The sequence below is a fragment of the Podarcis pityusensis genome (assembly GCF_964106645.2).
Source record: "Podarcis pityusensis genome assembly, chromosome: 8".
NCBI classification, from domain to species: Eukaryota; Metazoa; Chordata; class Lepidosauria; order Squamata; family Lacertidae; genus Podarcis; species Podarcis pityusensis.
The window spans coordinates 35,783,572-36,067,437 of NC_138033.1; the positions used below are offsets into that span (position 1 = coordinate 35,783,572).

General features: G+C 45.4%; 6 protein-coding genes and 2 long non-coding RNA genes across 16 annotated transcripts; 5 read left to right on the forward strand and 3 right to left on the reverse strand.

The window, feature by feature from the left end:
- The first annotated feature begins 15,985 nt into the window (after positions 1 to 15,985).
- Positions 15,986 to 75,426, forward strand: FA2H (fatty acid 2-hydroxylase). The gene is made up of 7 exons (XM_081018212.1): positions 15,986 to 16,364; positions 43,983 to 44,075; positions 61,631 to 61,773; positions 63,726 to 63,832; positions 66,429 to 66,601; positions 69,985 to 70,237; positions 71,159 to 75,426. Exons 1-7 carry the CDS (start codon positions 16,071 to 16,073, stop codon positions 71,236 to 71,238), a joined length of 1,143 nt encoding a protein of 380 aa, XP_080874338.1. The 5' UTR covers positions 15,986 to 16,070; the 3' UTR covers positions 71,239 to 75,426.
- LOC308483903 lies at positions 26,731 to 35,469 on the reverse strand. The gene is made up of 3 exons (XR_013989832.1): positions 35,135 to 35,469; positions 30,198 to 30,292; positions 26,731 to 28,480 (listed from the first exon to the last, which is right to left on the reverse strand). It is a non-coding gene; the product is annotated as an uncharacterized lncRNA (long non-coding RNA).
- A 10,491-nt stretch (positions 75,427 to 85,917) lies between the features above and the next one.
- Positions 85,918 to 100,915, forward strand: MLKL (mixed lineage kinase domain like pseudokinase). Its single transcript, XM_081017046.1, has 10 exons — positions 85,918 to 86,227; positions 89,187 to 89,651; positions 92,277 to 92,445; positions 92,597 to 92,694; positions 93,188 to 93,323; positions 93,485 to 93,569; positions 94,316 to 94,467; positions 96,886 to 96,935; positions 98,999 to 99,136; positions 100,071 to 100,915. Exons 2-10 carry the CDS (start codon positions 89,189 to 89,191, stop codon positions 100,112 to 100,114), a joined length of 1,335 nt encoding a protein of 444 aa, XP_080873172.1. The 5' UTR covers positions 85,918 to 86,227; positions 89,187 to 89,188; the 3' UTR covers positions 100,115 to 100,915.
- Positions 100,916 to 101,793: 878 nt separating this feature from the next.
- RFWD3 (ring finger and WD repeat domain 3) lies at positions 101,794 to 113,984 on the forward strand. Its single transcript, XM_081017012.1, has 12 exons — positions 101,794 to 102,735; positions 105,013 to 105,221; positions 106,385 to 106,476; positions 106,574 to 106,777; positions 107,794 to 107,885; positions 108,384 to 108,498; positions 109,485 to 109,713; positions 109,858 to 110,008; positions 110,238 to 110,414; positions 111,143 to 111,357; positions 111,961 to 112,178; positions 112,730 to 113,984. The coding sequence occupies exons 1-12, from the start codon at positions 102,428 to 102,430 to the stop codon at positions 112,871 to 112,873; spliced, it is 2,154 nt and encodes a 717-aa protein (XP_080873138.1). The 5' UTR covers positions 101,794 to 102,427; the 3' UTR covers positions 112,874 to 113,984.
- A 1,928-nt stretch (positions 113,985 to 115,912) lies between these two features.
- GLG1 (golgi glycoprotein 1) lies at positions 115,913 to 180,977 on the forward strand. 2 transcript variants are annotated; one of them, XM_081018129.1, is made up of 27 exons: positions 115,913 to 116,363; positions 137,596 to 137,628; positions 139,576 to 139,662; positions 147,076 to 147,291; positions 147,805 to 148,008; positions 148,662 to 148,733; positions 149,551 to 149,734; positions 153,795 to 154,009; positions 157,275 to 157,396; positions 158,142 to 158,243; positions 159,779 to 159,932; positions 161,504 to 161,641; positions 162,080 to 162,166; positions 162,868 to 162,930; positions 163,815 to 163,928; positions 164,393 to 164,481; positions 164,620 to 164,737; positions 165,902 to 165,994; positions 166,693 to 166,830; positions 167,914 to 168,037; positions 170,854 to 170,996; positions 172,202 to 172,303; positions 173,166 to 173,273; positions 173,796 to 173,916; positions 174,496 to 174,602; positions 176,745 to 176,908; positions 180,431 to 180,977. In XM_081018129.1, the coding sequence occupies exons 1-27, from the start codon at positions 115,965 to 115,967 to the stop codon at positions 180,435 to 180,437; spliced, it is 3,504 nt and encodes a 1,167-aa protein (XP_080874255.1). In that variant the 5' UTR covers positions 115,913 to 115,964; the 3' UTR covers positions 180,438 to 180,977. The 2 variants fall into 2 exon arrangements, with proteins under 2 accessions (XP_080874255.1, XP_080874256.1); XM_081018130.1 differs by having other exon boundaries at positions 115,914 to 116,363; positions 176,745 to 180,977.
- A 4,409-nt stretch (positions 180,978 to 185,386) lies between these two features.
- On the forward strand, positions 185,387 to 209,294 carry PDPR (pyruvate dehydrogenase phosphatase regulatory subunit). 3 transcript variants are annotated; one of them, XM_081016987.1, is made up of 20 exons: positions 185,387 to 185,520; positions 185,861 to 186,049; positions 186,553 to 186,609; positions 187,613 to 187,895; positions 190,976 to 191,109; positions 191,298 to 191,379; positions 191,828 to 191,991; positions 194,199 to 194,320; positions 195,077 to 195,194; positions 196,086 to 196,235; positions 196,664 to 196,856; positions 197,543 to 197,667; positions 197,804 to 197,959; positions 198,053 to 198,186; positions 199,107 to 199,255; positions 200,284 to 200,396; positions 201,528 to 201,622; positions 203,922 to 204,011; positions 205,263 to 205,445; positions 205,845 to 209,294. In XM_081016987.1, exons 4-20 carry the CDS (start codon positions 187,669 to 187,671, stop codon positions 206,247 to 206,249), a joined length of 2,640 nt encoding a protein of 879 aa, XP_080873113.1. In that variant the 5' UTR covers positions 185,387 to 185,520; positions 185,861 to 186,049; positions 186,553 to 186,609; positions 187,613 to 187,668; the 3' UTR covers positions 206,250 to 209,294. The 3 variants fall into 3 exon arrangements, with proteins under 3 accessions (XP_080873113.1, XP_080873114.1, XP_080873115.1); XM_081016988.1 differs by having other exon boundaries at positions 185,861 to 186,043; XM_081016989.1 differs by lacking the exons at positions 185,387 to 185,520; positions 185,861 to 186,049; positions 186,553 to 186,609; ... (5 more) ...; positions 195,077 to 195,194; positions 196,086 to 196,235 and having other exon boundaries at positions 196,722 to 196,852.
- A 1,385-nt stretch (positions 209,295 to 210,679) lies between these two features.
- Positions 210,680 to 220,772, reverse strand: LOC308483311 (fibulin-7-like). 6 transcript variants are annotated; one of them, XM_081017048.1, is made up of 9 exons: positions 220,634 to 220,772; positions 218,601 to 218,742; positions 217,501 to 217,657; positions 216,107 to 216,277; positions 215,393 to 215,518; positions 215,038 to 215,160; positions 213,466 to 213,603; positions 213,190 to 213,328; positions 210,680 to 211,679 (listed from the first exon to the last, which is right to left on the reverse strand). In XM_081017048.1, the coding sequence occupies exons 2-9, from the start codon at positions 218,664 to 218,666 to the stop codon at positions 211,319 to 211,321; spliced, it is 1,281 nt and encodes a 426-aa protein (XP_080873174.1). In that variant the 5' UTR covers positions 218,667 to 218,742; positions 220,634 to 220,772; the 3' UTR covers positions 210,680 to 211,318. The 6 variants fall into 6 exon arrangements, with proteins under 6 accessions (XP_080873174.1, XP_080873179.1, XP_080873177.1 ...); XM_081017053.1 differs by having other exon boundaries at positions 218,601 to 218,737; positions 220,702 to 220,726; XM_081017051.1 differs by having other exon boundaries at positions 220,612 to 220,726.
- A 15,641-nt stretch (positions 220,773 to 236,413) lies between these two features.
- LOC308483083 lies at positions 236,414 to 246,469 on the reverse strand. The gene is made up of 3 exons (XR_013989583.1): positions 246,433 to 246,469; positions 237,517 to 237,643; positions 236,414 to 236,683 (listed from the first exon to the last, which is right to left on the reverse strand). It is a non-coding gene; the product is annotated as an uncharacterized lncRNA (long non-coding RNA).
- Positions 246,470 to 283,866: the final 37,397 nt, after the last annotated feature.

Genomic DNA, 283,866 nt, shown 5'->3' on the forward strand with positions numbered 1-283,866 from the left:
TTTATGCCTGTAAAAAAAGATGGCAGAGAACTCCCTCCCCATACCTTCTCTCCTTGTAAAGAAGGTGTTTGAGGCCATAGGACAGAGGCTTTCAACCTTTTTGAGTCGACGGCTCCCTTGACCAATTACATTCTTTCTGCAGCACCCCTGTGGGGCTCAGGAGCCCAGTTATGTCACCCCTTGCCTGCAGAGCTGGCAGCCTCTCACCCTTTTTCCAACACCCTCCCTTGTGGACTGTTCCCTCTGGGCAGCCACCGCTGCCGTCCCTGGTCTCTGAGCTGCTGGTCACCCTCCTGCCCCAAAGAGTGGTGCCTCCCAGAGGCACTATCCGCTTGCAGAGCTTATAGCCAGGGCTGCTGCAGTAAATAGTTGTGCAAGCCTTTGGGAGGCAGAGACACAAGAGGGCACCAGAGAAGGGAGGGAAGGAAAGAGGGATGGAGGCCAGTGTAGCCCGCAGCACCCCTGACTATCATTCAAGGCACCCCAGGGTGCCACGGCACACTGGTTGAAAACCACTGCCATAGGACATCGGTCACTCCATCTAGTTCATCACTAGGCTTGCAGCTTGGGAAGGAAGGCTGTCTCCAAATTTCCTCTCCCCCTCAAGTTTTGTTAAAACAAATAATTAAATCTGCAGCAAAGCCTTTGTTTAAAGGTCTTCTTGTAATGTTTTCCAAGCAAACCTCTAGGCACCCTACCGAAGCCAATCAAAAGCATGCATTCTTAATATGCTATTTGAAGTGTGCAGACATCATGCATACCTGTCTTCCTCCCTAGGCTGCAGTGTGTGTGTGTGTGTGTGTGTGTGTGTGTGAGAGAGAGAGAGAGAGAGAGAGAGAGAAGATTCATTTTTGTTTCATTTTTTGACCACAAGGACAGGAGGCACAGGTTTTTCAACAGAGAAAGAATTCTGCTGCTAGGATGGCTAGCAATCCTATGGGTTGCATTCAGAGAAAACCCATTGAAATTAATGAGCCTTACTTCATCATGTCTATTGGACATGGGTTGCACGAGGCAGGGAGGCGCTGAGTGCTAAAGCACTTTGCCTGTCAGTAACCCTTCTACGCTGCCATTAAGAAGCAGATGCTCTCCTGTTAATTAGAATTTAATTGGACGCGTACTAGAAGAGATGAGATCACAAACTGCGGAACAAACTAACTGCAAGGACTTTAAGGTTTGAACTTGAGATAAGACTTCATTCAGTGCAAAAGACAGTGGGAGTGAGGGGTGCTACAGTTTCTTTGTTTAAAATTTTCTTCACTACATTTATGATTTGGCAACCCTCCTCTGAATCTTAGTTCAAATTATATTTCTACAAGCAAGGAATTGGATTATAAAGATGGAATATAACATCAAATGGAACTGTGTATGAAAAAAAGGAAAAAGGCAGAGAAGCTCTATTTTGCAAAAGATTTACGGTGGAAACTTAGAGCTGATTCTTTCACATCCTTTATTATTTATGAATTGAACTGAATGACACTAAGAGGACTTGGAATTTAATTGGCAGTATAACTGCTCATATATCTTCAGTTGGAAGGGAGGATGAAAGGAGTCTGTGAACTGCCAAGGAACTGATGAGGATATTTATGTTAGAATTCCTGCTCCAGGATTGCAGTCATGGGATTTTTGTCTATCACATGACAGTATATGTTTTGACTCCACAGAGTGGGACGTGACGGAGGCAGGATGTTTGTGTCACTTTGTTCTGTGACGGTCGGGCTATTGTCCTTTGTTCTCTCTCTTTGCTGTCTGATGCTAGAGAGAGAGGGAGCCATGTTGCAGTGCTCCATGTGTGTTTATATGTAAATAAAGTAAATAAAGTAGATTAGCCAAAATAAAGTAGATTAGCCAAATTAATTAAGTAAAGTAGAGTAGTCAAAATGCTGAGTTGCTGAGGTCTGTCACGTGAACTGCGCAGACTCTGCGGATCCCTAAGTGTGCCGGTGTCTGTTGGCATCAGTTGCTGTGATGTTCGGGCAGAAGAAAGCTTTTGAAGCTCCCAAACGAACGACCAGGAGGGAGAGAATGTGCCAGTCAGGCATGTGTCTCTGCCAGGGTCCTACTCAAGTGTAGGATGAGCTCCTGACAATTTATTGAGTTATCGGCAGTTTGACAGACTGCTCTTCTTCCTAAGTTGAGAGGAAAAATGGTGACAACAGGTAATATTTATTGGGACAGAGTGACTTTTGCAGCTGTTGTTAAAGTTACAAAACAATGAAGGATGGGACAGAGCAATGGAGAAATTTCTCGAACAACAATGGGCTATCAGCTCTGCCCAAGTCATGACGGATAACTGTAACAACCAAGGGAAAGAAAGACATAACATTTTACAAGGACAGGAAGAAACACCGTGGACAGAATAACTGCCATGCAGAGTAAGAACAAGGATATAGTTTGAGTTCCTCACTTGTAGTTTTATAAATCATTTAATGTGTCAACATGAATAGAAGTTATTATGATCGGAATGTAATTGAAATTAATAAGATTTTGGAACACAGATACAAAGAAAATCATCAAACCATCAAACCTAGCATGTTGGGGGGCTACTTTATCGAAGTTATATAATTCGGTATTTGAACAATTTGTATTAATAATTGTATTATAAATTGGTATTGTTATAATAAGGCTATTATTGGACTGTAATTGAAAACTAATAAAGCTATTATTTTAAAAATATTTTTTTTAATGATATTTATTAAGGTTTCAAAAAAAGGTTACATAGACAAGAAAAAAAAGAAAAAAAGAGAAAAGAAAAAATACAAAATACAGAAAAAATAAAAGACACTTAAAAACAAATCAATCTTTCCATGCCTTACATTTCATTTCCTTGTTTCCCTGACCTCCTCACACCTCCCTTTTTTGTATTCCAGTTTAGTTAGTTAATTCAGCAATTTTTTCCCCTCTTTGTTTTTATCTTAATCCTTTAACTTAATATATTATAACTTTGGATTCTCACCTGTTAACAATCCATTTTTACATACACCTTTATAACATTGCTGCTAAAACCACTTAACTTCATTCTGACATCATTCTTAACATTCATTAATTTTGCAGTATTTCTGTAAATAGTCTTTAAATTTCTTCCAATCTTCTTCCACTGACTCTTCTCCCTGGTCTCGGATTCTGCCAGTCATTTCCGCCAGTTCCATGTAGTCCATCACCTTCATCTGCCATTCTTCCAGAGTGGGTAGATCTTGTGTCTTCCAATACTTTGCAATAAGTATTCTTGCTGCTGTTGTGGTATACATAAAGAAAGTTCTGTCCTTCTTTGGCACCAATTGGCCGACCATGCCCAGGAGAAAGGCCTCTGGTTTCTTCAGGAAGGTATATTTATATACCTTTTTCATTTCGTTATAGATCATCTCCCAGAAAGCCTTGATCCTTGGGCATGTCCATCAAAGGTGAAAGAATGTACCTTCAGTCTCATTACATTTCCAACATTTATTTTCGGGCAAATGATAGATTTTTGCAAGCTTGACTGGTGTCATGTACCACCTGTATATCATTTTCATAATATTCTCTCTTAAGGCATTACATGCCGTAAACGTCATACCTGTGGTCCATAACTGTTCCCAGTCAGCCATCATTATGTTATGTCCAACATCTTGTGCCCATTTAATCATAGCTGATTTCACCATTTCATCCTGAGTGTTCCATTTCAACAGCAAGTTATACATTCTCGACAAATTCTTGATTTTTGGATCTAGCAGTTCTGTTTCCAATTTTGATTTTTCCACCTGGAAACCAACTTTTTTGTCCAAATTGTATGCCTCCATTATTTGGTAATAATGGAGCCAATCTCGCACTTTGTTTTTCAATTTTTCAAAACTCTGCAATTTTATTCTGTCTCCATCTTGTTCCAGAATTTCCCAATATTTCAGCCATTTGGCCTCCATATTGAGTTTTTTCTGTGCCTTCGCTTCCATTGGTGACAACCATCTTGGGGTTTTCTTTTCTAACAAATCCTTATATCTTATCCAAACATTAAACAATGCTTTTCTAACAATATGATTTTTAAACGCTTTATGTGCTTTTACCTTATCGTACCACAAATATGCATGCCAACCAAATACATTATTGAAGCCTTCCAGATCCAACATGTCAGTGTTTTCAAGAAGCAGCCATTCTCTCAGGCAACAAAAAGCAGCTGATTCATAATAAAGTTTAAGGTCTGGCAGGGCAAATCCACCTCTTTCTTTGGCATCAGTTAATATCTTAAATTTTATTCGAGGCTTCTTGCCCTGCCAAACAAATCTGGAAATATCTTTCTGCCACTTCTTGAAACAATCCATCTTGCAATGTTTGAAACAAAAACAACATCCTTGGCAACACATTCATTTTTATCACAGCAATTCGGCCTAACAATGATAACTTCAAATTTGTCCATATTTCTAAATCCTTTTTCACTTCAATCCAACATTTTTCATAATTATCCTTAAATAAATTCACATTTTTGGCAGTCATGTTGACCCCTAAATATTTCACTTTCTTAACCAATGTTAGTCCTGTCTCCTCCTGAAACTTCTCTCTCTCATTCACAGTTAAGTTTTTCTCTAAAACCTTAGTTTTCATCTTATTCAACTTAAAACCTGCTACCTGTCCGAATTCTTGAATCACTTCCAATACCCTTTTAGTACTAGATTCTGGCTCCTGTAGAGTCAATACTAAGTCATCAGCAAATGCTTTCAATTTGTACTGTTTAGCTCCCACTTGTATACCTTTAACCTCTTGGTCCTTTCTAATCACATTTAACAAAACCTCAAGGACCGATATAAAGAGCAATGGAGAAATTGGGCAACCTTGTCGTGTCCCTTTCTCAATCTTAAACTCTTCTGTCACTACATTATTCACAATTAATTTAGCCTTTTGTTCTGAATAAATTGCACCTATACCATTTACAAAACCTTGACCTACCCCCATCCCCTGTAGATTCTTCTTCATAAAACTCCAAGAAATGTTGTCAAAAGCTTTCTCTGCATCCACAAATATCAAGACTGCCTTAGTATTGATATTCACTTGTAGTTTTTCTAAAATATTAATTATATTCCTCATGTTATCAGACAAATGTCTGCCCGGGAGAAAGCCCGCTTGGTCTTTATGAATTTCTTCTACTAACACCTTTTTTAATCTTTTAGCCATAATATCTGCAAAAATTTTGTAATCCACATTAAGCAGCGATATGGGGCGGTAGTTCTTAAGCTGCGTCTTTTCAATCTCTGTTTTCGGTATAAGTGTAATGTAAGCTTCCTTCCATGACTCTGGTGCCTTTCTCCCTTCCAATATTTCATTGCAGACTTCCTTCAATGGTTGTATTAACCATTCTTTCAAAGATCTGTAATATCTTGAAGTCAAACCATCTGGTCCTGGAGATTTACCTAATTGCATGTTCTGGATGGCCCCTTCCCCCTCCTGATCCGTTATTTTGTGATTCAACATTAGCTGTTTTTCCTGAGAGATTTTGTTTAGTCCATTTATTTTCAAAAATCGATCAATGTCCATTTCTTTCTGCTTCTCCTGTGTATAAAGTTGTTTGAAATACCTCTGAAAACACTTCCTGATCTCCGCTGGGTTGTGTATATTCTTTCCTTCCACTTCCAAATTCGTAATAGTATTAAGTTTTTGTCTTTTAATCATTTGCCAGGCCAACAATTTTCCACACTTATTTGCCGATTCAAATGTCTTTTGCCTCCTCTGTTTAATCTTCCCTTCTATTTCCTGATTCATCAACTTCATATATTGTACTTGGTATAACTTTATCTCTTTCAGGATCTCCTGTGACTTTGGTTTTGCTCTCAGTTTCTTTTCTCCTTCCTTTATTTTCCCCAGGATTTTGTCCTTTTTTTCAGTCTGGTGTTCTGATATTCTTACTTTGATAGGTCTGAGAGTATGACCTACATACAACAATCCACAGGGACATCTAATCACGTAAATTACACGTGGAGTAGCACATGTGACAAATGCCTGTAAAGCGAACTTAAAACCTTCTTTGTTGTTAAACTCGTTTACCTGCAGAGCATATTTGCAGGAGGTACAATGCCCACATTTAAAGAAACCACGTGGAGGACCAGACAATGTACGTTGTATGGGTGCTGATTTTAAATCTGCATGCACCAATATATCTTTTAGTGACTTGGTGCGTCATTTGGCAAAAATGGGGGTATTATCACACCCAGGGATGTTCTTAAGAATATGCCAGTGACATCTGATAATTTTCTCAATTTCAAAAGTCATATGGTTATATTCTAGGGAAGCGTAACTACGTGAAGCTGTAGTGTTAACATGCGAACCAGATGTCAGAAGGGTCAACCTCTCTCTTAATTGTGTTTTTTGAATGGCAGTTGCTATTACAGAGTTTGGATAACCTCGTTGTAATAAGGATGCAGAAAGCAGATTTGAATGTGGTTTAAAGTCTTGTGGGTCAGATGAATTGCATTTTAATCTTAGAAACTGACCTAAAGGGAGGTTATCGCGGAGATGTTTGGGATGATGAGATCTATAATGCAACAAGGAATTTCTATCTGTGCTTTTCTTATAAGGACGCACTTTAATTCTTGACTCATCTACAAAAAATTATAGATCAAGAAAAGGTAAATGATGTGGACTAGATGTACCTTCAAAGGTCAAGTGTGGACTTACACTATTGATCCAGTGATTAAACACATTTTCCTGATCCACCAAGCTTGTAACTTTATCAAAAAAGAGCAACAGGATCTGAGAAGGCATATCTTGAATTATTGCCAGCACTTGTTGTATGTTTATCTGCTCTGCTTCTGCTGATCCTCCCAATTTCTGTGTCTTTTCCCTCACAGAAATTTGTAACTCAGTCTCTGTAGCAGCCTCCGGTGCTAAAAATTGTGGTTGTCCCTTCTTCACTGTCTTTTCCTTGTAGATCCATCATTCAACTCTGGGTTGCTGCTGTTCCACTTTTGAGCTGGAAGTGGAGAAGCAGCTGTTTGTAGACTTCCAAGTGGGCAGTCCCTCTTTCCCCAGCCCCAAATGTTGGAGAGTGGCAGTGATTTTCATTGTGGGCAGGGTAAGCTAAGCGTCAAGTACTTCTCTCCTGGTCATGATTGGCTCTTTTCACTGCACTTTTATTCCTCTCCATCCTCCCTACTCCCCCCTTTCTCTTCTTTCTTTCACTTTTCCCACTTCTTTCCAGTTCTCTTCCCTTCCTTCTGGGTTCACACTTTCCCATCTCCTCCAACCAACCCTACTACAAAGGGTGCTTCCTCTCCTCTCCCACCTCCCTGAGAAGGAGGAGCAATGATAAGTGTGGTGTAATGGTGAGTGTGCTAGACTATGACCTGGGAGACCAGGGTTCAAATCCCCACTCCGACTGACCTTCAGCCAGTCACCATTGCTTAAGTCTAGCCTACCTCACAAGGTTGTTGTGAAGATGAAATGGGCAGGAGCAGAACCGTGTACACCACCTTGAGATCCTTGGAAGATTTTTATTTTTATTTTTACTACAATATATCAGTACAGTGGTGAGATTGCTACATGCACAAATATGGAAAGATAAAGCCCTACCCACTATAGAAGAATGGCTGATAAAGTTATTGGATCTGGACATGGCAAAGTTAACATGTTTAATTAGAAAAACATCATTACTGACATTCGTTAAGGATTGGAAATTTCTTATGAAAGAGAAAATGAACTTGTAATATCATGATTTGAAGACTGCAAAAATACTGGTTTATGGAAGATAGCATGCTTGGATTTTAAGGAATGAATATCATATGTAGCTGGAGGCCAGAGAGCAGGAAGTCCTTTTTAAAATATTTTTATAATCCGTAAATTACAAAAAATCTCTGAAGAAAATAAATTAATGCTGAACTATAAAATAACTGAACAGGAGGTAGAAGGTGCCATTCAGAATATGCAATTAGGTAAATCTCCAGGACCGGATGGACTGACTTCTAGATACTACAGATCCTTAAAAGAATGGTTAGTACAACCTTTAAAGGAAGTCTGTAACGAAATAATGGATGGGAAAAGGGCACCGGTCATGGAAAGAAGCGTACATTACACTTGTACCGAAAACAGAGACTGAAAAGACTCAGCTTAAGAACTATCGCCCCATATCACTGCTTAATGTGGATTATAAAATCTTCGCAGACATTTTGGCTAAAAGACTAAAAAAAGTGCTAGTGGAAGAGATTCATAAAGATCAAGCAGGCTTTCTCCCGGGTAGACACTTGTCTGATAATATGAGAAACATAATCAATATTTTAGAAAAATTACAAGTGAATATAAATACCAAGGCAGTTTTGATATTTGTGGACGCGGAGAAAGCTTTTGACAACATTTCTTGGAGTTTCATGAAGAAGAACTTACAAGGGATGGGGGTAGGCCAAGGCTTTGGAAACGGTATAAGTGCAATTTATTCAGAACAAAAGGCCAAATTAATTGTTAATAACGTGGTGACGGAGGAATTTAAGATAGAAAAAGGGACACGACAAGGTTGCCCAATCTCCCCGTTGCTTTTTATATCGGTCCTGGAGGTCCTGCTGAATATGATTAGAAGGGACCAATTGGTTAAAGGTATACAAGTCGGAGCTAAACAGTACAAATTGAGAGCATTTGCAGATGACTTAGTATTGACATTACAGGAGCCAGAATCTAGTACTAAAAGGGTTTTGGAACTGATTCAAGAATTTGGTCAGGTTGCAGGATTTAAACTGAATAAGTTAAAAACAAAGGTTTTAGAGAAAAATTTAACAGCGATTGAGAGAGAGAGGTTTCAGAATGAGACAGGTTTAACAGTGGTTAAGAAAGTGAAATACCTGGGGATTAACATGACAGCTAAAAATGGGAATCTATTTAAAGACAATTATGAAAAATGCTGGACCGAAGTGAAAAAAGATTTAGAAATTTGGTCAAACTTGAAGCTTTCACTGCTAGGCCGCATTGCTGTGATAAAAATGAATGTATTGCCTAGAATGTTGTTTTTGTTTCAAACATTGCAAATTTTGGATAAAATGGATTGTTTCAAGAAGTGGCAGAGAGATATTTCTAGATTTGTCTGGCAGGGCAAAAAGCCTAGAATAAAATTCAAAATACTAACGGACGCAAAGGAAAGAGGTGGATTTGCCCTGCCAGACCTTAAACTTTATTATGAATCAGCGGCTTTTTGCTGGCTGAAAGAATGGCTGCTTCTTGAAAACACAGACATTTTGGACTTAGAAGGTTTTAATAATGTATTTGGATGGCATGCATACTTGTGGTATGATAAGGTCAAAGCACATAAAGCATTTAAAAATAATATTGTCAGGAAAGCATTGTTTAAGGTCTGGATAAGATATAAGGACCTACTTGAAAATAAAACCCCAAGGTGGCTGTCACCGATGGAAGCGAAGGCTCAGAAAAAGCTCAATATGGAGGCCAAATGGCCGAAATATTGGGAAATTCTGGAACAAGAGGGAGATAGATTGAAACTGCAGAGTTTTGAAAAACTAAAAAATAAAGTGCGAGATTGGCTCCATTATAATCAGATAATGGAGGCATACAATTTGGACAAGAAAATTGCCTTCCAGGTGGAAAAATCAAAATTAGAAACAGAACTGTTAGAACCCAAAACCAAGATTTTGTCAAAGATGTATAACTTGCTGTTGAAATGGAATACTCAGGATGAAACAGTGAAATCTGCTATGATTAAATGGGCACAAGATGTTGGACATAACATAATGATGGCTGACTGGGAACAGTTATGGACCACAGGTATGAAGTTTACGGCATGTAATGCCTTAAGAGAGAATATTATGAAAATGATATACAGTTAGCCTAAACTTTAGCCTAAAGCCTAAAGTTATATGGCTTTAGTAGAAATGTTATAAGGAATTAAGTATAAATAGATTAATAGAGAATTAAAGGGAAAAATAAGGTTAGAATGTGTTAAGATCATGGTGCTAATCCTTACAGCAGCTGGCAGAGTCTGAGATGGTGGCTTGCTTCCTGTAAGCCGCCTGGTGATCTCAGAACTGAGGGGAAGGCTTAAACCTAGGACTTCCTAGTTCCTCCATTTAGCCGCAATGTCCCACCAGCAGTCTTTAAGGGAAGAGTCTGACCAAGGGGTAGTCGAGGAGTTGTGGACTGTGGGGTGGTGGGCTGCCAATGGTCTTTCGGGCAAGGTTCCTCAGGAAGTTGTCAGACTTGATTAGTCCTGCATTTCCTTGACCATCATTCTCCAATTAATGAGTGGACAATGCGTTCAGAAATTATCAAAAGGAAGAGAAAATTCTAGAGAAATTCTCATAGGTGGCATGAGTGCAGGCAGGGATGTATGAATGTGCCTCAACCTGTTCCAACATTCATTTGAACTTTGACCCAGTATTTTTCATTCTGCTGCATTGGATTTATTTTGCACTAGTTTTCCTTTGATTTCGCTGAGGAGCTATATATGTTTTTTGAGGTACAGCATATCCCAGTGTACAATATGCCTGCAGATCTCAGCCATCAGCAGACATTTACAAATCAGTTACCTGCCTGCGTGTTCCCTTTAAAAGCTAATGGACTTCCAGAGGGGTAGCCCAATTAGTCTTTTGCAGCAAAATCAACAAAAAAGCCTTGTGCTAAAGCTAATGAAGGAGCTAAGGGTCCCTCATAAAGCCATCTATGTAGCCTTGCTATCTTGACTTTACCATTTGGTATAAACTTATCCTTATTCCCTTGCTCAGACATCAAAGAAAAGACAGTTTCACACCCTGTTGATAGATTGTTCTTAGTGTCTCAACCAAATGAACTCCAACATGCCCACAGGAATTCATTAAAACATTTCTCATTTGTTCACTCTATGATGTACATGCATCATTTTTGTATTACAACACTTAATTTCATAAGTGTGTTTCATACAGAAAATTAACATGTGGGTGCATCAACAGAAACGTAACAAGGAAGCTTTTATCTGCCGAACTGGTCCTGTTACAGGTGCCAAATAATACCTGCTCCTCATATGTAATAAATCAATCTTTTAGTGTGCCAGCACTCACTGGAACTCCTTGCCTCTTGATATTGGCAGGCACCTTCACTGTACTATTTTCACTCTACTATTTTGCTTAGACAAGCCTATCTGGATATTTAAAACATTGATGCGTATTTTTATCTTCTTTGTTTATTGCTGATTTTAATATTTTGAATGGTTTAAATTGTTGTTATTCATTGTTTCATTTTTTGGGGGTAAACCTGGACTGGGAAAGGCTTGCCACAGTAGTTCATGCATTGCTTACTTCAAGACTGGATTACTAAAATGTGCTCTGTGTGGGGCTTCGCTTGCCCTTGATCTGGAAGCTGCAGTTAGTGCAGAATGCTGCAGCATGGTTGCTTACAGGAGTGAGGTCTTGTCAGCATAGAACAGCTGTGCTCAGAGATCTGCACTGGCTGTCAATCTGATACTGGTCCAGGTTCAAGGTGCTACTATTCGCATGTAAACCCTATCTGTAAGACCTCTTTTAGTGTGACAGCGCCTAGACTTTGGAAATATCTGCTGATTAAGACCAATCAGGTGCCTTCAGGCGTGCCTTTTTCAGCACCTGCTAAAAACTTGGCACCTACCCAGATGCTTAGAAAGTTGAGGTAATTTTAATCTGCTTTTGTATGTTTTATAGTGTGGTTGTTAATCTTTCTCAATTTTTCCCCCTTTTTGTAAACTGCTTTGAGGTGGTGGTGGTTTTTACAACCCAGCAGTGCATTTATGAAATAAATGAATAAACTAAGAAAATAAATTGGTGAAGGGAGGAACTGATTGGGCAGCTTAGATGTGGCACAGACCCACCAGGATGAGATTCTCAAGGAATAAAACTGGGGCATCTGACATAGACTCACAGTGGAAAATTGATATGTCTGCCCAAAGTACAATAATGCCAAAAAGTTCTTTTTAATGGTGACTGACATTTTGTGTAAGCATGCATGGGCTGTCAGCCTGAAGGATAAGATAGGGAAAATGTGGGGCATTATTCATACCCTCCAACATACTTTTGCATGTTAAGATTTTTTATAAAAGTTTTTCATGATACAGGCAACCCTCCCTGGCTAACTCCAGTACCCACGCTCAATCCCCATAATCTCCTTTCCCCTGCCCACCAGGCCTGCCTGCACCCTTCCCCACTACTCAACCACCCTAAGGGCCTGCCCAGGATCTCCTCCAGCTGCTGCCTTCTCTTCAGGCCTGACTCCTCCTTCTTGTTTTTATTTGGCATGGCTGGCAGGATGGCTGGCAGGGGAAGAGTGCCAGCCTCCCACTGCAGGGATGGTTGCTGTGGCATTCCTATTGCCTCACTCCCCCCTCCTTCTCTTCTTCCCACTACTTCTGCTGCTACTCCACTGGCCAGCTGGCCGGCCTTCCTATTTCCCTCCCTCAGACCCAGTGCAAGACTCTTCCCCCCCCCCACACCCTGCCTGCCTTCTCCAACTCCCAGGAGTGGTGACAAAGGAGATGGTGGTAGTGAAGGTGAAGGTGGTGGAGTAGTCCTCAGTCAGCAGCACTCTCTTCCTCCCTGCTTCCCCCAATGTGGAGCCATTTCTGGTTAGCATATCCTCAACAATGATGGGTATTTTTGCATGAAAAAGTGAGAAGCCATGTCAGCTTAAGATCAGCAAACTTTTTCAGCAGGGGGCTGGTCCACTGTCCCTCAGACCTTGTGGGGGGTCTGGACTATATTGGGGGGGGGGAATGAATGAATTCCTATGCCCCACAAATAACCCAGAAATGCATTTTAATAAAAGGACACATTCTACTCATGTAAAAACATGCTGATTCCTGGACCGTTTACGGGCCAGATTTAGAAGTCAATTGGGCCGCATCCAGCCCCCAGGCCTTAGTTTGCCTACACATGGCTTAAGGGTTTCCGTGACGATCCCAGCATTTTCAGGGCAGTTGGAGACTATGCTAATAGAATCAGCTAGCCATAGGACTGTGAGGAGGGCAGGCAGGAAGTTTCATGAGCTCAGGGGTACTGTCTTTTCTTCTGCTCACTCAGGGACCCTGTACAGTAAGGAAGCAGGCCTCTCAGGGTACACAAGTGGGATGGGTGCCACTATCAGGGCAGATGAGGCCGCAAGGTGGAGGCTGCCATATTTTCAGAGGTAAAAACCTGGACAAAAAAAGTTGGGATGTCGCCGAGCCCGCACCAGAGACACCTGAAACAGAGCCCGAAACAAAGCCCAAGATGTCCATGTCAGAGCCCAAGACAGAGACGGAGCCCAGGTCACCTGAGAACAATCCTGAACCTGAGCTGTCTGCATGCACACAATTATTTAACTCCTCCCTACTCAGACATTTACTTAAAATTGTAAAATAAAACCCAGGTGGGCATGCAGGCCCCCCAAAAGAGGACATGTCCCGGATTTCCTGGACATATGGCAACCCTACAGTAAGGGGGAGGAGGATAAGGAGGAGGATGGGGAATGAGTCCTCCTGGGATGCTACTGGACAGGACCAGCCTATCAGACAAAACAGCAGTGGATAGTGGATTGGTCATACAGATTGTTAGGTGGATCCAAAGTGTTGTGTTAGTCCAGCCTTCCTCAACCAGGCACCTTCAGATGTTTTGGACTATAACTCCCGGCAGTATGGTCAATGGTTAAGGGTGATGGAGTTGCAGTCCATAACATACGAAGTGTAGCGGGTGGCGGAAGGATGGGTTAGCCCACGCACGGGCCAGTCTATTGCTCCATGTGGCATTCATCTTTATTTTTTTGTGAGTGGATGTCTCCTTACCTTATTAAAGGATTAGATTTGAACTTTGGACCTTGTGCATGTAAAATGCAACCTCTTCCAACAAGCTATGTCTCCTCTTTCAGGCCCTCCGGTTCCGCTATGCCTTAATGGAGGCAGCCCCCACAACAGCAGAAATTGTTGGGGAAGGAAAAACAAGGATGATTGAGAGTAATTATCCTTGCAAATTCCCCCCAGGGATTGGGGGGGGGGGCGAATGGGCTTCACTCACAGTTTGTCTCTGTACCTGGCTCTCGCTCTGGCATGGATTGTGAGAGGCAGGGAGGCACTGAGTGCAAAAGCACTTTGCCTGCCAATAACTCTCCTACACTGCCTTTAAGAAGCAGAGATTCTCCTGCTAATTAGAGTTTAATTTGGACTAATATACAGGCACGTGCTAGAAGAGATGAGATAATAAATTGTGGAACTGAATCAGCTGCAAGGTCATTAAGGTTTGAACTTGAAAGTGCAAAAGACAGTGAGGGGTGAGGGGAGCTATGGTTTCTTTATTTAAAGTTTTCTTCTCTACATTTATTATTTGGTAACCCTCCTCTGAATCTTAGTTCAGATAATATGATAATAGTTTTTACCGGCAATAAGTTATATGTAATTGAATTAAGGAGTAGACGGGAGGTCAGGTCTGTAGTCAAAAGACCTCTTTTCTTTTTGTTATAATGCTTTGTGTTTGTTGTTGTTGTTGTTGTTTACTTCACTTATTATTTCTACTTGTTTTTTTGTTTAGTTTTGATGTATGATTTTCCCCATTGTGCATTAATAATAAATAAATAAATAAATAAATAATTTTTAAAAGTAAAGAAAAAAAAGAAAGAAGACTCCATTCGGTGTAAAAGACGGTGTGTTGAGGGAGGGGAGCCTACGGCTTCTTTATATAAAGTTTTCTTCTCTACATTTATGATTCAGCAACTCTCCCTTGAAATGCTAGTTCAAGTTATGTATGTACAGGTTAAGAGAGATGTAACTGGATTGCAGTTATGGAATATAATGTTAAATGGAACTCTGTGTGTGTAAAAAAAAAAAAAAAAGGGAAAAAGGGAGGGAAGCTCTATTTTGCAAAAGGTTTACAAAGGAAACTTAGAGTTGATTCTTCCCCATCCTCTATTATCCACGGACTGAACTGAATAATGCTGAAAGGACTTGGAATTTAATTTAATTGGAAGTATATTTGCTGATCTTTGGCTGAATGGAGGGATGAAAGGAATCTGCGAGCTTGATTGTGGATGGAGGACTTGACCTGGCATATGTAACAGAGACTTGGCTGGATGAAGCAGATGGGCCAGTCTTAGCTGCTGCTTGTCCACCAGGTTTCTCTTACACACAGCAATCCAGGTCATGTGGGTGGGGAGGGAGGGTTGCAGTGATTTTAGGAAGCCACTAGCTTGCATCAGGCGTCCTACTGGGAAGACCCAGTTCTCTGAGTGCATGTTCTGGAAGTTGGGCAATAGGGGCAGTACAGGATTCCTTTTGGTGTACCGACCTCCCTTCTGCACCAAGGATTCCCTGCCTGAGCTGCTTCAGGTCATGGCAGATGTTCTCCTGGAGACACCTAGTTTGGTTGTCCTAGGGGATTTTAACATCCATGCCGACACGACCTTACAAGGGGCCGCTCGGGACTTCGTGGAAAGCATGGCCTCCATGGGGCTATCCCTGAATAAGTTTGGCCCAACTCATAGTTACGGACATGCCTTAGACCTGATGTTCACCTCTAGTGACATGAGTGATCTGACACCAAGTAAAAGTGAAACAAAAGAAGTGCCATGGTCAGATCACTTCCTGGTGCAACTGGACTTCTCCGTGACCCTTCCCCTCTGCAGGGAGGCGGGACCAATTCAGATGGTCAGCCCCCGCCACTTAATGGATCCAAATGGTTTCCAGAGAGTGGTAGGGGATGCTTTATCCCATGTTGGTGGCCTTTCAGCTGATTCCCTGGTGGCTGGTTGTGGGGGAGAAAAACTTCTCCGCTTCCCGCACAAATTGTTTCAACTTCTTTTAGAACGTCGCCAAGTTCCACCGCCCGGCCCGCTGCCCATCATGGGTGCTCCACCTCGCCCCGAAACGAAAAGGTCCCCAATGTTGTAACCTTGTGGCTTTTGGTCGCCATCCTCTATTAGTGGGAAGGTGGATGGGCGTGGGGAGGGAGAAGGCGGCAAGCACGGCGCTGCGTGGCGCCCGGAGACCAACGGGACGGGGCGTGTCCGCGCCTCTGGCTTAAGTACTCTTTGGGAAGCCTGGCCAGCAGCAGCAGCAGCAGCAGCAGGAGCAGGTGCCTGGCTCAGTGCTGTGGAAGCCGTCGGAAGAACTGCTGCGCCGCCGCTGCCCTCGAGGATTTCGCTGCCCAGCCATGGCTCCTTCCCCGCAGCAGCTCCGCGGGCACACGCGCGCCGAGATCCAGCAGCGCTGCGCGGCGGGCGAGTGCCTGGTGCTGGTGGGCCCCCGCCGCGTCTACGACCTGTCAGCCTTCGTGCGGCTCCACCCGGGCGGACCCGAGCTGCTCCTCCAGCGGGCCGGCACCGACGTGAGCGCCCAGCTGGACGGCCCGCCGCACCGGCACTCGGAGAACGCGCGCCGCTGGCTCGAGCAGTATTACGTGGGCGACCTTGAAGACGACGACGCGCGGCAGCATCAGCAGCAAGAGGTAACGCGGGCGCCTCCTCGAAAGCTTTCTCCACTCTTGGCTACGGGGCAGGCAGGAATCCAACCGGGAAAGCCGCCGCCGCCGGGCAGCTGGTTCTTTCGGAGGGGTTAATCAGTGGGGCGGGGACGGGCGCGCGGATTACAAACGCCAGACATAATTAAATATACTCTTTCTTTGTGGATGTTGAGTGGGGGAGTGCCTGAAGAAAAACAAGGGGTGTGTGTGTGTCTATCTGTGGGTAGCCTGGAAAGCCAAGTGGTGGCTGCCAGGCACGTCCGCAGGTGTTCAGCGAGCTGGGGGCATCATCATCATACCCACCATCACTGCAGTGGGGTGTCTGTGTAGCAGCACCTGTTGCCCCAGGTACACCAAGGTGGAACCATCAGCTGGGGGAACATGAGCAGTTCAGTTTTGCTCTTAGCTGTAGCCAGGATTTGTAGGGGGAGGGCATCATCCCTCATCATCCTCTGTCCGGCTCTGTCTACTAGCAGATTCGAAACGAAATGTCTCAACAACAGTTGTTACATTCTTTTGACCCCAAGTGTTCAGAAAATATCTCAAAATCTTCTTACAATTTCTACTTTTAGTTAAGTATTTTTATTTATTTACTTGATTTAGTGGGGGGGGGGGTAGCTGCTATCCCCACCCACTGGCTACACCCACAGGTGTGCTGTCATTGAATGGTGGAGGGGGAGGCTGAGGGGGCAGAATGAACCCTCCCCCCTTCCCCATCCTTTGATATTTTCCCTCCAATCTAGCCATTATTTTCCCTCCAGTTCAGCCAAATTGTGGTCCCCCACTCCTAGAAGCAAGAGCTAAGGGGGCGGCTATCCCGAAAGGCAACTGGGGGCTCGACTGGCTTGGTCTGGTCTGGCCTGGCCTGACCCCCATCTGGCCTTCCTGTAATTTGAGTGTGGCTGGATGTGCATCTTTCACAACCCTGGAAGAGCCTGTGTTGAAGCAGGCAGGTTTACTGGCAATGGGCAGTGCCTGTGCTGGGGCTGTCTTGCCCCCTTCCCCAATGGGGTGTGTTTGTGTGTGCTGGTTGAGCAATGCTGCAGGTGAGGAGCAGGAATGTGCTTTTACAAGGCTGTTCATTCCATTATTGAAACATTTCCCTAACTGTTTATTTCCACATTTTATTTGAGCTTTCTCGTGTGCCTCTTCCGGAACTATAGTGGAACGTAGTGCAAGTTTGGTGCTTATTGCCATATTGCTTGCAAATGGATTGTTTCTGGAAGCAAACGACACGGAATACCAAACTTGCACTATGTTGCAGTTCCAGAAGAGGCTTTTGTGTCATATGAAAGCTCAGATTTAATGTAACGCAGGTGTGTGCTGTGTGAGGTGAGGTGCCATGGAAAGCCTCCAAACTGCTACATGAATTGTAGAGTTGGAAGGGATCCCAGGGGTCATCCAGCCCAACCCTCCCTCCCTCCCATCCCTCCCAACCCAGCCCTAGAGCTCCAGTTGGGGCTTGAAAACCCAGCTGGGCTTGACTGTGTCTCAATAGCACACGGTGACAGTAGCTCTAAGCAGAGCATTCCTTGATCAGGAGAGGCGTTGGCAAGTGCAGAGATTGTGATGCCATCAGCAAGGGTGGGTGGAGGGCACCTCCTGTGCCCTTGGGAAACTTTATGGTTGGTGCTTAACTAACTTGAGGAATTCACCTGGGCAGCTTGTAGTGCGCCGAAGGGTTAGGAAACTCAAAAGGCCTTCCCTGCTCCCGCTGCTGTCACCCACCCCACCCCAGATCCCTCAGCATGGCTGATGGTTGGGGATAGTGGTCAAGCAATATTCGGAGGTCCTCCCCCCATGCACCAGAGAGACTTTTTGTCTGATTCTGTTGGGGCATGTGCTTACGCTCGCACAGCGAGTGAGGTCCCCCCCCCCCCGCTCTGAACCTCTGATTTGCCAACGTCTATGGGGTGTGTGCAAGGAAGGCACTTTTGAAGACAATGACTGTCTGCTGTCATGAAGGAGTGGCGCTTATGAAACGATATGTAATGCATGATGCTGCTTATCTCCTTGTCTCTCCTCCCTATTGCAGATCATGCCCCTAGTCCCTTAGTAAGTATTCAGCCTCTTAGGGCCATGATTGAAATGATGAGATAAACTTTGCCACAGTGTAGTATGTGTTTCACAGTAAAGAGAGGTAGCTCCCCAGCGAGGCTGCCCTTTTGAGTAGAAGACCAGCATTCTTCTGCTTGGTGCTTTCCGCTCTTTTCATTTTCCTGCTGAAGATCACCCTCCCTAGACTGCTTTGCTCAGTGAAAGAGTCCCCTTGCCACGATAAAAGCACCTTTGGGAGGGTGCATGAAAACATCCACACAAAGAAAACATACCACCGCAAGTTTTTATTTTACACAAAAGCAGCAAAACGAAGGAGAGGATCATTTTGGTGTGTGATTTTGATCTGAGAAAACGGCTCTTTCTCCACCCACCCACCCACTGATTTTTCTGCTCAAGTCTGCAGCCTTCTGGGGCAGATTTATCTTTGTATACATTTGCGAAAAAATGGGGACAGAGTAACCTGCTGCTATGCAGCTCGTCCTCTTGGTTAATTTAGTGTTGGTTGCCTTTAGGGCACAGGTGAAAGGTGGGGCTCAGTGGAGGGATCCACCTGCAAGCTGGATGCCAGAGCAAATAGGAAGCACCTTTGTATGAGCCAGCATGGCCAGGCCTGGGCTGCTAATGATTATCTGGGATATTTTGCCTCCCATGCTTGGGCTGAGCTCCCCTGCAAAGCTACACACTCTTCTCCACCTGCTCCCCCCTACCCCGACTTAATCAGGTTTCTGAGAAAGGACAGCATGGTGGGGCTGTCTGTGGAAGACCCAGCCTGGCGATATAAAAACTGAGCTTGCTGACTTGAAACGATAGGTACGCACAGATGCAAAACCAACTTTTGGGAATCTTAGGTGCTTTTGTTTTAAATACATTTGTTCAGTTTCCCAGGATGTTACATTGCAACATCAAAATGCATGACAAATGGACATTGATTGCAATCTTGCAGCAGGGAGGAGTCATGTTCTTGAGAGTTACTTTCCATATTAATTTATTAGCAGAAGGCGTGAGCCTCTGAAAAACTGAAAAAACATCGTAAAAGCCCTGTTGGATCAAAACTCTGGCCTACTTAGTCCTGCACCCTGTTCCTCGTAAAGGCAATCAGATGCCCATTAGAGGAAACCTGCTAGGATCACCATGTGTCTGGAATTTCCCAGACGTAGCTGGGATCTGGCCATCGAAAACGGTGTCTGGGTGGAATTTTCAAAAAGCGGCTGAAACGTCCAGGAAAACCCAGGCACATGGCAGTCCATATTGGAAGTGTTAATTATTTGGTGATTTCCCTAAAAAATAGGTTAAAAAACTCAACAACCTTTGTGTCCGGATTTTCACTTTTTCAAATATGGCAGCCCTAAAACCTGCAAGCCTCACCTGAGCATAAGAGGGCTCTCCCTCCCTACCCCTGTTGTTCCTAGAAAATGAAAAGAAATGAGCCTGAAAGGGCAAGGCGTGGGACAACCTTGTTGGTGTTGTCCCCCACCCAAGACAATATGGCCAAGTGGTCCATGCCAAGTGGGTGGATGAGGCTTGGAGGGCAGTTTCTTTGAGTCTGCTCCTCCTGTATGACCAGTCTTTTAAGGGCTTGCCCATCGGTGGGTGTTATGTCCTCTCTCCCACTCTTGACAAAATGTTGAGGTTTAGGAAAAGGCAGCAGAAGTGTTGTGTTCCTCCTGCAGGGAATTTTCAAGGTTCGTTAAGATGCCCTTGCATTGAATGGATAATGCTGCATTTGGGGCCTTGGTGTGAAGACCTGACTTCTGAAAAGACCTGTGGCCGAGCATCAAGGGGCCTTGCAGTTTGGAAAGCTCAGTTGCAAATAAAAATAATAATGATGATGATAACAACAACAATTGTACCTCGCTCATCTGATTGGGTTGCCCCAGCCACTCTATGCGGCTTCCAGCGTATATAAAAACAGAATAAAACATTAAACATTAAAAACGTGCCTTCAGATGTCTTCTAAAGGTTGTATAGTTACTTATCTCCTTGACATCTGATGGGAGGGTGTTCCACAGGGTGGGTGCCACCACCAAGAAACACCTTGCTGGTGTGGGAATGCTTACCTTTGGCTTGTGCGACCAGAAGAAAAGCAGCCAGGGAGGGACTGGCATGCCTGATGGCGTGGGGTGCCAGATCCACAGGTGGGCTAAAGCTGAGGTGGTGGTGAGCCAGATCATGGAACTGGGGATGCTTTCTGAACTGGGGGACCAGGGGTTGTGGTGGAACTCTGGACTTAATAGACTTTTTTGCTGGGGGACAGTGGTCTTTAGATTGTCGTGTGTCTTCCTTTGCTTTCTCAAAATGTGCAAGCCAGGCCTGCTGCATTTGGGGGGCCTCATTCTGCTGAGCCCTTGATCTCCACCTCTAAAGTCCTGCCCTCAAAGTTCCAGAGAGGACAGGAGTTGAGGTCAAGGGTAGCTAAGAAGAGTACTGAGTTGGGGGAGCTAAGTGGTCTGTCCCAAGGAGCAAGGAGTACAGCTGGGATGGAACTTTCGCTCCAGGCAAAGCAAAGTTCTGGTCAAGCAAAAATCCAAGCCTGACCTGGAAGTACTTTAGGGTCATGCTCAAAATTAGGAGGTCACCTCAGGCTCCTCTTCCCCTGAATCCTTGAGTGGCTAGAGTACACCAGTTGCTGGAAACCACAGGAAGGCAGAGTGCTGCCCTTGTGCTTGGGCCCTGCTTGCTAACTCCCCACAGGTATCTGGTTGGCCACTGTGAGAACAGGTTGCTTGGGGCTGATCCAGAAAGCTCTTCTAATGTTCTTATGGCTAACACTCAAAGAAGATTTTCTGTGCTCCTTCTAGGAGACTTGGGCATATACATCCTTGATTTGACTCAAGCTCAAGAAGCATGCCAATATAATGTGGAGACGGTAGCAGTTGTTGATGCCCAATTCTGGGAGAAATGTGTGTTTTAGTCTTCTGAACTGTTTGTGTGTGGACAGAATAGGTGCTTTATTCCTCCTGTGTAATGATTTATCTATCATACAGGTGTGGCCTTCCCTGTTTCGCCATCTGAGGCCTTGCTTACCAGCTGCTGCTGCTGGGGATGGGGCACTTATAGGGACACTGCCCCATGGCATCTCACCATCTGAGGCAGGTGTTTCTGTCCGCCTCATGGGTGGGCCGGCCCTACTGCCATGTTTAGGAGCAAGTTTCAGCAGCAACTTGACCTATGGCCAAGGTCTTTATGAAGGCTTGTACTCAGTGAGGCAAGAGCACATGGCAAAGCACCTTTCTCTAAAATCCATGTGTGGTGATACAGGGCCTTTGTTCCCCTCCAGGGCCTTTTGGGAGCCTCAGTCAGTCACTCCCTCCTCTGGGACAGAATTAGCTCCCTGCTTGTCTCAGCGCACCAAGGTAGCTTTGCAGTGGGGCCCGAGGCACAAGGATGAGGCAACCACGCTTCTGTGAGACAGTGAAAAGGAAGCCCTCCTTCATGCAAGCACGTAGTTCAACTATGGAACTCGCTCTCACAGGATGCAGTGAGGGCCACCAACTTGGATGGCTTTCAAAGAGGGCCAGGCAATTTCCTGGAGGAGAGGGGCTGCTGATGGCTGCCTCTTGTTCTGAGCCTGCAAAGTGTGTAACTCTGCCATACAGATTAAATAAGAAACTTAGCAGCAGAGAGGGAGCAAATCTAGATGATGTCAACCATTGGGAAAACCGAGGGATTTAATCCAGAAGTGGAAGGATGGCAGCAAGACTCGAGCCAGTACCATTTTCTGATTCTGATTAAAAATGTTATTAGGATTGGAATAGCACTTGCAGTTTACTGCTGAATTTTGGATATAATGGAGATGTAAAAGATTTGAATTATTATAAAAGAGGCAGGAGGAAATGATTAACAATAGGACCCATAAATTTAAAAAAGTGTGTGTGTATGTAAAAAAGTTTGGGCCAGTACCTCTTGGCTAATGATGGACAAAATGCAATCTTGCTCAATGTTTGTAGAAGCAAAGCTTGCTTCATTTTATGAGGTTCAGTGCAGCCATATAAAGCCTCCCCCCACTTTTAACCACACCCACACATTTCTTTGCTTGTAGGGCAAATAAAGAGCCCAGCATCTTAATTTCCTAGAGGTGTTGCCCAAGCATCCTCCTCCAAGGTCTCAGCCACCTCCCGGGGAGTGTGGAGGTGCTGGGCTCCGACCCCCTTCCTGCTGGCTGCCTGCTCGCGTCTTCTGCGCCTCTCTCTTCGCCATCTCCTTCCGTGCCCCTCGGCTCTCCTTGTCCCTCCACAGGCAGAACGAGTCCAGCGAGGTTTCGGGAATGCGCCAAGCCAGACAAACGAGTTCTTATTCTCTCCCCTTTGAAATGCCATTGATGATGTGTAAAGGCAGGCGATATGGGGAAGCAGCCACGGAGGCAGACCGAGCACAGCCTGGCACCAAGGGAGCGGCTCGCCAGCGGCGCTGGGGGCCACTGGCCTCGGTGACAATCGCCTTATCTTGCCCTTGTCAGAGCCCGACCCAAGAGAAACACTCCGCGGTGACATGGGAGGAGAGAAAGCAAACAGGGACCTCCTGCTGCTGCACAGCTAGCCTCAGGCGGTGCCTTGCAATGGAGCTTCTCAGTTATTCTCTGGGGAAAGAGCCAAGAGGAATCAGAAATTAGGATGCTTGCATGTGCCTGCGAGTGCGTGCTCTCACGCTGCTGTCGGCACAGGGGGCGCTTTCAGTGAAAAACGACTGAATGAAACAAAGACACATTTTTAAAATACACATCAGAAGTCAGGTGCGGAAGGAAGCAGGTGTGCTGACAGGCGAGGGGAGGGGTGGTTTGGATTGCATTTGAGCCAAGCCAAGCTGCTCTTTCCGAAACGACACAGGCGTCCTTTGAAATTTGTACTTATCGGAATCTTGCAATGCAGAAAGATGCATATCTAGGAAAACAAGTGTGCATTTTAAAAAACCACAACCCACAACAATATTAGTGAAATCAATCAGTCAATCAGTTAATTAAATTTCTATACCACACTTCCCTTGAAGATTACAGGGTGGTTTACAATACAAAAACAACAAAAATACATACCATAATAACAAGCAAAACCATACTCCCACAGTTTAAAAGGCCATAGATTGTTTAATTAGCCAAAGGCCTGGGAGAAGAGGAATGTTATTGTCTAATGTCTAAATATATGTAATGAAGGCACCAGGCAAGCCTTCCAGGGGAGAGCAATCCACAAACAGTGCCCCTGATGATTAAATAAGGTTAAAATGTATTATATTAGGGATGTCAGCCTTGCAAAAATGTGTATATTAAGAGAAGTTAACACAAAAAATGTTGATGAATTGGCTTTTTTCTTTTTTAAATCACAAACTGATTTATGGTGTTTTTTTTTTTTTTTGGTTTTTTTTTTGGTAATTCTGTCACTTTTCATACCACAAATGTTTTCAGGTCTTTTTGCTGCACATTCTTTGTGCTACAGTGCAAGACGACAATAATGTGCTAAGGTTAGGGAAGCATTGCAGAGCAACTAATAAAGCACAATGATGTGTGGATGGTCCAGTATAATTCCACCATTGATGTACTATAATTGCATCAGTGACACACTGCAGAATATACCCCTTCCCCTCGAAAAAGCCTATAATATGAAAAGTGACAGGATTTCTGCATAAAACTGTGGGATATTGCAGTGACTGGGAGTGAAGCTGTATTTGTGCCCAGAAACAGGTGCAAAGAGTATTGAAAGGGGAATTGTGTCTAACCACCTTGAATACCGTCATAAATACCAGTAATCACGAATGCACGATAAAAAGAACCTCTGGAGGGATTGCTTACTGCAACATTTCCAGAAAACTCACATTGTTGGCTAAATGAATTGACCCCCACATTGTTCGCATTAAGGGGCTGTGGCTGTCCCATTGCTGTCCTTGATGCAATAGCCTGGATGTTTGAGGTAGGGGAGCTTATGCAGGTAGCGGTCTCTATGTGAGTCAGGTGCCTATACACAAAAGCTTCCTGTCCATTTGATATGATGCAGCCTTTCACCCGAATAATGTGTCTGGAGAGAGAGAGAGGTGGTGTTGGCAAAGGAGGATCCCTGCTGATCAACTGCAAATCATTTGCAGGTCTCCCCAGTGCCAGATTTATGTATAAGCTATAGCTTAGGGCCCCAGTCTCTTGGGGCCCCAAAAAATTTTAAAGGAAAAAAACCCCTGGATGTACATTTCCAAAATATAAGATAAAAAACAAATAAAACTTACATACAGGTAGAGCTTAATAATTATTTCACTATTAATATACTTCTTTCTTGTATTTCAGTTCAACAATTACTTTGATAAAATACATATTATGTTATGTGCAAATGGCTTTAGATGCCTATTAGGTCCATAAATTACCATACAGCATATATCCAACACAAAAAACAGTGACAATTTGTTGTTGACAAAGGACAGCTGGACATATAAAGGGCCCCATTACCTTCAGTAGCTTAGGGCCTCATCAAACCTAAATCCGGCCCTGGTTCTCCCAGTCAATCCTTCACACAAAACACCTAAACCTAAATACAATAACAATACATAACAGGACACATAATATCCTTGCATCGTAACACTGAAAAGTTAATTATCAACAACAGCTCATTCGATTTATATTAACATTTAAGTAAGTGTGCAGTTTACTAAAAGGACACGTCAAAGAATCCCTTAAGCAGCTGGAAGGTTGGGTAAAGCATGTGAAAAAACACTGAGCCTCTCCTTCCTTTGGAAACAGCTCCCTTCCACCTTCCATAGTCAGCTTGCGAGATGCCAGTTGGCACCTCCTAGCCCAGGGCTTTCTAGACGACATCTGCAACCTCACCTAACTCCAGGTTAGTTACAGTACTTCCTGGGAACATAGAGCAGGGGTTTTGCAACCCACAGCCTCCTAAGTTCTCCGTCACCGGCTGGCTCATCCGGTTGCCCATTGTGGGACTTTGTCAACCCTAGCTAGATTTGCTTGGCTGCATTCTGACCATGCATTTAATTTTGATATAAGAAACCATGCAGTAAAGAGGCAGCAGCCACACACCCTCTCACACCCTTTGAGAGAAGTGAGCGCTGCTGAGTAATCCACTTTTGCAACAGGGTTGATGAATTGTTGGTCATGCTTGCAACCTGCCCTTTCAGCTCAAACACTCACAGATTTGTGTGTTAGTGTGGGCTGAGGTTGTACCTCACACCCTCTCAGTCAACTCGACAGGACCCAGGATCAATATTTACGGTGTTTGACTCCACTCCTTGGTCGCGTTTCGTCATTCTGGATAGTTTTCAGTAGCAAGCATGCGAACGGTGCCTGGTTCTCTTCCTTGAAAAGAGATGTGTACGTGTGTCTGCAGGGGTCCCTTATATTGCTTTTTATATTGCTTTAGTTTTATTAGTGCTCAATTACTTTTTAATGATGGTATTTCCTCCCCCCCCCCTTTTGCTTGTGATTTGTATTCTTTTTGTAAACCAGCTTGAGTCCCAGTCTGGGTGAAAGATATGAAACAAAGAAAGAGAGAATGAATGAATGAATGAATGAATGAATGAATGAAGAGCCTATTGGATCAGGCTAATGGACCATCTAGTCCAGCCTCCTGTTCTCACAGTGGCCAGCCAGATCCCTCTGGGAAACCAGGTAGGTGGGTGAGGGAACATCAAGCAGCTAACCTGCCCTCACTGCCCAGCCTTGCCATCAGGCCATGTCCCTCCCCAATGTGCTTGCCCCTCCTGCTGCTTGCTGGTGGCTGCTGGCACTAGCTGGTAGCCATTGGTAGCCTCCTCCCCCATGAATTTTTCCATGCCTTTTTAAAAACCCATCCAAGATGGCGGCCATCACTGCCTCCTGTGGGAGGGAGTTTCATATCTTAACTCTGTGCTATGTGAAGAAGGACTTTATCTTGTCTTTCCTGAATCTTCTAATGTTCCACTACTAGTATTATGGGGGGTATTTTTCTAGCCACTTTACATATGCTATACATAATTTTATAATATTTTTGAGCTGTGTCTGAGACCTGCGGTGGGATTCTTGTTAGAATAAAGTTATAAACTCAAACAGAAAGCAGCCAATCCCTGGTGCCCCCTCCCTCCGCCAGCTTATGCTCCGTGGCCCAGGGCACGTGTACCTGGCTGCCCCACCCCCCACACTTGCTTGTTTCCCCCCTGTGGCTGACTTAGCTCTTTTCTAGGTCACCTCTAGATGACCAGTTCATTGAGTACTCATCATGATTTGCTTTTGGGAGGGGTTAGATGAGGCAGCATTAAGCAAAAATGTCCAGGTTTTTGGGGAAGTGGGTTTGCTGCACAGGGAGCACAAAATCCACTCCAATGGCACCACCTGAATTTGCTCTGGTGCGCAATGGAATCCCACCCACTAAATAGGGATGGTCAGGAATCACCCTAAATTGAGTAGCAAGTGTCCACTCCGTCGATGTTACCTGCTGGTTTTAAGTGGTAGCTATGAAAGTTACGAAATTGAGAAAATAAAAGTTACGAACATAATAAGCAATACATAAACAAAAGGACAAATGAAAATGGCACAGAACAACATACCACCTGTTGAGTTCTCAGGACCTGGCTCTTTAGGATGTTAAGCAAAACCAAGGAGTGGGTGAGAAAGTGAAGGCCCAGAATTATGCTGGAGCCCAAAAGTCTGCAGGTGCATCAATATGATGATGAAATGCAGGAGCAGTTCGACCAACTTAATTGGATTAGTCTCTGGTAGGTGCACAACGATTTCAGAATCCCCTGAAAGTTGCTGCGGTAAAGCGAAACAAACCTTTATTGTTACAATTCTCGCCAACACGGAGAAAACAAAATGAGAAGCACATTAAAAATGCTATCCTAATGTGTCCAATAGCATAAAGGAGAATCAATTAAAATGAGTTAGATTAAAAAATAATAACACCAAGGAAAATAAAATGGACATTGATGTCTTGGCTCACCCCAGCTAAGGAAGACACCTGTCTGATAGTTAAGTCTTTATTGACAAAAGAAGCACTTTCATCAGCTTCCACATTACTCTGGCTGCACATGTGCACACGCACATGCTTCTAGTCACTAGGCAGCTGTGCCTTAGACCGTTCCCCTCTTCTGGCTTATATACCCTCCCCGAAAGATTATGCACCTGTAACCTGAGACTTCTCCTGCACAGAAGTCTCCACTGCTCTTCCCACTTCAAGCCCCTCCTGGTTCTAGGAGACAGTGGGGTGGGGGAAGTTGAGGCGTCTACTGACCTGCCTGTTGCCAGAACAGCATCTTCTTGAGCCATATCTGGCTCATCTTCCTCCTCCTCGGACTGCCCTGACTCTTCCTCTTCCCCCTGCCCTCACTTCTGCTTTGTGCCACACCCCCTACATCACTAGTCCCCTCTCCTGGGTCACTCCCCTGGTCCCCGACCTCCGCCACCCACTCTTTGGAGCCCTTACAGACAGTTGAGATGAAATCCTGTCGCCAACTCCAAGCAGGGAAGCTGCAGAAAATCTGCAATCAGTTCTGGCGGGTTTCGCTCACTGAAGAGCCCAGTCCTTGGCCACACTGAACATGACTGATGCATCCTGAGCCAAAAGGCATAGATTAGGGGGTTATAAAATGCACCTGATCATCCTGGCAGATTTGATCAGAAGGGGTTGATAAAGATATTATGCACACAGTAAAAGGAGAAATACAGGACAACCAACTGGTCACCGACTGGTCCTCTCCAGAGTCTCGGGGACACTTGTGTCCATGGTGGTGGTGGAGTTATTTGTGTAGCTGAGGTAGAGAAAGAACAAAACTGCCCCCGCCCCCATATTTTGAGGATATAAAATTGTCCCTTGCTCAAATGGGAAAACTGACTCCTTTGTGAGGCAGAGAGCAACACCCAAGGGAAACATGGTAGTTTTTGTATATATTTGCAAAGTTTGAGGTTTTAGGTAGAGCACCAGGTAAAAGGGCAATGAAAGCTGACGTGGGCAGCACGGCCTGTTGCTTGGGACCTTGTAACTCCCACCCCCACAAAGTAAAGATCTGTGTTCAAGTGGTAGAAGGAATATTCTGTCAGCGTTACAATCCCATCTGTAGCCAGCTGAACTCAGCAATTTCATAAGCTGTAAAAATAGGGAAGATGCTATGTTTATTCATTAGAACATAATTTTCAAAATCACTATAGCTCAGTAAGTGTTGTGATGCCCCCACCCATCCCATGGACCGGCACATCTGCCTGGGTTTATGGTATAGAAAACAGCAAGTTTTGCCTAGGATAATCTTGAAATCTCTCTTCAACCTCCTGCATCTCTTGGCCAAGACAGGGCAACTTGTCACCCTTCAGATCTTACTGGACTCACAATTCTCAGCAGCCAATGATGGGAGTTGGGAGGCATGATGAGAGTTGTAGTCCAACAACACTGCAAGGGTCATGAGTTTCCCACCCTGAGGTATACGTTAGATTCCCCACTCTTCCCTTATATGTGAATAGGGCAGATCAGTGTGAACCAATAGGTGTGGCTGCTGATTGTCCCAGCTGGTGTGACCCTTAGATAAGATATGCAAACCTCTTTTTTGAAGGAGCAGAATCTGGGCAGAGGGGAGAGGGTTGGGCACATGGCTGGGGAGAGCTTTGAATGGGAGGACAAGGAAGCAGAAGAAGTGCAGCCTGAGTCATTTTGTGGCCTGATACAATTTAACAAATGGCTCCCCTTACCCCCAAGGCAAGGTGCAGCGTTCCCAAAGCTCCGTGAGAATCTCACGAGTGCCTCTCTTTGGGAGTTAAAACTCAGTACTAATTAGATTACTGTTGGAGAAAATATACAGAAAGGGTTTTCTCCCTTTCTCCGAACACTAGAAGTTGTTGACATCCATTGAATTCTGGATGATTCAGGACAGATAAATAGGAGGGATTTCTTCATACAGAGCATAGTTAAACTATGGCACTCCCTCCCACAGGAGGCAGCGATGGTCACAAACCTAGATGGCTTTAAAAGAGGATTAGACAAATTCATGGCTACTAGCCATGATGGCTATGTTCTCCCTCCACTGGAGGTCCATGAGTTCTAGTGCTATGAGGCAGGTAGAAAAAGCATTCTCTATCCATTTTATCCATGCAATGCTTAACTTTATAAACTTCTATCATGTTACTTTTTAATCACCTTTTCTCTAAACTAAAAAGTTATAGATACGGCAACCGTTCCTCACACAGGGGTTGCTCCATTACCTTCATCATTTTTTTGTTTCCTTTTCCAATTCTGACGTAAACCTTTTGAGAACAGAACAGGACTGTATAAAGTGTTCCAAGTCCGGTCACATCATATAGGTTTGTCTTAACAGCGTTATAATATTGGCAGTTTTATTTTCAAGTGCTGTTATTTTCAACAGCCAAGTCCAAAACAGGCTGGATTATTATAAACCTCAGAGAAAAGGGAGGTGCCGATGGCCAAAATAAACTCTATTTGGCGGTTCCTGGTGATTAGCTAAACCGAGATTGCAAAGCTTTAAGGCTTGGGAAACGCTGCTTGTTGGATGAGGCACCTGCTGGCTAAGGGTATGAGAAACCCTGCTTCTTCCTTGGCTGCCCAGCATTGGCCAACTTCAGCCCTAAGGGGCAGGACAAATGTTGTAACAGTTGGAACATGTACATAATTTTAATTGCTTGGACTATTGCAATGCGCTCTATGTGGGGCTACCTTAGAAGGTGACCCGGAAACTCAGTTAATCCAGAATGTGGCAGCTAGACTGGTGACTGGGAGTGGCCGCCGGGACCATATAACTGAAAGACCTACATTGGCTCCCAGTACGTTTCTGAGCACAATTCAAAGTGTTGGTGCTGACCTTTAAAGCCCTAAACGGCTTCGGCCCATCTCCACTCCCATCGTTCAGCCCGAACACTGAGGTCCAGCTCCGAGGGCTTTCTGGCGGCTCCCTCCCTGCGAGAAGCGAAGTGTAGGTTAATAATAATAATAATAATAATAATAATAATAATAATAATTTCTTTTCCACTTTTTCTCTGAGGGAACTCAAGGTGGCAGACACACTTCTCCCTCTCTGCACATTTTATCCTCACAGCAATTCGCAGCAACAGTAGGTTAAACTGAAAGGCAGGGACTGGCCCAAAATCACGCAGTGGGCTTCATAGCTCAGTGTGGATTTGAACCCTGGTCTCTCAGCTCCTAGTCAATACTTCTAGCCACCACTCCACACTGGCTCTTGTAAGTGTTGTTTGGTCAGCTTCGGCGGTTTCTGCTGTTGTCTTCAGTTGTGCCACTTCTGTACACATTAGCACATTTTTCATGCTACTGAAATATGGGGCAGGGATCTAGAAAGAGAATGAGGATTGCTCCATGTGTAGGCAGTTGCGAAAGAAAAAAAATACCCAAAACGTTCTGAAAGAGTTGCCGAGTCAAGATTTCTGATCAGGTGATCTGGTACGTGAAGGAAGGGACTCATTTTTTTTCAAAAAGATGTGAAGGGGGCAGAAAGGTCAGGATGGAAGCTGTTTTTTGAATTATTTTATTGTTCAGTACCATGAAAGGATGAGAGAGAACCATCACTTGGGATGAGAGGCGTGGGGGGAATTCTGTTCAGTTGGCATTTAGAGGCAAACCCACTTAATTCGCACTTTCGGAACAATGAGTGAATCGAAACACAGCCATCCTTTTAAATTTGCCCTTTCCCAAAATTTGCAATGCGGAATTTCCAGCCAAGAAACGAGTGTATATACTAGGGCAAGGCATGCAGAGGTCAGTGAACATCATACAAGAATAGATTATATTAAGGAAAATTGCTTTGCAGAAATGTGTGTACCAGGCAAAAGTATGTACACAAAATGTGTCAATTTTCCCAACAACTTTCTTGTTGTTTTTTTAAAAAATTGTGATCGCAAACTGATGTGGAAATGTGAAGAACTGGACTTAAGATGGAGGGAATGAGAAACGGACAGAAACTGAAATTGTCAGGTTCTGCCATCTCTGCTGGGGAGTGAAAGGGAAGGTTGCAGTTTATGGCTAATCAGCCTGAGGGCTTTCCCTCCCTGCTTCCTTTTGGAGAACTGGGCTTTGCTGCTATGAAAGGAGTGCTGTTCCAATCCACACCCCTTCTCTGCCTGTCCTACAACTTCAAGGGGATCAGTTGCCTAATTCTATGGTCTCTTGGAAATGATGCTGTGACTCTTATGAAGGCAATTGTGGAACTGCCTTTCTATGAGTCATGTTGGTACCACCCCAGAAGTCAGAAAGGTGTCACGGGATAAATTTCTCTGGTTTCCATTTTGAAATCTTTGCCTGTGGGGATAGGAAAAGTTCTTGTGCCAGTAGTTTGAGCTCGCTTGTGTAATGCAAATGATGAGCCAAATCCTGTGTCTTGAAATGCTGCGCTCTCAGAATAGGGATGGGTTAAGAACTGGGGTAAAAAGCACATGACTTCCTTGCAGATGTTGCTTCCTCCAACCTGTATCACCTCCTGATTGCCAGTATTTTGCGGGAGAGATTCAGCCACATACCAGAAATTTACATTCGTGCAATTAAAGTAGCCTGGTGCAGCAAATCCAATTTTCCTTTTCTTTTTCTTTTTTTTAAAAATGGACTTTTCCCACTTAGGAAAGTGTCGGCGATAATAAATAACTTACGAATGGGAAGACATGTGTGAAAATCACCTGTGTGAAAATCAGGGGGAAAACTCCTACCCACAAACCAACTGGAACAAATGCTCACTAAAGACCAGATATTGTCTTGCCTCCACCTAAGCTTTGCGCAAGCGAATCAGGGTGAATGCTCAATAAGCAGGCTGTCTGGAGGAACCCTGGAAGTGCCCCATGGATGGTTTGAACTCCAGCTATGATCCTCCACAGCCAGCATGACCAGTTATGGGGTGGGGTATAGTTCCACAACATCTGGAGGGCCATAGTGTCCCCATTCTGGCTCTAGTGACTCACTGGACACATCTGCACTAAAAACATAGTGTTAAGAGTTGGGGTTTTTTTTTGTTTGGGGGGGACTAGGTTGTATGAGAGCTCCTTCTAACCCCTGGATCCAGAAAGTGTTAAAATATAATCCAGGCTTGCTTCCTCTGTTGAGGTGATCGCTTGGATGATGGGCCATTAAGGGAAACAAAGGAAAGAGGCTCTGTGTGAGATGGCAAATGGGTGCTCTCCCCATCAGCTGGCTAGCAGTTAGAAAAAGACAAAGGTGAGAGTTGGGAGAGGGCAGTGAGGTGAGCTAGGTGTAAAGCAGCAAGCTGGGAGAAAACGGAGACAGAACAATGTTTGAATCTGAGGCTACGGCTATGGGAGAAACAAGACCCCTTTGGGGTGTTGATTCTATGAGCCCCTGCATCGTATCAAGAGGTGTCAGAGCTCACCATGAACGCCTCCCTCGTTCTCTTAGAATGGCAATGGCGCCCACTGGAGAGGTGCTGGAGCTGAGTTCCAGCTAAAAAAAGCCCTGTATATATGTGTAAATAAACCATATATTATAAAGACATCACAGTCGCCGCTGTGCCTCATTTCCAAAAGGAAGCATGAACCCTGGGTAAGTGCCTGGAGCTCCTGGTATCTCGTACCACTCAGAGATTGGGGTGGCAACAATACTATCTATCAGTTTTGGAACAGGTGCACTGTTGTGGATTTCCCTTACAGTTCCTTAAGTCTCAATTTCACAACTTCTGCTTCTAGAGCTTCCTAGCAAGGAGCTAAACGATGATCGATCCAATTTGTGCAGATAACCTCTCTGCATTAGGGCCAAGATGTTGTCTCCCTCCTCTAGGCATACAGGTGACTAAACGGCTACTGCAGGGGTGCTCTCCAGATGTTACTGGACTACAACTCTCAACAGCCGCAGTAGCCAGCCAGCATGATCAAAGGGTCAGAGATAATGGGAGTTGTAGTCTCAACATCTGGACAGTATGTTGGCTATCCCTGAGCTACTGGAACCATTGCAGACTGTTTCTGCAGGGCTGTTTTAATTCCAGTTCAGAGAGAAGCGTTTTGAGAGTCTAAGAATGTCTGGAAAGTACTTAGAACTTGCCCAGGCAAGAGCAGTTTTATATAATAATAATAATAATAATAATAATAATAATAATAATAATAAATGTATTTATATCCCGCCCTCCCCAGCCGAAGCCGGGCTCAGAGTGGCTAACAACAGTAAAACAATAAAACATTCTAAAATCATTTCACTATAAAATTAATGCCAATCAAATTAATGGCAACCATTGGGCTAGAAGTTCTGTGAAGATTGCCAAAGGAGAGAGTCAGGCTGTGCCCTGGCCAAAGGCCTGGTGGAACAGCTTGTCTTGCAGGCCCTGCAGAAAGATGTCAAGTCCCGTAGGGCCCTAGTCTCTTGTGACAGAGCGTTCCACCAGATCGGAGCTACAGCCAAAAAAGCCCTGGCTCTGGTTGGGGCCAGCCTAACCTCTCTGTGGCCTGGGACCTTCAAGATGTTTTTGTTTGAAGACCGTATGTTTGAAGTGGATGAAGACAGGGATGGATGTACTTTAAAAGATTAAAGCGTGAGAGCAAATGATACCAGGGAAACCAATAATCCCTAATAACTTTGGTGATTGCATATATTTAACACACAGATGAGAGGTGCAATTAATTTATATGAGTTTTCCTGAAGGAACCACCCACATGCTTTCCTTAGAGGTTTAAAGGAAGCTCAATTAATTATTAGCTTCATTTAATTTATTCAGTGTTGGCTAGGGTTTCAATATTTCCAGAGGTAAAAATCTGGACAAAAAATGTTCTTAAGCTTTGTTTGGGTGATCACCCTGCTCAGCCCCTGGCTGTCCACTGCTGCCAAACCCAAAACAGAGCCCAAGACAGAGAAAGAACCCAGGTCACCCAACCACAAGCCTACGTACACACACACTTTAAAAAAAACCCCTACATACCTGGGTATTTGCTTAAAATTGAAAAAATCCCCCCGGATGGGCATGTAGGCCCCCCAAAAGAGGACATGTCCAGGATTTCCCAGACATATGGCAACCCTAATATTGGCTCCCCAGCTGTTGTAGCACTACAACTCACCATTCCCAGCCAGCTTAGCCAATGGGCAGAGATGATGAGAGCTGTAGTCCAACAGGTCTGAGGAACACTCCCCCAACCTTCTGCCCTCCAGGTGTTTGGGGAACCAATTCCCATCAACACCAGGCAGCATGGTCAATGGTCAGGGATGAGGCAAGCTGCAGCAGAGGCATAGGAAGGGGGGTGCGGTGGGTGCAGACTACCCCGGGTGTCATGGGGGGGTGACATTCAGCACACCGCCTGCCCGCGACTCCTGAATACAAATATGAAACAATATCTTCAAGGGCAGCCCCATAAAGAGCTCATTAGAAGAGCAGGTTGTGACGGGTGGTTTCTGAAAGTGCATCCTTTTCTGAGAAGGAATGTGGCTGGAATACTGGATGCAACTGGTCAGTGCTATTCAGGGCTACTCTTGGGCTCTCTTTCTAGTCTATAGAAATCTAGAAACATGGAATGGTAGAGTTGAAAGGGACCCCAAGGGTCATCTAGTCCAACCCCCTGAAATGCAGGAATCTCAGCTAAAGCATCCATGACTGATGGCCATCCAACCTCTGCTTAAAAACCTTCTCTCCTGGAGAGACTTGAAGTGGACCAATTCTTTGTTCTTCACCTTCTCCTGATGCATTGTGAAAATAAGGGTCATGAGACCAAAGGAACTATTGTGTACCAGACAAACCAGACCAAATATGACTTCTGTGTACCGCAATGACATGTTGTTATACATGAAAAATGGAAGAAAAGCACTCACATGCAGATGTTCCTCAGCATTCTCTCCAGTGGTGCAGCTTCGTTAGTTTTTCCAGAATAGAACAGAAATCACCACCCAAACCTTCAGCTGTGGTGGTCTCATCAGGATAGCCTAGCCATGTGTTTTGCCATCTTTGACTTTACTGGGACTTGCGAGGCAATGCAGAAGGGAGCAAGGCCAGCTCTTGCCTTGCTCTGCCTTGTTGTTAGTAGCTGGAAGAGATCAAACACTGCTGGTTTCCATTCCCATGGGCAAGTCTGAAAGAGGAATCTGTTCTGTCTTCTTGTGGCTTCTGCGTTGCCCTGGAGGATGCCACTGAGGGGCATTCAATGGGATTTCTGGCCTGGCAAGCAAGGCCTTCCAACTCCTGAACAAAAGTCCGCTTGAAAGCTGCTGCCACAACCTCCATTTTTATCACTCCTGCCCAGCGAAGGCGTGGGTTTCTGCAAAAGCAAGATAATTAGCCTTGGCCAAGTTAAAACTGGAACTGCCTTTGTGCTCTTATGGACCGAGGGTGTGTGTGTGTGTCTGCCTGCAAGTAAGCCCTAATAAAAGGCATGCAAGTTTGATCTAGAGTTGCGTAGGTGAAGAATCTGAGTAATGCAGGAAGACCAAGGCGCAGAAGAGAATTTCATTTGCTGCTACCAGCTGGACCCGGCTGCCTGGTGTTCTTCCTGGTTCTGTCCCCATATCATATCAGCAGCTGTGGCACAGCTCATGTCCACAATCTTTCATGATAGACATCCACACCCACAGTGCTCCTTCATATCCAGTCCCTCTGGGTATTGCTAGCTGCACCCTGAGGCTTATTGTCAGGGTTGGAGTGAGGCGTAGGTCACCGACAAAACAACAAATAATCTGAGGCCAGTGAAGTTAATCCTTTATTCTTTAGGAGGCCTAGTGCTGAGCTTTCTTTCCCTGGGGGTTCCCTGTCTGGTGTCTCCCACCAACTCCTCTGAACCAACCAGTCCATGACACAAAGGGCTGTACAACTGGGACATTTACAATTTGCATCCCAACATTTTTAATTTTTAAGACAACAACTCTGGCACCTTAAGGTGAGTTCATGCTGAGTATAGAATCATATGTGCTCCACCCTCCTTAAGGGGGATGAAAAGCTTTGTTCTCTCTCCCCCCCCCCCGCCTGCCAAGAAGGACCAAACAGCAAAGTCTGGCTTGGAAATGTGAGGCATCTCAGCCCCCTTTGCAAACAGGAGCCAGTAATGTGGGCAGGGAATGGCTCTGAGTATGGACAAAGTGTTTCTTTTTCTATGTTTTATGTATTGTTACAAGGGGGCGGGTAGTCCACTGAGCCACTTGGTCAGTGGTTTGAATCCCCAGAATGGGGTGAGCTCCCATTGCTCTGTCCCAGTTCCTGCCAACCTAGCAGTTCGAAAGCACACCAGTGCAAGTAGATAAATAGGTACCACTGTGGCGGGAGAAGGTAAATGCACAAGGGCACGACAGAGGACGAGATGGTTGGACAGTGTTCTCGAAGCTACCAACATGAGTTTGACCCAACTGCGGGAGGCAGTGGAAGACAGGAAGAAGAAGAAGAGGAGTTTGGATTTGATATCCCTCCTTTCACTCCCTTTAAGGAGTCTCAAAGTGGCTAACATTCTCCTTTCCTTTCCCTTCCTCCCCCACAACAAACACTCTGTGAGGTGAGTGGGGCTGAGAGACTTCAGAGAAGTATGACTGGTCCAAGGTCACCCAGCAGCTGCACGTGGAGGAGCGGAGACGTGAACCCGGTTCCCCGGATTACGAGACTACCGCTCTTAACCACTACACCACAGTGCCTGGCGTGCTCTGGTCCATGGGGTCATGAAGAGTTGGACATGACTAAACAACAAATTAACTATGGAGTAAGGCACAGAGGTTTTTAAACTGTGGTTGCCAGCCTGGCGCCCTGAAATCACCCCATAGTTTCAATTGGACCCATGCGAGTAGCAAAATGTGCCGGGCATGTGGCTAATTTTGAACACTGGTTGAGCGTACTGTATGTCCCAGAGGTCTGCTTCATTTGCGCTTTGAAAATGGGCTTTTAGTATTGCAACTCCATCCATCAGGGATAAATTGCCAACTGAAATTAGGCAAGCATCGTGGCATTTAGATAGCTAATGAAGACATTGTTTTTCTAAGAAGGCTTCCCCTGAAGCGTGACCCAGTCATTTTATGGAATATAAACTGTATGAATCGTTTCACGGTATTACCTTTAGTTTAGTGAGCTGGTAACCTTTTATATTTTATCTTTATTCTTATCTAATTGTATAGTGCTTGGGTAGCTTAGGTCTTTGAAGTGGTTTTAAAATCTGCAGATAAATAGCAAACAGATAGCATGAATACGACAGGCTCTGGGGGCATTTCCGTTCCAGTAATTCTGTTTTTAAAACTTTGTTTTAATATTTAGGTTATAATTAGGAAGGAAGGAACTAATGGGAAATAAGGTGGAGATGTGAAGTGGGGGGAGGGAAAGTAAGAGAAGTTGTGTTGTGCTGGCAGATGGAGGTACAACAGAGTACCGGTAGATCCTACAGGTAACTCGCCGTCAAGGAATGGGAAGGCATCTATAATGCATTTCCGGCACTTGTTTAAAACATTTTTGTTTAGACAAGCCTACCTAGACGTGTAGAATGTGGATGTATTTTTAAAATATGATTTTAGTTGATTGCTGATTTTATCTTTTGAATGTTTTAAATAGTTGTTTTCTTGGTTTTCACTGATAATTTTTTCGTTTCATTCTCTTTGTAAACAGCTTTGAGGTTTTGCAGCCAAGCGATGTAGGTATTTTATTAAATAAATAAAACAAATAAAACAAATAATATAACCCTGTCTGCTGGATCCTGTCCCCTTGCTATACTATAAGAGTGGATACCAGGCAGCCCCCCCCTCAGATGTGTTGGACCCCAACCCCCTCTCCAGCGGCCCCAGCCAGCTTGGGGTGGTCACGCAGAGACCTGTTGGAGTAACATTTACCATTTGTTCCTGTAGGTGAGCAGATGTGGGTGCCTTCCCTTTCTAATATGCCCCCCAAATGTTACATATTCTGATATCTTCCTGCTATTAGTGCCTTTATTCCCCCCCCAATCACCTTCAGTTGCAGACATTTCCCTCTTTTATTCCCTGCTGTTTTGAACCCAGAAGCTGCTCAAAGCGGCTCATAGCATCATAAAGATACATAGTCAAAGCAATCAAATCAATTAAAGACTATGCAAACCTTCCTCGGGTGTGTGTGTTCACATTGCTGCCTTAAAATGCAGTGCAGTTGCCCCCCCTCCATCCCGTGCGTTTCATAGCCTCCCGCCATCCCAGCTGTTCACATCAGCACAGCTTAATTAGTGTCAAATTCATTTCTGTTTGTGTATATCCTAGGGAATGTTGAAGGACAGGGCTGTCTTTACCATCTGCAAAGATATTTCACACCTTGGCTGGAGGTGAATTAGGAACCGCTTAAGGACTCCATTCGGTGTGGTTTGAGAAACAACACATCCAACAGTAGCATTTTATACAAAGCACAGGATATGTAAGCATAACGTGAAAGGGGATTAAAAACCCAGAAGCGGAAGGGCAGTGAATGCACAGTAGATAGGACTGTGTGAACATGGGGCACTTTGGAAGATGGCCGACAATAACATCTCTCCGGCTCACACGAGGTAATTAAGAGGCTGACGATGGGAGTAAATCAGCCTCCCTGGATCTCCCCAGGGGATGGGGAGATGCTGCCTCGTGCGCAGTTGCCAATAAATCATCCCCGAGTTCGAAAGAAGGAGGGGGTGGGGACACCGGACGGAAAGCCCTTGAGTGAGTTTTTGGATCTCCTGGACGCTACTTCTAATGCCGATCCTGGTTGCATTGCTCAAGTTAAATAAGAGAAGAGTAAATGCACATGTTTCGAGCGAAGGAAAGGCTGTATTGATTGCTAATTAAATCGACCACTGAGAAGCTGAGTGACGGGTTGGACTGAACAGAAGACTACATCAAAGAATTACAGCTATGTTGGTATGTTGAAACAGATCGGAAAGGGGGGGGGGACTTTTCTCTTTTTTAATATGATTTACCTAACAACCCCCCCCCCCCCAAGAAGAACCGCCACATGATTGATAGCAAGTGAGATAGGAAAATAAACTGTGTGGAAACAAAATTATTAACCAAAGGCTTTGTTTTGCGGAAGATCTGGAAAGGAAACGAAAGGCTTTTGGTGTGACGCAGTTCTAATTGGGGAACCGCCATTATGAGACAGACTTGGTTGCAAGATTTGCAGTCAAAGGGGGAGAGGTGCTACGGTTTTGTTATCATATCTGAATTCCATGGCTGAATTGGCAACAACTCCCCTGGAAAGGCTGATTTATGGAGCAACTGGTTTGGAAAGTTAATGAGCAGGCGCTTAGACTGCATTTTATGGGAACTGTCGAAATGACGCCTGCCGTTTGAACAGGACTTTTGGATCAGCGTGAAAACCCACACAGGACTATAATAATGTTTGCTTCAACTCGCTTGTGGAGATAACTCAGAGGTGATTAAGAAGAAAAATGATAACAATAAGAAGATTGGAAGATGGGATTTGTAAAGGATAACAACAAAGAGATGGAAAGATGGGACTTGTGAACATCAAAGCAGCAGAAATATGAGATGATTGGACCCTTTCTGAACTCGAAGCATGGGTACCCCAACAAAAAATTAAAATTTGGCTAAATATTTAGAGTTTATTATGTATTGGTATAATTTGGAATTAATGTGATATGATTGATTTGTTAATTGGAAATTTAATAAAAATTATTTATTAAAAAAAAAAAAGGACTGTGTGAACACATCTGGAGCTCCCATCCTCCCCAAAAAGCTTTCCAAAAAGGAGCAAGCTTTGCCTATATGTGAAGCAACTGACTGAGCCTCCCTAGCAAGGAGGGTATTCCATACCCAGCATCTGAAAGGCCCTGCTTCTGGTGATCAGCTTCTGATAATAGTCTCTGAACACGGAGCATGATGCAAGGTCTCTGGTGGAGGACCTGAGTGTGCCATCAGACAGAGGGCCTTCTCAGTAGTGGCACCCTCCCTGTGGAATGCCCTCCCTTCAGATGTCAAGGAAATAAATAACTATCTGACTTTTAGAAGACATCTGAAGGCATCCCTGTTTAGGGAAGTTTTTAATGTTTGATGTTTTATCGTGTTTTTAATATTCTGTTGGGAGCCGCCCAGAGTGGCTGGGGAAACCCAGCCAGAAGGGCAGTGTATAAATAATAAATTGCTATTATATTATATTATACAGTGGTACCTTAGGTTAAGTACTTAATTCGTTCCGGAGGTCCGTACTTAACCTGAAACTGTTCTTAACCTGGAGCACCACTTTAGCTAATGGGGCCTCCTGCTGCTGCCGCACCGCCGGAGCACAATTTCTGTTGTCATCCTAAAGCAAAGTTCTTAACCTGAAGCACTATTTCTGGGTAAGCAGAGTCTGTAACCTGAAGCGTATATAACCTGAGGTACCACTGTATTATATTATATTATATTATATTATATTATATTATATTATATTATATTATATTATATTATATTATATTATATTATTATATTCATCATGCGAAAGGCTGGGCTGGATGAATCCCAAGCTGGAATTAAGATTGCCGGAAGAAATATCAACAACCTCCGATATGCAGATGACACAACCTTGATGGCAAAAAGTGAGGAGGAATTAAAGAACCTTTTAATGAGGGTGAAAGAGGAGAGCACAAAATATGGTCTGAAGCTCAACATCAAAAAAACGAAGATCATGGCCACTGGTCCCATCACCTCCTGGCAAATAGAAGGGGAAGAAATGGAGGCAGTGAGAGATTTTACTTTCCTGGGCTCCATGATCACTGCAGATGGTGACAGCAGTCACGAAATTAAAAGACGCCTGCTTCTTGGGAGAAAGGTGATGGCAAACCTAGACAGTATCTTAAAAAGCAGAGACATCACCTTGCCAACAAAGGTCTGTATAGTTAAAGCCATGGTTTTCCCAGTAGTGATGTATGGAAGTGAGAGCTGGACCATAAAGAAGGCTGATCGCCGAAGAATTGATGCTTTTGAATTATGGTGCTGGAGGAGACTCTTGAAAGTCCCATGGACTGCAAGAAGATCAAACCTCTCCATTCTTAAGGAAATCAGCCCTGAGTGCTCACTCGAAGGACAGATCGTGAAGCTGAGGCTCCAGTACTTTGGCCACCTCATGAGAAGAGAAGACTCCCTGGAAAAGACCCTGATGTTGGGAAAGATAGAGGGCACAAGGAGAAGGGGACGGCAGAGGACGAGATGGTTGGACGGTGTTCTCAAAGCTACAAACATGAGTCTGACCAAACTGCGGGAAGCAGTGGAAGACAGAAGTGCCTGGCGTGCTCTGGTCCATGGGGTCATGAAGAGTTGGACACGACTAAACGACTAAACAACAAAATATTATATTATATTAATCAGGCTCATCCACTCCCCTTATCTTCTCCAGTCCCAGTGGTCACCTGGATCACCAAGAGGGAGTTCAGGCCAAGGTGATAACAAAACAAAGGGTGGAGCAGTTCTAAATCATTACACAGGATATAAAATAAATGCATGCTCTCATTTTTATTAGTAATAAATATGATAATATTTCTTGAGACTATTCATATCCTTATGACTAATTTCAATAGTATCATTGCCCACACGGCCGTTGCTGAACTAACTGTATAATTCAAACGTTAAACTTGTGTGCGTAGCAAAACACAACGTGTATTGCCAAGCAACAGTGTTGCATTCACACGATGTTCGCATACGAAAACCATACAAACACACTGCACATAATATGGTGAGGCTGCGCTGCCATACCGTCAAAGTGCACCAGCAAACGTTCATAGAGAGTCAGAGATGCTTGGTTAACGGCAGAACTTTACAAGTCTTTGTTCAGAATTGTGTGGCGTTGAACAGGAAATGCATATATTGTTAAGAATTACATTAAAATTATGCAAGGTAACCGAGACCCCTTTCAGACCATCATGCCCCGGCAATTTGTATCAGCTTCCTGAGGCTCACCCTGCTGTCAGGTTAATGAAGCAAAGCCCACTTGACGAAGCTATTGAGGTGGTTGGTTAACAGGTGACTCTCAATGGGTCAGGGCACTTGGCTGTTAACCCAAAGGTTGGTGGTTTGAGCCTACCCAGGGACAGCTGTGGGCAGGATTCCTGCATTACAAGAGAGTTGGACAAGATGTCCCTTGGGGTCTCTTCCAGCTCTACAGTTCTTTGAGTCCATGACTTTGGTATGCGGTAGTTGCAGACAGAGCTTCTGCATAGATTGCTGCCCTCCACGAGAACTTTTGGCAGTAGCTTCCTTGGACTTTGCCTGGGGTCCAGATGATGTCTCAGTGGCATGAGTTGAGCATGCTCACTCCCCAAGGCCTGGGGAAGAGGCTCCTGTTGGTGCAGACTCCAGCAGCATGGGCCTTATGCACAACAGCATCACAATGAGGGATGGAAGAGGAATCCAGCTGGCTTCACATTTTAATATCTGCATGCCCCAAATATTGGAGAGAGCGCCTCATTCCCTACAAACTCTCTTGTGTTAAGACTGGCAAAGGGGGTCCTCTTGGTTGTCACCAGAAGTTTGAGGGGGTGTCCCAGGAGAGGTCCTTTTTGGTGGCAGCCCTAGGTTATGGAATTCCCTCCCCAAAGAGGTGTGTCTGGCAGTTTCACTGTATAGCACTTTGCAATTGCCTAAGACACACTTCTTTGACAGAAGAACACAAGAAGAGCCCTGCTGGACTTGGTCCAGTGGCCCATCTAGTCCAGCATCCTGTTCTCACAGTGGCCACCCAGATCCTGAGTGCAAGAACAGTCTCCTCTGCCCTTGTGGTTTCCAGCAGCTGGCATTCAGAAGCATACAGCCTCCAACCATGAAGCAGAGCAGAGCCATTGCAGCTAGTAGCCATTGATAGTCTTCTCCTCCATGAATTATCTAATTCTTTTTTAAAGCCATCCAAGTTGATGGCCATCACTGCCTCCTGTGGAGCCAGTTCCACAATTTAACTGTGTGTTTTCGGGACCTGCCCAATTCCTAGAACTGTAATTTGTTTTAACCGCTTTTAATTAGGGTAGGGCATTTAATCGTTATCTTCATCTATCTGGTTTTCCATTTTCAAAACAGTACATGAACCCAAACTGTGCTCTCCTCCCAAGTTCACACGCCTCTGAAATTTGCAATGCAGCTCTTTGAGTAATGTGTAGAAAAATGTGCATATTAAAGGAAAAATTGTAAGAAAAATATATATTAACTAAATAGCATTCAAAAATGCAACAACAGAGCACACATAAGCCTGCTCCTTCTTGCTGTGCCCCCTTTTTTGGCCACTTCCGGTTCACTGTGTAAAATGTGTAAAAAAGATCAGGAGTGATACCGACTGCTAGTGACTGGACAGAGTGAAAATGTGGTAGTTTGCCTAAATGACCAGTTTAAGGGATTATGTCAGATTCAACGAGAAATTGGCAGGCATTATTGACTCTAGCAAAGATGAAGGGTTAATTAAAACCTATTGAGTTTTTGCACTGTTTCGTAGTCAGGTTTGTTGAGGACAACTCAGTCTATTATGTGGTGTTATGGTTAAGAGTGTCAGACTAGGAACTGAGAGACCAGGATTAAAATACCCACTCGACCATGGCTCTTACTGGGTGACCAGTATCTGCTTCCAGTCACTGCTTCCCAGTCTAATTTATCCCACAGGGCTGTTGCCGGGATTAAACGAGGTCCTTCTGCTAGCCAGCCAGGGTGGAAACTGGCAACTAAAGTGAAGGAGTTTGGCCTTGGGCAGTTGCACATTTGCATTCAAACGTCTCTGCTTCTTTTGATCTCCTAGGACCACTCCAAGGAACAGAACTCCTCCAGTTTTCCAGCAGTAACGAAGGACAGCAAGATGGACCCCAGGTGTAAAGCAGTAGATGAAGACCAGGTAAGAGGCAGAGCAGAAGGTGTGCTTCAAATGGTTGGGGGTGAAGAGCCAATTGCAGAAGGATTTGGAGACACCCCAAAAAGCATCTCAAGAAGGGCATGTTCAATCAGTCGCATGTCGCAGGAGTTGGTGGTAGCTGCTCAGACTTCCTTTTCAGGTGCCTTTGCAAGGGTATTGTAAATTTCATTCAGGATGATTTGTGCTCTTGACGCTATCTGTGGTGTCTTAGGCGTTCCAGCGTAGGGTTAGCAGACCTCCAGGCTTGACCTGAAGTCAAGATGAAGTGGCAGGTACGGCGCTTGAATCTTCAGGGGGGCTAGGGTGCCTTTAATAAACAATTAAAAAAACGTAATAAAAAAAATTAAGAAGACTGTACATGCAGCTTGCAGGCATCAGCCTGGTATCAGCTGGCTGCAAATTATTGCATAGAGACACTCTGGGCAGAGTGTGCAGAAGGCCTGCCTGGCGGCACAGTCTTTTCCCATGAGTCAAAACCACAATGGTTTTCTCTTGTCTTCCACACATTTAATTATGACTTGGGCATTTTTGCCTTTCATGGTGAGCTGCTTCAAGATGGCTTCCAAATGTGGACCGTTTAATCCGATGGTTGCTGTTCTGGTTCTGAACCTAGAAGCAGAAGAGCAACTCTGCACTCAGACTTACATCACCCTGTGGCGGAGGGGGTAGTCTGCACATGTTGGAGGGGGGCAGTGATTATGTGGGTGAGGAAAGGGTTAAATATTCCCATCCATCCTCACTGGGGTCACAGTCACGATTCCACCCCACACACTGCAATTTAGGAGGAGAAAGAGGTGTTGTCAACCTGGCACCCACAAGTGCCATGGGGCCTGTAAAAGCCTTCCTTGAAACCCCCAGGCAAGAGGCTTCCATTTAAAAACAGGGTTAGTCTCTATCCCTCCTAGAAAGAAAGTTAGGAATCAAAATGTGCAGGTACCCATCTAAACAATTTCTGTGAAAGTATCAAGCCTGGTTGCTTCCGCATGTGTGGGGGTTTTTTTGCCAGTGAGTGAAGTAGGAGCTGTGATTAATGAGTGAGTTTTTTGGACACCATGCAATAAGAACCCACAGTGTCTGAAAGAGCTGCTGTTTTCCCCTGCCCTTTAATTCACTTTTCCTGTTCCTGTCTTATTTTCAACAGAAATTCAACAAGTTAAGCCTTTTCTCCATTATGAGAAAAGCTTCATTATGGTTGTATGCTAATTTTGTGTTATGCCATGCTCCCCATTGCAGCCATTTTCTGATTGGCACTCTCTCAAAAATCAAAATGTGTCACTGGCTCAAAAACCATTGACAATCCCTCATGTAAAATGTTTTGAAGGACAGGAGAGAAGGGGCACTCTTTTTCCATCCTGGTTATATTCTAGGGATGAGGAAAAATCCAATTCAATTTGCAAATTTGCAAATTTGCATGCATTCACACTTGCTGAAACAAGTTGTGAACCAAAACACAGCCATCCATTGATATTTGCACTCCCCCATAATTTTGCAATGCAGTCCTTGAGCCAAATAACGTGTACAGGCAACTCTCAACTGACTCAAGAGTTATGTTCTGGGGATCGTGTGTAAAGTCAAATTTGTGTATTAGTCAAAGCAAATTGTGTTCAATGGTGGATGGGATTCCCAAAGTCATTTTCCCTGCAACCCCGCCCCTTTTACATTCCCTTTAATTTTTTTCTTTATTCTCTCCCCCCAAATGCGTAAAGCCAAATATGCACAATTTAAATGCATGTAAGTTGTGTGTTACATACATTCTATGATTCTTTGATTAGGGTAAAATGCTCATAAAATGCTTACAAGATAAGATACAAAAATGCATTTCATTAGGGGAAATTCCACACAAAAGGTGTATATTAGGAGAAATTCACATTAAAACACTGAAGTGCATGAGGACACGCTTTCTCTCTCTCTCTCTCTCTCTCTCTCTCTCTCTCTCTCTCTCTCTCTCAGCAATGTGGAAATGTCAAGAACTTAACTTGCCACATGCCCACTATGGAGAGAGAGAGAGAGAGAGAGAGAGAGAGAGAGAGAGAGAAGGGATTGTGAAGACTGCCACAGCTGCTGCCATCACCTCATAAGGAAGAAGATGCCTATTTCCATTTCTTTGTTTATCATTTTCTCCATAAAAATGGAAATAGCAACAAAGCATTATAGAATTTTAGAGTTGGAAGGAACCCAGAGGGTCATCCAGCCCCTTGCAATGCTAAGATCTTACTTCCCTACTGGATGCAGTTTTGTTCTGCCGCCAAGCACCCACTCTTTTTAAAAGTTGGGGAGAGGGTAAGAGGGCAGGCGTTGTGGTGAATGCTGCCACCGAATTGCAGTTGTTTTTGTGGGCTGAGGTCAGTACTATAATGCAGTGCGTTGTTTTGTTTTGTTTTCTTTGAAAAAGAAGAAGCTTTAAACAGGCAAGAGTAGGATTTAATACATTCTAGGCTGTTGGGTTTTTTGTTGTTTTGTTTTACATTCATTATTGTGTGAAACACTCCTCAATCCATTGCTTACTTTCTTCCTCCCTTGCTAATGTTCTTCTGTACTCCAAGTCCCTTTTATGGTTTTGTGACAGAGCACCTGCCTTGCATGCAGAAGGTCCCACATTCAGTCCTTGATGACATCTCCCTCTCTGCCTGAAACCCCAGAGAACCACTATTGCATTTGTATCTCCCCCTGTCTCCAAGGATCTCAAAATGGTGTGCATAGTTTTCCTCTCCCCCCCCCCCCCACATTTTATCTTCACAACCACCTTGTGAGGTAGCTTAGGCTGAGACGCAATGATTGGCCTGAGAGCTTCATGGCTGACTTAGGGATTTGAACCTGGGTCTCCCAAGTCCTAGTCTGACACTCTAATTTATGCCGCTATACAAATGTATGGTGCAACTTAATTTGGAATACGGTGTACAGTTTTGGTTGCCTCACTTCAAAAAGGATATTGCAGAGTAGAAAGAGGCACTTTGAGGGCATGGCTGTCAGCGTTTTGCTACTTCTGCAAAGTCAAGGCAGTGCCAACCCAGAGGTTAGATTATTTTCCCCCAGTGTCTGTCTTGAAATCCAGCCAGCTCCACAAAATGAAAACCAGAAAAACCCGCCTGATAGATTTTGAGTAGCAACTCCAAGCAAGACTTCCAGTCTTTGGAGGATCCCTGGAAACAACCCAGGGCTTGTTTTCAGGTGTCAAGCAATTCAAAACAACTTTCAAACACAGAAACAAGGTGGCTCCAGAAAGATATATAGCTATGACTCCTCATAAATAAATACATACCACGTCTTGGGTTTCAAAAGTCCGGATAAAGAGGAATTGGAAAAAGGGAAAGCAAAATGAGCAATTCCCCTATAAGGAAAGCATACAACATTTGGGGCTTTTTAGTTTTAGAGAAAAGGTAAGAGGTGACATGACAGAAGTTTATAAAATCATGCATGGCATGGAGAAAGGAAGCAGATATTTATTTATTTATTGAGCTAGATGGACCAATGGTGAGACTCTATGTATGTAGGCAGCTTCCTAAATACAGTTTAAAGATGAGGAACCCTAATAAGAGAGAGCTGAAGGGGTCATGGAGTTGCCCGTCAATTCAGAGTACCTGGACACCAGGTAGATTGAGTAGACACAGATGTCTGTCACCTGGTCACAGTCCTCTTCACTATGGTGGCATGTGCTCTATTTCAGTGGATATTACAGATCTTATTCCTAAATGTTCATCTACGTGTATGCCCATTTTATGCAAACCTGTGTCCTCTTTCGCCCCTCTCATTTGGCAATGGGTAAGTGGCCATCCTAACTTGGAAAGAGGGAGAAAAGGGGAATGTGATGATTTGACAGCATCTGGATTTGTGAGAACAAGCCAGTGAGTGGGTGGTATGAGGCCTGGGAAGACTGTCTCCCTGTGAAAGCAACTTAGGTGAGTGACATAAATGCAGTCAATAATCATCGTGGGAGAAAACCATCGGTCTCAGCAAACCTAGAATATAATAGGCCTGCTTGCTTTTCTATTCCCCCGGGTGGCATTAGATTAAATTGTCACTCGTTTGGCAACCACCCGGAAGAAACTGAGGTGCTTATTAGTACCTCTAACTTGAATTTGTTTAACACATATCAAGCCAACCTATCATCTTCTTTAGAGAACGTAACCATTTTAGGGTTGCCATATGTCCGGGGAAAATCTTTTGAGGGCCATCATGCCCATCTAGGCATATTTTTACATTTTAAAGGAAATGTCCAGGGGTTTTTTTAAGGGCGGGGGCTCAGGCTGTCCTCTTTTTTGCTCTTCAAGATCTGGCAACCCTACCATTGCTGACAAGTAAGAGGGAATCCTTTGAACACAACTTGCCTTTTGCAAGGTTTTGATGTGGTTCTGTACAATATTCTTGGGCAATGCCAGATTTACATATAAGCTAAACAAGCTATAGGTTAGGGCCCCACTCTCTTGGGGCCCCCAAAAAAATTTAAAGGAAAAAAACCTGGATGTACATTTCCAAAATATAAGATAAAAAACAAGTAAAATAAAACCTATATACAGCAACAGTGTTTTGTGTTGTGTAGGCTCCTGTGATGTAAGTAATGAGCCTCGCCTGCTAACCTGCTCCCTAAAATATCACTGGTTTGCTCATTTCTATATATAGGGTGCCTATATTCTGCATGGACTGGTTGTATGGCAACATGTGCAAATAGCTTTAGATACCTATTAGGTCCGTAAATTACCATATAGCATGTATTCAACACAAAAAACAGCGACAATTTGTTGTTGACAAAGGACAGCTGGACATATAAAGGGCCCCATTACCTTGAGTAGCTTAAGGCCTCATCAAAGCTAAATCTGGCCCTGTTCTTGGGAGTTACCCTAATTGAAGAAATATTTATTTCTTTAGAACATTTTGGGCCAGCCAAAAAGTCTCCCAGAGCACAGTCACTTCAAAGAAGACCGTCCCTGTCCGCAAGCTTGCAACCTGAAAAACACCCACAACACCCACAGGGAAGGGGACAAGGAAGGGAGGGAGGGGTGTGTGCGAAATTACACTCAGTTCCTCTTCACAGGGAACTCTAGAAATAGATAAGAGATCAGTAAATTCAAGCGTGTACTGAACACAGCTTTCCAAATCTGAGCATATCAAAGGGCTTTGCCCAACTCCTAGCAGAAATGAAGACTAGCTCCAGGTAATCCCTGTGAAGGAGGCCACCCGTTAATAAGCAGCAGCCACAGTTGAAAGAGCCAGCCTCACTTGCTTCCATGGCCAGAACAAAATTTGATACAGACCCACTTTAAACAGTCACAGTGGTATCATGGTGCTTTAAATGTATGGTGTGGATGTGGTCTTGATGTCCCACCGTTTGGTGGTGTGTGCCTTTGCATCTCTTAACTATGCCCCCCTCCCCTCTTGAAGGAGGTTCCAGCCTTTTTGCCTTTGAGGTTTCACCCATTTAGCGTGCGCATAGCCACAATGACTTTTTCCCGGCGAGGTTCGTACATTAAAGCTCCGTGACTGAGCGCCACCCCCCCCCATTTTGTTTTTGCTCTGGAGCTTCCCCCATGAAAAGCTGCTCTTTAAAGCTCAATCAGAGCACAATTTGAAGAAAACTCTAACTGGCGTTTGGCTCAGGGCAAAGGAAAAAAATGCTTTACATGGACCTTTTAAGTGTGGGCTAGTTCCTGGAAAGAGTGGGGCGAAAGGGCGATAAGCCCTGACTTAAGGAGGCAGGGTCTGAAATTCTCCGGCAAGGTTGAGCTGAGTCCTCCATTACCAGTATATGGGGCAGGTGGGAAATATGTTGTTGGTATAGCAATAGGAAAGATGAGGGGGTTTTGGCACAGAAACTGCTTTGGTCACCCTGTAGGATGACCTCTATCAGGAGAGAGGCATGGAAAATGCATCTCTGTTATTTCTCCTCAAGGTCTCAGCAGCTTTCAATATCATTAACCATAGTATCCTTCTGGAGCAGCTGTCCGAGTTACTGCTGGGTGGCACCACTTTGCGGCAGTGCTTCCAGTAGTGCATGGATGGACCAGAGGGTGTTGCTTGGGGAATGTTCTTCAGCCCTGTGGAGCCTTCACTATGGGCTTCATCAGGGTTCAATTTAATCCCCTATGCTGTTTAACATCTACATGAAACTTCTGACTGGAGTTATCCACAGTTTTGGAGTACGTTGTCAGCAACATGCTGATGACACACAACTCTGCTTCGCCTTTACATCTGCAGGTGAGGCAGTGGGTGTGATTGTCTTGACATTGGTAATGGACTGGATTGTCTTGTCTTCGTAATGGATTGGATAAGAGTCAACAAACTGAATCTCAAATCAGATAAGACCGAGACACTGTTAGTGGGCGGTTCCCTAGACCTGCTTTTGATGGGGCTACACTTCCTCTGAAGGAGCGGATACATAGCTTGGGGGAACTCCTGGATCCTTTGCTGTCGCTTGAGGCTCAGGTGGCCTTGGTGGCATGGAGTGTCTTCCACCAGCTTCGGCTGGTGGCCCAGCTGCACCCCTGTCTGGACAGGGATAGCCTAACCTACGTTGTCTATGCTCTGGTAACCTCTAGGTTAGATTAGTGCAATGTGTTATATGTAGGGCTGCCTCTGTCTCAGTCAGTTTTATTGCACATAGCCAAAGGCTGCCGCAATGTACACAGAATTATTTGACAATTAAAAGAAAATATACTGAATTGGTAAAAAAAGACTTAAAACATTTATATTATTAAAACATTACATACTCTAAACAAAGCTATAAAAGTACCCCAATGTACAAATAAAAACATTAAACGATAAAATTCATAAGCTAAAATCATCACATGGTCACTAATGTTAAAAACAATATCAATTAATACAGTGTGCAATTTATACTCAGAGTTTGGTGACAAAGATAGAGCATAGCCTGAGGTAGATAGATAGGATCAAATAAATTCATCTCCTTTACAGTTAATGGCTACCTTGGCTATATAATTTGCTCTAATTTTCCTAGCAGCAGTTGCAAAAAGTGCTATCCGCCAGGTCACATACTTATCTGTGTCTGCAAGGAGATATAACATCATATCAAGGGGGTTCTGGCCAGGGGACCCTGTCATTATAGGTACCAAAAATCTTTTTCTTGCATCATTATATAACGGACAGTGCAAGATATAATGCATAAGGTCCTCTACTTCAGAACATCCCCTAATGCAAACACGTTCGTTTTTTGGTATGCCTCTATGTCTCCCATCTCTATAAGCAGAGCTTATTGTATTTAGTCGTAGCTCTGTAAAAGCTTTTCGAAGCTGTGCAAAAGTCAATTCATTAAAATAAGATATGTGTTCATTGACCTCTCTAAGTTTAAAATACAATGGGGCGCATGTAGATGTGCACATAGAGTTTAAATCGTTTTTAGTTGCCACTGCCCTTATGGTTCGCTTAAAAATATTTTTCTGTGAATATAAGGGGAGTTCTTTAATCTCAGTCACTGAGAGGTCATATTTGCCCATCAGTTGGGCAGCATGATGTACCCAGTTTTTAAAGGGTAATCCATTTGAGAGCTCAATCAGGCATTTTTTTGGTAGCCTAGTGTTGTCCATCTGTTGAACTCTAAACCAGTAACAGAGAATTCTTTTATCTATTTGGCTCTCTATGCTCAACATGCGAGTTTCCAACCTGACCATGGCAGATTGCACGTCTTTGGGTAAACCTAAAAGAACTCTTAAAAAATAATTCTGTGGGGGTTCCAGACCGGAGACCTTTGAGGTACCCCAAACCTCTGCACCATATAAAATCTGGGCCATTGTTTTTGCTTTATACACAGATAGAGCTGGGTTGACCAGATTTCCACCTTTACATGCAGCGAATTTCAGAATGGCTTTTCCTGATTTAAAGGCTTGCAATTTAATATTGGATAGCTGTGTATTCCAAGATGCCGTTTCTGAATAAATCAATCCCAGATATTTGAACGTATTTACTTGGTTTATGATGTGTTCATCCAGGTGCCAAACATGCTTTTTAGAATGCTTCCCAAATACAATGACCTGCGTCTTATCATAGTTTATAGATAAAGCATTCCTCATGCAATATGAACTTAATTTTGCAAGCAGCCGTCTCAGGCCCACCTGGGTTCTAGATACAAGTACTAGGTCATCAGCATACATTAAAACTGAGAGTTTTTGGTCGAGAATTGTGACAGGGGTAAACTGTAGGCCCTCCAGTTCTTTAACCATGTCATGGGGCTGCCTCTGAAGATGGTTCTGAAACCAGCTAGTGCAGCTAGTGCAGAATTTGGTGGCAGGCTGCTCACCAGGGCAGGACTGTTTGAACATATTACACTAATCCTGGTCTAACTGTTTTTGACCTATAAAGCCTTAAATGCCTCAGGACAGGAGCTTAATACCTCAAGGACTGCCTCTCTCCATATGAACCTACCCAGACCCTAAGGCCCTTCTTCACGTGTCTCCTCCATGAGAGGTCCAGAGAGCGCCAACACAAGAATGGGATTTTTCTGCAGTGGCTCCCCATTTGTGGATGGCTGTCACCAGGGAGGTTTGGCTAGTGCCTTCATTTTGTTGTTGTTGTTAAAGATTTTATTGATTTTCCATTTTCAAAACAAATATCCAACATTAGTTTTTCACACACACCCCCCCCGTTGACTTCCCTCAGCTTCCATTTCTGGTTTATTACATCAAATGATACGTTCTGCTGTTTATATACCATAATATGTTATCACAGTGTTATATTCCTTGTTTATGTAAGTAAAATGGTAAATGTTTATTTAAATCCTGCCAATGAGTCCATTTTTTTTGTGTTTCTTCAAATATATTGTAAAAGGTTCCCATTCTTTTTCAAAGTCCCTGTTGTCCTTTTCTCGCAGTTTGTCCGTTAACTTTGCTAACTCTGAGTAGTTCATCAATTTTTCTTGCCATTGTTCTTTAGATGGTACTTCTCCAGTCTTCCAATTTTGTGGTATTAGAATTTTTGCTGCTGTTGTAGCATACACAAATAATGTCCGTTTTTCTTTCAGCTGCTCTTGTCCTAAAATACCTAACAAAAAAGCTTCTGGTTTTTTAACAAATGTTATTTTCAAAATTCTTTTCAATTCGTTGTATATCATTTCCCATTTAAAAAAAAATAATCTTGCAATCCCACCACATATGATAAAATGTACCTTCCCCTTCTTTACACCTCCAACAGTTCTTTTGTTCTGTTTTATACATTTTTGCCAATTTTACTGGTGTGATATACCACCTTTACATCATTTTCATGTACTTCTCCTTCAACAATATATAATCGGTAAATTTCAAATTCACTTTCCAAAGCTTTATCCAGTCCTCAAATTGTATGTTGTGACCTACATCCTGTGCTCACTTAATCATTACTGGTTTGACTTCCTCATCTTTGGTTTCCCATTCCAACAGTATATTATACACCTTTTTTTAATAGTTTTGAATTATTGTCTATAATATCCTTTTGGAATTTTGAAACCATGTAAGTAAATCCTTTCTTATTATCTTCTTTGAAAATTTCATTTAGTTGTCTGTGTTGCAACCAACTCTGGAGATTTTCCTTTATGTCATCATAGCCTTTCAATTTTAACTTTCCTTGTTCGGTTAGTAATTCTCTGTAAGTTAGCCATGTTTCTTTCATTGTTGATGTTTTAACTGCTAATGCTTCAATAGGTGATAGCTACCACGGAGTTTTGGGTTCCAGTAATTCTTTATATTTTTCCCATACCTTTATTAAAGATTTTCTTATATGATTATGGAATCCTTTGTGTACTTTAGCTTTTCCATACCACATGCCAGCCAAATCTGTTATCATGTCCTTCCAACTCTATTGCCTCTTTTCCCCCAATTTTCTCCAATCCTGAATCCAAGTAAGGCATGCTGCTTCATAGTAAATTTTAAAATCTGGAAGGGAAAAGTCTCCTCTTTCTTTTAAGTCTGTAAGTATTTTATGTTTTATCCTTGGCCTTTTCCCAGTCCAGATAAATTTTGAGATATATCTTTGCTATTTTTTGAAACAGGCATGATTACTTATTATTGGTATTGTCTGAAATAGGAATAACATTTTTGGTAATACATTCATTTTGATTGCTGCAATTCTTCCTAAAAGGGAAAGATTCATCCTGTTCCATATGTCTAGATTCCTTTTTATTTCATTCCAATTTTTTTCATAATTATCTTTGTAAATATTAATGTTCTTTGACGTCAACCATATTCCTAAATATTTTACCTTTTTGTGGGTTTCTGTGTCTATAGATTCTGATAATTCATTTTCTCTTTCTTTAAGGTTTTTAACTAACAGTTTAGTTTTGCTTTTGTTGTTTGAATCCTGCCACCTGTCCAAACTTTTGATTTTTTTCTAGTACTCTAGGGAGAGAGTTCTTTGGGTCTTCTACTATAATTACCAAGTCATCAGTGAAAGATTTCAATTTATGCTCATTTTTCTTTATTCTTATTCCTGCCGCCTCTTTGTCAACTCTAATGTTTCTTGCTAATACCTCCAGGACCAGAATGAACAAAAGTGGTGATAACGGACATCCTTGTCTAGTTCATTTTTGTATTTTACATTGGTTTGTTATCACCTGATCAATGATTAATTTTGCATTCTGTTCTGAGTATATAGCTTGGATTCCCGTATTGAATTTTTCTCCAAATTCCATTTCTTCAAAAACCCTTTTCATAAAGTCCCAAGAAACATAATCAAATGCTTTTTCTGCATCTATAAACACCAATGCCACTTGCTTTTCATTTTGGACTTCCAGGTATACAATTATACTTAAAACATTCCTAATATTATCTTTCATTTGTCTACCTGGAAGAAATCCTGCTTGATCTTGATGTATATATTCTTCCAAAACTATTTTCATTCTATTGGCTAAGATATATGCAAACAGTTTGTAATCATTATTTAATAATGAAATGGGCCTATAATTTTTAACGAAAGTTATATCCGAATCTTGTTTTGGAATTAATGTTATAAACGCCTCTTTCCATGTTTCTGGTAATTCCCCTGTTTTTAAAATCTCATTCATCATATCCTTTAAGGGATGCCTTCATTATGCACCTTTAGGCGCCAGGCGAAAATGTTCCTATTTAACCAGGCCTTTGGCTGATTGACATCTGATGCACTTTTAAATGTGTTGTGGGAAAGGGGATTATTGTGTTGATTTTGTTCATATTTTTATTATGTATTTTATGTTTTTTATATTGTAATTTTATGTTGTGAACCACCCTGAGATCTATGAATAAAGTGTATTATGCAAATGTTAATAATAATAATAATAAAACAATAGCTAGACCAATTCTTCCTCTGCCCTTCCCTCCTGGGGATTTTACTCAGCCTCCTGCTGATCCTGATACCAGTTGCCACCTAACAGCTATCAGGACCCTTAACAAACTACAGCTCCCAGAATTCTTTGGGGGAAGCCGTGACTGTTTCAAGTAGCACCATAATGCTTTTAAATGCATGGGGTGAATGTGGCTTTGAAATGTCATGGTTTATCTGAGTCCCAGGAGGAGGTGGATAATTAGCAAGACGGAGTGATGCTTTTTGTAGCAACCTCTCAGCTCTTGTAAGCATCTAGTTCTTCCTCCAAAATGCCAGACTTCTCAAGATGCGACTGTCAAGATAACCAACCCAGGTTCATAGCATTATCCTCCTCCCTTTTACAAATGTACAGGTTTTCTGCTTGATTCTTGTCTGCACCAGTTGTCATAGTATCTGTCCCTGCAGCATGGGTGGAACCTGGCAGAAACTGATCCTTATCTCCCCAGACTGAGAAAGGCACTTTGAGGGAAACACTGTTATGAAGCAGGTGGAGGGGGTGTTAGCAAGCTCAGGGTTAGGTGATGTGGCTGCTTTCTAGGCAGAAATGTTGCCATCCCGAATTCCATTGCAGCTTCAGAAGGCAGCCTTCTTCAAACTAGAATGACAGCTACGTTTAAAATGACTTATTCCAGGGTGGTGCAGTAGTTGGTATGTTGCGGTCCCAACACAGCCACAAAGCTCACTGGGTGTCAAGGCTTGAGTCAGGCGTAGGAAGGGCAGCAAGAAGAAACAACAAATCACCCAAGGCCAGTGAAGTTAAATCTTTATTCAAGGAAACAAACCACAGTTCAGGCCTAGTGGTCTCAGCAACTCTTCCTAGAAGGTTTTGGCCCGATAAAGCAGTTGTGAGGACTGAAGGTCCCTGCTTTCCCATCCCTCTCTAAGTCTCCTCTTTTCCCAGGTTTTCCCCATGCAGACTCAAACTGCGCCCAGCCAATCTCTGTTCTGCTCTTTCATTTCTCTGTGTGTTCCTGGATAAGAGGGGGAAGAGGAGCTGGTTGCAACAGGAGGGGGAGACTCCCTGGATTCTTCAGCAGCCTCTTGACCGCCCTCCTCTCCAGCCTCTGCTCCAGCCTCAGAGTCTGAACTGCACTCTGCCACAGACCCTTTCTGCTCACAGAACCCTGTTGCCCCTACAGCTTCTAACACCTCCTTCCCCAGCCTTCTCCCTCTGGCCACTCATCATTGTCCCACCACCAATCCCCTCAGAGCCTTCTTCCCCTGGGGCTTCCCTGGGGGGGGGGTGTCCCTGGCTGGTGCCTCCCACCACTCCTCAGCATCCAGTCATTCCATGACACTGAGTGACCTTGGGCCAATCACTCACTCTCAGCCTAACGTACCTCACGTTATTAAATGAGAGGGAATTAAATTAAATGAGGATGGGGGAACCATGTACACCACTTTGAGCTGTGTATCTGGCTGTGTTGCACGTGTAGGAGGGGGTGGGGGGCAGTTGCCCCTCGATTTGCGGCAGATCAATTAAAAATACTTAACTAATTGAGGTTCTGCATCCTGGCTACACCCATGGTTACACATCTGCAGCATCTCTCCAAGGCCTGAGGCATGGCTTGGTCCCTGCTGCAAGAGCATTATCGCAGGACTGCAAGGACATTTCTCAGTAGGTCTTGTTTTAGGTCATGACTTAGGTCAAGTCTCCACCTCACCTCAGGCACTGGCAGTTCTTGTACCAGATTCTCCTTTGCTCATTAAATGTGGCAATGTGGTTCTCTGTGAATCCAGAGCAACCTGCGTTCCTTACGCCCTCTTTATCAACCAAATAAAGCGTGCTAATCCTTGCTAGATTTCCATGTGAGATTTCGGGAGATGTTCATTCTTCTTGGGAAGTTCCTGCTGACTAAACATTGGACGCTCTAATATCAATAGGATAGCACTCAAAACTCTTGTTCTGTCATTGCATCATGGGTAGCATAGCATTGGGCATTTTGGGTGTGCAAGTTCATAGTCCTGGCTTTACTTGTTGCTTTTTCTTTAAACCGCATCAAGTGCCTAGTACTCAATGACTGGCCTGAAAATGTGTAGGCCCAGTGGTGGCCAAACTTGGCCCTCCAGCTGTTCTGGGACTACAATTCCCATCATCCCTGGCCACTGGTCCTGTTAGCTAGGGATGATGGGAGTTGTAGTCCAAAAAGAGCTGGAGGGCAGGGTTTGGCCACCACTGGTGTAGGCAATGCCTGCAGTCCAGTCTGTGCTGCTACAGCAGAGACACCTGGTAGGTTGAGGTTGGTCAGGGCAATACGGAGTGTTGGGGGGGGAGGAATGTGAAATGTGGTTGGGGGACGCTAGTTGGGGGGCAGCTAAAAGTAGGGGGTGAGGGAACAACTGGGGACTAAGTGGGAGTTGAGCGAGAGGGGATGGAAATTTCCCCTGAAGAAGGGGCCGTAGGTTAAAGTGGTGGGGAAGGGGGCTTTGGTGTCTGGGAAGGATACTGGAGGGTAGGTGTGGGGCTCTAGGTGGCCTTTCTCTCCCCCCCCCCCCCACTGGGTGATCTTAGTACATTGAAATTTCTTATTGTGTTTTTTGAAATACAGTCATACCTCAGGATAAATACGCTTTGGGTTGAGCACTTTCGGGTTGCCCTCCGCGGTGACCCAGAAGTAACGGAGCGTGTTACTTCCAGGTTTCGCCGCTCGCGCATGCACAGACGGTCAAAATGATGTCACGCGTATGCACGGAAGCGGCAAAACATGACCCGCGAACGCGCAGATGTGCTGTTGCATCTTACGTTCCGTTTGGGATGTGAACGGGGCTCCGGAACGGATCCCGTTCGCATCCTGAGGTACCACTGTATGTAACTCAGTTGTCAGCTGTCTTGGAAGGTTTGGTATGGCAAGGAGGGTGTCAGAGCAACTTATGGAGCGTGGTAAGTGGGCATTAATGGGGTTGAGGTGGTGAGGGGGCAATCTCTGTGCATTGAAAGGAGAGTTTGAAAATAAAGAGAAGCATTGCTGGGTTTCAAATATTCCTGCTCTCAAGCCTCTAGTACAGAGATTGGCAAAGAGAACTGAAGGTGAACAGATTGCGAGGCACCATGAGGGGAAAGATAGGAGGCGTGATAAAGGATTGGGAGATGGTAAGCCAGCTATGCAGGGCAGCTGGAGTTGAAACATGAGGGCCAGCTAGAGACTTCTGGGTTGGCACCTCCAGGCAATGGCGGAGTTCCTCCGATCGGGAGGAATTTGCTCCGCGGAAATTAGGGTCTGACCGCCACGGCGAAGGCGGAGACCCACTGAAATCACAGGCGGGAGAAGCCTGTGAGCTTGGGATTCGGCTGGCACCCTTTGCGCCTCCCCTACTCGCGGGGAAACCCTGATTTGGGGATCCGGAGCGAAGTGGGGTGAGTGGCGCGGTGCTTCGAATTGACTGCTTCTTTCACGGAGTGAAGCCGCATCGCTGTTGCCAGAGAGCGCCGACTTTTTCCTGTGGACAATTGGATTTTAAACAACTACCCGTGAGTAGAACGGAAAATTAGATCCTTAAATTCATTAATTTGGCATCAAAACGGGAAGGTTCTAAACAGGAAGTCCGCCTTCCTTTTTTGTAAACAGATTGAAGCAAAGAAGTTGCAAGTTAAAGCCTTGGAAAGTTTATTTTTGTAAAGGATTAAATCTCCATCGGTTAAAACTATTAAACCCCCCTTGGAAGCAGGAGAAGAGGGGGAAAATTTTGGACCTAGTGAGCCTGCAAGAGAGAGTGAAAAACCAAATTACCACTGCTCCGAACCTGGGAACGGGCTGCCAGAAAGAGTGACGTTTTTTGACAGCTAGCAATAAGAGAAATATATTGTTTCCATTGTACTCATCTGCGTTTAAAAAGTAGGAAAAGAAACTATCTTTATAGTTTAAACTGTGTTTGAAAGGATCGATACAAGCGGAGACTGTTTCCCTCTAGAGGGAGCTTTTGAAACAGTTACAAGAGTGGAGCTGGGGTTTTTCCAGTTGCAAGATAAGAACTGTGTGAAATAGAGATCGACCTTGGACTTTAAGAATGTTGACAGAAGGAGCCTTAGTGACTGTATTATGTAAGATAAGCTATTCGTTGGAACAGCTCCACAAGAAGACGGACGCTATGAATACCAAACTTGAGAACTTGGGACAAAAAGTGACTAATTTGGAACAAAAAGTGACCATTAATACAGAAATTGTTCAGGATTTGACACAGGAACCTACCTTGACAGGACAAACTGGGGAGAAGACGAAGGAGAATGTTGGTGTTGTAAAACCTAAAATAATACAGGTGGAAGCCCCAGTTTTACAGAGGCAAACTGAGGACTATAAGTGGAGGCCTTTTATGAATGAATATAGAAAAAGTCAGAATTTGAAGATTGGAGCCCTGTTTGGATTGAAGAAGGAAGGTTGGATAGACTCTTTCATGCAGAGATTTACTGACCTTTGGGTCGTGAATCTGGGTCAGGAGGAGATTGGAGTTGTGGGGGCCTTTGGATCTGGAGGAGCCTTGAAACATGATTTGAGATATTTTATGGACACTGGTTTTAGTTGTGGAGAGTTGGTTGGTCTGTCGAGAGGGAATGGGGGCATGGTTGGGTCGGGGCCCCCCCAAGACCTGTGCTTCAGCACCCTCAGCATCAAAGAATATGAAGGAAAACGGCAGAAGGGACTTGGAAAAGATTTAAGAGCCTCAGACAGAAGATCTCCAGGTTGATGAACTATATGGAATGGACGGAAATGACTGGCAGAATCCGAGACCAGGGAGAAGAGATGGTGGTAGAAGATTGGGAAAGTTTAAAGTTTATATATAGAAATATTGTAAATTTAATGAGTGTTAGAAAATTGTTGGAATGAAATTTTATGGCTTTAGCAGAAATGTTATAAGGAGTTAGGTATAAATAAGTATTTCAGTATTAATGGAAAATAAGGTACAAAATATGTTAAGATATTCATAATGATAAAAATAGAGAAAGATGGAAAGGACACGGAGCAATGGATCCAAACTACAAGAAAGAAGATTCCACCTAAACATTAGGAAGAACTTCCTGACAGTAAGAGCTGTTCGACAGTGGAATTTGCTGCCAAGGAGTGTGGTGGAGTCTCCTTCTTTGGAGGTCTTTAAGCAGAGGCTTGACAACCATATGTCAGGAGTGCTCTGATGGTGTTTCCTGCTTGGCAGGGGGTAGGACTCGATGGCCCTTGTGGTCTCTTCCAACTCTATGATTCTATGATTCTATGATTCTATGAATTGCTGAAACAAGTAATAGAAGTGGAATACAAAAACGGAGGTGAGAGGAGGTCGATGAAATAAGGGAATGAAAGATAGAGTAATGAAATGGTATGGTATATGTTTTTAAATTGTTGTTCTTTTGCTTTGTTTAGATTAGTGTGTTAAGGTTGTGTTTTGTATTGTTTATTGTATTGTATTGTTTCTTCTTTTCTTTCTCTTTTTTTTCTTCTCTGTTCTATTTTGTCTTTTTCTTTCGCCTATTTTCTTCTTTCTTTTTTTTTCCTTGTAAGTTTTAAAAGCAATAAAGATTATTTTAAAAAAACCAAAAACAACGCAGGGTTGCAGTTGTTGCAAGGTATGCGTCTGAACCCACATGTGTATTTATACACATGCTACCAAGAGGTTTTGCTAGAGTTATGAATATGTGCATACCCCGGAGCTTAATTACAATTTAAGCAGGCAGCAAATTCCGCAGCACCTGCACACCTTGATCTAAAGAGTGAAAGGATTCCTAACCATTCCCTAGTAGCCTACAGAAAGTGAGTGTGACCATTTTGCCATAGAACCCACACCAATAGCAAGTTAATAAATGGAGGGGGAAGCGGGTAGCTGCCCTTAAAGCGATACATGTGTTGGTTCCATGAGAGTGTTGATTTAGGATCATTAACTACGAACTAATGGGATGGAGATGTTCCTTGTTGCAGCTTGGAGAGCAAATTAACTACTGAATTATTATTGGGGGGGGGGCGTGTTGTACTAATTTAGCCAATGCATTCTAATGGACAAGGGAGAAGGGCTTTGAGATGAGCACTTCCTATAATCCCAATATTTCCATTGTTCTAGTGTCTCTTTCCTGCCCTTTTCTCATTTTGCTTATTCTGCTTAATTAATTTTGGAATTACAGAATGTGTCCACAGCCCTGACTGTTGCTTAACCCCCCCAAAATGGCTAAAACCTGAGAGTGCTTCAGGAGAAATCCCGTGGCTCTGACCAGCCAGCTGGGGAGGTGAAAAGGCTGCTTGATCTTGCTGAAACCTCTGACTCTTTGCACTCTTTCTGTTCTCTAGGAGCTCGTGGACTGGCGTAAACCTTTGCTGTGGCAAGTGGGCCACTTGGGGGAGAAGTATGATGAATGGGTGCATCAACCAGTGGATCGTCCCATTCGCTTATTCCACTCGGATTTCATTGAATCTCTCTCCAAAACAGCATGGTGAGGCTCTGGGGTGCATCAGATAGCTGGGAGAATATTGGGTGAAGTTGTGTGGGTCATGTTGCCTTTTGGCTGTCGCTGGGCAATCCTCAATAGGTGGGGCGCCAAATTCACTGGTTTGGAAGTGGGGAAAGAACCCCTACCAGTCAAGAGTTAGCCAAAGTGGTCCCTCCAAACATTGCTGGACGATGACACCCATCATCCTTGGCTGTTCGCCACACTGGCTGGGTCCCCAGTAACATGTATAGGGGACCACATTGGCTCTGCTCTAATCCAATCTAAATAATCCACCCCAGCTAAGGAAGCACCATTCATTCATCACTACAATTGGTTATATGGAATTAGGAGTGGTACTAGAGAAGACATTATTCATCCAACTAGAAATGGTGTGCAGAGTTTTCGCCGGGTGGGAGGGGGACTGCAGCCATTTGTGGGTGAGTGAGTGATCTGGATTGAGACCATGTTATGGAGAGGATTTAGTCCTTTGCCCTCACCATAGTCCTGATATGGATCAGGAGGGCATCATCATCATTTAAACCATGGGTAGGCAAACTAAGGCCTGGGGGCCGGATCTGGGCCAATCGCCTTCTAAATCCGGCCCACGGACGGTCCAGGAATCAGCATGTTTTAATATGAGTAGAATGTGTCCTTTTATTTAAAATGCATCCCTGGGTTATTTGTGGGGCATAGGAATTTGTTCACCCCCCCCGAAAAAAATATAGTCTAGCCCCCCACAAGGTCCGAGGGACAGTGGACTGGCCCCCTGCTGAAAAAGTTTGCTGACCCCTGACTTATTACTTGCTTTTTTTATTTGTTTACAAAAGCAACTCAAAGCAACTTACAAGAAATAAATAATGCATCCATTAAAACCAGAATAAAACAGAACAAATACCTAATAACAGGGGGCGGTCGGGTGTGGGGGACTCCCTGGTCCTGAATGGGGTAACTGTGCCCCTGAAGGACCAGGTGCGCAGCCTGGGAATCATTTTGGACACACAGCTTTCCATGGAGGCGCAGGTTAATTCTGTGTCCAGGGCGGCTGTCTACCAACTCCACCTGGTACGCAGGCTGAGACCCTACCTGCCTGCAGACTGTCTTGCCAGAATGGTGCATGTTCTAGTTATCTCCCGCTTGGACTACTGCAATGCACTCTACGTGGGGCTACCTTTGAAGGTGACCCGGAAACTGCAATTAATCCGGAATGCGGCAGCTAGACTGGTAACTGGGAGTGGCCGCCAGGACCACATAACACCGGTCCTGAGAGATCTGCATTGGCTCCCAGTACGTTTCCAAGCACAATTCAAAGTGTTGGTGCTGACGTTTAAAGCCCTAAACGGCCTCGGCCCAGTATACCTGAAGGAGCATCTCCACCCCCATCGTTCAGCCCGGACACTGAGATCCAGTGCCGAGGGCCTTCTGGCGGTTCCCTCATTGCGAGAAGTGAGGTTACAGGGAACAAGACAGAAGGCCTTCTCGGTAGTGGCGCCTGCCCTGTGGAACGCCCTCCCTTCAGATGTGAAGGAAAGAAGCAGCTATCTTATCTTTAAAAGACATCTGAAGGCAGCCCTGTTTAGGGAAGTTTTTAATATTTAATGCTGTATTGTTTTTAACACTCAATTGGAAGCCGCCCAGAGTGGCTGGGGAAACTCAGCCAGATGGGCGGGATATAAATAAATTATTATTATTATTATTATTATTATTATTTATTATTACCCACTGATGGCTACTGCTCTCTCTCTCTCTCTCTCTCTCTCTCTCTCTCTCTCTCTCTCTCTTTTTTGGGGGGGACAATTGGTAGTGGGGCCTGTAGCTGGGAGAGAGACACCTGCCTCCTCCCTCTCCCCAGCTTAGATTTTCCCAGAATTTGCAGGGCTTCCCAAAGGCTCTTCTTCGCCCGCCAGGAGACAGCTGATGTTATGAACCTAAACCAGTTTTCCCCCTCTTCCTTCCAGGTACACAGTCTGTGCCGTCTGGCTTCCGCTGGTGCTTTATCTCAGCTGGCATAGCTACACGTCGCTTGCGAAGGGAGAAACCTGGCTGTTTTCTACCTTCACAACAGGTGCCTATGCTCAATCCATCAGCCTCTTTAAACAAGCTTCTCAGGACACTACAAAGCTCTGAGTGAGGAGAGGCAGGTCTGCACCTGGGCAATGGGGCATTAGGAAAAGGGGCATCTTTCAACTGGTGGGGCCAGTTTGCGTTTGTGTCAGCTGAGGAGCAATCCTGCCTGGGAGCCCTGTGCCCTGTGCCCTGTGCCCGACCCCTCTGTTTTCCATGGAGAGAAAAGGCAGGATGAAGCCTTATTCTTGGCGGGCCAGCAAGACAGTGCATCTGGGCAACTGTGTAATGGGAAATGGAGGAAAGGCCTTCTGGTCGTTGGGAATGGAGAGAAGATAAGCGTATACCCCTTTCATGGGCTGCACACATGCTTCAGCCTTTGAAGCACTTTGTTTTGGGGTTTTTTGAAAGCCCTTTTGTGGGGATCACTGCAGGGGCCCATATTTGCACTCAGTGCAGGCACCATGAGCAGCTGCTAAATCTTTGCCATATGTACGCATGGAGGGGGTGCCCTCTGTGCCTGGTGCACATTAGTTTCTTTCTGTTGGATCAATCCAGGATTGATCCAACACTTTCCCCTTTCAGTGCTCCCAGCACACACGTCCTGAAAGTTTATTGCCGTACCAATAGCACAGGCTGCACAGGCTGAGCTAGTTAAAGGAGGCAACTTTGACTACATTCCTCCTTGTGGCTGGGTGGTGAGCCACAAGGAGGTGAGCCGCAAGGAGCCACTCTGAGTTCTGTCTAACTAGTGCCTACTTAATGGTCCTGAGTCAGCCATGTCTATTAATTTCAGCTGGTCTGCTCCTGAGTATGAGTTACATTGGGTGCAACCCTCTGTATGTGTCCCGAGGCTTCCTTTCCTTGCACCGTGCAGGGAACTTCGTGACCACGTGTACCTTTTCTTTTCCCAAGGCACTCTTGAGTATGCTCAGGCGCTGCCCCACATGGCTAATTACTGACTATGTGATTTAATGCAAGACACCCAGAACATAGTATGCTCGGATTCTCCCTGCTATGACACCAGGCAAGCGGGGGAACATCACACAAATTGATTTATTCCATGAGGATTGCAACACAGTGGTACCTCTGGTTACGTACTTAATTCGTTCCAGAGGTCTGTTCTTAACCTGAAGCTGTTCTTAAGCTGAAGCACCACTTTAGCTAATGGGGCCTCCTGTTGCTACTGCCGCATGATTTCTGTTCACATCCTGAAGCAAAATTCTTAACCTGAGGTACTATTCCTGGGTTAGCAGAGTCTGTAACCTGAAGCGTATATAACCTGAAGCATCTGTAACCCGAAGTACCACTGTACAGTGATTGTATCAGAAGCCGTACCTCATGCCACCACCTCAAAATATTGGCGGTTTAAGGAGCGCAGCCTCCAGGCAGGTTTCAGCAACAATAATCAGGAGTCAGGAATGGAGAAAGCAGCTATTGTCCCGAGTAGCTCCCTCCGCCTCCACGCCACCCACAGTGGGCCCTGCACAGAGAAGGGCTTGTGCTGAGCCAGAATCTCACTCAGTCAGACTCCGGCTTGCGGCACCTGCAGTCTGAGGCGCATGGCCTGCCCCCTTGTTCTCCATTGGCTGGCTGTCTTTTTCCCTCAGGGGTGCCATTCTGTGCCAGCCTAGGCTACTCCTTGGGGAGCAGGGGAGCTTTCTGTTTTCTGCTCCTATCACACCCAGCCAATAATAATGCCAGCAGGCTGACACAGTGTTAAAACAACATTCGGGACAGATAAAAGAAAGTACCTCTCCACGCGGCGCATAGGTAAATTATGGAACTCACTCCCACATGAGGACAGTGGTGGCCACAAAAGAAGACTAGACAAATTCACAGGGGAGGAGAGGGCTGTCAATGGCTACTAGTCATGATGACTCTGCTGCGCCCCCACAGTCGGAGGCAGTGATGCTTCTGAATACCAATCACAGGAAGGGAGAGGGCTCTTGTGCTTGAATCCTGCTTGCTGGTTTCCCACTGGGGCATCTGCTTAGCCCCTGGGAGAACAGGATGCTGGACTAGATGGGCCATTAGTCTGATCCAGCAGGCTCTTCTTAAATTCTTACATTCTTATTCCCACCTGGATCCTCTGGGGTCTGGTGAGTGGGGTGTTCCCACCCTCAGATTTTTCTCAGAGGGAAAGGTTGGGTGAAAGGATGAGGTCTGTATCTCCCAAAGCTCTTGGAACATGCTGAGGATGTTACCAATTTGTATAACTGGGTTTCTTTTTTGGGGGGGGGGGAGATCTTTGCCCTCTTTCTGATTTGACTTGGATCACCATGCAATGTGGCCAATGAGATTCAGCTACCTGATGACATTCAAAGCTAGCTCAGAATGAGGGGTTGCTCTCTATCTTCACTCTAGCAACTTTGGATGGGTAGGGGGAACAGTGCACCCACTAGAGAGGGTGGCATCCCCAGCGCACAGAAAAATCGAAATGACAACCCCTGGGCTGGCCAGTGTTGGAAACTAGCTGCTGGGCTGAATGGGGCTGTGTTGGGTGCTGTGTTGATGTCCTTAGAGCAAGTCCTCCTCAAGGAATGAGGAGGTCCAGACTGTAGGGCTTGCTGACCTCTCGTCTTCCTGCTGTGTAGCATATTCCATCCGTGTTCAGAAGACCTGGTTCCCGTTGCTCTTCATTGTGGGGATGTGCATGTGGTCCTTAGTCGAATATATCATCCATCGCTTCATCTTCCACATGAGTCCGCCGGCCAACAACTACTACCTGATCACACTGCATTTCTTGCTCCATGGTCAGCATCATAAGGTAAATGGGCCACCACACGATCTAGTAGCCTCTTGGGGAGAACTTTCCCAAAACTGATTTGGACTGCAACTCCCATCAGCCTTGGCCAGGATAACCGTGTTCCCTTGGCCAGCATGACCATTGTGGAGCCTTTCTGACAGGGGCTGATGGGAGCTGTAGTCTGAAACAGCCAGAGGGCACCAGGTTGGGTGAAAGCTACCCTAGATGGATGAGGGTCCCTTTACAAGGTCATATTTTTGGAATGCAAATGCCATGAGGCAGCAGCTGGAAAAAAAGGCGGCTGTCACTCGGAGCAACAGCCTTCCTGAGCACTGAAACTACCTTGTGTGGGAAGGAACTCCAGTCTGAATTCAGCTACCCCATGCGAATGGATGTGGTCTATTTCACAAGGCGAGCCCTTGTCTCTTTCCACGGTATGCGTGGGGAAACCTCTGGGCCAAGGGCTGCAGGAGGCCTGCTAGCGTTGTGAATTTGGCACACAAGAGATTTAGCTTTTTTTGAGAACAATCAGAAGCCTATTTTAGGTCTCTTTTTGTTTTAATTTTCTTGTATTTTTACTTTTCTTTTGTATGGGATGGGGTATAAATTGTAATATAGTACACCGATGTATAAATTTGTGAAATGTTTAATGAAGACTTTAAAATAATAATTAATTTTTTTTTTTAAAAAGAAAGAAATTTGGCACACAAAGGGGTTTCTCTGCCCCCCCGGCATGCCCACCTGAAGTGACATCTCATGTGGGGGCAGGTAACTCATGTGTCTGTAAAGGAACTATTAGAGCAGAACTTGCCTCTGGTGCCCTGGTGCCAATTGGGAACTTCCAACAGGTGGAGCAGATCCCCAACGGAAGCGGTGCTAACCTTCTGCATCAGATTCAGAGCCAAATGCAAGATCCGCTTTGGGCAAGAATCTTCTGTTGCGACCCTGGCTTAAATTAAAGCCATGGCTGCAAAGAAGAAATCAGGAGCACACTCAGAGCAATCTCCTGGTCCTTCTTTTGAAGTCAATCCACTTCTAGAACTGGCCCGCTGGCCAGATGCAGTTCCTAAGCGGGCCATAGCTTAGTGGCAGAGGATGTGCTTTACATGCAAAAGGTCCCATCCTCAATCCTCAGCATCACCAGGTAGGGCTGGGGGGAAAGCTCTGTCTGAACCCCTGGAGAGCTTCTGCCAGTCAGTGCAGAGACAAAACCAATGGTCCAACTCTGTATAAGGAAGTTTCTTAGTTGAGGTTAAGGTAGAACTGAGTGGTGTGTGCAAAAGCTCCCAGGTTCAATTCTTGGGATCTTCAGGTCAGGCAAAGAAAGATTACCACTGTACAGAAGGTTGGTGATTTTAGCCCACCCCGGGATGGCTGTGGACAGGATTCCTGCATTGCAGGGGGTTGGACTAGATGGCCCTTGGTGTCCTTGGTGTCCCTTCCAACGCTACGATTCTGTGGTCTTGTGATCCTTTTTAATGTATTTATGTCACCCGTTCCTCCCCAGCTGGGATTCCAGGAGGCTTACAACATTTATAAACAAGGTTATAAAATAAAAAGCGATGAAAACAAACTTAACCAAAAAAGAATAATTGAAGTACATTTAGAACAAACAGTTAAAATCCAGTTTGCCCTGACAACTGCATCACCTGCACCTTAGTTTCCAAAGGTGTGTCTGAACAGGAAGGTTGCCTGCTGGGAGGGTAACAAAGAGGGAGCCGCTCCAGCTTCTCTTGGAAGGGAATTCTGTAACAGGGGAGCAGCAACAGAAAAGTCTCTCTCTCCCTCTTTACGCCACCAATTGTGCCTCCAGTGTGGATGGGACTGAGAGAAGGGGCTCACATGGGGATCTTAGCACCCAGGCAGGATCATAGCAGCAGATATGATATTACAGGTGGCCTGGGTCCAAGCCAGAATGATCCCCATTTGAAACCTTGGGGAGCCACTCCCAGCCTGTATAGAAAATACTGGGCTTTTGGGGCCAACAGCCTGACTCTGCATAAGGCAGCTTTCTTATGTTTCTCTCTGGGAGGCAGCAGAAGAAAAATGGTGGGAGCAGCATTCGAGGAATGCGCACAGGCTAGCACTTGAGCATGCATCGTGTGGGTTGGCGCACTTTAAGCCCCCAGGAAATAAGTATGTTTTCCTGCGTTAAAGCAGGGAGTGTTTTCAGTAACACCTCCCCTCTTCCACCCACAAATACCCAGAGTGGCTGCATTTGGATGTCATGATAAACTTTAGTTTATCATGGGAACCATCTGCAGCCCATGTTCTCTCCTTGACTGGCGTACCTGTGCAGAGGTGTCCAGAAGCTTCTGTTCTGATTAAGCACCGCTTGCCATTTTGCCTGAACCCGAAAAACTTAAGGTTTGTCTGAAACTGTTGTTCGTTTGAAACAAGCCAACTCCAACACATTAGCTATGAAGCTGGCTTCTTTGAACAAACCATAGTTAGGATTCACCACAGTTTAGGGTTCAGGTGTAATGCTAAACTGCCATGGACTGGCTGGATGCAGAGGAGTGCTGGGAGGAGGCACCAGCGGGGGAATCTCCAAAGGAACTCCTAAGGGTAGAAGGTTCAGAGCTAGGGAACTGGTGGTGGGATGACAATGAGTGGTCAGAGGGAGAAGAGGAAGCAGACTGAGAAGGGAGGTGTCGGAAGCTGAAGAGGCAACAGGGTTTTGTGTGCAGGATGAGGCTGGGGTAGAAAGCAGTCCAGAATCCAAGGCAGGAGAGGAGGGCGGCCAGCAGATAGAGATGAGGCAAGCTGCTGAAGAATCCAGGGAGTCTCCCATCCTGTTGAGACCATCTCTCCTCCCCCTGAACAGACAGAAAAATGTAGAGGACAGAGCAAGGAGAAGCAAGACAACAGAGCCTTAGGCTGCTGGGGAAGGAAGCAGGGGAGAAGTCTTAGAGAGCGGTGGGAAGGCAGGGACCTTCAGTCCTCGCAACTTCTTCACTGGGGCAAGTCCTACTGGGAAGACTTTCTGTGAATGCTAGGCCTGCACTGTTTTGGGTTTTTTGAATAAAGAGTAAATTTCATGGACACTGGTGTCTTTTATTGCTGACCTACTCCTGACTCCAGCTTCTGACATAAACTTCAGGTAATCAAAGACATAAGCAAAAGCTTCAGAAGGTGTGGCTTGTTTCCATTAAACCTAGGAATGAGGGACATGAGGCCCTCCAGATGTTGCTGGACTGCAGCTCCCATCAGCCGCAAACTGACATGGCCAGTGGTTGTGATAAACTGCGGTTTACAGTGTCAGCCAAGTCCAGCCATTGGAACTCATTTCTGCTCTTCTGCATCATGAGTATTTTGACTCCAAACCATGGGATGTCCCTCAGCATCAACGGTGTCAGTTGAACTACTAGTAACTAATTCTGCTCCTTGCGATTCTCTTTCAGTCTCCATTTGATGGATCTCGCCTGGTCTTTCCACCTGCACCATCATCCCTGGTCATTGCCTTTTTCTACGTTCTTGCCAGAGTTGTATTTCCTGAAGCATTTGGGACCTCCCTCTTCGTCGGGGGGCTCTTCGGCTACCTTGTCTATGACATGATGCACTATTACTTGCATTATGGGTCACCAAAGAAAGGCAGCTACTTGTATGAGATGAAAGCGTACCATGTGAAGCACCATTTTGAACACCAGAACGCAGGTAATGGAGGGGGGATTTTGCCTCCTGAACAGCTGCTACCACAGGAATAGGAGCCTATGCCCCCTCCCCCAATGTTGTTGGACTACAGCTCCCATCATCCCTAACCACTGGCCTTGCCTGCTACTAGCCACAATAGTTCTACCTCCACTGTTGGAGACAGTAAATACTTCCGAATACCAGCTGCTGGAAACTGCAAGAGGGGAGAGGGCTCTTGGGCTCAGGTACCACTTGCTGGTTTCCCTTTGGGGAATCTGGTTGGCCACTGTGAAAGCAAGATGGTGGACTAGATGGGGCACTGGCCTGATCTGGCAGATCACTTCTTGTGAATCCAACAATATCTGGGGGGCCACAAGTTCCCCATCCTGGTCTGAATAGTTTTGGGGTAGTGTTAAGAAAAAGCAGGTACTGTTAAAATAAAAACAAAATGGAGGGGACTTTTGCTCCCTTCCTGCTGATCTCTCAGGGTTGCTAAATGCCAAAACTAGCTGATGGAGCCTCCAGGTGGCCACTATTTTGTGGGAAGGATTCAAGTGCATTCTGGAACTTTAGGTTTCCACAATTAAAGTGCTCTGTCACCTGAGCACAACAAATCCACTTTAGAAAAGAAGCAGACATGGTGTGGTTTGGAATGTGTTGGGGTGAACATTGAAAAAATCTAGGATGCACAGATGATCGATAGGAAGGCTTATAAGCACCACAAAATTAAATCTGGACAAATGCTCGTTTTGTCTAACTGCCCTGCAATGAAACCTGAATGAATGGTTAATAAAGACCAGCATTAGTCTAACCACTGCATAAGTTTTGTGCAAGCAAATCAGGAAGACTGCTGCATAAACAGGGCAACTGGAAACTGGAAGAGCCCCGATGGAAGCCTCCAATGCCTTGACTTAACTCTACACCTCTCTGTCTTCCCTGTTTCAGGCTTTGGCATCACCAGCAAATTCTGGGACCATCCGTTTCAGACGCTGATCCCAGAGGAAACCCCTGAGAAGGAAGACTAGCACCCGTTACTCTCCTGCATGGTCTTTGGCTCCTGTTTTGCTTTCCTCTTGCAAGCCTCGGATGCCGCCCCCTGGGACTCTGCAGAGCTTGGAAGCCTGGGACCTGAGGAGAGAGGGGACTGTCCTTCTGCTGTGCTGCTTCTTTGTAACATGGTTCTGCTGTGCAGGTGACCTTCTGGGAGGAGCCCTGCAAAGACTAATGGAGAGGGAAGACCAAGGTGGTGTTGCTGAGTGTCTTAGGCAGGATGCAATGGCAAGGGGCAAACTCTGCCCAGCTCAGCACCTTGAGATCAAAGTAGAACTCTGGTTTTAGACACGTGTAAGAATTTCATTGTTGAGCACATGCCACAGCTGACTTGGAGGACTGGTATCCTGTGATGTGTTGAGCGGTAGGCAAACTGCTCTGGCTCTTAGTATTCCTGATATCTAGCATGGTGTTTGGGTGGTGGGTGCAGGATTGCATAATGGTGCAACCCTGTTGGCATCCTTTCTGTGTAGACAATGGGCAGTGGTCTAAGTCCAGCTTGTTGCATGCCACCTACTTGGCTGACCTCTCCAGGGGAATCACTAGGGGAAAGAAAAGACTGCTGATTTCCCACAAGCTGGCACCAGGTGTGCGGAGTGGCCACCCCTTTTACGCTCAGTGTGATTCTGATCTCTTTAGAGCAGAGCCCTGTGGGTTCTGGATTTGCTATGCAAGTGGCTGGATACAAGCCACCGGAGCTAGAAGTTATTTAAGAGGTCATCAAGTGTATCTCCCTGTCTAAAGACGGAGGATCTGGCACCAAAGAGTCCCTGACTGGTCCCTATTCCATTACTAATGCAACTTCTCAACCCAGAATTTGGGGGTGAAGTGAGATTGTAGTACATAGCCTGATTTGGAACTGCTTGAGTTTGGGGACTGACTTGGTTGCAGACAGAAGTTGGTAGGCAGAGGTGGGATTTTAAAGCAAAACCAGGCAAGCAAGAAAACAGAAAGAAGGGCGAGCCCCTTTCAGAAAAATGACAGATAAATTGCCACAAATTGCATATTGCAAAAAAATCATTTATGCAAAAAACAGTCCTGCTTGAGTCAAATGCAAAAGGCCAACATCTGTCCAAAAAGACGCTGCCTAGGAATCCTTGGAAAATCATACTGGGTCAACTGACTTCAGCTTTGCTTTGTATACACTACAGTATTCACAATCTGATTAATCTGCAAAACCACATTGGGCTGTCAATGAGCTGTATTCTGAACCCACTGATGTGCCTTACTTCTCCTCCTTTGATGGGATGGCAGCCTTTCACTCGATGTGCCATGTACCTTAACCGTGACATTTGAGAAACTGTCAGTGATCCATAACTGTTATACACAAAGTGCAATAAAATAAAATACTTAGTCCAGTGTAGGGATAATTGCAGGCAATAATTACAGAAACGAAGAACAATATTGTTTTTTGTATAACTCTACAGTATGTCATTTTTGCAACATTAACTGGCCTGCTGTTTATTGTAAAAGGGGAGGTGGTTTTTCCCAGAGGCAGTGATGAAGCATTTGTTCATCCTTTGTTCATTGGCCACCCTTTGGGAAGAAGACTTACCGTAGTTGGACTCTCTCCGCATCAGGCACACAATTTGCATTCCCAGATCCACTTGTCCTTGCCAGGAGCATTCTCATCCCACCTTCTCAGACCTGTAAGGGCACTTTAGGAAGATGCTGGTTTGTGGTTGGGATCGAACCACAATTGAAGCGGATTTGGCACTTTTGCACAACAAACCTCCAAATTTTGTGCAACAAACCTCCCCCAAATTGGGTGGTTTTTTGTGGGGGGTTTTTGCAATAAGGAAAGTAACAGAATACAATGCTGAATGTGGGTAAACATTCCTTGACGAAAAGTTGTACAACCTCCCTGCAAACAAATCAGGATGAATGCATAATAAGCAGGTGGTCTGGAAGGTGGCCTAAGATGTGATGACCTCCGGGAGTGTTCCCCGAAGGTCCAACTTGCCATGCAGCAGGCTAGCTCTGGTCTAATCCTGCTCTTTGTGTTTTTCTATGTAAGGGGAAGCTGCTGTAAGCATCTTGGACTATGCTTTGGTGTTGTGGCCTCCTGTTCCCTTGTCGTTTTTGCCAGTGACTCCAGGAGCCAGAAGGTGGTGACCTCCAGTCACAGGATTGGGGTGGGATGGTTATGTCAAGAGAGCAGAGTTGGCAGGGTTCTTCTGGGAGACACCCTCCAGGACTAGGATGCTCTCCTGCACCTGATTCCAAGACCCTTCTTCTGCTGGAAGGTGAGCGGGCAGAGTGCTGTCCCTCTACAAATAGTCTAACTGCACAATAGTTCAGGGAGGTCACTGTTGGTATGTTCTGGCTCCTCTGGAAGAGGCAATGTCTGCTGGTCTCTCCCCCTTTGGTCTTTGAGGGCTTATCCACACTTACTGTTCCTGCATGCTTTCCAGGCATAGCCTGCACTTTATGGCTCTGTGTGCGATTGCTCTTTTTGTTGGTTTGTTGCTGTGGAGCTTTCTCCATGAAAACCTGCTCTTTAGCACTGAATCGGAGCAAACAACAGTCTGCGGGAAAAACAAATTCTTGTTTGTTGCACTTCAGCTTTGAAGAGCAGTTTTTGCTGGGGAAGCTCAGGGGGGGGAGAGAGAAAGGAGTGCTCAGACATGGAGCTTTAAAGTGCGGACCTCTGCCTGAAAAAAGTGGGGCAAAAGGTAAGCATGGATGAACCTTGAGTCATCGTTTTGCTCTCCCTCTCTTCCCTGCCAGAGCACAACAAAATTGTGTCAAATGTGGTCCTTCGTGCTGATAAAGAGGGAGGGCGATGGCAGCCACTTGCTAGATGATGTGCCAAATTGTGGTCCCTTCTTCTTTTCCTCTTTTTACCTCTGGTGCTGCTTTCATGTGTTGTAGCCTTGTGAGGTTCTGTAGTGTCTACACACAACACGAGGCAGGAGAGGCTCCTTCCCCTTGTTCCACTGGGAAGATTATGGGGCTATAATCAGAGGGAGAACATTGCACAGATAGGGGGCTACTGCAGGACAAAGTTTTGCTCTCTCCCTGACTGCCACTGTCCGGAGCGTCCTTGGAAAGGAGGACACAGAGAAGGACTTTAGACTTACAATGTCAGGTCCTGGACAAGTTCATATGGGGGAAGGTGGTCCTTTAGGTATCCTGAGCCATATTAGGCCTCTAGATCCCCAACTCTCTGGTGAGATTCCACCATCCCCATAAGAGGGCGAACTCCAAACCCAGCAGCATCTGTTAGGCCATGATGGCTTTTCCAAGGCAACGCGCAGCTGTCCTTACAAGGCCTCTACAGATTACACCCCTTCCTCCTTCCAGGCAGTGTTCACATTCCAAGTGCTTACTGTGCACTTGTTGGGTTTCAAGGGCAAGGTGTTCTTAATCTGTGTTTGCCCTGCATTATCCAAAGCACATTACACATCCAGTACTTGGGTATAAGATACTTCTGTTCAATGAGTTGTTTGTCAAACCGGCTTCATACCAGTTGGAGTCCACAAACGGTTGTTAATTTGTCTCTAGCCAAGGTGCAAACACTTTTGTATAGGGTAAAGACATCAAAGGAATCAAAGCTGTGCTGATGTGAACATCTGGAGGGTGGTAAAGCTGCTTAATGCACTGGGAATGGGGGAAAGAACCTCACTACATTACAAGCCGGTAATATGAACACACCCTGGGTCTGTGGTGATCTCTCTCTCTCTTTCTCTCTCTCTTACTGGGTCCCAGTCTTGAGTAATTAGATTGTGGAAGACTTCAGGTTCTGGGGTCACCACCTGTTTCCCCTCTCCAGCCCACAATCACAAATACAAGTGAGCTTCTCCACCACTGTTTCATCTCTCCATTCCCAAACCTGTGTTTGGTCAGGTCAATTTTAACGGTGTGTCAGCTTTTCTATGCTACCCTGCCCTTTTGCCTGAAAGAATTTATGCAAACCTCGACTAACCTGGAGTTTTGGCCTTCCAGTAAAGGCAATTGCAAAGAGATGCTCACTGGGTTGTGGATTTTGTCGCTGTTTTCGGTTATACCCAACCTTCTGATTTCTCTTTGCCCTCCCTCCATGTTTGCCACAGGATTTTTTCTTTAAAAAAAAAATAAGGATGAAGTTATATAAAATTGTAGACGTTAATTGTACATAGATATGATGTATATGTTGAAAAAAATAAACCATTTGAAGTGTTGATGTGTGTGGCGGCAACATGCTTCTGGAAGAGGGGAGGTGGGGGAAGGTGCAGCAGAGCAATTGTGGCTGCCGTGTTGTGGGTCTGTTGTAGCTTTTGGAAGCAGAATCACCTAGAAGAGAGCCTTGCAGCAGCTTGCCATGAGGCTGTCACAGTGGCCAGCTGCTGCAGTCGCCCCAAGCAAAGAGGGTAGGAGGGGGACTGTGGGCCACCTCTCATCTCCCTTTTCTCAGAGACCCCAGTGCAGAGGTGGTAGCTGTGACTTCTGACATTGCACCCCTGCTCGGGGTTGCAGGCTGGGTTCAGGTGGCTATGGGCAGGCCATAGCCCAGAAGTCAGCAAACTTTTTCAGCAGGGGGCCGGTCCACTGTCCCTCAGACCTTGTGGGGGGGGTTGGACTATATTTTTTTGGGGGGATGAATAAATTCCTATGCCCCACAAATAACCCAGAGATGCATTTTAAATAAAAAGACACATTCTACTCATGTAAAAACATGCTTATTCCCAGACTGTCCGCGGGCTGGATTTAGAAGACGATTGGGCCAGATCCGGCCCCGGGGCCTTAGTTTGCCTACCCATGCCATGGCCCACAGTAGGACACCTGCTCTGCGTGCAGAAGATCCCAGGTTCAACCCCCAACACCTCTTCCATGAACGTCCCTGGCCTGAAACCCTTTTCATACATTCTCAAGTTGCCTCCCTCTGGCATTGGCCTGTCACTGGGCAACCTGCTGCCAGAAGCATGTTTGGCTTTTCTCTCTCCATCCTGAAATGCCTCTTGCTTGCCTAGAAGGAGAGAGAGAGTGTGTGTAAACCTCTTGTTCCTGGACGCCTGGAATGTAATCACCTGAACAAAGGTAAGAGTTGCATCCATTGCTTTGCCCATCTTGCCTATGGCCCCTAGAATGTTGGCCAAGAGTGAATGCTGCCTTCAGGCTCAAGAATGTTTCTGACTCCAAGTTCAGATGATACTGAACTAGCCGTTCTATAGGGCAGCTTCCTATGTTCCTATTGAGTGTGCATCACTTAGAGGCCTTTTGCTCCAACAAGTGGAGTACACAAGTGGTGCCAGGCGTGCAGAGACAAATGCACCCCCCCCCCCCGCCAACAAGTGGTAGTTGGTTCTGGGAAGCAAAATGCGCTTTTAATAACAGGTAGGCCAGTGATACAATCCTAGAACTGTAGTGTTGGAAGACAGCCAAGGGGTCATCCGGTCCAACCCACTACATGACTGAAGCAGCCTTCGCCAACCAGGTACCCTCTAGATGTTTTGGGCAGCAGCTGCCATCAGCCACAGCCTACACTTCTATTTTGTAGCCCAAAATGTTTGGGGGACCCTAGGATGACAAAGCTTGGGTTAAAGCAGCCTTTCTCAACCTGTGGGTCCCCAGATGTTGTTGAACTACAACTCCCATCACCCCTAGCTAGCAAGGTCAGAGCTCAGGGATGATGGGAGTTGTAGTCCAACAACATCTGGGGACCCACAGGTTGAGAACTGCTGGGTTAAAGCATCAAGAAAATTGTGTCCTGGGATTTCCCTGTCCTCAGAGGCAGCCCACCTCTTTGCTTGCTCTGGATAGAACCTCAGGTGCCTCCAAGCACTCCACACACCCTTCCCAGCTGAAATGGGCCAAACATCTGTATTACCTGTAGAACAAGTTTGCTTTAGTCGTGACAGAAAGACCCGACTTCCACACCCCTGAGTCTTTATGGAAGGCAAAGCATCAGCTGCTGTTTGAGAAGTGGCTCCCCTGCTCAGTTTCCCATCCCATCAGAGTTCCTGTATGTTTCCTCATTTAACCCAGCCCCCCCCCCCCCGCCGCCACTTTGGACGTAGTGGAATAAGTTTCTTCAGACAAAAAACCAGTTTCTTTTCTTTCTTTCTTTTTAAAAGCACCTAGTTGTATGATTTGAGGGGAGAGGAGTCCTTCCCCCCGACTCCCAAGCAACCGGAGAATTTTGCTCAAGCAGCTTATTTTACACAGAACTTGCTGAGATTCGGCATCTCGGCCTACGCCGAGGCGCAAGATTGAGCAGTGACTGGGCAAAGTTGTAGAATGAGGCATAGGAGGAAAAAGGTCCTCAAATTAAAACAAGAACCCAAAAATTAATAGTAGGGAAGAAGTGGGGGGACTTTTGCAGCCCGAGGGCCACATTCCATTACATGCAACCTTCTGGGGGCCACATGCCGGTGATGGGAGGGGCCAGAAGCAAAAGTGGGTGGGGCAAATGGTACCTTTGTGCAGTAGGATGCTTTCCACACACACACACACACTGCAATGTGTGGGAGGAGGAAGATGTAGGAGATTACCATGGGGTGATTTCTGCACAAGGGGGGGGGGTACTACAAGAGAAGAGGAGAGGAGGCATGGACATGGGGGTGAGATGGGGTGCAAAGTGGGGCTGTGGAATAGAATGAGATTGGGAAATTGAGGAGGTAGACTGGAATAATCTACGGGCAAAAAACACTTAAGATAGATGTCTGTCATTACCAAAACTCTTAAGATGGAGTGGAAGAGTGAATGAAAAGAAGAGGAAATACAGAGCATGCGTAGAATGATTTAGTGCTTTCTATGCCAACCTGATACCCTTCTGCTGGGATGCCTGGGACTGATGGGAACTGTAGAGCGAAGGATCCACAGGAAAACAGGTTGCTGATTTAGTGTTTTCAACTGTTTGTGTAGAGCAGGCGTCAGTTCTTCCTGGAAGTGTCACATGGCAAGAAGGGAGTTTTTCATCTCAAGGCTGTGCCTAATCAATAGCTCTGAAATATTTTCTTCCATTTCTTTGCACAACTTCACCTTTGACCCTGGGACTCGATGTGGGATCTAGGGCTGAGCTCCAGCTCAAGTTAAGCCTGGGGTGACCCAACCTGTGTGTGTCCCCGAAGCATGTCCAAAGCCTGTCATTTGGAGGATGCAGTTTGCCCAGCCACCCACCTCTCACACAAGGAGGAGTGCTGGGGAAGGACAAACCAATCCTAAGCAGGCAGCTGCACTAGGGGAAGATACTCCAAAGTGAATTCCCCTGTGTCAAAGTTCACCCTAACTGCTTCTGGACAAGGCATTTGTTTGGGGAGTAGTGTAAACATTTGTTTTCTGCCTTTCCATTGACTCCTGTTGAGTGAACTTTATTTATACCTGTGTTTTTAGTGGTGTCTGCAAGTATGTTTCACCAGCTAGGAGAGGTTAGGATGTGATGGTTTCTCTAGGTGTCCAGGTTGCATTGTAAAGCCATGTACATAGAATACCACCACCATCTTGTGGTGACTCCTTGTAAGTACTGTTATTAGGTCAATTGGTTGTGGCAAAGGGAGTTGAAATTACAGTACAACACCCTGACTACAGAATCAAGAACTGAAACCAGTCCATGGGGGGCTCCTGCTAAAACACTGAGGCCAAAGGCAGCTTCCCTAAAAACATTTGTCAGTTTGAGAGAGTTCGACAAAGGACTGTTAGGAGCACAGACAGCTAACCCTATATGAAGTGTCACCCCCCTATTAAGATTAGCACTACTGTTGGTGTATTGTAGCATCTGACAGGTCCCCACACCATGGGGACAGGCACCCCCATGAAACACAGAGCCATCCTTCAAAATTCACACATCTCTGAATTTTGCAGTGCAGCTGTTCCACTGAGTAAGGTGTACGGAAGCGCACCTCCTAAGGTAAAGTGTACATAAAATGTCGGAAGTCTGAGCATCTCTGACTTAAAGGCCCTCCTGTGCCCATATATAGTCTTGTGGGTTTCCATAAGATGTAGCTCAGAGGGGTTGCCTGCTTCAGAGCCTGCAGGTAAAGGTGAATAGACTGGTGAGAAGGCATAATGGGGCCTTCTCTCTGGTGGCTCCAGTAGTATGCCATGCCATTCTTGTGGGCACTGGACAGGCCTCATTTCCCATGGTAGTTAATGGCCGTTGGGTAGGGCAGAAGGCAGGGAAACCAATGACAGGCAGAGCCAACTAATTCTTTCTTTTCCCTGGTGAATTTTAGAAGGGGAACACTGAGAATGATGAGAAGGGGGAAGCTGAAAATCAAGGCTTGAAATCCCCTGGACTGATTTTAAGGAGGTAGGGAGGCAGGTATGGGTTAACTGAGGAAAGACTGAGGACCAGCCTCCACTGCCCATTTCTCACATTTTAAATGAAGGCTGTAAAAACCCACCTTTTCTCAAAAACTTTTGATGAGCAGGGTATGGGGGTATTGAGAGATGGCCTTTTCCCTTGTACACCCAGTAGATCCCTGTGGTCTGTGGGAGAGTTTCTCCAGCAAGTTCCAAACATCTCAGAAGCCTCCTCTGCAGTAACTCAGAGCAAGGCTTTCAGTGTGGCTGCTCCCGTTCAGTGCAAGAGCATTTCTGCCCAGTTATGACAAGAGCTCACTCTCTGCACTTTCTGGAAATGGCTGAAGGCATTTTTGTTCTGACAGGCGTTCCCAGCTTGATAAAGCTAAAGGTACCCCTGCCCATACGGGCCAGTCGTGTCCGACTCTAGGGTTGTGCGCTCATCTCACTTAAGAGGCCGGGAGCCAGCGCTGTCCGAAGTCACTTCCGGGTCACGTGGCCAGCATGATGAAGCTGCAGCTGGCGAGCCAGCACCAGCGCAGCACACAGAAATGCCGTTTACCTTCTGAAATATACTCAGAGTCGCAAAGTGATTTCATGCTCTTTATTCAGCTCATAGTGGTGAGGAGGAATGAATGAATGTCCCCTCACAGTATCTGCTTTATATACATTATTTACACAATGGGCTGCACATGATTGGCTAATTCTGGAATTCTACTGTAAGCCAATCAGGTTGTGGATTCACTTCTATCTGGAGCAGGATTGGGTGGTTCCTGCCAACCAATCATACTGCTGCATTGTTCTAGGACCAATCAGACTGCTGCATTCTGAATCCTATTGTTCTAGGACCAATCAGACTGCTGCCTTTTGGATCCTATTGTTCTAGGACCAATCAGACTGCTACAGTTTGGATCCTATTCAACTCAGTACATAACACCCCTCCCCTCTAAGTTCCAGTCCTGCCCGGGAGGTCGCATTCATAGTCCTCAAGGTATGCTGGCGGCCTACGTGTGCGTTGTGGCCTGGGGTGTTCCCTGGTCCGGGCTCCGGGTTCTGGCTCGTGTTCCAAGGATGCTGGCTGTGATGCGGCTGTTTGGTCTGGTGCAACCGGCTCGCTCAGTCGTGGTTCTGGTTCCGGTGTCCTTTCGGCCTCACGGGTCCTCTCTGTATTTACTGATTCTGCCTCTCCTGCTGGCCCCTCCTGCTCTATGGGCCTCACTGCCCCGCTGTTCCCTTGGGACTCCTCTGACCTGTCCTCCTCCTGGTTTTCTCCCGGGAATCGTCGCCGTATCTGGTCGCAGTGGCGGCGCCAGCATTGCCCCCCATCCGTTAGCACCTCGTACGACACGGGGCCAGTGACCCTGGTGATTGTGGCGGGTACCCATGCAGGGCCTGCCCCAAAATTCTTTGCGTACACTGGGTCCTGGGCCTCGAAGGTCCGGGGGTTCCTGCCTTCCCCCACCACTACCTCATCCTGAGCTCTATCGGGGTGAAGGCGGTCCAATCTGATTGCAAGGCGCCGACCCATTAGTAGTTCAGCGGGGCTCCGGCCAGTCGTTGAGCTGGGGGTGCTGTGCTGTGCTAGAAGGAATGTGGCAAGGCGGTACTCCCAGTCCCCTTGCGTCATGCGGCGAAGGGTGTCCTTGGTGGTCCGCACCATGCGTTCTGCTTGGCCATTGGTGGCAGGGTGGAACGGCGCCGAACGGATGTGGCGGATGGCGTTCTGCGCTGTGAAGGTTTGGAATTCTCCTGACGTAAATGCAGTCCCGTTGTCTGAGACGAGAGTGTCAGGGAGCCCGTGGGTTGCAAACAGCCTGCGTAGTACCCGGATGGCTGCGGACGTGGAAGTGGACGGTACCAGTGCGACTTCCAGCCATTTGGTGTAGGAGTCCACCACTATGAAGAATGTTTTCCCCTGAAAGGGGCCAGCGAAATCCACATGCAGGCGTGACCATGGTGCTCGGGCGGACTCCCAGGACTGGACTGGGGCCCTTGGGGGATCTGGGCGGGATTCTTGGCAGGCCTGGCAGTGTTTGACCCAGGCCTCTATCTCTCCATCGATCCCCGGCCACCACACATAACTCCTGGCAAGGGCCTTCATTCTTACTACCCCTGGATGTGTCTCGTGTAGGGCTGTGAGGACCCTTTTGCAGAGGGGCTGGGGAACAACGACTCTGCTTCCCCATAACAGGCACCCCTTGTGGGCCGACAGTTCATGTTTGCGGGTTGTGTAGCCGGCGAATTCTGGCCCGGGGCTGCTGCTGGGCCATCCCCTCCACACCCAGTCCAGGACCCGGGAGATGACCCTATCTTTCTTGGAATGGTGTGCAACTTCTTGTGCCTGAATGGGGCGGTCGGGAAGCAGCTCCAGGCTCATAACCTCTTGTGCAGGTGCTGGGTCAGGGCCTGTTTCCGGTAGTGGTAGCCTGCTGAGGGCGTCCGCATGGCCCATCGCCTTCCCAGGTCGGTGAATCAGTGCATACTGGTAGCTGGCAAGGAAAATTGACCACCTGAGGACGCGAGGAGACAGCACTTGGGGGGTCTGCTTTTCGGGGGCAAACAAGCCAAGCAACGGCTTGTGGTCAGTCACCACGGTGAAGGGCCGCCCGTACAAGAAATCATGGAATTTTTTTACTCCCTTTACGATTGCCAGACCCTCCTTGTCGATTTGCGAGTAGTTCCGCTCGGTTGTGTTGAGTGTCTGGGAAAAGTACGCCACCGGTACCTCTCTTCCATCCGGGAGTTGGTGCCCCAGGACAGCTCCAATGCCATAGGGTGAGGCGTCGCATGCTAGCACCACCGGCAGCCTCTCGTCGAAGTGTGCCAAGACCGAGTTTGAGACAAGCAAGTCCTTGACTGCCTGGAATGCGGCCTCCTGGCGCTGGCCCCACACCCAAGGGGCCCGCTTGTCCAGGAGTCTGTGTAGGGGCTCCGCTACCGCCGCCTTGTGGGGAAGGAAGGAATGGTAAAAGTTCAATAGTCCCAAGAAGGCCTGAAGTTCAGTCTTGCTCTTGGGCGCTGGGGCATCACAAATGGCCCGTACCTTGTCCCCAGTCGGGTGGACCCCTTCTGCGTCCACCATAAATCCCAGAAAGTCCACCTGAGGCACTCCTAGTAGACATTTTTCCCGCTTCACCTTGAGACCCGCCGTCTGGAAACGGTGCAGAACGGTGCGGAGGCGGTCCTCAAACTCCTCTGGTGTGGGGCCGGCAATCAACACATCATCGAAGAAGGGGGTGACGCCAGGAATCCCTTTAAGGAGAGAGTCCATTATATTCTGGAATATGCCTGGTGCCACGCTGACACCGAATTGCAGCCGCTTTACCCTGAACGCTCCTCTGTGCGTCACAATCGTCTGTGCCTCTGCTGTGGCCTCATCTACTGGCAGCTGTTGATATGCTTGGGCCAAGTCCAGCTTGCCAAAAATTTTCGACCCAGCCAGGGTGGCAAGGACATGGCTGACCACTGGCACTGGGTATGCGTGGGCCGTGAGGGCCTTGTTTATGGTACATTTGTAGTCTGCGCAGATGCGGACCGAACCATTAGGCTTGACGGGTGTGACGATTGGGGTTTCCCAGGGAGCATTAGGCACCGGCTCCAGCACTCCTTGCTCTACGAGTCGGTCCAATTCCTCATCTATACGGGGTTTCAAGGCGAACGGGACCCGGCGGGCCTTGAGCCTGACCGGTCGTACTGCGGGGTCAAGCTGTAGCGCAATGGGGGGGCCCGTATACTGTCCCAATTTCCCATCGAAAACCCCTGGAAATTCCTTGCATATGGCGTCCACGTCCACTTGTAAGCTAGTGTGGTTCACCCCGGTGACAGCTAGCCCCAGTGGTCCAAACCATGCCAATCCCAGTAAGCTAATGTAGGGGCCCTTGACCACAAGCAAGTCCAGTTGCCGCGTCCGCCCTCGGTATTGCACCCTGAAGGTCCCCACCCCCATTGTGGGGACCTTACGTTTCTGGAAGTCCCGGAGGGTGAATGGGGCCGGCCTGAGTTTGGGACCCCCAGTGGGACACAGTTTCCTTAAGGTCCTTGCCGAGATTATGGATAGAGTTGAACCCGTGTCAAGCTCCATGCGGCATGGGGCCCCCTCTATCTGTACCTCTACATAAATTTTCTCTACGTTGGGGTGGGGCAACTGGTATACCTGGAAGTCCGTGAGCTCCGTCGAGTTGCCTTGGTGCGTTGGGCCCCGGGACCTGGGGCTCTTGGATTGGTCATCTGATGCCTGGTGTCGGGTGGGCCGAGCCCGACACACCCGGGCGATGTGTCCCGATTTTCTGCACTGCCTGCACTCTGCGTTGCGGAAACGGCAGGTCCTCCTCTCGTGACTCTCCCCGCAGCTTGCGCAGTTCCCTCCTTCTCGTCGAGGCAGCTGTGGTCTGTGCGCTGCTTGAGTGCGCTGCTGTACTCGGTGCACCTCCTCCCTGTCGGATCCTGAGTCGTCGGTGAGGTCTTCATGGTGGACCCTCGGTTGGGATGGCAGGCTCGGCCGTGCCTCTTGGGTCGACCTCTCGGCAGCTTCTGTTGCCAGGGCCTCCTCCAGAGCGACCTGGAACGTTAGGTCCTTCTTAGCGTAGAGGCGTCGTTGCAGCTTCTCATCCTTCAGGCCACCGACGAGGCGGTCACGAAGCATGTTCTCCAGCTCTGAGAAGTTGCAGAACCGGGCGGCTTGGCGGAGAGAGGTCACAAACCCAGTTATGGTTTCCCCAGGGGCTTGCCGCTTTGCGTAGAAGGCATTTCGACGAGCCACCACTGAGGGCTGCGGCGAAAAGTGCCCCTTCAGCTGTTCCATTATTGTTTTGTATGGAACAGTAGCGACGTCTTCAGGCGCAAGGAGAGCCCGGGCGATTTCAAACGTCTCCTCTCCGCAGACGCTGAAGAATATCGCCCTCTTCTTGGCGTCTTCTTCGTCGGTGACCCCTTTGGCTTCTAGGAGGAAGGTGAAACGGGAGGCGTACGCTTCCCAGTCTCCAGATGCTGGGTTGAATGGCGAGAAGCTGCTGTTGGCTGCCATTCTGAGTTCCTTGTGCCCCGGAGCTGAAGCCTGGATACACGGTGCGAGGCAGCGGTGCGGCAGTTGGCGGTGCTGCGGTGCTGTGTGTGGCAGTCAGCTCAGCGGGATCCCATCCTCGTCGCCAGTGAAATATACTCAGAGTCGCAAAGTGATTTCATGCTCTTTATTCAGCTCATAGTGGTGAGGAGGAATGAATGAATGTCCCCTCACAGTATCTGCTTTATATACATTATTTACACAATGGGCTGCACATGATTGGCTAATTCTGGAATTCTACTGTAAGCCAATCAGGTTGTGGATTCACTTCTATCTGGAGCAGGATTGGGTGGTTCCTGCCAACCAATCATACTGCTGCATTGTTCTAGGACCAATCAGACTGCTGCATTCTGAATCCTATTGTTCTAGGACCAATCAGACTGCTGCCTTTTGGATCCTATTGTTCTAGGACCAATCAGACTGCTACAGTTTGGATCCTATTCAACTCAGTACATAACACCTTCCCACTATAAAGCGGTACCTATTTATCTGCTTGCCCTTAGGGGTGCTTTTGAACTGCTAGGTGGGCAGGAGCTGGGACCGAACGACGGGAGCTCACCCCGCCGCGGGGATTCGAACCGCCGACCATACGATTGGCAAGTCCTAGGCACTGAGGTTTTACCCACAGCGCCACCCGTGTCCCCTCCCAGCTTCATAGATGGATCTTTACCACGAGTGTCTGTTTGTCAGAGTTTTAGTTTTGTTTTAAATGTATTAGTTGTTGTTTTTAAGTGCTTTTTATCACCCTGTGCGTAAATCACCTTGAGATGGTTTAGAAGCCTAGTAACACGTCAATGGTAATGATGATGATGATGATGATGATGATAATGTATGGCTAAGGCAGTATCGCTTTCTGCTAGTAGTTTTAAGGTTATTGTTTCTACTTGTAGTGCTAGCTACAGGCACTTCCAGGCTTTTGCTATTTTTAGGTGGGCATTAACCACAGCCTGGAAAATCCCGGTTGCACAATTAAAGTTGCTTTGGAGCTCTTGCATAACAAACCACCTTGTAGTTTGCAAATATCACACCTGAATATCACACCAGGGCAGAAGCTTAATAAACAAGCTGTCTGGAAAGGACACATTTTTGCTTCGAAAGATTTTAGGAAACAAGTTTGCATTTGAAAACATTGTAGCCACTTTGTGATGGATTTCCTGAAAAAGCACGAGTACTGTATAGTGGTACCTCAGGTTACATACGCTTCAGGTTACATACACTTCAGGTTACAGACTCCGCTCACCCAGAAATGGTGCTTCAGGTTAAGAACTTTGCTTCAGGATGAAGAACAGAAATCGTGCTCCGGCAGCACGGCAGCAGCGGGAGGCCCCATTAGCTAAAGTGGTGCTTCAGGTTAAGAACAGTTTCAGGTTAAGAACAGACCTCCAGAATGAATTAAGTACTTAACCCGAGGTACCACTGTATACACCTCTCTCCAATAAAATAAAGTCAGTTGAATTTCTGTGTCCAAAGCACGTGGCCTTCCCCTTTTGAGAACTGAAAGTAAAACTGCAGCTCAACCAACGGGAAGGTGTCCCACCCGCCTTCCTAAAGTGCTCGATGCTCCTTCGACAGGAAGTGAGGCCAACTTCTGGGAAACGGGAAGCTGAGAGTTCAGCAGTTGGAGCAAACTCTTGATCGCACGGCAAGAAGAAAGGGGGGATCCGGAGACCACCGATAAACAGGTAAGCAGGAGCTGGGCGGAGGAGGGCAAGGAATCCTTCTCCCCTGCAAGGGCTGAAATGGGCACTCGGGGCTATATTTAGAGGATTGGGAGACCTCACACAATACACCAAGTAAAAGAAAGAAAGTTTTACCACCAGCCCTCTCCCCCCGCCCCTCTTCTTCCCCAACCTTATGCTGTATATAACATTAATGTCTCACACTGTGTGTAACTGATCAGTAGAAAAGACTCTACGAACTGAAAATAGAGACAATGCACGTACCTTTGTAAGCCAAGAAAATCTTTAATAAAAATTGCTTAAAATAAAACAAAATAGGGGATGGGAAGGAGAGATTGGTGGACCAGGTGCTGGTCTTTCTGAATTCATACTAAGTGCATTTGTTTTATTTTATTTGTTCCTTGCATTTATATACCACCTTTTCTTCCAGTGTGGTGCACATGGTTCTCCTCCTCCCCATTTTATCCTTGCAACAACCCTGTGAGGTAGCTTAGGCTGGGGGGCAGTGATAGGCCCAAAGTCAACTAGTGAGCTTCATGGCTGAGTGTGTGTCTGTGTGCAATTAAAGCGGAGAACAGCTGAGTGTGTGCAAATCTGTAACTGCTTTCTGCTTTTCGCTTCTCCCCAGTGCTCTGGCCGCAGCTGAATTTCACTCTGACCATGGATGGCATCTGGCCTCAGGCTGCAAAAGGGAATTTAAAGTAAAGCCAGTCCACGGATGAGGCTAGCTGAAGCATCTGCCTCCTAAGAGGCAGCGTCCTGCCCACCACATTGCTTCAGCCCCCTTGCGGAACTCGCTTCTCTCTCTCACCGAGTTTGGCGAGAGAGGGAGGGAATGTTCCAGCTTGTGGTATAAATGGGGAGGGGGAGGGGGTGACACATTCCCATTTTGCGTCAGGTGGTGAAAGGGGATGGGCCACCCATGATCTAACAGCTGTGGGGTGGAGGCCTCCCCATCCCCTCTGGGCATGCTGGATCTCTGCTTTGTACAAATGCAGGGGCACATATTGGGGACTGCAGTTAATCCCCATGAGATTCCATCAGGTGGAATTCAAAGAGGGATACAGTGGTACCTCGGGTTAAGAACTTAATTCGTTCTGGAGGTCCATTCTTAACCTGAAACTGTTCTTAACCTGAGGTACTGTTTCTGGGTTAGTGGAGTCTGTAACCTGAAGCGTCTGTAACCTGAAGCGTATGTAACCTGAGGTACCACTGTAGTCTGTTGTGAGCTTTCAGGCATGTGAGGGCCAACTTAGGAGGGTAATGGCGATGCTCAGTGCAGATCTGTGCCACTTTTCCATGCCGCTGACTGAAATATTTTGCAGACGAGGCCGTGGCACCAAGCTTACGTTTAACTTTAAAAAACAAAACAAAAAACACCTTACCGGATTTCTTCCTGGAAAGGGTAGGTCTGGATCAAATTGCGGGGAAGATGCCAGTGTGGTTGCATCTATTTCCACAAACCACCACGTGTACATTTTTTGTCCTCTTTTTATTAATTGTTATGGTAATGTACATAGGTACCCTAGAACAGTGCTCAGCTTCAAAATGCAGAAGAGAATTCCCCAGAGCATGTTCCACCCCTTTAAAAAATATTATTTGGATGATGATGATATATTTATTTATACCCTGCCTTTTTCCATGATGGGAGTCAAGGTGGCTTACAGATAAAAACATAGTAATATCAATCATTTAAAAACAATTAAATATTGATAGAGTTAAAACTATATACACATATAAAATCTGTTTAAAATATCACCAAAGAAACAGCAAGGCACCAGCCCTCTATCTAAAATCAGTCAATTCCTAAAGGAATTGGAAAAAAAAAATCTTCCCCTGCCGGTGGATGGACAGCAAGGAGGGAGCCAGTCCAGCTTTTCTGGAGTCTGGGAGTAGCCACTGATAAGGCCCTATCCCATGTCCCCACTAAGCATCCCTGTGAGGGTGGCAGGACTGAGAGAATAGCCCTCCCTGAAGATCTCAGGGCCCGGGCAGGTTTGTATGAGTAAATGCCTTTCAGATAACATGTACAGAGCATGTGTTGAGTACAATTATCTAACAACGAAGTAAAGTGGAAATAGTGCAGGAGCAGAGAAAGCTCCGCAAGGCACACCCCTCCTTTGGCAATCTTCACAGAACTCTAGCCCAATGGTTGCCATCAATTTGATTTGAATTAATTTTATAATGAAATGATTTTAGAATGTTGTATTATTGTTGTTAGCCGCCCTGAGCCCTGCTTCGGCTGGGGATGGCGGGATATAAATAAAATTTATTATTATTATTATTATTATTATTATTATTATTATTTACATTTAAATTTGAAACCAGTTCAACTTCCCGCTAAAGAATTCTGGTAACTTGCTGTTTTGTGAAGATGCAAGGGATTTTCTGACAAGGCTTGGGCAGCAACCATTTTCATAGTTGCTGTTTGGAATCCATCATGTGGCTGGCCCTACCATCAGGCAGGGTAAGTTGCCTGCTTCAGGCAGCAGAACTTGGGTGTCATGAATGGGCAGCAAGTTGTCGAGCCATGTAATTTAATTTATCAGGGTTGTACTTTTAGGTCCAGGAATAGAGAGAGGTGTGGTTGCCACTTCGGCCAGCAAAATACCTTGGGCTGGCCTCAGGTCTCAAGCTGGTTTAAGGCCACATTCACTCTGTACATTTAAAGTGCTATCTTGTTGGCATCCATCTATCTTAAGAGACAATGGAGTTCACTTCCAGGAGTGACGCACCCTTAACAAACTACAGTACCCAGAATTCTTTGGGGGAAGCCAAGTCTGTTTAAAGTGGTATCATTGCACTTTATATAATGCAGACACTTTCAACAAGCAAGTCTCCACTGGATGGTGGTGATCACGAGCTGTCTTGTGTTGCCCAGCAAATCCCGAGGGAAGCACCTGTGTTCTGCTTTGCTCCACCTGTGTTCTGCTTTGCTCACCATGTCCTTCCTTTCCCGCAGTTATGGATACCATCCAGGCCATTCTGAAAGTTTCGGTCACCATCTTTAACCAATGTGAGAAAATGACGGATTGCAATAAGCACAGAGAGCGCCTTGTTGAGCGCATTAAGACCTTCCGGCGGCAGGTCGAGCGCTTGCACCAGGTCTGCACCAGCTTCTCCGATGACCTGGTATTGATGCTGAAACAGACGCTGAAAGTCCTGAAAGAGGCCCAGACGAAGCTTTGCGAGTACGGTGACATGCCCCAGTTGCAGCGGTTCTTGAAGGCTAGCAGAATGCTGAAGGACTTTGAAAGAATGAACATAGACATCAGTAATGTCGGTCATGACCTAATGAGGCAACTAGAGATCGAGAAGCTATTAGATGACCGTCAAGACCTCTTGAAATTTGAGAAGCCTCTTGTGACCCAGGAAGGCAGACAGGATCTTGTGGAGGACTGTGTATCTTTGAAGGAGATGAACAAAGGTGCTCCTGATCCTCTGCCTTTGAGAACAGTGGGGAAGGGAACAAACAGACCAGCATTGGCGGCGGGGGGGGGGGGACGGGGGACAGGGGGACAGCAATGGTGGCAGCCACCAGCCAGGGGCTTGTCCTTAGGGAGGGATATTTGAGTGGCGGCATGATTTAAGTCACTAGTCTTCAACCTTTTTAGACTCAGGACCTGCTTCTCCCCTAAGAATTATGGGAAGTGTTGTTTGTTAAAGATGCAGAGAGTTCTTGGGAGCCCCCTCCCCCCAGTTCCCTCACAGTTACAGTTCAGAGTGGTTTAACAATCAATCCTTCTTCCCACTGAACTTGGGAAATTGTAGTTTGTAGTTTTGTGAGGGGAACAAAGGCCTCCTAACATCTCTCAGCACCCTTAACAAACCACAGCTCCTGGGATTCTTTGGGGGAAGCCACAACTAAAATGCATGGTGAATGTGGCCTAATTCAGGCGTCAAAAGTCGCCTAGGTGCCCCACTGGCTTCCGGGTGTTTCAGTGTATACAGTAGATCTCTCCCCCCCCTTGGGAGAACCACAACCTTATGCTGTGCTCTGTGGCCACCCTGTACCCCAAGAACAAGGAAATACATTTGGCTCATTATCACTTCATTGCTGTGCTCTGAAGGAGTGTTGCGTTGTTGGGGCCTTGCTAGGAACTCAAAAGACTCAGAGCACAAATTAAGATGGCAGGTAGCTGAATTCTCACCAACACTGGACCTTGTTAACACACTCAGCCACCTTGTAACCCAGTGGCGTAGCGTGGGTTCTCAGCACCCGGGGCAAGGCAAGTAATTTGCGCCCCCTAACCCGGGGCAAGGCAAGTAATTTGCGCCCCCTAACCCGTGGATTTTAGCACTCGAGTCTCTTCCGCACCCCCTCCAGATGTTGCGCCAGGTGCAGCAGGCCCCCCTGCACCCCCCACGCTACGCCACTGCTCCCACCACAAGTCTTCAGGACAGCCATCCGAAGGCTGGCGCGGGGAGAAGGTCTCTCCGCCCCACCGCCAGGCTTCGGAGCAGCCTTCCGAAGGCTGGCGTGGGGAGAAGGTCTCTCCGCCCCACCGCCAGGCTTCGGAGCAGCCTTCCGAAGGCTGGTGCGGGGAGAAGGTCTCTCCGCCCCACCGCCAGGCTTCGGAGGAGCCTTCCGAAGGCTGGCGGTGGGGCGGAGAAACCTCCTCCCGCCGCCAGGCTTCGGAGCAGCCTTCCGAAGGCTGGCGGTGGGGCGGAGAGCCCTCCTCCCGCCCCCAGCCTTCGGAGCAGCCTTCCGAAGGCTGGCGCGGGGAGAAGGTCTCTCCGCCTCACCGCCAGGCTTCGGAGCAGCCTTCCGAAGGCTGGCGCGGGGAGGAGGTCTCTCCGCCTCACCGCCAGGCTTCGGAGCAGCCTTCCGAAGGCTGGCGCGGGGAGAAGGTCTCTCCGCCTCACCGCCAGGCTTCGGAGCAGCCTTCCGAAGGCTGGCGCGGGGAGGAGGTCTCTCCGCCCCACCGCCAGCCTTCGGAGGAGGTCCGAGGACAGTGGGGTTCCTGCTTCCTCCAGGAGGGCCGGCCAAACGCGCCCCCCCCAAATGTTGCGCCCGGTGCGGCCGGCACCCCTGGCACCCCCCACGCTACGCCACTGTTGTAACCTTTTTTTTTTTAATGATTAAAAAGGCCGGAAAGTGGCAGAAGATCTAAGGCTCACTGCAAAAGATTCTGGGTTTGAGCCCCTTCTAGTGCTGCTGTTTCTGTGCTTTTCCATTGAAACCTTTTGGAACCAGAAGTACCTGGCAAGATATAGAGATAACTCACATACCTTGTTTTCCCCGACATCTTCCAAGCTCCCAAGAAGCAGCTTTTGAAGTGAGTGTCTTAAAATCATTCCCAAGCTAATCTCTCAGTTATGGGGGCCAAATGTACTTGCCTTAATTAGAGAGCAGGAGGCCCAGACACATGTCCGAGCCAATTTCAGAGCAAAGCGTGCAACCAGATCAGGCAAGCTTCTCAAAGCCACAACTGTCCTTTTTTGCTACACCACTTCAGCTTCAAAGCTTATTATTCTGGCTCGTTAACCAACATTAGAAATGAACAAGCATTCGAAGGCCCACCACCTGATCCTTTATAGATGGGAGGGCATTCCACAGGGTGGGTGCGACTGCTGAGAAGGCCTTCTGCCTGTTTCCCTGTGCCCTCACTTCTTGCAATGAGGGAACCACCAGAAGGCCCCTCAGAACTGGATCTCAGTGTCCGGGTTGAACGATGGCGGTGGAGGTACACAATGAAGGTTTTGGTACTGGTCTTGCTGCACTCCAAGGAGCCTGGCTTAAATACAGTTCAAAGGGGAGGGGTAGATGACACACAGCTGGCTCAAACATCTCCCCTCCAGAGGAGGCTGACAGCAGCAAAAGGTGAATGTTGGGGAAGACAGTGATGGCAAGTCTCTCTTCCCCAGCCCTCCTGGAAGTACCAGCTGCCGGTGCAGGTCTTATTGCACTTCCAGTTTCTTTTCTTCTGAAATACTGAAACTTGAATATTGCCAGCTCACCATGTGGGGATCTCCAAGTGACTGTGGGCCTCTCTCCCAATTCTGATCTGTTTCCATGGGCTTCTTTCTTACCCCCTTCCATTCCCTCCAGGCCAGAATGCTGCTGCTTCCATGGAAATCACTGAAATACCCAAAAGCCAGATCACCAATGTGACCACCCTGGCGGAGTGTGAGAGCTACACCCTGTGCAGTGGAGAGTACAATTATTGCTCTGTGGCCATCAAAGTCTTCAAGAACCCTTTGAATGAGAACAAACCACAGTGAGTGCCTCTCTTTGGTCCTCTTCCTGAGTGATGGGTACAAGTGGCCACCTCTATATTGCAAAGCTAACCTAACCACCCTCACAGAGGGAACTGATGGAGAGACTTTCGGCTCCATCACAGAGACTGATCTTTCTGTTGCTTCCCCCAGGGATGTGAGGAGCATCTTTTGGACTGAAATCAAGACTATGAAGAAGTTTGAGTCTCCCCACATTGTCCGTCTGTATGGGATGTGCATAGATGAGAGTGGTAAGACCTTTGCTCTTTGTGTGTATATGTGTGTTTGGGGGGGGAGGTAAGAATTCATCCTTCCACAGTAGTTAATGCATGTCTGTATTTAACTTTCTTTATGTGGTTTTTACTGTATGGTTTTATGTATTTTTTTGTGGTAAACTGCTTTGATATTTTTCATGAAATAGCAGTTTCTAAAATATATTTTATAAATAAATGAAACAGAAGAAAGAATACACAGCCAGATATTGAACCAAGAAACGTCCATTGTATTCATACATGCTTTTGGTGCAGTGCTGTGCCTCACCCTCAACTTCACAGGAGCGAAGTTTTATTTCAAATAGCACCAGGTCTTTCACTTAGCCTCTCCTGACCAGGAATATGTGCTCTCCACTCTGTTTTCATAAATGTGTCAAGGAGCTGAAAACTGTCTGGTAGCAGAGCACAAAAGACAAAGACAGCCACTGACTGAAATGGAGCAGCAATTCATCAATTGTCTTCTTTGCCCTAGGCTTCCCTCCTGAATACTCCATCATCACGGAATATTGTGAAAAGGGTACCCTGAGGCAAGTGCTGAAAAAGGAGCCTGACCTATCCTGGAACAGTCGCTTGGAAATGGCAAAGGATGCTGCCATCGGCCTGTACAGGTACACTGAGCCTGGCTAGAAGGGGGAAAGGGCTCTGCCGTTGTGTTTGCACAGCACCCTCCCACTCTCCCTCCAATAAGTGGCAGTGACTCTGCTGTCTGGAGGTCAGGTACACAGAGTGTTGGCTTTTTCCTCCACTTCTTGGCTCTTTTTGACTGCAGGTTGCATCAGACGGGGGACAAGCCTCAGGTGCATTACTGCATCAACAGCACCAGGTTCCTGGTTGACAAAAACTACTGTGTAAAGGTGAGAGCTGTGTAAAGGTGTCGTGGCTTCAAAGAAGGCTTAGAAAGGCATATCTGCCTTGCACACTTTCAGTGGCTTAAGGATCATTTTCACCCTCCAAGGAAGTCCGGAAACTGGAGACCTGCAGGGAGGGGCTGATTATTGGACAGGTCTGCCCAATATATTCCATAAAAGGTAAAGGGACCCCTGATCATTAGGTCCAGTCGTGACCAACTCTGGGGTTGCGGTGCTCATCTCGCTTTATTGGCTGAGGGAGCCGGTGTACAGCTTCTGGGTCATGTGGCCAGCATGACTAAGGCTCTTCTGGCGAACCAGAGCAGTGCACGGAAACGCCATTTACCTTCCCGCTGGAGCGGTACCTATTTATCTACTTGCACTTTGACGTGCTTTCGAACTGCTAGGTTGGCAGGAGCAGGGACAGAGCAATGGGAGCTCAAATACCCATACCCACCTTCAAATGTCTGCATCTCTAGCTGGGTGTGTGTGTGTGTGTGTGTGTGTGTGTGTGTGTGTTGCATTCCTGACCCTTGGCTACAGAGCTAGAGTCATAGAATTGGGAGGGTCCCCCAAAGGTCATCTACTCCAACCCACTACTGCTGTGGGTACCAGCCTCCCTGGTAAACAGCTATCCAGCCTTCTGAGGCACACTCTTCCTCAAAACAGCTCATCCTGTCAGGATGCTCTCTTCAATGTTTAGCCTTAACCTCATTTTCCTGATCACACAACATTCTCTCTGCTCTTCTCAGCTCTCTGGGTTTGAACTGAGTCAGACGGTCTCTTCCATCAGACGGAAGCCCAAGGAGAAACCCAAAAAAGAGGTCAGTGCTTCAGCCTACATCTGCCCCGAGGGCCTGCGGTCAGTGGAGCATCAATACAACCTGGCCAGCGAAATATACAGGTATTTTATCGCAAAGTACTGCCACACCCCATTTTTATTTATCAGGGGCATCTTCATTCCATTCTTTAGCCAAAGAAGCTGCTTTACAAAATCCCATAGTAAGGCAACCCCTGCCTGCAGGCTTATACTCTAAAATACATAACACAAAAGGAAAAAGGGATGGGGTGGGATGAGGAAAGCAAGCAAGCTCAGGCACCTGTTGGGGTGGAAACAGCTTGAAGGATGGACTGACTGCTGCTAAGTGAGGGAAGGTCAAAGGCAGCTGGCCGGTCTGTGGAGGTACTTAGGATCCCCAGAGGACCACAACTTATGGACAACTCATGGGCTGGGTGGGCAGAACCAGCCCATGTCTCCTGCATGTGTTAATTAAATGAGATGCATGTCATGGCATCATAAAGTTTCTAATTACTTCTGCACAGGGCTGGCATCAAGGGCTGGTGTTGTTGGGCACCTGCCAAGGTCCGAGTTCCTGCAGGGGCACCACTGCCACCTCCTGGTCCTGCTTCTCTTCCCCTTGCTGTCGCTGCCAGTTCACCTGCCCTCTCTGAGCAGCTGGAAAGAGGGTGGAGGTGGGACAGAATCCTAGAGAGCCTAAAATATTATTTCATTTAGGTGGGGACAAGTAATTAAAAGAGGGAAGAAGAATGGGGGAAGTGTATGGAGTGGAGTGTAAGGAAGTATATCAAAGTTCTGATTTTCCCTGTGATGCTTCTTCTCAAATGTGAAATTCCTTTTAAAAAACCCAACTCATCTTTTTGGCACACCCTAAGCATGTGCTTAGTTTGCCTGTTGGGTAATCCAGCACTGGAAGCGGGGCTACCTCTAATGGCTTCTTGCCTGCTCTCCGCCCCCAGCAAAACAGCAACCACCACCATGCGGCTGGCCTGCCTCCTACTCTTATTTGCTGCGTGCCTCCTGTGGAGGGGAGGGGACGTGCCGTGCACAACGATGCCTCAGAACCATCACTGGGGAGATGGGAAAGTCAAACTGGGGAGCTACCAACCAGTTTGGTAGATGCTGCTTTCTACCAAATTTCAGAACAGCCAGCGGGGTTGACATTTTGTCCACTGTTTCCCCTGGAAAAAGGCCTTCACCATGTCCCTTGGTTGTTCCCATCATCATCATCATCATTTTTAATTTGTATACAGTCTTTCTATCTTACTATACTCAAGGCGGTTTACAAGCTGAAGAAACAAAAAATGTACATCTTATAACAATCTAATGCAGGCTTCCTCAACCTCGGCCCTCCTGATGTTTTTGGCCTACAACTCCCATGATCCCTAGCTAGCAGGACCAGTGGTCATGGATGCTGGGAATTGTAGTCTCAAAACATCTGGAGGGCTGAGGTTGAGGAAGCCTAATCTAATGCAGTACAAAAATGTGATAATAAAACAAAACTTTAAAATAAGCAACCTTCATCACAAAAGTAATACAGTGGTACCTCAGGATGCGAACGGGATCCGTTCCGGAGCCCTGTTCGCATCCCGAATGGAACGCAAGATGCGACGGCGCATCTGCGTGTGCGCGGGTCATGTTTCACTGCTTCTGCGCATGTGCGTGATGTCATTTTGAGTGTCTGCGCATGCGCAAGTGGCGAAACCTGGAAGTAACACACTCCGTTACTTCAGGGTTGCTGTGGAGCGCAACTCGAATGCGCTCAACCCGAAGCACATTCAACTCGAGGTATGACTGTACTCAACAATCATTAGAATAGTATAAAATAATAATACCAACATATAAAAGTTAAACAGAAATCCACTCAACAGTTACAATAAATAATTTCTAAACTATAATCAGTAAAACAATGGCAAGCCACAGTACATAAAATAATACAATACAAATAGAGAAGCAGAGACTAGAGGGTGGAGCAAGGCAGGTGGAAGGAGGCCTTGCCTGACGAAGTCTCTCCCCTCAGTTCTTCCTCCAGGACCGGCTCCCTTATGAGGACTCCTAGGGCCGGAGGGCTGGGCAAGGCAGGTGGAAGGATCTTCCTGTCCACCTGGAAATGGATAGGCCTCCATGCAGGACTGGCCTGCTCAGGAGGCGAGGTGAGGCAGTGGCCTCAGGGCAGCCGGCTCCGGACGGCTGGGAGGGGCTGCAGAATCTTCTCCACCGCCCACCCATAGGTGTGAGCAATGCTGGGTGTGCATTGGAGGAGGAGCAGATGGCATGGTGCACATGGCATCTTCTGTTTCCACTTTCGCAGCAAAGCGTCCTGGCCAGCCCTGCCTCCCTGAAGAGCGGCTGAGCTGGTAAACTTTGCTACCTTCCAGCTGTGGAGGTTCTGTGACATCGCATTCCCTAGGCATGGCTGAAAGCAGGCAGAGAGCCCACCTGCCATCTGCTGGCCATAGCCTTGGGGGTATAGGTCAAGCATATCATTGCATTCACACCACAGACGTGTTCGCTTCGTTTCAGCTTTGGGATTGTCCTGTGGGAGATCGCAACTTGCAAGATCCCATTTGAAGGTGAGGCATGGATGGGGGCAGGGTTGGGCTCATTCTTTTGGGAAGGGATCAGCAGGTTGGCTCTGCAGACTTAGGAGCGCAACTGAGACTACAATCCGAAGCTGCTAGGGGAGGGGGGCTGTTTTTCAGAAGCCGTCCGAGATTCCTTGCACTTCCCTTTACATGAAAATATTACAGACTGGCAAAGTGTAATTCCTGGTGAAATAGATGTAACTGCTCAGCTTCAATCTGGCAAAGCTCCAGGCTCCTCCTCTATCCTACCTGGTCAGTTAAAATCTATCCTAAAGTGCTGAGCACCTATTACCGTACTTTCAGTTCTTGGATTAAAGCTATAATAATCCCTGTTTAAAAAGCTCAAAGAAAAAGTAGATAGACTTAGCAGGATTAATTTTAGCAGCCTCCTTTCAGTTATAGAGAAGTAATGTGCTGGGTTTTTAATCCAAACTTTTCTGACTTGGGTTGAAGACAGCCATCTCCCAGGGGAGAAACAGATTCATCTCAGAGCAGGTCAGTGTATTATTTGTTGCAGTGTATTAGCCCACATTGCAGAGAGAGATACATACCTCATACCACATTGCAGAGAGAGATACATACCTCATTTCCTGGCAGTAGGTTTTTCTCTTACTTCCATTGATTTTAAGTCAGCTTTGGACTTGGTTCCAAAGGAACTGTTATGATCCAAATTCAGTAAAACCCTCTGTGGTGAGCTGAGCCTAGGGATAGATGAATATGTCAGTTCCTGCTTCTCTCACTATCTATTTCCACCTCCCCACCCCCAAAGTTCAGTTCACATTTCTGCATCACTGTGCTTTTTTCTTTCTTTTAAAAGTCCTCATGAAAATCCTCCCCCAATACATTTTCACTAATAAATGAATTTTATACACTTTCACACATTTCCTCCACTTTCCTCTCCTTCCTTGGAGGTTTTAAAGCAGAGGTTAGCTTTAGCTGAGATTCCTACATTGCTAGGGCTTGGAGTAGATGACCCTTGAGGTACCTTCCAACTCTACAATTCCATGATTTTTTTGTACACAGCATTCGGTTGTAGAACTGCATCAAAAAATTCAGAGAGGTGTTAATTTCAAAGAATGGTTATGTCAGTTTTAGTCTGCGTAGACTCTTTGAGATGAATGGACATGACTAACAGGTTTATTAATGTCAATAGGTCTACTTTGAGTAAAACGCAATTGGCTCCAGCCCTAAAATCCTAAGCAAACTGAATTTCTCCCACATCCCTAACTGAGCCATGTGTCCATCCTGCTACTATCTTGAGGAAGTAGGACTCCAAACTTTTGCATGTACATAGTCAGAATGCCCCTTTTATGTTGGTGGAGGAGGCACTGTGGTGGCACTGTGCTTGCTGGAATGGGTGGGACGACGTGGCACCAAGAGAGCTGGGAAGCCACTGGCGCCAACCTGGCGTCTCCTTGCTTCACCCCATCCTCATGCAGATTAACACAGTGCTGTTGCTGCTGGGAGGACACCGCTGCTTCCAGCCACACATTCCAAGAGTCACCACTAGAGCACAGGTCTCTGTGTGGTTCTGTATCATTTCCTGACCTGCTTTCCCACTGCAACTCTCTTCCCCAGCTGCTTGTCGTCTTATGAAATCCCAGACAAGGGAAGATAACACATCTAGATCCCAGTGGGTGTGTGGAAAGGATTGGAGCAGAACGGGCTGGCAGGGAACTGCTTATGTACTTACCCCGTCACTTCTCCTTTGAAACTTGAATGCCCTCCCGCAGCAGATTTCATAACAGTTTTGGTCCCTGCCTTTGCAATCAGTGTTCATTGGGGCTTAAGAGCAAGGAGTAGGGTTGTATATCTCTCTGTGTGTCCACATGGAGCCCCAGGCCCAGATTCCTATCCCTGGCTGGATCTACACAGATATAAAAAATGCTATGGGAGAAAAATGCACTCTCTCTATATAGAGCTCCCAATGGAATTTGCCATTGACTTTGGATTGCAGCTCTACAGCCCCATCTGGTGTCACATTTTTATAGCGCACTTATAACATTATAATTGTAGCTGTGTAGCTGAGTCTCCTGTGATTATTAACTCAGGTTGCACTGCAAAGGAGATCCGTGATAAGGTTTGCAATCAGGAGCAAGAACCTCTGGGAGACGACTGCCCCCCACGTCTGCGGGACGTCATCAACAAATGCCGGGATTTCGACCCTTCCCAGCGGCCAACTGCTGAAGGTACCAGTGACCTGGCCTGTAGCAGGTCTTGGGGACCAGAGCTGTGGGCATGGCAGCTAAAGGGATCCAAATCATCATACCCTATTCTTCCTCCACAAGCAAAGCAAAACTGGCACAGGTAGCCTCTCCCTGCCCCCCCCTTGCTTGGCCTCACTATTTGGAATGTTCCATTCTTTTCTTTAAAAAAAAGGTAACTCGCAACTTATGCACATTTAACTTATACACATTTAATTCAGCTTTAAGCACATGGCAAACAAACAAACAAACAAACAAACAAACAGGGAGGGGGGGAAGTTCAGAAAAAAAGAATTTGGCAATTTACTTGCCATTGAATCCAGTGTGTTTTGACTATACACAATTTTTGCCTTATGTGCTATCCCCGAAATGTAACCCCCATGAAAGATGAGAGTTGTCTATACTATCAAACAAGCACCAGACAACAATAGCATACAGAAAAGGGAAACAAAAGCAAGCAACATGTCCCCACTCAGTAAAAAAGCAAACAAGCAGGCAAAACAACAGGACATACCTGTGTGCCCTGCAATGGTCTAAGACAAATGCAATATACATCTGAAAACTAACTGTGTTAACAAAAAATACTAGAGGCAATACACCAAGAATTAAGACACCAGGCCCCTCCAAAACAACACAACAATAAGCAACAATGGTGGTGGTAGTGTTCCTCTGGGTAAGAATTAATAAAGGAAATAAAAGGGTAACCAGTCCTCATGGAACTTGTCTCTATCAAGTTTCACCCCTCATGACTTTACAGTGTTGCTTTAACTTGCAGTTCTGCAAAAGTAATTGATAAGTAACTCATCCACAAAAATGCAATCTCCATTTGAGCAGCCACCCAAAGGTGAAGTGTTAACGATTAAAATATTACACTTTTATTAACTCCATTCTGAAAACCAGCTTGCCTTTGTTTTTGCAGTGATTGTGAACCAACTCATTGTTCGTGACCTTTTGAAGGAGTGAGAGCCTGACCACATGATGGGGCACTGGAATACAAGAACTTGTTCTCAGCACCATCTTGCAGGGCCACCCTGAGCATCAGCACAAAGCCAAGACCTTTTCTTTTTCAACCTGGAGTGCCTGTGCACATGGCCAATGGGCATGTGCCTACAGCCCTTGGTCAAATTGGCGCACTGTCATAACTTGTTAATTTGGGCCTGGTTCACACGCATTGCTGTTTAACTGTGGTTTGTTTACTGCTAGCAAACCACAGTCTCGATCCATGGTCTGCTATTATCTTATAAACCTTGGTTTGTCTTCACTATGGCTTAGTGTTACAGGTGAACCCAGAATCCTTCCTTAGCTATGATTTTTTAAACCACCCCACCCCAGATGCTCATCAGATTCAGCAGCAGTAAGTTTTATTATATGGTCACAGACCTGGAAAACTAATCCTTACAAAGGCATGAGGCAAGAGCTGCTGGAAAACAAAACAAACTATGGGAAAAGGACAGCTGGTGGTTCACTCAGGGCTTCTTGTGTACATGACTTTGCATTATACTATTTGCACATTATACAAATTGTGGCTTAGTGTTATATGTGAGCATAGCTTTAGTAAGCTTCAATGCACTGTTGCGTCTTACAAGCCAGCTCAAAGATTTCTTTTGGCGGAAATGGTTGCCCCACCCCAATGGAAATCAATGCATGTTTTTAGATCTATTAATTAGCACAATAAGAATTCCAGACCCAATGCTTCATTCTTCAAACTTAACTAAGGGTATTGTGAGGTGTTCTGTAATTCAATAAAATTATACTGAACCCATAGTAGGAATTTTTGTGTGTTCTTCTGACCACAATTTAAAGAAGGATGATATGGAGCCAGAAAGAGCATGTAAGAGGGCAATCAAAATAATGTCCTATGAGAAAAGACTAAAACGAGTTGGGGGCGGTTGACCTTGAGCTGGCCTCCCGTGCAAATTTTTCTGCTACTCCCCCCCCCCAACCTATTTTTGGCATAAGCGACAACAATAAAAATAAAATAGCTACAGTAGCAATGGAATGGATAGAGCCCAATGCTCTGATGGAGTTGCTGCAATGATGGGTGCCAATCTGAACTTTTTCTTTGGTTTATTTCTGGAGAGCATGGCATCAATGTAGTGGGCATAACTTGATATAAAAAACCCCATTATGAACTGTAGTGATTCTGGTACAATTCCTTACCTTAAACATGTCCTGGAATGTATGAGTAAGTACCCTGAAATCTTAACACTTAATCTAAAGACCGGCACACTAATCTATGCTACCAGCCAAGTTTGATTATCATCTTCTGTTGGAAAAAATGGGAGTTCTGCAGACAATGGAATGTTCTTCCAGAGGGAAAGTCATGATTCAAGAAGCATGCAAGATAATTGGTGAGCTATTTATCACTAAAGTCATGTCCTGTCAGCTTCAAACTTAGCAAGGTAAACAGAATAGCAAACAGAAATAAACAAAGGTACAAAATGGAATAAAGATGTTATAGCACACACTCATCTGGGAAGACCCCTCCCTTCTCCATATGGTAATATTGACCCAATATTTTGCAGGTTTTCAATTGTTGGGTTGCTCACATGCTTCAGCTGGACCCCATTTTTGCTTTAAAATCTCAAGGACCGGTTTCATGTCTCGCTGGACCATGGACCAGGTAATTGGGGTGGGTGGGTGGGGGGAGACATTAGCCTTGCTGGTACAGGCTATAATAGATCGGGAACGGGACAGGTTCAGCTTGGTTCTGAACAGATAATACCCTTCTGCTCCCTTTTCTCATGTTACTTCTAGTGTGGGTTTGTGGCATTAAGATCTGAGCCAGAAGAAGGGCCGACATTTATCTTTGCTTCTACAGTACAATGCACTGCGGTGAACTATGGTAAAATTCTGCATTTTTCCCATTGTATGCTGTGAAGAGCTGTCACTTGATGCTTCGGGTCAAAAACCGGAAGTCCCGCCGCACCTATGGCTATTGCAGTTGTCAGTCTTTGAACCCTTTCTGCGCATGCGCCTTGCCAATTGCTACCTCAACTTTTCCCTTCCGCTCGTAGAGGGCGGGGCCCTTCAGAAGCGTTTCCCACCCTCTCCAAAATTGACAGACGTATAGCCCAATGGAAATGCGACGTACGCTCCGCTCTGTCCCAATAGGAGCCGAAGCCTGCTTTCGCGCTCGGCCTTTCGCGGCTGAACGAGCAACCAATAGGAGCTGGAGGCGGAGCAGCAGCAGCGGCGGGGCGCTCGAGCGACTGCAGTTGAGGGAGAGTCAGGCCCGGACTCCTGGGTCCCTTCCCTCCCCTCTGAGGGGAGGACATGTCCCACCAGGAAGCGATGGACGTGGACTTCGCGCCGGCGGCCGTGGAGCCCGAGTCGCCAGCCGCCGCCAGCCGCCTTCAGGAACCGGCCGCGGCAGACGGGGACGCCTCGACGTCCGGGGCGCCTCGGCCGGCGGCTTCTCGCTCTTCATGGGGCGCCTTCGTTGGGGAGCGCGAGCCGCGGAGGCCGCCGCCGCCTCGAGCCAGGAGGAACCCGCCTCGGCAGCAGCAGCAGGGACCGCGCGCAGCCTCAGCCTCCGCCTCCGCCTCCGCCTCCTCCTCCTCCCAACGGGCCTCCCGAGCCAGGTGAGGAAGGGAGGGAGAAGGGCTCGGATCCTGTGGGGAGCTTCTCAGAGTGACCATGGGGCCTGAGAGAGTACGAAGAAGCCCCTGTCCTAAGGGGCTGGGGGAGGGGAGCCCCTCGGAAACGGGGCTGGGCGTGGTGGGCCCCGCGGAGGAGGGAGAAGGTGCCAGGTAGCGGGGGAAAGTGCTGGAGGCAGCTGGGGTTTGTAAACAAGAGGCCTTTCGCGTTCCCTACCCTGGGGAAGGAAGGCTGTTAGGCTTCTCGGGCGCAGGTGGCTGTCAGAACGGAGGAGGAGGAGGAGGAGGAGGCGGGTCCTCGGGAGCCAGGGAGTGGATTCTGGGGTGGGTGAAGGGAAGGGGGGGCCTTTCGCAGGGGTTGTGGATTTTGTGAATCTTGCGGCGTGGGGTGGTAGAGGTACCTGTGGGTCATGGGTGTGGGTATGCGAGTGGGTGGAGGGGGTACCTGTCAGAGCAAGGAGGGTTGCTAAGCGAGGGAAGGAAGTGTGTGAGTGTGTGATGGTCATAGAAGGAGCTTCTCAGAGCCAGGGGATGGATCATAGGGTGTGCGCGTGAAGGAGTGTCTGTCACAGTGGGGGAGGAGAGATCCTGGGGGAACACATGTCAGAATGGGGGTGGCGGCATGGAGTCTGCAGGGTTGGTTCTTGGAGCAGCAGACAGGTTCTGCGAGGATATGTGAAGGTGGTGTCTGTTGGAGCACATGCTGAAGGCAGCTGGTATTTGTAAACAAGAGACCCCTCACATTTTTCTCCGTGTTCCTGAAGGGGAATGGGCTACAGCACTGTCACAGTGTAGTGGTAGAGCACATAGGCATAGGCAGGATTTTTTTGAGCGGGGGTGTCTTTTTGTTGGGCAAAACAGAGTTATCTGCAATGCAAATGGTCAGTTAAGTATTTCTATTTATTTACTTGATGTAGTGGGGGACAGCTGCCCCCTGCACTCTCCCTGGCTATGCCCATGGTAGAGCATGTGCTTTGTTGTGATAGAAATTGTGATAGCCAGGTGCATTTTTCTACTGGCGTGGGTCCAATTGCAACCACGTGGATGCCAGGTTGGCAACTAATATCTTCATCTGGCTGGCTTCAACAGCTTTCTTAAGTAGTAGGTCAGCAGAAGAGCTTGCTTATTACATTTATATCCCATCCTTTTCTCCAAGGAGTACATGGTTCACCCCTCTCCTACAGTGACCCTGTGAGGTAGGTTAAGAGGCTGTGACTGGCCCAAGGTCACCCAGTGAGCTTCATGACTGAGTGGGGATTTGAACCTTCATCTCCCAGGTCTTAGTCCAACACTCTAACCACACTGGCTTCTTTGAGTCCTCCTGCTATGGGGCAGCTATATAAAATAAGTAGACTTCTGAAAGGTTTAGAAAGGAGGTACCAGGTGGGGTTGAATCCTTGGTACGCACTGTTGGCTCCTATTGGGGGGGGGGTCAATGTTGCAGTGGGGGAAGGGGGCTTCTCAGACCCAGAGAAGGGGATACTGAGTGTTTGTGAAGGGAAGCTGCTGTCTGTGAGGAATGGATACTGCAGATGGGGGCCTGTTGGAGTGGGGGTCAGATCCTGCAAAGTTGGTCCCTGACAGAGTGTATGCGAGGGGTGGATCCTGGGTGTGTAAGGTGAGCATCTGTCAGTGTGAGGGTTGATCTTCCAGGGAGGTTCCTGTTGGGGGAATCATGTGGGAAGCAGATCCTGGAGGCAGCTGATATTTGTAAGCTGGCTTCTAGATAAACTCATGTGATAGGCGTGGGGCTTTAGCTTGGTGGTGGAGCTTGTGCTTTGCCTGCAGAGTAGTTTTCTTGTTTCATGTGTTCTCTACCCAGCTCTCAGAGTAGCTTTCAGTTAAAAAAACAAAACTCCAGCCCCTGCCCTCAGAATTTACCATCTAAAGACTTAGCACCAAAAAGAAAGGGATGGGGAAGCAAACCCAAATACCCATTTTGTACAAGGACCTGCTGGGATGAGAGATAGTTGAGGGAGAGAAGATGCACTTCACAGGATTGGGTGGAAGGATGAGCAGTGTTTGTTGAGCCACACTTGGCTACAGAGTTGCTAGCTCAACTTACAGAGCAATGTTCATCTTGATGGAAGGTAGCGCATTATGAAAAGTTGGTTTAGAATCTAATGAAAAGTTGTGGCTTCTGAGGCGGAGGGGGAGAGACAGATGTGTAAATTATTGAAGTTTGTGGCTTGGAAATGGATGGGTCATATTCTTCTTTCCATCTTACATTTTCTAATGCAAATTTATGCTTTGGATGTTCAGGTCCACAGCACAATTAGACAGTTATTTCCAGATCAACAGGACACAAGCGACGGCAGCATCACACATCCTAGCAGGTCACAGTGGGAACAGCTCAGATGAAACTGTGGTTCTAAGTGATTCTGAGAGTAACAGCAGCAGCAGCTCCACTGAGGAGGAAGAGGAGACAGTGGGTGCCCTTGAGGAGGCACCTGGGCCAGCCAACTTGGGAGGTTTGTATTGGTTCTTTAAAGGGGCCTAAAACTTCAGAAATGGCTCATGATGCATTGCCTACCTTTGACCACAACCATCTATTTGTTTACAGTCATACCTCGGATTGTGAACGCTACGGGTTGTGCGTTTTCGGGTTGCAGACCGCACCAAACCCGGAAGTACCAGAACGGGTTACTTCCGGGTTTCGGCACTTGCACATGCACAGAAGCACAAACTGACGTCATGCGCAGAAGTGCCGAATCACGTCATGCGTTTGTGCACATACGGCGCTGCAGGTTGCGAATGTGCCTCCCGCACAGATCACGTTTGCAACCCGAGCTATGACTGTATTCATTACCTTCTGCTTAGGGCAGCTTACTTAAAGTGTATGACATTTGTATTTTCATAACAACTCTGAGAGGTAGGCTAGGTTGGGAGAGGATGACTTGGGCCTGACCATACCATTTATTTCATGACTGCAGAGACTTGAACCAAGGCCAGATTTCGCCAGTGTATCCTGCTGTCTTTGAATAATTGAAAGCTGTTTTCTGATCTTTGTACAAACCTTGTTAAATGTCAAACTGAGGTTGTGTTATGCAAATAGGCATGCTTATTATTATTTAATTTATTTCACACATACACAAAAAGGGTTTCACAGAGGAATTTTGAGAAGGGGTTTATAGGGGAGATTCAGGTACCATATACATTTTATTTGTGCATGGTATTCCCTTTTCCGAACAGCAAGAGAAGGTTGGACGTTTTTTAAAAAGAGCAGATGAGGATAGTAAAATTGCAGGAACAAAGGTGGGGCATCTTGGGAAATGAGGGAAGAAAGGAAGGTTGGAGCAAGCCAGTTGTGAACATAGGTGGAAGGGGTTTGTGCTGGGAAGCCACCATTGGAATTTGCAGAGGGTGTCTTGCTGGATGAGTTATTTTACTATTTTCTGCCAAGTTGTTTTTTTAAAAATTGCCTCCTGTTAACATAGTTTGAAGGATTATCTTGGTGAAAAAGCTGCTCTATTTTATCTTTTTTTCTTAGGCAGCAGTGGCTTTGTGTTCAGTCACTTTGAACTTCCCTTTTAAATGCTAACAATTTGTTACTGAGTTTTTGTTTATGTGGTACTAATTACAACCTGTCCCCATCTCTTCCTATATTAATTATTCCTTTGTTTCTCCCCTGCAGTTTCTGATGCAACCCAAATGGAGTCTCCTGGAGGGGATTCTGTTGGGCCAGAGCATCCTGATGCTAGAGGTGCCACTGCCCTCCAGAAGAAGGTACGAATAATTGGGTGTGTGCTGTGGAGGATCTGCAGCCAATTAAGATAAGCCAAGATTGCATTTGCTTGACCTTTTCCATGTTCTCTTGTTTCAGACAACTCCAATAAAGAGAACTCACCTAGCTGCTCCTCTGGCTCCTCTGGGTGAGGAAGAGGAGAGTGGTGATACCTGTGCCATCTGCTTTGAAGAGTGGACAAATGCTGGGGAGCACCGTCTTTCTGCACTGCGGTGTGGGCATCTCTTTGGCTATAGCTGCATTGAGAGGTGGCTGAAGGGACAAGTGGGCAAATGCCCACAGGTAAAAGCTTGGAAGAGTATTTTGTTTCTTCTGTCTGATGCATAACCTAAATCTTCCTCTCTGAAACCCATTTATTCTTTTCCTGTCTTTGGTAAAATTTGTGGGCAACAGTTCTCTCCAGATTATTTTCCTTTTTTCAATTCTCCCTTTCTGCATTACTTTCCATGTCATCTTCCTGTAAGCTCTTCCTCTTTTGGCTTGCCTTCTGTAGACCTTGTGTTTTTCTTTGCACTCCCTGAGTTGTGTTCCATTTTTTGGATGCCCTCTTCCTTGTTTTGGCACTCAAACTGATTGCAGGATTTCAAACAGCACTTTAGCCAGCGTTGAGCACAGCAGGACTCCTCAAATCTGGGCTCTAGGAGTTGCAGCAAGTTGTCCTTCCCTTTGGTCAAACTCTTCCTGTGAGGAGAGTATTTTTATCAGCATTTGCCAACTTGGTGCCCTCCATATGTTTTGGACTACAAATCCCCTACCAGTGCCAGCTAGCACAGATGTGCTGGTTAAGTCTGAATGAAGTCATGTAATGCAAAATTTCTGGAGGACACCAAGTTGGCAGCAGCTGCTGTACATCATATTTGGTGACAGAGCAGTGGTAGAACTTCCACCTGAGACAATGGGATTTTTGAGGGGTGGTAGTAAGGTGCTGTTTACCTTTTTAAGTTGTTGTCTTTGCTTTGTTGGCTAAGTTCAGGGATTTTGCCTGGGATCAGTCAGGTCAACAAGACTACCTGTTGGCACAAGGAAACTTTGAGAGGAAATGCTTGGGCATGATGTTGAGCAGGTCACTTTTGCATGTTGGGGGAGTCCCACTGATTGTTCTGGAGAACTACTTGAGATAAGGTGAGTCTCAGCAAGCCAACACTGTGTACATTCACCCCTGCTTTTGCAAAGAGATCTATTTGAAAAGCAGTATCACCACTTGGCTTGTGTAGCAGTCATGAGAAATTAATAGCAGCACAGTATATTTCCTTTGTAACCAATAAATTGGCTTATGTTCACATTTTTTCATTTTTTAGTGTAATAAGAAAGCCAAGCGCTCGGATATAGTAGTCCTTTATGCTCGTACCCTGAAAGCGCTGGACACCAGTGAACAGGAACACATGAAAAGGTATATACTCACAACTTTCCTCCTATAAGTTTGAGGGTAGCAGTACCTGGCATAAACACCTGTCTTGGCAAACTATCACTATGCCTCAGCTGAGTCAGATGAGCGTCTGTGTGATTGCAGAAGATACTTGTGTCCTAACACCAGGCTTTAGTTCAAGGGCTTGCTTTGTTAGACTTTTATTAGGTAGGTATGATAGGTAGTGTTTGGATGTCCCTGTGAAGATATATGCCTGCTTCTGTAACTTTTTTTTTTTTACTAGTATATATATTTAAGATAAAATGAGATGCATTTTCTATTGAATCTCTCATGGTTATTCTGAAATTGAAGTATTACTATTTAAATGTCTCTGTCGAAATTCAAGAGACTGTTATTATGTCTCTAAAAGTTTTTGGGCAGGCAGGAAAATGGAATAGAAAATTAATTCTACTCATCAGTGAGAGAGAGATGGGTTGGCTCATGAGCTTCCTTAATTACATTTGCTGTACTTTTCTCCTGCAGCTCTTTAGAGAAGGAGCAAATGCTACGAAGGAAGGCAGAGCTGGAATCCGCACAGAGCCGCCTCCAACTGCAGGTCTTGACGGATGAATGCAGTAAACTTCGGCAGCAAGTTCAGGTAGGTTTAGCTGTATCCTGTTCATGCAGAACCTTCTAAATCCCCTTCCCATGTACAAGAAAATGAAATGCGCTATCTTCATGGCCTTTTCTCTCACTCTCTGCTAATGATGGACAGGATAATAGGACACCCCAATTCACTGACGCCAACTCTAGGGGGCCCTGGGTGGCATGGCACCCACACTGTGGAGCTCCAATGCAACCTCTGAGGCGACGTCTGAGGCCCTGCCAGGCTTCCAAACGTGATTTCTGGTAGAAACGTTCCGCTGATGTAACATGACGTCATGGTGTAACATTACGTAGTGGGTGCCATTGGGCACCCAAAATCTGGGGCCCAGGTCATCACCCTGGCCCAGTTTCATTCCTTGATTTGAGTTTGTATGTCAAAGCTTGTGATTTGGGGGAAGGAGTCACAAAAACATTCCAAATCAAAACTCTAATCTGGTAAATTTTATATACCCTCAGTGAATTTGTATAACTCAGAAAACTTCCAGAGCAGTATTCCAGAGCACAAAAAAATCTGAATGGGGACCCACACAAGACATCCCCTGACATACCCCCAGAGACAACCTCTCAGAACAGTTCTGAGACAGCGCTCTTCTTTGTCCCAGCCTGCATCCTCCAGACACTCATCACATCAATACATGGAGAGGAAATAGACACAGGAAGGAGTAGAAATTGGATCTTGCAGGAAATAGTGAAAAAACTAAGGCAAGCTCAGCTAAGGAACCACCTTGCAGAATGAAAAGTGGCAAGTTGAAGGGTAGGATATCCCAGCTATATTTTAGCTGGAGGTTGAGATGGTTGGGCATTAGAAGGGCTCTACAAGCAAAAAATAGCCAAGTTGTATAGAAAAGCAGTAAAGAAACAACAACCCAGAACAAGTTGTTCCTGACTTTTACTACTGTTCTGCCTGTGGAAACATCCAGTGCTCTCAGCTCCACACATGCTTTCTTTGCCTCATTTTTCCTGCTTTCCATTCTACAGGAATTAAAGGCCCTGATGGCTCGCCACAACACCCTTTCCTCTCAGCAACCCAGCAACTCTCGCTCATGCTTTCCAGGCTGCCTCTCCTCCAGCCAGGGCCAGCACAAGTACCACTTTGAGAGGGCCACCCTAGTGTCTCAGGTGGGCAACTGCCGGGTTATGGCATACTGCGACCCACTGAGCTGCCTTGTAGTGTCACAGCCATCTCCACAAAGCACCCTCATTCCTGGTGAGTTGCCTGCTGAAGCAAGTCCCTAAGTTTTATGATGGAAATGGTTTTTTCACTGCCTTGGTCAATCAAGAGGACAGACATTGCAGCATTTGGACTCTAGCAGGGTGGGCTTTCTGCTGATCAGTTTGCTTTGTGTCTCAGGCTGTGGAATTAAGATGATGAGTGCTGTCAACTCAAAGAGCAGCCAATATGTCCCCATCCACAGCAAGCAGATCCGGGGCTTGGCTTTCAGCAACCGTGCAGATGGCTTGCTCTTATCTGCTGCTTTAGACCATACTCTCAAGCTTACCAGGTGAGTAGTGATAATTATGATGCCTGCTTCCTTTCTCTGTGGTCCAGGAGATTGTGTAAGGATCTTATTCTGGAAGTATTTCCAGGCACCTGCAGAGCAGCTTTGTCTGAACTGTGCCGTTCTGCCCACAACTGGGTATCTGCTGGATAGTGTGGGCCATGTACAGAAGTGCTAAGGTCCTCAATGGGAGACCGCTTTGATATGTAAAGCTACGCTAACTTTCCCTCAGCTTGACTACAAACACCGTTGTGCAGACATACAATACTGGTCGACCTGTCTGGAGCTGCAGCTGGTGCCTGGATGACACCAACTATGTCTATGCTGGCTTGGTCAACGGCTCTGTCTTGGTGTATGACCTGCGGGACACAAGCTCTCATGTCCAGGAGCTTGCTCCACAGAAGTCCAGGTATCGCTTTCCTGCTTTATACAGCTAGCTTGTCCTTTGAGCATATGAATTAAGACTGTAGAGGACTTTGAAGCAGATGAAGGATGATCAGCGCTTGTAGAACTTTAAAATTTGCACTCCATGTGTTATTGGTATATCTTTCCTGGCACAGAATTTGCAGAACACTAACTTTTACTCTGGTTGCTGGTTACCTCCCCACTGTAACCCAGAATGAAGACCTTTGAGCTTGGGAGAGTGGCCTAATGGCAGAGGTTTAGCCTGATAAACTTGTCTGGGATCCATTTCCAGTCCTTAATGCATTGCACTAAGACTTCTCAGAATGTGTATTTTTCAATCAGTTCTGTGGATGAGGAATAGGAATGAACATTGGGTGAGGTAAGCCCTGGAGAGATTGTCATACTTGCAATGTTGCCTGCAGTGATTGACTTCTACCTTGTTCTTTTCTGGCGTTGTGAACAGTCATGGTGATATGGAGCTCAATTTGTTTCTTACTCAGAAGTCAATTGTGCAGTGTTCAGTGGTGCTTGCTCAGAGGTAAATATTAATAGGATTTCTCAGTCATAGCACCAGTTCTTTTGGCCAGTGGTATGTAGAAGTGAGAGTGATTCTCCACTTCTCTTTGAAATCCTTCCTTACTCATGCTCGTTCAGACTCACAACAGCAAATGAGTAGGGAAAGTGGAATGGTTTGACATTGTTGGTTATTGCTCTTTCCTCTGTCCCTCATAGGTGCCCTGTGGTTTCCTTATCGTATCTTCCCCGAATGGCCTCTGCCTCACTGCCCTATGGTGGACTGGTATCTGGGACACTGGAGGGAGCCTGCTTTTGGGAACAAAAGCCCAGTGGCTCTTACCGGCCTCACCATCTCCTCCTGGAGCCTGGAGGTTGCATTGACCTTCAGACAGAGGCCAGCACACGGCACTGCCTTGCAACATTCAGACCCAGTAAGTTGTGATGTGTAGACATCAGGGCAGGGCTATTTTTATGCAGTGTTGGGATTCCTTTCACCCTAAATGTGGACACAGTTACAACTGTGTGGACAGAAACCACTTACCATGTTTGTTGTTGGCGTCTCTCTTGCACACACATTAAAAGAGAAGAGGATACCTCTGGCCTGCATCTAAAATGCTGCACCAGTTATTCTGTACCCGTCTTCCCAAATCTTTTCAAGATGATGGGGCAGAGAGGGTGCAGTCTCCCATCCCCAAATACAATATGGATCTTTTACCGGGGGCATTATTTCCACCCCGGTGAAGGGTAAGTGCCAACTACTTCAGGAGTCTATCCCTCCCTAGAACTTTGCAGCTCCCAAGAGGGACCTGCTGTGCAGTATGAGCACTCCTGCTTCCGTAGGATGACATGCAAGGAAGGGATTGCAAGTGAGTAGTATCCTAAGGAAATGGGGTAGTTGCCATGAGCGGTGAGTGAAGCGGTCAGGCAATGGCCTCTGGGCTGCACTTAAACCAGAGTACAGTGTTTTGTCTTGATACCTTCCTATGATACCTTGATACCTGTCCCCTGGAAAGCTCTTCACTTTCATCCCACAGACAGAAACAACAACTGTTTACGGTGTGTGGTCATGGAGCTGACCTCTACTCAGCTGACTGATGGGACAGAGGATGTGATCTGTTCATGTCGTCCAGTTCAAACTCTTACTGCGGGTCCATCGTGCAAACTATTGACCAAAAATGCCATCTTCCAGAGTCCTGAAGATGATGGCAGTATTCTTGTGTGTGCTGGGGATGAAGCATCAAACTCTGCCATGGTACCATTTTTTGTTCTTTGTTGTAGGAGTAGGACGTTGTGTCCGGCTCTGTGTTAATAGTCTAAAATGCTGGAAGCTTAATGCCGGGTCACTCATTGAGAAAAGACTCAGGCCCTTGTTCTAGTGAAAATTCTGTTTTGAGACACTGGTATAGCCTGTATCTGCCTCTTTGGAGCATTTCCTCATGGCAATCACAGTGCCACTTTCCATCATATGGACATGGGGGCTCTCTTGTCCTCCCTCTTCTCACTTTCCTTGAGGCTTGACTCTGGGTATGGACATGCATGTTTTCTGTGCCAGGGCTGCAACCACTCCTCCTTGTACACAGGGAGCGCCAAAGAGGGATGTCCTCAGCATTACACCATTTGCTCACTCTGAATCCACCCAAAATGTGTGGTGATGTTAGGCTGCTTGCCAATGTACAGGAAAGTAACAGTTCAATACTTTTGTAACTTGTCTCCTTGCTACATCCCAACTAGTAACAGCTAGAGCTGTATTTTTATGCAACAGGATTCCTGATAAGCTGTGACTCTTATTTGTTTATCCTGCAGCTCTGGGATGCAGGGAGTGGCTCCCTGCTGCAGAAACTCCCTGCTGACCTTCCTGTGTTAGATGTCTGCCCTTATGAGGTGAACCGCAACAGCTTCTTGGCTACCTTGACAGAAAAGATGGTGAAGATCTACAAGTGGCAATGACTGTCTGCTGCATGCTGCCCCAATGAGCTACTCTCTGAACTGAGCCAATTTCCCACAAGCCAGCTCTGCTGCTAACTGGATTCTAGCTGCCTTGAGTGCACCCTGCCAACATTGCTGCACAAGCAAAATCTTGCTCCGTAGAACAGCTCTCTCCCATGCCCAGCCCACACATTTGTTCCTTTTTAAATTTATGGATTTTTGTTTCCACCTCATCTTAAAGGAAACCACTTTTACCTTATTGTGGACCCTGTGCTTTTCTGGCTTTACTGCCTAGGCAGATTATGGGGCCCTTCTGAGAAAAAAAATTGGCTGCCAGTTTATATTTCCTGGAAATTTACCTGGAATTTACCTTGGATGAAGATAATGATCTCTGCTCTTCTTGTGATTTTGGAGGCTTGTGGCATGGGCAATACTCCTTTGGCAGAAGACTGCTTAAATTTCTGTTTCAGCCCATCTAATAAAGAAGATGGGACCTTGTCTGAAGTGAGCTGTTCAAGTTATATCTCTGGACCATGATTGGGCTTGGTAAAAGGTGGTGGTGAAGCCTGGTGGGAATTGGCTGCTAAAAGACATTGTGAATAAGAAAATATAATTGTGGCCTGATGATGAATGGGCAACTTCAGGTATAAATATGTTCCTGTAAGACTTCCTATAGACCTCCATTGAGAACTGGGCAGAGTGTTGTGCCTGACAGATCATTGGGAGTTGAAACATGAAGCAATTTCAGAACTCTACCAACTCTATTGACAGAAAAAAACCATTTGCTGGGACTGCTGGTGATTCATCTTCTGCTATAAATTAAAATAGGATCAAATATTTCATGTATGTGTTCTTGCCCAAGGCTAGCAATCAAGAGAGTGATGCAAATTGCAAGACCAATATTAGGGTTGTTTTTTTTTTTTACTTTACCTGAAGCCAGTAGAAATCACACCATTGTGTGCTACCTGAAGTGATGGGTTACTATACAGAATTACAGAACAACATTTCTAAAGTTTAACTGTATGACCCATCTGTCTAAAAATGTACATGTTTCCATTGAACTGTGCTTTGTGTGTGTGAGATACTACTTTTATATGCAACAGGAAGAATAAAGAATGTTTAATATATACAAGAGGAAGAATATAGACTGTTTAATATCTCTGGCTTTCTCCAAATGGCAAAACCCTCTATTGCAATGCTAAGTTGCTGCTTGCACTGCCTGACAAGCAACCTGCATTGTTTGAGATACAAATATAGGATCCTCTAAATGCCAAATAAGTCCTGAAGTTTGGGTTAGTGGATCCAATATCTTGTGGTAATTATCATATATGATTGGGATATTTCCATGTAGCAAGGTAATCGTGTAGCAAGCTAATCTACCAGAGTTTGGAACAACTGTGAAACTTACCTAGTTTGCTGAAAGGTGACTGCATAGTCTTCACTCTAAATGACAGAGTGAATTCAATGTTTATCTTGGGTGAAAGGTAGGCGTGGTGGTGTTTCAGGGTCTCCCTCCCAACAGTGCTGTTGTATATCTGGGTGAGGAAGGGCAGCAGCGAAGTTGGAACTGTGCTGGTGCAATGGTAAAGCCAATTGAGTGTCTGAAACCACTCGCCATTTGGAATTTGAGGTACACTGAACATATCTTTTAATTACAGTGGTACCTCGGGTTACAAACTCCGCTAACCCGGAAGTAGTACCTCAGGTTGAGAACTTTGCCCCAGGATGAGAACGGAAATCGTGTGGTAACAGCGGGAGGCCCCATTAGCGAAAGCGCGCCTCAGGTTAAGAATGGTTTTGGGTTAAGAATGGACCTCTGGAACGAATTAAGTTCATAACCCAAGGTACCACTGTGCTATGTAGCAGTCATACTCTTGACCATTAAAGTGTTGATACAGGAATTCAGCTCAGTATTTGTGTTGCTGAGTTTCTAAAGCATAACTGCTGGCCTAAGCCTCAAAGAGGCTTACTTACAAATAAAGATAGTTTAATCTCTAATAATATAAATTATCAACAACAAGGGTAGGACCTGCAGTAACACCATGTTCTTTCCTTTCTCTGTAACGTGTGGGTGGCTTTAGTATCGTTACCTATGTAGAGAAGTCAGGTAGACGGGATAACATTTATTATTACTATGACTACTATTGTGTTCCTGTTATTTATATTATTATGTGTGTTTATATCCCACATTTTTCTACAAGCTCATGGTGGTCTACATAGTTCTTCCCCTCTACATTTTATCCTCACAACATCTCCCTGAAGTAGGTTAGTCTGAGAGTGAGTGTCCAAGATTGCCATCTGAGCTTCCTTGGTGACTGGGGATTTCAACCCTGGTCCCTGAGACTAAATACACTAGCTGTATATAGCAAGGTGGCATACAAAATAGAGTAAAAACAACTAAAAGCCGTTAAAACCAACACAAAAACTAATAGAATATTTTTTAGAAGTAGTACAGAATGGCCAACCTTTGCAGAATCATATTCATCCTGGCTGGGAAGGTGTTTGCTTTCATTAGCCACAGGTTATGGCATTTGCATGACTTGTGAGCAAAGAATGTGTGCAAAAACTACTCCCACGGCACTTAAAGTACAGCTAAGAAGGAAGTTCCATTGAGCCTTAGGCAATTTGCTGGGCACACAGTTCTGCTTGCACAGAAAATAAGATTACTGTGTGTGTACACACACACACACACACACACACTGTATATACAGTAATCTTAACTTGATAAAAATAAGTGGTCTTGCTGTTATGGGCAAGAAAGAATTTCCTAAAAATTAGAATAACTTTAGGGGAAAGTTAGAGGGTCGGGGTGTATGACGAGAGAGAGAGGCGACAGAGGAAAGCGCCATTCCGGTTCCTTTCCCTGAAAGACCTGCCAGTAGGTGTCGCGCCGCTCTCCGACAACCAACCCTTTCCTCTGGCTAGGTGGTGACGTCACCTTCCTCGCTCTGCTCGCCGCGGCGACGTCGCCCCCGTCCTTACGCACTCCGAGAGGCGGTGGGCGTGACTGCCAGTGCCGTTGGCGTTGCGCGCGCAGGCTGCGGCGGGCGGGGCCTAAGGCAGCGAGGCCGGGCCGGGCCGAGCGGAGCTGAGGAGAGGAGTCGCATCCAAGATGGCGCCGTGCGGACGTGTCCCGGCCCGGAGACGCGGGCCGGGCCCTCTCCTCGCCGCCCCTTTCCTCTGGCTGCTCGTGGCTCTCGGGTCAGCCAGGGCACAGCAGCAAGGCGGGGCAGCGGCGGTCGGGGCCGCCCAGGGGTTCCCGGGGCAGCAGCCGGCGGCCGTAGGGGGATTGGGGGGCCAGCCGCTGCCTCAGTTGGGGCTGGGAGCACTCCCGGGTGGCGGCGGAGGCGGAGCTGGGGGTGGCCGTCTGCCCCGCGGGGGCTCCTCGGCGGGAGGCGGCTGGAAGCTGGCGGACGAGCCGGTGTGCCGCGAAGACGTGACCCGCGTCTGCCCCAAGCACAGCTGGGCCAACAACCTGGCCGTCCTCGAGTGCCTGCAGGACGTGCGGGAGGTGAGCGGGGCGGGGAGCCCCTCCTAGCTGGTGGGGAAACTGAGGCCAGGGAGGTCGGGGGAGGGCTTCGGGGCAGTGGACCCCCATGGAGCAACTTTTTTGCGGCGGGCGGCTGCAGGGAGAGGCCAGCCCAGGTGCGGAGCAATGCACATAGCCACTCCTGGCAATTTTAGGAAACCTGCATCTGACCCAGGTTTACTCTGTCCTCCGTCACTCTCCGGTGTAACCAAGAAGTGGCGTCCAGGATGGAGGTCTGCGGCCAGGACCATGCGCGCATGCATAGCTCCTCCTGGCCCCGGTTGCCAAGAGTTAGGGAGCAAGTGCAGCCCCTTCGCCAGTAGCTCCCTTTCCCTTCTGGCGCAGGAGCAAATCCTTGTTTTCAAGGGAAAAGGCCGAAGGGCTGCACGGGAAAGCGAGGACACTTCTGTGGGCAGAATCCGTTTTCTGGCTCAGGCAGGCCTGCCGACAGCGGTGTTGCCCATTCCTGGCATTCATAGTTTAAAAGAAAACGGGGAAAGGAGCAGAGAGAGAGAGAGAGAAAAAACGTTGCTGTTTCAGGGAATTGGCCCAGGTGAATATACTTAACATGATAGTCCCCCCCACCATTGTGATGTTCTTGAAGATAAAGCTTATGCTGGGTACTTTTTGAGTAGGGATTGTCTTTCGGTCACACCCTCGTGGCTGGTTGAGTTGTGTTAAACTGAATCAATCCTGCTATTTCTATTCCAACAGAGGTAGACAGCTTGATCCTATAATTCAGGACTGGCAAAACTCCTTACCTGGCTGCTTGCGACAAGAATCTCCTCTGTTTGTCCATGGAGGGAGGCTTTTGTAAATACAAGAGCTTTCTTTTTCTTTCATGCACTGTGCCACAAATGACTAATATAGGTAGGTGTGTGTGCGGTCAGGCTAGTAACACTTGTGGCTTTTAATCATAAGTCAACTACAGGTTCACTTTAGCAGCTGTAGAGCAAATAATAGTTTGCAATTTGAGACGCATATGGGAAAAGTAATTGATCTCTTGCCATAGTGAGTATGGCATTTTGTGTTGGGTCATTTGTGGGTCTGTTTTCAATATCAACATGTAATATGCCTATTGAAGCAACCTTAGGTTGACAGTCTGTTTCCAGCTTCAGACTAGCTAGCTTGGCAGGAATGTATGAATTCAGAGTTACTGCTGATAGAAATTATTGTAAGTTTAGCTGGAGTTGCTAGATTGTTAACACAAGTTATTGCTTGTAAACAGAAAAATTGGAACTGAGGAAGCTGCCTTATACTGAGTCAGATCATTGCTCTGTCTAGCTCAGTAGTGTCTACATTGACTGGCAGTGGGGTCTTGCAGGTTTTCATATAGAGGACATTTCCAGACCTACCTGGAGTTGCTGAGGACTGACCTTGCAAACTGTAGCACACAAAACAGATGCTTTACCATTGCTTTATGGCCTGTCCTGTAGGCTGTTCAACTTGAAATTCTTATCTGTGTTTCTATGGTTCAATATAGGATGTACAAGTCTCAGAAATGACTTAACAACTGCTCATTGTCATTCTTTGAGATACCTTCTCTGAATAGAAATCAACCAAGTTTATTTTAGGTCTCTGGCTATTTCTGTGTGTTTTCATAAGAAGTGGGGAAATTTTTAGGAAGCTCTAAGTTGGACATCCTGAGAACCCTAGATCCCATTGCAACCTAAGTCAGTACAGGAGTGTTTCCCACAATCTTGTAAAGACTGTACAGTGGTACCTCAGGTTACAAACACTTCGGGTTACAGACTCCGCTCACCCGGAAGTAGTACCTCTGGTTAAGAACTTTACCTCAGGATGAGAACAGAAATCACATGATGGCGCAGCAACAGCAAGAGGCCCCATTAGATAAGTGGTACCTCAGGTTAAGAACGGACCTCCAGAACAAATTAAGTTCTTAACCAGAGGTACCACTGGACTCAGATACACTGTCCCAGCGCATTAGAGCTACATTGGGCACTTCTGGCAATGCAACTGATTCTGGGAGAAGTCCAAGAAAGAGCATATCAGTTGAACCTTCCAACCCTGGTGAGAAAATGTGCATAGAAATTTGCTGCAAGCAGAAAAGATTGCTGGTTGTGAGATTTTGGGGGTATATATTTTAAAAGTGAACCCTCCACCAATATTTTAATGAAAGTATGTAAAACACTTATTTTGTGGTTAAACTGTTTATAAACTTTTCTAAATAAATGACTGAAACATAGTTTGTTCTTTAAAGTGAGATTGTTTACTTATTTAAATTAAAAGATAAAGAGCCCTAACAGTCATCTGATGCTGTGACATTAACATTGGATTTGAATTTTTGAATTCATTGTTTAGTATTGCATTTATAGATGGGTAAGTTCCTGGATTCAGAAAGTGTTTCACTTTCTGGCTGAGCCAAACTAAGTGAAGGCCATGTGAACGAATCACCATTTCCACTCATTCCCTCTTTGCTTGGTTTGTGATATGCAGTATTGCAGGGGTCAGGAGTTCTGTGTCACATTTGTGTATCCCTCCAACATCGTTCCTGGCTTGAACTTAAGCAATTAGACTGCATTGCAGGGTTGGATTGAGACACAGGAAGCATGCACAACCACTGATCTAATGGCCCAGCATACTGTTTTGATGCTGAGGAGTGGAAACAGGGTCCCATATACGTCCCTCTGTGTGCAGGTGCTGTGCCTGAACAAGTATGAATTATGTCTGGATGGTTTCCTATCTCTTGGTGTCATTGCTTGGAGTGCAGTTCAGAAACTGAACTTTGTGAGTTGATATTCATTGTCAATATATCTTCAGCATGAACAAGCATAATGCAGAATGTGGTGTGTATGCCTCTCTGGATTGTGGCCTGTTTCTTACAATGTTTGTAGAGCTTTCAGGTATTTAAAGCACTTCACATTTATTAACTTGTAATCCTTACAACAACCTTGTAATATTACAGTATTATTATCCTCTTTAAAGCAGATAGAGTGTGGTGGTGGGGTGAAGTAGGTGACTAAGGCTGAGAGACTGGCTTGTTTAAGGCCACCTAGTGAGGTTATTCCAGAGGAGAGAATTGAACTAGGGATATTTGATTACTGATAGCTCAGTCTCTTAGTCATTATGCCTAACTAATTGTAGCTGACACTTGTCGAGTATTTATTGTACAGGTGTGCCCTTTAGTTCTCTGTATGAATGTGCATTAAGATGTAGCAGTATCAGAGAAGTAAAGTTTCGTAAGCCACAGACATAACACTAGTTCTCCACAGTCAAAACTCCTGCAGCCTTCATTGGAGGGGTGTGCAGAGTCAAACTGCTTGCTCGTGTATGTCACAATATGTTATGTACTGATAATGGGTACATAATTTAGCTAAATAGACAATTTTGTTGCTAAATTAATCCTGTGATTTGTTGATTATATTATAGGGATGTCCACACACTCACCAGCAGCCACCTGCAATATAGAGATATACTCACCTTCCTTAAAGAATGGTTGCATGGGTTACTAAAATGTACTTGAAAAGTTTTGTTAGACACATGGAGTTACAACATCCACATGATCACACTGGGGATTTCAGATTCCTACATCTGAGTAATTGCCTTCCTTTTAAATTTACAATTTTCTGATTTACCTGTATATTCTACTGAATTCAGTAATGCTTACTCCAGATTGGTGTGCATAGTTTGTAAAACATTGTAGCTTCAATTCAGTAACATATTTTTGCAATTTATATTGTTCCCACTCTGTGCTACATTGTACAAATTTGTTTTATCATTTGTACAGCAATCCTATACTGTATACACATGACTATGTCTAAGGCCCATTGAACTAACTGGGACTTCCAACTGGGTTGTGCTGTAATCATTTTAATTTCATACCCTTAATTTAAGGGGTGGGAACTAGGAACCCTTTTTCTATGGCATAAAAACATTTAAAATGTTACATTCCTTTCTCACTTTCTTGTCTTGTATCATCAGTTAAAAATCCAATAGGTAGTGTAGCAGTGAGAAATTAATGTAAGCAAACTTGAGTTGGCGATGTAGTGGTATGGCAGAACGGACTGTCTAGGCATACTTTTTTAATAACAGTACAAAGCTGAAAATGAATGAACTGCAGCTAAAATCTTATATTCATTTTTCACATGGTCTCGTCCTCATTTGAAGACTGCAAAAAACAAAGCCATGCTTCCTCTGCCTGCCCCCCTAATATTCTTAAGAGGGTCTCTTCTCCAGTCTTTAGAGAGTGGCTGGAAGTGGGGAGGCAGAAAAAAGGTCCTCCTTTCCTTCCACTCTGCAGTTTTAATCTCAAATTTTAGGAGCAGTACTGCACCCAGAGCTCAAAAACTGCTCATGCTAATGAAATTCCATTTTGCAAAACATGCCTAGAACAATGGGAGGTTCGAACGCTGTTCGCATCATCAAATTCTGTTGAATTGGAATGTCACCCAGAGGGTTCAGTTTTTTAGCCTAAGTGTTTCTTGTGCTGCTATCTGATTTGTGTGTGTTAAGAGCTGTCAAGTTGCTTTAAATTCAGTAGATAACCTAATATGTGTAATATTTGTGATGGGTGTAGACTGACAACATCTGTTATCTTCATAGAGCCGCCACCGTTCTGTGGTGTGCAGGATCCTGCTTTGTCTGGAATTTGAAGTATTTGTCACATACTGACCTAGTTTATTTAGAAAATGGATAAGCCACTTAATCAAAGAGTGTTCTCTGGGTTTGGGTGTAATGTTCCTGGTCCAACAAAGTATAGCTTGCTGGAGTGGAAAAGAGCAACAAACTTAAATAAGTGCTTCCATATCACAACCTCCAGTGGAGACTGTTTTGTTAAATCACAGTTTCTCCATTACATTGCAACAGGAAGACTGGTTTTAACAAACCAGAAAAACTCTGTTTTGCAGCTGGGAATGAGAGAGGAGGATATGGGGGAAGGAATGCTCTTGCTCATTGCTTGTTCCAAGAATATGGACCAAAAAGTGTTAAGTGTGAGCTGGGTCAGTGTGCCTTTTGCTTGGATGCTGTCTTGTACCTTCTTGTGGAACAGAGTGCTTTTTTTGCCCACTTCTGCCAATAAGTAACAGAACCTTTCAGAAAGGTGCCCAGAAAATTTATTAGTCCATTAGAAACATTACCCATGCTATTGGCATGTACCTCTGGACTGCAAAGCATCTTGAACAGTGAGTCTGATATTTTTTTGTCTTAAAGGAGTTGTACATATTTATTTATACTGAGAAACAATTGTCCAAAGAGAAAGATAAAACAAGCTCAAATCATCTTTTTATTTTTTATTGATTACACTTTATAGCCCACCTTTCCCCCCAAGAAGTTCGTGGTGCACATAGTTTTCCCTCCCCAACTTATCCACACAATAAATTTGTGAGGTAGGTTAGACTGAGATACAGTGACTGGCCCAAGGTCACCCAATGAAATTCATGGCCGAGTAGGGATTTGAACTCTGGTCTCCCACGTCATAGTTCAACACTCTAACCATTATAATACACTTGCCCTTAAAAGAAGGCAGGTCCTTCTTTTAGGTCCCACTGCATTCAGGTAAGTGTGAGGACTGCTGCCTCAGAGTAAGTCCTCAATGAGACTTACTTCTGAATAGACATATTATATATGTGTAAGTCTTGTTACCAGATGGACAATGAACTGATGAAAGGTGAATGTGAAAATAGAACGTTAGTAAAATTTGCAAGTGTCACGTAACTTCAAGAAAAAAGGTGAATATTTTGCAGTGATTCTCAGTTAGTTTAGCTTAAAGTAATTTGCAGTAACAAAGTTGTTGATGACAACAATTTGTAGGTCACTATTTGATCTTAGTTTAATGAACCTGCTGAGCCTGAAACCCTTGACTTCATTTGTGTCCATGAAGTTATGGGTAGAGTGGATGACTTGTAAATACCACCTTTATCCTAGAAGGGGATGGAGTAACAAAACATCAGTGCTTAACAGGATTGCTGCCCTTGGGTAGATTAGGAGCAGAGCATTGCATTAATGATAAATTAGCAGAGTTTTGTCTTCTGTCCCCTGCAACTCTTCTCTGTGCTAAAATGTGCTATTATGCCTCTTGCATATTGCAATAACTTTTCTGGGTTAAAAAGTAAACCTACATATGTTGTTATTACAAATTGGAATGTGACTGCTTTAGTGAACTAACCAATTAAGTGTTGATCAAGACTTTTAAAGCATTAACATTGTAAGAATAACAAAGAAAATCACCAATGAGTTGGATACTTATGCTAATTACAAAAAAACAAAGACTGTTGTTAATGCCTTCCTACATAATACTAAGCAACAGTTTGTTTAAGAGTTGTCTCATAGATGAGCAAACAAGTCATGACTTGCTTTTCCAGAGCTTGGTTTATTTTCCTGCCACTGTTGCTTTTGTAGCTTGGTGTTTGGGGTTGGATGGCTAAACCAACCACTCAAAGTAGTTGACAGTTTTAAAAAATGGCTTATGATCCAATATGATACAAAAAGAAAAATAATGAGGAAGAAAGAAGAAAATAAGCAAAATCAAGCACCAGAGCTTTCATAATGGTACATAATGAAGTTTCATGCAGAGAGGTGGTATGTAGGAGACAGTTCAGGAGTGTGGGAGGTAGAGCCAAATGGCTGCTGATCCCAGCCTGGCTGTTGTGCCAAGATGGTATGTCTAAAAAAAGCTACATGGAAAACTTTATGTATGTATATGTTTAATAGGGGATTCCAGCAAGTGTTTGCACGTGTGCCTGGTGTTCTTGAATTGATATCGTGTTTAACTGTTCTTGAATTGATATCATGTTTAACTGTTGTGTCATTGTAAAATGTTTTGAATGCCTATATTCTTTTGCCTGTGCCTTTTGCAATAAGACAGGCATGATAACTTCCTGTCAGTATGAAAATTTAAGTGAGCAGATGGTGCCTGGAGATTTGCAGCAGTGTCACTAGAAGAGTTTCAGTCATTAAGCAGTTAGTATAGCTGTTTAACTCATTAGTTAAGGCTCATTAATGGGTAGTTGCCAATAAAAATGTAGTAAGCAGGTAGTTTACCTATTTCCAGCAGAGTCTGGACAAGATTCTCATGTTCACACTTGTATAGCTTGAGTAAGAAGCATGAACTGAAGCAAATAGGGATTGATGTACTCTGAGGATGTGTCTTAAGCCTTTGGAGGAAGGGAAGCTGATTAGAGTGGTCTTCTTCCCTAGGCCCCTGCACTGCAGTTTGATTAGTTAAGGTAGATAATCCCCACCCCTGCATCTCTCCAACCACAGAGTAATAGATTGCTGTGGTGATGAGTCATGCTTGTGTTTTAACTGCTGTTACTTGAATGCTCTGGCAGTTCTATTCCTTTTCACTTATCTAGTTTGAACTGTGTTAAAACTGTGTTTGCTTTCATGCTCTGAATGAATCTTCTAGAAAACTCATTGTACTTGTTTTTCCCCTCAGTATATTGCAGGTTCCACGGAATCTGAGATGAACAGATACTTCAGGGAAACGCAGTAAAAGTAACGGATTTGGATTCCACCTTTGTGCAGGAATTGTACAGAGAAATAGTGTTCTTCCTTAACCAAACTTTTACTAGGTGCACATGATTTCTTAGAACAGTTGTGCCTGTTAGAAATTAGTCATATGCAGGCTGAGAGCAAGTGGGATAAGAAAGGTTGTTTCTCAGCATTCTGTGTCCTTGGTCTTCATGGCCTTCAGTGTGTTGGTGGTGAAGCTGATTCACTTTCTTGGGATAGGTGGTTGTGGTTGGAAGTGATCTCTATGGAAGTGATCCAATCGTAACTCTGGCAAAGTGGGATTCGTCATGACAGGGGTCCCCAGAGTGTCTTTATTAATTTCTTTAGAAATTTTTATAGATTTCGTTAGAAGAATTTACATGGCTTAATAAGAAAACTCTTAAGCTGCCAACATTGCCACTTTTTTGTATGTGCAAATGCTACGGGATATCTGTTTAAAAAATGGTAGCTGTCACCTGCCTGACATTGTGGCTTGGAGTTGGTGAGTAGGATATTTGCGGTTTTAGCAACAGCACAGGAGAACTAGAATGAGAATGTTGAAGGTATAAGCAGTGTTCAAAATTAGCTAGGTGCTAGTTGCATTTTAAGACAGGCTGCTGGCCTTTTGCGAGGCAATGAAGATGTCCGGGTGCCAGGTTTGGTGCCTAACATCTCCATCTGGCTGGCTGGCATGAGCAATCAGTTGGTCTGCAGAGCAGCATGCCTGCTGCACAAATCAGCTAATCTGTGGGGTAGCAGTGTCCCATAGATCACCTGGCTTACACAGCAGAAAAGAGGCATACCTTTTGGTACTGTGAGCCAGGTGAATCTCCTCACCTGGCCAGCTGCTCCAGCTCCTCAGCCTCCAGTGGCTCCACTTCATCCAGGAGGCTTGTATTCTCCTTGACTCCCTCTACTGCTGAATTGTCTGCTGGCACTAGGCTGCTTCCTGTTGTGCTGTTTTCGCTCAACAGAGGCTGCTTGGGCCTGGCCTTGTTTGGGCAAGCCCTGCAGCAGACAGTTGCTCCTGGTGGTGGCAGGGGATGGCAGCAAAGTCAGCCAAGAAACCTTTTCGGGCTGCCGCCTGGAGCTCCACTGGCACTGTGGATGTGGAGCTGCTTGTTCTGCTTCTCCAGTTGCCTCTCCAGCTCCTGCACTTGGGCATCGGGTTCACATTGGAGTTAATGTCCTCCATGGTGCCCCATGACTCTACCCAACCCCGTGACCCTCTCTGCTGCTTCCTTCTCGTCCCCCTATTCTTCCTCCCTCCCTTTCTCACCATTGCCTTCTGTACTCTTCTACTCCAACAGTTTCAGAGTTAAGGCTGGGGGGGGGGGGGAGGACTTAGTTTCAAATTGTTTGTTTTGCCTATTAGTTCTGTTTTGTGATGTTGCAGGTGGAGCAGAGGCCTAGGCCTTCCTTGAGGGATTTCTTTAGATCTCTGTTTTCTCTTTGACCCAATGCTTTATTCTCTTTCTTAGGTTAGATCTGGTACGAAAACATGTACAGTGGTACCTCGGGTTAAGAACTTAATTTGTTCTGGAGGTCCGTTCTTAACCTGAAACTGTTCTTAACCTGAGGTACCACTTTATCTAATGGGGCCTCCTGCTGCCGCTACGCCGCCGCCGCACGATTTCTGTTCTTATCCTGAAGCAAAGTTCTTAACCTGAGGTGCTATTTCTGGGTTCTGTAACCTGAAGTGTCTGTAACCCAAGGTGCCACTGTATTTGAACCAGAACAAAGAAGCAAGCAATTTTGGGCACATGGTGATCTTAAGTGCGTAGGCTTTTGCTGGCAGATGCTTAGCCTGTCTTGTGTCAAGTAAATATATATCTCCTATTTCAGATTTGGTGTTGAGCATACTTTGCAAGTTTCCATTTTAGTTTAAAGAAAAATCTCCCTGCTATTTGATGTCCCTAAAGTCTATGGATCAACTTTTGTGAAACCCAAAGTTTCTGATCTTTTCAGAATTAAATACATACTGTTTTATAGAAAACATTTTAATGGAAACAAGCAATGCTGAAAAGTGCCCAGATGATATGGAAATAACTCATTTTGTAGTGATTATGTAAAGAGGGAGGAAAAGGCTATCTGAGATGAATGGGGAGGAGATTCTCACCTAATTTAATAATAATAATAATAATAATAATAAATTTTATTTATATCCCGCCCTCCCCAGCCGAAGCCGGGCTCAGGGCGGCTAACAACAATCAAATAATCAAAAAATCAAATAATCACACAATCTAAAAATATTTCATTATAAAAATTAATTAAATCAAATTGATGGCAACCAATTAAGCAAAGTTCTGTGCAGGTTGCCAGAGGAGGGAGTCAGGCTGCGCCCTGATCAAAGGCCTGGCGGAACAACTCTGTCTTGCAGGCCCTGCGGAAAGATGTCCTACATGTCAATTTACATGTAGGATAACTGCTGGGTGTTCTGATTCTGCCCTGTGCTGTGTTAATGTCCTTTGTGGAGAAATCCTCATATGTGTGAGAGCAAAGGTCCTGCTGCTTTTGTTCTGTGAGTCAGTTCATAGTTCCATGTTAGCACTGAGGCAGGAGGCAGAAAATTGTATCAGCTATTTCTGGAAGGTAGGATGAGGGGAGCAAGGAGTCCAGCTTAAAGATGGCATGAAATGTTGCATTTGTGTACTGTATGTGTATTAAGCTTTAGTTCCACCAAAGAGAGTAAGAGAGATTCTCTCATAAAGTTAAGAGACATAATACATTTATTTGGGTATGTGTGTGACTCTGCAGGGTGGCATTGCATCCTGGCGCCATTACGCCTTAGGGAGAATAAATGGAACCAGGCTGTAAACTGTTCTACCCTTTTGCATTAGCTTCTCATCATCAGAGCTATAATTTATTGTTCACTGATCTGTGTCTTCAATTAACCAATATTGACACAGCTGAACCTTCCATTAAGGAATGAATATTCACTGAGAAGCTTGAATGTGGCAACTACTGGGCTAGTTTGGATTATCTCCATATCTGTAAGCCTACACTAGCCCTGTTTAGCAGCTGTGTAACCAAACCAATGATCTGAACCATACTGTGATGCTCAGTCAAATGACAGATTTCTAATAGTACAGGTATAAGCCCTTGCATTTACAGACAAATGTGTGTTTTGGGGGCTCATCTGCTGTAAACATTGGTTGGAATAAAAATATCAAAATATAGGCCTTATTATAGGAAAGGTGTCTGAGAGTGAGCAGTCATATTGGATGGTGCTGCTCATGTTCTTGTGGAAGGACACAATTTTCTTCTGAAGCTTAGGTGGGCATCCTATCTTGTTGAGCAGTGTGAAGAGTCCTTTTTGGCTGACGAGGTCAAAGACCTTTGTCAGGTCTATGAAGACTATATACAAGGGCATCTCAATTTTCAGCATTTTTCCTGCAGCTGGCGCAGTAAGAAAATCATGTCAAAGCCCCATTGTGACTTTGGATAGACCCTAGTATGATGATGTGTGGAATAATGCTGTTTGCCCATATACATAAAGAACGAATTCAAAGTGTAGGTGCAAAAGGCAGCTAGAATTAGGGTGTGGAATGCAGGACCTGGAAAACGGGTACAAACTAGGTGGGCTTTTTTTTTTTTTTTTTTGGCGATTCCTTGTGTGCCTGTGCACAGTCAAAAACTTTTGAGTGTTGGCTTGCAATTCTTGAACTGTTTGATCTATTAATATGTCTAACCCAATATGCTGTCGTGTGTTGTGCTGTTGCCTCCAGATGCAAAATGGACATTGTGGCCTTTTCACTATTATTTTGCACTATAAAGACTTTCAAATGAGAATAAATTAAATGCCAGCATCTGTATTGTATTTGTAGAAGCACTTTGGTGTCCATCTAAGTAAGTTTCCAAATGAGAGTACCTTTGGGAAATGTGCAGGTTAAGTCACATAGGAAGCTCCTTGATCTCGTGTCTTGTACATACTGACTGGCAGCAGCAATATTTCAGACCAGGAGTTTTCCCAGACCTACCATATAATAATGGGAAAAAAATGTTTTCACCTTTGATGCACAGTGGAGAGCATACTTGACTGTAGACAGATTGCTCTCATGTATAAACATGCAGCCACCAACAGTAAGGAGGAGAGCACAATTGTTTGATGGCTAAGATGTGAGGTATACAAGATGATCCTCAAACTTTGATTATATAAATGACAACCGGGGGGGGGGGGGAGTGCATCATGGATTACTGCAAACTGATGCAAAAGTAATACATGTTGCAAACTGAACAAGTGCATAGATGCTTTCAACATTACTGCCATAACTTTCAACATTACTGCCATTGTGGTCAGAACAACAAACCTGTCAAATGTTAATGTTACCGTTGCCTTTGGCTTACTAATGACATTGATATTCTGACCACAATAATTTCACATGCTCTTGAAGAAGGAATGCAAAATGCAGTCAATTAGGAAACCTGCAAAGGTTGAGCAGGCAGAACAGTGCAATACTGAGTTGGTCTATGTACAGGGATTTTATAACTCACAGCAAATCTTAATGATATATGTGGTTGTTTGGATTTGAGAGTTTTTGTTTGAGAAATATAAGTGATATGATCATGTATCCTCACAATTCCAGCTAACGAATGAGTTGAGAATCCAAGTATCTTCCAAAGTGAAAGTATTGACTGCTAATGTCTCTCCTTTTTTGCTGAAGGATGCACTTGCACGGACCTTTTGTTGAGTGTGCGGTGCAGGTTGTCATGACTATTTGGGCACTTTTCAGTGATTGATGGATCCACTGACTTCTGTACAAAGTGTGCTGTGCAGAGGTGTTGAACAGGACAAGATCGGTCATTTCTGAGTTAGTTAGATATATTGACAGTTTCTCCAGTAAGATGGCAGCTGACAGGCATGATATGCAAGCACTTGTTAAGACATAGCTGCTACTTACTTGACAAATTTGTGGTTACTGTGCTCAGCAGAACTCAGCAAGAGGCTTCCCCCTTGTGTTGGCTTAAATTTATTAAACATTTATACACAGTTAAATAATATTTGTATTTTGAAAAGCAGTTCACAAACTAGGATAACAGTGAAACTCATAACATGCAATCTATGAGCAAGATGAAGGCAGCACAGGAGCAAAGTCATATAATGATCAAAGGCCAGTAGAAGCAAAAGTGTTAGTTAGCAGGGAAGATATTGTGTGGTGTTTTCTTGGCAGAGGATCCACAAAATTGGGTCTGCAACAGGGGAGGTCCTACTTCTAGTGGATGTTAGCCTCGTGCAGTGGAATTCATTAGAATATCTTATGTACTGGTGGATTTGTATGGGAGAAGATGTTCTCTGACAAAATCAGATTAAATCCAATTGACAGCTAGTGCTAATATTTCAAAACAGGTTATATATGTGCACCTGGATCTACATGTGAATATCTGTCTATACCTGCTAACATGCAGGCTGCCACTAGCTAATGTTTCTAAATCATTTTGAAAAAGCAGCTCTGGTACTGGCCAGCTCTTCTATCTTTTTAGCAGAATTACGGTAGATGCTAATGGCTTTGGGTTTTCTCTCTTTCCCTGTAACACTGTGGCTGGTTTAGCTTGATGGGCCATCTAGAGTAGTTTGCTTTGTATGTCTCTTTCTGCACAATTCATGCTCTCCAATTATGCTGTGGGTTGCCAATAGAGTTTAATAGACTTCAGCTGCCTGTTGGTTCCTGCATGATTATTCTTTGTAGTTCAGCGTGCTGGGGTTCTCTTGGATCTGCACTATGATGTTGATCAGGACTGCTGCTCATTGGCCAAAGACTCTGGGTTGATTGAAGGAAGGAGTCCAGATAGTATACTTGCATGCTTTCAGTTCCACTGACTGACAACTGCTGTGTGCTGAACCCATGGGGTTCATATTTAAACCACAGTAAGAGTAAATGTATGTAACTAATGTCAAGCCAAGAAGTATATCTTACTGGTGAGGGGGTAGTATTAGGGGGCAGGAGGGAGGGAGCTGCTTGGCATCCATGTTGTATCTCCTGATATTCTAACCAGAATAGAATATAGAATTGTAGATTTGGAAGGGCTCATGGGGCTCATGTAATCCAGCTTCTTGCAATGCAGGAATCTTTTGCCCAACATGGTGCTTTAACCCTGTCTCATGCTCTACCAACTGAACTATCATAGCATAGTCCTTTGGGATTCCTGCTAACTGAGCTCTTTTTAAAAGTTCTGTTAACTTTTTAAAAAATGAAGCAAATGGCTTATCTCAAAGCAGTTACAGATGTTGCAGTTCTTAGTAGGAGGGAGCCAATCCAGGTGGATTTGTACAATGAAAATGCTGACCGAGGAAAAAAATTCCTCCCTTTAGCTCAAATGTATGAAAAATCTCGTTTCATAGCAAGACTTTGCAAAAGAAAGCCAGAGCAAGACATTACTAAAAGCAAAAGCATAATTGGTTATGCTCAGTGTAACAGCCGTGAAAACTGTGCTGGGGACACTTTTCAACTTCAGTCTTCTTGCGTGCATGAGTCTACTCTGTTCCTCCTACTAAAGGAGTGTCAGTGCTAATGCTGGGGCTGATGGGAGTTGTAGTCCAAACATCTGAGGGTACCAAGCAGGCAAAGACCGCTTGGTCTATGCTTAAATGAAATGATCTGGTAGGGCTTTGAGACCAGTAAAAGGTGAACAGGAACTTCAGTTGGAATTTCCAGTATTTGCGGATATTTGAAGAGTAGCTAGTTCTAAGGTCTCTAAAACAGTAGTTATTGCTGTAAATAGATGGTAGATGTTTTAGAGACCTTAGAACTAGCTACTCTTCAAATATCCGCAAATACTGGAAATTCCAACTGAAGTTTTAAAAGTATGGGCAATCTACTTCCACCACCTGCTTTTACAAGGGATGATTATTGTTGTGCCATCTAAGGGACTACCATGCCTCTACCCACTACTTCATTAGTGTTCCAGTAGTGTAAGGTGCTCACAAACAAATTAGTTGGGTTGTTCTTGGCACTTAAATGAAATGTGAACCCTTTTAGACATAGGCAAGGCAAGTGTTGCTTCATCATTGTGAGATTTTCTAGAATCCTGTGGCTTCTGGCCACATGAAGTCTCAGCTGAGGGTCCCTCTGGGACTTCCACCAGAAGGTTGCCAAACTGTTATTGCATTACCTTGTGCTCTGCTTCCTTTGTGGCCTTGGCTGAATTTTTTGGGGCAATTTGGACAATGACTTTTTGTTGGAAGTGCCTTGTCAGTCACTTGGATGTGGGTAGCTTGCGTCAAAGTCTCTTTTCTAATTAAACTTTGCTTTTTAAAATATTTGATTTAGGCTGGCTTTTAAACTAATTAATTTTAAAAATAAAGTCTGGTGGCATCTTAAAGGCTAATGGAATAATAAAAGCTTTCATGAACAATCTACCAACTGAGGATAACATTTCACACATGTGCTGGAGCAGGCCATGGCCCGCAAAAGCTTCTGCCACATAGATTCTGTTGGTCTTTGCAATGCCACAATAGACGAACACACCTGCCTTTTGATAATCTGTCACTATGATTAATTTAACGTAGGCTTAATGAATGCAACAGCTCAATGACTGCATCTTTTGGGTGATCTTGAAGGAAGCGGACCACAGCCTTCTGCTGTGGAGAACTTAGTAGCAAGCAAGCAAGCTTCTACTTGTTGCTGGAAGGGATAAGTATTCTTCCTTTTCAACAAATTTACCAAAATGTTACCTATTTGTAATAGGGCATAAAGGTTGCCAGCCTGTCCCCAGAAGTGCCCTAACCCATAAAAGTATGCCAAAATACAGTCATACCTCCGTTTACGTAACACCCTGGTTACGTAAACTTCGGGATGCATGCGCGGCAAACCCGGAAGTATTTTACCGGGTTTCGCTGCATGTGCAGAAGCAACCCTCAGGTTGCGGAACATCAGGATTCGACTGGACCTTCGGAATGGATCCTGTCCGCAACCGGAGGTACCACTGTATCTTGTGTAAATTAATATGCCTGTTTATTCTAGTTGGGGGTTTATTTGGACAGGGCTGCGGGTGGCGCTGTGGGTTAAACCACAGAGCCTAGGACTTGCCGATCAGAAGGTTGGTGGTTCGAATCCCCACGATGGGGTGAGCTCCCGTTGCTCGGTCTCTGCTCCTGCCAACCTAGCAGTTCGAAAGCACGTCCAGCTGCAAGTAGATAAATAAGAACCGCTCCGGCAGGAAGGTAAACGGCGTTTCCGTGCACTGCTCTGGTTCGGCAGAAGCGGCTTAGTCATGCTGGCCACATGACCCTGAAGCTGTATGCTGGCTCCCTTGGCCAATAAAGTGAGATGAGCGCCACAACCCCAGAGTCGGCCACGACTGGACCTAATGGTCAGGGGTCCCTTTACCTTTACCTAATGCATGAGACATTCTAAATTTCAAAGAAAATAATTCAGCCATCTGTATTAAGGAAGATGAACTATGATTCCAGTTGAACGCTGCCAACTTCTGTTATTTTTATTTATCAGAAGGAAAGAAGACAGTTTCTAATTTTGAATGTGTAGGGCATAGAATCATAGGGTTGGAAGGGACCACAAGGGTTTTCTAATCCAACCACCTGCAATGCAGGAATCTTTTGCCCAATGTGGAGCTTGAACCCATTATCCTGAGATATCCATGCTCGTACCAACTGAGCTATCCTGGGTTATGTGAAACATTTTTATCCTGCTGTTCACCCAAAAAGGTTTCTAGAGCTGCTTATAGATCTGTAAAAAAGACACATTTACAGTCTAAAAGGTCTGGTGCTAGAAAAAAAAATTACATGGAAGAATGTTAGGAAGACTGAAGCTCAAGTTCAGGGGTGATGAACCTTTTTCATCCAGAGAGACACATTCCCTAGGGGATATATGCCAGTGGTGGGTAGAATCAGAGGCAAAAGTGGGCATATCAATGGGTTTTTGTATCATAGGGAACAGCACAAAAGCCACCCACTCTTGCATTTCTCCGCAAAACTCATTGGTGAGCCATAATGCTTTAGAACAGGGATGTCCCAACAGGTTGATCACGATCTACTTGTAGATCCCCTGGAGGTTTTGGTCAATCGTGAATCCGGCCCCGGCCCCTCGCCCTGCCCTCCGTTGTTGCACAATCTGCAGAACGGAAGGGAAAAAAAAGTTCAACTTTGACCTGAACCCCCCAAAAAGGGATTTGACCACTGCCAGTTTTTAATTCTGTGAGTAGATCGCAGTCTCTGGGGACTTGGCCACCACTGCTTTAGAGAAACAATGTGAGTTCATGATTCCTTCTTGAGACCATTGCTATGTGACTTCAGTAAAGTTACTAGGATCAGTAAGCATGCATTGCTTAGGGGCTTGAAGAATCATCCAAGTTGCATCTCAGTCAGTGTAAAATCAGTAGAGGACATTTGGCTTCATTCTTCCTTGCCCTTGCTTTTCTTGAGGGAAATCCCAACATTTTTTAACAAAATTGGGGAGGGGGCACTAAAATTTGTTTATCGCCTCTGCTTTGTCTTCTTGTCCCCCTTTTCCTTGAGTGTTACAGTTCAAATAACCTAAATCCCCAGCTGTGCATACCATGATAGTGATGGACATTTTAGGAAGCAAATTTGACGGCATCTTTTATTGGGATCCAGGAAAAATCCATTGTGGCTTGCTCTCATTATGAATATAGGGCAATCTTTATTGCAGTTCAAGGCTACAGGAGCAGGTCCCACTCACTATATCAGCATTGCTCAAACTTTGCATACCTGGAGCATAAATCTTTTATTAGAATTAAAACTGGAAGCACATTTACATTCCCAAAAAGTATAAGAACTGACTAAATCAGTTAGAATAAAGGCAGTTCGTAATCTTAAAGTATGCTAATGTTTAATGCTTTGCCAGAAGAAGTTTTTATTTCACCAAGAAAATGATATTGTCACAGGAAGTCAAAGTTGAAGAAAAGATTTTGGAAGATAGAAGGGGAAAAAATATTTACTTTCATTATTATCATTTTGGGTGTGGGTGTGTGGGTGTCTGCACATATGTGTGTTTTTGTATGGAATGTTTGGGAAGAAATAAGACGGTAAATAACAAATAACAAACTAAATATTGATGTATGTGGTTTTTATATCTTGATTGTATTTGGTGGTAGTGTGGTTGTATTGTTTTTTTGTGGCATAGAATCATTCAATAAAAATTATTTTTAAAAAAGAAAAAAAAGAAAATGACATTGTCTTCAACGCAATCCAAATTTCAATGCCAGAAATGTTTGCCAGCTTAATTGTCATGTTCAATCAGAAACAGAAATTAAGCGGGCATTTTAGCAGCTTCATTTACATGTCCCTTGTGAAGAAAACATGAGCTGGTGTTTAGACTAACTCACCTTAACTTGGCAGGGCTAGAAACATTCTGGGTGCTTGGTTGCTCATGCCCTTCCACTGCTGATGCGGATGACTATAAATTTTAAATTTGCACCTAGACCACTGAACGAGATCTTAGGGCTATATATAGGTATCTGTTCCATTGTTAAAATTTATTGCTGGTTTGGGGTATATGGCCAGTCGAGATGTATGAACAAAATTATGCTGATATTTTAAAAAAGAAAAAGCTTAGCTTGGCCGTGTATCCTAGTAGACAGTGTTAGATACTGAGATAGGAATGCTAGGAGTCATGTGGCTACTGGGACCGAGGTTGTGGGCGCCAAAAAAAATGTCTAGGTGCCATTTTTTGATGTTGTTGCCCTGCTACCAATCCAGGCAGCCCTGAAAAAACCCCAAAAAACTGCAGGGAGAATCGGGGTTGCAGGGTAGCATGGCAGCAAAAGATGCATTTTTTGCTATCGCTCTACTCCGCCAAACACCTGATTCACCTGGCTGCGTGACAGCAAAATAAAGACACATCCTTTGCTGTTGCACTGATGGGCAAATCTGGTGTTTGGTGGGGGTAGCGCTGTGCAGAAAAAGACGTGCATCTTTTGCTGCCGCTGTGCCCAGCAGATCAGCTGACTGCACCTAGGCAGGTGGAGATGTTAGGCGCCAAGGGTGGCTCCTGGACATCTTCATTCAGTTGCAAAAGGCCGGGTAATTTCGAACACTGCTAGTAGATGAGAAGGCACATGGCTAAAATGCTTTGTTGCTGCCTTGCTTGGAAGAAGCAAAAAACAATTCAGTAGGACCACTGTGGATTAGAGCAGCCCTCTTTTTGTACACTCTTTGTGCTAAATAGGCTTATGGCAAACTGTTTTCAGAGAAGTGGACTCCTTTGTCGTTTAAAAATACCACATCCTGTTTGCTGGGATATGGGTCTCATTGAAAGGCTATATAAAGCTTGTCTCTTTCCACCGACTGTGTAGACTGTAGAAAATGAAATGGTCTTCTCCTTTTTTCTTCCCCCCCAGAGCCTTAGCCAGTGTAATAAAATAGTGTATTGCTTTTAGCTATAGTGATATTGCTCAATAGTGATCCTGATATTTATACTTAAGCTTTTACTGTTTGTAAGTTGTTATGGATGACCTCTGCCTGAAAATGTGTCATATATATCTTCATTTGTTTTTTGTTGACGCAGAAAGGGATTGGAGCCTGTTTCCTGGTGAGGGTACTAGGAGGATAAGCAATGAGACGAAAATATTGTGCATTGAGGCACCAAACATAAAACATCACTACTTGTGTGATTGTTTGCTTACTTTATTTAAAAATCACGTTATTACTGTTATTTTGGGTTCACTTTTCGACCCACAATTACTGTCGGCCAAAGACAACATTTTTTTAAAAAATCAGGCCTTGCCATCTGGCTTTGAAACTAAAAAGATAAAAGACACACAAGGAAGGTAGTGGAGAGAAAAGGTAGAGAAAGGAGAGCAAATTAATAACAAAGCAGGCACTTTTATCCAGCTTGGGTGGGGCAGGTCTTCCCTGGCTTGAAAGCAGCCGGTGGCTCCCGACCCTTTGGCTGTTGGATGGGGCCATGAGAGTGTCCTTTGCCTTTGCTAACTTCTCCAGTCCCAGGGCAAGAAGCTGTTGAAGTTGCTCTTTCTCTGGCTGACATTTAGGGCCAGGTTCCTCTTCCCCTTGTCAAGATCCTTTCTGGGAACTGGGGGTACAGCCTCTGAGTGGCCCTCGGTCCTCTGGCTGGTAGCAGAGGCATGAGTGTGCTTCCATTCACCTCTGCAGCCACAGTGCATAAATATCCTGGAGGGCTAGAGAAGAATTCTTACAATGCAGGATGTGACCTGAGTCTCTTGCCGAAAATTACACAAGGGTCAGGGTGCTCCAAGATATTGCTGCTGGGTCTCGCCCACTGAGGCAAATACTGATATCACATGGCTGCTTTGCAAGAAGTAACAAGCAGCTGTGAAGGCACAGTGGTTGAACTCAACCTGAAGGACCTTTGCCAAGGAAGCTCAGAGAACAAGCAACCCAGTTCAGGTTGAGGGGAAATGCAGAGAGAGGCTCACTGAAGCCTGTGCTGCTTCCATTGTGAAGCTGACGCCTGTGCATCTACAGTTTTGCAGAATCAAGGCTGTTGTGGAATAGCAGTCAGCTTTCTGACTAGGAGCCAGAATGAGTTCCACTGGAGCTAGCAGCAAGGTGGCTTGGGGCACAGGGAGCTATGAGGCTGGAGGGACTGAGTAGTTTTTCTGGCCTTTTGATTAGGGATGGGTACAACTATCAGCATTTCATAAATATATGGAGTCATTTGTGCACATGATGCTTCATAGTGTTATAAACAAAGAAGTCCCTACCCACCAAAAGCTAGTGAATGTGAGCAGATGAGCTTACATGTACTTGAGCATAGTTAATCTAAATACATTACAGTGGTACCTCTGGTTGTGAATGGGATCCGTTCTGGAGCCCCGTTCGCAACTTGAAAGGAACGCAACCAACGTCTGTGCATCTGCGTATGGGCGGGTCGCGATTCGCAGCTTCTGTGCATATGCGTGATGTCATTTTGCGTGTCTGCGCATGTGCGAGTGGCGAAACCCGGAAGTAATCCTTTTCTGGTACTTCTGGGTTGCCATGGGACACAACCTGAAAAAACATATCATGAAGCAAATGTAACAAGAGGTATTACTGTACAAAAAAGATTGGTTTTGCAGAAGGATTTGAAGGGGTAATGGTGTAAATATGGCACTTTGTGATGTGCAAGCAGGGAGTTAAGTGGAAAAGTGGGAGCCAGAGGAGTTCTGATGGAAGTTCTGGCTGAGCAGAGACTTTAATGGCTGTGTGTGGTAGTTTTCAGGCAGGCCTGGGTGGAGGGCAATTAATACAGCCTCTTTTTATTCCGTTCCACTCTGTCTGGGCGGAGACTTCATAACTTCTGGACTTTTGCTCCAAAGGGAGCAAAATAAAATTCATGAGGGTTTTGTTAGCACATTTCTTCAAAATTGTAATTCCTAATTGTGAACTGTGACCCATGGACAGGATAAAAAAATTCTGGATGGCCTATGATCTGAAGAGGTCATGAGAAATATTTCATGAATTAAATTCTACTTGCTTTATTTTTATGGAACCTCTAGTGTGCCTTATAAATCTCTAGCTTGTCTACACTTCATTGCTTTATGAAATAACACTATTGCAAAAGCAATACAAGACCACTGTTCCAAAAAAGCAAAACATCCCATGACTGCTGCCTTTCAGTCGAGGCCATTTCCCTGGGCAGCAGAGATTGATTAGATTAGATAAATTTGCCTTTAATCTGTGAGTTGACAATCTCTTGTGGTCTGATTTCATCATTTAATAATGCACATTATTCTGAAACAATAGTTTGTGCCTGTTCGTGTGGAAGGAATACAGTGCAACATGACCTGCTCAGAATTAATGTCCCTTTCTTTCTTTTTCCAGCCGGACAATGAAATCTCATCAGACTGCAACCACGTAAGTGTGCTTTTTTTCTGTAGGGCTGGCACTTGCTTCTTTATTGATTCAGTGATTTATAGTCTGACTTTTTCAAGGTGGCTTAGAATAAATATAACATTTAAAACCAATATCTTTAAAAAAAACCTTAAAAGAGCAGCACCTCACAACTTATAATTAGACCAGTAGAAAGCCATATGCCAAAGAGAAAATACAGTTTAAAATCCTAATAAAACCAGATATTTAAAGCCTTTTTAAAGAAAACAGGGAGGGAGCTGTAAGTGGCATTTATTATTACTTTGCAACATTTGCTTCTGGCAAATTGGCTTCTTTCAGGGATCCTAGGCCAACTCCTTTTAAGTAGTAAAGGCTCCTGTTTGTTTCTTTCTCTGTGATCTATATAGACAATTTAGATTTTTTTGTGACCATCTTGGTAGGAACATAAGTACTAAATCCAGTCAAGTAGGATAGTATGATGTTTGGGCTTATGTGTGCACAGAAGAATGCCTTAATTAAAATGATACTATTCGGTGGCACCCCAGCTTGCTAAACTGGTGCTGATATTACAATCTTTTTGGTGCAAAGTTAAGATCTCCTTTTTTGCCCAGGCATTTTAAAGTGACTTCATCTGTCTTAGGTCTCATTTTTGCATTTTAGCTGCTGCCCTTTTAGCTTTTACTTTAGAGTGGATTATATTTCCCTGTTGTTGTATTTTAATATTGTTATACATCACCCTTTAGATGAAGGATGGTTAACTTAAAAAATAAATAAAGTAAAGTAAAAAGTGGACTGGAGTACATTCTGTTAATAGGATGACTCTTTCAATGAATTGGGTAGACAGGGCATTTTAAGTCTCTTCCCTCCTGTTCCACTCATCTACCCGAAACAGCTATTCACCAACACATATCTCTACTTATATCTATATCCCTAGGGTACCAGGCATGCTTACCAGGGTCTGTTTTTCGTTTTGGACAATGAGGCACATCAGAGATGGTGGCAGCTTTATGATACATGGTTTATTTACACATATATACAATCTTAGCCTAGATGGAGGGAGTTCAGAGCATTCACATTCCATTACTGCAGCCTTGAATTCAAAGAGCTCCCAAACATTGTGTCTGACCCTTTCTTCATTATAAAACAGACCGTCATCCCTTTTTTTTTTTTTGCGCTCCCCCTCCCCCAAGCTTGTAAAACAGACATCTTTTTCCTGTTCGCTTCTAACAGGCAAACTGTAATCCTAAACCAAAACTATTGGTCTTTTGTCTTACTAATGATCCCCTCCTGTTTGTGGCTGGCACAGCTTTTGCTTTGCTGATGGCCAATCTTGATGGATCACGACTGTCTTTGTTTCTTAAAGATGATTCCTTGATCAGGATAAAATCAAGTTTAGCATGTATTTTTACACTGCTAAATTCAGTGTCAGGCACCTTCTGTTAATTCTTCAAATATTGGTTGAATTCTAACATTCTAGCCTATAACAATCAAAATACGCATACACACACAAACTGAGGGGTACAGATAGGTTATTTAACTTTCTCTGCAGTGGAATGCTCTCATGGCATGGCATGGAGAAGACTGATTGGCCATGGGTGCTGTCATAAGCACAGAAGCCCAAGTTCCACTAATTATGGCTCTGTTTGTTTTGAGATTCTTCATGATTATGAGCCATAGAAGTAAGCTCCCATTTGATTTTTTAAAAAAATGAGATTTACACACCACATGCTTCCCTAAGTTCTGTATTCTCCATATGTCAGAGCATCAGTATATTAATGTGTTTCTGAAAATCACATGAAAACTGCTGTGCAGGAAATGCGTTGGTTGGCTTGTGTTCACATAGATTTAAATTTTAACCTGCATAAAGCAGCCTCAAAACCACAATAAAGATATCATTAGTTTGTTTTAAGTCTGGCTCATGAAAGATTCCTGCAGTTGAAAAATAACAGTATTGTGTTTCTTCCCTCCCAGCTGTTGTGGAACTACAAGTTGAACCTGACTACAGATCCAAAATTTGAATCAGTGGCTAGAGAGGTTTGCAAGTCTACCATATCAGAGGTAAGGCTGAGGAAGATTAGGTGGTGGGCAGTAATCTTAATTTTATTTCTAAATAAGAAAGAATTGAAGTCTTGTTGAAATGAATATATCAAAAGGGTTTTTAATAGAGAATTATTAATATGTTTTAAATAGCGCACAACAGAACAGCAGCAAGCCGTGAGATCTTTCGTTCTGTACTTTTCTAAGGCTATTTTAATTGATGGAATGGGTGGACCACCAACTTTTACTGTAGATCTAGACCATCCTGTACTTGCTAGCAAGAAAGGTACACTAGAGAAATATATTCTGGAAGAGTAACAGGTGATGTCTGTGGATCAAAGTACCAACTGGTATGCCAACTGCATCCTCTCCTGGGAGTTTCAGGATTCAGGAAAATGTCTAGAATTGTTCATTCATCCTCTGAAAACTCTATAAAATGTAGTCTCTAAGGTGGCGTTGTAACACTGTTACTGTGCTCATAAATTCTAAAGTTAAAAAAAGTAATACTATGTTTACTTGAAGAGCTTCAGTCATTCACAGTTTCATAATTGTTTGTATAATTGCTGGAAGTGTTTGCTTCAGGTCATTAGCACACTGATGCATTTTCCAGTAAAACACTTTTCTGAATATTGCTCCATTGAGGCAGTTTTCCGAGCACTATTTTTCTGAGGGCTACTCATAGTTTTCCTTCTCTCCTGATTCAAGGTAGTGATGGCAAGACTTGGAAATCTTCATTTAAAGGAAAAAATAAATCTGGAGGGATATTGCTTACCAGTGAGGCTTTGTCACTTGTACCTAGTGTAAGACCTTTTGGCTAGGTTGAGAGGAATGGAATTTAGAATGTAGCGTAAATCTGTGAAGGGTTCATTTCCAAAGTCAAGGGTTGAAACAAATGGACTAGATATAATTGGGATATTCTGGTTGTGTAGTGGTTGGGACCCTGCATAAATGACAAATAAAACAAGTGTTTCTGCAGGTATTGGTGATTTGCTCTAGTTATTTCAAGGTTAAGTTGAGAAGGTTGTTCTGTTTGACAAGCAGTTCATCCTAGTGCTGCCTCCTCTTATACTCTTTCCTTTTGTGTGCCATACCATAAATTCAGCTTTAGGTCGAGTACTTTAAAAACAAAAAAACAACAACAGGCAGCATTGTGTTGACGGCAAATGCAATTAGATTTCTTCAATATTAGGCAAGCACTAAAAAGTGGCTATGCTCCATATTGGCTTTGCTGCTCCCTTTTTAGCTATCTTGAGAGAGATGTCTCCATGGTTGTAAAGTACAGAAGCAACCCTTTCTCTCTCCCAAAATCATACCCCTTGAACTTACACACCTTGGATAGGACCAAATACACATGAGTTCTGTTGCTATTAAATAATGAAGTGGTAAATAAAATTAAATGGCTCAAACAAAAAACTTCAGAATCAGCAAATAAACCAGGCAAAATGCTAGGTTACTTAAAAAGAAACAAAAAGACAAAACAATAAGCAGTATAATAGATAAAGGAGAAATTACAAATGACTTTGAAAAAATCAAAAAAAGTTTTGTAAATTATTATAAAAATTTATACAAAGCAGAAAAGATCGAGGAAACTAAAATAGAAAAATTTCTCATAAACAACAGATTGCCAAAAATAACTGAGGAAGAGTGGAAATACTTAAATACCCCTATTGGTATTAGCGAAACAAAAGAAGGAATTGCGACCTCCAAAATCGGAAAAGCTCCCGGTCCTGATGGAATTTCCATAATGTATTATAAGAAACTGGAAGATATAACATTACCAGTCTTCGAAAAAATAATGAACAAAATTCTAGAAGGAGGGCAAGTACCAGAATCGTGGCAAGAGGCCTTAATTACATTAATACCGAAAAATGGATCCAATTTAGATGAAATAAAGAATTACAGACCAATTTCACTTTTAAATTCAGATTATAACTTGTTTACCAAAATTCTTGCTAGATTAAAAAAGATTTTGGTAATAATAATTAATAAAGATCAATCAGATTTTTTACTGGGAAGACAAATATACAGCAATATAAGATTGATAGTAGATACAATAGGATACCTAGAAACGAGACCAGATAAAATGGCAGCCCTGATCTTAGTTGATGCCGAGAAGGCCTTCAACAACGTGTCGTGGGATTGTATGAAAAAAACCCTCTGGAAATGATGAGCCTAGGTGAGAAAATAAGTAGCGGTATAAAAGCAATTTACAATTTCCAAAAAGCAAAATTGATTATAAATGGCGAAACATCAGAAGCCTTTAGTATCTCTAAGGGAACAGGACAGGGCTGCCCTTTATCATCCCTCCTATATATCACAGTCCTAGAAGTATATTTAAAAGCAAAAAGAGAAGATCCTAGGATAGAAGGAATTAAACTTAGGCAAAGAACTTATAAGGTTAGGGTCTTTGCAGACAACCTAATAATCACAATGGAAAATCCACTAGCGATTATTCGAGCAACATTGGAAAATGAAGGAATTTGGACAACTATTAAGATTCAAAATTAATGCAGTAGTACCTTGGTTTGCATATGTCTTGGTTTGCATATGTTTTGGATTACAAACACATCCAACCTGGAAGTGTGTGTCCCAGTTTGCAACCTTTTTTTGGATTACAACCCATATTTTTTGGATTATGAAGAAATTTTTTTTGGAGGCCCCATTGGCAAAAGCGCGCCTTGGGTTACAACCTGTTTGGGTTTACAAACGGACCTCCAGAATGGATTATGGTTGTAAACCAAAGTACCACTGTAATAAGAAAACAAAACTCATGGTGAAAAATCTAGATATATGAGAAAGATCAGATTTAGAAGCAGAGGCAGGACTTAAAGTAACAAATAGAGCAAAATATTTAGGAATTTGGATTACTATGAAAAATACTAATTTATATAAAGATAATTATGTAAAGGTATGGAAAGAAATTAAAAAAGATTTAGAGATCTGGAGTAAATTAAAACTTTTACTTTGGGGAAGAATATCTTCAATCAAAATGATCATCTTACCAAAAATGCTGTTCCTTTTTCAATCCATTCCGATCCTCAATGGCCTCAACTGCTTTAAAGAATGGCACAGATTCTTGGCTAAATACATATGGCAGGGCAAAAAACCCAGAATTAAATTAAAATTACTAACAGAAGTCAAAGATAGAGGAGGGTTTAGAATGCCACATCTTAGGATTTATTATGAAGCTGCTTGCCTGGTTTGGCTCAAGGATTGGATGATATTAAAGAATACCAAATTACTGGACATTGAGGGCTGGGATAACATAGTAGGTTAACATGGTTATTTGGGCTACAATAAAATTAAAATTCATAAGGGATTTTTAAATCACATTATTAGGATAGCTTTATAGGAAGTATGGGAAAGGAATAAAAAAATATTCAAACCAAAAACCCCATTGTGGATATCACCAATGGAGGCGGAGGCGGTACAAAGAAAAAATATGGATTCTAACTGGTTGACATACAAAGATCTATTAGTAGAAGTTAATAATCGATTACAAATGTAAACATATGAAACAATTAAAGGCACAGGAATATGTTGGTTGCAGTACTAGTAGTAGTAGTAGTAGTAATAATAATAATAATAATAATAATAATAATAATAATTTACACATAACCAGTTATATGAAAAGAATGAACCACATGGAGTTAGCTGGAAGTCATCTTTATTCCTAACCCTATTTCTTTTTAGCTTCTTTCTTGAAGTGAATATTTTCTTTTTCTTAGGAGAATATAGTGTCTATATTCTTGTCTGTAGTTTTTGTTACCATCACTGTATTTACCGTATTTTTCGCCCTATAGGATGCACTTTTTCCCCTCCAAAAATGAAGGGGAAATGTGTGTGCGTCCTATGGGGCGAATGCAGGCTTTCGCTGAAGCCTGGAGAGCGAGAGGGGTCGGTGCACACCGACTCCTCTCGCTCTCCAGGCTTCAGGAAGCTATCCGCAAGCCTTGGGAGCCCGCGGGAGTTCCCGCCGGGCTCCCACGGCTTGCGGAGAGCTGCCTGCACCCCAAAGCCCCGGCGCGCTGAGCAGTCGCGCCGGGGCTTCGGGTAGCTCTGCGCAAGCCGCGGGAGGGCTCCCCCGGCTTGCACAGCGCTGCATCTTATCCCGAAGCCCCGGCGCCTCAGCCTCGCGCCTGGGGGGGAAATAATTTTTTTTCTTTATTTCCCCCCCAAAAAAACTCGGTACGCCTTATGGGCCGGTGCGCTCTATGGGGCGAAAAATACGGTATGTGGGTTTTTTTTTTTTTTTTTTTTTTTTTGGGGCATTAGGTAATGTTTATTAAGATTTTCATAAAAAAAAAAAAAAAAAATACAGAAAGCAATAATTAAAATACGTTCATAGCCTTATTTTCATAAATCCACTTTCTGGGACTCCCCCCTTCCCCCACCCCTACCATATTCCTTTTTCATATTGTTGGCTCCACAAGCTCTCAGTTCTGAATAAAAACTTAATTTGTTTAAACCATTATTCGAATTTAAAATTTCTACGCTCCACATCAATACCCTTAATAAAACACAGAAAACTTCTTTCCCAGGGCCCACCCCATTTTCATTCCACAATTTCCCTTTTTTTTAATAATAGAAACACCCCACATAATAAAAATATCAGAAATAAGAAATAAAGAGTATAAAAGATGAGACAAAGCCAGTTCAAAAAAAAGAAGTTGACAAGCCTTTGGATTTTAGTTCTCCCCCCCCTGTCCCCGGTTTAATTTCCCCCTGACCACCAAACCATATTATCCGCCTGGAATTCTTACAATCCATGAATCACCTATTTCCCCCAACTCCTTGCTGGTTTTTTTTCCCTTTTTTTCCCTTTCATAATTATTTTTAGAACACTTAACTTCAGATCTTTAATAAAGCTCCCCCCATTGTTCTTTCCAAATTATAGTCCAGTTTCCTCTTGTTCCGCTGCTGAAACGTTCTAATTCAGAAGCTTAGTAAGTCTGCAGGGATTATTGTTATTCAGGAACAAAAACTTGCGTTCAGTCCCTTCCTTTCTTCAATAGAAAATTCTATTGTCTCCTTTAGCTGAACACCCTGTAGACAAAATATTATTTCCGTTTTGCAGCTTTCCCAGAAGATAACCAGTCCTGTAAAATTCCAATGGTGTTTGTTTCACTTACGACCATCTTTGTAATGTCCCGAAACTCCTCTAGGGGGATTGTTATAACTTTGTCTTCTCTAGTCCAAAAGTCCGGTTGTTATCCATATTTTCGCCATTTTGTATCCAAGTTTTAACGAGTTGTAGCAAATTATAACAAATTTAGCCAGCAAAGTTCTCATAATAAAATCCTCTCTGCTTTCCGACTTTGACAGCTACTTTGACAGCTGTCAAAATCTCCGACTCTTTTCACCAGGCTCTCTCTTCAATCACCCCGGTTCCCAGGGGGGGGGGTTACGTTTCTTCTCCCTCAATTCATCCTCCAGCACAGTTCTTATGATTCCCCATCGTGGAATTCTTAGTGATTATCAGCAATACCAATCTTTTTGGACCTTGGTTTCCCCGTCCTTGTCTTGAAAGGTTTACAATAGGGGGGGGGACTGACTTCCTTTTTGGATCCCCCCCCGCTCGTATCCAATTCAAAAAGAAATTCTTTTTTTTCCTCCTTTTAAACCCAGTTTCCAAATTACTCACGGGTTGTTGTCTAAAAGTCCGAATTTTCAATAGAAGAAGTCAGCGCTCTCCGCCGGATGGCATGCGGCTGCGCTCGGCAGGGATAGCAGAGGACTCAAAGCACCACGCTTCTCCCCGGCACCCGATCCGTAGCCTTTAAAAAGGCTCCTTCACGAGTCGGGAGGGCGCTAGCGGTGCCAGCCGAGTCTCCATGTCCACGACCCTCGTGGCCGTGGTTTTTAAGGGTCCCCGCATCGCCGGTGCGGTAGGACCCAGCCCCTGCCGAGCAGGCTCCCTCCGGAGCTCGGAGGGAGTCCGCCATTCGGCGATGGCGCCAACCCGGAAGTCTGAAAATACGGTATGTGGGTTTTTTTGCTTTGTATGTTTCTGGTTTTGTATTACATGTTCATTTTATTTATTGTTTATTTGTATGATGCATAACTGTACATAAAGTATTTTTAAAAAGAGAAAGAGAGAGAGAGGGAGCAATGTCTCAGTGCTCAGATTTCAAGCATAGTGACCTAGCTTTTTTCAGACCTAGTTGCATTCTGTAAACAGGTGACCAGTGGGGATGGTCTTGAAATTTATTTGCTTTTTTTAAAAAATCCCATGTTGCCTATTTCTCCAAAGAAACTCAAACATAATCTCATCCGCTCAAATTAATGTTAACAATATTCAACCTGTTTAACTAGTTCCAGCAGCATAAGAGTAACATTGAGCTGAGCCAGCAACAAATGAATATTACCCAAAGTTCTTCTTGTCGTGTGTGGCTTTTTCTACTCACATGTGCAAGGAAAGGAACTCAGTGCTTTTAAGGATTTTCTCCAAAATTTTGGGATGGGTGGGAACTGTCGGTAGATTGTCACAGTAGGATGGGGAAATCCCAACCCAGATTGTCATTCAGCCAGAAGCTTACTGAATTACCTTGGCCAGTCACATGGTCTAGTTCTGAGCTACCTCATAAAGTTGCTGTGAAGATCAAAAGAGAGAACTGTCTTAAGCTTCCTGGAGGAAAGAAAGGACATAAATGTAATAAATTTGATGGATTGTGTAAACTTGACTTAAAGGTTGATCCTCTGAAAAAGCACACAGTACCTCAGTCCCTGCTCTATTTAAGACCATGCTCAGAATATTGGTTTCCAATACCAGCCCTGAGCAGCTTTTCTCCATTTCATATCTAGTTGTCTTTATCATGCTGATATTTCATAGGAGAAAACTGCAGACTGCACTTCATTCTCTGATTTAAAAAGCCATGCGTAATTACCCCTCATACATGTGAGATTGCAGGAATGCTGCTATGTCACTTGCAGCTATTTCTGAATGTGGAAGATCGACTTTTATTATTGGATTAAGCTACTACAGCCATGTGGTTACAGTGGCTACCAGAAGATTAAATTCAAAACAGCTTTCAAGTAACTGAATGATACAGGCCCTGGCTACATTTGAGACTGACTCCTGACTGCCCTTGAGCACCATATTTTTTATGTAGAGTCTAACAATGACATCTTAAGTTATTGAGTGATTACAGCTTGCTTTCATGGTCTTTTTAGTGTGGAGCTTGCAAAATTTATGTTCATTTTTGCTTTTAGGGTGAGGTGTGAGGGCTGACACCCCACATTTTCCCTTCTTCTGGAACCTTTAGGGAATAAACGGTTGGTTCTCCTTTTCCATCCCCTTTCCTGAAAATTGGTGTCATTGTTTTTATATAATCTCTCTATATTGAGAAACATCCTGAGTAGGCAGTAAATAAAATGATCTGCAAATGCCAGATAAAATACAGGCTTCTTTTTATCATGGGTCTTTCTGGACAGATCAAAGAGTGTGCTGATGAGCCTGTTGGGAAAGGTTACTTGGTGTCCTGCTTGGTAGATCACAGAGGAAACATCACTGAATACCAGTGTCACCAGTACATCACCAAAATGACAGCCATAATTTTCAGTGATTACCGCCTGATCTGTGGCTTCATGGATGACTGCAGAAGTGATATTAACATCCTGAAGTGTGGCAGCATTCGTCTTGGAGAAAAGGTAATTCTGTTACAAAGTGATTCCATGTCCATTAAATTGGAGGTGGGAGGGAAGAGGATATTGTCTCATTAGAATCAATGTTACTCCGAAGAAGCCAGTTGAAGTGTGACCATGTTCTATGGTCAGCATTTTAAATTACTATCCTATCTCCCTGTGATTTTATACCAGTGCTAGGCAGAAGGAATGTTTCTTGTGTGAGTGAATCTGGGCTGTCCTCTGGAAGGGGCACACCCTGGGAAAGTGCTTTTAGCCTTTGGTAGATTGAGGGTGCCTTCAAATTCAGGTCAACTGCATGCTCTTTCAGGCTCAGGTATTTCCTTGAGATACAGTGGTGTTTTCAGCTGCAGACTTTTTTGGGGCGGGTGGAGGACAGAGATTCAGGACCACAGGTGTACTGAACTGAACCATGTTCTTTCAATGTAGAACATGCTTCTGTAGGCTCCTAATGCAACATGCAGAAGAGCTAGATGGAAGTGTGTCTTGCTGCTGCTTAGCTTCTTTCTCTTCTTTCAGGATGTCCATTCTCAAGGAGAGGTGGTGGCCTGCCTGGAGAAAGGACTGGTAAAGGAGGCAGAAGAGATTGAGCCAAGAATAAAGGTCTCAGACTTGTGCAAAAAGGCTATTCTCCGTGTAGCTGAGCTCTCCTCTGATGATTTCCACTTGGATCGGCACTTATATTTTGCCTGCCGGGATGACCGGGAACGCTTCTGTGAGAACGTAAGTTGTTGCTTGACATCGTCCTTCCCGTTGGACTAGCATCCATCTCCCCACCCTTTCCCCTCTCGCCTTGTCATTCAGTAAATGCTCCTACATGTAACTAATTAAAGAATACAAGAACAGATCTCTCAAAGGTGCACTACAGATAATACAGGCAATATATTGAACTCATTTCAGAAATATACATGGAAGTGTTAGTCATGAGCATGCACAACATAGATAAATGACAGAGGACTTGTAAATCACAAAATGTTGGCCTATGATAAAATGTAGCCAGTGTGATGTAGAGAATGGAATGCTGAAGTTGGGCTGAAGAGACGTGCATATGTGGAGAAGACCCATGGAAATTAATGGGTCCTTTACTTTCAACTGGTCTGTTCTGAATAAAACTTGGTGGGGTACAAAACCTGGGTTTTAATATCCACTTAGCTATCACTCTCATTGAGTGGCCTTAAACAAATAATTTTGCCTAACCTATTTAATGGTTTTGTTAGGGTAACATGGGGATAACTGCATGTACCTTTGCTTTGAGGTCCTTGAAGAAAAAGGAGGCTATGAATGTGTTAATTTTTTTTTTTAATTATGGATACCAGGATACTCCTAATACGTTTCCATATGACATTCATGACCAATATTGTTGCTCTGTTTCACAGACTCAGGCTGGGGAAGGCAGGGTGTACAAGTGTCTCTTTAACCACAAGTTTGAAGACTCTATGAGTGAAAAGGTATGTGCCTCTTTCACCTGGCCATTCCACTATCTTTCTTGACCCCAAAGCTCCTGCTTCTTGGTCGCCTCATTTATTTTCAGCATGCAATGGATAAGAAACAAATTAATATACAATATGGTGTGTTATCAGAGGGTTGGTCTGCTCCTGCCCCATCAGGGTGTGGTGGGTGGAAGAGTGCATGGAATCCTGTGCATCGGCTCAGAGCTGTCTTTTTAAAGGCAGCCGTAACTGTCTGTGACCTGTTGATGAACTTCCCATCTCAGTTACAGAGTTGCCTTGTGTGGTAGCAGTTAAATTGCATCAATAAGAATTAACATCTCTGAGGAGGGAGAGCTGCTTTGTTACCTTCTCTAAAGGCATGCGTGTTTTTCTTTGAGATATGTTGTTACATTCCTGAGAGACAGCGTTTTGAGTAAAGTGCAGACAAAGCATTTTATTGATCATTATTCCAGGTGTAATGCCCCATTGCTTCCTCAACGCTTTGAGCAGTATATGAGCAATAAATAGCAAATTGAAATGACAAGCTATGCTTGTGGTTGAAATGCTTTAAGAACTCTGCACTTTTGCTCCCCACGATTATTTCCCTTCCTCCTGCTGTAGGTTGCCTTGGATTTTCTAGAAATAGTGATGCATTTGAAACTAGCAGCAATGTATTCTATTTCTAGCGGTGGCTTGTTCTGAAAATTCAAGGCCAGCGGATTTTCTGTTCTACTCCTTTTGTCCAGTGTGAGCCAAATTATCTCTGGTTGACAAAAGAATGCTGCCTTGATGTTCCCTTGATCAGTAGCACAAGATATCTGATTGTTTTCCTCAGTGTCGTGATGCATTGACAACCAGGCAAAAGCTGATTGCACAAGATTACAAAGTCAGTTACTCATTGGCAAAGTCCTGCAAAAGTGATTTAAAGAAGTACCACTGTAATGTAGAGAACCTTCCTCGTTCCCGAGAGGCCCGACTATCCTACCTGCTAATGTGTTTAGAATCTGCTGTGCATAGAGGTAAGATATATTTCTCCCTTATTCCTCCAATTGCTTATATCTGATAAATAATTTGTGAAATGAAAAGTTGTGTAATGTGAGATTTTCAGGGCTTTATTGAAAGAAAATGGACATGGCAAAAGAATGTTTTTGGATAATGTCTTTGGGCATTAGGATTCTGCTAGTTATCCATTACTCCATAGTTCTGCATCCCTGTCTCCCTTGTGCAATACCTTCTCTGTCTGTCCTTGCTTCCTTCTCCATATTGCAACCCTCCTCCCCCTGAGCCTTGACACTTGATGTTTCAGCTTGCTACCTTTGCTTCTTTGCATGAGGCTGGTTCTAGGTCAGACAGTTAAGTGAAGCATGTTAAGGGGCTAGCCTGTCTTATGTCAGCAGACCATTCACAGTTGCCCAGGAGAAAGAAGTTCTAGCTGTTCTGTTGTATTCTCTATCTTGCCGTTCCATAATACAACATGGGCTTAGTTCTCATGGAGAGCGATGACAGCTGTGACTGCTGTTGTAAGTGGGGGCTCACTTGATGGCATGCTCCCCTGTGAAAATAAATCCCCATACCTAGAAAATGAGCATGCCACGGTTAGAATTCTTCTTTCAGAAGTGTCAGTTTTCCTTTCTGCAGAGAACGTTTCATATGGAGGATCATTCATCATGTGACCCCCACCTGCAGTCTGAAGTGGTACAGCCCAAGCACAGATTTACCACAGCCATCAGAACTACTAGGCCTTACCCAGATTCTAACCAGAATGCCACACTTGCATGATTAATCCCATCTCTCCGGAGAGCAACAGAGCAAGTCAGCTTTCTTTGACGTGTTCCTAGCATGCATTTCTTCTAGGTTAGAAGAAAACAACAGTAGCCACTGAGGGCATGTTTAGCCCTTTTCATGCAGCCTAGTGGGGGATGTATTGGTTCACTTAGAGGAGTATTGGGAGTCAGTTGTTAAGCATTTACCTTACAGGGTCCCTCCAGGCATCCTTTTTATTGCTAATTCATGATGATTTGTGCTTACACTATCAGGCCAGTCTTAAATGATTCTGCTTCAATACTTTTGGCACCTGCAAAATTTTGGGGTATTCAAATGCTTACTTTCCAGTCAGTGCATGTCCTAGAACTTCTGCTGAATCCCAGAACTTTTCATACCAAAAATGTTGTTGGTGGGGTTTGTTTTTGTACTGGGTTTGTTGTGCTATAGCTCCTCCAGACAGCAATAATGTGGCATTGCAGAACAACTGATAAAGCAGAATAAATCCACCACTAAAGCATCTTTATGGTGCCAAGAACATGCTTCAGAATTCACTGATAATAAAACACGTGTCCATAATACCAGACCATTGATCCAGCTAGTTCACTATTATCTGCACAACAGCTGGCTCCCCAGGGTTCTCAGTGACATCAGTCTATTAAATGTAACTTGTTAGTATTTGCAGAAGGACAGACCTCTAAACTATAAAAGCTATAGCTATTATATAACACCAACTTCATATTTTCAAAGTTACATTTGAATCTAATTGATTTACACCTGAGCCAACATATACATTATTTAGGCTGTAACAGACTGACTCCCTTTGGTGCAGAGGTGGATATCTTTTTTATTGTTCAGGTTCAAGTGTAGTGGCAGGTGCTCCATTCCAGTAGGTGTGGCTGGAGCCAATGATGGTTGGACCCATTCACACAAACATAGACACACTCCATGGGAAAGACAAACACAGGGAGAGTTTACCCCCCTTCAATGTGCCATCATCTTCATCACAGCCATGCTCTTCCCAGCTTGCCAAGCAATTGTGTTGCTAATAAGGGGCAGAGGGAATGTGATTTACATGGAGAAGACATTGTATGGGCTTGTGGGAGCATGAATTTGGGGAGGCAGCAGTTTGAGGAAGGGAGTGAAATGGAATGTGGCTGTATGGAAAACTCTGAGGGCTCTGGGTTTGCTGACGTGCTTTGAAGACTGTTTCTGTCTGTAGTGTCAAGTGTAGCTTAGTGCATTCCACTGTTGTCCTCTAGAAGGTCAGGCAGATCTGAGTGTGAGAATGGCAGACTAGGCTTCTTTTCCAAAGCACAAGGCCATGTCTGCAAGCTGTTCTGCGCTGAATAGCCCTTAGCCAAGGGAGAAGCCATCTCATGCCTTTGGGAATTCTTTGAATGGGTAATATTGTGGACAACCTATTTGCTTAGTTACTTCTCTGCTGTGACAGACCACACTCAAGTCTTTACACCAGGGAGCTTTTGAGCAATTCACTAAAGATGTTAAAGTTAATGTTCGTAGTCTTTATTCTTTCCAAGGAAAAGTAAATGTTAGTATCTTTCTGCTTGACATAGCTGAGGAGAAGTGTGGGACTCCCCTTGAGTTCCCCCCTGGCTTGATGGTTTGGCATTGAGATTCCATTCAAACCGGTCAGGTGGCCTTGGGGGAATATCCAGTAAAGCTGGGTGTTTTTCTCTAGCTGTGGTTCACTTTCTGCAAACTCAGCATGTTGCATGTGTGTGATCTTGATAGTCTCTGTTTTCAGGTTATGGTGTTCTTTCCCCCCACCTGCAGAGCTCTAAAAGCATTATTAAACACAGGGGTAGGCAACCTTTTTTAAAAAAATCATCAAGTCCTGCATTTCCTCATAAATAATACGTTGGAAGCCACATGCAGGTGGTTGGTGGAGCTGATGATCAGCAGAAGCAAAGACAACATGTTCTGGACTGCTAATCCAGAGTAAAGACTGCCCTTGCTTCAATTTTATCATAGCTACTGCAGATTAGAATCCTAATCAGGTCTTTTCAGAAATAAACCCCACTAAGTTTTGTAGAGATACTCATTTATACATCTTTCCCCCTTAAACCATGCAACCAGGAAAAAAGCAGTGTGTGTGTGTGTGTGTGTGTGTGTTTGTGTGTTTGTGTGTGTGTGTGTGCGCGCGCGCACACACACACACACACACAATATCAGTTTATCAAATAGAATCCTGCACCTTTCATTTGTATTGAAACTACATAAAAAGAAAAGTAAACAGCTTTTTAAGAGCCAGGGAAAGGAAGGAGGAAATGAACCAGAAGGAAGGCAACAACTCTGATCAAATGAAAGGGTAGGACAGCTTCAGGAGACATTGGGGACTGCATAAAATGGCCCTCAGACAGATGGTTGCTCACCAATGAATAGATGGATAGGCAACTAGTGGTCCAGAAGGACCTGTTTTTTCTACCTGCTGTGGTTTGTTAAACCTACTGCTAAGGCATCTTTCTCTGAATCAGAACAGTTATTATCCCTTTATGAAGTAGTCTAGAAATGTGTGGCAGCATTCTTTTATATACGCAGGGCAGGCTTAAAAGGCAGTGGGTGCCACCACCAGCACCCTGCTAGTCCTGAGATAGAAAATATTTGTGTTGAGTGTCAATTTTTTCTGACTTCTCTGCTGAAGAAAGTCAAAATCAATATAATCAAGATACGGTACTCAGAAATGAGAATATTTTCTCTTTGTATCTTTTGCTACTGACTAAAGGAAGGATGACAAGCTACACGCATCACTGAAGACCTATCATTGATCCCTGGAAGTCTTGTTCAGCTCCTTTTCTCTCCCTGGCCTTCCTCTTCACTGCTTTGGCAATTTATTCCATTGCTGCTCACATGCTTCAAGCACAGTGTATCCAATAGATTAAAACTGGTGTTCTTGTAAAGGATATTGTGCACATGTGCACAGAGGAGGCACAGTCCTGATTGCTATGCACACTCCAGTGCAACCTGGTGTTTTCTCTGATTGCCTGTGAAGAAATAGAATACAACCCTGTGATAAGGAGAGGCTGCAAAATAGCTCTGAAATGGTAGAGCTAATGGCAGTAGTGCTTGTGGCTCTTTAGGGATTCCAGCTGCCTGGCCCTATCTTCCTTCCCAGTTAGCTCTGGATTTCTGCATAGAATTTGTTTTCTTGGTGTGTCATTTGATGTAATCTTTAAAAGCAGAATGGCACTGGTCACACTGATGGGGCTGCATTGCACATGTGGCATGTACCTTGGCTATGTTCAGTGTCCCTTGGGCTGATGTCTTATAACCTGTATCTACTACGGTGTGCCTTAGGTCGGCAAGTGAGCAGTGAATGCCAGGGAGAAATGTTGGACTACCGGCGCATGTTGATGGAAGATTTTTCACTGAGCCCAGAGATCATCCTCGGTTGCCGCAGTGAGATTGAGCACCACTGCTCAGGACTGCATCGGAAGGGCCGCACCCTGCATTGCCTGATGAAAGTTGTGCGAGGAGAGAAGGGGAACTTGGGAGTCAGCTGCCAGCAGTCGGTAAGGTTGTCATGGGGAGCAGAAGAATTTGCTTGTGTGTCCTGCCCACTATTTTAGCTTTTGTGGGCTGATGCTGAAGTAAGACCTGAGTTGGGATGCAGGTGGGAGCTGTAGGGAGGCTTTGCCCTCAAAGCCCCAACATCCATTTAGGGGAATCCCAATGAAACAGTTGGCTAGAGCTGATTTAAAAGCTCTATCAACTACTTGTAAAAAGGCTTTTCGGGTAGCTTCAGGCTATTAAACTCAGAAGCTGTTATGTTATTCCAGGCTAACCCACCTTCTTTATAAAGTAGCCAAGAGGAATGTAATGGGCATAACATATTAATTCAAGCAAAGCTTTTGACCTAATCCCATGTGACTTCTTAAGTTCTTCAGGGGGAAACGTGAACTGGAACAACTTAGTGTAAGGTGTTGGATACGCATGGTGATAGAAGAAAATTGGATTGAACTAGGAGACCAGTGACTATTTCTCTCCAGCTCTTAGGCTTCTCATAATATATGCACAATTCATTTTGCATGCATAGGAAGTGTTGTATGCATTTGGGAGGAATTTGGAGTAGCTTCATATTAATTACTTTCCCTAAAACAAATCTAAGTGTAAAAAAAGAAAAGTCTTTATCTTGTAACATGTGATGGTCAGAACATATTTGCATTCTTCTGAAAATATACTGCTGAGGCAGACAAGAATGTACGGTGGCTGCTCAGTCCCTATCCCATTGCATAAAAACAGATTCACTCCTTCCCTTCCATGGGCACCAGTCACTGCATGGAGGCAAAACTTGTGTGTTGAATAGTAAGATTCTAGCCCTTATTGTTGTAGATGAAAAACTGAAGATGCAGAGTCAGTGTGTACTTAAAACTAAGAAACCAGAAGGAGATTGGGACAAAGTGGCCGATTCCACTAGTTTAGCCTGGGCTCCCCAATGCAGCACCTGTGGATACCAACTTTTAATTTTTTTAATGATGTTTCTGGCTGGTATGTGTAGGGGACCTACTTTTTGTCTTATTTGGTGGGGTATAGGTGATTTGCTTGTTGGGTTTTTTGGGTGGGGATGTTTCTGAGTATTGCTAGCTTTTCTTTGATGGAATGGGTACTTTTGTTGCCTATGACAATACTTTAAAAGGTGCCTCTGGGCCCGTAAACATTGGGACCTTTGTATAGACATAGGACTTTTTTACTTGGCCCTGTTCTCTGCTTCACTTCATGGCTCCTGATAATCCACCCCATGCCTTACTTGCCAATGCTGCTGATCTTTCTCCTCAAAATCTCATTTTTCCTCTGAATGATTTATTCAGGTTTCACTGTTGGGTAGCATTTTTGGAGTAGTATTGTGCAGGAGCTATGTTCACCCTGCTACCACATCCTTGTTTTTATGTAATAGGTGTCCTAATCTTGACTGCTTCCAATAGCAAATGCACTAAAAAGCTTGACAGCCTTATAGTTTGGAGGCTGGGGGCGCCCAAGCACATGATTAATGACATTGACACTCACCCCCCCCCCAAAAAAAACCTTTTTCTCAATGCTGATCCCAGCATAGCTCACTGATGATTGCCTTAGACAAAATCAGAAAGCCCATCAGGCCATGTACCTGCTTGTTCTTTTATATTGGAGATGGCTTGGTGTGATTGTCAGGCTAGATTCCAGGGATCTTCCACCTCAAATGATGAGAGCAGGATAATTGTTTCCCAGGCAGGAAGAGATTGTTAGAACATGGCTATTTCCCCCAGGCAGCTTAGCCTCAATTCAGCATTATGACTCCTTTGATGTGTATACTTACACAGTGAAGTTGGGGCTTTGATGCTACTAAACACTCCTCTAGACTTGACACCACTTTACTTGATAGGCTTTGAGGGGGGCATTGCAACACGTGCTGGTGGGGAAAGGCTAAAGTACCGTTGTACTGTTGTGTGATGCAACCTGGCAGTTTGGCTTCTTGGAAAGAGCTTTGCTTGCAGAGAAATGGGAAGTGCCCCGATATCTGCAAATGCTGCCCTGTGGTTCTGTCAAGGGGAGCAAAAAGAAGCAAAAAGGCTCTGTGGTCTGTGATGGCTCCATGGCCACATGAATAAATGGCTTTGCCCCATGCCCCCACCCCCAGCATTTCACTAGATTCGTCTCAGTTGAGGTTAAGATCAGTGATGTAAACAGATTCCTAAATTTGAAATTGGCTTAATTCCCAGGCTACGGGCTCCACTAGGAAACAATCAGTGCAGAAATCTGCCCATTCTCTGCTCCTCCAACTTTGTAGAGCTTAATTTCCAAGAGTGAGTGTTACATGTTGAAGGAATTCTTAAGCTCCATTGGCTTTTTCTCAGGCCTTTATGGTGAGATGCCATTTAGTTCTGCTGCTTTCTGCTGCTGCTGCTTTAGCAAAAAAACCAAAACAACCTGTGTTGCATAAGTCTACCTGCGCTGCTCAAGTCATGCTTCAGTGGAGTCTGAATCCTTGAAAGACCACTTCTCTGCTAGTATACCTTTATGAGCATGATGCTCAACTCAGTCTCAACAGTTGCCTCTTCACCGCCCGCCCACCACAAATAAAAGCACTAGGCACATGTTCCTAGCCCCAGGCTGTCCTTTGTTACATCAGGCCCCTGTGCCATTTTCTCAGGAAGGCCCCTGTTGCTCATGTACATGACAGAGGTTCTGGGTTTGGGAGATTAGATCCTCCTGCTTCTTCTGCTCTCTTGGCTCTCCTCCCCTTCAGTTTCAGTGGCAAGAAGGCCTGGTGATGTGGCTGGCTGCACAATTCAGCTCTGTGTACTGTCGTTATACTGAAAATAGAACAGGGAAGTCCCCAGAGTTGCAAAATGTCTGGATTGCCCCATGCTGCAGGGATGACCTGACACCTTGGCTTTCTCAGTCATACCTGCAGTTTCTGGATGCAGATGAGGTGACAGCAACATAAAAACTCTGGTTCTGGCTGAGTCATACACAAGGGAGAATGCTCTTCCATTTGGCACATCTTAGCTGTTTGCTATTAACTGGTCTTGGTCTTGGAAGATAAATCATTTGTTCAAAGGCTGCTTTTCCTTGGCAAACGGTTAGCCCTTTTTGTGTGGGAGGGAGCGGTTCACATCCATGGGAATGTTTGAAAGATGTTCTCCACTTCAGAAGCTGGTACTGAAATGAGATGGGAAGGGGGCAGAATCCCTTGAGGTTAGCTTTGCAGTTCTGCCAGCAACAGAAGCCAGGAAACCAACTTCCTGAACTGCTCTGCCATTGTTGTTAAACTCTTCCCCCCTCTTCTCTTTCCTCCTCCAGCTTCAAACTCTAATCCAGGAGGCAGACCCTGGTGCTGATTACCGCATTGACAGAGCATTGAACGAAGCCTGCGAATCAGTGATACAAACAGCCTGCAAGCACATCCGTGCTGGAGACCCCATGTAAGTGATGGAGATCCCCTGCTTTTGCTACAGTTTACTGCTGTTTTAGCTTGGGCTGAAAGAAGCCTGTTAAACCTGGGGGAAGAGATGGACTCAGATTGTCTCTTACATAAAGACAGATGTTGACTTGGGGTGAAAGGGTTTGTTGTGGGCATACAGGCAGACTTTTACAGTGGTGCCCCGCAAGACGAATGCCTCGCAAGATGGAAAACCCGCTAGACGAAAGGGTTTTCCGTTTTCAATGCGCTTCGCAGGACGAATTTCCCTATGGGCTTGCTTCGCAAGACGAAAATGTCTTGCGAGTCTTGAGATTTTTTTCCCGCTTTCCCCCCCCCTTTTTCTAAGCCGCTAAGCCTTTAATAGCCTTTTAGCAGCTAAGCCGCTAAGCCTTTAATAGCCGCTAAACTGCTAATAGAGCTAATCCGCTAAGCCGCTAATAGGGTTGCTTCGCAAGACGAAAAAACCGCTAGATGAAGATACTCGCGGAACGGATTAATTTCGTCTTGCGAGGCACCACTGTATTATGCAACCATCACCCTTACAAATGCAAGCTGTGGGAAAGTACAGGCCAAAGGTAGACCACTATGGAGAAGCACATGTGCTTTAAAGCATGCAGTTACTCAGCTCCCCCATTCTACAAATACCTCCTTCCCCTCCCACCAGTGAGAGGCTCGTTGTTGCAATGTCTGGTATGAAGGCTCCTGAAGATTGCATATATCAATATAACATGACTTTCTTTCCATAGGATTCTCTCTTGCCTTATGGAGCATTTGTATACAGAGAAGATGGTGGAAGATTGTGAGCACAGGCTCCTGGAGCTCCAGTACTTCATCTCACGGGACTGGAAGTGAGTGCTGGGCATGGGGACTCTCACTTCTGTTGCAGGACTTTCTAGCAGCGGCAGTTGGGTCAAAAAGGTCTTGTACTGCGGGGCCATGGGTGGCTTTAATTCTCTAGTCACTAGCTAGAGGTTCAGAAAGAGTTCTTTTCATTCACAACTTGGAGAACTTGATGTTTATACGCAACCGTTATTCCCCAAATTTCTGTCAATGCCTGCTATAGGAGGGGGAGACAAATTAAAGTAGAGGTTCTGGCCTGGGCATTACCTTCAAGAGCTGCCTCATATTGAATGTGCACCACAGGATAATGCCCTCTCACCCCAAATTTCAGCCTCCGCCTAACTATAGAGGGTGTCTCAGTGTAAGCATTGTGTCAAAAGTAAAGTTTCCTGTACTTATGTATTATTAATAGTGTTTTATGAACTGTCAGCTCATTAAGAAAAAATTGTGGTGATGTACAACACCATCAAGTTATAATTATGTTTAAACATCATACAATTATAAAAACATGAAATACAGAACAAATGGCTTAATGCTAACTGACATTCTCTAAACACACTTAAGGCCTTTCTGATTACAGTAGGAACAGTGTTCTAAAGTACTGGTGCCACTATACTTTTTAAAATTTTTAGTTTGCATAGAAACCAAATGAAAGTATGATAACTGTTGGATAGTTAGAAGGGCTTCTCCAGCTGATCACAGTTAGCTGGCTGGTATAAGAGCATAGGGCCTGTTTCTCATGAGGACATATTTCTTTCTAGTTTAGGGTTTAAATTGTTTTTGCTTCTTAAGAGCAAAATTCTTATGTATGTTCACATTCTTATGTGTACCAATGCACTTTAACATTTGCATCAAATTTTATAGCCCCAAGTGGCTTACAGAAAATCTTCCTAATCATATTAAAATCTCAGACTGCAAAACTGTTACACAGTTGGAATTGGTTGCAGTAAAAAAACACAGATATTTTATTGGCGAGACTTTAAATATGTCTCAGTTTTATTACTCAGGTGACTCGCAACTTGTGTGCATTTAATTTGTGCAGTTGATGGCTGACCAGTTGAAATTGCACAAATTAAATGCATGGACGCCTGAGAACTTAAAAACTCTGTTTGCACATTGTTTTCCCAGCACAAAAAGAGCTTTTAAGCTCTCAGACTTGCTTACTGGGCTCTGGGAGGATCTTGAATAATCTCAGACAGCCCCATGAGATATTGTGGAAAACTCTTTGCCTTGCCTGGGGGCGGGGGTGTTATAAGACCCATTCAGCACAACAGCTCCAGAAGGTAAGGATAGTCATGTAGGAGAGATTTGACTATACGTGTTTTTGAGTATATGCACTGTCCCTGGAACATAACCCCTGTGCAAGTTGCGAGTGACCTGTATGGCTAAATGGAAATTGCACCTATGAAGGTTTTCATTTCTGATTTGCTACATTCTAGAGGTGAAATGTTGTGTTGAAGTGAAATGCTGTTAATCTTAGGTGTGTGAAGAAAGGGCATTTTAGAACCTCATGGTGGCTTCACTGATTCTTCTACTTTGACAGACTGGATCTTGTGCTCTATCGCAAGTGCCAGGGAGATGCATCCCGACTTTGCCATACACGCGGCTGGAATGAGACGAGTGAGATGATTCCTCCTGGGGCCATCTTCTCCTGCCTGTACAGACATGCCTATCGTACAGAGGAACAGGGGAGGAGGGTAGGCACCAGTCAGTTGCTTTAGCAGTCCTCCTTTATTGGAAAATGAATGTGATTTGGGGGCATGTGCTAGTTTATCTGTGGCTTCAAATGTAAGCTTTGAATATCTCTTAAGGCAGCAGAGAAACTGAGCAGGTGATACTGGGGAAAAGCATGGAGGCAAGCCAACTATAGTCCACTCTACAGGTCACCTGGATGCTTTGCGACAACTAAGTAGGTATAACAAATGGAGACCCCCTGTGCATCTGTTTTAACCCTATGAGATTGGGGTTTAATGTTTGAGCCTCTGGAGACTCAAACAGGCATGCAGGAATTCCCCTAAAACCCTTTAGGAAGAAGCCTCAGGAAACACTTTTGTAGCTAAGGTATGTGGTCTTGCCTCTGCTTTTTGTAGCTGAGGTCAGTGCTGAATATAGTGGGAAATCTCTTCATATGAAGGGTGGAGAAACAAAATAGGTGGCTTGTTGCATGAATGGCTGGTGAAGTTGTGACCACCAGACAGATAATCTGTATCCTGTAGGTGGTAATTAGAATGTGGTTGGTGATGAGCTGAGTTGCATAATCAGGAATTCATGTGAGTGCAGTTTTTGCTGGGTTGAGTCATTTCAGACTCGGGGGCTGTGGGAAGAAAAAGGGAATCCATGTGTGAATGCTTCCCGCATGTAAACTTTCTCCACAGGCAGAACTAGCATGTTGGGGAGAAGTGCGGAGTTCTCAAACATCATCTCCCACCACAGCCTGAAATAGTGAAGCCTTGCAAAAGGTGCACTGCATGACTTCCTGGCCTTGTATTCCAGTTTATAAACTGAAGCTGGGGAGGAGACGACAGTCTGCTGCCTCTTCTTCTACAGCATAAGTGATACCCACATACCTTTTCCCCTTCTCACCTTCTGAAGTCAGAAGGTGGCTGGTTGCTGCTTTGTGCCTGCTCAGGAAAGAACTGTTGGACAGACTTGGCAGCTGCTCAGTTGCTTTGCAAGTCATTCTCCCTGTGGGGGAGAAAAATGGAGTAGTGCCTTGCTCCTTTTTTCTGCCTCCTTTTTCTGCCAACATGAATTGTGGTGGGTCTCCACTTGCTATGTCTAATTAGTTTTTAGGTTTCAGTTGTAAAATCTGTGCAGGATGCCATGCACAGCTGCCTGTCCCTGGCACCGTTTTCAGAGTACCAAGAATTTTAAATCCCCAAAGAGTCCTTGCCATGCTCTAGCAGATCCTTCTGACTTCTGCTAGCCTGGAGATTTGAGGTTATCCCTACCAATCTAGCACTAGGCTTGTTTGTCTGTATTTTATTGGCTTCTTCTCTTAAACAGCAAGCCAGCCCCTCCACACACGTGATGCCACGGTATCTCGTTCATTTTTTGACAACTTGTTTAGACTAAGCTGCAGGGAAGGTTAAAAAAATGAGGGGAGGGGCCTGCATGGGAGGCCTGCTCTGGGCCTGTGTGGGAGGTGACCAAGCATAGCATAAAGAGAACTTTACTTTTACTAATGCTGGAAAGAGCACCTTCCTTCCCAGATCTGAGCAGTTGGGGTTGTTCATCTGGAACAAATTTGTACACTTGTTCTTGGCAGCTATCCCGGGAATGCAGGGCAGAAGTACAACGAATTCTACACCAGCGTGCCTTGGATGTAAAACTGGATCCAGCTCTCCAGGACAAGTGCATGATAGATCTGGGGAAGTGGTGCAGTGAGAAAACAGAGACTGGACAGGTATCTCAAAAATTTAAACCAATAATCTCATGTTGAAATTGTTGTATAAGTTAGAAAGCAAAACACATTCACTTTAAATGCCCTGGTTCTGCTATTTCTTCATAAACATTTCTGAATTTTACTAAATTTTAATGTTCAAAAGTTTCTGTATTGCGTTTTGTACTTCGATTTAGCTTAATTAGTGAAGGGAAGGCACTAAACCCATGTGTGCATCAGGAGAAAGCAAAGCATTGTTTGTCCCAATTTATCCAACCTAGAGCAACCTGGAGTGGTGACTTGCTGATCCCAGGGGTTATGTTGCATTGCAGAAGTGTGGTGTTGGTTGGGGTGAAACGAAAGATGTCCCAGAGACATAGCAAGGTGCATTTGGGTGGCTTTCAAGGGATTAATGAGATGAACCCATTTGTTCTGTGTTAAGATTCTTTGTGTCCCCTTTAGGAACTTGAATGTCTCCAGGACCATCTGGATGACTTGGCGGCTGAATGCAGAGACATTGTTGGAAACCTTACAGAGCTGGAGTCTGAAGTAAGCAAGCTTTGTCTGGAAGGGAGAGCTCCAGTATTTAGTTGTTAGACTTGCACCATGTGAATGGCTTGCTGATTTGTGGGTTGCCCTCCCAAGTATCTTCAAAAGGGTGCCATTTTCATGTATTTGAGTCATCTAAGAAAGAAGGTAAAGTATCAGATCTTAATTGGTTGTCCAGATAAAGTAACTCAAGCCTGATATCATTAGAAAGAAGGAGTATTCATGTAAATGAGTCTTTCTTTCTTTCTTTCTTTCTTTCTTTCTTTCTTTCTTTCTTTCTGTCTCTCTGTCGGCTGTATGTGTAAAAGTTGTGCCTTTCTATGGCAGGTATCATTTCCTTAAAACAGCTGTGTTTTGGTCAACTCTAGTTAGCTTTTATTTGGGGCAGCAAACTTTAAGGCAGCCTTCCCCACCCTGGCCCCCTCTAGATGCTTTGGGCTTCACCTCTCATCACCCTCAGCCAGCACAGCTGGAAAAGCTGCTTTAAGCGATATTTTTTGCAATCTGTTCCTGCTCCCAATGACTTCTTACAGTAGCTGTTCTTGTCAACAGAAGTCTTCCTAGCTTGTCTCTAGGGATGCTCACTCCCAGGAGACTTTCCCACTCTGATGTACAAACATAACATGAGCAATAGTGTGAACTGTCAGAAAAACTGGGTGTGGCCTTGGGTGGACTTATTGCTTTCTCTCTCCCTCTTGTAGGATATTCAGATAGAAGCCTTGATGATGCGAGCATGTGAGCCAATTATCCAGACTTTCTGCCATGTAAGTAACTCTTACTCATACTTGTTCTAATTTGGATAAGGATTGAGTGTGGAGTTCCTCCATCAGTATCAGTTGAGGGGATGAAGACCATAGCCATGTGCATGCCTTGTAGTTCCCCCTTCATGTTAAGCATACCTTGCTGGAATGTCCATAATTCTCAAGGGCACAACCAGCCTTCTTGCATCCCCAGTTCCCTGCTCAGAACTTAGCCTTAATTACAGTGCTGGTTTGGATACCCAAAAGTCATAGCAAGCAGGTGCAAGACTGCATGCGTGCTGTGATTCCATGGGTGCACAGAATGGGACAGTGGTAATTCAGTTTTCTGGCCTTTTTCTTCTTCCATTTTCTAAAAGCAAATATCTGGTTTCGCTTGAAACTCTTTAGCTGGTGCCTGCTGAAATATCTGAATATAAAGGGTGGGTGAAAAAATTTCCAGTAGTCATGCGCAGGACTTTTCATTGTTAGTTTATTGATGCTCATCATGCACAAAACCAGAATAAATTATACAGAGTAGGAGCGAGTATGTAGAATTCAGCTATTGTTGCATAGTCTTTGTATATCTCTGGCATACCAGCCGTAGTTAAATTGCAAAATGTGTTTATGGCATTTAATAGATTGTGTTGCATTTTTGGGTCCAGTGGGGGCATGTGCAGCTGTAAAGCAACTTGAGAGCTCTGGGGCTAACAGGCCCTGACTAGTCATTTTAACAATCAGGTTTCAAATATAAGCCAGAGAGGTGCAATTACCTTCTCCAGCTTTAAATCATGGGTCCCGTTGCTTCCTCAACTGAGGTACAGAGACTTCCAGGAAGGGAGTTAGTTCCCGACAGGTTGTCATTAGTCTGTCTGTCTGTCCCATCCCCCCCCCCCCCATATCCCATTCAGGAAGTGGCAGACAACCAGATTGACTCAGGAGACCTCATGGAGTGCCTCATTCAGAACAAACACCAGAAGGAGATGAATGAAAAGTGTGCAATTGGAGTCACACACTTCCAGCTGGTGAGTGTGGCTGGTTCTCCAGCATCCCCTAGTTTGACTGAGTCTGGGAACCTGGGAGCCATTATCCCTTTTCGCACAGGAAGGCCAAAGGCATTTTCCTGTCTGCTGGAATTTGAACTGTTATGGCATAGTCCCCTTTTCAGCGCTGCCTTGGCTTATTTGCCACAAATAAGCTTCTGGATGTTCACTACTTTGTGCCTTTAACCACGTTACTTCCAAATCTGCCATTCTCATTCTGCAGTTGGAGGCAGGCAGTGCATGTGGTTGAACCCATAGTGATTTGGATGGGCATTGCATTCAACCTTAGCTTCACTAGAAGGGATAACTTGAACTGAAGCTCAAAGGTGGCAAGGCAAGAAGCAGGGCAGAGAGATGCCATTGACTGGGGCTGCAGTAGCAGATATTCTTCGAAAGACTTGCTGTGCCTGACCTTGAGAGGAGCCTGTTTGCTTTTCTTTCTTTAGGTTCAGATGAAAGATTTCAGATTCTCCTACAAATTTAAAATGGCCTGCAAAGAGGATGTCCTGAAGCTGTGCCCCAACATCAAGAAAAAGTATGTGTGTGTGTCAGAAATTTGGCCTCATGGCTTTTGAATACTAGAGAAACATTTGTCTCTTAATCAGAAAGTGGGTGATACCCAAGAGTTTTACAGCAAGATAGCCTGGTGTTATAACACTTCTGTCCTCTTCAGGGTGGATGTGGTGATCTGCCTGAGCACCATTGTACGCAATGACACGCTGAGAGATGCAAAGGAGCACCAGGTCTCCATGAAGTGCCGCAAGCAGCTACGTGTTGAGGAGCTGGAAATGGTAAAAGTTGCCCTCTTGTTACTCTGAGGCTTTGCAAAGGCTTCTGTGGAGGGTTGCATCAGCTTGCGCTACCCTGAAAATATTTGGCTGCCCCTCAGTGCTAGTTTCCTTCTCTCTAATTACCATTTCTTATATTCTAAATCGGGCTTATAGCAGGCTTCTTTGCAAACGTTGGCTTTTCCTGGCACCTTGCCACAAGAAGGCAGTTTTTGCTGAGCCAAAGCCAGCCCCAGCTGTTGGGGTTTAAGAGTCTTGTTCAACCAGCTCCCTTGGACCAATAGAACTGCAAGCACCTTCTCTCTCTCTCTCTCTCTCTCTCTCTCTCTCTCTCTCTCTCTCTCTCTCTGTGTGTGTGTGTTTTAGGGGATTTTTTCCAGAGCTCTCCTGGGCAGCCAAACTGAAGACTGCACTGCACAAGTGTGTTATATTTTGATTCATAGCTTTGGCCTCAAATAGCTGAAAGACTGCCTCTTCCCAATCGACCTTCTAGGGCAGCTTTTCTCAACCCTGGATCTTCAGATGTTCTTGAACTACAATTCTCATCATCTCTGACCACTGGCCATGCTGGCTAGGAGTGATGGGAGTTGTAGTCCAACAAAATCTAGGGACCCAAGGTTTAGAAAAGCTGTTCAGGGGTGTTAAGACCTGTAGAGGGTAGTTCCGCCACCCTCAGAAGTTGAAGGAATGGCAGCCTGGGAGAGGGTTTTCTCTGTGACAGCCCCTACATTGCGGAAGTCCCTCCCTACAGAAGTATCTCTAGCATCTTCATCGCATAGCTGAAGGCATATCTCTTTCATCCTGGCCTTTGACCATTAAAGTATTTGTTTTGTGGGGCCTCTTTTGCTGAATTTAAAGTTTTCTGTTCCCCTTGGAAAGGTTTTGCTTGCTTTATAATTATTAACAGCTTTATAAATTTATATTATGGTTGTAATCCACTGTGCAGCATGAGGGTGAAGAAGAATGAGTAAAGAGAGCCTATTAAATAAATATATAACCTCAAGAGTGCTGATGGTTGCCTGCAGAAAGTTTCCTAGTTAGAAGATAAACACTTGGTTCTCTCATGGGCTTTTTACTTTTTTAAATTGGATTTGTTTGCTTTGGATGTTCAAGCTTTCCACCTCCCCTTTGAGTCTGAATCCTTTTTCAATGTGATTCATCTTGCAGACTGAGGATATCCGCCTGGAACCAGACCTTCATGAGGCCTGCAAATCGGACATTAGGGACTACTGCCAGAACGTCCCCTATGGCAATGCTCAGGTGATCTGCCTTTTCAGTGTGCGCTCTCTCGATGTTTCTGCCTAGCCAGAAAGGCTTTGACTGGAATACATTCTGCATCAAAGCCCATTTCAGTCTGCTTTGATTTACAGACCTTTTGCTTGTACTCTGACTCACAGCCAAGTCCACTGGATGGGCTGATCAACTTCCTAAGCACCACTGGCAAGTGTTTCTCCAGCACGACAGAGCATTTCTCCATGGGCTCAATTTTCCTCTAGCTCTTCCTTAGTCAGTGGCTACAAAATATCCCACCCTTCCAAAGGAGCCTGGTTTACATTGAAACTACCAGGTTGACTGTTGAAGAAAGAGCTTTTACTCGCTGAGTTGAACTTTCAGCCACTAAAGCTTTCCCCCCCCCAGGCTAAGTGAACACAGTGACTTCCATCTTATGAGTTGGCTTTTAATATAATTTATTCTGGTACTTCTAAACCCTCCTCAATTTAGCATCCTCCTTAGAATACTTCACCCAAAATGTGCTGTGGGCGAGACCTCCTCAATGCCACTATTGCTCCTGTTTTAGATGAGGTGCTGCTTAAAATAATGCAGGGGTTTGGCTATTTTGTTCCATAGCCTTTGCTTTGTTATTTTAAAGCCATTGAGTCATTTACTTACTCCCAGATTAGCAATGCTGCCATCTACTGTCCAGTTACCCTTGAGATGTTCTATTTATTTAACTGCAGATTATTGAGTGTCTTAAGGAAAACAAGAAGCAACTCAGCACTCGCTGCCATCAGAAAGTCTTCAAACTTCAGGAGACGGAGATGATGGATCCAGAACTGGATTATACTCTCATGCGTGTTTGCAAGCAAATGATCAAGGTAAGGATGGCTGGTTGATGAGGGGAGGCTTAGAATCAGGCCACATCATGTTGCTTTCAGTGTAACATTTTCTCTCCATGCAAGAGTACATGTAGCTGACATTGCCTTGAAATAGGAATCCACATGGATTTTTGTAGGAAGATTTTTGGACGTTTAAACTGGGTTTCTGCCTGCTGCTGCTCATGAAGACTTCTCAGTTTTGTAGATTTCCATATTTATTTGTCTGCAAAGGCAAAATCTTGCATTGGGAATTGGCCCATCTTGTACACACACCCAGAGGCCATTTCTGCATAGCATGGGATGATTTGTTAATATTCACAATATTCTATGGTGCAAACCAAATCTGACCATTTTTAGTGTACAAGCTTGACTCTTCATTCTGGAAAGATTCAAACGGTTCTAATCTTAAAACGTCTCCTGCCCTCAAGTATATATTTTTAAATATCTAGCTGTGAATATGCAGTTGATATTCAACCATATTCTAATCTTCTACCAGATATTCAAGCATATCTGGTGAAAGATCGGAGAAGTAAAACTGAAATGGCAAAGTGTCAAACCCTGGTTGAGGGGCAAGCTTTTTCTTTCTCCTCTGCTGTAACTTCTGTAGAACTTCAGGCTTTCTCAGAACTTTAGGCAGGTGCATGCCCTAAAGGCCTGATACTAAGGGGGATACAGCAAAAAAGCTCTTGGAAGTGCAGCGGCTCTTTGATTTCTCTTCAAACTACTCAGACCAGCAAGAGGATCATGTGGAATTATAGCTGAGTGAAGCCCCACTTTTCCCATCTCCCTGTCCTGTTCTTGGTTCAATGTGTTTCTAAACTTTCTCTGCAAAAGTACATTGATTCAGAGGTGCCATTCCCACCACCTCTCCTGACATTAATGGGCATGGGTATTAACACAACACCTTTTAAGAATTCATTCCATGCCAAGCAGCTTCTGGGTTAGCCTGGAAGTGCAGTGATGCCTGACTTGTGCCTCTTCAGCACTTTGCATTCATTCAGGCAACAAGAGTCCTGGCTTAAGATGGGAAGTGCTGTTGCTCTCCCCTTGCTGACTCGTTGGTGCTTTCTCTCCCTCTGTCAGAGATTCTGTCCAGAAGCAGATGCAAAGAACATGCTGCAGTGTTTGAAACAGAACAAGAACAGCGAAATGATGGATCCCAAATGCAAGCAAATGATTACCAAGCGCCAGATTACACAGAACACAGGTAATGGTGGGGCTTTTCTTGGAATTGGGCCTGGGGTCTGCACTTAAGGGCTGTAATCTTTATTACCTGTAATGTCTGATATATCCCATCTGGACTACTGTAATGTGCTCTACGTGGAGCTGCCTTTAAAATGTGCTCAGAAATTTCAGCTAGCCCAAAGAGCTGCAGCCAGACTGTTGGCCAGGGTTAGATATAGGGAGCAAATGATTTCCTTTTTAAAGCATTTCCAATGGCTACTGGTCTGTTTCCAGGAACAATTCAAAGTTCTGGTTATGACCTTATAAAGCCCTATACAGCTTAGATCCTGGCTATCTGAAAGACCATATTCCCTCATACGAACCTACCTGGGCCCTGAGATCTTCGGGGGAGGCCCTTCACTCAGTCACACCACCCTCACGGCATGTTTGCCGGGCACACAAGATAGGACTGTCTTGGCTAAAGTATTGGGAAATTTTGGAACAAGATGGAGATAAGTTGAAGTTACAGAGTTATGAGAAATTGAAACCCAAAGTTCGAGATTGGCTCCATTATTATCAAATAATGGAGGTGTATAAACAAGACAGGAAAATTGGCTTCCAGGTGGAGAAATCAAAATTAGAAATTGAACTGTTAGAACCCAATACTAAGAATTTGTCAAGAATGTATAATCTGCTGCTGAAATGGAATACACAAGATGAAACAGTTAAATCAGCTATGATTAAGTGGGCACAGGACATTGGTCATAATATTATGTTTGCTGACTGGGAATGGTTGTGGAACACCGGTATAAAATTTACGGCATGTAATGCCTTAAAGGAAAATATTATGAAAATGATCTATAGGTGGTACATGACCCCAGTCAAGCTAGCAAAAATTTATCATTTGCCTGATAATAAGTGTTGGAAGTGTAAAGAAACTGAAGGTACCTTTTATCATCTTTGGTGGACGTGCCCGAAGATTAAGGCTTTTTGGGAAATGATATATAATGAAATGAAAAAGGTACTTAAATGTACTTTCCCGAAGAAACCAGAAGCCTTTCTCTTGGGCATTGCCGGCCAATTGGTGTTAAAGAGAGATAGAACCTTTTTTATGTATGCTACGACAGCAGCAAGAATACTCATTGCAAAGTATTGGAAGACAGAAGAATTACCCACCTTGGAAGAGTGGCAGATGAAGGTGATAGACTATATGACATTGGCTGAGATGACTGGCAGAATCCGTGAGCAGGGGAAAGAGACGGCGGAAGAAGATTGGAAGAAATTCAAAATTTATCTTAAGAACTATTATAAAATTGAGGAATGTTAAAATGTCGAGGTTTGGAGAGAAAAGGAGATTACAGCGACATAAGATTAAGTTGAAGAAAAGAGTAAGAAAAAATATATTTTGATAAAACTATTTAGAATTTGCTGAAATAATTTTGGAAATTGGGATGTAGGAAGGGGAGGTTTGGGGGAGTCCGAGAAGAGAGGGATATGAAAAAAAAAAGGTTATGAAATTATACATGTTTGTATGTCTTTTTATTTGTTTGTATTGTTTAAAACTTTTCTGTAAAATCAATAAAAAATTTAAAAAAAAAAAAAAAAAACAAGATAGGACTGTCTTGGTAACTGCTCCCAGACATTGGAACTCTCTTCCTAGAGTCATTAGACTGGCTCCTTCCTGGTTGCCCTTCTGCTGGCAGGTGAATACTTTCGTATTTCAACAGGCTTTTAGGAACTGACCTTTTTTAAGGAAAGGGCTGGTGCTAGGATATTTTATAGCTGTTATTTATACAGGTAACTCACATCTTATGCTTATTTTACTTACACGATTGTAGCTTTGTGGGTGGCTGGTAAATAAATAAATGGAGAGCCAAGGAAACCCACTCTCCATTTATTTATTTCCTCCCCACACGTGTGCATAGCTGTGATCACATGCTTATCCTGCTTTGGGAAGGCTGTGGGAGGGCTCTGGCAGCGTCCCAAGTTCAGCCTTCCTAGACTAGACTGTCTTGTTTGCTTTGTTTGTGTGGCATAAATGTTTTGTCTATTCAGGTCTGCTGCAGGTATAATCCCCTCCAAGGCAAACTTTTCTTGAGTGTTAAAATAATTTGTCCTCTACTTGCACAACCCCATGCCTTCACCATTCAGCTCTATTTATATGCAGTACTGGTTAGAACATAACAAAGTTGGAAACCAGTGTGGTTTGGATAGTTGTTTTTAAATTTTGATATCCCTAACCCTGTGTGCATCATCAGTTGATAGCCACCACAGAAGACTTTCATATCACCTCATCCATGACACTTGGCAATGATTTAGCATTGGCATGCCCTCCCTATCACAAGCAGGACCTACAAACCACAATCCATACCTAAATGTTACGTATGAATCAGAGATAGTAGTTTGTTGTGACCCTAACAAACCACAGTGTAAAGCTAAAGCTTGTTCTTGGCTTCCTTGTTCTTCTGCATCCTTTGAGCAGAACAAACAACATTGCTGATGTGGATATGATGCTAAGCCAGGGTTTGTTGCTTGCACTAGGGGAAGAGAGAAGCAGGAGCAATCTCCATATTAATGGTCAACCATGACCATGAGAGCTGGGAACTGGGTAAGCTGAATTCTACAGCTTGTTCCTTTTTTTCTATGCTCCCACAGGATTGTGGGCATCTGCCAAGCCTTGTGTGTATGTAGCTGGTTTCCTGAGAGCCAAGGCCTTGCAATTTGGCTACATTACGGGCAACTCAGACAGAAAGAACTCCAGTGCTAGGCTGCTTAGTAAAAGTGGCTCAGTTCTGCAGCTGGCGCCTCATTCCAGCAGCCGGTCTTCATCACTAATTTTGCTCCTTTCTTCCTTCGTAGATTACCGCCTGAATCCAGTGCTCAGGAAGGCCTGCAAAGCTGACATCCCCAAGTTCTGCCAGAGCATTCTGACCAAGGCCAAGGATGATTCCGAGCTTGAAGGGCAGGTCATATCCTGCTTGAAGCTGAAATACGCAGACCAGGTGACTTATGGGGCATGTGGTTCACAAGGACCTAGGGCCAGAAGGCCCCCAAAGTGACTTGTTCTGCTATGTGGCGTGTGCCAGTCAACAAGCATGTTTAAAATACAGGCAGGTCTCAGAAGCTTAGGCCCAGTTATACAGGTCCTCTGGGAATTTGTAACAGTGATCTGATTTAGTCAACCTAAACTTAAAAGTTACGTTTATTTAACTTCAAATTTAAAAAGTGTGCTGTGTAAATTTTACATGCTGATTAACTAAAGAATTTTTCCAGCAACCAAGCATTTGAAATGAATGTTGATTATGAGAGAAAAATCAATAAAACCCACTTAATAAGACATTTTAAGATGGGACAATTGAAAACATGCAGTTCCATACACGGTTTAATGTTTGTAAATAATAGAGTGTTTAACATTAATTTTATCAAGTCCTAAAAGTTAACCACTTATATTTGGAAAAAGTTGTAACTATATTGAAATCGCACAATTAATTATGTTATTAGCTTATTTTTTGGAACAGTGAATTTTTGGTAATCCATCTGGTGTCACTGATCAGCCTAAGTGGTGCAATCATTATGTTAAAAGGAGTGATGTGTAAAGCAGCCACTGAGAGTTGAGAAGGCTTCTTCTTGGACCTGCAGACAGAAAGTAGAGGTGATCATTGAGCTGCTGGTAGCCTTCCTCTGCTTATCTTATCTCTTTATCAGCTAAATGGCCCTGCTCTTTTCCCTCATGAATATATTGAAGGATATTAGGAGACAGAATATGAGCATAGGTAAACAGTGAAGGAGGACTTATCTCTGCCTTATCTCCCTGGAAGCATTCAGAATTCCCAGCTGTCAGAGGCTCACTTGCATGGAGCTTCTTCTGGTGTGGTGAATGTAACACATAATTACCCTCTTTGATCAGATTGCTTTGGCTTGCTGTATTCTTGCATCTTGAATTGAATTGCAGGTTTTGTCTAAGTGCTGCCTCATCTGATGTTTTCCCATATGAAGAATTCTCCCTATAGAAAAAAGCCATATACGAAGCTGCCTTTTGCTGTCAAAGATTGACTTTAAGAGATTTTTAGTGCTAAAAAATGCACCAAAAATACATGATTGCTCAAGTTAGTTAAGATTAGTGGTTAATGGTTAGTAGTTAAGATTTGTGCTGAATGTGCATTAATGATTCTGTGGCATGACTGTTCTTGTTCTCACCCTTAAACAGCGTCTCTCTCCTGACTGTGAAGATCAGATTCGAGTGATTATCGAGGAATCCGCTCTTGATTACCGGTTAGATCCTCAGTTGCAGATGCACTGCTCAGAAGAGGTAGGAGCTTTCAAATTCAATCCTCCTTCACACTATATATGTTGGCAAGTTCTCATGAGCTCCTGGTAATACAGTTTGAACTATGGCGATCTTGATTGAATCCCCCAGTAGTTTAAAATCACCTTGTGGTTGTCACCTTTTGTGGCATTTGCAATTTGCAGAGAATAGATTTGCTCCAAGAGCAGCTTATAGAGCAAAGCATTATGGGAATCCAGCTTAGCATCTTACACAAAAATCGTTCGTATTTCATATGGAATCATCCTGTCCAGAGTTAAGTTGAAATGTAAAGTTCCTCCCCTTGGTCCTTTTCATGCTATGAGGAATAGTGTGTGGGAGACTCCTTGTTTCATCGTAACTGATATTTAAGGACCTCTTTGAGAACAAGCCTCCCATGAATTTGGAAAGGAACAGGAAGCTTAAAAGCAGGAGTAGACGGCCCCTAATAGTATTGCCTTGCCGAGCAAAGACTATTATAATAGAAGCATAGAATCCTGCTCTTGCAGGGTGGAGAGTAGGTGCTGCTTGTCACCTCTGCTCATTTCCAGAAATTGTTCCAGGCTCTGCCAGCTGGAATTTAGCTTAAGTCAGGGAATAGCTTCCAGCCTTGGCCTTAGGCAACATCCACAGTAGAGGACCTCTGGATAATGTTGCTAATCCTTTGGGCTATGTTACACTATAAGCCTTTCCTCAGTAATAAAGGGCTAACATATACTGAACCGGAAAGTAAGGTTGTAGTTGTTTCCCTTGCTAGATTCCATGTTTTGGACCTTTTTGTCACATAAATTTGTTCTATCTCCCTCCAAAAGGAGGCTAATTTGTTGGCCTGTGGTACTACAACCTAATGTATTTTATGTTTTTAAAGATTTCTAGCTTGTGTGCTGAGGAAGCAGCAGCCCAGGAGCAGACAGGACAAGTGGAAGAATGCCTGAAAGTGAATCTGCTAAAGATCAAAGCAGACATGTGCAAGAAGGTAAAGAACTAGGTGTGCTTCTGGGCTAATGGCAAGGGGGAGAATGCTAGATTGTGTACAGCTCAATCTGTTGGTATTCTCCTCACTTCGGAACTTCTTCGGCACCACAGCTTTGTTCTCTAGCTTGGATGTTCCAAGGATTCCTAGGGCTGGTTGTGATTTGCTTTCTCCTCTGTCACTGCTCCTCAGTCCACTTCAGTCAGCCAAAGGAAGGCATCCATTCCTTCCCCTTTGCATTTTTCTGTTGCCACACTTAAGCACATCCCTTTCAAATTCCGACCCGGCAACAGTCATAAATGCCTTCATGACTTTGAGTAAGACTACTATAAATGTGCTCCATTTGAAAGCAACTGGAGTCTTCCACACTGAAAAAAAATTCTTACTTTATTTGAGAACTGCTCAGGGCTATGAAGCAGGGTTTAAGTATTCTAAGTATAATGAAGCAGCAGGAGGATGAGCAAGTTAAGATGAAATATGCAAATCATTATATCGAGGGTGCATTGCAATTTTCTGCCCTTCTAGGAGGTGCTCAACATGTTGAAGGAGAGTAAAGCTGATATCTTTGTTGACCCCGTCCTTCATACGGCCTGTGCCCTTGACATCAAGCACCACTGTGCTGCCATCCCACCAGGAAGAGGGCGACGTAAGTCTTACAGCTTGCTAAAAAGCCCAGGAAGCATCTCTGCCACCAGTAGTACTACTTCCACAGATTCAATCATTTTTAATCTTCTGTTCCTGCCCTTGGTATTGAACAAGTCTAGGCACAATTGCACTCTAACAACTTGCTTAGGATAGATTTGTACACTTCCTAGAGATGTGAAGGACTAGTGGATAGAATCCCCCCACCAGTGGTAAAAATCAATATACTTGGGGGAAAAACAGAGGAACTTTCATACAACTTTCAGCGTCATTGTTTAGATTAATGAGTAAAATCCTTTCTAAGCAATACGTATTTTCTAAAAATATATAAAAAATATGTTAAACACTGGGGTCACCAATGTGGTGCCCGCATGCACCCCTGATGATTTTGACTGGTGCCCATGAAATCTCTGAGCCCCCCAGTGCTCCCCCCCCCCATGAAGTGGTGTGATGGGATGGTCGTTAACTGTTTTGTCACCTTGAGAAACACATAATAGCAAGAGGGTGGGAAGATCAAGATCATGATGATCTGAGAAAAACTGTGCCTTCAATCATTTGTAACACTCTTTCCTCTGTTCTGCAGAGATGTCTTGTCTGATGGAGGCCCTGGAGGACAAGCGTGTGAGGTTGCAGCCTGAGTGTAAGAAGCGCCTTAACGACCGGATTGAAATGTGGAGCTACGCTGCCAAGGTGAGCAAAGCTGCTCACTTTATTCCTCTAGGAAGACCTCTTCTGGGTGCCTAGGGATTGTTGGGGATAGGAGGGAATTGGAACAGATGGAAGGTTCCAGCATGATGATGTGTTGGTGCTGAAGGCCGTGAACACATGATGGAATGCCGCTACTGTAATGACAATCCTTGACACAATATGCTAGATTGGTCTTGGAAGCGAAACTGAGTTACCGGCATGGACAGCCTTAATATGCATGTCGAGCATGGCTCCTCACCACTTCTGTGCAATTCTAAATTCCATCTGTAGAAAGCTATACTTGCCAGGGCAAGTGCAGCACAAAATATAACAGTTGCTGTTACAGAGCAGTGCCCCATCTCTTGATATCTGAGCTCCTGGCCCCTGAAATGGGGGGGGGGGGGCAGGGAGAGAGAGAGAGAAATTTGGAAGGCCCAGCACAGGGCAGCTGTGGGAGGGCAATACCATCCTGCTGTTGGACAAGCATGTAGCACCCTAGTGGGGAATCCCCACTCCTCCTCTCCAGACACCTTGCTGCACGTACCATGGTTTGTGTTTGCACACTCTGCTGAGGAGAGATTGGTTACAGAAAGAACATCCTGACTCTCAAGGGAAAAGCTTGCAGTTGAAAGGATATAAGGAGCGTAGGACTCCTTGCTACTTTTAGATAGATAGATAGATAGATAGATAGATAGATAGATAGATCTTTATTGTCATTGTCCCATGCAGGACAATGAAATTGCAAAACTACATAAAACTACATAAAAACTACATAAAACTACCACAAAACTACATAAAACATTCAAAAACCCCTAAAAACTCTAAAACCCTATTTTAAAATACACTATACTGTAGAAACCCCTTATGCTGAACCAGAATTGCATTTGCATAGAAACTGTTTCTCAGGCGGCTAGTCCTGGCCTTTATAACCCTGTACCTTCTTCCAGAAGGCAGAAGCTGAAAGAGATCATTTCCGGGGTGCGTGCTATCCTGTGCTATCTCTCCCGCTTTCTTATGGCACCTGGCAGCATAGATTTGATCTAAGGTGGGAAGAGTGCACCCAATTATTCTCTCTGCAGTCTTTACAACCCTGGATAGCATTGTTTTTTCCCTGGCCGTGCAGCTCCCAAACCATACACACAGACCATAAGTTAGTACGCTCTCCACAGTGCAATGGTAAAATGCCATCAACAGGTCCTTTGAGAGATTGTTTTTCTGGAGGATTCTCAAAAAAATATAACCTCTGCTGTGCTCTCTTCACCAGGTCTTTGCTGTTCTCTCCCCAGGTTAGGTCGTTTCTCAACTCCATTCCCAGAAATCGAAACACTGAGACCTGTTCCACGCACTTCCCCTCAATAATAAGTGGCTGAATATTCAATTTACATTTCCTAAAGTCCACAATTCTTTAAGTTAAGGAGCAAGTTGTTTTTCCTGCACCACTCCCCCAACTGCTCAACTTCCTTCCTACTTCACAGCTGTAGATCATTTTGTGTTCAATACCATGTGAGGGAGGGATAGGATCAGATACTTTTAAAAAATCATTTATTAATGGAATTTATAAAGCTACCCCATTACACAAAATCTTTGATTGATGCCCAAAACAAGCACAATTAAGGTACAATATAAAGCGATAAACTAAAACTTAAACTAAAAACACAAAACAGTTTTTACAGCCAAGAAGACTAGTCCATAAAACAATTATTTCAAAGGCCCTTAGGTGAATAGAAAGGTCTTCACCTGGCTCTAAAAAAAATCACAAAGCTGGTGCCAGGTGATCATCTTTAGGAGGTGTCACTGCTGAAAATACCGTCTCCCTGCCCTACTTTGTTCCTTTATTTTTATTTGAAAGAATTTACAAGCTGTTTAATATTTATTTTAAATTTCTTAAGCCTGTGAAGAAGAAAAGAAGGTTCAGGTAAGCACCTATGAGAGAAGGAGCTGGCAGAACACCAGCATAACATGGACAAACGGCCTAGCCCAGTTTATGGTCCTGCAACCCTATTCTGGTCTATACAGGGTTGTAACAAATCGGGTGGTTTTAGAGAAGATTTGTTTGAAGCACTGACCCCTAAATTTCATCTGTACATTGTAGACATCTGTTACGATTGATTTGGGAGCTGACTCTTCTTCCTCCTTGCCTGCCAGGTTGCCCCAGCGGAAGGCTTTTCTGATCTTGCCATGCAAGTGATGACCTCTCCATCCAAGAACTACATCCTCTCAGTGATCAGTGTGGGCATCTGCATCCTGTTCCTGATTGGCCTGATGTGTGGGCGTATCACGAAGCGAGTGACACGAGAGCTGAAGGACAGGTAGAGCCTGCCTTGGTAGTCAAAGGGAAGAAGGAAGGAAAGAAGGCCTGCCTGCCTGCCCGTTGCCCAGTTTGTACAGCCCTCCTCTGTATAGTCTCCCCTCCCACCTCTCCGGAGAGTACAAACAGATTAGAACAGCAGCCCGTGCCAGCTGAGTGTCCCATCTCGTCCATGGCTTCTCCACCCTCGGAACGAGTTGGCACGTGCAGCCTTGGCGGTCCAGCCAGCAGCTTCGTTACCCTGTCGTTAGCGACTGTTGTTTGCCTGCCTGTAGACAAGTTTTTTCTCTTTCTCTTTCTCTCTTTCTCATACTGTCGGAACTGCCTTCACTCCCCAGACAGACTGACAACCTGCAGCTCAAGAGGTTTTTAAAGCAAATTTTTAAAGATCTGTTCCAGACATAGTGTTGGACAGTAGGTCTTGGTGTGGAAGTGTTTGTGCTCCTTGGCTTAGGCAGGAGAACCGAGGGGAAGGGACATCACCCACCATTCACAGCTGGCCTTGCTTTGGACATCTGGCTCACCCTGGAACAAGCATCTCCAGCACATAATCAGTCAGCAAGAGTTGCCTCCAGAGACCCATCATCATCTCTACTGTTTTTGTGCTTTTGTTACTGTATTCTGTTGTACTTCTTTTTTTCTTTTTGTGGCTTGTTCCTCCGTTTTTGCCAAAAGGCAATGCCTTCCATACTTCTCCACCCCCACTCCAATCTTTGGGGTTAATAAAATATTGACCAGATTAAAGAAACTTCAGTGGTCTTAGAGGCACCCCCTGCAAAACCATACTGTATCTCAAGGGAAGCCTTTGGACAAGCTACGGTGGAGCTGTGGTCTTGGGTAGTAAGGCGGTGGTTTTGGAAGAAAACGAGGATTTGGGTCCTCCCCAAAGGGGTTGGATCCATAGGGTCCTTATTTACAAGTTACTGAAGTTTCCTCCCTGAACTGTCAGGGAGGGTGTAAGACTTTTCTTGCTGTCAAGAATCCATCTAAAGAGATCATCAGCCATTTGGGAAGTAGGGAAGCTGGCAGGGCTCCCTACACTAAGCAAGGATGGGGGAGGGGAGGGGGGATAGCTTTCTGAGAGTTGGATGGGAGAGGTATCTTTGCTGAAGTGATGCTTTTAGTAACAGTACTACAGTACCTGTTTGCAATAAGCAGGAGTGTGCTCCTTGTCTGTTGATTGGAGAGCACAGGGAGGAACTCGAAGAAGAGGAAATACACATGTGCAGGCTCCTTGTGTATAGTAGGATATCTATCAGCCTGTTAGACATGGTTGCCTGTATGCTTTAGAGGGCTAAATCATGAGTCTGCCCGACACAAGGCTTGAGTGCAACATCTTCTTCCCCTCCCTGCCCCTTTTCCTGCTTTGCTGCAACTGCTCAGTCAGATGTCAACTTCTCAGCGTTCTGCATTAATGTCACAAAAGCGAGGGGCTTTTGGCAATGGGACCAGCTGATCTTAATGATGATGTGGACACTCAGCCATACCACTACTGTGAATATTTTCTGCTGCTCTTGAAGTGTTGGTAAAAGGCACAAAAGTTTTTAGCTTTAGGAAACCTTTATTTTTCATCCTACTGGAAAGCAAGTCGTTCAGAGTGTGGCTTTGTATTCCTGAGGATGGCAAACTGGAAAAGCTTGTGCAAGAATCTCACCCCACCCCACCCCTGAGGCCCACTGACTGTTTCAGGCCTCCAAAATTAAGGAGAGATGATTAGGGAAATCAAAGATCAGTGGGTGAGCCTGTGTGTACTGAAGGGTTTTTTTGGACTGTGGCCACTAGATTGGATTTCCTTCCCCTGCTTCTGATATTACTGAATCTATGAATGGTGACATTGGAAAGGGGTGTGTGCCATAGTTCCCCAACTAGTGCGTGCTCAGTGCATTCCAAAGCCTCTATTCCCTCCCCCCTCCCTTTCACCCACACGTGGATGCCCTTCAGTATTGTGTTTATTCTGTGTTTTAACTCTGAGGCAAGGCATAGACTTCTTTATCCTAAGGAATCCACCTTGACTCTGAAATGGGGTGGCGATGGTGAGGATGCTCCCAGGGCAACTCAAGTCACTTGCAAGAGAGGCAGCCAGCAGATTAATTGCAGATGCTTAGAGCTGCCATTCATACTGTAGGAGGCCAGGAATAACCTTGGTCATAGCATCTTCCAAATCCTACACAACGTTGGGAAGAAACTGGCACTTGCATATGGTGACCCTGCAGCAAATGCTGTGAAAGGAGAGGATGCCCCCACCATCCTGGCTAGCAGATGCATTCAGATAAGATGCACAACGTATTATTCTTACATTGCTTCCCTTCAGCCAACTACAATTGCCTTCCCTCGATCCTAGTGGGAGTGCCCCATTGGTTAATGAAAGAAAAATGCTCTCCTGAGTAAATTCCCATAATCAGCAGCAGTGGTTTTTGCAGGCATATAGTGATGCTACCGAAGAGGAGCTTGTGCGAGATGCACATAAGGGGACTAGTTGCCTGGGAAGAGACAGAATGCTGAAGCCATTACAGCCAGTCACTCCATTCTCTCAGTCACCTTGAACGAGCCATTGTTTTAAAGAGACGAGAAGCAGCCTCTTGAGTTCCAAGCACTGCAGGTCTCTGTCTCGGCATCACCTAAGCCTCCATGCAGTCTCCTCAGACCCCGTCAGTTTCAGTCTGACAGCTAAGTATTCCTGCTTTGGGGCTTATTTGAGGGACGACTGTTTACAAAAATGATCCTTCATCTAAAGTGGCATTGTATTGCAAGTGTTGTGCTTGTCACTTCCTCCTCAGAATACGTGCAACTGCTTGAGGAAGATTGAAGGGGCTGTGCTGCAGTTTGAATGTTTGAAAAGTACTTAGGAATTGGGAGCTTGTTTTTCTGCTTCTTCCCTATAAGGTTCCCTGTTTGAACTTGTAGTACTTGCTGTCTTCATCACTGTGGCCTCGACTGTCTTGTAACACGAGCTCCTCCAGCTTCTGGACCCTGTGCTGCTGCTTCTCCTTCCTTGTGTCTCATCTAAAGCTGTGCTGATGCTGCTCTCTTGGCTCTCATCTCAAGGAAGGCCCTGGTTTGATGCATTGGAGATGGATGTATGCAGGTTGGGCACTGCTCTATGCATAACAGGATTAGAGTTCCTGCAGAAAAGCCCTGGTGGGGCCTAAGGAGCAGGGATTTCTTGGCTCTTAGTGGTGGCTCTTAGATGTAGCCTAGGGTATTCTCTTGTCCCAAAGTAAGTTAAGGAACTTGGTGAATTGGAAAACTGAAGGATCACACATCCTGTTCCGCTTCATAGTTTGTACAACTGGATTGATAGGTTACACTCTTCCTACATATACACTACATGTGCATCCAGAGCATTAATACTAACAAACTGGAAGAGTGCTGGGTGGAGGGAACTGTCTTTAGGAAGTGGTGCCATCCAGCATGTGGTATCAGCACTGTCCTGGCCCCCGGCTTGTGCTGACACCTGTTCTCATATTGCTAGTCCTTCTGGACAGCTGTGACCAGCATGATAATTGGTTCCATTTCTGTGTAGATTCTGAGCATCAGGTGTGCTGCTTCCCCGACACTTGCAGACTCCTCCATCCAGAGGCTCCCTAGCTGGCGCAAAGAGAATTAAATGACTTATCTCAAGGTTCTTGGAAATGCATCAGAGGCAGGCTGCAATTTCCCTTCAGGTATGCTTTGGAACTCAATATAAGTGGTGTTTGATTGAAGAATAGGCGTGTTTTGTGTTTGAGAGAAGCAAAATGCAGGTGCACAGAACAACTCAGGGTGGCATAAAAGGGTTCGTATTCAGTGCCCCTCCTGCAGCTTGCAAAACCAGCCCTTTGGAGTGACAGTAAATTGGTAGATGATACAGCTAATGTTGGCTGACCCTTAGTCCTTTTAAAAAATGTAACATTAACAAGGGGTTTTTTTTGTAAATTGTTTTTCCTTTCTGTACAAAATCTTGGCTGTTCTTTCTTTTTACATGTTCATGCTGTGTAATTTTGAATTGTTAACGGAGATTCTGAACATAATGTGCATTTTTTTCTGTACAGATGAAATGGGAGAATTTAATAAAAAAGAGTCTGCAGGTTTTTACTTGTTTTCCTTGTGTCACCATCAACTGTGAATAAAAAGGGAATCTCCCTCCCCAAGTCATGCCAGACAAATTGTATCTCCTTTTCTTTTTAATCCAGAAAAACTTTTGACAAAAACTCATGTGGTACAGTGGTGCCTCGCAAGACGAAAAGAATCCGTTCCGCGAGTCTCTTCGTCTTGCGGTTTTTTCGTCTTGCGCAGCAAGCCCATTAGCGGTTTAGCGGATTAGCAGCTTAGCGGGCTTAGCGGATCAGCTGATAAGCGGCTTAGTGGTTTAACGGATCAGCTGTTAAGCGGCTTAGCGGATCAGCTGATAAGCGGCTTAGTGGCTTAACGGATCAGCTGTTAAGCGGCTTAGCGATCAGCTGTTAAGCGGCTTAGCGGCTTGGGAAAAAGGGGGGGGGGGGAGGAAAAAACCCCAGCAGGAACTCGCAAGATATTTTCGTCTTGCAAAGCAAGCCCATAGGAAATTCGTTTTGCGAAGCACCTCCAAAACGGAAAACCCTTTCGTCTAGCGGGTTTTCCGTCTTGCGAGGCATTCGTCTTGCGGGGCACCACTGTACCTTTGTTGACAAGATGGTAAAATGTAGGCTGGATTATAATTGTTGTTGAATGGATCCACAGCCGGTTGAGTGACCATATCCAATGGGTGTTCATTGATGGCTCTATCTACCAAGAAAGAGGTCTCAATTGTCAGGGCTGTGTTCCTGGGCTGTTAAACACCTTTATAAATTACTTTGATTCCAGGGGTGTTTATCAAGATTTGCAGATGGCATGAGACTGAGACTAATTATAGCTCTATCTAATTATAGCTCTATAAAAGATAGAATCAAAATTCAAAATGATCTTGAGAGGCTGGAACACTAGGCTACAAGCAACTGAAATTCAACTGAGATAAACATCAAATCCTGCATTTAGGTACCAAAAAAGAGCCAGATTTAGGTTGGGGTGGGGACCTAGCTTGGCAGTTGGGCATGTGAGAATTTAGGTTTCTTAGTCAATCACAAGCTAAACATGGACCTACAATGCATTTTTGCTGATAAATAAGCAAACACAATCTTCAGCTGAAATTAACACAAGCATGGTGTCCACAACATGGACACCATGTTGTCCACAACATGGGGAGTAAAAGTTCTGCTCTGATTGCTGGTCAAGCCACATCTGGAGTACTGTTTCAGTTCTGGGTGTCACATTTAAACTACATTTACCATCTTGCATTTTTAGCCTCCCTTTCCACCAAGGAGCTCAAGGCAGCAGACATGGTTGCTCCTTCCCCTATTTTATCTTCATAATAACTATATGAGGTAGGTGAGACTGGGATATAGTGGCTGACCCAGGGTGGGGATCTGGCCCTACCCACCACTGACATGTGGCCCTCAAAAGGTTGCCCAGAAGAGGGTGTAGTTCAGGCTGAAAAAGGTTCCCCACTCCTCCTGTAGGTGCAAGCAAATCTTGCTTTGGAGCAAAGTGCATGATGCCTGTCAGCCACAACACTTCTTGGTCTGCCTTATGTCAGTTTTCATGAACCATCCCTGACCCAGATGGGAATTCCCTGTTGCCCAAAGTGATAGTTTCTCTAAGAGTGATGCCACGAGCCACTGTGTCTCACCGATGCAGAGTGGGGTAGGCATACTTGGCTTTGTTAAAATATTACAGGATGAGGGGAAGAGGCATTTGGATTGTATCTGCATCAACAGTAGGCTCAAGTGATGGGGAAGGGGGAGGGGACACTGGGACAGTGGTAACCCAATAAAAGCAGATCGCTTCAAAACTGGGATGCCTGTCTGTGGCAAAGAGCTAGCCCAGGATGGAGAAGATGTGGTATTTTTCTTCTGGGCCAACCTTTGTTTTTTGTGCAATTGGGAGAATGTAGAGCTTAGCTGTTCAATGGTGAGTTCCTAAACTGGAGGAAGAGGATCTTGTTCTATGTGAATTTGGGGCTTTATGAGAATACATTCCCTCCAACTTAATCATGCAAAGCTACCCAATTTGGCTTTTTGGTTGTTGGTTTTTAACCTAGTGCACTACTAAAAATTAATCTTCAACTTTCAAGGCCCCGAAAAGACTCAACATGGAGGCCAATTGGCCGAAATATTGGGAAATACTAGAGAAGGAAGGAGTCACTTGGAGATTGCAGAGTTTTGAGAAATTAAAGGAGAAAGTGCAAAATTGGTTACACTACGCTCAGATTAGAGAGGTCTTTAAGCTAGACAAGAAAATAGGTTTCCAGGTGGAAAAATCGAAATTAGAAACTGAACTGTTAGAACCAAAAACTAAGGTACTCTCAAAAATGTATAACTTGCTGTTGAAATGGAATACGCAGGATGAAACTGTCAAATCAGCTATGATAAAATGGGCACAGGATATTGGGTATAACATTATGTTTGCTGACTGGGAAAAGTTATGGACCACCGGTGTGAGGTTCACGGCATGTAATGCCTTGAAAGAAAATATTATGAAAATGATATACAGGTGGTACATGACCCCAGTCAAGCTGGCAAAAATATATCATTTGTCTGACAATAAATGTTGGAAATGTAAGGAAACTGAAGGAACATTCTTTCACCTCTGGTGGACGTGCCCAAGGATCAAGGCCTTCTGGGAAATGATTTACAATGAGTTAAAAAAGGTATTTAAGTATACCTTCCTTAAGAAACCAGAGGCCTTCCTTCTGGGCATTGTAGGCCAAGGGGTGTTAAAGAAAGATAAAACTTTTTTTATGTATGCAACAACAGCAGCAAGAATACTCATCGCAAAGTATTGGAAGACCCAAGATTTACCCACACTGGAAGAATGGCAGATGCAACTGATAGAATACATGGAGTTGGCTGAAATGACCGGCAGTATTCGAGACCTGGGAGAAGAGATGGTGGAAGAGGACTGGAAAAAATTTAAGGACTATCTACAAAAACATTATAAGTTGTATGAATGCTAGGAGAATGCACGATTGAAAGAAACATGGCAGCAGTAATCTTATTGTAAGACATATGAAAATAAGTGAAAAGGACGTAGTTTGAAGTAACACTATTGGAGATTTATATAACAAGAATGGAAGTAAGGTAATAAATTGCTGCATGTAACGATAAGATTGAGAACGCAGGGAAGGGAGATGTGAGGAAGTCTGAAGATTATGAAACTATGATTTGTGAACAACATTTACTTTAATCTGTATCTTTTTTTCTTTTCTATCTTTTCTTTACTCTAACTTTATTTTATATTCTTGTATGTTATATGGTGATGGTAACTTATATGTTTGGTGTTTTTTAAAAAAATTGCAATAAATATCTTATAAAAATAAAAAATAAAAATTAATCTTCAACTTTCTTCATATGAAAACTGCTGAGTTTCTCTTGGTCTTGCACCTAAGGACCCTGTGTGTTTCATCTAAAAAGATACAATGGCGTACAGATGGATGTATTTTTTTAAATGGGGATGGAGCAGTGGTCAACCATTGCATGCTTCTTTGTCCCAGCAGTAGGAGGTGCAGCCTAAAACTTGCTTCAGCGCACAATAGACTGGAGTCTCTTTTGTTCGCCACCCCCCAATATTTCATCTGAACACTGTCCCAAGATGCAGGCAACTTTAGGGGCGAGGGAGGGGGCCCTTTCTCTGCTCTGGAGGAACCAGGAGCCTCTTATCCAGCTGAGGATGGCGACCCTGCTGTGCTTTACAGATTGCCCGCAACTTTACGCCATTTTTGGAGCCTACGAGTTTACAAAAACGGATGGCAACATTAGACCGGAGAACAATCACATTACTTACTTTTTTAAAAAAATGTGAACAGTCAGTGACAACCGAAGTCGAGCTTTCGTTCATTTATTACATCAACATATTTCCATTCCTGCAAGTTGCTAGGGTGCACGGTGCAGGCACTCCTCCCCGTTTTCTTCTCCGTAACAACCCTGCGAGGTAGGCTGGGGTGAGAGACCCACCACGGAGCAGCTTCATAGGTCAGCGGGGTTCACCCTGTGCAACGGTTCCACCACTCCGGCAGAAGTCTTACGAACGATCCCGCCAACAGCGACTCGATCGGTCCCTCGTTGCTTCCCAAAACGTTTTTAACATACATTTATTTATTGCACTTGCAGGTATGCAAAAATTAATGCAAGCTTAAAGCAAAGTATTTTTTTTAATAAAGTAGCGGGAAGCTGCCTGGAAAATATGCGCCCCCCCCCCGTAGCACTGGCAGGTCCTTGGCGAGCAGCGCGCACAAAACTCCCACTATCCAAAAAACTGTGTCCAGGATAAGCGGAGCAGCATTAACGCCGCCACAACCGAGGAACTGCATACTGCGCCTGCGCGTCGCAGAAGCCTCTCTTTCTTTCCCATCCCCGCCTCTCTGTCTCGGACTATCACTCAAAGATAGCGGAGTGCGCTTGCGCGGACTCCGTAACCCCACCCCCCCATTCTGATTGGCCGCCGCGCGGCTGATGTACGGCACCCGGTGCGCTGCTGTCGCGCGGTCCGGCCGTAAAGCGCAGGCGGGAAATCAAGGAAGGGAAGGGAGAAGGTCGCGCTCCGGAGGGGAAGCCGGCGTAGGTAAGGCGGCCCTTGAGTCGGCCCAGGCCTCGCCTGCCTCCCTTTCCCCTGAGCCATGTTGGGCGGGGCATGCAAATAAGCCTTGCGTGGGCGGGGCCGGCGCATGCAAACGAAGGCTGTGGAGGCGGGGCCGTTGCATGCAAATGTGGCCCCAGGGTGGGCTGGTGGGTTGCGCCAGGTGTGCCCTTTGCTGCTGGGGCAGAGCAGTCTTGCCCTCTCCCCACCTACAGAAATCTAGGCCTACCTTGCAAGGTGGTTGTTGCTGGGCATAACTCTGGAGTTCTTGAATGACTGATAAATTCCTCTTCGAATGTTAAGTTGTTGTTGTTTTGATTGTTAGATACTTCAGGGTGAGGAGAGTGTTGGGCTGAGACTGATGAAGAAGACCCTGGTTCGAATCCCTCCTGCCACGAAGCTCCCTGGGTGACCTTGGAGCACTCACAAACTCCCAGCCTTTTGTGAGGACAAAAGAGGAGGAGAGCCACACATTGCCGCCTTGGGCTCTTTTGAGGAAAGGTGGAACGTGAGTGTATGTGTCAATAGCTGGCCTGGAGCGTTTGCCCTCTAGTTAAAGAATCCTGGAGATGGAAGGATCCAAACTCCTGCTGTTGCAGGGAACCTGTTATTTCAGCTTCCCCGTTTGGTGGCCACCCAGCCTCTGTTAAAAAATCTCTCGTGAAAAAGGCCACCACTTTCCGAGACAATCTGTTCCATTGTTGGACAGCTTGTACAGCCAGGAAATTCTTCCTCATGTTTAGGTGAAGTTGCCATTCCTGCAATTTGAACTTGTGAGTCAGATCTTTCCCTCTAGAACAAATTAGAATAAATTTGCTCCTTCACCTCTGTAGCAGCTGTTCAAACATTTGAAGATTGCTATCATATTGCCCCTTAGTAGTCTCAGTGCTAAAAAAAATACACAACTCTTGCAGCCTTCTTCATAGGGCTCTGAACATTTTTGTTCCATGTCCCTCCCCAATGTTCTAGCTTGTTGATAGTCTTTTATTATTTCCGGTTGCTCTGTATCTTTTTCAGGTGGTCAGCAATCTGCTTCGTGCTCCAGATGTGGTCATATCAGTGCTGAAAAGTGGGGTATGTTTATTTATTTCACCCAAGCCCTGGAATATTCTTTTCTCAGTGACATAACTTCACATGAAATTGTGTCGGAGCACAATGGTTCTCCTTTGCCTGTGCCTTTGGTGTGGCATGTGAAGTGTATAATATCTCACGTGGGGCGGAAAGGGTTGGGTTGAGAAAGATAGTACTGGGTTTTCTAGATGTTGCTTGTGGGGCTGCATTTAACAGTCTGCAGTCTCCTGTCTTTGTGTTCTTGACTTTGGCAGAAACAGCTTTTCTGTAACTAGTTCTTCTCCATTGCCTTTTTTAAAACAGCATTTTTGCCTTTCAAATCTCAGTGTATGATTTCCCGATAGCCTGCTTAAATTTTAACTGAACAAGAGCAAGAATGTAAAAATTAAAAACATAATTTTATTTTTTATCATTTCCTTGTTATGCTCTACTATTCAAGTACTAGGTAACAGTGGTTCAGTATGTTCAGTATTAAAAAGCATTTGTTCAGTATGTGCTGTAACCAATTTAATTAATGGACCATAGCAACACAGTTCCCCACCCAGCCAAAAAAAGACCTTTTGTTTGCACTCTGTTGATGCTAAATACAAATTCAGTATTTTATGTCAAGCAATTCAGCATTTGAACAGAGTTGGACTGCCTACCTGGTTTTTATTTATTTATTAATTAAGGAATTGCTATAATTCTGCAAGTGTTGTTACGCAAAATAAAATAAAAAATCCATGCATCGTTGGCTTTCTCTCACATATTTTTCAGCGATGTTCAATTTGTGACAGTGTGTCCTTTGCAATGATCATCTTCTGCAGCAGGACCTGAAATCACCTCTGCCTAAGGCTATGGGTGGCTATTGTCTGGGTTTACAGAACCTGGCTGGGGGAACTTTTGCTCCATGTCAGTTACCTCTGTATAAGTCAAGGAGATTGTGATGCTGGCTGATGTCATTTTAAGCCATGATACAGTTTTGCAGATTGATTTTGCATAATAATGTTATGTTTTCCAAAAATAGCAACTCTTGGGATTTATCTGTGGGGCCTTGGAAAGGGCTAAAGGATCCTCATCAAGATGTTCCTCCGGCTCTTGTCTGATGTCCGGTGGCAAAGAGCTAGCCCAGGATGGAGAAGCATGACCAGCTCCCGGCACAGTAGCACAACTGGAGCAGAACCTCACCTGACCCCTCTGCCATCACATGCACAGGTGGTTATCTGTGGGGGTGGAATCATGGGCACATCAGTGGCATATCACCTCTCGAAACTCGGGTGGAAGGACATCGTCTTACTGGAGCAGGGCAGGTAAATAGTTTTTTTTCCCCCTTTGCAAAAAAAAAAAAAAAAAAAAGGTGTTTGATGCAGCAAGTAATGCTGTGTGGTGGAACTGGGAAGGTCTTATAGCAAAGGTAAAGTGTACACACACCTGTTAGCTAACTGTAAGATTCAAGCTGAGAGTTTATCTACATCTTCAGAAAAGGCATTTGTATTTTCTGGAACTGTACTGCTTCAGGTTAGGACCAATATTCAGATGTTCTCCTCACTTACAAACAAAACAGGAATAGGAACAGAACCTCCCCTTGCATGTAGAAGCTCAGCATGGTGGACTAGACTCAGCTAGAACCCTTCTCTGACATGCTGGTTTTCCACAGGCAGCGGTCCTTGTTCAGTAATATCTTCCCTACGTCTGATAGCTTTCTTATGCAGCATCTTATCTTTGGAATTCGTTTCAAGTTGCTTTGTCTCTGTCTTTCATGGGGATGAGGAATTTGTGTTCCTCCAGTTGTTTTTGGACTCCAGCTTGCATCAGTCCTAGGAAGCACGGCCAATAGTTAGGGTGATGGGAGCTACAGTCCCAGCAACATCTGGAGGGTTAAAACCTACCTTTTCTGTTTTCTTTGCTTCTGTTTGACTCAACATCTCATACCTTGTTTCGTTTCCTTTACTTGTGCTTCTCCCTGCAATGGGGATATCTTTAAAGACTGTCTGGCTGGTTGAAAATACAGCTGCTGGGCTACTAATTGGGACCAAAAGTTGGGAATGTTTTCAGCTGGTGGCTTGGTGCTTTCTTTAAAAGCCTGTCGTGGCTTGGGACCTGTGTACCTGAGACAGCACCAGTTCTCACCTAAACCTACCCATGTGTTGGGATCGGGGGGGGGGGGGGAGGCTACAGGAATGCTGACAGTCTGGGGGTTTTGTTCCTGAGCAGTTGGAATGCTTATAAAATTAAATACAATTGCACCTGCTAATACTGGTATAACAGGCTTCGTTGCTACCAGCACAGAGTCAAAGTTTCTGTAGAATTTCTGCATGCTTATTAAAATCATAGGGTGTAGACTCATGGTTATTAAGCTCTGTCTTCTTACACTTCTAATCAGGGTAGTAAAAATGTTCTAAAGGAGTGAATTCCCCCCATTATTTCAGTGCATACTCAAGATTGCCTTTGAAGCTCTGCTCTCTGCTGATTTGGTGTATGGATTCCTGGCATGGTTGTTATTCCAGATTAGTTAACTTTTAGTACATTGGTGTGATCTCACCTGTGTGACAACAGGGTACACAAGGGTGATCGGAATGAAATGCTTGTCATAAGAACATAAAAAGAACCTGCTGGATCAGGCTAATGACCCATCTAGTCCAGCATCCTGTTTTCACAGTGGCAATCCAGATGCCAGTGAGATGCCTGCAAGCAGGGCTGGAGCATAACAGTACTCTCCTCTCTGGTGGTTTCCAGCAATTGGTATTCAGGAGCATTACTGTCCCCGACCATAGAGGCAGAGCATAGCCATCATGACTAGTAGCCTTCAATAACCTTTTCTTCTATGAATGTCCCATGTCTTTAAAGTATCATCAGTAGCATTAGCTGCTAGTTTGGCATTAGAGGACAGCATTGTGTATGTTGTCTAAGTTAGTCTTTAAGACTGAAAGAAGCCCTGCCAGAAACCATCCGGTTCCTTTACGTTTCCTTTGCCAAGGAATGCTGTCCTGACCCTGTGTGCTGGCATTGCCCTGTCAGTGGCATGCAAGAGCAAATGTTTGCCCTTCCTTTGGCTCTGGTGGCAGAGATTGCCTCCTTGCACTTGGGCTCTCCTTGGGAAATCCGGAATGGAAGGCAAAGTGTGCCTCTTGTCAACACACAGCTAAAAATATCCCCTGCCATATCTTAGTGGCACACTTGGGCTTTGCGTGCTCAGCACCCAAATTGGGTTTCACAAACTCCATCCAACACACAATTGCTGACTGTGACTCACTTCTTCAGAGGAGTGCATTTTGATTTTGTTGTGTGCTGGGAAGAGCATGGAGGAAATCAAGGAAAAGGAGATTGGGATCTACTTAGTGACACTTTATTTCACTTCATACAAACTTAGCACTTCATATGGAATTTAAAAAAGAAGCTCCGACTGACCATCTAAGTAAAGATGAGGTGTTCCTGGCAATCTTGAAACTGTGTGCTGTGAGAGTATGTGATTGCTTTTCGATACTTCTAATTGTTTTTTAAATGTCTTAAATACATTTTTTAAATTGTATTGTATTGTTTTATCACTGATGTATTTGCCACACTAGGCTCCTTTGGGAGGAAGGGTGGGATGTAAAAATAATAACTAAATAAAGAGGATGGGGCTTGAGGATCTATCTAAATGCAGAGCTTGTAAAGGTTAAATTATGTAAATTATGACAGGTTTTCCAATAGAAACCAGCCCAAAGAAACAGAGCCTTTCAGTTGCCTTTCTTCTAGCCCCTGGCAGTGATTTCATCCAGTCCAGGTCGCCAAAAGAAGAGGAGTAGAAATATCAGGCTCACAGGTATGGTTATGTAATCTATCTGGTTCCAGACAGGAAGTAGCTTCTCCTGGCCTCGGTGGTCTGTGATCCCAGTGTACAGGTCATGCCACCTTTGTAACACTTGCTGGTGGCAATGTGGGGAGGTCTCCTGGGGGAAAATATTTTTCCTTTTTCCAGGAGCTGCCCATAATCCCCACTAAGTGCTACAAGTTTCCTGACTGTGGGCTCAAGAAACAGCCTTCTGGGTGTACCCACAGAGTCTTAGGAAGTACAGACAATTGTATAAGGTGCAAAAGGCCCCACTCTTTAATTGGTGGAAAGCCTTGCCTGCTCCTCCTCTTCCCTGCCTGATTCCATAGGAAATGGCTCCCTGGGTCATTTGCATCTAAATGTTCTAAGTTCAGTCTCCAGATAGGGTTGGGAGAAGCTCCATCTGGAAACCTGGAGTACCAACCGCACTTAGCTGGTGAGCCAATTGGCCTGACTCTGGGTATGGCAGCTCCATACTTTCTTAGGGAGCCCTCTGCCACTGACTCATGACCTCTCCTCTTGGGCCAAACAAGCTTCCAGAGTCCCCACAGACCCTCCTGGGTTTCCTTCTTTCAGGCTAGCTGCTGGTTCCACGAGATTTTGTGCGGGCATCGTAAGCACAGCGCGGCACCTGTCCATCGAGCTGAAGATGGCTGAATACTCCAACAAGCTGTATCAGCAACTCGAGCAAGAGACTGGGGTAAAAACAGGTAAGGAGGGGTTACCACACTGAGCTTTGTGGCTGAGCAGGGGGTGGGGGAGTCAAACACAAAGTAATTCGCCATCCCGGCATTCCCCAGAAGGGTTGCAGATATTAGCCACCATTTGCACCCATCTGAAACGAACCCTTTCTGGGGCTTTCCTGTACCCTGACAGAGGGTTCCTGTACTTGTTCCAGGTTACGTGAGGACTGGCTCTATTTCTCTAGCTCAGACGCAAGACCGGCTGATTTCCCTGAAGCGCATAGCCTCACGGCTCAAGTAAGTGTAAGAGGAACGAGGAGGAGGAGCACCAGGCATGTGCCAGCCTTTCTGGAATAACTTATAATCAGGGCCTGGCCAGTTGGTGCTGGTCTGTGTGACAGGGCCTTTTCAGTGGTGGTTCCCCAGTTGTGGAATGCCTTCCCTAGCAAAGGTGCTACTCTGTCGTTATTAACTTTAAGGAGGAATTTGAAAACATTCCTGTTTCCCAAGGCCTCTGGTGGCTGAAGAACGCTGTTCAGGCTCCTCATTGGATGGAGGAATGTTTTTAACTGCTTTTAGAATTTTTTTTTAACTGTAACTGATTTTCAGTGTTTTTAATGGTAATTGTCTTTAAAATATTTGCTTTCTTTGCCACCCTGGGCTCCTTGGGGGAGGAAGAGTGGGATGTAAATTCAATAAATATAAATAATAGTGACTGGCCTTAGCTGTGTGTGTTCTCCAACAGGGTCATGGGGATCCCATGTGAGCTCATCCCGCCCAAGAGAGTGACACAGCTCCACCCGCTTCTCAACATCCACGACTTGGTGGGGGCCATGTACCTCCCAGAGGATGCTGTCGTTTCATCAGCCGATGTGAGCCTCGCCTTGGCCAGCGCTGCCTCTTTGAATGGTACGGCCTGGCCATGTCTTTTTGTCGGCAATACCGCTTGAGTACAAACCTCATCGGGAGAGACATTGCTGATTTGTCTGCTGCTTACATTTCTAATTTGCAAAGTAGATTACAGCCTTTAGTGCAGCCTTCCCCAACTCCAGATATTTTGGACTACAGCTGATGGGAGTTGTAGTCCAAAATATCTGGAGGGCAATTGGTTGGTGACGGGTGCTTTAATGTGTATTCCCTCGCAGGCATCCTGTATGGAAGCCTTCCCCGACCATGTTTTGGATCACAGCCATGCTGGCTATAGCGGATATGAGTTGTAGTCCAAAACCACTGAAGGGCAGCAGGTTTGGGGGAAAGTGCTGTGTGAAGTAGGTCTCTGCTCCCATTTTTCTGAAGGGAGAACTGAGACTGAGGGCCGAACTACATGTAACCAAGAACTTGGGCTGCTGCAGAAACTGACAGCTTCACGTCAAGGTCCTCCCTCTCACATCTCAAGAGGAGGGGCTGCAGTTCAGAAGCAGAGCCTATGTTTTGCATGCAGAAGGTCCCAGGTTCAATCCTTGACATCTTCAGGAGGACTGGGAAATCCTGGAAAGCCGCTGCCTGCCAGCGTAGACAAGAACGAGCTGCTAGGTGTACCAAAGGGCTGACTCTGTATAAGGCAGCTTCTTGTGTTCCTGGAAGACGGGCCTTTATAATGACATCAGCTCAAGTTGAGCTACACAGTGCAGAGGCCGAGGGGAGAGCTCAACATGGGACTGCTCCTTTGGGTCATATCACTCTCCTCTTTGTAGCACGTATCTCAGCTTTAAGGCTGCCGTCCTACACAACCCTTGCCTGGTGTGCAAGTCTCACTGAATTCAACAGGGCTGCTGTGTAAACATATAGGAACTGTTTGCAAGAAAGAGTGACTTGCCACTAGCCACACAGCGAGAGTGTGGCAGAGTCCTCTTTCCCACCCACTATGCCACACTTACTTTCAGCTTGTGTGAATGCTCTTGCATGGTCTACTCTTCCGTCCCGCTAGAATCCTCATGGTCCACTGGAACATGTTAAATGTGCAAAGCAAAGTTGTATCCTTCAGAGCTCTTCCACAGTGGAGGCGTGATTAACCCACTCTCTGTTAACCTTGAAGCCTACCCACGAAGCTGCCTTATGTCAGTTTGGGCCATTGCTCTGTGCCGCATAGGATCATTTCTTGCCATAGGAAGGCACAACCTTGTGCCCTCTTAAAGTGTTGGACTACAATTTATACAGTGCGTTTTCCACAAATGCTTGTGGTTCACATTTTTTAAAAAAAAATCTTAAGTACAGTAGTACAATAATGATACCTTATAAAAAGTATATTACCACTACAAATTTAGCACAACCCTCCCATCAATTACCAGTTCATTTAACATATTTCAACATTTAAGTGAACATAAATCTCACCAGTAGGTCAAGTAAAAATAACCAATAATTTCACATCCAAAAGTTGCCCCAAAGTTGCTGGTTAGTACCTAGCAACCCCCATCTCCCAGTCCTTCGTACCACAAGTCCAAAAGGCCAGAAACTTCCCTTGGCCTTCTCCTTGAAGTAGTTGGCCATGCTGTCTGGGACTGGTGGGAGCTGTACTCCCAGCACCTCTGCATTGCATCAGGTTGTCTGTCCCATGTCTGCTCTGACCTATAGCAGCTCCCCAGCCAACTGGGGTCCTTTTGAACATGCCAGAGATTGAATGTGAAAACAAAGCAAGTGCTTGAGCTATGGTCAAGTTTAAAAACCCTCCTCTAAGGACATATGAAGTTGGCTTTTTTTGAATCAGAGCAACGTCAACCAAATCCAGTGTTCTTTACAAGAATCCTCCCAGAAATTGACCAGTGGTTCAACGTCGGCACTCTGCTCTGCCTTCCGCCCACCCCCTGCTTTAGTGCCATCTGTGTTAGGCTGATTGCTTCTGGGTTACAGCAGTCAGCTGCTTAATCTCTCAGCTCGTCCGTGAGCATGCTGACCTAATTGAGACTCTTGATTTGTGCCTCCTGTAGTGATTCCACTTTGGCCAGGGCCAGGCAGGGGGCAAGAGAGGTGACAGGTCCAATGGACCTACTCGGCAAGTAGCTTTTCTTTGGAGCAGGGAGCAATTGGAGGGGTTGGACTGGATGACCCTTTAAGGCTCTTCCAACTCTACAGTTCTACGATTCTAATTTCTGGCTCCCTTTTCTGCTTTCTCCGCCCAGGTGCCCAGATCCATGAGCGGACAAGTGTTATCCACGTCTTGTGCCAAAAGGGTTGTGTGGCTGGAGTGGAGACTGACAGAGGGATGATCGAGTGCCAGTATTTTGTTAACTGTGCTGGGCAGGTCAGGTGCCAATTGTTTTGTGTGGGTGCCGTTGCCGGCGTATGTGTGCATTGACTCAACAACTGCTGTGAATGAACTCAGATTTCTCCTGATGCTTCTTTTTCAAGAGGTTCTGGGGAATACTTTCCAAATTAGCAAAAAGTTGTTCTCTCAAAAAGGCAAGCCTTTTGTGCTGGCATACACACACACCCCCTCGGGCTTACAGGGCTTTGTGTTCAAACTAGAAAATGGTTATTGTCGGGTGTTTCCTTCCATGCTGCACCACATGTCTAGTGTGAACTAAGGCAGGGCAAACCTGGCTTCCTATGCTGACTGCATGGTGGTGGGAGGGAAGGGTCCTGCATTCCCAAGTTGGGTATTTTAGTCTGGGCTATATGTAGTCATTGCTTGCCATTGGAATTGTGAGCTGCAGAATCAGCTAGTTTAGTTAATGGTGAATAATTAATTTGCCTCTAGTTGTAGAGAAGGGCAAGAAGCTTTGATTGTTGTTAGCCGCCCTGAGCCCGGCTTCGGCTGGGGAGGGCGGGATATAAATAAAATTTATTATTATTATAAGGCACTAGTGCCAGCCTTTGCCAAGCGGGTGCCCTCCAGATGTTTGCACAGGATCTCCTTGCCCCATCTCATCCGGCACCTTTTCTGTCTCGCTTCCCTACCCCCTTCCCTGCAGCGTTACCTGGCATGTGATCCCATTAAGCTACATGGTGGTACAACCTGCCTTCCGCCTGAGCGCTAACTTCCCTGCCTTCGTTTCAGTGGGCTTACGAGCTGGGCCTTTCCAACGAGGAACCAGTCAGCATCCCTCTGCACGCTTGCGAGCACTTCTACCTCCTGACCCGGCCCTTGAAGACACCGCTGGAGAGCAGCACGCCAAGTAAGGACCCTCCCTCTGCACCCTCTCATGGACCCCTTTGCCTTCCACGCAGGCACTCAGTGTCATTGCTCAGTTGCAGTGCACAAATCCTGGACGCAGGACAAGGAGGGGGTCTGGGAAAGGCCTTTGGCTGAGACAGAAGACAGCCCACGTCAGCCAACCAGTGGGCTGTATTGGGTCTGGAAGACCCATGGGTGTCTGGCTGCTTTTAAGGAATTGGGGAGGAAATGAACAAGGAGGCATTGGGTGAAAAAGTTGTGCTTTGTAGTCCTCTCTGAGCAGCTGTGGATGTGGGGCTGCCCTTGCTTGCCCAGTGACTCTTAAGCAGTTTTTGTAAATCAGGGGTGGGTAACATTTTCAGCCTGAGAGCCACTTTCCTTCTGGGCAACCTTCCAGGAGCTGCATACAGAGTGGTGGGTGTGGCAAGAGTGGGCGTGGCCAGGCACACACCATCCAGCCAAGTCAGAGGTGCCGTGGCAGTTAAAGGGTGCATTCTAGCCAGGCAACCATCATGAGAGGAGGACACACCAGGGCCAAATACAGGGGGCTAGAAGGCTTTATTTGGGCCCTTAGCCTGAGGTTCCCCACCCCTACTGTAAGCCGAGGATAGCAAACAGCTCAGCAGCTGCAGAAGAAAGGGGAGGAAATTTTCAGGGCTGGTTGGGATGCCACAATCAGCTAAAGCATTGGTTTTGACTGCACCTTGCTCTAGCTGCTACCCAGGGGAAAGACTTTTGGTCGCATGTGTAAAAGCCCAAGAATCAGTGTAAGGTCGACTGTGTTTCCCCAAAGCAGGCTCTAGCCTTCTTCCCTGATTGAGCTTGCAGGGAGCCTTCTGCCCGCATCCAAACAATCACTTCTTTCCCTTCCTGCCATCCCCCCTCCCCATAGCTATTGTGGACCCTGACGGGAGGATCTACATCCGCAGCTGGCAGGGGGGCATCCTTTCAGGCGGCTTTGAGAAGAACCCCAAGCCGATCTTCACGGAGGGCCGGAACCAGCTGGAGATACAGAACCTGCAAGAGGACTGGGATCACTTTGGTACGTTGGGTGGACCAGGAAAGGGGGGTGTTTCCAAGTCCTCCAGATGCACCTTTCCTAATGTGAGACATGTTGGCTTGAGCAAAGCATTGTGAGTGAGTGAGTGAGTGAGTGAGTGAGTGAGTGCCTGGCTTGGTGAGTGACACCTGCACTTCCTCTTTGCTTTTAGAATTGGTTTATAAATTTCTCCTCCCTTTCCCTGCCTTGGCTGGCCCACTCTGGGCACATTGTTGATTGGTGCTGTGAGCAAAAAGGTTTATTCTGGGCTCTCAACGAGCGCTACAACAACAGAGTCAACATCTGTGGGCTGCTGTGTTTGCAAATGTGGAACTTTCTTGATGGTGATGGGGTGGGGGCAATGAGGGTTTGGGTATGCTGCCCATCCCTCCAAATAGTGATTGTTTGTTCTGTCTCATCTTGGGGAGTAGAGCCACTTCTGAGTGCCCTTCTGCGGAGGATGCCAGATCTGGAGGCGCTGGAGATCGTGCAGCTGGTGAATTGCCCAGAATCCTTCACTCCAGACATGCGGTGCATCATGGGAGAGTCGCCCAATGTGCAGGGCTACTTTGTCCTGGCAGGGATGAACTCGGCTGGCACGTCTTTTGGTGGAGGAGCAGGCAAGTAAGTGGCTCACCCCTCTCTGCATGGGAGAGGCAGAGGGCCAGGGATGAGGGCACTGCTTGTAGAACTCTATATGCACCAGCTTCCTGTAGGTGCATTTAAAGTCTGTGTGCTGCTTCTCTAAGGCAAAGCTATGCCAGGGCCCTGCAGTTTCCAGCAGAAGGGGCTGCTCAGCTGCTCCTTGTCTGCTGCTAGTTTCTGCGCATGCTGGCACATCCCTCTCTGTCCTCCATCTGGGCAACTGCGAGGCATTATCAGAGTTCAAGGGCACATCTCAAACCAGGCAAAAAGATTCAAGGAGGTGCAAAGCAGATGCAGTAAGGGCTGTAGCTGGTAATGGGATATGGTCGGGGAGGAGACTTGGGGGGCAGATAGGGAGATTTTGAGGGCTGTATTTGGCTCTCAGGCTTGAGGTTCCCAATCCTTAGGCTAATGGATGTTCCTTGTGACATCCGGAGTTGCTGTGACCTTTCTGGTTTGGGCAAAGGGATTTTGTGTTTTGCTCTTGCTTGAGCAAGGAGGGATTGCAGGCAATAATGTGTCCTCACTGTAGCTCTATCTCCTACTGTGCTATCTCTGGGTGTAATTACCGCTCCCCACCACCCTGCCTCAAGCACAGTCTGTTAACTGTCTGCTCTCCTGCACTATTTAACCTTCTGGGCCTGCTTGTCTCCCTCCTTGGCCAGGTACATGGCTGAATGGATGGTGAACGGCTACCCCTCTGACAACGTGTGGCCCCTGGACCTGAAGCGCTTTGGGGCTCTGCAGAGCAGCCGCACCTTCCTCCGCCACCGCGTCATGGAAGTGATGCGTAAGTAGCCTGCGGCTGGACTCACTCGCGCCCCACATTAAATCAGGGCTGTGTAGGGTGTCCTGTCTGGACTAGGAAGGTGATGGATTTGTGTCCCTTCCAGCGCTTTGATTCTGTGATTCTGTGGCCCCTCCAGCCCTGATTTATGACCTGAAAGTTCCCCGCTGGGATTTCCAGACCGGCAGGCAGCTGCGCACGTCACCCCTCTATGACCGGCTGGACGCACAAGGAGCCAGGTGGATGGAGAAGCACGGCTTTGAGAGGGCCAAGTACTTTGTGCCGCCTGGGAAAGGTGAGAGCGTTGTCCTTCCGTACGCAGCCCTTGGAGCACGGGGTGCCAGCATCTTGTTGTTTTGACCCAAGTCTTGTGCTTCTTCATCTTCAGACTTGCTGGCCCTGGATCAGAGCAAGACCTTCTACAAGCCAGACTGGTTTGACATTGTGGGGGCAGAGGTCAAGTGCTGCAAGGAGGCCGTCTGCGTCATTGACATGTCCTCGTTCACCAAGTTTGAAATCAGTGTAAGTGTGGTTGTGAGAGGGATGTGGATCAGCACTGTGGGCCTGGCATCTGCTTCTGTAGCTTGCTTGGGTGTCTAGAAACCCTCAAAGTTTGTTCAGTTGATACAGAGCTGTCGTTATTTTATAAAAAGCAACTTTTGGCTGAACCATACAGATGAAAATAGCAACAGCAATTAAACACTCTTGGGCAGACCAAAGCCTTTAAGGCAAGAATGGGGCACCTGTGGCCCTCCAGATATTTTTGGGCTACAACTACCATCATCATCTTTCTGACCACTGGCAATGCAGATGGGAGTTGGAGTCCAGCCACATCTGGAGGACCACAGTTAACCCAGCCCTGCCTTAAAAGGCTCACGGGAATAAATAAAAGTATTGTGGAGAGGCACTAAGAGAGACCCCTGATAGGACCATTCCAGAGGGTGGGTGCTGCCATGGAGAAAGGTCTTCCTGCATGTATCAGCCAAAACTTGCAAGATGGTCATTTTGTGAACTTTGACACTGAGCTTTTCCTCAATGCTTCTGAGCTTCTAAGCCTTTATGATTCAAGCTGTATCTCTCCAGGCAGCTGGAATGAATCTTACGGAGAGAAATGCACCTTGGTTTGGAGAGCGCTCAGGCTGTAAGCAAGCAAAGGGTTGCCCATGTAATGTTCATAGCTATTAAAGCCTGGAAACTTGCCTTTTTGTGTGTTTTTAAGAAGGTGAGTTTTGTGGCAAGGCATTAACTAAAGTAGCAAAGTGGCTAAGAAAATGTGTAATTTAGGGTAAATACAGTTAGAAATGCATACACTGAGGAATGTGGGCATCTCAAGGTGCTTACTTGTGTCAGGAGCTGAAAGCCATTTCAAAAAGGGATGGACAAATCCTGCTTCTGCTGCTGTCTCTGATTTCTTTCTCCTCTCCCACCTCTCCATGCTGCAGTCCACAGGGGACCAGGCCCTGGACATCTTGCAGTATCTCTTCTCCAATGACCTGGATGTGCCAGTGGGGCACATAGTGCACACAGGGATGCTCAATCACAACGGAGGATACGAGAACGACTGCAGCATCGTCCGCCTAAACAAGCGCAGGTAAGCTTTTTCGGACTCATCCTTTAGCCTGCTCTGGCTTCTGCCTTCCTGCTTTGAAGACACACCTTCTACATTACCCAATGCCTCTGTTAGTGCTGTGCCTAGAAGAAGAGGATACGAGAAGAGCAGATCTTCCCAGATTTGATTTGGAGGGGGGATACATTATGTTTTGTGAAGGAGGGCTTCCTTTATTCTGTCCTGAATATACAGCGAATCAGTTTCATGACAGACACAAGAAATTGCTACTTTATATGCCCCCCCCTTCTTGAAGTGTTACGTTCACCACCTAGATCCTTTGTTTATTTGCAATATCTATTTCTGTGGAAGTCCCATCGGCCCCCAACCAGCCTGGCCATTGGTTAGCGATAATTGAAATTGTAGTCCAATAACAGGTGGAAGCCCAAAGCCTGCCCGTCCCTACTCTAGAGTCTATCTTCCACAGATTATTATTTTTAATGTATTTATACCCCACCTTCAAGAAGCTCAAGGTGGTGTACTTCGTTCTAGTCTTTAATTTGCTTCTCAAATGAAGGGCTGAATTGAGCAAAGTGCTGCAGGCTTGCCTTTGAGTTTGGTAAATATTTGGCCTGCATTCAGGGAAGATTCTGATGCAAAATTTCACTGCCGGGGAGGCCGGTGGTCTCATTCTTCAAGCCAAGAGAGTGCAAGACAGGGCCCTCAAAGTTGCAGGAAAACCATTTGGATTATAGGATGTGAATTGTTGTTTCACATTAGTTATGGGAATACTTTGTGCTTCAGTGCCTCTGCAGCTCAGGTACAGCTTTGTATGCTTCAAGGGGCACCTTTCAGGGCCATGTTGGAGGATGGAACGCCTCCCAGGTTGAATGCAGTTGCAAGAACCTGAGAGCCTGGACTCAGTGATTATCCAGCTCAGGAGTGTCGCAAATCCCAACAGGCTTTGCTTCAAGCCCTCTGTGGGTGTGGACGGGACCACCATGCCATGATACCTCCCCACTACCTGGCCCCTGCCTTGTGCTTAACCTTCTCCATTGTACTTTGCATTCCAGCTTCTTCATGATTTCCCCCACAGACCAGCAAGTCCATTGCTGGTCCTGGTTGAAGAAGCACATGCCTGTTGACAGCAACCTGTTCTTGGAAGACGTAACCTGGAAGTACACAGGTGAGGCAGGAGGGAATATTGTGCCTGCAGATGCTGGCACAGCTGGAGCGGCTGAAGATGCTCCTTCAACAAGAAGTCGTGTTTTCAGTTGCTCTGGAGCCCCATGCTGGCTGCAGTCCAAAACAAAGGGAGGGCAGCCGTTTGGGAAAGTTGCTGTAAAAATTTGAATGTGGCAAATAGGTTTTTGCAAATGTATTATCCAGGTATTCTCACAGGCGATGCTGGTTTGGTTGTGGCTCCCTACTGGCATCTGATCAGTGACAGATCCAAGCTTGGTGCTATGTAGTATGGGAAACGCTCCCTGGGCTTATATGCGAAGTTCATTTTGAAATATAGGCTCCCATTTCACATCTTCTCTTAGAATCCTCCACCTCTTAGAAGATGATTTACCCCTTGCTTTCACTACTGAGGGTGGAACTATGCTCTCACCTGGTGCCACCATCAAAAAAAGGCAGCCCTGTGTTTCTCCACATTCCCCTATCATTGGCTGTCAGGGTATGAAGACTTGCACACCACAGTTATGTCATGGCAAGGGTGTCTGAAGAGAGGGGAGGGCGGCTGTGGTTGAACTTGGTATGGGGTTTCCATCTTCAGTTGCAGTGCCATGTCAAGATTAGCGTGCAATTCCTCTGGTAGCAAAGCTAGGTTTGTGGTCACCAGATGGGGGCGCTTTAGTGCTAGTGTTAATGAGCCTCCTTGCTTTAAATGAGTCAAACGTAAATCCTTGGTGGTTCCTCGGATCCACAGATGAATTTTTTCCCATACACAATGTTGGGCAGGGGTGGGAAACTTGTTCCTCTCCAGATGTTGTTGGAGCCCAGCTCCCATCATCCCTGACCATTGGACTTGGATGGTGGGGGTTAATGGGAGCTGGAGGGCCACTGTTTCTGAAGCACTCCTTTGGGGTTTCACAGTCCATCTGTATATCCCTCCCTGCATGGTGGGCTTCTCTTTCTGCAGCAGAACTTGATTTCATGCCTACTGTTATTTCCAAACCATCTGCCTCCTCTGTCAGCTATGGCCCTGAGCTGTGCCAAGGGAATCTGAGGGTGGAGTTGACTTGGGTGGGACCTTCCCTTTCATTCTGCAGATTGCTCAGAGGTAGAAACCCTTGTGCTTTTCTCTACCCAGCATTGAATCTGATTGGCCCACGCGCTGTGGACGTCCTGTCAGAGCTGTCATATGCTCCAATGACCCCAGAGCACTTTCCATCCCTCTTTTGCAAGGTATGTCACGTGTTTTTCAGTTTGTTTTAGAAATCTGCTTACTCCTCACACAATGGCCTGGTTCACACACTGTACTAAGGTGTGGTTTGTTTAACATGAGTTAGCCAGGAGTTGTCCCACAATCCAACAAACCATGGCTTGTTAAAGCTTGGTCAAACTACAGTAGAGGAAAGGTGCTGGATTAGCATGTTAATACCAACCTTTAGTTAAAACAAACCAAGGTTCATAAGCCAACAACAAACAATGACTCTAGCTGCTGGGCAGCATTCACACATAACACTAAGCTGTGGTTTAATAAGCCATAGTTTATTAAAATGTTGTGTACCATTATTTGTAAACTCAGAGGTCCTGTTTTGTGTATCTCTCTGCCTCTACCCTCAGGTTTGTCACCTAAGACCACGCATAAGGCAGAATGGCTGGGGTCATGTTAATGTTGTGTCTCAAAGTGGCTTTATGTGATGCTCTGGTTTTCAAACTGTCCTGGAGAAGCCTGGCTTTCTTCCAGTTTTTTATGGATTTGTGATGTGTAGCCAAGATTGTTGTTGTTGTTCATTGCCTGCCCTTCTCCCTAAGGTCCCAGGTTGGGTTACAACATTAAAATACAGTATTAAGATTGCTGCTGGGCATACTCTTGGTTTGCATGGGGTGGTGGTGAGTCCAAGAAGTTCTAGACAGTGCCTTGTGCAACCTGAGAGTATGTCATTGAATTCAGCATACAATCTGTGGTGCAAACATGGGGGCAGGGCTTCACTCAAAGTTGGAAGAAGGCTCCTTAAAGATAGGACACTTTGTAGACTGATGTCTTTGTGGCAGGCCTCATACAGAGTTCAAATCTTGGCCAATTTGCAGGGCACAGGTTGTGTGTTTACCAGGCAAAGTGTCCTGCCATGTCTTCGTCTTGCTGAATATTGCAATGATTACGTTGCAGGGTGTTTCTTGCCTGTTCTGTAGCAGTTTTCAGATCAGAGGATATCTGTGGGTTGAGGACAGGGGTGGATGCATTTATGAAGGGTGCCTTAATTATTCTCTGTGCTGCTGCAATAACATCTGGAGGACACCCTGCTGGCTACCTTTGTCCTACAGCATTCAAAGTGCTTTACATTCTTGGTAATACAACAGGCCTATAGGAAACTCTTTATTATTGCAAATAAGGCAGGGAGAGGGCAGTTGAGGCTGAGAGAGAGCAGCTGGCCTAAGGCCAACAAAGTTTTTATAGCCAAGGTGAGATTTGAACTAGGCCTTCCCTGATACGTAGCTCTCTTTTCTTTTATCCGCCGTGCTTACTCGCTACAGTGGCTCATTTCATGCTTCAAAACATGACACTCCTTCCAGCACCAGAAGGAATGCTCATTCTGTAAGGCTGGTTGGTAAACCTACAGTGGGACCTCTGATGCTCTCAATGTCAATGAGCCAGTGAGGATATAGCCTCCTAATTACACCCTGGTGGTGGTGCTGATCACAAACTAGCTGCTCACAAACAAATTGTAAGAGACGCTTTTGTACACTGCAGAAACAGGGAGTGGTTTGGAATGCCCTGAGTCGTTCTGTCCAGCGTGTAAAGCTTGGGAATTTATTTTTTCAAGTTTTTTTATGGGTGTAACTTTTTTTTAAAAAGTGCCCTCCTCTCTCCAGCATATACATTAACCTTCTGTCCCCAGACAGAGAATCTTCTGTCCAATCCTTGTGAATGGAGAATGTTATCGTGGAAATGGGCCTGACCTCTGGACCCCACCCTCAAAAATGAATCTCCAAATGCAGGGGTGGCTAACCATTTTTTTTAGCACGAGGGTCACATTTGCCATTTGAGGGGTTGCATGCACACATACAGCCCCCACTCCTGGACTGATCCATGCTAATCAGCTGTAGGGGGCAGTCATCACCTCCTTTCTGCTCATCAAATGATCAATCTGATTGTGGGCAGTGATGATTAAATGGGGGGGAGAGACAAGAACCATGTAAGCTACCTTCAGCTCCTTGCAGAAAAAGGTGGGATATAAATGCAACAAAATAAATAAATAAATAAAAGACACCCAGGAACCAGAAGCCAGGCGCTTGAGGAGTCTTTTCTTGCAAGCTCCCAGCTGCTTGTGCTCATCGCAGAAGTGTTTTTTTAAAAAAAGATTGTACAATGCTTATTCTACCGTGTCATCTCTGCTTGCTTCTCTGGTGCTTAAGCTTCTTGATTGTCCCCTTCCTCTCAGTGGAGAGAGTGAACGGTTGCTCCCTCTCTTCTTGTCCTGGGTTGCCCATGTGCTTTTGCCAGCTTCCATTTTCTTCCTTTGCTTCCTGTTTCCTACAGGAGATGAGCGTGGGCTACGCCAACGGCATCCGTGTCATGAGCATGACACACACTGGAGAACCGGGATTCATGCTCTACATCCCCATTGAGGTGAGAGGTGCTTTGTTGTCTTAAGACCAAAACTTTGATTTGCAGGATTGAGGAGAACCTCTTCTCCCTTTTCCCATGGGATGGTATAGAAAGATCAAGAGTAAAAGACTTGGCTTAGAAGTACAAGATAATAATATCCATGCTGTCTTCTCAAGCTCACCCGTTTGTCCTACTGCTTGTCTCAAAAGGGAGATCTACCTGTTGGGGCCTAAGTTTCCTCGCTTTCAGACCACATCGTGAGCAGGAAAGAATCCAGTCAAAATAGGCCCATATGAATTGCACTTTGCTAGAACGGGCAAAAGGTCCATCTAAACCAAGCTACCTAAATATACTCAGCTTATAGGCAAGACATGTTGTTTGCCTTCAGCATCAAACAGTGTCAGAGGTACTCCGCCTCTTAATTAGAAAGGCTCCATTCAAATTGTTGTTTTTATCCATTAATAGACAAATTAACAGAGAGTAGCTAATAGCTAATAATCTGTGAACTGTGCCTTGCAATATCAGACCAAGGCAACTGTGAGCTGGCTGGGTCTGCTGGAAGATCTAAATCAAAGCATCTGGAAGGCACCAGGTTGGGGGAGGCATTGCTACCACTTATTTTGTAAGGAAGAATCCCGTTTTTTTAAATCCCCAAAAGGGACATAACTTGGCATTAAATTCTGCCTGCAAAAGCCACTACGGGCAGCTTTTGGAACTGGCCACAGGGAAAATGCAATCAGATTCTTACACTAAACAACTACCTAGAGCAGGCATAGGCAAACTCTGGCCCTCCAGATGTTTTGAGACTACAATTCCCATCATCCCTGACCACTGGTCTTGTTTGCTAGGAATGATGGGAATTGTAGTTCCAAAACATCTGGAGGGCCAGAGTTTGCCTATGCCTGACCTAGAGTACTGAGCAATCTCTTTCTCCTAGGACATAGTTACAACAAGCCGCTTTTTGTAAGGCAACATAGCTTCAGTTTGTAGTTTGGTGACAGCAAAATGTGGAAGCTGAAGCTGCTGGGCAAAGTTTGGATGAGCAAACAAATCATGGTTTGATAAGCCATAGTTTAATAAACCACGGTCAAGCGTTATGTGCAAACCAGGCTATTCAATGCTGTTTGCTGGGTTTGGGTGGTGGGACGTTGCCATCCGTGGCTTTCTGCAGCTGTCCAAGGGCTGCTGCCATTTTTCACTCTATAGAGTTGCAGATGCCAAATGTTGCATTCAAATGCCACTGTACTGTTTTTCTAAACCCTCCCCTTGCAGTATGCTCTGCACGTGTACAACGAGGTGATGAGTGTGGGGCAGAAGTACGGGATCCGGAATTCTGGCTACTACGCCCTCCGCAGCTTGCGCATTGAGAAGTTCTTTGCCTTCTGGGGCCAAGATCTGGATGCTTTCACCACACCGCTGGAATGTGGGCGCGAGTTCCGGGTTAAACTGGAGAAGGTGTGAAAGAGAGCTGGGCCATGGGGTGTGTGTGTTTGTGTGTGGCACAGAAAAGGCAGGCGGCCTTGAAACGAGCGCAACACAACCTCCCTGCAGTGTGGGCATCATGTTTGCCTTGGGGCTGGGGGAAGTGGATTCAAACCCCATCCTAGCCATCAGTTTCCTGGGTGGCACAAGGCAAGTCACTAATTTGTGGGCTTCAGCTTCTCTTCTGTTAAGCTGCAACAGCAACGTAGGAGGTGGAAGGTACCCCAAGGGTCATCTAGTCCAAGCCCATGCAATGCAGGAATCTCTTGGTTCCTTGTATAAGTTCCCCATAGAATATAAAGCAGGAGCTGCCCCTTTGTCCAGCCCTGACTGATGCTTTCCCCCCCCCCACCTCCCACTCTCTCTCTGCAGGGCACTGACTTCATAGGGCGGGAGGCGCTGATGCAGCAGAAGCAGGAAGGGGTCTACAAGCGCTTCATCATGTTTGTCCTTGAAGACCACGACACAGACTTGGACCTGTGGCCATGGTGGGGGGAGCCCATCTACCGGAATGGCCAGTACGCCGGCAAGACCACCAGCAGTGCCTATAGCTACACACTGGAGCGGCACGTCTGCCTGGGTTTTGTCCTGAACGTGGACCCAGAGACTGGTGAGGAGCAGCCGGTGACACCCGACTTCGTCAACCAGGGCGAATACGAGATTGATATCGCAGGGCAGCGCTTCCAGGCCAAGGCCAAGCTTTATCCCTTCAGCTCCCTCTTCACGACCCGCCGGCGCAAGGATGAGATGGAGTTCAGTGGCTTCCAGGGGAAATAACTCAGTGCTGCATCTTTCAGACTTTTTAACGCTGCTGCTCGTTGGGACTTTGTATAGCCCCTCTGGTCTGTTACATTTTGTATATCATAACACTCCCCCCCCCCTTTCCTCTCCTCTCCTTCCATACATATCTCTTCTTTTCTGCTCATCCCGGTTGTTTTCCAACATTGGCTGAAGCCCCTGAGCTCCAGGCCAAAAGGGCTCTGTTGCGTCCTGAGCTCCAGCCTCCGCTTGTCCAATCAGCAAGGACTCCGGTGCCCTGAGAACATTGGCTGTGGCCTGGTGGGACCTCTTGCGCTTGGAAGCAGCCTTGGGCCCTTGGGATCTCGCCTCTCTTGCAACGTGACACATCACCCCAGGGCCCATCAGGCACCTGTGCACCAACACCCAGTGGCCAGCCGTTGTCCTTTGCAGTTTTCTTTCTTGTGCTGCCTATCGGAGAGGCCAGCAGGCACTGTAAGGTATCATCGAGTTTTTCTCCACGTTAGGAGTGTGTGTGAGCAATCTGTGAGCTGCACCACACAGGGTCAGCATCCTACAGAAAATTTGGCGTCCCTGGAATGGAGCTGCCTGGGTGACTCTTCAGTGTCTATGGATTGTGTGGCTGAGGGTGCTTGCTTCTGGGTTTGCTGTATTACAGAATCCTCCTTCCCTTCTGCTTTGTTCTTCTTTGTGTTCAGTCTTGGATTGGTTGGTTGGTTGTGCAATATATGGTGTTCAAAACCCTCACCTGTGCCTCTTAGGGGCTGACCGGCCTCTAGTCAACAGGCCTCTAGTTGATTAGAGGTTGGGGCTGAGGGCTGTGGGTGTAAGCTGCACCATCTTAACAATGGCTGAGCCATGGGTTGTGTCTTGGCACTCCCCCCTGCCCAATCCAAGTCCTGTGGGTAAGTGCTTGGTTACCTTTGCTTGGCCCCAGAATGGCTCTCCTCCTTCCCAGCACTCACCTCCTCTGCAGCTGCTGAGAACAGAATCTTGCATGCCATCTTTCACAAGGAGGGCCATCCCATCTCAGGCTTTAGGGAGTGTTTGTGTTGGGTGGAGGGAAGAGCCTCAGCCTTCTCACTGTCATGGAAATGATTTGAGGCTGGGGTTTCTTTTAAGCCAGGGGAATTTGCCCTGAAAGGCAGGCATGCCATGCCGAAGAGTGTGGCCTCTGGCCACTTGCAGCAGTCCAGTTAGCTGTCACTGCAAACAAGAAAAAGGAGACTGAGCTTGAGGAAAGAGGCAGAGCATCTGTGCCTTGCAAATTCTCCCAGCAATACAGATCAGTGGGATTTCATGCTGCCACAGCTCCCTTTGAAAAATCCTTTAGACTGGCTCCCTGAGGCTGCTTTGCGTCTTTCCCTTTCTCCCTTTTTTCTACATGCCAGGCAACTCTTCTCTCCTCCTGTCTGAGTTGCTTGACGTATCATAATGTTGCTGACCATTACCTATGCAATGTTTTTCAGTCCTGCTGCTCTTTCCGAGGGCAAGTGCCTGAGGTCCCTGCTCCCATACTCCAAGGTTGCCAGTCAGCAAAAAAAGTCTAGATAGGGTCTTCTGTGTAGATGTCTCTTGAATAGAGTTCCTTGTAGCACTGATGCTGAGGCCTTGGGCCCGTCAGAAATGGCTCCTCACACAAGGAGAGGCAGAACTGAACATTTCCCACAGCAGGCCTCAGCTGCTGGGAGAGGAGACTGAGAGACTGTATTACCAAGACTCTCAGGCAGGACCCCCCAAAACAGCAGCACAGATAGCGAGGCTTCCTCAGCATCTGCCCCAGGAAGTGTGTGAGAGGCAGCTGAAGCCGGCTGGGCCAAAGACCAGATGGTCCCTTTGCTCTCCCCCTTCTAATTGTGTTGCTTCCCATTTATTTTTCATAAATGGACGGGGGGCTTTTACAGTGAGCTTAAAAGGACTTGCTGCTTGCTGTGTGTATGACCATCCCATTTCGGTTTCTGGGAGCTTATCAAGGCTCCCCTCCCCACGCTGTTTCCCAAACATGCATAAGTTTTAAAGTTCCTCCCACATCACTGTCAACTCTCGTAAACAGCAGGGTTTGTTTTGTTGTTATATTTCTGGCCAGATGCAAGTAAATGGTACAGGGACGTCCTTACATCCAGCTACCTTTGCACCAAAGACAAAAGTTTTGCGGGTGGAATTCATAGCAGGCAGGCAAGGCAGGAAGGCAGAGCAGAGGTCCTTGAGCATCTGGTCCTGTGCATGAAGGCCATCCTTGTGATACCTGCAAGGCCCTACCCAGAGATGCCTCCACAATCCTGCAGAGTTTGGGTCTTCTGCCTTTTCTAAAATAATGTTTTGAGGGATTCCTTATCTAACAGTCTCTCTCTCACTCCTGGTTCCTCCCTCCCTGCTCCTAGAATCACTCCTTCAATACTCACTCCCTTTTCATTCTCAGATGCACTTTAAACATATTTGTTCATTTTGACCTTGATTGCCAGCCCTCTGTGATCATTCCTTCATGGAATCAACTCCAAAACTAGCAGAGGTGGTTTTTGTTTTTTTAAGCATCATTATTAAATTAAGAGCACTTGCCAGCATCTCTTCTGTGGAACAGGCACCGGAGATCTGGAAGCTGGCTGAGCGAACCCTCCCCTTCACTCTGGAGTGCCTTACGCCTCATGAATGTTACCTAACGGAGGGAGCAGAGTCATGCCTCAGCTCCGTCCTGTATCAAAAACTCTGCTGCTTGGCTGCAACAGGCCACCATGGCAGGATTCTTGGGATGCTCTGGAGCCTTCTGACCCTCTCTGGGTGTCACTGGCATCGACTGCTGTTGCTGCGCCTGCACCTCTGCAGAGAGTGTAAATCTGTCTGGACTGGAAAACCAGGACGTTGGGAGATGCCCTGCTCCTCTTCCAGTGGAAGTTCCCAAGGACTCCTGGTCCAAAGCGCACAAAGGCGGGGGAGCAGCTTCCTTTCCTGTCCAACCGGGAAGCCTGCATCTTCATCATGCAGCATTTCTGCAGATATATTTCCTGCCCCACTTTGGTTTTCAATGCTACCTGGTTTGTATATCAATAAAGAGTTGTTTTAACTACTGTTGCTGCAGTGTCTGTGACTTGTTCCCCAGGCCCATCTAGGAGGCTGGCTGAGTTCTGAACTTGAACTCCCCAGCCTTTCTCAGTTTGCTGTCTGTGTGAGAGAGATTTCTGAGCCCGGTCTAATGCAGCAACCCCAATCTAGTACCCTCCAGGCTTTTTGGACTATGGCTCCTATCAACCCCAGTGATGGGAAGGCTGTTCTGATGCCCCCAACCCCAGTTCAGCAGCTTTTATTGGGGATTACTGGCTAATTGTGTGTGGGACAATGAGAAGTGGAGTTTAGGGGGCTTCCACTTTGACTCTTGCCTGGGCCATAACTTCACCAGACCTTTAGCAAGCCAGTCCCTCTTGACCTCAGCCCAGAGGGACTTAATATCCCTTTAGTAACGTTGGTGCCCAACGTGGGTGACCCTCACATGGGCCACCCTTTGTTTTAACTTTTGCTCCAGCCACACATGATGTAGCAAGGGGTTGCCAAACCACGTGAGGAATCTGCACCTCACAGCAGCTTTGCCTGCATGTGACTCAGATTGCATGTGTGGCATCCGGAACTGATGTTTAAGGTAGCAGTAGGTGCTCCTTCAATGAACTCTATATTGACGCTTGTAACTAAAAACAAGAGCATAAGAAGATCTTACTGGATGAGGCTAGTGGCTCATCTTGCCCAGCATCCTGTTTTCACAATGACCAACGAGATGCCTGTGGGAAAGCACAAGAGCCCTCTCCCCTCCTGTGGTTTCCAGCAACTGGTACTCGGAAGCATTGCAGTTGTTCATGGAATATCTTCAGGTCACAGCCATTTGCGGTGGGTGGGTGAGGGCAGAGAGAGACTTCAGAGGGTTGGCACTGGGTGTGCCTTATAAACCAGTGGTGTCCCGATACACCTGCAGTGCACAATGCAAGCCACTTGGAGGGCCATTTAATGGTTATTTAAGAAAGGTAATACTCTCATTCTGTGAGCCTCTCTTTCCCCTACAGGGACTGGACTGGAGAAGAGTGGGATTTGGTCTTTGTTTAGAAATTGGGCAGCAGGGGCTCTAGGCATCCTGTCCCTTCCCCCCAACTGTCCTGGGGTTAATGCTGACCTTTGCTTTTGTGTAATTTTAAGATTTCCAACCTGATTTCTTAAAAACCAGGTGACTCTAACTAGTCAAACAAACAAACAAAAACTCCAAAAGCTTCCATCAACAGGTAACTCCCAACATGGGACCATGCCTCTTTGTCTGTCCCTTGGACCCCCCCCCCCATTGGCCCTCCTGGGTACCCTCCTTGTATGTTTTTGCCTGGTCACTTTCCACCTCCCAACTCTTCTGGGCTTAGTCTGACTTGTACTTACTTGTGTTTCAAAACATGTAAGAAAGAGAGAGAGAAACAACCACAAACAACTAGAAATGCTTTGTAATGCTGGAAGGCACAGGCTAAGAACTACATCTTGCAAAGCACCCAGGTCTGTCTCTCGAGTCCAGGCATCTCTTGCCTACAGGTCTCCCTTAGCATTGCAAAAGATGCTTCTGTGCTGGTGCCATTCTTCAGACTTTGGTTATTTGCCTTTTGATTTCTGGGGACAGAGCCTCTTCCGCGACTCTTTTTGGTAAAACTAGAGGAACCCCCCTCTATTTTTTCCGTAACCGGCTCCTGCAATGGTGGGAAGGCATTCTTGCTGCGGCCACGGGACGCCCCTGTTAATATTGGTTGGTTTTGGTCCCTTTGCCCAGTCGGGACTGAAAGATGGGGCTGCACTTTCAAGTACAGATGCCCAGCTCCTGCCAGCTGTATCTGGGAACTGTGTTGTGCCTTCCTTGCTCTGTCCCCCCAAGATGGGGGCACTGCCCATATAGTGACAGATGGGAGAGGGGATCAGTCCAGCATGGAGTCTTCCTCCAAGGGGCACAGAGGGGTGGATACATCCAGCAGGGTGGCTTTTTGGCCCCTTTTGCAGCAGACTAGTGCATTTCGGAGGAGACCAGACTTGCATCTTCCACAGCTGCTGATGCTCTTCTATGGGGCTGGTGAGGATGGGGCTCAGAATTCATACTGGGAAACGAAGACTGTGATCTTGAAGATGTGTTTCCCCAGGAGGGTCTTCCGGGCAAACTCGCTCATCTCCAGCTCCACCTCCAGTGTCGTCGGCCCCACGGCTGGCCGGGTGAGCACCAGCTCCCCTGTGTGCTGGTCCAAGCGCTGCACAACCAGCTTCCCCTGGCTGTTGCCCCCTAAGATGCTGAAGCGCAGGCTGTCTCCCACAAAGCGGCTGGTGGACATCTTGAAGAGGACCCTGGGCACAGTGCGGTTGGACGGGAGAGGCAAGTAATGGAACGAGATGGAGTTGGCCGCTCTCCGACAGGCGTTGTTCTCCATGGGACAAGGGCTGCGCTCGCACTGCCTAGGAGAGGACATAGAAGAGGCACTCAGGCAGGGCCAGTTGGAGACATTTTGCCCCATCTAAGGAGGGGGTCCCCAACATTCCCTATACCCAGAAACAGCTTTATTGCACAGAGCCAGACCTTTGATCCATCTAGCCTGGTACTGTGTCCTGAGCCTGGTGGCAGCCCATCCTGACCTGCTCCGCTACAGGAGATGCTGAGGACTAAACCTGGGACCGTCTGCGTGCAAAGTCATGGCCTGACCCACTGAGCTACTGGGATGAGTGGACCAAACATTGGGAATAACTTTGATGCAAGAGCTGTTGACAGTGGAATGGACTATTGTGGAAAATGGTAGATTCTCCTTCATAGGAGGTTTATAAGCAGAGGCTGGATGGCCATCTGTCGGGGATTCTTCAGCTATGATCCCTGCATTGCAGGGGGTTGGACTAGATGGCCCCTAGGTGCACCTCCCAACTCTACAATCCTATCTTTAATGGATGCCAGTCTAAATAACAAATTGGGGTGCTTGCACCCAGTGAGATGGAAATAGCCGAGTCCTGCTGGCTTTGTGGAGACTCTGATTGGCTTAATAAGTGGTTCTGTAAATAGAAAATAGGAGGGGGCATCTTTAGACTCCAGCCCCCATCCGCTACACTGTGCCTCCAGAACATATTCCTCAGCCTTTCTAATGTGGAAATGAGGCTTGGGGGGGGGAGGAGGGAACTTCCAGCGGTGCCAGTGCAAGTCCCTCCTTCCTCCATAAGGCTCAATGCTATGCAGGGACTCGTAGAATCGTAGAATTGGAAGGGACCACGAGGGTCATCTAGTCCAACCCTGAGCAATGCAAGAATCCTTTGACCAACATGGGGCTCAACCCCACGACTGAGATTAAGCGTCTCATGCTCTGCCGACTGAGCTATCCCAGACTCTTGGTTTTTGTTTGGGCAGGAGAGAAAGAGAGAGAGAGAAGGGAAGAAAGTGTTGGGAGATTGTTGGGAGACTGTATAAGAGCACAAGGCAAGCCTGCTGGACCAGCCCAATGGCCCCTGCTCTCAGGAGCCAACCACAGGGGCCCCGCACAAAAACACTCCTCACCCCACACCAGGGCTTCCAGCAACTGGTATTCAGAAGCTTTATGGCCACCCTGGCTGATAGCCTTATCCCCCATTAATTTGTCTAACCCTCTCTTAAAGATGTCTAGGTTAGTGGCCACCACTGCCTCCTGTGGGAGTGAGTTCCACAGTTTAACTATGTGTGATACAACAATGTGCTCACATCAGTTGAAAACAGTCCCTGGTCAGTCGATTCCCACAGCATCTCAAACCATTTGGCATGCAAAGTGGGATGGCCACCATCTCTGTTCTGGCTCAGTGGGCAGAAGAGCAAAAGGAAGCTCTAGGGGGCATTGGGGTGAAGGCTCTGGGAGGCTACGAGGTGCTTCTGCCCAGCACTGCAGACAGGGAGTGGAGCAGTTGCTGGCAAAGGCTGCCGCTTCCTTCCTGAGTGAACTCTAGTGCTTGTACTTACATGGCTGAAGTCTTGACGTAGCTGATATTGAGTTGTGCCTTGGGGCATTCGGGCCGCACACAGCGGAAGCCCCCAAAGACGTTGATGCAGGTCTGTCCCTGGCTGCAGTTGTGCTGGTTCTCTGCGCACTCGTCCACATCTTGCAAACACAACAGGGAGAGTTTGTTTGACGCCATGCCCTCCTTCAGCCTCCTAGAACACACAGCTCAGGGCGGTTCCTCTCCCAGCTGACCCTCAATTATTCTCTCTCACCCCACCCCCCGCAAAGGCACTCACCATTGCATGAATTGGTGTCACCCTGGAGCTGGTAGCCATGGGGACAAGTACACTGATAGGCTCCAGGCAGGTTCACACATTTGTGGAGGCAGATGCGGGTGTGGCGGCTGGTCTGGAAGAGCTTGCACTCATCGATATCTGGAGGGGAGGCAGCAAGAAGTCTGCTGAGTGACCCTACACCCACCAAGGGCAGAGCAAAAAGGGACTTCCAGCCCCCACTCTGCACTTCTGGAGATCAATGCCCAGGCGAAGGAAAACTCACCAAGCAAGGAAGGGCTACAACCAATGATGACTTGGGGGGGGGGCAGTTTGGCTGAGAGGCAGCCCGTAGACAGGCACCTGCAGTTGTTTGCTTCAAGGATCAGACCCCGTGAGCACAAATTGCCCCTCTGCACACCAGCACAAGCTGCAATGTGGGATGTCCACTGAGGTCAACTGAACTGGAGAAAAGACACTCTATTGGGGCAGAGCTAAATTAAGGCATGATCTTGTGGCTGTTGCTTCCTGGGAATCTGATATAGTGCTTGGAGCCTAAGCAGAGCCCTGAAGCTGGATCAGACCAAAGGCCTGCTAGGCCAGCACCCTGCATCCACAGTGGCCAGCTAGATGCTTTCAGGAAGCCCATCAGCAAGGCTTGGAGGCTATTAGCCCCCTCCTTTTCTGCTCTCCTGCCACTAACAGGGGAGGCCTAATAAGGGTCTGATTGCATCACCAGGAGATGACAGCCCCCTCCACCCCATTTTAAAGCCAAGTATTTGGCCTATGCTCTATAGATATAGTAAGGGAAAGCGTTCAGGCACTAAAAAGCTACAAAATAACTTGGCCACAGCTGCCCTTGCCCAGAGTACTGCCTGCTGGTCATAACAATGGGCATTTTGGTAATGCAGAGTAATTGGGCTGGTGCCTGAATCATGAGGATGGTGCGATCCAGGCAGAAAACTCCCAAGGTGGGAATGTAAAAGGTAAAAAGGAGCCCCAACTGGATCAGACTGAGGGGCTCCATCTTGTTCTGCCTTCCCCCCAAGCTGCTGCCCTCCAGAAGCTCTGGACTTCAGTTCCCATCAACCCAGCCCAGCAAACATCTGGAGGGCATCAGGCTGGGGAAGGGATGCTCTAGTTCAAGCTGAGATCCATTTAGAGCAGCATCCTGATCTAGACCAGCCTATAGCTCACTGGCAGAGCATCTGCCTTCCCAGGTTCAATTTCCAGCAGCGTCTCCAGGCAGCGTTGGGACAGACTCCTTGCCTGAAATCTTGGAGAGCAGCGGCTAGTCCCTGAGCTAGATGGACCAAGGGTCTAAGTCGGTATAAGGTATAAGGCTTCCTATGTTCCCTGGGATAGTCTCCAGGAAGGCCACAAGGAGCCAGGCATGCAGGCAACAGGTGGGTTTGTCCCCAGTGCTATGTGGCATTCAGCCCAGGACAGATATATGTACAAAAGATTCCCTGAAGGAAGAAAGTCGGAAGATCCCTGGCTTGCGTGTGGGAAGATGGCGAGGGGAGGAAATCCCTCTGTTTCTGGGAAGCACGATCCACCATCTCTGTCGACCTGCCAAGCCCTCTTCTCCCTTACCTTGGCAGAGGCCTCCTGCCTGCATCTGGAAGCCAGGGTCGCAACTGCACTGGCGTGAGCCCAGGTAATTTTCAGCGCACCGAGGCTGTCGGCTAAAGGATGAGTTGCTGAGCGTCGCCCAATCTGTGGTCGAGAGGCAGCTGTCAGTTCTTTGCACCAATGCCCAATAGAGAAAAGGAGCAGGGGACGGAGACCCCCAGCCGAGTCACACAGCACAGGCCTCTTATGAACCCCACGTGCTCAGCCTAACCAAGCCGATGTGGAAATATCTCCAGGCACCCACCTCTCCTTTTCCCAGTTCCCCAGGGTATTTTCCGTCATGTGGACAGGGGTACCGCAGCCCCCTGCTACTTACAGGAGTACAGTGGGGCTTGGCAGGTGCTGCCTGACCAACCACTGGGGCACAAGCAGCTGTAGCGGTGGATGCCATCCACACAGGTCCCGCCATTGGCACAGGGGTTGCTGGCACACTCGTTGATGCCTGAGTTGAGGAAAGAAGGGAAGGGGGAAACTGAATTACACTCAAACAGCCCTCATTTTGGACCAGCGGAGGGGAAATGGAGAACCCCTGAGCCCATGCTGCTCATCAGAATTAGTTTTCAGTACAGTGGTACCTCGGGTTAAGTACTTAATTCGTTCCAGAGGTCCATTCTTAACCTGAGACTGTTCTTAACCTGAAACACCACTTTAGTTAATGGGGCCTCCTGCTGCTGCCGCACCGCCGGAGCACAATTTCTGTTCTCATCCTGAAGCAAAGTTCTTAACCCAAGGTACTATTTCTGGGTTAGCGGAGTCTGTAACCTGAAGCGTCTGTAACCCGAGGTACCGCTGTACAAGAATGGAGCAGAGCTCACTGTCTTTCCATGTAAACGACAATTCCTCGTTTGTTCCTTCACTTGGAAAGCCATGTTATGGATACAACAAAATTGCAGGCCCAATTGGGAAAATTGGCCAGAGATCAACCTGTAGGTCTATCAGCAGGAGTGGGGGCTGTTAGGAGGTGCCCCTCCCCATTTTTATGATACCTGGCAATCTCAAGCTATTCCTTCTACCAGCCAGACACACTCACCTTTGCAGACAGGCTGCTGTCCGCTCCACTTGTGGTTCTCCTGACACACCCGTGTCTCAGCACCCACCAGGAGGAAACCAGCATCACAGACAAAATGTACCTCATGACCCACGGACGTCCTCTTTCCCAGCCTCCGGCCATTCAAGGGTGCTGGCAGGGGGGTGCAGCTCTCTGTTGGCGGATCAGAAAAGATGGGAGAGTGAGTCTCTCCATGGCTCCTTTCCCCAGGCTCTTTTCCTACCCTAGCCTATGGTTGTTGCTTTCTTGTATACATTAAGTAGCAAAATGCCGCTTAAATGAAATAGAGTTATAGCCAAGGCTGGGGCTCTCATAGGCAAACTAGGCAGCTGCCCAGGGCACAGACCTCAGAGGAGCTCAGTACTGACCTCTGAGGGGCACGGTTTTATACAGATCTGTTTTTATTATATCTTATACATTTCTGATACTATTTTGCTTTTACTTTATATTGTGAAGAGTTTTATCGTTTCTGAAGTAAGTCATACATTAGAATTGTTTTTCATATAGATATGAAATAGACCACAGTTGACTGGAGGTCACACACACAGTGAAAAGTGAGGTTTTGATGTGCCTGAAATTGAAAGTTTTAATAGACTTAACATCACAATTCACAATAAATTCCAACTTTAGTACTGGAAAAAGATAATCAAAGATGGTTGCACTACTTATTCTTTCAATTAAAAATAAATTCAGCATAAATTGACAGCAGATAAATTGTGCTTTTCAATTTTTTCTACAAGACATCTGTTTTTGAAAACTGAAATTGGCATGGGGGGGGGGTGTTGTGTGCAAGTAGTTAGCTTTGCCCAGGGTGCAAAATAGTCTGGCATCAGCACTGGGTGTAGCATTACAACATTATCTTTATATGTCTTTAGCTTTTCGCTTTTTATCTGGGTTGCTTTACTTTGTGTAAGCTGAGTCCCAGTCTGGTCCAGGATGGCATATAAATAAATATAAAAATAATAATAATAGATGAGTTTTTAAAAACCCTGAGTTGTATGCAACTTAATAATAATCATAATTTTGAAATTTATATCCCGTCCATCCTGCTGGGTTTCCCCAGCCACTCTGGGCCGCTTACAACATATATAAAAACACAACAAAGATCAACTTGATTCTACTTACAGTGCACCCACTGAAATTAATGAACCCAAGTTAATCATGTCTATTAAATTCAGTGGGTCTACTATGAGTAGAGGTACCACTGAAAACAATTCCCCCTTTCCAGTCCCCATTTTTAAAGAGCAAAAAGCCATCCCCTAGACATTTAAAAAACAAAACAAAACAGCCTCAGGGTTGCCCTGTGTCCTGCACACATCCTGTGCACACACAGACACCTTTCTGCTTCTGCGGTCTGTGCTTCTCTCTCCTTTTACCATTGTGCTTGGCTGCCTGCTGGTGGAGACTGCCTTGCAAAACAGCCAGCTGCTTCTTGAAGTTGCGCAGGCTCTGCAGCTGGGCAGCCTCATGTGAAGACAGCAGCTTCTGCATCTGCCGGATGGCGCTGGAAACTTGCTGGTCACTTAGGCAGCCCTGCAGGGGGTGGGAGGAGAGGAGGAACAAAGCAGCTTTGGCAGGGAAGTGGAAGGAACAGCCCACAGGTATCACCCACAAAGGCTCGAGGCAAATTGTAACTGATGCTGCACGCACACCCACAAGCACCCACCCACCACCACTGCAGAGGCTCCATCCCTTGTTCATTTTGGCTGCCCTTTTCTGAACCTTTTTCACCTCCACAATATCCTTTTGGAGGTGAGTACAGAATGTTTAGATCAGTGGTGGCCAAACTTGCCCCTCCAGCTGTTTTGGGACTACAATTCCCATCATCCCTGACCATTGGTCCTGTTAGCTAGGGATGATGGGAGTTGTAGTCCAAAAACAGCTGGAGGGGCAAGTTTGGCCACCACAGGTCTAGATGGTGCTCCCAGGTCCACAATCCATACTACGTATAGGCAAGATCAGGCCTCTGCATCTAAGGCATGCAATCTGGCCCAGAAAAAATACTTCTATGACATTCCTGTTCTAAGACCTCACACTGCCCATTGCTGAAGTTTCATACACCAGCCTGTCTAAGTTGAGGGTGGTGAGAAAATGTTCTGCTTACAACCTTTAGCCATGCTGGCTGGGGGTGATGGGAATTAGAGCCCCAAACATCTGGTGGGCACCAGGCTGGGAAATCAGGGAGGGATTTCATCCATCCATCCATCCATCCATCACATTTATATCCCACCTCTCCTCCAGGAAGCTTAAGGTAGCCTACATACTTCTCTTTCCCTTTTTGTCATCACAACAAGTGGTTGCTTGGCTTGACAAGAGCTTTAGCTTTGAACTCCACTCTTTCATCTATCAGGGTCCACTCCTAAGGACCAAGCACATCTGGGCTCTGCACCCAAACCTACAGGCACCATCCCCTGCCTCCTACTGGTTCCACACCACCAGCCCTCGCAGGTTCAGGATTCAGCATCATTTATCTTACCTGGGAGTTGCTATGAGGCAACTGTAGGATACCCAGGGCCACCACAGCCATTATCTGGGGCAGCATCTTCTTTCCGGCTTTGGAGCAGGTTCAGCAGTTAGGAAAAGGACAGTGGATTTTCTGCAAAGCTTCCTCAGCTATCCTTGGCCAGCAAAAAGAAGGAAGGGGAGTCTGTGAGAGGGCAGCTAGTGTTTCACTCGCATAAGGCAGGCCTTCCTGGTGTCTTTCCAAGGAAGGAGGTGAGAGGTATTCTCAGAGCACCGCAAACCTCAATATTCCCGTTCCCAAACTGTGAGCCACCCAGCTCCACAAAGACATTCTGGCAGCAGTGCAAACAGAGATTGCCAACTGACCAGGATTTATGAGCCTGGTCTGCCCCTGTACCTTAATTAGCACAGAAAAAAAGCAGTGTCACCTGCTGCTATCTAAAAACTATCACCAACAGCAGTCATTCCATTAAGCTACAGAGAGACGGGCTAAGAGGAGAGCACAGCTACTTTGTCAGCTCTGCTGAGAGACTTTCCTTGACTGTCAAAAGATAGCAGCCATTCCATCAGATGAGAAAGCCAAGGGAGAGAAGGGATGCAGGGCAACAGACAAGGCTTTCCCCGGAGATACCTGGGAACTGTAGTCTGTCAAAAGTGCTTTAAATGCAAGGTGTGTATGCCCTTGGCTCTTTTCTTCATCTGTCTCCCCGCAGGAGCTGTTCCATCCGGCTTCAGCAGAGGGAGAGGCAGGAAGCAGGCTACTCCATCGGCTCTAACATGAGACCAACTCTTTTGTCTCCTCTTCTGGTTGAACTGTTCCCATCTCAGCTGGTCCTTATCTGAATTCTCTAGCTTTAAGAATGGGTGCTTTGGTTTGCTTCCCGACCCCTCCAAATCCATTTTGTTTCTTGTGTCTCTGAGACGGTAAGCCGAAGGACAGGGGCTCTTTTGTTTGGTTTGCCTTGATCTTACATAAGCTGCGTTGGGAGCCCTTTTCTTGTCCCCCTTCTCGCTGAAGAGAGGGGCAAGAAAACACTTTGAACGAAACAAGGAAGATCAAACATTCTTAAAGGTAGCAACCCTAGAGCGGAAAGCCATTGACTCGGCCCCACCAGCACCCCGAGGAAGTGGATGGTGAGAAGGTGCTCTGTCTACAGGCTTAGCCATCCTGGTGCCCTGCAGACGTTTCAGACTGTAACTCCCTTCAGCCCCAGCATCATAGGGCCATGTCAGCTGACACCTCTGGAGGGCACCCGGTTGGGGAAGGCTGCTCTGCTAGAATACTTGCGATTTAACCCCTTCAGGGTTACAGTTTCCAGACTTCCCAGAGGGGACAGCATAACTCCTGAATCTCTTTTCAAGCCTGCAACGTGCACAAGAGCCTGGCTAGGCACTAGGAAACTGCTTTGCTCTGAGGCAGACCAACGGTCCGCCTAACTCAGTATTGCCAACGCTGACCGGCAGCAGCTCTTCAGGCAGAGGACATTCCCAGCCCACGGGTAGAACCCGGGACCTTCTGCTCCACCCCTTGGCTACAATCCTAACCCCAAAGCGCATCCGGGACGCCCATGCCTTCTACCAAGCGAGGCGACTGGTCCACCTAGCAGCTCAGCATTGCCTACACTGACCGGCAGCGGTATCCTCAGCCTTGCCTGGAGACGATGCTGCTGGACCCGGGACGTTCTGCGTGCAAAGCAGATGTCCCGCCACTGCGCCCCAGCCTTTCTCCAAGCTGAAGGGCAGGGAGGAAGGCGCTTCTCCCCACCCCCACTTCAGGGAGGCTGGGAGTCTCGGCGCCGAGCCGCTTTGCTGGCACAGACGCGCGCCCCTCGCCCGACCCTCTGGGCGCCCGGAGTCCCGCGAAAAGCAGCAGCCGAGCCAGCCCGCTTCGGGGGGAGGCGGGGAGGCCGCTGCCGCCTTTGCTTGCAGCGCGTGGGACCAGGCAGACCCTCCCCAGGAACCGAGACCCCCCTCCCCTCCCCTTCCAAGCCTGCCTCCCCACGCGTCTCTCTCCCTAAAGGCACCTCGAGGAAAAGTTGCGCCGACCTGCGGGGCGGCTTCCCTGGAAGGCGCGGCCGTCGGAGCAGCAGCAGCTGCAGCAGATGGAGCCTCACCGGGTGCGCGCAGGAGAGCAGCCCCTCGGCCGTCTTCCATACTGGGAGCGGGTCGCTCTTGCCCGCCCTGGCCGAGGCGGGGCGAGAGGTTGGCCTCGTTGGCACCAGCTCAACGGGCACGCCGGAGGCCTCGCGTGGCCCGGATTGGGCGGCGGCGGCAGAGGGCTGGCGAGGGGAGCCCGGGCGGGTCAGCCGCGTGCCCAGAAGATGCCCGCGGCCGCCCCCCTCCCCCTCGGCGGGAGAAAGCGGCAGGAGTGCCAACTTGGCCCCGCGACTGTGGGTGCTCGGGGCCGTGGGTGCCATGCAGCGTGCATGGTCCTGGCACCGAAATTCATGGGGGATTTTGTGGGTGCTCGGGCACCCAGGGCCCCAGGGAGTTGGCACATATGGGAAGCGGATTGAGTGGGTGACCTCAGCTGGGGCGCTCCTTTCTCTCCCAGAGCGTCTAGGTCAGGGGTCAGCAAACTTTTTCAGCAGGGGGCCTGTCCACTGTCCCTCAGACCTTGTGGGGGGCCAGACTATATTTTGAAAAATAAAATAAAAATGAATGAATTCCTATGCCCCGCAAATAACCCAGAGATACATTTTAAATAAAAGCACACATTCTACTCATGTAAAAACACGCTGTGCAAGCTGGGGATGGGGAAGGAGATGTTGGTGTAGGAAGTACAGGGTGACAGAGGAGGACGAGGGGCTGGGGGTCAGTGCATAGGAACCAGAGCAGAAGGACGCAACCCCAGAGCCAGAGGGGCCCCTGTCTCCAAGAACACACCAGGCGTTGAGGAGTAGGGAACACTCCAGGAGGCTGAGTCAGGCACGGGCCCACAGCCCTGCTCACTGGGCCAGGTGGGGCTTGCTCTGGAAGCAGGTGTGTGATTCCTTAGCTGGAGTAGGCGCAGGACAGGTGAGGATCACCTGCCTCATCAAGCCCAGATGCTGCAATCAACATGGAAAGTATTAAAGGGCAGAGCTGAGGGGATGTGTCTGCTCAACTGCCCATGTTGATGGACCTCAGCTTGGATGCAGCAGGATCTCTGCAGGACTGTGCTTCAATTTTGGACCTTGGACATGTGGAGTGACCCTGGACTGGGGACTTGGCATACTGACTTGCTGCCAGGTAGTCCAGGGGTCCAGAACAGCATTCCACAAATGGGGAGCCACCACTGAAAAGGCCTGGTCTTGTGCTGCCACTCTCCACACCTCCTTTGGAGAAGGGCTTCAGACGATCAACACAGGGTCTGGTTTGGTTCATGTGGGGAGAGGTGGCCTTTGAGGCACTGGGGTCCTGAGCCACATAAGGCTTTTAGGGCAAATATGGCACTTTGAATTGGGCACAGAAACTAAGTTGAGGCTCTTGTGTAGAAATAAAAAGTGGTACCCAGGGCTGTTTCTCCTGCTTCTCCAGGAACTGCAGCTGATAAAGGCTCTCTGACAACTAGGTGAAAAGTCTGTGCATGAGGGCAATTTTGAAGCAAACTCAGATGCTCTCGATCTGCTGGGGCTTTGGGCAGGGATCAAGCGTGAAACCTCAAGGAGCCCCTGTGCTTATGTACCTTCCCCTGGGAAGTGCAGACAGCCAAGGCTTCCTGACAACCAGGCTTTGCAGGAAAGCCTTTGAATGTGTTGGAGTTTGATAAATATGCTGCAGCGGTGAGCAGGAAGAAATGGTAAAATTGTTGGTAAAATTGTTGAAGGGATAAGAATATCCAGATTCAATCCCCAGTCTTCATGCAGGGCTGAGAGAGACACCTGGACAGAGTCATACCTAGGCCCCCTTGTTCCCTTGGCTGCATCTTATGATAAATATAATAATAATAATCCCCAGCAGCACCCCCAGGTAGGGCTGGGAGAGACCCCTGATACCCTGGAGAGCAGCTGCCAATTACTGTAGACAATTGCTACCTGCTTTCCTATGTTTTTTAGTTCTAAATGAACCCTCGTGGTGTTCGAGCATGGGCTGAGAAGAAAAAAAGATCAGCTTGGCTCAGGTTTGCAACTGATCGAATCAGTGGAACATCCTGGAAAGCAAGGAAAGGGCCGGTAGGGGCTGGAGCAAGCCAGCTGCAAAAGCAAAGGAGCCCCATGGAATGCAGGCTGGTGCGAGGAAAGCGGAGCCTCTTTGCCCGCCCTTTCCGCCAGGCTAGGTTGGGAGAAACCACAGCTAGAAAGCGGCACTGTGTCCTCGGGAACAAGTTCCCAGAAATATACTCGGAAATTACAGGGGGCTGCAGTGCAAGTAGGGAGCTTCCAAGACCAGCAGGAAAGATCTATATCTGCTTGAGAGGTGGTTATTCCTTTTGCCAGAAATGCATGCACACACACAGGCAGGTCTATATGCCGAAAGAGCAGAACCCAGCCTCTAAGAGGGGGAGATCAGATTGCCCCATCTAATCAAGCCATCGCTTTATCACTGTCAGTTGCCCGTACTGAATAAAAGAAACTTTGCACAAGTATGTCAAATACCAAACGAAACAACAAAGAGAACCCCAGCAATCGAATTACTAGTGGTTGCATTGTGCTATAAAACGTCAGGCACAGAGAACAAAATTATAAGCTTGCTAAAATTAGTCCCAGAATGCTTAGCTATCCTGGAAGTCAGAGTATACCTTTTGGGCATGGCATTCTTTGAGAGTTTCTCTCCTCTGCCACTTACACACCTAGAATCAGGCCCATGCAGAGTGGAGGACAGCCGGGTACACTTGTCCCTGGCTCCAGCAGCCTGTTGGACTTGCGCTGTCAAGCCAAGAACAAGACTCCCTCCCTGGGCCCCAGACAAGCTCTGCAGGGCCTTGCTTAGAACCCAAGATGCAGCAAAACCAAGGTGGGAACCACAAGAAATGTGGGGTGCAGTTGTATTGTTTGCTGACACTCTGCATTAATGTGCCTAAAGCGGGGAGGCAGGGGGCCTTCAGGGGTGTGACAGGCAAGCAGCTGTTCTGTTGGGACAGCCCATTTCTGCAAAGATACAAGTATAGGAGTATATACAGTGGTACCTCTGGTTACATACGCTTCAGGTTACAGACTCCACTAACCCAGAAATAGTGCTTCAGGTTAAGAACTTTGCTTCAGGATGAGAACAGAAATCGTGCTCTGGCAGCACGGCGGCAGTGGGAGGCCCCATTAGCTAAAGTGGTGCTTCAGGTTAAGAACAGTTTCAGGTTAAGTATGGACCTCCGGAACGAATTAAGTACTTCACACTTTTTTGGGACACGCACGCACGCACACACACACACACACACACACACACACACCTCTGCCCAAACCACATCACCCAACTATTGATATGGACCCAGGTGTGGAAGGAATTGTCCCCCCTCTGCAACCGGGTACACTGGTGCCTTGATTCCTGAGGGAAAGACCGTGAGGAAGTCATGCCAGGTTTATTCTGGGTCAGCTGTCATGGCCTGACCCAGACATTCCCACAATTTGGAATTTGGTAGGGGCCCTAAGAAGAACCCAGCTCCCCACCATCACCGCAAAATACCAATTCGCAAAGTTCCCTGAGGAGACAAAACAGGATGCTCAACAAGTTTTACACCAATAATGCAGATAAACCCAGAGAGTTGTATCTGGTGTTGGTCATACTCGGAGTAAGCCCACCTTCAAATATAGAAAGAACTATCACATGGAAGGTGGAGCAGTCTTGTTTTCTCTTGCTCCAGAGGGGAGGACAAATTACAAGAAAGCATTCAAATTACAAGAAAGGAGATTCTGACTAAACATTGGGATAAACTTTCTGACGGCAGCAGCCATTGGACAGTGGAATGGACTCCCTTGGAAGATGGTGGACTGTCCTTCATTGGAGGTTTTAAAGCAGAAGTTGGATTGCCATCTGTCCGGGATTCTCTAGTTGTGATTCCTGCATTGCATTGCAGGGTTGGACTAGATGACGCTTGAGTCACTTCCAACCTTACAATTCTTTGATTCTATGAAATTGTTAATTGTTAGAATTAATGTGCAGTGATATCATTACAATTTTATGAACTGTTATTGTAGACAATGTATTTTCCTTGAAGTGCTTTGAGCAGAAATGTATATGTGGAAAACCAGGCATATAAACAAATTCTCTGTGATTAACTCACAACCACCACAAAAGGTCTTTCAAAAACTGATGTATGCACACAAACTAAAGTATCTTAGTTTCTGGAAAACATTCTAATGGAATGCAATTTTGAGGGTGGTATTCTGTCTCTGCATTTGCCCTGTCTCAGTTTGAGGCAATAAGGAATTTAATCTTCTTGGCACATTCTGAAGGGAACTAATCTTCAAATATCTGAAGGAAGAGGGGTTCCTGTGAGTGGGCCAGCTGAAAGGGGAAAGAACCAGAGGAACAGCACACGTAGAGATGGCTTAATTTCCACCACCACTACTCCCAGTATGGAGAGGTTTCTGAAACATTTAGCAAACACCATCAAATGAGGTACAGGCATTCTGGGGGAGAGAGCGAGCAAGCAGAGCATTCTATGCAGACAGAGCCTGCGTAATCCCTTGTTTACCAGTTTGAATTCCATCTATCTCTCATGGCCTCCAAGGCAAGGTTACATAATATAGGGGGAAAGGAGGGGCATCCCTGTGGGGTAACGAGCAGTATGTAAGCCTTGTTAAATAAATAGATATACAATGGTACCTCGGGTTAAGAACTTAATTCATTCCGGAGGTCCATTCTTAACCTGAATCTGTTCTTAACCTGAGGTACCACTTTAGCTTATGGGGCCTCCCACTGCTGCTGTGCCGCCACCGTGTGATTTCTGTTCTCATCCTGAAGCAAAGTTCTTAACCCGAGGTACTATTTCTGGGTTAGCGGAGTCTGTAACCTGAAACGTTTGTAACCTGAAGCATCTGTAACCTGAGGTACCATTAATATCTGTGGAGATGGAAGGGAATGAACCACAATGGTTATTGAAAACAAAGCTGGTTCTTTGTGCATGGTCTTGATCCAGCCTAAACTACTCCCGGGAGACGCAGCCTTTTTAATATTGCCATGTCCAAAGTGGGGACTTGGATGTCTCTGCAAAATCACACACAAGTGTCCCAGAGCTGCCGCACTGAGCAAGCCTTGCCCCCTCAAGCAAGGCGGAGTGCTTAAATCTCTTCACATGCCAGGTCTACTTGGGCCATGTGCTGGAGGAGGATGCCCCATACTTTGGGTCTATAGATATGTTGCATCTTCTGAATAAGGCTGAGGTTTGCTGAAAGTGACGTTTAGCATGACAAGTGCTGCAGTGGGGAAAAGAAACCCTGCATCATGCATAATTTTATGAATAAGGGTTTGATCTGGAGGGCAGATCTTGCAGGTGTCCCCCTGATTCTTCCCTTGTACCAATTTCTGCACACTTTGGCGTGTTACACAGCACAGGGCATGTGTTTGCTGTGGGGAAAAAAGAGAGAAATTGGGTTTACATTACACCCGAAGCAGTGGCTGTGGTCACTCTGCTTCCACTCTGGCTTCCTCACAGTCCTCTGCTGGCAGACAGTGGGGCATCCACAAGTCCATCCCTGCCCATTACTAGTTTGCTTCAGCTGTGGATGACCACTATGGGAGAGGCATCTGCACTTGATGTTTCTTCCAAGTCAGAGGTGAGGTTTGTGCCTTGACATCACTTGTCCGTTTACAGAAGATCCTCTTCATGTCATTAAGAAAAATCTCTCTTTCTGTGCTAAGAGTGCCCATTTCTTTTCCCCTTTGTGTAAATGAAACGGAGAAAAAACTGCAGAAGGCTGTGGTTGAAGACATGTAAGTATGAAGGAATCAGGTTAAAAGTACTTTCTTTCCCTGTTCTAGAAAACACCTATATGTACATTTCAGCATTTTGGAGCAAATTCTGAAAGAACAAAGCCTCAAACAAGCAAAAATGTGAGCCTGCAAGATTCCAGAATACTGGGGCAGAGCCAGCTGTGGTAGAATGATAGAACAGTAGAGTTGGAAGGGACCCTAAGAGTCATCCAGTCCACCCCCTGCAATTCAGGAATCCTGCCCACAGTCATCCCAGGGTGGGCTTGAACCACCAACCTTCTGGTTAACAGCCAGACCCAATGACCCATTGTGCCACAGCAGATGAGCACCTTATTGACTATGGTCTGTGGGATCACCAACCAATATCCTTTTCTCACAACCCCAGAGTAGCTGTGCAACTGTTTAAAAAAATAATAAGTGTAGCTAGGGTAAGGAGAGGGATAAATGTACGTGCGTGTATATTTATATATGCCATTTAAAAATAACATATCAGTCAACCAGCCTGAAATTGATAGGAGAAGGGGAACCCTGATTCTTGATCCAGTATTGAGCTCGCTGGTCTGTACATGTGCGAGGCAAGTTGGGAAGCCAGGTTCATGCTGAGGTTGAGGAATCCACTGTGACCACAGTGAAGAATGCAATATTTATCTTCATCCTGTATTTGTTTTCAGAGTTTCAGCCTCCAGCAGGGTTATGTAAAAGCAAAGCCCTACATTCTCCAATGCAAGCATGACCCAAATTCAAGTTTCAAGATCCTGGGACACAGCACAGACATTTTCAGCAGCTTGGGGGGGGGGGGGGAAATGCTATAAACGAATGTTTTGAAGGGAGCCCGCAATACAGTAAGGTCAGTGTTTGTTCACAGGCTAAAGCATCCAGAGCCCTTTTCACAGCTCTCGTATTCAGCTTCCCAGCAAGTGTAAATATCATTTCTATGAAAAAGGGCAGTCATTACGCTGCAGGATTTGTTCAAGGCAAGGAGAAGATTTAGGACGGGGATATTTGGGGTGTGTCGAAACAGATTGAATCTCACCCACAAATTAGTGACAGTCTCATAGAAGCAAGACTCAAGTTGTGCAATTAAAGTGGATTTGGCGCTCTTGGGCAACAAAGCCACTTCTAAAAACAAACAGACTTTTTTGGGGGGGAGGGGGGTAAGGAAAATGATGGGGAAATGCACTGGAATATGTGGGATAACAGTTGCTTGATGCAGTGTTGTAGAAACGGGTTGTCTGGAAGTGATGTGAATCTGGATTATAACAGTGTTCCGAAGCATTAAATATTAGAAACTTATCCAGTGCTTCCGAATGAGCAGCCCTGCTCTGAATTTTACATCTGCTTTCACCCTGAAGTATCTCTCGCAGGGAGTGCCTTACTCCTGCTCTGGCCTCTGCAGCCTCCATGGAAATCAGGCCAATCTGGGCATTGCCCCCTGCTGTGCCTCTGGAGAGCCAGGTTGGAATGCAATCCCTGGACTTTTTGTACTGAAACACAGAAATTCCTTCTCTCCATGGAAAAACCAAGGAGGATGGGTGCTCCTGCCAAGTGCAAGGTGGGCTATGGCAGAGCAGAATGCAGAAGTCAGCCACTGTCTCAGTGGCCCTCGGAGCTCAATGATTTGGGGGAACCTGAATTTTTTGTGGCATCTCCCTTGAGGACAGTGTTGACTCAGGAGTTCAGGGACCTTCTCAAAAGCATCTCAGGGAATCCTGGAACTTGCCTACTGAGTTCTGGAACCTCAACTCTGTTCCTGGGCTGCAAGTTCACCAGATGACTCTTGCTGTGCCCTCTGATGCTCACCTAGGGGAATTCATGATACAGGGTACTTAAGAGGATGACTTGTGAGATCTTGCCCCTGCCCCTAGAAACCATTAGCCAAGGCCCTGACATGGATGCCAGAGTCTAAGAAGCTGAAGGAAAAAGATAACTTCTGGGTGACAGGACTCTCCCTGCCCCCGGAGACCACCTAGCCATCTCATTCTTTTTTAGACAGCAGGTTCAAAAGTCAGTCCAGATCCTTGCAGGAATCTATTTCTTGGATAATTCAGCATTTGACATATGAAGGTGCTGGTGAATCTCCCCACAACCACCCTGCTCTGAAAGTTCCAGCCAAGGTCCAGTTTCCCTTCCACATCTGTGACATCCAGAGAGATGGTGACTGTTTTGTTATTTCCTTGGAGATCGACACATACCACAGAGCCAAAATGAATTGGTGCATATGCCTGCGTGTGCAACAGGGCCATGCCGTGAGAGCCGAGTTATGCCTGATAGGGCAGAGTCAAGACTGATTGTATGTGGGATCACAGCAGGCCAAGCAAAGCACAGTCAGTCAGGACCCTGGACAGGTCCCAGTGGGAGGGGCTGGCTGGAATTTATGAAGGAGAAGTGATGTCTCAGCAGCATTCAGAGGCCTTTCAAAGGCTGGCTGGCTGGTCGGGAACTGCTGCTAACCTCTGATTAGCTGTTTACATTGCCCAGTTCTACAGTTGCTGGCTCCAATCGCAGAATCATAGAATTGTAAGGTGGGAAGTGATGACTCCAAAGGCCCATCTAGTTCAACTCCCTGCAATGCTGGTATCACAGCTAAAGAATACCTCACAGATGGTCACCCATCCTAATGGTCTGTCCCACTGTTGAAAGTTCTTCCTAATGTTTAGTTGAGATCTCCTTTCTTGTAATTTGAATCCACTGCTTCGGGTCTTACCCTCTGGAGGAGCAGAAAGCAATCTTGCTCCATCCTTATCTCCATTTTTTTAAAAAAAATAGTTTTTATTAAGTTTTTTGGTGTGCTACAAAGCAAACAGATAAACAGGGAAAGGTACATCTATTGTCTCCACTTTCAATTCATAGTCTTTTTCACAGTTCATTTACATTTGGTGAGAGACACTTTTGTCATAGACATCTTGCAGTTGCGGGAGGGAAGAGAGATGGGGATATTGTTCTTTCGTTCTATTGCCTATTGGTAAAAGACAAATGACCCCTGGACTATGGGGAGCGGTGCTCATCTCACTGGGACACAGGTGGCACTGTGGTCTAAACCACTGAGTCTCTTGGGCCTGCTGATCAGAAGGTTGATGGTTCGAATCAGCATGATGGGGTGAGTTCCCGTTGCTCTGTTCCAGCTTCTGCCAACTTAGCAGTTCAAAACCACACCAGCGCAAGTAGATAAATAGGTACTGCTGTGGTGGGAAGGTAAATGGCGTTTCCATGTGCTCTGGTTTCCACCACGGTGTTCCGTTGCGCCAGAAGCGGTTTAGTCATGCTGGCCACATAACCTGGAAAGCTGTCTGTGGACAAACACCGGCTCCCTCGGCCTGAAAGCGAGATGATCTATTGCCTATTATTAGCGATGGGGTGTGTGTGTCAGCATTACATTTCCATTCTGAGAGCATCCTGGTAGGTTCATGTGCAGTGCCTGTCTAATGCTGAAGTCCAGTGCCATTCTCTGCTAGTTCAGCAGATGGCACTCTAACGCTGCAGTTTGGAGACTCCTCAGCATTTTATTTTAGGTGTTGTTTCAGACGCTTGCTCAGATTCTAGTGGCCTGAACATAGCCTTATTCTGTATACAACAATAATGTCTCACTTTAAAAGTAAAAAAAGACCCTACAACTTGAAGAAAGATAATGCACGCTCTTTTGTAAATCAAGAAAATCAGATAGATAGATGATAGATAGATAGATAGATGATAGACAGACAGACAGACTATCTAAAATGTTTTGCTTTTGCAAGCATGCACAGCACTTCATAAAATTCAAAAGGGGTTCTGACATCCTGAATTCTTTCCAACTGTATACATTTGTCTTCAGTCAGTGAGGCATTCACCCAAGAATCTTGAAGGACAAACACCAGAAGTTTGCTTTCCCCACCTGGTCCTGCTGGCCAGGGCCGATGGGCAGGGGAAGTGGATCAAGTCAGTGACCTCTCACCTGGAAGCTTATTTTCTTTTAAGCTGAACTTCTCCCTGTAGCAGAGTAGGAACTGGGAAGGACCCAAGCCCTTTGATCAATCCCACACCATATGGTAGACTTTATAGAAGAGGAATTCAATTTAAGAGGAAAATTCAAAGCAATTGTGTATTAAACAGCAGGAAGTGGAGCTCAGTTCGCTCTTTTGTCTAAAATGTCTGAATTAGGAACAAGATCATTTAAGTTTAGCAGATGTTCGGTAGTTTCTCAGTCAGCAATTCCACACATTTGGCTTCCCTCATAGAGCTGCTCTATATAGATATGATCTTTATGACCCTAATTTTTTTTTTAAACATGCAGTCACAAAAGCAGAAATAGTTCTCAGGGCTATCTAAGATCTTGCTAAATCTTTGGAGAGATACTCAGTTCAAAGATTAAATCATAACAGAAACCCTAGCACTTAAAAACACTTTGCCATTATAAATGCCTCAAAGCAGATAATTTATGAAAAGAAGTGCTACTAATTTTTTTAAAAGAAAATGGAATGGAGAGCCAGGCCAAGTCTATCATCATCATCATCATCATCAAACCTTTTATTGGCATCACATACAAACATCCATAGTAAATCAATACAGAATTACCACCTCCCCAATGTCACAGAACATTTGTCAAATGAAAGCAGGCAAAAAACCTAACATTACAACTCTAGGCCTCCAGGGAGATCAGACGTTTGCAATGTGTTTCTGCGACAAAAAACCAAATAAAGATATTTAGCCACTAACTTGGTGAGCTCCTGATCATTCCCCAATAATAGAAAATGTATGACCTCCAACTCTGGTTTCTATTGAGGGATGCAGAGTTGATCTAGAAGCTGCTGGCGGAGATCAGCATATAGTTTACATTTAAGAACCATATGAGTAAGAGTTTCCAGCAGGTGGTCTTCATGTGGGCAAATTCTTTCTCCTTCCACCACTCCCAAGAACCTAACCCAAAGGAGGTTTGATGGGTTTGAATTAAATCTGGCCAGCTAAAATGCCCTTCTTTCTTGGGGGATAAGCAGAAATTCAAGATAATTATAATTAGTTTCATGTGCCCAAGAAAGTTGAAAGTAAAGAGGGGAACATGTTTTCTCTGCTGCTGCTGTTAGTTCCTGGGCCAGGTCTATGTTTGAGATTCTAGGAAAACTGTGGCCAACCCAACATTCATTGTATCCATGGTGTATCAGACAGGGGAAATGTAAGATTGAAGAGATGTGTAAAGTATATGAAGAGCTACAGAAATTTGAGAAGGGGCATAAGATGTTGAATACAAGGCCCCTTGCCAACATTAATTAAATGCTTCCCCTTAAGCAGCTCTGCTTTTTTATTGCTTCATGTTGAGCATGACAGGATTGCAGGCGATGAATAGCTTGTCATGTTCTCCCTCAGTAGCCTCCCTTAATTGCCCCTTATTGTCAGTTCCTCTTCCCACACAGTGGGATCCTTTAATTACTGGGTTGTTTTTATTCATTCTTTTTTCTTTTTATAAAGAAAACTAAAAGTTTGCTATACAAGAAAAACAGAAAACCCAATGAAAGGAAATAAGATGTTTTACATATGTTTTTTGTTGTTTGCCACCCTGGACTGCTTTGGGAAGGTGGGAGGGATATTAATGTAATAATAAAGAAAAAGAAAAGAGAGAGCACAAACCAGGAACAGGAAGTGATAAGAAGGAGCAATTAACAGACTTTCCTCCAGTAATTTCTCTGTTACATTTGACCAGAAGCAATAAATGGGGCAGAATTAGCAAACAGTAGACTTTTAATTAAAGGCACAAGAGCTCTGAAAAGCCTCAATAGTGCATTGCCCATGAACACGGTGGTTGACGCTGTCAGTTTGCATTTCTTAGTACAGAAAGTATTGATCTGTTGTGTAGAGATCTTTCCTATTTTACTTACCGGTAAATCAAGAGGGTTCTGGAAACTTCTCTGTGTGAAAGAAACAAGCAGAAGGTTTATGATGTTTGGGTTATACCTTCAGAAAAGCTGAAGGTTTAAACTGATTCTGTTATCTCTTCTGTCAAGTTCATGCTAGCTATAAAAGTAAGACCAGAAGGAGCCTTTCTCTTTCTGTCTCTCTTCCTTCTGGTGTGGTGTTCTGTATATAGGGTTAAAATTTAGTCTTATTATAAGTTATTGTAAGTTTAAGTTACGTCTGCTACAACTGGATTTCTTATGGACAATACCAACCCTGAATGTATTGGACTTGTGACCATTATGCTCATTTGCCTTCAGTAGCAGTAAAGCTCTGCTGCATGAAATGTAATTGCCTCTGGTCTATTTTTTTTGGAATCCTGCAACATGTTTAAGTTTTTACTACGCTAACTATACGCTGGAGTTCTGCTCTGGATCAATATTGAGTAGAATTCCATGACAGACACAATTACCTTTTAAATGTTAGAAAACACCACAAATCAGATCTCAGGGGGAAAGTACACATGAGAACAATGCTGAAAACATTAGGATGCAACACAGGTTGCTGACAACTTTGCCTGGATTCTCCATAAAAAGTGAGTGAAAAAGTGATGGCAATTTGAAATTAAACTACTAGTGGGGAAGAAACCACAAAGCAGATAACCTCATTGGCTTAGCCTAAGGGAATCAAGAATAAGAGCTAAACATTCATAACCAGATGGGTATTTTTTTTTAATGCTTCTTGAGAATTTATGCCTGCAATTATGGTTTTATGAACTGGGAACTGGATTTGGACTGAATGTTCTCCTTATCATGACTATATTTTGGAGTTAATCCTGTGGTCTGTGTATGAAATATAGTTGCTTTTTATTTCTTTTTAGAATTATTCTATGGCGTCAATAGAGATAGGCGTGACATATGACCTACCCCTTTGAGAATTTTGATCCACAAAGTGCCATATTTTAGGATGAAATGCATACCTTTAGATAAACATGTTTATGAATACAAATCTTGTTACAAAATAGATACTCGTTTATATATGGATGTTTGCGCAGGGTTTGGCCCATCCCTGGAGGGAGGCAAGTCCAGAGTGGTGATGCATGCAGGGGTGCAACAGGCAGCTCCCTCTAAGTTCAGGTGATTCTGGCGTATCTCTGCACTGGGAATAACTGAAAAACCCAATCACAGTTAATGTAGAGCTGCAACAGAATTACCTTCCTCACCCCAAAACTGACTAAAAGGAGTAGGAAAAGATGCAGAGACATTGTGGGCAGCTTCCTTCTTTTGGGCTGATCATTTATATTTAATGATTTGATTTTCCACAACATATATTCTTTCCTGTCATATCACAAAGCTTGGGCATTACTGTTGTAGATGGATTGGAACCAGTAAGCGTGCATGGCAGTCCAGACGTCAGTTGTGATGTGGCAGTCAAGATGTCAATCTGGAGTAGGGGGAGTTGTCCTGAGACTATTGATGATGACCCAAAGTGGCACAGCTCATAGCGAAGGAGCCTACAGCCCCAGCTAGCATGACTGTGCTGGCTAGGAAGGATGGGAGTCGTCCAGAGGGCCCTACGTTGGGGAAGGCTGACCTACACAGAACCACCCCTCATCTCTTCGCGAGGCTTTTGGTGTGCATCTCTTATATCTCACGGAGTACCACTGGGCCCCTAAAAATGCTCCCCCCTCCCCTTGGGCTGCTTTCGCTGTTCTACGCTTTTGAATCACAAAATTCTGCAGTCTGAGTGCTGCAAAAACATGGTTGCCCTGCAAGAGAAGCACAATGTCAAGAAGAGACGATCCTGACCAGCTGCAACAAATGCCTTGCGAACTGCTGCTGTCTGGATGTGTGGTGAGGCCGCTGGATCTTCTGTATGGAGAACAGTAGGGATGGTTACTGATATGGATGGCTTTAGAAGAGGTTGAGACAAATTCAGAGAGGAGAAGGTTATTGAGAGCTACTAGCCAGGAGGTCTGTGCTCTGCCTCCACAGCTGGAAACATTAGGTAAAGGTAAAGGCTCCTGGACAGTTAAGTCCAGTCAAAGCGACTATGGGGGGTTGTGTTGACCTCGCTTCAGCTTTCTGGGTCATGTAGCCAGCATGACGAAACCACTTCTGGTGCAACAGAACACTGTGATGGAAGCTGGAGCACATGGAAATGCTGTTTACCTTCCCGCCACAGCGGTACCTATTTATCTACTTGCACTGGCATGCTTTTTGAACTGCTAGGGTGGCAGGAGCCGGGAACTCACACCATCATGGGGATTTGAACCTCCAACCTTCTGATCAGCAAGCCCAAGAGGCTCAGTGGTTTAGACCACAGCGCCAACCGCTTCCCTCAAGGTTGGAAGCATTAATGCTTCTGAATACCAGTTGCTGGAGGGGAGAGGGTTCTTTTTACTTGGATCCTGCTTGTAGGTTTCTTTAGGGCATCTGGAATCCACTGTGGGAACAGAGTGCTGGACTAGGCAGCACATTGGCCTGATCCAGCAGGTTCTCGTTATGTGAACAGGATGATCCCAAACAACACAGGCTGTGGTCATCTGAGGTTTGTTAGGACTCATTGTGCCAGTTGCTCTAAACAAACATGGACGGCCACAGTGGCACAGACCCAGTCTTCTTGCATCCAATTTATGTCTGTGATGCTTTTCCTGTGGGAAACTATTGCATGATGACTCCAACAACTGGTAGACAACAGTTCTTGTACACCTGGAGGGTTGTGCAATTTGCCTTGAGCTGTTGCTCCCCACTGGTGGCTGTAACTGGACTGCTAGCATTGACTGTGCAACACAGCTCAGCCGATTGCTCAAATGAAACCCTCCTTAGCGAGAGCCAATTAATCAGCTGTGGAAGAACAACCTGGTGGAATCCTGCCAGTACATTGTCATGAATACCCAGCCTTAATAACACTGAGCAGCAAACACAGATTATATCAGCTTTAATTACATAGTCCACCTAGAACAAGCCGCTAAACCACAAATAGAAACAGGGTAGAGCTGACAATCAATATTGTTGGCAGCATTAACAGAACAGGAATTTCTCATAAAGATTCCTTTACAGCAGGGTCTGGTGCTTGAAGATCTCAGGAGAGATGAGTCATAACTTACACGCACTTGTTTTCTGAGCTAATGTGCTGTGGTCCCGTCTCACAGATGTGAGAAATCTGTGGATACTTGCACAGGACTGTTTCAGGTGTCAGGGCCGCACTTCTGAATCCTCCTCCCCCTTCGCTTTGCTTCCAGACCAGCTTTCTTTCCCCTGACATGTTAAGTCTCTAGGTATAGGACCAACTTTTAGTTATTCCAGTGGGGGAAATCCTACGGGGGTCCCCACCTACAGTCTGGGCAGGTTCAGCACAGACATTGCTTGGCCCCTTCAGTGAGAACAAGGCTTGAGGAAAGGGGCAGAGCAGCCCAGGGGTCATGTGCTCTATTTCAGCACTGTCTCTACAGCTTCCCAGGCACTTCAAGGATCTGTGCATTTCAGTTTTCCCAGTTTCTCATTTTTCAAAAATTTAATCGTTCTCCACATTTCTGGATCAATTTGGAGGGGTTTTCTCCCTCATGAAATTTCAACGGCATTTTCATGTGAATTACTCCTAATCAACACATTTCTGTATGCAGTGTTGACTAACGTACAGGTTTGGGGTTTTTTGCAAGCTGTGTCCTCTGATACAATGCATTTCTCTGTGTTATTTTTTACAAATATCTTCATTTTTTATGCACACTTTCCTCTAAGATGTGAATTTTTGCAAATATAGTTTGGGGAACTGCAGTGGAAAATTCAGATAAGTGTGCATTTTGAAGGAGGTGTTTCAGTCAGCATACAGTGGTACCTCGGATTAAGTACTTAATTTGTTCCGGAGGTCCATTCTTAACCTGAAACTGTTCTTAACCTGAAGCACCACTCTAGCTAATGGGGCCTCCTGCTGCTGCTGCGCCGCCAGAGCCTGATTTCTGTTCTTATCCTGAAGCAAAGTTCTTAACCTGAAGCACTATTTCTGGGTTAGCGGAGTCTGTAACCTGAAGCATATGTAACTCGAAGCGTATGTAACCCGAGGCACCACTGTATTGTTTCAGAAAAAGCAAAATTGATGGCTTTGGCTGTAAATACCTAGAGAATCAAACATCTCCCCCATCCCTGATCACCTCCATTTGTAACTGACCACTCAGAAGGAATGAAAGCTGGCTGCAAAGGAGTTAGCAGACTCTTCTTTGGGTGCCTCCTCTCCCCATTTTGCTTAGTTTCTTTTATTCAGCCTTGGCTAAGCTGGCGCCCTCCAGTCCCCAGCATGACGGTATGGTGCTGGGGCTGATGGGAATTGTAGTCCAAAACATCTGGAGCGTACCAGGTTGGCGAAGGTGGCTTTTGTTCTTTCCCTCGTGTTCTGTTGAGACAAATTAATGAGACAAATTATTACAATTGTTTGCACGTGATTTGCACGTGATTTGTATGTGATGTGCATGTGAATTGCCATGGGGTTTGGCTTCCGACCAAAGCCAGAGGCAGGATTTAGTGAGAGCAGGGCTGGCAAGTTCCAGCATGCAGGGCGATCCTCTTTCTTCATTCCTGCCCTTGCATGGTGCTAGAGCCCTTGCCTTTGGCAGATGGACGCACCTGAGTGCTTCAACTGATCAGCACTATGCCCAGAGCAGGCTCCTATTGAACACTGATCTCTCTCTCTCTCTCTCTTTTAATGCTTTATTAATTTTAAAAACATAACAAAACAAATACAAAACAAAACAAAGCAATATGCATCAATCAGCAAAAGGCAATCCAGTAATTAACACTCCCTACACCATACATACACACTGAAAAAGAAAATATTAACTTCATCTATTGCTAATTCTAACACAACATTGAACACTGATCTCGAAGGGCAAGACAGTAGCTCTGAAGGAAGGAGATGGACCACGTGCCCTTCTTTTTTATAATCTTCTTTTTCATTTTCAACTTTTACAATAATTTTAGCCAATCCCCCCCCCCCAAGTCTTTACAAATCCAATTTACATTCCCCTCGACTTCCCTCCCCTCCTTTCTGTGGTTATTTATTTCATATATTTTTATTACTGCATATCCAATTCAAATATATTTATGATTTTTCCCTTTCCCAACCTTAATTATCTCTTACTGCATGTGTTTATATCAATCCTGCTAATGTTTTAATTTGTTTACAATATGTCCTCAAATATTCAATGAATTTTCAATAAAAAGTCTCACTTCTTGATTTCTTATTCTTCTGGTGAGTTTTGCCACTTCAGCACATTCCATTAATTATAATTTCCAGTCTTCCTTAGTTGGAACTGTTTCTTCCTTCCATCCTTGGGCATAAATCATTCAAGTAGCCCTGGTAGCATACATAAACAATTATTATTTTTTGTGGTCAGTAGGTACTTCCCCACCAATTATACATAAAAGAAAAGCTTCTGGTTTTTCACAAAAGTAATTTTTTTCCAACTCATTATAAATAATTTCCCAGAAAGCTTTTGCTGTCTTACATGACCACTATATATGGAGAAAAGTACCTTCTTTTTCTTTATATTTCCAGCAGCTATCTGATTCCGACTCATATATTCTTGCAAGTTTACTAGGAGCCAGATACATCATTTAAAAATCTTTTTCATTTAACACATAACATGCTGTAAATTTCAAATCTACATTCCACAATCTGTCCCATGCTGCCATTTCAATGTTATATCCTATATCCATGGCCCAGGGCCCAAGTGCCCTTCTTGACAGAGAACAGTCCTCCATCTCAAAGGCAGTGAGAGAACAGCCCTCTGACTGAAGGGCTGTTAGGCCCAAGATCCATTTGAAAGATAAAGAGCCATCACAAGGGAGAAATGCAGGGACCTTGACTCATCCTTCAGTGTCACCTGCACAATGCGCTGAGCAGGCAGCACACAAGCAGAAGGGCCCATAAACAAGTTTAGACCCTGCACACAAGTCACTTGGTTATTTAAGCAGAGACTGGACAGTCATCTGTCATGGATGCTTCAGCTGAGATTCCTGCATTGCAGGGGGTTGGACTAGATGACCCTTGGTATCCCTTCCAACTCTACGATTCTATGATTGCAGTCCTCCCAATTATGGGGAAATGTATTGTATTTATGTTTTTTAATATATGATACTTATTCGATGATCACAGCAGATGGTGACAGCAGTCACAAAATTAAAAGACACCTGCTTCTTGGGATAAAAGCAATGACAAACCTAGACAGCATCTTAAAAAGCAGAGACATCACCTTGCCAACAAAGGCCCGTATAGTTAAAGCTATGGTTTTCCCAGTAGTGATGTATGGAAGTGAGAGCTGGAATTGATGCTTTTGAATTATGGTGCTGGAGGAGACTCTTGAGAGTCCCATGGACTGCAAGAAGATCAAACCTATCCATTCTGAAGGAAATCAGCCCTGAGTGCTCACTGGAAGGACAGATCGTGAAGCTGAGGCTCCAATACTTTGGCCACCTCATGAGAAGAGAAGACTCCCTGGAAAAGACCCTGATGTTGGGAAAGATGGAGGGCACAAGGAGAATGGGACAGCAGAGGACTAGATGGTTGGACAGTGTTCTCGAAGCTACCAGCATGAGTTTGACCAAACTGTGGGAGGCAGTGGAAGACAGGAGAGCCTGGCGTGCTCTGGTCCATGGGGTCACGAAGAGTCGGACATGACTAAACGACTAAACAACAACTCATTTGTTAATTGGCATCTACAGTATATCCAAATTTTATGCAAACTGGTATTCTCTTTTGACAATTTTTTTTTGGGGGGTGGAGAGAATTTGCTGTGTAATTGGCCACCATAGTAAAGGTAAAGGGACCCCTGACCATTACGTCCAGTCGTGGCTGACTCTGGGGTTGCGGCGCTCATCTCGCTTTACTGGCTGAGGGAGCCGGTGTACAGCTTCTGGGTCATGTGGCCAGCATGACGAAGCCGCTTCTGGCGAACCAGAGCAGCGCACGGAAACACTGTTTCCACCCTAGAGGCAAGTTAATAATGGTCTAAGGCTTCTCCACCTAATGTCCTTTCAAGGGACTCTAGTGTGAATCCAGATCTGACTTTCTGTCCATTTTATCATTCAAAGTGAGTTTATAAGCGGAGGAACCAGCAAGGGTTGGCTATCCTGAAGGTATCTCAGGACACGGCTGATATTTAGGCAACTGGGAGCTGTTTTCATTAGGGCTGATTCCAGATTAGAAGAATCCTAATCATCTGCCTTCTCCACCCTAGACCACATTGCTGGAAGCCCTGTTGTGCCTTGCCTGAGATTGATATCATCTATCAATTACTCGGCATGTCTTAGAACACAGCCTCCGAAACAGAGCTCAGCAGCCACTCCTTTTCTTGTTAAATTACCATGTAAATCCAAATTCTTAGCAACATCTTCTTGTATGCAGATCGAGTGTTGCAAACGTTCTCCTTGATACCAGAGCAAGAAGTCTTCAGAAGTGGGGCCCTGCTGGAATCCGCAATGGTACTGGGGCCAAGGGGCATTGCTGAAGAGCTAGGAAGAAGCTCAAAGGCCTGGCAGGGTGTGTGTATGTCTTGAAGGGATCCGATACACACAACACATGGTTCTTGCAAGTAACCCTGCCAGTTGCTTTTCTGTGTGTGAGGCTTCTGCGATCTCATGGAAGGTTTCCTGACCCCAACACCAACAAAAAGAACTGTCAGAGCCCTGTAATTCATTATGTGCAGGGGTGGGTAACCTAGAATTTTAAAAAATCATAGACTCATAGAACTGTAGAGTTGGAAGGGATCCTGAGGGTCATCTAGTCCAACTCCCTGCAATGCAGGAATCACAGCTAAAAAACAGGTGGCCATTAAACCACTATTAAAAAACCTCCAAGGAAGGACAGCCCCCCATCTATTGAGATAATTCAGTCTACTGAGAGCCAGTGTGGTGTCGTGGTTAAGAGTGGTAGACTCATAATCTGGTGAACTGGGTTCGCGTCTCCACTCCTGCTGGGTGACCCTGGGCTAGTCACACTTCTTTGAAGTCTCTCAGCCTCATTCACCTCTCAGAGGTTTGTTGTGGGGGAGGAAGGGAAAGGAGATTGTTAGCCGCTTCGAGACTCCTTCAGGTAGTGATAAAGCGGGATATCAAATCCAAACACCTCCTCCTCCTCCTCCTCTTCTTCTGTTGAACAACTCTTTCCAACAGAAAGTTATTCCTAATGTATGGTCAGACTGTCCTTTCTTGTCATTGGCTTGGGTTCTATCCTCCAGAGCAGCAGAAAACAAGCGGCCTTCATCTTCCATGTCACAGGCGTTTAGATGTTTGAAGATGAGTTTCATATCACCTCTCAGTTTCTGCTTCTACAGGCTAAACATACACAAATCCCTCAGCCATTTCTCATAAGGCTTGGTTTCCAGACCCTTTATCATCTTGGTCGCCCTCCTTTGTACGTGTTCCAGCTTGTCAATATCCTTCTTCAACTGTGGTGCCCAGAACTGGACACAGGACTCCAGGTGGGGTCTGACCAAGGCAAAAGAGAGCAGGACTATTACTTCCATTGATCTGGACACTTTACCTGAGCTCCGTTCCTCCATGGGCTATATGCTGGCAGTGAGTGGTCCTCTGTTGCTGATGGAGGCAATCATTTCTTTTTTGAATTAACCAACCTGGAATAAAGACTGCTCTGCTTCCATTTCCAGCATAAAGGTAAAGGGGCCCCTGACAATTAGGTCGCGGATGACTCTGAGGTTGCGGTGCTCATCTTGCTTTATTGGCCGAGGGAGCTGGTTTACAGCTTCTGGGTCATGTGGCCAGCATGACTAAGCCACTTCTGGCGAACCAGAGCAGGGCACGGAAACACTGTTTACCTTCCTGCTGGAGCGGTACCTATTTATCTACTTGCACTTGACGTGCTTTCGAACTGCTAGGTTGGCAGGAGCAGGGACCGAGCAACGGGAGCTCACTCCGTCGTGGGGATTCAAACTGCTGACCTTCTGATCGGCAAGCTCTAGGCTCTGTGGTTTAGACCACAGCGCCACCCGCATCCAGCATAGCTACCACGTATTAGAATTCTCATATACACCTCTTTACTTTGTAAGCCAGCCCTACGCAGGGTTTGATGGGAATGTTCTCAACTACGTACATAGTAATGTTTTTAGGACAGAAGACCAACACAGCTCCTGTTTTGGAAAACAAACAAAATCAATTATGTTCTGACTTCTCTGCGCTATGCACATACAGAAGACAGAAACCCTGCAATTTGTTCTCAGACAGCTGGCAGGGTGCGGTTGGGAGGGGGGACTTACTTGCCCCCAGGAAAAGAAGTAAAAAACAAACAGACTTCAATTTATTTTAAATATTGCCCCTTCCAAATGTTTTTAAGCTACATCAAAAGAGGAAGAAACATATTTAAAAGAAAGGAAAAATAAGGAGGAAACGAACTGGAAGGAAAGAACTCAGATGGGATGGAGGAACAGGGGAAACTTCAGGGCCCCAATAAGAGGTGGTCAGGGCTACATGAGGGCTTCAGCCTGTGCATCGTGCAGCAACTGCAAGGGCCACATTCTCCTCAGAGCATTCTTCCGGGGGGCCACCTGCCTGGGGTGGTGAGCAAAGTCAGAGGCAACAGTGGACAGAGCAATGGCTGTCAATGTTACCTTCCCACAGTGGAATGGCTTCTACACCCTCTCTGTCCTCTATCCATGCAAGCAAGAGGCATGATCAGAGTTCAATTATGCATTTCATGCAGGTGGAAATGCTCAGATGTGGAGCAGGACCAGTGAGGGTGAACTAGCAGTGGTATAGGTAAGGCTGCAGGAGTAGGGTACCAAAGATGCTACAGCCTTTTCTGCTCCCTTGACCTGGGGAGAATGCAGATAATTTTGTCAAAGAGCACAAGCCCCTCTGCCAGAACCCGTGTCCTCAAGTTTCACTGGGCCAAAGAAACGTACACTTTAAAGCAGCTGGTGTCTGGATAATCATCTGTGTTCGCAGGAAAGTGAAGGTGCCACTGCTTAGTAGTAGACCACATGCTTTATGTGCAAAAAATGTCACAGGCTCAGTCTCTGGTGTCTCCAGGTAAGCAGTGGTGGCAGGGGGGCATCCAGGACCACCTACAGGAAGAAGATTATTTATTAGGAAGTGAACTGTGCCTAGGGATGTGCCTATCTGTCCATTATTATTTTCCCAATCTTAAGTTCAGTTCTCCACACCAGTTTGTGAATTTTCCCTTCAAAGGTCCTCGTGGAAACCTACCAGCATTGAAATGCAAATTTCTCAACATGCACACATGTTTGTAGGCAGTCTTGCCTGATATACACATTTCTTCAAAGCTGTTGCCCCTATAATAACACATTTTGGTGCTATTTCCACTGATCTGTGCATTTTTATGTACACTGTACCCTAGGACATGCATTTCTGGGAACATTACTTGCCTGGAGAGCTGCATTGCAAAATTCAGAGAAGTGCTGCTTTCCAGGGATGGTTGTGGTTTGGTTTGTGTGTTGCTTTGGAAACTGCAAATTAGGTAAGTTTGCTCTTAAATGTGACCTGGGTTGCGTTTCTCCTCCTTCCCAAACTGTGCCGTAATTGTACACATGAGGTTTAGCAATGCATTGGCCAAGCAGATGTTTGTCTCTTGTGTTACAGGTGCCCTTGAGAACAGCACAATCTTCCTCAGACCCTGGAAAGCTGCTGACAGATTGCCAAATAAGACTCTATGCTTGACTTGATGGACCAGGCTTTTTGACTCTGCATGATAGCTTCACCCAAAACATCACAAAGGAACCTGGGTGTCAACATGTTTTCAGCCAGCTTTGGAGGCAATAGCTTCATAAAACCACCTGTAGAAACTTTTTATGATGTGGCCCAATCTTCTGAGCAAACATACTCCATTTCCACTAGCGCTGCTCTCCAGATACTTATCTGAAGCCTGAGAAAAAGGCCTCAGAGGCTTCTCTGGGTGCTCAAAGCTGCTTCTGCTTCTCCTCCTCCTCATTAACCAGATGATTCACTGCTCTGAATTCAAACCTGAGCTGTGTACTCAAGTAAAAGCTATGGGACATCATAAAATCCACACCCTTAAAAATAAAATTATCCATTTGAGATTACCATTCCAGGATGGCTTTACTAACCACTAAAATTACTAACCACTAAAAATGCGTCACAGTGTTGCATTAGGATTTTATAAAGCTGAGTGCACAATAGGCACTATGTGTGTGAGTGTGGTGCAATGGACACAAGAGATGTGGGTTCAAATGCTCACCCAGCCATAAAACTCACCCAGTGAGCTTGGGCCAACTTCTCTCTCCCTAACTCCCTAACTTAGCTCACAGGGTCACTGAGAGTATAAGGCTACACCAGGTTAGGGATTGGCAGATCTGTCCATTTTGTGCTTCTCTGAGTGTCTAACTTTCCCACTCTTAGGTTCAGCTGTCCTCATTTCCACAAGAGTTTGCCATTTTTTTCTTTAAAAGTCCTCAGGATTATGATTCATCGGGATTTTAACGTAGATTGCTCTTAAAAACGTATGTTTGTAGGCACTGGCGGAGGAAGAGGAGTGGGGGGGAGTGCACCACCCCTGGCAGAACGATACCCGGGGTGCCAACGTGGCTGCCCCCCGCCTACGCTGGGCGCCCTGCCCCCAGGCGGTGCACCCCACCCCCGGGACACAGGCCAGTCCCGCCCCCGTCTGCTCTCCATCCCCCGGTGCTGGAGCATGAAGCTCCGCCACTGTTCGTAGGGCATTTTGCTTAACAGGAGCATTTATTCGCAAGGCAAATAACGCATTTTTGTATGTTATTTTCAATATATGCATTTTATGGACACTTTACTCCAGTATGTCCATTTTTGTACACATTGCTAAGCTGGAGAATAGCACTGAAAAATTGGGTGACGTGTGAATTTCGAGACAGCGGCGTATTTTGTTTCATGTATTGTTTCAGAAAGTGCAGATTAGATAGATTCATCTTTAAATGCAAACTGAATCATTTCCCCTTCCCACAGAATTTCTGTACCACTTAATTGTAAATAAATAAGCTGTGTGTGTGTGTGTGTGTGTGTGTGTGTGTGTGTGTATTCCAAAGAATTTCTCTCCCATCGCAACAACATGCTGAACTTCTTAGAGGGAAGGTGATGGTACAAGTGGAAAACCCAAACTTATAGAGCATTAAAGGTCGCCCTGACCCCGCCCGGGAACACCATGGTGCCTTATAAGGAATATTATTATGGAAAAGGGATGCAGGTAGTGGGTCTATTTCCACTCCATGTCAGTCTTTCATGTGCTAATTCATTAATCTGCCCCATCCCAATTCCACATCAATCTGCATTTATTGTTTTAACATATGTTTATTGATTTTTGAACATACAGCTGTAAAAAGTAAATAAGATATACAGATCAATAAAAAGACAGTAAGAAACCATAACTCTGTGACTGAGTGAAGCACAGAGGTTTTTTGTAACGTATTTAATATTAAGAAATAAATATGGAGTGATGGGTCAGAGTGAAATCAGATCAGGAGCCATCAACAAGAAAATTAATTGGCTGAGATAGTTTGAAACAGGCAAGAGGAGAATCCATCAAGGGGAAGTCATGTACCCACTCTATAGTGATGTAAGAGTCATTGGACTCTTGCATAATACACTATTTTTGGTTAGAAAAGACATGAATGGGAACCACGCTTTGTCAAAACAATCTTGTTTAGCCAAGCCTCAGACAACGCTGTGGTAGTGAGGCAAATGTTCCAGTAATGTGATTTCCGATACCTTCTGTAACTATACACTATGCCTTAAAACAAACAATTGAGCACAACATTTTCATAGATTTGTTGAGAACTTCCTTTTTATGTTGTGAACCACCTGAGATCTACAGATGAAGGGTGGTATACAAATGTAGTAGTAGTAATAGTAGTAGTAGTAATAATAGTAATAATAATAAAAATAAAATAAAATAAAATAACCATAGAATCTTAGAGTTGGGACACCAATGGTCATTAAGTCATTTAGTCCAACCCCCTGCATGTGGGAATCTCAACTAAAGCATTCATGTCAGATAGCCATCCAATCTCTGCTTAAAAACCTCCAGTGAAGGAGATAAGCACTTTTTAATGTGTTTCAATCTAAAACAACACTTCCAGGGGATTTTAAATGCACCAAATAAGTTAATAATAAGCTGCATTGCAAAATTCAGATAAATGCAAATTTTGAAAGAGTGGCTGTATTGCAGTTCTCATTTTGCTTAATAAACTTTGAATTTGATAGCTTTGCCGTTAAATGCAAACTGTGTTGAATTTATCCCCTAACTTCACCCACCACCCCCAGTCTGTGGACCCCGCAGCAGATTATCCATATGGGTTTGTGGTAGAAAAAGGGTTCTGCTACCCTGCTTTGAAGTAAAATCTCATGACAAAGGCCTGAAATGTCTTTTTTTTAAAAAACACACACACACAAAAACCACCCATAATTGTACAGGCTGTCAAAGTAGCACTTTGAAACAGAACCAGTTCTGTATTTGGTCCTGAGCACTGACAGGATCGGTCCTCTGAGTCAAAATCTTTGGCTTCAGCAAGAGAGGAGGTGTTTGCAGCAGGGCTGTGCAATAATTATTCAATAATTTTAAATAATGGGGCAATTATGATGACAAAACCGTTTGTGCACTTCACACACCCTCTTTTGTTGACTTTTCAGACTGTCTGCACCAGACAATAAAGGTTGTGCTTTAAATGCTGCCCCTCCTCCTCTCTCTTTTTGCCTCTTCTGAGCAGTCAATAGATAGAGGTCAAAATGTTATCTGAATCTGGGAGGAACATGGATGTACTTTTTGCCTGGCAAAAAACAAAATGGTAGGAAGGAATCTTGCTTACTCAAAACCTCAGGCCTGAGGTAAAATACAATATGGCACCCCTCTCATTTCATGCTGATTGGGCAAATCAGGATGCTGGAGACAGGGATCATGCTGAGACCCTGCTGTAAAAATAGTAATGGGTCTTTGATCCTCCACCACAACCCTGGATTGCTACACCGTTGTCAGTGACCCTCTAATATGCCCTACTCCTCCCCTCACCCACCAAAAACTCAAATTCTCCATGTTGTGTCCAAATTCAGAGCTTGCAAGATGGGGAAGCAACAAGAAGAAATATTCAGCCCACAAAAATGGTAAGTGTTATGTTGTGAAGTTCTCACCCTGGGCCAGCAGGGGGATACTGTAGATAGTTTTCACTCAATAATAATAATAATAATAATTTATTATTTGTACCCCGCCCATCTGGCTGGGTTTCCCCAGCCACTCTGTGCGGCTTCCATAGAAACCAAAAATACACTAAAATATCACAGATTAAAAACTTCCCTGAACAGGGCTGCCTTAAGATGTCTTCTGAATGTCAGGTAGTTATTTATCGCTTTGACATCTGATGGGAGGGCGTTCCACAGGGTGGGCGCCACTACCGAGAAGGCCCTCTGCCTGGTTCCCTGTAGCTTTGCTTCTCGCAATGAGGGAACCACCAGAAGGCCCTCGGCGCTGGACCTCAGCGTCCGGGCAGAACGATGGGGGTGGAGACGCTCCTTCAGGTATACTGGGTCGAAGCCATTTAGGGCTTTAAAGGTCAACACCAGCACTTTGAATTGTGCTCAGAAACGTACTGGGAGTCAATGTAGGTCTTTCTGAGGCATCAGATCAAGGCCTGCATTTTAAAATGAGCTTAAAAGATATATTTGCAGATGCTTGTGTGTTTCATGCCAGGCATAAAGCAGCTGGCTGGGTGCTTTGGCAGATGTTTATCTTCCTAAACAGGGCCCCTCTGATTTATAGGAGTACCTCAAAGTTGTAAAAGGAAATTACAGGCTGGGAGCAGAGGTCATATTGACCATACAAATTACAGAATACAATCAAGCTGCAAAAACACTAATTAAGAGTTGGTAAATAGTGAAATTTATTGTTTAACAGAAAATACCATGTGCCTCCCATCAGACTCGAGCCACATGTTCCTAAGGTTAAAGGGCAAGAGCTAATAGAAACAGCAGCTGGCTTGAAAGGGTGTGTGTAAATTTAAGGGGTTGCTTTTGGAAACTGTTTTTACTAAGTTCCTTTTTACTTTGAAAAGGCCTTTTCTTCTAAAAATCTATATATGTTATGTATGAAATATATTGGCTTAAATGTAATTATGCAAAGGATTTAGAAAGTAAGAAATGTTAGATTCTTATGTTAGATTCTTATTTCATTGATGGTGTGTGAGAAGGTGAACCCAAGATCTCTGTTTAAGACAAAAATTAAAACCATGAGCCATCTGTTTTAGCCATCTGTTTTGGAGTGAAGAGGTAATAGGGCAATAGGGCAATAGGGCAAAGATGATCAGGTAATTAAGGTGCCTTGTCGAGGCAAATGTAAGATATATGGCTACTTGTCTGCCATTTATGGATAGAAGGAAATATAGCTCTTTGTCTCCCATAAAAGGTAATAGGAAATGGGTGTATCTTTTATGATTGGTTCTAGCAAACAGCCAATAGGAATTTCAACCAGGCTGATTGGACAGAGGCAGCTCCCAGTCCCTCTAGACGGTCCAGAAGGATGTTATGGTCGATTGTATCAAAGGCCGCTGAGAGATCCAGCAGAACTAGGAAACAACTCTCACCTTTGTCCCTAGCTCGCTGGAGATCATCAACCAGCGCGACCAAGGCAGTTTCAGTCCCATGATGAGGCCTGAATCCCGACTGGAAGGGATCCACATACACAAATAAGGGATTGAAAGTGACGTTCAGTGATTGGATAATTACAGAAAGTGGTTACTGTTGCGTTGTAGTGGAGCTCTATATAAGCAAGCTGGTGGAACCCTTCAGTTCAGTTCTGTTCTGGCCTGTGAATAAACAAGAGTTGTCCGAAGAATCGCTGTGTCGTCTGATATGTTCACCCACAACTTAACAGTAAGAGATGAGGGGACAATTTAGGGGGCATCTGATTGGCCATGACCAGACCCTTCACTGAGGGCCACTCATTTTGGTGCACGAATCAGCATATTCATACATCTAATAAGGATACTAGGCACTTTCCAATTAACGTAAGCTCTTGAAAAGACATTTGGAAGGGTAAGACATCGGCAAGGCCAAAAAACTGCCCCTGTGGCGGCGGCATCTGTGTTTACTGTATATTAATTAAATTAAAATAAAAGCAGTGTTCCTGGATAATCCAAATTCAGCGCCAAGAAAAGCTGGATTCCACAGCCTATATTCATCATGCAAATTGAACACATCTACATTGTTTACTTCATGTGTCTTACCATTTTCACTCCTTTGCATAATTTTTGTTATTTCTAGAGAGGCAGAAGGCACAGGAGCCTGCCAACAGTTGCTAGAAATCTCCGGGAATCTCTTCCACCCACTTTCCTGGCTTCTGAGATTTCAGCACCTGCCACCCACACAACCAAAAGCTAGTAACTTACTTTATGAAACGAAAGAAAAGAAAAGGAAAGGAAAGAAGCAGTGGATATTTCCAAGAAGTTCAATTCTGTGCTGCTTCTGTGCTTTCAAAGAATGACAGCATGCCATGCTATGGATGCTGGGAGTGCTATTTATTTAGGTAGATTTATGTACCACTTGAAAAATATAGCCAAGCGGTTTACGTAAAATGGTGTAAAATATTCATTAGAAATAGCAATAAAAACAGACATTATAGACGTAATAAAATGATCAAAATATAGATAAATTAAACCGCTTTGGGTGTGTGTGTGTGTATGCACACACAAAATTATATGACTAGGTTGGCTTGCCTGAAGTTTTTAGCAGGTGTCAAAAACCACACAGTGAAAGTGCCTGCCTGCTATTCGCTGCAGACAATCAGTGCTGCCACACTAAAAAGATGTGTTCCCCTCCGCCAAGCCGTGGGGGCTCAAAATTAACAAGATCCATAATGGAAACGATCCATTTGGGGCCACCAAATTTCGGCTTCACTCAGTGCGCCATATTACCAAAGATTACCAAAGTCTTCCCCTGAGCGTTCCCATCGCCTACAAGCAACAATAGCTCATGAAATGGATTCAGGCAGGAAGACAACGTTTGCCTTGCTCTTGCGGCATCATCTATTATCAACTGCTGCGTACAATCTGTTAACTCAGCCCCAAGTCAGTCCCTTCTAAAAGCCTGGGGGAGTAAAAATGTTTTTAACTGGTGTTCAAAGCTGGCCAATGATGACATCATTGTATCTCAGGAGGGAGGGGCTTCCATAGCTAAGGTGCCACCGTGGCAAAGGCCCGATTCCAGGTCACTGAAAGAGAAGCCTTACCTATGAGAAGGATCTTTCCTGCAGAACTTGCTATGCGGACAGCCTGATAAAGCTTTCGTCTAGATCAGGGGTAGTCAACCTTTTTATACCTACCGCCCACTAATGCATCTTTCTTGATGGTAAAATTTCCTTAGAGCCCCCCACTGCTCAATGGAAGGGGGATTCAGCTTGTGCTGTAGAACCCCCTACCGCCCACCTAGAATCCTGAAACGCCCACTGGTGGGTGGTAGGGACCAGGTTGACAACCCCTGGTCTAGATGCAACCTGTTGCCTCAGATGGATAAAACTCAAACAAGTGGTAATATACAATTATCTATACGTTACAGGATTCCATTCATGTGATATTTCTACATGCCCTATAACTGGCTCAGGTGTGGCTGATTTTACTCTCACTTGAGGACTCCAATACATGTTATCATATTGTTCTGATCTGCATGCTGTCCTAGATGCTTCCCCGTCATACCCTGCGTGTGAACCACAGGGGCATTGCTTGAGGCAAAAAGGGAAATGTTGCTATGCTATGCCGCACCACCTGCCCCCACAGTTGGCCAAGCCACCATGCCACTCACCTGTGACAGCTCCGCCTGTGCCGCCTCTCTGCTGGCACAGAAGCAGCGCTGGCATAAGGACCGATTTCCAGTAAGATCACACACATGAGATTCCTCCCGAAATTGATGCCAGTGCTGGTGCAACTTGCCCCCACTTTATGAGTGGGCCAGACCCTGGTGAATCCATCCATTTATGCTCTCTCTTTCTCCTCTCCCTTCTCTTTAGTTAATAGAGTAGTTTCCTTTCAATGCTAATCAGGAATGAGGGAGAGTACTCTTTCTCAACGCTCTTGATTGCACTGTACAGATGAGCAAAGGCAGGTACCCAGAAATTGCTACAGCAGTAAAACCAGCTCTGCACTGGTCTGCCCACCAGTTTCCAACTGAGCCTCTGTTGCATGATCACCCACATGATAGTTAAGGCTGCAATGGAGCTCAAAGGGCACCCTGAGCATTGCTTACAGAAAGAGGCTGAATTGAAAGATGCTAGGGCTGTTCCAAAGACTCCAAAGAACCTCCAGCTCTAAATACTTGGGCATTTGAGTTTGAAATGCTGATCAGGTTGTGATGTGTTTTGTGAAAGCACCAACTTTTTCACCGATAGCAGGAGAGGAAGCAGGAGCGACTAAAACTGACTGAGTCTGAATGGCAACCTGCTCACACGAGAGAGCCATATTTGGCATTTTGCTGTATTGTCAGCAAAACGAACACTGCCATCACAGCACATTTGGGAACACCATTGATGATATATGACAGTGGATGACACGAGAGTGCTGCAACTCTTCTACAATTGACTTGTAACATTGACTTGAAGGCCTTCAAAATGGCTACATGCAATGCTGAGCTTTGGAACACAGCCACTCTCTAGCCAGAGTGCCCTCACTTTCCCCCATGGCATGTGCTGTGCATGCATGTTGTTGCCTTCCTTTCAACACGGCTTGAGACATGCTTATGGTAGATGGTGGCCAATGGATTTTGGGGTCTATTTATTTGTGATGCATAAGCAGCCGGGCCCAGGTGCTAATGGTTGATGTGTGGCTTCAAGGCCCTTGCTCTCCCTTCTTAGGGTTCCTTAAGCAGGACTTGGATTTTGGGCATCACATGGCAGGACAGAGTCACAAGCAAAGGTGTGCTCTACCAAGTCCACATTCCCAGTATGTTTGCACTCCTGTCTCAGCGACGTTGTATGCTGGCTTGGTCATGTACACAGAATGGAAGATGGCAGGATCCCCAAGGATGTGCTCTATGGGGAGCTGGCTTCAGGCACCAGGCCAGTTGGCAGACCAACTCTACATTACAAAGATGTTTGTAAAGGAGACATGGAGGATGGCAACATCAACCCCACACTGTGGCTCTCCCTTGCAGATGACCTCCGCAGTGCCTGGAGACAGTCAAGTTGTGCATCCACAGCAGTGACCAGAGGAGGAATGACCACTGGGAGGAGTGCAGAGGGTAGAAACACCATGTTGCATCTGCAGCAAAACAACAGGACACCTTCATTTGCCCCAGCTGCAACAAAACATGTCTCTCCCATATCGGTCTCTACAGCCACAGCAACAACATTGGATAAATGTGCAACTGATTGTTACTGTTGTGCAAGGTATTGTGTCATTATCTTCCTTAGTGGGCAGACCGCTGTTCTGAAGATTGCTTTTTATGTGGTTGGGTAGGGGGCACTGAGAATGAGACCTTCCGGTATAGGGCAGTATAGAAATAAAATAATAATAATAATAATAATAATAACAACAACAACAATAATAACAACCACCACCACCACCACCACTGGGGGAATTGCCCTACAAAGTTTGGGAACCACCACTATAGATTCTACCTCCTGGTTGCTACAGGGGCACAATACTCTTAAGCAAAGACGGGTGCCAGCATACAGTTTATACTGATATCAATGTTATCTTGGGGGTCTGTCTGGCATTCTCTTTGCACGCCAAGCTGCCAAGAGGATCCTCCCATGTGACTCTGTTTCCCCTTTGTCCCCATGTCCTCCTACACTCTGCTGCTTCTTGTCCTCCACCCAGGCTCATCCCTTGCCTTGACTTCGCCCATTGTCACTTCCACCCCCAGATGCTGGGGATTAACAGCTGCTAAAGTCAGATGTCACAAACACAAAAGATTCCTGAAGTCCCACCCTTTCCGCATATGATCCCAGCAATAATTGGACCAGCTCACGCTATTCTGCTTCTGTATATCACAGACCAGGATTGCTGCAGGGCAGAAATGTATCCATGGTGGTGACATAGTTTGAAGGCGATGTCAGGTACAACTGCATCACTGTGTGCTCAGCTCGGTCGCACTAAAGACCATGGAGCCGTGCTAAATTATATCCCTCTTCAAGTTCAGCTGATAATAATCATCTTAGGAGGGGGGTGAGTTGGAAAGGGGAAAATATTTCCTGAGAACTATTATGATTATGTTTCCCCCCAACATTTTTCTCATGAATGTTGCTGCAGGAGTGGCACGAACCTATCCCCCCCACAAGATACCACCTTTTTCTCCTTTCTGACTTCATCATGTTGGAAATCCCAGCCTATCAAGAAGCACATAGTGAAAAGAATGATGCCGCTTGCTGTGGGCATATTATTATTATTATTATTATTATTATTATTAGGTTTTTCAAATTACAGTTTTACAGTTGCATATCCAACATACAACATGAACATGAAGACAAGATTCCATAGAATTTCCTGGACTTACACCCTCCCCTTTGTGGGTCAGTACAGTGGAACCTCGGGTTGCGAACGTGATCTGTGCACGAGGCACGTTAGCAACCCACAGTGTTCACAACCTGCAGCCCTGCGTCTGCGCATGCACGTGATGCGATTTGGTGTTTCTGCGCATGCGCGAGCGCCGAAACCCAGAAGTAACCCGTTCCGGTACTTCCAGGTTCGGCGTGGTCCATAACCTGAAAACGCACAACCCACTGTGTTCGCAACCCGAGGTATGACTGTAATTTCTTCCTACATCTTTTATAATAATCCAAATCTTTTACATCTCTATTATATCCAAAATTCACCATTAAATTACAAACGTTGTTGCTGTGGGCACAGGAACTGAGAGTAGGTAAAATACAGCAATGTTAATTATCAGGGAAACATTTCTGCAAGCACCAGAAAATGCCAGGAAAGGCATTTTTGACTCTGCTGAAAATGTACGCTGCCCCTGTTCCGAAACACACACACCCTCCTGTACTGAATGAAGGAGGCACGTCTGCATGTTATGTGCTTGTCCAATACTTATTTATTACATTTCTATATCACCCATTCCCCCAAGAAGCTCAACGTGGTGCACTTGGTTGCCTGCCTCCCCAGTTCATCCTCACAACAACCCTGTGAGGTAGGTCAGGCTGAGAGACGATGAGTGGCCCAAGGCCACCTAGTGAGCTTCAGGGCTGAGGGGGGATTCGAACCCTGGTCTCTCAGGTCCTAGTCCTACATTTTAACTATTACACCACATTGAGCTCTCTTTATCCATGGTAGAGCCCCAGAGGGATTTCTAGCACCAGGAATGTGTTCTGGAACATGTTAAATAAGAAAAAAAAGTCTCAGTAAAGATCCAACATTTGATGACTGTGGGCATTCACACGCTGATGCTGAATAACTGGAAGATTTATTGTGACTAACAGAAGCCCTCCCTCTTTTTAGGTAGTTGTCAAATTCCTGATGCATCTTTGGAGCTTTTGGATAGTCCACAGGGGTGGATATTTACCATAATCTATAAAATAATTCTAACCTTCACCACTGCAATAATAATAATAATAATAATAATAATAATAATAATAATAATAATATATTTATACCCCGCCCATCTGGCTGGTTTCCCCAGCTACTCTGGGCGGCTCCCAACAGAATACTAAAAACACGATAAAAGATCAGACATTATGAAATTCCCTGAACAGGGCTGCTTTCAGATAAACTTCATCATTTATAGGTAGGTGAAGGGTGCATAAAGAAAGACATATGCAATTTGAGCAGTGCACATTTTGTTCAGACATGTAATAATTCCTCCTTAAAACTGAGATCAAGAGAAACCAGTTCAGGTTCATTTGCAGCAGAAGCTAGCTGTCCACAGAACTGATGGGCTTATCCCTGCTATGTTACAAACGTCTCTGGAGCACTTTTCCAACTGTAAACAAACAAACAAACAAACAAACAAACAAACAAACAAACAAACAAGACTTATAAAATTATATGATAAAATAAAGTGTCAAACAAACTTTTAAATGCATATATGTAGAAATAGTGGCTTAGACATCCTAAGGGCAGAAACACTTACCTGAAGCAGAGCAAATACAAAATCAGGATTTGAGTCATTCAGCAGATAGCTCTGTTGGTTAGAGCGTGGTGCTGATAATGCCAAGGTTGCAAGTTTGATCCCTGTATGGGACAGCTGCATATTCCTGCATTGCAGAGGGTTGGACTAGATGATCCCTTCCAACTCTATGATTCAGAGTCAAGTATTTGCCATTGGCAGCCAGAAATGGAAGGAACCTGTGTCTCCCTCTTTGCTGTCCTTCTGCCAGAAGTTTTCATTTCAACAGGCCTTTGGGAACTGACTGGAAAGGGCCTTTAATAATGCTGTTCTGTCTGCATATTAATTTATTATTATTATTATTATTATTATTATTATTATTATTATTTTATGAGTTTAATTACTTTTTAATGATGATTTTTATATGTTTTAGCTTTTTGTATTTTATTTGTATGGGTTTCATTTTGGAAGCTGCCTTCTGGAGTCCCATTTTGGGGAAAATACAAGATTTAAACAACAACAACAACAATAACAACAACAATAAATAACTGATAATAACGAAAAATGGCAAGATCTCCTTTCAGATAGGAGTGGCAGAGAAACAACCCTTCAAAGCGCTTCGGCTAAAGCTTTAATTCACCAATGAAGATTGACTTTTCCCAATTAATTCCAGCGTCAAGTGATTCATTATATGAATGAACTGATTAAATCTGGGATTGGTTTTGATATAAGAGTCCAGAGTCCATTGCAGTGTTTGCTTGGGAGCAAATTGGCATGTCTCTGAAGTGGCTTCACACCTCTGGCAAGGTGTTATCCAAGAAAGCTTGATTCAAATCATTTCCTTCCAGGAAAGGCAGAGATATGCCTCTTGTTAATCTAGGAACCACCTTTGTAGATGAAAGCTGTTCTGTACTCTGAAAATGATAGCCACACCTCACTGTATTGCAGCCAATTGTCCTGATTGTGCATCCTCACAGTGGCCACTGAGATGCCTCCAGGAAGCCCATAAGGAGGGAGTGAGCGCAATAGCCCTCAATAGCTGGTGTTCAGCCTCTGATCTGACAACCATCATGTTTAGTCACCATTGAACCTTCAGAACATCAGAAGCACCATTCTGGATCAGGTCAAAGAGGGCCCATCTAGCCCGGAATTCTGTTCTCATGGTGGCCAAGCAGATGTCCCAATGGGAACCCACCTGAGATCAACAGCACCCTCCCCACTTGTGATTCTCAGCTGCTGCTATTCAGAGGCACACTGCCAGTGGAGGCAGAACTAGCCGTTGTGGCTAGTAGCCATTGCTAGTTGTATCCTCCATGAATCTGCATGATCCTCTTTTAAATACATCCATGTAGGTGGCCATAACTGCCTCCTGTGGGAGAGAGTTCCATAGTTTAACTATGCACTGTGTGAAGAAGTTTTTTGTTTGTTTTTAAATCTGTCCCGATTCTTCCATTGAAAGTGTGTGGCCTCTGATCCTGAAGGTAGCATATAAGTGATCATAATTAGTAGCCATTGATAACTTTATCCTCCATTAACTTATCTCATGTTCTTTTGAAGCCATCCTTGGTATGGTCAATTGCTTCAGTTGTCTGGCCTCACAATGGACTTTTGTTGATCCAATTAGAGACTCGTATACAATTAATGACAAACCTAGACAGCATCTTAAAAAGCAGAGACATCACCTTGCCAACAAAGGTCCGTATAGTTAAAGCTATGGTTTTCCTAGTAGTGATGTATGGAAGTGAGAGCTGGACCATAAAGAAGGCTGATCGCCGAAGAACTGATGCTTTTGAATTATGGTGCTGGAGGAGACTCTTGAGAGTCCCATGGATAGCAAGAAGATCAAACCTATCCATTCTTAAGGAAATCAGCCCTGAGTGCTCATTGGAAGGACAGATCGTGAAGCTGAGGCTCCAATACTTTGGCCACCTCATGAGAAGAGAAGACTCCCTTGAAAAGACCCTGGTGTTGGGAAAGATGGAGGGCACAAGGAGAAGGGGACGACAGAGGACAAGATGGTTGGACAGTGTTCTCGAAGCTACCAGCATGAGTTTGACCAAACTGCAGGAGGCAGTGGAAGACAGGAGTGCCTGGCGTGCTCTGGTCCATGGGGTCACAAAAAGTTGGACACGACTAAACGACTAAACAACAACAACAATACAATTAAGTCAGGCTCAAAATAGACCCACTGAGATAAATAGAGTTAAGTTAGCCTTCAGCTCCTTAAAGCTGGGTTGAGTACAACCCCAGGGTGAACATTTAAGAATACACATTGCCTATTTTCTCTGTTAACAATGGAAAACAAGCCTTATCATAGAATCACAGAATTGTGGAGTTGGAAGGGACCCAATGGGCCCATCTAGTCCAACCCCTGCAATGCAGTAATCGACTGGTTCTCTGTGCATAATGGAAACACCTATCAATACCGCCAATGTTATTCAAGGATGGAGCTGAGTGAGAGCAGGAATTTTATGAATGGGAGGCCATTGAAAACGATCAAGTATAAAAATGGACGCATCCTTGAGTAGAACATCACTCTCACCAACTCTAAGAAACAATGCCAGAACATAAGAAGAGCCTGCTGGATCAGGCCAAAGGGAGCCAGCATCCTGTTCTCACAGGGGCCACACAAACTCCCCAGTGGGAAACCCTCAGTCAGGACCTGCGCACAAGTCCTCTTCCCTCCTGGGGTCTCCAACAACAGGCATTCAGAAGCAGAGCAGAACCATCATGGCTAATAGCTCTCTCCTCCATAGATCTATCTGATCCTCTTTTAAAGCCATCCAAGTTGCAGCCCATCACTGTCTCCATAGATCCATAGTTTAACTCTGTGTGGAAAAGTCCTTCTGTCTTTCCTGAATTTCTAACCTTCAGCTTCATTTGACAAGAAAAACTTGTCTCTGCCCACTTTCCCCAGGCCATGTTAAGTAGTTGCATTACTAAGTGAATGCTCCAAACACTGGCAGGCAAGAATGGTTCAGACAGATAGATAGATTTTGTCTATCTATCTATCTATCTATCTATCTATCTATCTATCTATCTATCTGTCGTTGTTAAAATTCAACTTCAATGAAAACAACAGACAGATAAACAAAGATGCAGGAATTGGGGAAAAAATTATGCTAATCTCTGTTTTTGACAAATTTCTAAAAACAGCCTGACTAACTTCATTCAATCAGATTAGACATTTCTCCAAATTCTGCAGTATTGGTTCATGTAAAATGCATATTGTAGGGGACATGCATTGGAAAGCAAACTAAAATGCTTATTTTAGAGAAAGAATATATACAAGATATATACAGTGATTTGCATCACCCCACCCTGGCCTTCTGCCCAAGCTGGTTGCAGCCGCAGGGCTGTGTGTGTGAATGTGGGCCTGCTACGCTTTTAAGTCAGATGTCCCCTGGCTGTAATTTGGATGATACAGACAGCCTATGCTTCTGACCTGCCAACATCCAGCCCTAGAGCCTTGACATGACCATAACACTGAGAGCAGGAATGGGCAACGCTTTCCCCATCAAGAACTGAATTCTCTTGTGTTTGGGACATGAGAAGAGAGATCAGTGGTGACTTATTCAAGCTCGGGAGCTCAAAGCTTGACAACAGAGACAAGATCACGAAAGGCATTTTTGTGACAAGCCAAGCGAGTGCTGTTTTGGAGTGATCTAAGCCAGCATGACAAAACCTGTGAGCACCAAAAGAGCACAGGCAAACAGCGAGCCCCATCTGTAGTTGGGAATTTTGCATAAGGACCAGAGAATGTGCAGAATTCCATTGAGATATGAACATTCCCCAAAACCTGTTGGAGATCATGTAAAGTGACTGGGAAATGTGCACATTCTCCACGAGGCCTGCGGAATGGGCACAATGGCTCGTTGTTATGCACATTAACCACTCAACTTGCATTCCTTTTTTTGTGTATAAATACGTGGTGACTGTCTCCAGCCTTAAGGAAGGCATTGCCTTTTGGCACCACTAGATGGCAATTCATACCCGTCAGAACACACTGCGATATTTGGGAAGTGCAAACCCCAGACTCTTTGCAGTTTACACAGCCTGTCTCAAAGCACTTCATTTCTTTTTCTTTAGGAGCAACCCTGGGTTAACTGTAGTTTTTGTTAGATGAAAATGCAAATAATTTCCACATGACAAGAAGAAATATTATTAAAGCTAAACAGTGTTTTGGACTCTTGACACATCCTTGACAATTTGAATCTGGGAGCGTGACTTCTCCATCCCTTCCACCAGGGAGCCTCCACTGCATTATGGAGTTCCAACACCCCCCCCCCCCGGGATGGGGCTGTAATCTACATGCTAGAGGCCTTGGCCAATTTGCTGTTTTGAGCTTGCGTTGCTAGGAAACCAGAAAGGGGTCTGAAACATGTGGGCTTACTTTAGCGTTTGTCTCCTTTCCACGTAAAAGGGGTTGGTTTGCTCCTCCTGCTCCAAAATCAGAGGAGAAAGCTGGAAGACATTCAAAACGCCAATTAGTAGGACTGTCCACTGATTAGAGAAATCTCGCGGCCTGGCGTGACCCCTGCTTTCTCCGAAGGCTCATTTGGAAGGCCTCCTGGGATAGCGTGCACTGGAACACAACCAAGCCACTCTTTTGCAAGTTTACTCAGAGTAAGCCCCACTGCGTTCCATGGAGCTGTCTCCCAAATAATTCTGCAGTAGATTGCAATCTTAATTAATTGCAGGATTTTAATTTGAATAATCAGCTGATGAAGCCTGCATACAAATAAAAAGAGTTTGCACCATTCTTTATTGAAAACTTGTATTGAATCCAGACTGATTCCTACTCTGAAATAAACTGGGATTTAAGTAAATTCAGTGAGGTGCAAAATTCAAAGGGCAATTACGTTCCAATGTGTGCATTAGTCTGGGAGATGCACATTAAGTTTGTTCGCTTGAAAATCCGGATCCAACCGGAATTCTGCTTCATCTCTAGCAATCTCCTTGCAGAAGCTACGCAGGACTAGGTCTGTTTAGTGCCTGGATAGCAGATCAGGCCTGATAACTACGGTACGCCTCTCTGTGTTCCATGTCAGAAGAAAGGCAGGATTAAAATGTGCATACCTTAAAGAGCAAGGCTGTGCCTGCTGTGGTGTGCACCCACCCCCAGTGGTGATTGTGGTGTGTTTGGAGGGGGCGGCTTGAGCAGATGGGAAACCCTGTTAACTTTTAGCAGGTCCTGCTCCGACCCTTGGGCCTCTCACAGAACTAAAGTGCTTGCAACCATTTCCTGACCACGTGGCCAACAGAAGCGGATCATGATGTCTGCTCAAGGTTTACAGCTTTAAAAACAGTTAAACCATGGAATGCACTCCCCCAACGGGCAGTGATGGCTGCTATCTGGATGGCTTTAAAGGAGAAATATAGACAAGTTCATGGAGGAGATGGTTATTGATGGCAACTAGCCACGATGGCTAATGCCTCTGAATAGCAGTTGCTGGGGAGAGGCCAGTTGGGCTCAAGTCCTGCTTTTTTTAGGCTTCCCAGAATAGGCATCTGGTTGGCCACCCTGAAAACAGTCCTGGGCTAGACTGACCTTTGGCCTGTTCCAGCTGCAGGCCTCTTCTTATGCTCCTGTGATTGTGCCCACTTTTTCTCTATGTGCCAAAGAGCTGGCATGAAGAGAGGGAGAGCGGCCATATTAACTAAGGGCAGGCACTACAGAAACAACAGTTGTGCTCACTCATGTCTTCCTTGTGGGTTTCCCATTGGTGCACCTAGTTAGCTACTGTGAGAACAGGATGCTTGACTTTTGTAGGGCTTTGGCATGATCCAGCTACAAGACTCTTCTCCTTTTCTCATGTTCTGGCCAGGCTGTTTTGTTTTTGGTCAGTTGGCAACTCCAGTTCTTTCCTCCTGCCCTCCTGGTACCCTCCTGATGTGTTGGCCTACAACATCCATCATTGTTGATGGGAGTTGCAATCCAAAACATCTGGGGACCACTGGGTTGAGGGAGGCTGGGCTAGAGTCACAGAACCGAGGTTCTGACCCGTAAGCACAGTGACTGCTAATATCCTGCAGCTCCTGGTTTCAGCTCTTAAGTTTCACATAAATGCTTGATTTCTGTGGTAGAAAGGAGATATGCTTTATGGAAGTCCCCATTGAGTTGTCCTTTTCACATGCTAGAACTTTTCCCCACACCCAGTAAGTTGAAGGCGGAGGTTTCAGTGAATTATGAAGACTCGGGGGGGGGGGGAGTATTTGGAATGGTGCCATGGCCAGGTCAGGCTTAAGAGAGAATTTGGGCTGCTTTCCACCTGGCGCTGGGCGACAATGTCAAATTGTCTTGGTCATCACTGGATTAAAACAAATAGGCTTCTCATCACATTTAACTTTTTTTGGAAAATAGCATTTCCTCTAAAAGATATGTAAGTCACATGGTAACTTTATTTCCCATTAATTAGCAGAAATTACACTTTATGGGTCAGAGCCCTGCGAAGCCTCAGAAGGCTCCAGGTGCCTGCAGCAGCTGTCAGCTTTTACAGAAGTTACTGGACCCTTCTAGAGAGATCCATCACTCAGCAACTCACTCTTTTGTGCAGTGTGTGCCACTTCTTTGATGACCATCCGTTATGCATACAGAAGGTTCCAGGTTCAATCCCCTGTGGCATCTCCAGAAACGGATGGGAAGGTCCCCAGCCTGGAACTCTGGAAAACCACTGCTGGTCCATGCAGACAACACTGAAGAATGCATCCAACAAGCTGCAAGGCAGCATCCTTTGCTCCTGTGTTGTACCTCTGTGTTGGCCACAGAAGCCAGGCACAGCCATGGAGAGCAACAAGAACATTGGTGGTGGTGGGGTGGCTGTTTTAAAAAACATGGGAGACCCACTTCACTTCTACATCTACTGCTTTCATGGATGTCCAAGTCAGAATTATCTAGCATCAAGAGAAGTCGCACCCTAGTATTTCTGTGTGGGTTACTGTTCTGAGCAGGAGGAAACCTGCTGAAATAGGCGACCTCCATGAGAGGACAATGGTGTCCACTCTGCTCGCCACTGATGCTCACTCTGCATCAAGAATGAGTGAGGATCCAGCCATGCTTGTTGCAGTAGCACAGCAGAGACACCTGTGCCAGAGGAAGAGACTGGAAGGACAGAGAGGTACATCCTGCAGAGACACAGTGGTCAGCCTCTTTGAGGGCGGGAGGTGCTTCCCTCCCCCCTTTTCCAATAAACCATTTCTCATAGAAGCTAGATCTGTGCTATCTGGCCTAGATCTGTGCTATCTGGCAGCTTTAGTCTAGTAATGTTTGATTCACCAAACAATAGGCGGTTGAAACTTGTCTCCAGGAGATTGACGGAAAGTGGTTTGGCTTTGATTGGTCTCCTCCTCCTCTCCTATGTTACTTCACCACCCTAATCTCTTTACGCCTTTGTGTCTCCCATGTTCCCTATTTGTTCTGCCACCAGCTCCCCCTCGCTGGATGCAGCACTCTTCGTTCCAGAAGTGGTCCAGCCCTGTTTGTGAGTTAGGATTGTGCGCTTCTGACATGAGCAGAATTGTTTTAGGAAAAACCGCAGGTTTTGCTTAGGGCAGGGCTGTGGGATTCTGGCCCACATAGATCCATTGCACAATGACCTGGAACCGTTCCCATCTATTTAGTTGCCTCGTGATGCTTATCTGACTTTCATAGAGCTGTGCTTTGGCACTGTGCACTAGTGACAACTCTGGCTTCCTGTGTGCATCCTCTTGCAAGAGCTTTTCTGTCTGTTCCATTTTGGCCTCAGCCCAAAGCACCAAGAGGAGCTGTGCCTTACACGCATGCAGGCAGAACCTGAGTTTGTTATAATCTGGCACTGAGGCTACCCTTCAGCTGCTGTATTTGGCTGGGTGCTGGTGGTGATGCTGCACAGAGGACACAAATTTGCATGAAATTTGTATATGCTAATTGATAAGCAGAGCCATAAATTTAGAAATTATGCTCAGTAAAAAAGCAACCCATACACAGTTAAAACAAATATTTTAAACATTATAAAACAATTAAAACAACACTAAGCTAAAACCCAGATCAAAACACATGACAACATTCGCCATATCTAGGAAGTCTTGCCCAAGCAAAGATATCATCAGCAGGCACTGAAGAATACAGTGAAAGTGCTTGCCTTCAGTCAGTAGGCAGAGAGTTCCAAAGTGTAGGTCTTGCCAGTAAAAGATAAGTGACTTACAAATGTGGAATGGGTAGTATGTGGCACAGAACAAAGCAGCTGAGTGGGTGAATATGGCTCAGTAGCAAACTGGCAACCAGTGTAGGTCTCCGAGCAGAAGTGTTACACGCTGACAAGGCCTCGCTCCCGTCAGCAACCGTGCTGCAGCATTCTCCAACTGCAGCTTCCGGATCTGGTGCAAGGGAAGCTCCACATAGAGTGCACTGCAGTGATCCAATTTTGAAGTACCGATGCATGAAATATGACGGCCAACTTACCTGGCCCAGGTAACCTGAGGTACCACTTTAGCTAATGGGGCCTCCTGCTGCCACCGGCGCACAATTTCTGTTCTCATCCTGAGATAAAGCTCTTAACCCAAGGTACTATTTCTGGGTTAGCAGAGTCTGTAACCTGAAGCGTCTGTAACCTGAAGCGTCTGTAACCCGAGGTACCACTGTAAAATAATATATTTATTATATTCTTGGGGATATCTTCTATTATTAAACCCAGAAGATATGCTTCTGGTTTTTTCTTAACTGTTGTTTTAAATATCTTTTTTAATTCTTCATGTATCTTATTCCAAAACTGTTGTATGTTTTTACACCCCACCAAATTTGGTACATTGCTCCTACTTCCCTTCCACATCTCCAGCATACATTGGATTTTTGTTTTAAAAATTCTGGCTAATTTGTCTGGTGTTAAATATCATCAGTATATCATTTTCATTAGGTTCTCTCTTATCGTATAACATGCTGTAAATTTTATATCTTGTTTCCATAGCCTCTCCCATTGCTCCATTTGCATTGAATGTCCAAAATCTTAGGCCCATTTTATCATAACCTCTTTGATTTCCGCGTCCGACCAGGGCAAAGTTTCATGGGGCAGCTGTAAAAAAATACTTGAGATGACAATCAGGTAGAAGGAAACGTGGGGTGAAATGTACAGAGGCCAGGACACATGTGAGCCAAATACCTATTTAAAGTAGTCTGTGCCACAAGCATCATGAAGAAATTCGGGTCATCCACAGAGAAGAAATCCAGAGGGGAAACGTCTTCATGCTGTTGGGTGCAGAGACCCTCACCCCCTCCTCCCTGAACCCTGAGTTTGAATTGAGTAAACTAACATTTAGCTGAAAGCGTGCCAGATGTGCACACTAAAATGCCAGTTATCCAATTTTCCTTGGAAAAGTAAATCTCCTCTTGCATTTCCACCCATGCTGTGTTATGTGAGGTTACACCGGAGAACGACTCAGAGGGATGCAGTGTGCCATATTGTCAGCAGTGCAATGGAGCAGCTGACATATTTTGAAGGGAAACAACAGCAGAAAGAAAAACACATTTCTTAATCAGGCTGTCAGGCACCTATAAATGCTTTCTATTGTAATGAGTTTGGGCTAAGTAGGTTTCTGGGGTCCCCTCCAAGTCTGTGGTTTTATAACTGTAAAATGGGATTTCTGCATAGGTAGGGACTGCTGAAATCATCAAACCAGTTTCTTTGTTCAGTAAATAGCCTAGCTGGGTCTGCTGAGTATCTGCTTTGTTATGTAAGCTGTGGCCAAAATGTTGCCTCAGAAACGAACTACTGTAGTTGAAGATCCTTCTAAGGTGAGCAGAAGGGGGCATGTCTTGTACCCCTCCTTTATAGGAGCTCTGAGTGTGTGTGAGAGAGAATAAAGACCAGGCAATACAGGGATTAGAGCTTGAAAGAGGGAGAGACCTCCCTTGCTCTCTGTGAGAATTCAAGGCTCTGGCGTTGGCGTTCCACCTGGAAACCTAATGGAGGAGCAAGACCAGTTGGAGTATTAGTGATGTCTTGTCCCCAGTCTTAGTCCCACCAGTGAGTCACTTAGATTGTCCCCCTCTATAAAGGTAAAGGTAAAGGGACCCCTGACTGTTAGGTCCAGCTGCGAATGACTCTGGGGTTGTGGCACTCATCTCGCTTTACTGGCTGAGGGAACCGGGGTTTGTCCGCAGACAGTTTTTCCGGGTCATGTGGTCAGCTTGACTAAGCCGCTTCTGGCGAAACCAGAGCAGATGGAAACAGCGTTTACCTTCCCACTGGAGCGGTACCTATTTATCTACTTGCACTTTGACATGCTTTCAAACTGCTAGATTGGCAGGAGCTGGGACGGAGCAATGGGAGCTCACCCCATTGTGGGGATTCGAACCACCGACCTTCCGATCAGCAAGCCCTAGGCTCAGTGGTTTAGAACACAGCACCACCAGCGTTCCTCTGTCCCTCTCTCTATATACAGTGGTACCTCGGGTTATGTACTTAATTCATTTTGGAGGTCTGTTCTTAACCTGAAACTGTTCTTAACCTGAGGTACCACTTTAGCTAATGGGGCCTCCTGCTGCCGCCGGAGCATGATTTCTGTTCTCATCCTGAAGCAAAGTTCTTAACCCGAGGTACTATTTCTAGGTTAGCCGAGTATGTAACCTGAAGCGTATGTAACCCGAGGTACCACTGGAGGTATTTTGGACATCTGCCATGGATGCTTTAGCTGAGATAAAATATAGTTCCAGGTTTGGGATGCCCCAGCTTCCTTCCACTGTGGGGAAGTACAGGAGTTTGGCTTTTATTCTGGGTCTTTTGCAGGAAAAAATAAATGATTTTTCTCTCTCTGCCACCTTTGCATCTGGTTGAGTGGGATTCAAATTGGGAGTGACTGGAATAGAAACAGTAGTTTTAGTAGGATCATACCATTGCTAATCTGGGAGGGTAAAATGGGTTTTGTTCCATTTTCCTCCAAATTTTGAATGATTTTCTGCCATACAAGGGGATAGTTTTGTGAGCAGAGTCTGCTCACATTGTTATGATTACTCCTAAATATCTAAGTTTTGTGTGACAGAGTCTAATGCCTGTGAGTTCTGTCAATACTTTTTGGATCTTAAAGCTTCAAATTTTGAGAGGTCAGCCTGCAGGCCTGATAGTGGTTGTCAGGGAACTGCCATCGGAGCTAGAGGCGGAGGGAAGGCTCCAGAGGGATGGCGGAGAGGGTCCCAGTAGGGAGAGAGGCAGCCCGTCTGCTGGGGAAGGAAATCAGCGTAACACCAGTAGAGAAGGGGGGCAGATGGGGGAATCGGAGAGGAGGCTCCAAGACTCCTCGCCGGAGACCAGCGGAGAGAGTACGGGTACTCCGCTGCCCACACCCTCCCTGCGCAGAAGACTTCCGCGCAGGGAGAGTAGGAGGAGACTTGGCGTCAAGGAACTTTTGTGCTGGAAGAAGTTTAAGAAACGCCCACTGATGGATTCTGCCAGCGACTGGGACAGTCACGATGCTGGAGGCTGTTCAGTCAGAAAGGGTTTAACCAGGTAACCTAGCCAGGAGTGGCGGCAACTTACGCACGAGCAACCCCTAAACCCATTACAGTGGTTGCCGATTTACTACCAGGCCAAGTTCAAATTTTATATAAAGCCCTTAACAACTTGGGACCAGTTTGCCTGCGAGATCACCTTAAATCATATTTGCCCTCTCAACTGCAGAGCTGGCACTGGTACAGGTTCATTTGTAGGAAATCAATCTTTTCGTATGTCAGCACTCACATTTTGACACCTTCACTGCACTCTTTCCAACAGCTGCTAAAAAACATTTTTGTTTTGACAAGCCTACCCAGACATTTAAAAATCCTCCTATGTGTTTTAATCTGTTTTCAGCTTATCGTTGACTTTAATTATTTTTGTTGAATGTTTCAAATAGCTGCTTTTACAGGTACTTTTATTGTGTTATTCTTTTTTTATAAACTGCTTTGTTTGTTTGTTTTTGCAATCAAATGACATATAAATTTTATGAAACAGATAAATGAAATTATCCTCATCCCCTCACTGCTCCTTCAACACCACGCCCCCAACTACCTGCCACCCTGTTGCCAGTCCCTTTCCCCCCACAGTTCACCCTGGATTTCCCCTCCCCCACATTTCACCCCAAACCCTTTCACTCCCCATCCTGCTACAACATACCCTCCAACATTTCTCCAATGAAAATAGGGATGCCTAATTTTACTATTTATACTCCACATATCTTACTGGGTTGCCCCAACCACTCTGGGCAGCTTCCAAACACATATAAAAACATAATAAAACATTTTTTAAAAAACACTTCCCTATACAGGATTGCCTTCAGACAGCTTGGGAGTTGGATACTCCATACCCTCCAACATTTCTGCAATGAAAATAGGGACATTGGAGACTCTTGAGAGTCCCATGGACTGCAAGAAGATCAAACCTCTCCATTCTTAAGGAAATCAGCTCTGAATGCTCACTGAAGCTGAGGCTCCAATACTTTGGCCACCTCGTGAGAAGAGAAGACTCCCTGGAAAAGACCCTGATGTTGGGGAAGATTGAGGGCACAAGGAGAAGGGGACGACAGAGGACAAGATGGTTGGACAGTGTTCTCGGAGCTACCAGCATGAGTTTGACCAAACTACGGAAGGCAGTGGAAAACAGGAGTGCCTGGCGTGCTCTGGTCCATGGGGTCACGAAGAGTCGGACACGACTACACGACTAAACAACAAGGAAAAGTGGGATATTCTGGGATCAAAACAGAAACTGGCTTCTCTAAATCAGGGACCTCCCTGGAAAATAGGGACACTTGGAGGGTCTGCTACAGCTGGCGCCTATCCCAAGATCCCATTGCTGCTGCCACTCATGGAGGAGAGGGGAATGAAGAGAAGAAAGTCTTTCTCCCCTTTGCTCTGTGTCACTGATAGATGCAGGGAGAATGGGAGAAGGACCTCCTGGTCTTTGTTGCCCTCTCCTCTGTCAGTGGCAGCAACAGTAGGATATTGGATTTGGAGTTAGGGGTGAACTGTGGGCGATGGTGACGACAGGGAACATGTGAAGGCTTGCCTGGGCCACCCACCTGGCTGCCTGCTCACTCTCTTCACGGGCCCACCTGCTTGGGCATGCAAGCAAGCAAGCAAACAGGTGGGCGGTAGCAGTGGCAACATGGGGAACCTGAGAAGGCCTGCCTGGGCCACCCACCCGCTTGCTTCCTTGCTCTGCTGGCTCGCTGGCTCTGCCTGCTGTTGCCCCACTGCCGTTTGCTTAGCTGCCTGCACCTTTAACCAGTGCAATGTAGCAGTGCATGAACATCACATCGTTTATAATAGCAAGCAGATTTCTACCCTGAGTTTCTGTTGATGCAGCTTGAAACATTTATCGGACAGGCTCAGATTCAGGGAAAGCTTCACGCTTCAAGCAGGCTTTTTACAGCAAACAGGTATCAGGAAGAGCTTATAGATCCCCATGCAGAGATAGAGTGCTTTTGCTTGACAAGGTTGGGAATCTCATGCTTGGCCCCCAATGCCAAAATATGCATTTTTATATTGCCTCAGCAAAGCAGTGGCAGTATAAAAATGCATATGCATTTTGTACCCTTTTTTTATTTGGGGAATTGCATTGCCAAATTTGAGGACGTGCAGATTTTGAACGATAGGTTCGTCTTGGTTCAGGACATAGTGAATTCAGTAGTTTCACATTAAAATGGAAGCTGAACCAGTTTCTCCTAGACATCAGCTTCTGCCCTGTGTGGCTTGAGGGAATTAGATACACAGAGGAGAATTTTTTTATGGAAAAATTGTTTAAATTGGCACTTTTATTTAAGGAGGGAAAAGGAGGTAAGAAGAACCCTGATATGGAACTGCCTGCCCCACATTAAGCATACCTTTAGTTGGGTCCTAATTTCCTGTTGGATAGTTCAGTTGGTTAGAGTGTGGTGCTGATAAGAGCAAGGATGCAGGTTTGATCCCCATAAGACCAGCTGCATATTCTTGCATTGCGGAGAGTTGGACTAGAGACCCACAGGGCCTCTTCCAACTCTATGATTCTATGGTTGCTAATTTCATCTTAACTGCAGCTCACTTTCACTGTCTGGGGCATGCACCTAGCATGTGTATCCGATGGGGTAATGCTGCTTCAAATGTTTCAACAGCCTGGCCTACATTATGCCTTCTGGCTTTGCTATTCATGAGAAAACATGTCCGCTCCAAACCCAGGTGGATAAAATCTCTCCCACACCCTGTAATCTCTCTGTCCCTTTATTGTATTTTAGGTGTACTTGCATTTGAAGGGCCCAATATAATAATACACTGACATGGATTAAGATGCCATTGGTAATCTGGCACATTTGATGCAGTAGATTACGCCTTTGATTCCCAGAATTTTATTGATTGAAAAGCACCTACGGACACCCACAACACCTCAAATGTTGGGAAGTTCTTGAGTGGCTTTATCTTTCGAGCACATCTTCGGAAGATGTTGTTAATCTCACGTAGGCCTCAAGTGTACAAATAGAGACAAGCTGTGTGCTTTGAGCCAAGGACAAAGCCTAATATCTGGTAGCTTTGCTATTTCTGTCAATGGACATAAGTTCATGTGTTTAGAGCAAATTGGAAAACATTTATTGAATTTATGGGAAATAACCATGGACAGCTGAAAACGCTGGAAGCATTAAGATAAATTCAACAGTGTAAATAAGTTTTGATTGATGTAATAATGGAATACCGAATCGTATAGTTTTTGTAAAATATGCAGGTTTTTATGATACGTAAAGTGAAACATGGAAAGAGAAGAAGGGAAGTCATTGATATCTTAAGGGTGTAAAAAAGCAGTACTTTAAACTGCAAAACAGAAAATTCAATAAAAATTATATGAAAAAAGACATTTCCATTTATGAATGAATAGTCCAAGTCCAGAATGTCCTGGGTAGCAGAGTCCTTCCAACATGGTAGGCAGCAGACAGAACAGACAGCTGTGCAGGGCGGACTTACCTCAACTGACTTCCAGCAACACTGGCTGGGACTGATGGGAGTTGTAGTCCAAAACATCTGGAGGGCACCTGGTTGGGGAAGGCTGTTGGAGGGTGTCAGCACAACAGGGGCTCCTGGCTAATTAAGAAAGTGCTTTGTGTGGAACACAATCCTCCCTTATTCCAGGCTTCAATGTAATCCAAATTAAAAGTCAGTGTGGTGTAGAGGTTGGATAAGGACCTGGGAGGCCAGGGTGCAAAAAACCCCTTAGTCATGAGTACTGGGGGGGGACGGGGACAGGACACTGGGCCCCCCCTAAAAATCTCCACCTCTGGAACACTTGTGGCAAGTTTGATGACAGCAACTCAAGAGGCGGCCAAACCTATGAAGGACACAGACAGGCAGACAGAAAGAAAGACAGCCAAACCACTTCCCCAAATATATACAGTGGTACATAATTCATTCCAGAGGTCCGTTCTTAACCTGAAACTGTTCTTAACCTGAAGCACCACTTTAGCTAATGGGGCCTCCTGCTGCTGCCGCGCGATTTCTGTTCTCATCCTGAAGCAAAGTGCTTAACCTGAGGTACTATTTCTGGGTTAGCAGAGTCTGTAACCTGAAAAGTATGTAAGGTGAAGCGTATGTAACCCAAGGTACCACTGTAGTAGATTTCATTTGGTGTCTAGGCCTGGTTTTGGCACAGAAACTGCTTGGCTCACCCTGCATGATGACCTCTGCTGGCAGAGAGACAGGGCGAGTGTTAATTCTCCTGGGTCTCTCAATGGCTTTCAATACCACCAACTATTGTGTCCTTCTGGAGCAGCCGTGTGAATTCGGGGTAGGCAGTACTTCTTTGTGATAGTTGCAATCCTACCTGGATGGTCATATTCGGAAGGCGATGTTTGGGAAATGTCATTGGGCCCCATGGAGCTTTCAGGGCATGGTGTGCCCGTGGTTTAGGAGGCATTGGTGTGGTGCATTGCGGAGGAGTCAGTGGTGGTGTGGCATGTCCATGCCCATGGTGGGGAGCAGTGAGGGGTGGGCAGTTTACCTCAAGCAGCAAGGTGGCTTGGCCTGGCCTGGTGCTCAACATACTTCCCAAACCATTTTGGCAAATGTTCTATGAAGAAAAAGTATTGCCCATGAAAGCTCTGATACTGACAACATGGGGAGAGGAGCTAGATAAACATGCATACCCCTCAGTGCTGTTAAGCTAATAAGCAGGAGGAGGGCAGAGTGCTGGATTTAAGCCCTGCTTCCCTCAGCCATCTCTCCCCTTCTGACAAAAGAGCAGGTTTTTAGCTTCTGAAAAGAGGGCTTCCCAGGTGGCTCCCTTGGCTCTTAGCCCATGGCTTCCAGTGAGGTAGCCAGAAAAATCGCTTTGGAGGAGAACACGGTGTCCTCCTGCACCAACGCCTAGCACTTGTCTTGCAGCGAGCGCACAGATCAGCCCTCGCAAGGGCTTTAAAGTCCAGCCAATTGCCTTGTGAAAACAAAATTGATGGGGTTAACGTAATGCTTTTTGGACCCACTTCTGAAAAGTGCTACCGCAGTGTGAGAAACCCAGGGGTTGGTTTGCGCTGATCACGAATTCAAGCTTGGGCCTGGCACCTGGCTGCCATGCCATCGTCATGCACACCAACAGAAAAATCCGCCGGTGAGTGCCAATGGGAATGTAGCTAAGATGGTGCAAGTTATGGCACAGCACCAGGTTCAGGGAAAATGCAAATAAATATTTATGATGCTGCCCTCCAAGAACCAATCCGATGTGGCCAGAGGATGCTCAGAGACTACTAGAGATGGGGGGAGATATTCAATTCAGTATGCATTTAAAAATAGATATCTCAGATATGGACTTTCTGAAATAATATGAGTAACCAAACATAGCCATCTTTTGAAAGTCATGCTTATTCAATTTTGCAAGCACTTCTTCCTGCAGAAAATACTTATTCGTCACATAGTTAAAATATGGAAACCACTCCCATGGGAAGTAGGGATGGCCACCAACATGGATAGCTTTAAAAGATGATTAGACGAATTCATGGAGGAGAAGGCTATCAATGTTACTAGCCACAAAGGCTATGTTCCGTCTCCACTGTCAGAGCTACCTTCTTCCGAATACCTTTGTTGTGCATCACAGAGTACTGTGGAGCTCAGGTCCAGCTGGTGGGTTTCCATGAGATGGGGCTTTTTAGTGGTAGTGCTGATGTTTCAGAACTCCAGGATGCACCTTCAGTCCCCCCTCTGTGAGCCTATAGAGAGATGGTTAAAACCCTTCTTGTTTAAATGTGTTTTTTAATGCAGTTTCACAGGGTTTTATTTTATGGCGGTGCTATATTTAGTAAGTTAGTTTTTGTTTTCTTAAAACTGATTTTCTTGCTTTTTGTTTTCTGATGATGCCTTCTGTATGGGGCTGAAAAGTGGCATGTAAATATTTGAAAAGAATGAAACCACATGGAAGAAAAAAGGGTGAGTGGGTAATTTTTCTGGTGCTTTGCTGTTTATGATTTCTATTTGAGATATCTTTTCCCTGGTCTGACATGCCTTTTGAATTCCTTCTTGCAAAATGAATGGCTCTCATAAATTAAAAACTCCTGTGGGCCAAAATTAGTTAAGGATTTCATTCTTCCATTATACATATTTTTGGGCATGTTTTCTACATATCTGTTGGCGAGAACATGTCATGGGTTTCAAATTTATTTGGGACTGGGGGGCTGAGACACCGAGCTGCATCTTGGAAACTTAACCCACAAGCAAAGGGAGGAGGGTGATCTCTTTGTAGGCAGTCCTTTAAACATCTGCACTCTTCTCTGTGTCATTACCTAAAAGGGGTCACTCCAGTCTCTGGCCAAAGGAGATTCCACTGTAGAAATGCCTTCATGTGATCACAAGTGTCAACAGAAGAGCTTCCAGATGCCTGCAAGTGTTGGGACTAGTAGTAGACATTAGCTCCAGGAATGAGGGGACCATTTCACACTGACTGCCAGCAGACCCCACCCTTGATTTCAGCAGAAAATTCACCAAAGAGCTCTGTCCTCCTGGGATTCAGCTAGACTAGTAAAGAAAAAGTGGTTTATATGTGTTGTATTGTGATTTATGTGTGTTGTATTGCCAACAAAGTTCCGTATAGTAAAAGCTATGGTTTTCCCAGTAGTGATGTATGGAAGTGAGAGCTGGACCATAAAGAAGGCTGATCGGCGAAGAATTGATGCTTTTGAATTATGGTGCTGGAGGAGGCTCTTGAGAGTCCCATGGACTGCAAGAAGATCAAACGTATCCATTCTGAAGGAAATCAGCCCTGAGTGCTCACTGGAAGGACAGATCGTGAAGCTGAGGCTCCAATACTTTGGCCACCTCATGAGAAGAGAAGACTCCCTGGAAAAGACCCTGATGTTGGGAAAGATGGAGGGCACAAGGAGAAGGGGACAGCAGAGGACGAGATGGTTGGACAGTGTTCTCGAAGCTACCAGCATGAGTTTGACCAAACTGCGGGAGGCAGTGGAAGACAGGAGTGCCTGGTGTGCTCTGGTCCATGGGGTCACGACGAGTCGGACACAATTAAACGAGCAAACAACAACATGTGTTGTATTCTGCCACCAGATGACGATGTGGACTCCCATTTTTCCCTACCTGTTTTACCTGTTTAAATTTACAACACTTTAAACTGAAATGTTTCTTTGATGTGTCTTGATCTGGCCCTGGCCCTGGTATTCTTCAGCATTGTATCAGTGTCTTAGATGATGGGATGTAGGGATCTTTATCAGAAGACATTAAACTGGCAGGGGGAGTTTATCCTTCAAAAGCTGGCAAACACTCCATCATTGGAGGTTTTTAAACAGGTTGGATGGCCATCTCTCAGGGATTCTTTAGCTGCAATCCCTGGACTAGGGGTCCCCTCCAGCTATACAATTCTATTATGCTACGAGAAGATGGGAATAAAATTCTGAATGAGACTGGGAACTGGACAAAAAGTAACAAGATGAAAGGCAGACAAAGACAAAGGCACTGAGGCAAACACATGCATGCATGTACACACACACACACACACACACACGAGTATCATGTTCCCACTCCTGTTGGAGAAGTGCCATACCCCCAATATTTATGCTAGATTATCTACACTAGGCCATTTTTATTATTCCAGCCACAGTTGAAGTCCATGGTGCCTTGAGCCTTCATGGTGGTTGCATCTCAGGTGCAAAATGCCACCACCGAGAAGGCCCTGTATTGAGTCTTCTCTTGGAGTAACAAGAACAGCCTCCCTGGCTAATGTTAAACCTCAAGGAGGGCAGAACAGAAAGAGGCATTTCTTCAGGTAGTTTTTGGAAGTGAGGTGAAATTCTGAAATGTTTTGTGCCAACGAGTGAGAAGATGCTCAGCACAGTGTCAAGGGCTGGTGGCACTGCTTCTCCTCTTCTGATCTGTCTGTAGTGTGTTACCCATCAAGCAAGGCAGGCAAGCAAGCAGTTTCAGCACCACAGAAAGCTCAAAGTCAGCAAGTTGCTCATTGCCTCTCCATTCACTCCAGTCCTCCTAAGTTCGAATCCATCCCCATCACCTGAAGGGATTAACCCCATGGTTTGAAGCTGATCACTTCTTTGTGTGACCTCTTGCCTGGCCCCAGGCAACTCACATTCTGGGGAAGATGTTTGTGAGCATCTTTGCTCAGCTTCTGCAGGCTCCTGACCACCGGCCTCAGGTTCAGTGTTAGGAACCCATCCTGGTTCCTTAGCTTGGTGGTACAGAAGCCCCAAACTTGGCCAGCTCGTCTCCCCCTGGGAGTTTTATTAAGACTTTTCACAATACAATAAAAAGCAAACTCAATAAAAATAAGAAAAAGAAAGAATAAGAAAAAAGAAAAGAGATAGAAGAATAAAAATATCATAACTTTTATTGCATACAGAGAACGGTGTACCCTCCCAGCTCTCACCTGGGAGCATTCCTTTCTTTCTCCAGCCTCCCACCCTGGGAGATCTCCCTTTCCCTGCCTCTCACACAGGGTTCCTCACCAAGTATCCATCAGCTGCATCTGCTTACAATTCTTACATTTTGGTCACCCTTTTCTGAGCCTTTTCCTACTCAATCATATCCTTTCTCACATATCCCCCCCCCCCCATGACTGTTTCCCTAAACTCCTCTCACTGGCTTTCAGTCCACTCGCTTGAGCTTCTTGCCTTCACTTTAAAACTCTGATATAGTCTTGCACAACTTATATCTCTGCACTTATTTCCCAACACAATCCCTCCTTTGAACATCACTCCTCCAACTCCAACACCCTCAGCCTTCCCAAGGCCTCTTGTTCCCTGGGGGCACGGGGGGGGGGAATGCTACCCATTTCTCCTTGATGCCCCTTAAGCCTAGAAGTGCTCCCTTGAATAAGGCAGGGGACCCTCCCTTATTTTGAGTAAGTCCTTCCTCAAAACTCACCTTTTGTGGCAAACTTTTGGCTCATACAGGTCTTACTGCAGCGCCCTCCAGATGTTGTCGGACTTGAGCTCCCATCAGCCCCAGCTGGCATGGCTGATGGCCAGGGATGACGATGGGAATTGTAGGTCCAGCAATATCTGGAAGGCGCCATGTTGCCTACCTATGCTCTATTGATCATTTGAAGTAAACTAGAGTACATGCATTTGAAATGATCACATATTCTTCCCCCTGCCTCCATTTCCCCCTTTCTCTTTCTTTCCCTAGGACTGTTTTAGACTGTAAGGTCCTTGGGGGCAGGGACCTCTCATACATATAGCATCATGCACAGAGATGGCTAGACAGATTCAAAGGCAGGTTAGAATTTCGAGAGTCACATGTCTAATTTGCAGGTCATCTTTTAACAACAAAATCCAGGTTGGGAATGTGAACATGAAAGATACAGCTATCAGTGACTACTAGCCATGGTGTCTATGCTCTGCCTCCATGGTTAGAGGCAGTGATACTTCTGAAAACCAGTTGCTGGAAACTGTAGGGTGTGTGCATGCACACATAGTCTTGCACTCTAGTCCAACGTGCAAGATTCCCACAGGTATCTGGTTGGCCACTGTGAGAACAGGATGCTGGACTAGGTGGGCCACTGGCCTGATCCAGCAGGCTCCTCTGATGTTCTTAACATTCACCTTTTCTGTTATTGTTGCAAAAACTGTGTTCCATTTCTGATGCGTGCTTCACATGCCCAGCACTGGTCTTCTGTGGGCAAACATGAGAACAGCATCAACCAACACAGAGGAAGTGGTTAGCTGAGGCTGAGAAATATGTGACTCCTCCTTTTTGGTCCAGATATGACAGCCCTGGTGTTATGCAAGGTCACAATGGCCTGACTGTGCACTGGGCCATCTTATGATGCTGCAGCCAATCAAAACTGGGGACGAGGGTGGGACTAAAAATAACTTTTAAGGAAATCAACCCACAGTCCTGACCACTCGCTAGACATGCCGAATATTGTTTCCCTTGAGTTATTCTGCCCTGAGGTTACTCCATGTCAAATGGCAGTATTTGGGAGCATGGACAGTCGAGCGCGATCAAAGTCGAGTGCAGGAAGGGGTCGGGAAAGTTCTGCCTATAAAAGCGTTCCCAATAGTATCAGAAAACTAAACAAAAATGAGCTTTGCAATTTGAAAGAGCAGCGTCAAAGCATGTCAATGTTCATTGATTATCTCTTCAAAGGTTACCCTAAAGCAATCTGATCCTTGTATTAATCTCGGAAGTATGAAGTAGGTTGGTTTGGTTAAAAAGGTGAACTGAATGAAATCCTTAAGCACCCCTAAAATACTCTCTCACACACTGCAGAATAGGATCCTTGAGGTCATTGCTCCAAGTGCAGCTGGCAGAAAGCTGTGTCCTGTTGACTGGGCAAAGGCAGGATTTATACAAGGTCAGGTCAGTCCAGGGGCTTCTCGTTTATTGCCAATCACAGGCCCAATGCTGCAAGTGACCATTCCCCTCTGGGTCTAAATTGGGCTCTGAGGCCTACACTCAGCTGGTCTGTGTTGGAGGCATTCCTTTTTTTAATATTAATGACCTGGTGATGCTCAAAATATGCTACCTGAGGATTTTTCCTTTGTATTCTGACATTAATTCAAGCTGTTGATGCAAAATAACACCACATGGGAAAGAAGTGTGAATGGTTAACTTAGCAAAGTGAAACTTACAGAATTCTTCACCTACCTTACATTTTAAAAATGCAGCAAAACATTTTGAACAGAGATAGATTGTCTGATGGAAATGTCTCTCTCTCCCCCCTCCCCACCCCCGGCAAGCAATCTCACTGCCAATGTTATGTCCATAGCTATCTTTATTGGGTAGTATTAATCCTACTCTCTGCTGGATGGATTATGTAATAAAATTAGTGCTTCAAGGAAGCCAAAGCACAAAACGCCAACATTTTGACACATAAAATAAGGACAATGGTGGATGAAAACCAGACTTTGGCAGCGACCATCTCCTGGCCAACTGATACGAACCTCCTGACATTTTTGATGCATAGTCACATAAATCAAGAGACCTGCTTAAGTAATTCAGTCAAAAGGAAAGTGAAATGTAGAATGCAAGTGTGTTCACAGAAAGCAAATGGCTCCTAATGCCGGCTGTTTCCCCTTGTATGTGTGTGGTAAATTTAATTTGATGACAAAAGGCGCTATTCTGGTCTGAGTGATTAGCGCAAGGAGGGTTGTTTACTTGCCGCCTTCAATGGGTTTTGCAAATGCTACGTACCCAGCACAATCCCCATTTGCAAAGCCAAGAGGCCCCCATGAAATGTGTTCAGTGTTGTAAACAAACATTTCCCTGGTAATCTGCAGTATGCTATTACTGAGCTGGAAGCCTGCCAGATAGCAGAGATTCATGTCAAGAATTTTTTATGAAGAAAAAAAGGAGCGCGAGAAAGAATAGAAAACTAAACAACTGCTTGACCGTGTTTATGATCAGCTAAAAAGCCTTTTCCGTGTTTTTAAAAACACATACGCATCCATCATAGAACTCCTGTGGCCAAATAGGATTATTCAATTGTTTTCTCTTCCTTAGAGAATATTAAACAGTTGAAACAGGATTTCCCAGTTTTTTCTTTTTTCTTTTAAATGGATGAATTCTCCACATTTGCAGTTTGGATTTCGAGGTCGATATTTGGCTTTCAGAACCTATATCCCCAGAATTTTAACTCAGCCATATTCTGAGAGTGCATCTTGGTTTGTTTATCCAAAAAGAAGTCACAAGACAAAGTTTCTAAAAGTGACAAGACATGAAAGGGGAAGCTTTAAACCACTTCTCATTTGCCACAATTGACTTGTGCTGATTCAATTTGTCCAGATAGAAAGAAAATGCTCCCTAAATTCAAGGGTAGGAACCTTTTTCAGGTTTCAAGTTTTCAAGCGTGCAAGAACCTTTTCTGAGTATCACACCGAGCTTCAGCAATTTAGATTCCCATCAAGGGTTCTACCGGGGTTATTGGGAGGGCCTCTATATTACCCTGTGCAAATCTGGCAGGGAATCAACACAGCTGCCCCTTAATGAGTGGATGTGAACAAGGCACAAGCTTGTGGGTTTTGCCACATTTGTTCACACCTAACATTTTCAAGGCTACTCTGGCTGGGGTTGATGGAAGCTGTTTCCCATGACACCTGGAGGGCACCAGGTTGGGAAAGGGTGCAACATCTTGAGTGCGCCCTCCTGGACCATTGGCCTGACCAGCAGGCTCTTCTTAAGGTCTTATGTTCACATCCCAAAATATGAGGAATAATAATAATAAATAATAATCATTGCAGCCATGATGAACTGGAGCAAGCTTACTGAGGTTTTGGTAGCAAGCACATTAAGATAAAGGTAAAGGAACCCCTGACCATTAGGTCCAGTCATGACCGTCTCTGGGGTTGCGGCGCTCATCTTGCTTTATTGGCCGAGGGAGCCGGCGTACAACTTCCAGGTCATGTGGCCAGCATGAATAAGCCGCTTCTGGCGAACCAGAGCAGCACACGGAAACGCCGTTTACCTTTCCGCCAGAGTGGTACCTATTTATCTACTTGCACTTTGACGTGCTTTTGAACTGCTAGGTTGGCAGGAGTAGGAACCTGGGCAATGGGAGCTCACCCCGTTGCGGGGATTCAAACTGCCAACCTTCTGATCGGCAAGTCCTAGGCGCTGTGGTTTAACCCACAGCGCCACCCGCGTCCCAGCAAGCACATTAGATCTACTGCAATAGCATGACTGAGTTTTAAATGCAAGTGACTTCTCATCCAAGTGCCAGTCATGAAACCCACCTAGATCTTCTGTTCTTCTGGGAGGAATATTATAAGGAAAGGTAAGAAAGAGGTCTCAGGGTTTCTGCTGGTGTTGCTCCCTCCAGCTAAGAGGCGAAAGTGTTTAAAAAGACTTGCTCCATGAATCTGCAGGTATAACTGAACAAGGAAGCAAGTAGATGGTGCTGCAACTTCACCACAACCAGTTTGAGTTGACAGTGGGATACAGGAGTGGGTGTCAATTTTGGTTTGTCTTTCCCCAACCTTAAATTCATTTCTTTAAAATTCCACAGCACTTTGCTCCCACCCCCTCCTAAAAGTCCTCAGGAAAATTCACCAGTATTTTTATATGCAATTTCCCAAATCAATTCCTCCTAATTTTTTTTGTGTTACTGGCACAAATATGTGCATATTTTAAATGCCCACTTCACCCTCATTTGTGCATTTTGTGCATACGACTTGGCTGGAGAATTGCATTGCAATAGTCAGAGAAGTGAGAATGTCAAAGAACGCCTGTATTTTGGTTTGCATATTGTTTCAGAAAGTGCAAGTTAAGTGGGCTCACCATTAAATGTGAACTAAATCAATTTTATCTCCATCTGCAATAGTGGGAAACTCTGAGAATCAAACTTGATTCAGAATCCAAGCATGTAGAATGGTGGCTTCCCAACATTTTGGGGCCAGTAAATATTTAAGAGTCCAGTGTTCAAAAAATTTACTCCACTCACCAGGTGGGAAGGGGAATCAGTTGGAAGCATAATAAAATCTGAATGTATCTCAGGCCACTAACTTCACTCCATTCAGGCTGTGAAAGAATCCTGTGGACAGAACCTATTTGGAGGAAACCCATCCATACACCCACACATCCCATGTGGAGATTAGCAAAAAATATATTGGCCGACAATGGATTTTTTAAAAAGTGCTTAGCTTGATGCGGAGGACTTCCTTGATTCTTTCTGTGCTCAAAGAGGACATTTTTAGACAAGCCGCAGTGACACCAAATTCCTTAATAATCAGTTTTCATGCTCCATAATCAGTTTTCATGCTGCCTTCCATAGACATTTCTACAACACAGGTTGACTAAGGGAGAGATGAGGGTTTGGAGTTGTCATGCGACTATGTTTTTACTGGCTAGATCAGGCCAGTGGCTCATCTAGTCCAGAATCCTGTTTTCACAGTGACCAACCAGCTGCCCCAAAGGGAGTCCTGCAAGCAGGACTTGAGAACAAGGGCACTCTCCCCTCCTGTGGTTTCCAATGACTATTATTCAGGAGATTTTCTGTTTCTAACTGTAGAGGCAGAACATACGTAGCCATTGTGGCTAGTAGCCATCATTAGCCCTCTCCATGAATCTGTGTGATCCTGTTTTAAAGCCATCCAAGTTGTTGGTCATCACTGCCTCCTGGGGGCTCCATAGTTTAACTCTGTGCTGTGTGAAGAAGGACTTTCTTTCATCCGTCCTGAATCTCCCAACATTCAGCTTCATTGAATGTCCATGAGCTCTAGTGTTATGAGAGAGTCCTCTATCTGAAGAGCTGTCAGGAGAAGTCCTCTATCTGAAGGTGCACCCTCTCTGAAGACTCTGTCTGGTCCAAATCCTGATTAAAGGTAAAGAACCACCACTGCTATGGTTGATAGGTGACTTTAGGGGCCCTTCTTTCTCTTCAAACAAGGCTTCACTTGGACAGTCCTTCAAATGGAGTACTGTTCTCTATACAATAGGCTATGCAGCTCCCCAGCCTGCTGACTCTATGTGCCAATGATACACACCCCTTTCCCCTTCTCACCTGAAGAATGCCTGACCACATTTGGTCCAGTTGCACATTAGAAGCCAAAGCAGATGTGCATCATCCAGGATAATAATTGCACCATCTTCTGTGCTGTGGGTTTTTCCTTTTGCTTTAAATACATAAACACTGTAGTTCCAGGAGACTGCAAATCAGGATAGGATTGTGGTATTTGGGGGCGTTTGGTTGTGGTGGTGGTGGTGGAGAGCCATAATCCTCTCCCCCCACTGCATCATTTCCCCCAATTACAAGGGTTCCTCAAACTGTTAGTTGCCATATGCGGAAAATATGTAGGCACCATTTGGAAACTGATATGTTTTACCCTACTGGGTAAATAGCCACAGTGGGAGGAAATGAGAGGAATGGTATGTGCATGTGAGGTCTAAATCTTGGGATCAGTTTATCTGTGAGATCACCTTCTCCCATATATACCTACTTGACTGCTTTGATTGGTGGAACTGGCTTTGTTACAGGTGCCATATAATACCTGTTCCACATATGTAAGAAACCAGTCTTTCAGTGTGGCAGCAGCTACACCTTGGAACTCCCTGCCTATTGATCTCAGGCAGGGGTCTTCACTGCTGTCTTTTCAGCTCCTGCTACAAACCTTCTTGTTTAGACAAGCCTGTCCAGATGCTTAGAAAGCCAGCGCGAGTTTTAATATCTTTTTAGTCTATTGTCATTTTAACTTTTTGAAAGTTTTTCTTTTTGAAAAATGTTTTATCTTTCCTCTAAACTGCTTGCAGGGTGTGTGTTTGTTTGTTACAATCAAGCGCTGTATAATTTTTTATGAAATAAATAAGTCATCCTTTCCAACCAAAACTATTCTGATCTAATTTGGGCACCTCCATGGCTGCTAATTTATATACAGCTAAAGGTCCGTATAGTTAAAGCTATGGTTTTCCCAGTAGTGATGTATGGAAGTGAGAGCTGGACCATAAAGAAGGCTGATCGCCGAAGAATTGATGCTTTTGAATTATGGTGCTGGAGGAGACTCTTGAGAGTCCCATGGACTGCAAGAAGATCAAACCTCTCCATTCTTAAGGAAATCAGCCCTGAGTGCTCACTGGAAGGACAGATCGTGAAGCTGAGGCTCCAATACTTTGGCCACCTCATGAGAAGAGAAGACTCCCTGGAAAAGACCCTGATGTTGGGAAAGATGGAGGGCACAAGGAGAAGGGGACGACAGAGGACGAGATGGTTGGACAGTGTTCTCGAAGCTACAAACATGAGTCTGACCAAACTGCGGGAGACAGTAGAAGACAGGAGTGCCTGGCGTGCTCTGGTCCATGGGGTCATGAAGAGTCGGACTAAACAACTAAACAACAACAACAACAAATATATTTAATTGTTGAGAACCTGCTTTACATCTAGTTGCATCCTTGGCTAGGTTGTCATCTATTGCAACCCCTATTAGCCCCATAAATTATCAGCCCCTTCCAACTTTGTGACCAGGAAGAAGGAATGGATAATCTCCCTTGGACAAAAACTCTTAAAAAGGAAAAAAAAGAGGGAGGGGGAGATTGCTCTGGAGCTGTGGCTCAGTGGTTAGAGCATCTGCTTTGCATGCACAAGCCCCCAGGTTTGATTCCCCAGCATCTCCAGGTAGGGCTGGGAAGATTCCTGTCCAAGATCCTGGGGAGCTGCTGCCAGTCAATGTAGAGAAAACTGAGCTCAGTAGACCAGGAGGCTGACTCTGTGCAAAGTGGTTTCCTGTGTTTCTAACGCCAACCCTGGTTTTCTTGTTGCAAGTTGTGCGCTCAGTAACTGTAACAAACTGCAGACGTTCACATTATATAATCTTGGGGCATGACCAAGTTCAACGCACAGATTTTAACGGCGCGATCTGGGAATAGTGAGGCCATAAAAGTTTAGTAGGAGTTGAGAGAGCCAACTAAATGAATTAGAAGTCTGAACTGTTAGCCCCGATAGAGAAATTGCAGCATTAACAAGAGCCCTGGGACAGGGGATGTACTCGGCGTTTCATGAGATCTGCTGTTAAAATGACGTCTCCCTGGTGGTTCCTATGTGCATGTACAGAGATGAATCCTGGAAGAGTGGCAGTAAAATTGAGCAAAGGGCTGCGGTTCACCCAAGACTTTCTCTTTGTATCCAAAGAGAGGCAAATGATCAGTGACCTTGTGATCACTATTTTCCAAGTGTATGCATGCAAAGGTCAACATGTAAACATCAGAAGAGCCTGCTGGGTCAAGCCAATGGCCCATCTAGTCCACATCCCTCACAGTAAGCCCACAAGCACAACATGAAGACAAAAGCACTCTCCCCTCCTGTGGGTCCAGCTGCTGGTATTCGTAAGCATAACTGCCTCTGACCGTGGACAGAGAGCATAGCCATCAATAGCCCTCTTCTCCATGAATGTGTCCAATCCTCTCTTAAAGCCATCCATGGTGGTAGCCATCACTGGCTCCTGCAGGAGTGTGCTTTGTAGTTTAACTGTGCTCCTTGCATAGAGATTAAACCAGGCTGTGTTTGTGGAGCAGTGAGCAAGCTTTTAAACATGTGCCTGTTATGGTAGGAATACAGAGGCCCAGATCTTCAAGACAGAGTAATCATGTGCCCACATGTGCTGGTCAGATAACCTTTTGCATTTGGTTCACCAAAAGGTGTTCACAGAGCAAACTAAGCCAAAGGCCTGGCTTACAGATGCAGTAGGGATGAGGTGGTAGAATAGATCGAACCTGTTCAGACTGTAGTTGTGCAACCAGCATTTTGAATGTATATTCAAATGTTTTTGCTCCAATGTATGGGTCACTTTTCTTCTGTAAAGTGAATTCTTTCCACATTAAAGAAAACTCTTTGTAAAAAGACAACAGATGCAGGAAGAAGGGATTTTTTTAAACAAACAAACATGGGTGACTCCCCGCAATTTTGAAGTGGTGTATTCCACTCCACCCAGGGGCTGAGGAAGGGGTGCACGGTGGGTGCGGGCTGCCCCAGGTGTCACCACTGAGGGTGGTGACAAAATGCCGGGCAGCACTCACTGTGGGGCCTGCAGTGCACCCGAGCCACGCATCTCTCCTGGGAGAGACACGGTGGCATGGGCGCATGCAGGCTCCATAGTGCCCAAATGGTTCACCTGTTGCCTCCCCCCCCCAGCTGTAGGGCGGCTGAGTGGGAGGAGGCAGGCAGACTTCAGAGGCCCCGCGGTGCACCCCGTCCCTAAGGACGGCTCGCCCTGCCCCTGGGCACGCCGCCCCAGGCACCCAAGCGGCTTCCTCTGCTGCTGACTCCACCATGCTGGAATCTATCTACTTCTTTCTCCTTTATCTGTAGGCTCTGTGCAAAATTTGAAGCAATGTGTGGAGACCAGGGAGCAGATGGATGGGGCCAGGGGGTGCAATATGACTCCCCCTGCTCAAACACTGTTATACCCAGATTTGCCTTGCCTCTGTGGAATTAGCGTTGCTGTTATGAACTTGGGCTAGGAACTTACAGATCCTTCACACTATTATTCTATTACCTTGAAATAGGGAATCTTCCCTCAGTCATGTACAGTTCTATTGGTACAGAGTGTGTGACAGAGACTTTATTTTACCACCTGGAAATCTAACCAGTACATACTGCCCCCTCCTCAATATGGAGCCTCTTTGCTGAGCAA

Excerpts from the sequence above, each read along its gene's own strand:
- FA2H (XM_081018212.1), top strand. The coding sequence starts at position 16,071 with ATGGCTCCTTCCCCGCAGCAGCTCCGCGGGCACACGCGCGCCGAGATC. Across the intron at positions 61,774-63,725 it reads TCTCTCTCCAAAACAGCATG|GTACACAGTCTGTGCCGTCT; the intron begins GTGAGGCTCTGG and ends TCTTCCTTCCAG. Across the intron at positions 66,602-69,984 it reads TCCATGGTCAGCATCATAAG|TCTCCATTTGATGGATCTCG; the intron begins GTAAATGGGCCA and ends ATTCTCTTTCAG.
- MLKL (XM_081017046.1), top strand. The coding sequence starts at position 89,189 with ATGGATACCATCCAGGCCATTCTGAAAGTTTCGGTCACCATCTTTAAC. Across the intron at positions 92,695-93,187 it reads GATGTGCATAGATGAGAGTG|GCTTCCCTCCTGAATACTCC; the intron begins GTAAGACCTTTG and ends TCTTTGCCCTAG. Across the intron at positions 94,468-96,885 it reads CTGGCCAGCGAAATATACAG|CTTTGGGATTGTCCTGTGGG; the intron begins GTATTTTATCGC and ends GCTTCGTTTCAG.
- RFWD3 (XM_081017012.1), top strand. The coding sequence starts at position 102,428 with ATGTCCCACCAGGAAGCGATGGACGTGGACTTCGCGCCGGCGGCCGTG. Across the intron at positions 106,778-107,793 it reads AAGTGGGCAAATGCCCACAG|TGTAATAAGAAAGCCAAGCG; the intron begins GTAAAAGCTTGG and ends TTCATTTTTTAG. Across the intron at positions 110,009-110,237 it reads CATACTCTCAAGCTTACCAG|CTTGACTACAAACACCGTTG; the intron begins GTGAGTAGTGAT and ends ACTTTCCCTCAG.
- GLG1 (XM_081018129.1), top strand. The coding sequence starts at position 115,965 with ATGGCGCCGTGCGGACGTGTCCCGGCCCGGAGACGCGGGCCGGGCCCT. Across the intron at positions 139,663-147,075 it reads GCAAGTCTACCATATCAGAG|ATCAAAGAGTGTGCTGATGA; the intron begins GTAAGGCTGAGG and ends CTTTCTGGACAG. Across the intron at positions 158,244-159,778 it reads TTCATCTCACGGGACTGGAA|ACTGGATCTTGTGCTCTATC; the intron begins GTGAGTGCTGGG and ends CTACTTTGACAG.
- PDPR (XM_081016987.1), top strand. The coding sequence starts at position 187,669 with ATGTTCCTCCGGCTCTTGTCTGATGTCCGGTGGCAAAGAGCTAGCCCA. Across the intron at positions 194,321-195,076 it reads TTGTTAACTGTGCTGGGCAG|TGGGCTTACGAGCTGGGCCT; the intron begins GTCAGGTGCCAA and ends CCTTCGTTTCAG. Across the intron at positions 197,668-197,803 it reads CCGCGTCATGGAAGTGATGC|CCCTGATTTATGACCTGAAA; the intron begins GTAAGTAGCCTG and ends TGGCCCCTCCAG.
- LOC308483311 (XM_081017048.1), bottom strand. The coding sequence starts at position 218,666 with ATGCTGCCCCAGATAATGGCTGTGGTGGCCCTGGGTATCCTACAGTTG. Across the intron at positions 217,658-218,600 it reads TGCCTCATAGCAACTCCCAG|GGCTGCCTAAGTGACCAGCA; the intron begins GTAAGATAAATG and ends CACCCCCTGCAG. Across the intron at positions 215,161-215,392 it reads CCAAGCCCCACTGTACTCCT|ATTGGGCGACGCTCAGCAAC; the intron begins GTAAGTAGCAGG and ends TCTCGACCACAG.